Source organism: Camelus bactrianus, chromosome 5, assembly GCF_048773025.1.
Source record: "Camelus bactrianus isolate YW-2024 breed Bactrian camel chromosome 5, ASM4877302v1, whole genome shotgun sequence".
NCBI classification, from domain to species: domain Eukaryota; kingdom Metazoa; phylum Chordata; class Mammalia; order Artiodactyla; family Camelidae; genus Camelus; species Camelus bactrianus.
In genome coordinates this window covers 99571143-99858615 of record NC_133543.1, presented here as the reverse complement: position 1 = coordinate 99858615, position 287473 = coordinate 99571143, and the positions used below count along the sequence as shown (strand labels likewise).

Below are 287473 nucleotides of genomic sequence, written 5' to 3'. Positions count from 1 at the left end.
TGGCAGGATCTTCTCCAGAATCCCTCCTGCACGTCGTCTCTCGAATGCCAAACTCTATGTCCATGCTCAGGCTGTCCTCATCCAGGACGTTGACCTTCACAAAAACAAAGCATCAGTTGGCCATAGATGGGTTTCTGGTCACATGCTAGAAAGGTCTCTCCCTGCACGAGGAGGAAAAGTGACAGAACCTTCCACCATGGACGCTCTAAATGTCACAGCAATCACCCTGCTCCACGATCTAATTCTGAGGACCAGAGGACGGAGCGCTTTACCAAAAGCACACAATACTTACTGAGATACTGGAACCAGAGCTTAGCTGTCCTAACTCCAAGCTAAGCGTTATAACTTACATCTACAAAGAATCCTCATTATTTACGAATTTGCCTGCTTGCTAAAATGTATTTGTAACCCCTAACCGGTACTGGGGTCCTTTCACAGTCATCCATGGACACACACAAGGCAGCAAAAAGACTCTAGTCCCCGACGGGTCAGACAAGGTGACGTTCCGCCTCCTTGTCTCGGCTGCCTGACTGTACACGTCACTTTCATGATCTATTTTGTGCCACATTTTTCTCATTTTTGTGCTTTTTCTTGGTGATTTTGCTGTTTAAAATGGCCCCCAAGCCAAGTGCTGAGTCCCGTCTAGGGTCCTGAGCACAGGAAGACAGCCATGTGCCTTACGGAGAAGGTACAAATGTTAATAAGCTTGGTTCAGGCGTGAGTTACAGAACTGTTACAGTGAGTTCAGTATTAACGAACCAAGGTATATATTAAATAAGTCTTTAAACAGAAACACACGTAAAACAAGGTCATATGTTGATCAGGTAACAGAAACACTGTGCCCAGAGGCTCCCAGGAACCTGCCTCTGTTTTCCCCCAGTAGCAACAGCTCAGGACACACTAACCCAGTGGTCACAGCATCTTTCTGGGATGTAACTACAGCAAATAACAAGAACCAACTGTATGTGTTTTAAGTGTCATTTTCCTAAAAGAATGTGCCATACTTTGTTAATAATTCCTGAAATAAGTAAGCGGCAAGGACTTCTGTGCTGTACAGTGTTGTCCGGCCTCGCTTCCTGCTTGATCAGTTGCTGACACAGTTTTCCACTCCTTTCCACCAAGGGTGGACACCGGGGGGACCGTCCCAACTTCCCACTGACTCCGTGCTGTTCTGATGACACAGAAGCCTCGTGGCTTCTGAAGTGCCCGCTGTGTGTCCAGCACCAGAGGCAGAGCAGGGAGGACTCCACGGAGCTTAGAGTCCGGTGGGGGCACCACATGATAAACACGTTAACGAAAATTGCGATCAGGACATGGCAGATGACTGTGGTGCTATGAGGGAAAAAGAAAGTGGTGATGGGGATGGGAAACAGATCCTTTAGAGGAGGTGCCAGAGAAATCCTCCCAAGGAAGGCATGTTTAAGCTGAGACTTAAAGGATGGGAAGTGAGGAAAAAGCAGAGCCGGTGTCCTGGGGCTGAACAAGCCCGGCTGTTGTGTGGTGCAAAACGAACAAAAGGAAAACTGCACCCCCGATGCGGGAGAGCTGGGGTGGGCCAGACGGCTTATGGTCGTGTAGCCCATTGCGAGGCGCTTCGCTTTCATTTTCGTCGCATGGAGAGGGTCTCAGAGGGTTTTAAGAGATAAGAGCTGAGTCACCGCAGCTGCTGCAGGAACAGGATGGCAGCAGGGAGCCAGGTGGGAACCCCTGCCCATCTACACCCCAGGCTCCAAACGTCCCATGGGGCCAATTTGAGTCGGTCACCCATTGGCCTGCTCCCCAGAGAACACTGTGAGAGCACAGACCACTCACAGGGAGGGGACAACGGGCACATGCAGACATTCTGCTTTGGAGAGAAGTGACAAGCTCCAGGCTAGGGGTGGGGGGCCTCCCTCCGACACAGGACGAGAAGCGCTGATACGGCAAGGCTTTCTGAAAGCCAGTGGGACTTACAGCTCAGCTTTGCCTTGTTTGTGACCTTGTTTGTCTATAATTTTTAAATATTAGATATTACATCTCAATCTCATACAAAATTAAAACCTCTTCTGTCAGCCGGAGCGCATCGTGCAGGCTCTCCCCCGCCCCCACCCCCGATCATGCTTCCACCATTTCCCTTAAAGCAATCTGATGAAAGCAAACTGGCAACACCGCGGCTCAGTTAAAAAGATGAAAATGTGGCAGTTTTGAGTACTGATAATTTTATTGAAGTATAAGATGATTTCACAACTGTTTTTGCATCTTTAAGCACTTTTAAGCACACTTTCCAGAATATGGAAGAATGCCTAATAGCTTTTCTTTGTTTTTCATTTCAATTTACTTCCAGGCAGTGAATTTCTGCTCTATGGTGTTTGAAAGAGACAGGACAACTCAGGTGCTCAACAGTAAGGAATCAACTAGCGAAAATCCCAAACCAATGTTATTGCTGAAATAAATTGTGGTACTTTATAATCAATGTTACCATACGATCTGTTTTTCTTAAATAATATATTTTATAACTGCAGATGAAGAGAAAAAGATCCAAAAAGGCATCCTGCCACATGTTCACAGGGAGTGTCTCAGAGGACGGGATAATGGATGTTACTTTTGGTTTCCTCTTTCTTGTTGTATCTTGTAGCTCTTTATAATGAGTACGTTTCTGTTTTTTACTTCAAAAAGAAATAGAAATATACGAGCAATAAAAGACCCATAATAATCCCTTTTGGGAATTATGTTTAATTTTATAGGTCGACTTAGCTGGGCCACAGTGTCCAGATGCTTGCTCAAACATTAATCTGGATGTTTCTGTGAAGGTGTTTTGGGATGAGATTAAAGTGGTAGACTTTGAGCAAAGCAGATTATCCTCCTTCATGTGGGTGGGCCTCATCTAATCAGTTGAAGGCCTGAATAGAACAAAGACTGACCTTTTCCCAAGCAGAAAGGAGTTCGGCCAGCAGAAGGCCCTCAGACTTGAACTGCAATGTCACTTCTTCCCTGGATCTCCAGCCTCACCCACCCTAAAGATTTTGGCTTTACCAAGCCTCCACAATGGAGTGAGCCAATTCTTAAAAATAAATCTCTCTCTGTCTCTCTCTCTCTGTCTTATTTTCTGTGGAGATGCCTGACTAACACCATGATCATTTGGGTTCTTCAAACTAAGTCCTGATGATTGGACCAAAAGTAAAGATCTAGTGCAGCTGGCCAGAAGAATTTAGAAAGCCAAAAAGTGAAAAATGCCAAGAAGGGTAAAAATGGACAGAAATGGGCATGGATCCATAAAAGATCCCACAGCCCCTGTGGCTTTGCTTCCAAATGTCCCAGAATCCACACACTCGCCATCCTCCCTGCACCCACTTGGAGCTCTTCTGCCACCGGCACGGCTGTGTCCCTGGCCCCCCACTCCCCACGGCAGCTGGGGAGATCTCCGAAGGCCTTCTTGCACTTTCTCTGTTCAAGGCCCTCCCCTCCCCCAGGTAGGGGGTCTTCCCTTTAATGAGGCCGGAAGTTCTCATCACTGAGTGAGTCTTAGCTCAAATGTGGCACCTCCAGGGAGCCCTCCACGCCACCAGAGGGCTGCCCCAGCCCCAGCCCCAGCCCAGTCTCATCCATCCGCCACCCTGTTCTTTCTTCTCCACAGGACTCCCCACTCTCTGAAACTAACTTCACTTATTTACAGAATTTGCACCCCCTTCTCCCTTCTTCCCCCTCCCTCCCTCCCTGCTCTCTTCCTCGCTCTCCCCAGTGGAATCTGAGCACCACGGAAGCACAGCCTTGTCCAGCCTCCTCTCTCCTCGTCCCCAGCCCAGGGCCTGTGTCCACCTTTCCTTCCTGTGCTTGTGTCCAGAGGGGACAGCCCGAGTGAGCCGAGTGTTGATGTTGGAGCAAGGAAACCATCGTGGCGGAAGTCACGTGGCCCCACGTTTCCCATCCTTCTTTAAACTTGGAGTCCAAGAGGTAAGTAATTTAAAATTAATTTCAAGAGTATTTGATCCAGGTCTGCTGCTAAAACCCAATGCACGTTAGACTGACCAGGAAACATTTAAGAATATGAGCCCTGCCCTCTGAGACTAAGATTTAATTAGGTGTCATCTCTCCTGGACCTCAGGGAAATTTCCATCTTCCAGATAATGCTAGTGTACAGCAGGGTTGAGAACCCCTGGGCTTTTTAAGCAAACTCAGGGATAAAGCAGCAGGGCCTGACCCTTCTCCCTCAGTCCACTGAACTCTACCCCAAAACTTTCACACATACACAAACATGACCAAACCACTTATTTCCTTTGGACATATTCCTAGAAATGAAATCATCAGATCAAAAGTTATAAATGTTTGCCATTTTTAATGTTTAACGTGTTTATAAACACACTTAACACATAGTTCCAAGTTGCTTTCCAAAGATAATTTTACCAAACTGCACTCTCTCCAGCAGTGTTTGAGGGTTCCTTTTCACTGTGCTATTTTAATTCTGATTTTGTTGGCTTTCAGAGAGGTGAGATATCTCTCCAAGTGTTTCAAGCTCATCTGTATGTCTCCTCCCGTGAATTTTTTTATACCCTCAGTGCCAATGATCTTTTCCTTCATTCCTTTCCTGAGGGCTTTGCTTAGCTCTGAGTGTATCTCTTGCGTCTACTGGCAGGGACGGAATTGGTGTATTTTTAGCCATCTTTAGGGCATTTCTAGAAGGTGTGACCAACAATACAGCAAAACATGAGCCACGTTTAAGAAGAAAGGAACGTCACCAGGAGAGATCAGAGGAGGAGGGTTTTCCTTCCCCTGGGAGAAGAAAGGAAGTTTTCGTGGAAGGGACATGGCGAATGTAACTTGACCGATGAATCTGAACATGGATAAAAGACTGGGGAGAAGCGGGGAAGGCACTCTTTCTGGCAAAAGATCACACACACGCATACAAAAGCGTGTTCATTTGCAGGTGCACGTGTGTCTGGGCTCAGGTCTGTCACCAAGGTGGCACATGTGCTGGAATGAGCCCTGGATGACCACGCCTCACGCTGGCTTGTCTCCACTGGCCAGATCTCCGTGGTGTCAGTAACTGGTCCTCTCAGGACCTGTCCTCACACTCTTATTCACTTAATTAATTAACCACTAACCTTCTTGTGTCGTGAGCACTGGCTAAATCACAAGTAAATTTAAACTTCATTTACAACCTTGGCAAGAGGACACTGATTCCCCCACGCCACACGTGGATTTCATTAAATGCAAAGGACGGAAGCCAGTTTAGCCAGTGCGCGAGGGAGGGGTTCCTCAGTCTGTCCAGGACTCTTCCAGAAGGAATTCACCCTTCGTCTTGGCAGCTGACTGCGCACGTCATGCGGTGCCTCCACACCAGGACGTCAGGCCACGTGACCCCAGCCCGGCCAGGACAGCAGGGCTCTGGGCTGGGAGCCTAGCTGAAGCACCGCCCTCATCTTGGTGACCTACGGCCTGGCTGGGAGAGACAACTGGGGCAACTCGATTAACTTCCTGGGAACCTGGAAATGAGGACCTGAGCCAGTTTCTGAAGAAGAGGGGCCAAGGGGAATGCATTGTGTTTGGAGACTGGACCCCAGAAGCCTCGAACCGTGTGCTCCTCCCAGGAGGGAGGGAGCAGACTAGGTGTGCACTAAGGTGGCGCCCAGCAGGGGTCGGGGAGGGGAGCAGGGAGGCAGAGAGAAAGTGATGACCTCTGGCCTCGGCTGCCTGGACCCCTGGCCATGTCCCCACGGTTCCCAGTTCCCAGGTGGCCTGGCTGCAAGTTCTCATCAGTGTGACCTGGAACTATGTAGAACCTCCCCACCTCCCATCTTAACCTAAACTCTTCGAAGAAGAGGACAGCTATTTATAGAACAAGAGGCAGGCCACCTGGGGCCCAGGGAGGAGAGAGGCCGCCTGCGGTCTAGTTTCTCATTTACTTTGAAATTCATTTCTCCATTTCTTTCTTTGCCAATCATGGACTTAGTCATTGGAAGCCCATGAAAATTCATCTTTTCCCATTTCCCAAAGCTAACAGGAAACAGACTATTACCACGCTGACAAAGGAAAGTGGATTTCCTTGGCTCAAACACCAGAATTTATTTCCTGTAAGTATTAGGAGCAGAACTGCTGGACTGGAAAAGGCCTTCTTTCTAGTAAACACGCAGTAGGAGCCACGGGGACTGTGCGTACAGAAGCAGGAAGCGCAGAGGGGGACAGCTGGAAGCAGGAGGTGGGGCCAGAGGGAAGGAAACTGCGGGAGAATCCGGCATCCAAAGCGGGGCTGTGAGAGCTTTATGACCATCATCGTAATTAAATCCTTTCTCGACTGAAAGAGAGTGTGAAAGGGCTGAATGGCTGCTGTCTATTTAAACTGGCAAAAATTGCTAAGTGGAATCAAAAAAAGGCAAAAGGAAAAGCCCCAGAGAGCAGTGTAAATAGGACGAGCGAAGGCGCAAGGGGGGCACTTACTCTTTTCACTGAGCTTCTGAACGCCCGGAACAGGTAAGGGCTCAGCGACTGGGAGTTCACTTTTGCCAGCGAGGCGCGGACTGCCTCCCTCAGAGAGGACGGGCCGTAGTCGTAGACGGGGAAGCCTGCGCTCACGAGCACACGGGGACACGGTGAGACGGGGGACACGGACCAGGGCGGCTCCACGTCGCTGCCGGCGGCCTGTCCCTGAGCTCCTTACCTGCGCAAGACCAGTAGTTCGTTCCAAGAACCAGCACGATCAGCGCCTTCATCGCCGTCTTCTCCATCCTGGGGAGAACGATTTCAGTTCAGCGCCAGGGGTTGTCTCTTGACAAGTGACAAGTCTTCTTGAAAGCAGCCCTTGGCCAGATGTGACCCGGCTTGCTCTCTCTGGCCGCAGCAGACTGCCGTTCAAACAGACACCGCTGGGCCTGGGGTCAATATTTACTGCTGGCTTTTCCTGTGGAAAGGTTCCAGGTGGAGGCCACTTCTGAAGTCCCGACCGCCACATGGGACTTTAGCCCGCGGCAAGAGGCCTCGCGAGGTCCGGGGACTCCATGCACACTGCTTGCTTCTGTTTTAATTTCACCCACGTGGGCTGCCTGTTTCTCTGTATTTTCGTTTCATTTTCGGAGGCACGTGATGTAATCTTGCTTTCAACAAAATAGTTAATTATATTTATTTTTTAAGTTTTGGGGGGGGCGTGGGTAATTAAGTTTATTTACTTTTTTATTTGTTTTTAAATGGAGGTCCTGGGGATTGAACTTAGGACCTCATGCATTCTAAGCACACGCTCTACCACTGAGCTCTACCCTACCTCCAAAATGGTTAATTTTATTTTTTTTTAATTTTTAATTTTTTTTAAATTTTGGGGGTAATTAGGTTCATTTACTTATTTGTTTGGTTTTTTTTAATGGAGGTACTGGCAATTGAACCCAGGACCTCATGCATGCTAAGCACCTGCTCTGCCATTCAGCTGTACCCACCCCTCAAGATGGTTAATTTTAAATTGGTGTCTATTTAGTTCTCTCTCATGTTCCTGAAGATCTTGCGGTTGATGATTTATAAAAATGGTGTGGTGATTTCATGATCCTACTGGAAACGATGACTGCCAGGGAGAGAATTGAATCTGTAGGATTTAAATGTGCCAAGCAAGTATCCATGCAATGAAAAACAGTGACACATCTTTGTGTCCACCAATGGACACACGTCTACTAATGGGCACTTTTTTTGCACTTCACCTGGATAAGGAGATGCATATTGGTGGTTGCCTTGTTCTGTAAGAACCCAAGGTAGGTTGTGAATCATTTCTTTCTAGTAATACAAAAAATAGTTTGTATTGTATGCAGGTCATGGTGTTCTCATTCTCTGGATTTATGCATAAGAAGCTGTATTTTCCTGGGGCTCAAAAAACCTGGACTGAAATCCTGGCTCCACATTTTTCAGGCATGGACCCTAGGGCATAGTACTCAATGCCTTTGAACCTCAACTTCCTCACCTATAAAATGGGCATAAATGGTTAGCCATAAAGACGTATGATTAGCCAGAGAAAGATTGATTTTAAGGAACTGGCTCATGCAATGGTCAAGGCTTAGCAATTCCAAACTCTACAGGGTGCACTGGCAGGCTGGAGACCCAGGGCAGAGTTGCACTGGAGTCCAAAGCTGTTCTACTGCCACCATTGCTTCCTGCTCAGGAGAAGTCAGTCTTTGTTTAGTCAGGCCTTTAACTGATTGGATGTGGCCCACCCATAACATGGAGAGTAATCTGATGTCCTCAGAGTCCACTGAGTTAAGAGTTAATCTCATTTAAAAGTTATCTTCATGGAAACATCCACAGTAATGCTTGATCTGGGCACCACGGCCAAGCTGATGTATAAAATTAAGCATCACATAAAAATTAAATAACAAACCCTTGGAAGAATGCTTAGCAAATTAATTACTCAATAAATGGTAACTGCTAGTAAGATTTCAATTCGATAAATATTTTTTAGTATGTGCTACATAAAAAGGCAACAGGGCCAGAGAATATCTAAATGGACTAATAATCTAGCTCAGCCCTCTTAAACAAGGTAAACGCAAGAGTCAATAGGGAAGCAAGAATGGCTAGGAGGATTCTCGGGGCAGGGGCAGAGGTGGGGGGACACCAGCAGTTTGCCCAGTGCTCCTGACCTCGGTTCCCAGGTGGTCGTGTGTCTCTTTGAACAGATGCAGAAGCGCCCAACGGGAGAGAAGGAGACTCAGGCCAGGAAGAAAGAGCCGGCTGGAAACCACGGGGCGGGGACTGCAGCCATTTACCAAGGACGTGATGCGGGGTGATGATGTAACTTTTAATTACTGCTACTATGTAAGGCAATTTTATTAATTAAAATGTCACCTCTGCCTCGCCCGCCATTTGCACAAAGGTCTAAAATCATGCTTCTGACTTTACATTCTGTCTGGATCATGAATATTCACTGCCCTGACCCCAAAGGTGTTCTTGCTGTGAGTCTTACCTATCAGTACATTGGCACAAAAGTGTATTTAAAATCCCTGGAAAACCTCAGTGCCTCCATGCCCCCAGCCCCGCGCAGCACCTCTGCGTCCAGCAGCTCCTGGCCTCATCTTGGGCCACCCTCCTCCCTACACGAGGCTCCAGCCACAATTGTGTCCTTGCTGTTCCTTGGAGACAATGAGTGACTTCCATCCCATGGCCTTTGTGCCTCTCCTTCCAACACACAACAATGACTTTCCTCTTGCTTCCCCCCCTCAGCTCCTTCTCATCATTTGAGTTTTAATTTGAATAGCACCTCCTTGGAGAGCTTCCCTGACTGCCCACCTCAACATCACACAGCTGCTTGTTACTGAGTCCAAGCTGGTACTGCTCGCTGCACAACAGGCCAATAAATCGAGAGACGAGTTGTTGAGGCAAGGAATAGCGACTTTATTCAGAAAGTCAGCAGCCTGAGGGGATGGTGGACTAGTGTCCCAAAGAACCATCTCACCTGAGTTTGGATGCTAGTTTCTTTTATACAGCAAAGCAGGGGAGGTGAGGAGGTAAGTAAAAAATGGGATAGATTGTTGCAATTATTTCCTGGGGTTCTGACCAGACTCCAGAGGGGATGTGTTAATTTCTCCTTTCTTGGAGCCATTTACAGGTAAGACTGGCCAGGGTGTTTCCTGTGAGCCAAACAAAGATATTTTAGCTTATGCTCAGGCATGGGAAGCAGGGTTCCCAGAGATGGGCCGTTATGTATACTTTAAGCTATAGGCAACATCCTTTAAGTGGTTAACTTGTGGCAAAAGAACACAAAGGTTAAAGTAAAAGAAACATTCAATATGGAGTCAGATTTGTTCTTCCCTGCTATTCTCTGCCCCTGACATCAGTTTGCTTCTTCCCTTTTAGGGCTTAACACAAAGCACAATAATATTGCATTGTTAGATATGTTCTTTCTCCCATAGTTGACTAGAAGCTCGGTGGGACAGGAACCACGCCTGTCTTGTCAATGCCATACTGCAGCACCCAGATGGAAACACAATGAAATATTTGTTGAATGAATACATGAATGAGTGAGTGAGCACACACAGTCTCTCTGAATCCCAATCCAAGTCTTTCTTTTTGAAGCCAGTACTGATTTCTGGTGTGTGAAAGGGACACAAAACAGTGCACTATGAAATGATGACCACTATGATTTGTGATTCTGTTACTCTTAACCTGGTTTGAACTCAATTCCATTAGAGTCTTCCAGATTTAACTAACCATACCATCTGGCTGCAAACTCCAGGGTCTCATTAAATGAGCAGTAATAATAAAAGTAATTGCACAAGAGTAGAGGAGATTAAGCAGACAGCAATAAAATGATGTTGCCAGCACAGGGCTATTGATTTTGTTTGTAGCTTGCTGGCGCGAGGATACATCGTTTTGTTTCTCAGATTCATTTGGTTACAATCAACATTGACACCGGGCAGGCAGAGCCACCACTGATTAGTGCTAAAAAGCGATTACTACTAAAAATGCCTCTGCAGAGTTCTGTCATGACTGATAAACCTAGAAGATTAAATATAAGCCAGACACTGAAATTCAGGCCATAATGATTTCTTTCATTGTTCTCTTTCTGATCTGCAGAAATGTGTACAGCATTCATTCCAGCCGTTTTCTGCTGTTCCAACAAAAAATTGTTTAGTTAAGGTATTAAAATATTTGTATCACTAAGTGAGGAACACATTGTAGCTTTTCTTATACAGCCTCTGGAAGTTCATAGAAAATTCATCACAGGAAGCTTAACCAGCAATTGGGAAAAGGCTGAATAAAGCTGGGTGGGCGTCCACATCATAGACTAATATGATTCATTACTATCTTCTTTATTATTTCTCTTGAGATAGTTTCTTTTCATTTTGATCATCTCTACAGTAATATTATTTGAGAAAAATCACTGAATTTAGAGCAAGTGTAAACCAAATCTTCATCAGATCCACAAACCACAAATTTTGCAGCTGTCTTCCAATTTCTTGTAAAAGCATGGATTCTAAACTCCTGAATTCTACTGCCGAGAGGATTGCCAAAGATCATACCTTTCCATCTTCTGGAAATGTCAATATTATTGCTACTTTTATTTTATAAGGGATGACATGTTTATTTGCAAGCAAAATAGTAGAAATCAGAAGTTCTTAAAGTGTGGTCCCCAGACCAGCAGCCTCAGCACCACCTGGGAACTTACTGAAAATGTGAATTTGCAAACCCAACCCCAGACTTACCACATCAGAAACTCTAGGGGGAAGACCCAGCCATCGATGTTTCACAAATCCTGATTTAGAGCAATAGTTCTCAACTCGGGTGAGTTTGTGCCTCAGGACATTTGACAACATCTGGAGACATTTTCAGTTGTCAACATCTGGGGGAGAGGGTGCTACTGGGAATCTAGCAGGTAGAAGCAAAAGGTGCTACAATGCACAGGACAAAACTCCATAACAAAACTCCAAGTCCAAAACCTCGATGGTGCCGAGACTGAGAAGCCCTGGTGAAAGCAAAGAACCTTTGATCAGCAACCCTGAGTCTTAATCATGGTTTCCTATTCATTTTCACTTATTGTTTTATTTTGTCTTTCAGTGTTTTATGTCCTACAAATGATTCTTTCTTGTTTTAAACCCATTCAACTTGTTTTTGGTTTCTACTAGTGTTATCTTTAGAAGATCTTCCTCCAGCTTAGAATCACATAAATGTTTACTTATATGTTATGATTTCCCTTTTACATTTAATTAGTTAATCCATCTGGAATTCATTTTGATAAAAGTTGTGAAACAATGATCTAACAATTTCTTTGTTGTATTAAACTCCTTGTACCTGAAATATGTAAATTGTTTCTATTTCCTGACCAAGCCATGACTAAGAGGATGTGCTTCATCAAAACAAGAGCATTAGCTAAGCAAAATGAAGGATCAGTTTGAATCAGCTTCATCCTCATGTGACCAAAAACTCAATACCAGACTAAATACTATGGAAGTTTATTTCTCACACTAAAAAATAATAATAAAACTGTGACAATAAGCATCCCAGTGCTTGTTTTGTGGCTTAATAATTATTAGAGAACTAGACTCCTTCAAAATATTCTTGTCATTATGGTCCAAAATGATTGCTGGAGCTCCAGCCATCACATTCTATTCCATGCAGCTTGATAAAGAAAAATACAAAAAAAAGGGTGAGCCTCTTTTCTTTAAGGACACTTTCTAAAAGACACATACAGTATTATTGCTTACATCTCATTGGCCAAAAATAAGTTACGGAGCCCACCTACTGCAAGGGAGGCTAGGAAATGTAATGCATATCTAGGAGAATAGATGTTGGGATAGCAATAATAATCTTTGCCAATTTGAGTTGTAGGAACTAGGGGATTTATGCTTCACAATATGAAGATGAAGGGAATCTCCAGGGAGACAACTGTACAGGGGGATGGAGGGAAACTCTTGAATGGAAAGTTCCAAAGAAAATAATAAATTAAGAGTCCTTGACAAAGAATACTGAGAAGAGATTTATACTTTTAGTGGAGAATTTAAAGTTATTTCTGATGGGTACAGAGATATATCTTATATTATATATTATATTTCAGGAAAAATAAGCATTTCTTCAAGAAAGAATTATCAGTTAGGAAAACTTCAGTTACAGTCTGGTAACAAACATCCCCCAAATCACAGTAGCTGAAAACAATACGATGTTTTTTGCTTATGCTCACTGTGGATTGAAAAGGGGCTTTCCTCATCATAGTAGCAAAAGGACCCAGGCTGATAGAGCAACTGTCTTCTTGAACACCGGTGATTAGCAATGCCAGGTATAAGGAGAAACGCAGAGAATTTCATACCAGCAATTAAATGATCTGGAGATTACCAACCAGATCTAGTCATATGACTCCACCCAAGTTCAAAAGAGCAGGGAAAACGTCCTGCCATGTACCCTGAAGGTTAGAAACCCAAATATTTAACACTCAAATATTTGACACAGAGCATGTGACAACCACGAAAGGAAAGGTGGTGTTGCTGTGAACAACATTTATATGGTCACCACCACAAACACACTACACAATAATAGCTGGGAGGGTGGAGGGTCAGAGGAGTGTTTACTGCATGGAGGTGGGGTGGGGGGTAGAGACAGGACAAAAAGAGCTGGGTTCTCATCTTTCACAAGCTGAAGTCACAAGAATTTGAAAAATCAAGAAAAAGCAGTATCAGCCTATTATTTAGAAAGATGAAAATGAAAAAGCAGAACATATAAGCAAAGGCTTTTAAGTGTCTGCCTCAGTTCTTAGTTAGGGTGTGGTAGGGTAAGGATTGCTCTTTTCACTACAAGATTTGTGTTGCTTTCTGGCTTTTTAAAATATGTCAAATATTGTTTTGGAAAAGAAAGAAATATTTAAAATTTCAAGACTGGGAGGAAATAATTCAAATATTTCACAGTTATCATCTCTTAATCTTTTAAATGTACACCACCACCACATCACCTTCCACTGCAAAAGGGAGACATGCAGTGATTTACCTTATTGGCATCTTGGTGCCACTCAACTCCAGGTGCTCAGATCTGGAGCAAATCCTGGTCCGTTTCCATTTTCACAACCAGCAAATAAGCACCACTGAAGAGCAAAGAAAACTGAAGAACTCAGGAACCCCCCATCAAAAGATAATTCGCAGGCTTTTACCTTCCAATAACCACATCCAACTCTGTACCAACCCCTTGGAAGCACAACAGCATTGCCATGAGGCTGGAATCCAGATAATTTTAAAATAACACACTTTCCTGTTAAAAATTTAAATCAGTGGACATGTTTGCAGGCTCAACCTTTGAACGCGCTCCAAAGATGTATCTAAAAGCTCTGGGATGCTTCCAAATTCCTGGGCTCACTTTGTATCTCTCTGAAATGAGCAAGAAATAGCAACACATTTTCTTCCTACTTGATAAAATATAGATATTTTCAGAACAGACATTTTCCAAGCATGCACTTGTTTGAAGGACCAGAGGAAACGGGAACTGCTCGGGGCCAGCACTGCTCTCTCCTGCTGCAGGCTTCTGGAAGGGCAGTCCAGGTGACTGAGGCTGTGAAACTCTTTTTTGATTCACATAGTTGTAAATAATAATGACAATCTTGCATCTTCTCACCAGATGCCCCGAATCACCCTTGTCTTCCTTCTAAAGACTGTGATGCAGGTGTTGGTGGGAGAAGACACAGAAAAGGCGAATAAAGAATTTGTCATCCCACCTCTAGACAATGCCCCACCTTCCAGGGCTAACCTCGTGCTGTCCAATCCTATTATGCACATTAGAAACCCACAGTTACCTCTGCCCCCTTGCTGGACTCTGAGATATTTCTAAGCTCAGCCCCTCCTCCCACCCCAGGCAGGTGGAAATCCTGGGCCAACTGGGGAGATGGTCATATTCTCCAAGGGACCAAAAAGAAAGTAATGTGAATCATTTCCAAAGTCGTCCCCCCACCCCGTTTTGATGCAGGCCCTTGGATGTTGGTTGCCTTGTACCAGGGGCGGTGCTGAGCACTCGTGTCCCCACAGCCACCCCATGGGGGATGCTACCCGGCCCAGACAGCAGGGCTGTGCCGGAGGCGGGGGCTGGCCTCTTCACCTGGTGGGGATACTGCCGTCCACTAGGTACACGTGCCGTGGCCCCCGGGGTGATAACGGCTCTCTCTTAGGGACAACACTAGAGGCTTGATTGTCGAGGAAGAGGAGAGTAAGGAAGGGAAGTAAGGTAAAGGCTCACCACGAACGGCGGGGCCTTTCTCCCTCCTTTCCCAGCCTTCCTCATGGCCAGCCATGGCCCCACCAGGCTCGGCTCAGGCCCCAGCCCACGCTGACCCCTCCTGCCCCTCTGCCCCGCCCCCGGGCCCCGCGGCGGCTCTCCAGGATCTCCTCTGTTATCAGGCCTTTCACTGTGCTGGGGTCTTGAGTACCCGCGTCTGCCTCCCCCATTAGACAGTGAGTCTTCTGAAGACAGCAGTGATGTCGTTTACTTCAAATAATTCAATAAGTGGTTTGTTGAATGAATGAGTGAGTGAATGACTGAGTGAACAAACTCAGATGAGGAAGCGAGTTTGGTGACTTGTCCAACTTCGCGTAAACCTGTCACTCCTGAGCGACTCTAACAGCTGTCTCCCAGCTTCTGACTCAAGGCTTTTTCTTCTTTACGTTACTAAACCTTGGATGTTTTCCTCACTCAGAGGAAGATAAAATTCAGCAAACAGTTGTGGGAGAAATTAGTTTACCCACTCGAAAGGGAATAGAATATAGACTAAAGACCTAGGAGGGCTAAAAATTTACAGAATTAGAAGGAGGAAAAGAGAACAAACAGAGAGAGAGGCAAACCATCAATGGCTTCAGAGTTTCCCACGGGGATTGTCCCGGGGATGTGGCTTGTGTGGAAGGAGCAGACGGATTGTTCTCAAAGCATTCACGTTTCATTTCTTTACATCTGGATGCTGAAGTCCCAGAAACATGCAGTGGATAAAACAGAATTACGCTAATTAATGTCAAGACCAGTGAAAAGTCTGAGGGTTCACCCACCATGCGACTGGCATGGATACGGGGAGGAAACCCAAGACTCCGGTGTCAGAGATGAGGGACCCATCACTCACCGTGGCAGCCAGAGCGCCCGCGATTTCTGCCTGCGTGGCCTGAGCCCCGGTGCCCACAGGCAGCACGAGCAGAGCCAGACGAGCCCTGGACGCGCCGGCGGCTGTGCTGCGGAGAAGCGCCAGCTCCTGCAGAGCCCGAGGCTTTCCTAAGGCGCAGTAGGCACGCCTGCGCTTTTCCCCAGGGGAAGTTATCTTTGTTATATGGAAGGTTGGTCCCTGTTCTTTGTTCTGAAGGAAGACATAATTTCCATCTCCAAGGCTGTTCATCATACAAAAATCCTTGAATAGTCAGAAACAAAGGCGGATGTGCAGAAGGACGAGCAACCAACCGGTGGATAACTGTCTCACAGCGGTTACCTGACTTAACCACACGCTCCCCAGTTGAACATCATTTAGCAATTGCGTGCCAGGCCCTGAGCTGCTCGCCGAACATGTATCAGGAGCAAACCCAGAGGTGGTTCCTGTCTGCAAGAGCTTACAGTTGAGTGGGGATATCAGTACCCACCCAGGATCCCATAAACACGGGCCAAATGGCTGCAGTGAGGAAGACCCCCAGAGGAGGGCTCAATGGCACCTCGGAGGATGTCACGGCGACACTCTGAAAGTGTGACGAGGCAAGGAAGAGACTCCCAGGCAGAGGGAATAGAATGAGCAAAGGCCCCGGGGCAGGAGGCGGTATTATTCACCCCTGAGCGGAGGGATCACACAGTTTTCCCAAGATGGTCCTGTTCACGCCTGTTGCTACAGACTAGTCATTAATAGCATTGCTTTTACCTCTCAGTGGTGCCCTTTGAGGTATTGAGAAGGTCAGGGTTCAGGGAGGGGGAGCTTGAATCAGATGCTGAAGCCCAGGGGCTGGGCAGAGAAACAGGAGCTATGGGAAGATAAACAGGACCAGAGCACGCTGAGGCTTGCAGGCTCTGCCAACAACCTCAGTCATTATTGCAAGAGCAATGGGAAGCTACTCAAGGGTTCAGCACAAGAGCACCATGTGAGCAGTCTTCGTCTTCATCACTTTGGTCTCGATGTGGAGAAGAGCTTAGGAGGTGACTAGGTGAAGAGGGAGGGGTCAGCGTCTGCTGCTGTGGCCCAGGCAGGGAAAGCAGTGGCTTGGATGAGGGTAGTAAGGAGGGAAGTGGTCAGATTTAAGCAGAGAAGGGGAGTGGTGGTTGGACTTAGAGCTGCTCAGTGGGGAGTCAAGAGGGCATCAGTGATGACACCAGGTTGTCTGTCCGGCACAACCGCTGGGAACACTAGAGAGGTAAGTAGGGACGCTGGCCAGGCAGTCGGACAAGCAGATGTGAGCTCAGGTGGAAATACGGGTGGAGCTGTATATATCCGGGAATCAGCGTCACCTGGACGGTGACCGAAGCCATGGGTGTGAACAGAGGACCCGGGGCGGCACCAGGACCCAGGGCGGCACCAGGAGACAGCCCAGGACGGAGCCCTGAGGAAGCCAAAGTGAACAGACAGCAGAGCAGAACTGAGGAAATGCTGACAGAGGCATGGAGAAACCGTGGATGGTGGTTTCCAGAAAGCCAAGCGAAAGGGAAGGAGGGAGTTGTCAACAGTGTCAGATCTGCTGAAAATGAGGTCAGAGGAAGATGGGGAAAATGGCCCGGGGATGGAAGACAGGGCACCCACTGGTGACCTTAGGAAGGAGAGGGCTGGGGGGCAGGGTGGAGACGGCCCAGCCGTGAGTGAGAGGGAGAGACACGGAGACCGTGAATCCGGGGACGACGTGTGTGAGAGGGAGGAGAGGAAGGGCCGTGGGAAGGCAGAGGGCAGGGGGTTTCCATTCTTAGGATAAAGAAGATGGAAGCAGACAGAAATACTTCCACCGGGAAGAATTCCACTGAGTAGGGAAGGGGTAAAAAGAAAGGGAGGAGGAGAAGTTTTCCAATCCAGGGAGGTTCCTGACAAGCACAGGGGGATGGATTCCAAAGCGCAGGAGGCAGGACTTGACTTGGAGAAGACAAAGGGCGGGGGAAGGAAGGAGAAAAGCTGGACCTGGATGGGAGGGAGGGGTCCGTGCACCTGGAAGAGGGAGGCTGAGAGAGCACCCATGGGAACGGGAGGTAGAAAGTAAAGCTATTTGCCAAGAGCAAAGCAGGAGATGGAGCAAAGAGGGAGGCAGAGGTTTCAAGGATAGTGGTGGACAGTGAGGATCCTGGTGGTGCTCTGAGGCGGCCACTGCAGAGAGTGGGTAGGACAGAGGAGAACAAGGAGGGCTCCAGACAGCTTGTGTGTATGTACACACATACACATGGATGCACACATGCACACACATACATGGTGCACACGCATGCACATGCACACATACACACATGCGTGCACGCGCACATGTACACACACACATGCATGGGCACACACACACGTAGGCTAAGACCCAAAGTCTCTCCACTGCCATAAACGCGCTCTCACACCCAGCCAGCCAGGCCCCCTTCCTCCTCTCCCCTGTCCTGCCTGGTGTCTGCCCCTCATTTTCCATCGCCAGGATCATTCCCACAAGAGGTGGCTGAGGAGCGCTCTGAAGGCTGTTGCCCAAGGCAAGACGAAGAGCACTGCCAGCATGCCTCATCTCGCATCTGTCCTCTCGTCCCTGCCACATTTACAGAAATCAGTTTGAAGTAACTGAAATGACCAGGAAGAGAAGATTCTTCAGGGTTCTAACCAAAGCCGAGTCCTGCTTCACTTACTCAGGGAGTGGCGGCAAAATGCTGGTGTTTCAGAGAGGGGAGAGCCTGGGTACCGACCTAGCTCAACTCGTTTTTCTAATGAGGAGGCAGAGCCCAGGGAGGTTGAAGGGATCCACCTCGCCCGTGGGTTTCCGCATTCTTCGAGAATTAACCGGGGCACACTGGAGACAGAGGCGGGAGGAGAGTGTTTGATGAAAGTTAATTTATCTTCCCTTCTTCAAACTCAAAATTGCTTCCATCCAAGTCAAAGTCACTTCAAGTCTGAAAATGAAAGCCTCTCTCTTTTTAATCAGGGGAGAAACTGTGTCTGTCACTCCATTAAGGGGCTTCCAAAGAGGCAAGTTCATGAGAAAGAGACATCGGATTCTGGAGCGGGAACACAGAGTGCTCTCAGGAGGGGAAGGAAATTATTCTCCTGACCTGGAAACAACCCTCACATGGAATGAGAGTGTCTTGCTTCCAGACGCTCCAAGGACAGGAGGGGTCAGAGCCCGAGGCTTTAATGGGTAGAGACGGGGGAGGTCTGCAGGGAGTGACGATGCTAGCTGGTGCCTGGGCTCTCCGGGGGAGCTGGGCTGTTAGGGAAACCAGGACGAGATGCTGAAGGCCACCCCCCACCGCCTGGAGCCGGGAACTCCCGAGTGTCCTCAGTTCTGGGTCACTGAAGGCACACGGCTCCTTAGGCATCCATAAATTGCCTGATCCGCCTGAAAGAAACTGACAGTGGGGCTTGAAAGAAAATCCATTTCTGGAATAATAAGAGAGGATTGCAGCTTCCGCCGAGCAGATTCAAGGCCAAGCTGAGCGAGCCCGGGGGATTTTCATTTTGCAGGGGGATGGCGTGTGCCTGGAGGCTTAACCAGGGGGACGGGAGATGTGAGATTGGAGGCGAGAGCCCCCTCCATCAGCCTCGAAGGGCAGCTTCTCTTTCCTCGTCACCCCTCTCCCAGGAAAAGGGAAGAAGACACCAGAGCCATCTGCCAGCGCTGAACTGAAACAAGGGAGACAATGGGGGAAGGAAAAGCACGGAGGAGGCTGGAGGAGCAGAAAGAAGGGCGGCGGGAAACAGGGACGGGCACCCTTGCTGTTAAGAATCAGCTAAGCGCTGCTGTGACGCGATCTGCTCTTTTGTCCTCGCTTAAAGGCAGGAAGGCGGATGAGCACATAGCACTTCATTCCATCCACACAAAATTACTGCAAACGCTATTCCCCCATCTCTTAACAGTATATACGTGCATGCACATATACGTGTACCCACACGTGTACACACATGCACTGCATCTCTTTAATTTGGGAGTTACGTCCTTTTTGCATATTTTAAAGAATAAAGACAAGTTGTGCTCTTCTGTGTGAAGAATGCACTCAGGTTGAGGGTGGGAAGGTGCCCTTGAAGACGGGCCCCAGTGCCCCCCATGCCGGGTCCCCTGCACCCCTGCGGGAGGCCCCGTCCTCTTTATCCGTACGGGGATGGCTCCCTGGAGGAGTCTGCCCGTCTTCGTCTTTCCCTGGCAAAAACTTTTACTGACACGTGAGGGAGAATTTCACAGGAAAACTGCACGGTGAAGCATTTTGCCGAGAACACAGAATCAGAATTTAAAGGCAATGAGTAGGTGACCCACGGGTGCAATGCTAACATTGGGTGGGTAGGGGCTGCTTGGCAGGCTGAGGTCTGAGTCCCCTCCAGCGTCAGGATTTAAACCCAGATGAGCCAATTCAAGTTTACGCTCTCAACCGTGTATTCCCTCTGCGTCCAGCAGTCCTCACCTGCTCTGGATTAACCCTCTTTATTGCTTCGCTGGTTCTGGGGATCCCTCAAGCCCCTCCCCCAGAACTAGGTTGGGAGCCCCTGACACCTGCTCCCTGGAGCCCTGTGCTCCAGTCCCCATCATCGCCCAAGACCAGGACTCCCCGCAGAGAGTAAGATCCCCAGGGACAGGGTTAGGTGGTATCAGGGCACAATAAGGCACACAGCGTATGTGTCTGAGGGCACAAGTTAATGAAATAGTGAGAAAGACCAGGTCTCCGTCCTACAAGAACTCCTAATCCAGCAGGGGGACAGATCGCTACCCAGTGACCATGAAACCCCAGGGACAGGCTGCCAGGGCTACAGTCAGGTTTATAACTTGGGTTCCAGACTCACACGGAGAAAGACTGGTGACCTTTTCCCAGGGTGCAAGTAAAGGACAGGGTGGTGCTTAATTAGGAATGAGTAATATTTTAACCAGCTAAGAAGGGAGGAGGAACAAGAATAATGAAGAAACCACAGGGCATGTGGTGAACGGTGACTGGTTCAATCCAACCGCACAGGTACCTGCTTGAGCTCCCACCACAGACCAGGCACCATCTAGGTTCAGTGAGTCAAATACACCCACAGCACAACGTCCCTTCCCTCGAGAATGTCACAGCGAAGGAGGGAGGGAGACACAAAACGGACCACGGCGGGAAGTGTTAACCATAACTTCCCAACCAGGACGCCCAGCCAGGAGGGAGGTCAGTGAGTGAGGTGCTGATCCTTTAGTGTCAGGCATCTAGAAGGGGGCCAGACTAGGGCCTGTGGCCTCAAGAAGTCCCCGATCAGCACCCAGGTGACACACAGATGCTTCTGTCCTCTACAAAGCCATAAGGTAGAAGGGTTGGGAAGCTATCTGAGGACAGAGCTGCCAGATGCTGCACTGGGAGTGGAGGATCAAAGCAGGCTCAAGTTGGGCCCTGACCATCGAGTAAGAGTTTGCCAGAAAGAAAGGTGGAAGAGATGTGGAACAAAGAAAGAGCTGACAGTGGTGACAGTAAACAGTGCTCACCTTCACTGAGCAGCTAGGAAGTGCCAGCCCGGACCTAAGAACCCGTGAAGTGTCCCATTTAATCCTCCCAACCCTCTGAGGGAAGGAGGTCACTTACAGACAAGTAAATTGAGGCACAGAGAGTTTAAGTAACCTTCCCAAAGTCACACAGCCCACAACCCATGAAGCTGGGATTCACTGCAAGGTAAATTTGTCCCATATTTCTGAACAATGGCACTACGCTGCTACCTATTAGACGATCCACTGAGGCATGAAACAAAAGAGGCAAAAACTCCAGGGGAAAGGCAGGCCAGTATAAGCTGTGCGGTTCTCCTAGCATGCAGAGTGCTGGGCAGTCAGTGGTAAGAAACGGCAGGGAGGAGGACACAGCATTCAGCTCAGACCCGGAGAGCCACAGAGGCGGCTGTCCCTGGAGTTTGGGATGAGGCCAGGAGGTCATGTCATGGGTGTGCAGAGGTGGGTAAGGGCCCGGCTGCAATGTCGTAAGCTCCGTGTGAGGGAGGTGGGCAGGAACTAAATGGGGAGCCGCTGAAGTCTCATGAGCAGGGGACAGGGTGCACCGTCTGGAGCATCAGGAAAAGAACTCTCAGGCAGTGCCAAGAATCAGGAGGAGAGGCGAGAGCTTTGATGGAGACACGAGTTGGAAGGATACTGCTACAGGCCAGTGTGACGGGAGCCTGTGGGTGGTTCACAGGCATGATGTGGTCCTTAGTCTAGATGATCACGTGAGATCTGCCGCCATGATTGCTTCACAGTTTGCGCATTTCTTTTCTGATGATTGGCACCATCATAAGGAAGAGCCCCAAGACCAGCGCCCTGCACTCCCTTTATGTGCCCCTCCTAGCCTGCACCTCTGAGTTGTGTCCCCATCTCAATAAATCTGCCTCTGTTTTCCCCCAGCAACTTCAAACAACTCAGCCCTGCGTGTGCACAACAATTAGCGACTGTCTTTAGATACTTGGGTCTCACTCCCACTCCAGGGAGCTTCTCAAGGCATTTCTTTGATGCAAACACAGAGGAACGAGGAGGAAGCCAATCTCCTCTGACTACTACAGAAGCAGGTGCCTCCTGCGCCCTTCACCCCACACAGGTGTCTCCTTGGTCTGCATCCCATGCCTTTGCCCTGGGCACACTGCCTACAGTGTCCATTTCTTAAATCAATCTTGTCTCCTCTAATGGATTATAAGACGGTGGAGCACAGAGCCTTCTGTTTGTTTGTTTTTTTTAATTTTGATTTTTGTATTTGAATTTTTATTTATTTTATTCTCAGTGGCCAGAAAGTACCCACAGTGGACACTTAGTGACAATACACTGCACATAGGAGGAAACGAAAGAAATTTCTCCTAGTCAGACAGGACTTCTGCGGGTGGAAAAACTGATTTTTTTTTAATTGCTGCTATAAATGTGTACGTGTGATCCCAAAGCCCCGGCTTGATCTTAAACTAACTGGGGCTCAGGAAAGTCCACTGAGGTCACTGAGGTCCGATCAAAAACTGGGGCGGACCACCAAAGGTTGCTTTCCCCTCACAATGTCCATCTTCAAGAGAATAAAGGCTAGTTCAGTCCACGCATGCCTGGGTCGGGGGGTCGGGGAGGGCAATGGGACATTTGTCTCCAATATCCAGCTCCAGCTAGGCCAAGGGCTCGACTTCTAAGCCTTTTTGAGACTGAGGCTGTGGATGGGGCTGTCTCCATGACAACCACACAGTTCAGCCCCCAACATGGACCAAGAAGCGAGGAGGGATGGTGGGAGGGAGACACACTTCCCCAAGTCTGTCTGGAACCAAGGTGGTTGTGTCTTCAGCAGGGAAACCATGTACCAGTCTGGGCCTGAGGCTCCATCACCACATGGGGCTGTGAGGAAAAGACACCCACGCTGGCCCTAAGACAGATCCCAAGCCTCCCAGGAGACCCCTGTAAGCTCAGGAACAGCTACGCATGTCTGAGGGGTGGCAACATAGTGGATGTGGCTTCAAGGCAGAGAAGATGCAGACCCTTGAGCTACAGATGGGAGCACAACTTGGGGGACCAAAAGGTGGCCATGGGATCCAAACCTGGCCTTGCTGGTCAGAACCAGAACCACAAGGGATGTTCCTCTGCTTGCATCCCATCAGAATGTTCTAGTCATCTGCTTCGCCAAGTCAGCTCGTGTAACTCTGGGAATCAGATCCCCATGGAAGTGAGTCTGATTGCAGAAAGGAGTTGTAGTTTTTCCCCGCTCTCAACAGAATGACAAAGGCAACCCATGGCATTTCAGCCTCACTATTTAATTCGTTAAACACACTCATTTAAACCGAGCTGCAGGGTTATCGGCAGGGGTGTACCGGAGCACGCCATGGACAAACACATAGCACCTTTGATTACAGGTCCGTTCAATACATGTGCTATTTTCATGAGCTACACCTAAAATAATGACTTCCAGCAGCGCAACCAGGCAAAAACATCCACCAGGCACGCTGAGCTGACAACACGGAGCAGTTCCCTCGCCAACAAGTGAATTCCGAGTAGCGTTCAAGTTCTCTGTCGTCAGCGTCAACAGGAGACTCGCTTTTGCCACTGATACCGACATGCACAGAGGCTTATTTCTCACACTGACAAAAACCTGGTCAGAGGAGACATGAATATGTGGACAAATGCATTTATGGGGGTCAGCCAGTGGGCTAAGTTTTGTCTCCTAGCAGGTTTTCAACTTAATGTGTTGGTTTTATTCACTCACTACTGGAACTGAGGGTAAGACGTGGGATGCTGTCACTCTGTAATTTCAGTGCCGCGTACTTTATTTTTTCCAGTCAGCACGGAGATAAAACAGCCTCTTGTTGGTGGCTTCAGAAAAGGCAGGTATTCTAGTTGCCAGAGTAAACCAAAAAGTGAAATTCTCTCACTGACTCGGAAATTTTCAAATTTCCACTCATTGACAATTCTTGTCACATAAATTTTATCCCATGTGCTTTCAGCATCCAAAACCATGAACTGGTCAACCCTGTTATTAAGATTCCCTTTTAGACCATTAACAAAGTTTAAGTAAAAAGACACCTTTGATCTGTGTTCATTTATTGAAATTATGAATGTTGTGAGGAGTTACTTTTAACTACTGCCCAGACAAAATGGAAAAAATTTTTTTCAGTTCATGCTTTTGTAGTTTTTCTAAATTGATAATCTTTGAACAGCTTCCTTCTAAGATTTCCACATTTAGCTACTGAGTTTATAGTCTACTCAAAGCAGAAAAAATTAATTATGGACATTTAAATTATCTTAGTAACTTTCAGCACATCTCTTTTGATCAAAGATACCACCACTTCCAGACAGAGCTGGGACCAGAAGTGTTCAGTAATAATCTCTCCAATTTTATACCAACGTCTTCACCATCTGTAATATTGAAATAAGTATATTGGCTTCTTCCTAAACTAAGGGTAAAATATGTTTTATGTTAAGACTTCTAGGCACATGTATCTCATATCTTATATCCATTAATAATTTCTATTTGCTAAACATTTTATAAGAAAGCCTTGTAAATAGTTTGATAATCAATACCTATTCCTGCGAATCCGGCCATGGGGAATTTTCCCAAATGCGGAGAAAGATTTATGCCCAAAGTGGCTCATCCCACTGACCAACTGGAAACCACTTTCCATGACCAACATGGTGGAAATCATTAGAGACTGAATATTATGCAATTGTTAATGTAATGTTTAAGAAGACTATGAATATAAGGAAAACATCTTCGAGTAGATATTAAGTGAAAAAGCTTATATAAAATGGTATGTGTGGTGTGATGACGTTATGTAAAATTTTTAAAGAGAAACAAAACATGCATAGAAAAAAAATAGACTTAAAAAAACCTCCTGACTCGTTAGCAGTGATGACCTTTAGGTAGGGAGTCTGTATTTTCTACTTTTCCACGTAGCCTACATTTTCAATAATATCTAGGAATTTTCTATAATGTCCATGAATTATTTTTAATGGGAAAATAATTTTTAAAAAGAGGAGAAAGAGGGTCATCCAGTGAAAACAAAGCCAGTGGCGCCCGTCAGGCTTGCTCTTTGGTGACTTTCCACATTGCTGGGAAGGAGCTGCGTCCTCCAGGCGGAGTTCCCGGCGAGATGCGGCTTCATGGCCTCCTTTAGTGATAAAAAGCACAATGAGAAATGGAAACAGTCTCTCCTGAAAAGAGCAGGGTCCTCTTGCTGCAGCGTGCTTTAGAATCTGATCTGATTGGGGAGACTTTTAACAATACGCCAGCTAATGAGTCACATAATACAAAAAAAGGGAAATAGCGGAGGATCATTTGGAGGGAAGCAAAATGCCCGCACAGGGGGGAAAGCATGGCCCAGTCCCTATTCCCAGAAGAGGTGTTCTGTAATATGCAGGAGTCAAAGGAGGAACATGAAGGGGACAGGAGGACACAGGGGTACAGTTTAAATCATCTCCAGCAAGTTCTGGTCACTGAGACTCAGAAAGTAACAGGGCAGCCTTCAGGCGAAACACATCGTAGGAAATATTCTTCCTCTACGTCCATCTTCTCATGTGAAATCAGTCACACATTCTGTTCTCAGACGGCTCACGCTTGGCTTTTAAAACCATCGCTGTGCACCCAGGGGCCTGAACAATTCTCATTTCGTCAGTAACAAAATTGTTCAGTCATACCCCTGGAATCCTTTGCGCTGAGATGTCTGCCACTGCCTGTGAAAACAAAGAAAGAACACTGTGTTAAGAACGGTTTCCCACTTCCATTCTCACGAAACAATTTGCTTCAAAACACGTTCATAATATACGGGGAATGGGTCCAAACGTACTACCAAAAATTGAGAGACTGTCTTTTGGTATTGAAGTAATTACAAGAGCCATTTTTTTCTCCTAATAACATGAGTGTTGACCAGTTTGCCAGTGTGAACAGAATGCCTGTGGTTGAGTGGTCAAGGCTTAGCTTAGTCAAAGTTAAGACCCAGAAAGTTTCCCAATGTTTTATTTGCCGAATGGTTTCTGCATAAATAAAGGACGAGTTGATAATAAAGTAAGAACTGCAATAATTTATTGAAAAGAATTTTCTGATGACTCCCAAAGGAACTTCAAATTCTCTCAGTGAACTAGAATTTAAGTGCAGCAAATACAAGGGCCAGGGGATTATTACGTAGTCATCGAACAATTTGGTGGCCTCAGGGAAGCACTTCCCACCCAGCCCCATCAGGAGGGTATAAAGGTACATTAAAACAAACAGCTTTCCCTCACCGTGGTTCTTACTTCCTTTGAGCTTCAGTGTGGGAGAGGGAAAAATATATACACAAATGTCCCATCCCGAGTTACTGGATCAAAGGCTGATTTGAGACGGAGAGCCCAGATGAGGAAATTGGTTAAAAAAACATTCCCCTGAATGTCCACTCCTGCCCTACCTCCGCTGGGGCCAGCTCACACCCACTTGAGCTGGCATTCTCCTCCCTTGCCCTCGCCCCAAGGAAAGACACCCTTACCCCTCTAAAGAAAGAAGTATCAGAGAGGCACTACGAGAATAATACTTTAGCATCATGTACCAGGTGGGGAGGAGGGCAACACAGGGCTAGGAGAGGGGGCAACACAGGGGTAGGGGAGTAAAAGGTACAACTACTTAAGTATAAAATGAGCTACAAGGATATATTGTTCAACACAGGGAATAGAGCTAATATTTTACAATAACTATAAATGGATTATAACCTTTAAAACTTGTGAATCATTATACTGTCTACCTATAACTTATATAATATTGTACAGCAATTATATTACAATAAAAAAATCAAAAAAATTTTAGCAGCAGACAGGTAGTTGCCTAGAAAATTACATTTTCAGTGAACTTAAAGATATGCTAGACAGACAACATCAAAACAAGAAAATGGCTCTTACATCCAGAAGTAAAAAGTATACCAAAAATTGGACATGCCAAACTCACTGTTTCTAAACAATAAACCAAAAAAATTTAAAAAAAAAAAATATCCGTGGCGAAGACTTTCTGGGGTCTGTTTTCTTATACACCCTTTCCATCACTTCTCTCACAGACGCCCACATGGGCGTGACGTGACGTCCTTCACCCAGGTCATCTCCATTCATCAACTAACGCACTCTCCATGTGTTAATAAAAATTTAAGTGGAAGCAAAAAGCAAGCTGCTAAGACACCAGTCTGTCTGCTCATTTTCCTTAACGTCAACATTTTTTTTGGAGAAAGGAGAGATGAGGAGCTTAGAGCTTCAGGAGGTGTATGTGTACATCTCATTTTGAATCTTTTCTGATTATTACAGCCTCTATGGTTTTTTTTTTTTTGAACCATTTTAAATTGTTTTGTCTATTCCTAATTTTTTTCTATATTTCAGCTCATAAATTAAACAAAACAACAAATGCTTCAGAACTCACATTATAACTTATTATAAGGTACAGTATTGTGTTTATTAAACACCACGGTGGAAGAGATGGCAATACATTCTTCCTAAACAGACAGGTTTATTTGCGTGAGCCACTCGGGAGGCTGTACCTGCCTTCACAGTATGTATAAGATGCATGAATCTTGCTTTTACAAGGTCTTCCAGGATAGAGGGCTTTTAATATGATCTATAATTGTCTGACCCCAAGGAAAAATACTGCGCGCCCAGGTACATTGAAAGGAAACAACAACACGATGACCCCTACAACACAGTCACCCTGGGGGAGCAGCTCTGCCACGTGGGTATAACGCAGAGGCAGCGATCAGTGTGGAGCCTTAGCATGGGTCAGAGCACAGTTCACCCAGCACTTAGGAGGCGCTCAGTAAACACTGAGGGGAGGGAGGGGAGGGGAGAGGAAGGGAGGCGAGGGAGGGGGGGAGGGGAGAAGAGGGGAGGGAGTGTTAACTGTGTTCCCATTCCTTGCAATTCACTTGCTCAAAAAATTCTAATCAAATGGCATGCTCATTGCCGTTTTCTCCCTAGCTCTACACATCCCTGACAACATTTTGAACATTTGGTTTTAGAATCTGGACAGGTAATGGGGTAACATAATTAAAGCAAATAGTAAGAGCATGGAGCAAAGCCTTGGGTTCAATTTTGCCTGGTTAACTTAATTACATTTTTATTGTGCAAAGGAGCTCTTGCTAAAAAAAACCTTGAAAGCTTTACTAAAACACTGTTGGTAGTAAAATGTGATCAACATGCATTTGATAGGAAATAAAAATAAACCAACCCAAAGAACCATAATCTGGATATCCCACACAGCAGTGAACATCAATGATGTGTCACGAGAATGCGGTGCATGTCTGAAGTCTAGAATAGCGTGACCTTGGCTCAATGCCAAAATAGCTGTACAGTTTGCAAGTGTTTTGTTTAAACATCCAAAAGGGTGGGTGCTGTCCCCTACTGCCAGGTGTGCCAGCCTCAGGTGGGGGGGCAGGCTAGGCGGGGAAAGTCACGTGACGGCAGCTTCTACTTGGTTTTTCCTATATCCCTACATTGTTGAAAATGTTCACACCATGCATTATTTTCAAATAATGTGCAATTAAAATAACTGAGAAAAAAATCACAATTTTGAATTAGCCTTAAAACATGTAAATTTTCAGAGCAACAAAAAGGCATTGAAACGACTTACCGTGCCAGAATTAGATCTTTCTCCATTAGAGTCCACGAAGTTTTATTTGATTTTATTTGCAATCTCTTTCAGGAGACCCTTGAGATCATTTAGCTTGGGAAGGGGAAAAAAAATATAACTGGTCTTAAGATCAATTTTCCAACTTTAAATTTTAAATGATTACTCTATGGCTTTTCCATGAAACAGACGTACTATACATGAACTAGCCAAGTGTAGCTCACGCCTGGGATAGGTCACAATGACTGGCAGGTGACATGTCGGACCCTGTCCATCGCTAACTTTCTGAAGTTGTATCACTAGTAAATAATCATTCGTACCAATTAGGATTAGCTTTACCCAAATACAAATCACTAGTGATTCCCACATAGAAATGATAGATTTCGACAACACAGAGAAATAATATATCAAATAGTACTGTTATATGTAACTAATGCTAATCAAATTAAAATCTATCAATAGAGTTTTGCTTTAATACTAAGGAAAATAATATGATACAATACTAATCAAGCTTTTGCAAATAGTGTCTCCCCTCACAAAAAAAAGGATAAATAGTAAAACAACTTAAGTAAAAGGCACAATAAAACTATTTTCAATACATGCATGTTTCCCAAGTTTATTACACAAGATGCATAAAGCTCATTTCAAATTGCATTTCATGTTGTTACACATGATAAAAGCTACAGACACATCACAATCTCTGTGCAGTTGGCTTCCAACTTGCTACATCACTCACTCAAAGAAAACTCTGTGTTTAACTTGGGCTTATTTCTAGTATTAAACTCATTTAACTCTTTTTTTAAAAGAACAAAAAGAAATCATAAGAAAAAAAAAACAGGTTTCTTTTGTATAGCACAGGGAACTATATTCAGCACTTCGTACTGACCTTAAGTGAAAAAGAGTATGAAAACGAATACATGTATGTATATGCATGACTGGGACACTGTGCTGCACACCAGAAACTGACATATTGTAACTGACTGTACTACAATTAAAAAAAAGAAAAGAAAAGAAAGAAACCATAAGGGCTAATGGCTGCTTAAAATAAAGAAGGCAGAGGTAAAATCTCTACTTCAGACTTAAGGTCAATTGTGAACGACTTTGTTTTCTGGTGTGATAGTAAGATGGATACATCTTTTTGTTCACTGTGTTTGTTGACAGTAAAATGACTTTAAAAAGCTGTTCAAAGTAGGGCCCAAGACTTCTAGCACTTGAAACACGAGGCAATCCCTAAAATTCTCTGTGAATAGAAAGGGGAGCCTTTGTGTTGCTCAGAAGAGAAGGGGTGGAGCCTGGAGGAGCGAACAGAAAGGAGAGAGAGGGCAGGAGACAGGGTGAGAAGAGGACTGAGGTCAGGAAAGAAGGGGGAGGGGGCAGTGAAATCCCAGGTGGTCGCCGATGACCCGATGACTCTGGGTTGTGTGGTTGCAGGTTTCCCTGGAATCTGCCCAAATTCTACCAAAACCTGCAAAATGCATGGTGTAGATGGGCTTCTTGTGGGAACCAAGGGGCTGAGCCCCGCAGGCAGGGGGATGCAGAGAAGGCTGGACACCCAGGGGGTCCTCAGAGGTCCCCACAGAGCCCTGGTTCGCGCCTGTGTGGACAGCCTCCAACGGTGACTCCAATCACACAGACTTCCTCTTGCTCCCTGGGGTGTCGCCCCGCCCAGACCCTCACAGGCTGAGAGGCCCTGGGAGTCAGTCCGGCTGGTCCAGGACCCGGACGTCCTGATCACCCCCACCCCAGTGCCTCTCTGCCCTGACCCCGGTTGCTGCCATCCTGCTGGTTCTCTGTGCCCAGAGCAGGGTCAGCACCAAGGCTTGCAGAAGCTTTAGCCCCACGCCGGGGCAGCTGTCCACTGGCTCCTTCAAAGCCACCACAAGTGAAGCCACAAGTGAAACAACGCAACACAACAAACAAAAGTAGCCTGTTTTCTCTCCACACACACATCCCCCTAGACAAGTCCCCCGCATCTCTACTCCCAGAACCAGACTGTTTCAGCCGCTCCTACATGGCCACTCTGACCACTCAAAGGGCTCTCTGAAAGGAGTGTGTTTCCGGAGGCTTCCCGGCACAGGGATCCATCCCTGAAGAGGCCAGCAAGTTCCTGCACAGGACGACCCAGCCTCCCCGCTTCCTCCTGCTCAGCATCCCCCGTCCACGCCCCCCGTCTCCACTGCCTGGGCCACTCCACGCGTCTCTGGGTTCACCTGCTGCCCCCGCTCCCCAGTGATGCGGACACGGGCCATCTGGAACATGCGCCTGATGTCGCAGAGCAGGGCGTTACTGCTCTTCAATTCTCCATAATCCTGCTTGAAAACGCTGCTACCCCCAAGCCACTTAACAAGGGGGCCATTCATGAAATCTGGGGACCACGGCCACTTTGACAGCACCTCGCCCAAGGCCTGGCACGTGGCAGGTGCTCAGTAAATACTGCGTGCCATGCAGTACGTAGACGCAGCAAACAATATATCTAAATATAAATATATGAGGAAGAAAACGTACATAATCATGTAAGCTTTATACATTATGTACCACATATTATATTCATCTAATGTAACTACTCAGTCCTAGGGCTTGTTCCCCTGTTGTTCCTTTTATACACTCTTTTAATGTTCTTTAAATTTTCTTTTAAAATATCCAGGGCTTTTCTTTTCCCTCTCCACTGGTTATAACCACGGTGTGTGACCTGGCCTGACTGTTCATGTGCAGACACAACTCTAATGACACAGGGGCTCCCTAGCCCCTCAGCTGAAAGTCAGAGGACTGCAGCTGTCACAAGATACACTCCCGGTGACAGCGCATCTCCAAACGTGGCCGCCCAGGTCCTTTCTCCCTGTGTCAGTCCCATGTCGGGAGGCCGGTGATGGAGAGGTGGAGCGTACTCCCCCCCGCCCCCCCGCCCAGGATCCCAGCTGGCCTCAGGCCGCTCTAATCAAGACATTCCGGTGGAAGTGAGGTCACGTCAGGTTCAGACACCAGCACTGGCGGCTTCTGGGCGGTTTCTGTTTCCTCTCTCTCGGAAGCCAGCCACTATGTAAGAAAGGCAGCTGCCCAGAGACACACCACCCCTCCCCCAGCCACATGGAACAGACGACACATGGGGGAGAGAGACCATGAGGAGGAGCCCCACGGGGCCAGAGCCTGGCCTCACCACCAGCCCAGCCCGGCCCAGTCAACCCAGCTGAGACCACGCGGAGCAGAAATGCCCAGCTGAGCCCTTCCCAAACTCCGGGCCCGGAAAAGCAAGAGCAAAATGAAGCGGTTGTTTGAAGACACTCGAGTGTGGGGTTGTTTGTCACGCAGCAACGGGGAACTGAAGTGAATTGTGATGGAAACCTTCGTGTGTCAGCACCGAGGCGCCATCATCTGTGTAGCTGACTCTAACGTATGCAGGCAGCTCCGGGCAGGGAAGGCTGGGAAGAAACAGAAGAGCTACTCTGGCGGCGGGGGGACGGGGGTTGGGGAGGAAGACCCCAGGCATCGGCCCGCCGTCCTGCACAGGACCCGACTCAGGAGGGGAGGCCATGGAAACACGGCCTCAGATTCTTTAGATGCTGGTGGCAAATAACACATAAATGCATATACAAGAAATTGTGAACTGAACAGAGTCTCATGTCGGAGCTCTGAGGACGGCTCCTCTGGTTCATTTATTCATTCAACTAATGTTCCTTGAGACCCTACTAGGTGGGCGGTGCTGGGTGCTGGAGACCCCCACACCGGATGGGGTACTATCTTGCCCTAAGCAGCACAGCACTGGGAGGAAAAGTGAAGCCATCACCCAGGAGCCATTCTCAAAACACCATGAGAACTACCAGGCATCGCCTCCTCTTCAGAGCCTAACAGGGAGCCAGCATTTGTGAATCGCTTGTCATTTCTGCTCAGCCAAATCAGAGTTCCAGGCTACCCAGCTCACGGTGGAGGCAGCCGGCTCTCTCTAAGCTTAATTCACATGTGTATCCGTGCATTTGCATTTCAGGTTAAGTAGGTGACAGATTAGTGTGGCATCAAAGGCTAGCAAGGAGGCTCCCAGGCCCCCAGCCCATTCTTCAGAGCCTTTCTGGTGGTCCCTGTAACTGCAAGCATCTTACGCCTGCCTCTACTGCTGAGACAGAGAGAAGAGGGGCCCTGGGTCAGACAGAGACAGGTAAGATTTCAGAGGTCGTGGAAACAGGACTTCAGGACTGCTCCGTGTGGGCTGGGAGCCTCCGAGAAGCAATGCCATCCCAGCAATTCCATCCTAGACCTTCTGCAGTGAATGAAGGGTGCTGAACACAGGACAGAGTCACATGCATTTTTCTTAACAATTAACCTTGTCTATTTTTGGACACTGGCCTCCAGCTGAGAGCTCAAAGATAACAGATTTAAAAAATATTCCCCAAACTATAAACAGAACCGTACCTTTGTATCCAGCTGTCTGAAACGATGCCTCATTCTTCAAGGAAGTTAAAAAGAGAGAGGAGAGAGAGAGAGAGAGAAAGACTATTATGCTCCATTTTAGAGTCTTTTAAAGAACAAAATACAGATCATTTTCATTTTCAACGAAATCAACGTCAGCGGCTTTTACCATTTTTACTTTCTTCTTAATAACCAAGCGGAACAGAACTGCACTCTTACTCCAGCTGTCAGTACAGCAGACAGATGCTCCCTTTATTCGGGGGGAGGGGTGGGAGATGACCTGTAAAGTCCATCCCTTCCTTCCAGAACTAAAATCCCCGAGTCTAGGAATGGGGGAGAATTTAGGGCCTCTGCTGTGTTACTCAAAGAGAAGGAGCATACGTCACATCCCATGCTCCTGACAGCTGGGCTGCACCCAGCAAAGCGACTAGCTGTTCTTTTGTTTACTCTGAATTTTGATGTGTGTTTGGAGCTCTCAGGGAGAGTGACATCTGACCATTAACCCTGTTCACTGCACTTTGAACACGAACACCAAGCTCCTAGATTCCCTGCATCCCACATTTCCTGAGGACCATCTACGGAGTCAGTGACTTATCTAGTTCCACGGGGTGTTTATAACAACTCCATGTGACTCATAAAGGATGTTCGGGACTTCTAGGGACAGTGTGCAACAGGTCAACCAAACGGTTTCACCATCTTCTAATCTCTCTGCTTCTTCCTCACAGAGATACCTGTTCAGCACATGCAAGGTGATGTCCACTGCCCACGACCTGCGGGTCTTCCCAGAATCCACCTCTGCAGCCGTGGCACAGGGACTAACACTCGTCACCTGGTCCCAAGGCCCTGCCCTGCAGGCTTCAAACACTTCTCTCTTCCCTTCAATCAGAAGGACAACCAGATGGCAGCTGGGTGGCCTTTGCCCTTCTTGGAGGGCTGACACACTCTTATGTGTTTGTCACCTTCAGCTGCCCGAGTAGCATCTTTTTGGTGCCATTGCTCTCAGCTGCAAATCTTACAGACTTGGCTCAAATAAGCTGCCTCTGTTCTACCAGCTTCCATGCACAAGAGGCACCTGGCCAAGCAAGAATAAGCGACTGGCATACTCCTCTGATGTGTCGTTGGCTTTTGTGTTGATCTTGACAAGGTAATTTTCCTTCATGACGCCCTCCCACGCCAGAGTCATGTTGTCTTCATTTTTGAAACCTTGAATAATAAGACAAAGAAAAACATTCAGATTGCTTCATTTGCCCCTTCCCTCCTAAATCAGCACCTGCTAGGCATTCTGCAAGACTCCAGAACCAGAATTCGACTCGTCCTGCACAGGCTGATCTGACTAATGTTCCAGACTAGTGACAGGAGCTGAGCGATGGAATATTAATGAACTTCTAGGTAACAATGAGGAATTGGGGCTGCCTGCACGAGATAGGAATGCAATCTTTATTCTAAATAGAGTTCCATCCAAAATCATTTCACTAATGAATTTGGTTCTCACATTTCATACATGCTCCTCTTCCATTTTGATGACATCAAAACGCTAAACCAATCATTCAGTTGGATAATTACTGGTGGATCGTTTACTCTCAACCTAAAACTGGGGTAGAAACTTTGGAGGAGAGAAAAATAACCCCTGGACACCATTCCTGTCCTCCTGAAATACGCAGTTTGGCTGCAGACCTCAAGGAAAATTCTTATGTTTAGTCTTTTCCTCTCCCCTAAGCCAGCCATGCTGCAAAACTGGTCAGCGACATTTTCCAGCAAAATTCTTAGTTCAAGTTTTTACAGTGCCTTGGCCTTTCAGATGGCAGGCAAACCAGAGAACAGCTCACATGTCCCCTGTGTCTCAGGTACTAGTGCAACAGACAGAAATCCTCGATACGAATTCATGGGGAAAAGAAAATCACATACATTCATTCAGGTGTCCACTTGGAAAAAAATTTATCTAGTGTTCACTTTTTAGTTTATTCATCAACACATTAGAGTTTAGGAACAGGTAAAAATCTTCCTCAGTGTAAAAAAGAATTAGGAGTCAAAGGCAGAGCTAATGTGCAAGTGGCAGGACTTTAGCAAACCCTATATAGCAATACAGATTTAGTTTTAAATGGCGGGCATTCACTTTAGAAAACAATTCCCAGCTGGATTTCTTTCAGTTATATTTTTCCCAGAAAAGTCATCTCCAATGTCTTTTTCTCAAACTAAAATGTATGTAGAAGCCCAACAAGAATACTTAATAACCAACATGGAAGGGATGGGTGCTCCTGAACTCGGATGACCAAAGAGCAAGAATGAGCAATGACGAGATGTGCAGCCTCTCTAGCCGCCAAGGAAATGCTGATTGAAACAATGACGGCATTTTCGCAACCAAACTGGAAAATCAGCGGGGCCGACAGTAATGCCTCCACCCTGTGTTGGCAAAGATGCAAATAAACAGGTTTCCCACATACGGAGAAAATCTGTTGATTATTATAGTCTTAGGCAATGAGAGATGGGAAGAGGGGCAGACAGTATCAAAAGACGTAAACGTGTGCATAGACTTCACCTAGACATTTCTCTTCTAGAAATAACTGATACAAAAAGAAATCACTGATGTGCTCAAAAATGAATACATAAAACTGTTTATCAGAGTGTTTTAGGATCACAAAAGAGTTGAAACAATCTACGTGTTTAACAAGGGACTGGTTAAATTAGTTACGGTACAGCCACCAGCTGGAACAGTCCAGTTGAAAACTGTCATACAGATGTATTTTTATGGACATGGAGAATGTTCACAACGTACTATTGGTTAAATAAACAAATTCGATCTCGAATGTGTGTGCACAGAGCGATCAAATCATTATACACCCACACAAGAATAACAAATACCGGCATGTTAATGGTATTTATCTTTGGATGGTGGGTTGCAGGTGTTCTTGCTCTTTCTTATTTGTGCCTTTTTGTGTTTTTCCAATGTTCTGTACATGAATATGGATTACTTTTTCCATCATGAAAAACAAAACTTTTATAAAAATACAATTACTGGGTAGCATATTACTTGAAGATGTCACCAAAAAAGTACCAAAAATGGAAGTTTCGATGTGACCTTTTCTGAAAGCTATTTGAAATATCTTGCATTTTTCTCTAAAGAAGGGTGATTTTAAGCTTCATCTCCATGACTTCCCTATCACTGGAGGCAAATGCAAAGAGTTGTAGGAAATGAGTCACCACGAGAGAGTCTGATGACCACAGAAAGCTGCACTTTCTGGAAACAGCAATCCCCAAGGGGGGAAACATGATCAGGTGGTGACCAGGTGCCCCCGGAAGTGTCCAGGGAGCAAACTGGGCTCTCGGCTCCCGGTCTCTGGCTATCACCGCACAGAGGGTGAAGGATCCTGCCCTGCGGTCTCCATTCCTTGCACTTCTTTATTCCTTCCTGAGACCAAGCACCGTTTGAAGAGAACATCAATGGCCCACTGTCTGTTCCTCCAGTGGCTGGAGAGCATCACTCTCCTGGGGGCCCATCAGGGAGACAGGTGCAGAAGAACGTGGCTCATTTCTGAGCTGTTTGCTTTCTGAAGCCGAAGCTCCTGTCCACCTGCTGGCCAGGTTGGGAGATCCGTTTCCGTTTTCATGACCTCATTGTGCTTAATCCTTAAATAAGCTTGGAAAGAATGTAATGCATTTCGTGCTGCCTTCCTAACCCATCCTGACTCCGGAGAACTGTTTCAGCCTTACGCAGACACGGAGTTTCCTGGTTCCCCGGATCCTGGGCTGAGCACCATGGACCTTCTGTCCCTCACCGCCCCTCTACCCACCCCAGCTGCAAGCCCACTGGCCACGGGAAGTTGCTGCCTCACAGGGGTTCACATCACTTCCAGGCAGCATGTGTGCTAGATACTGCTTTTTCTCTCTGCTGCATCAAAATCTTCCTCCCCGCAACTTTTATCCATTATTGTTTTTTTCTCTGAAATCACTCAGGGAAAAATATGAATCTTGTTGCCAGAGCCTCAGGTTGGCAATTCATTTTCTGAATTTATTTTGCATTTGCCTCCAAGTCTGAAGGTAGGGATCGGTCCCCTCCGCCCTCCCTAGGTTCTACAGACATTCACCCATCACACGGCTTCAAGACAGACTGAAGGCAGTCTGAGACACTTCCTTGCACACCTCTGATCTTTGGGTGTGGTCTCTGAATACAATTTCCAGATCTCAACTTTCAGTCTCCATCCCTGATACAAAGACTTCTCATTCTTTCAGTTGGAAATGACTCACTTTCTCTGCCAAGGCAAAATGCTGAAGAGAAAGACAGCGGCTTATCCAAACTGTCAAAACACTTTTCTTCATTAGGAAAGACAATTACGTATGTGTGATAGTTAATGACATCCCCAAGGTGACATTTAAATGTCTTGAAATAATGCTGTTAAAAGAGTTAACAAAGAGGGTTCTTTAAACTGTGACACAAGGTGTGGGTCGTGGGTACATTTACATTCTGAAAGCCAGACTTCTGAGGATCACGGCTCCAGGGACAGCACAGAAGTAGTTTATGACTAATAGTTAAGGTCACACTCCTGAGTATCTTTCCTCCATTTCTATGTAGTTAAGGAATCTCACACATACACACACAAATGATAGTTCTTGGCAAGTTAAAGTTTTTTCTTAACTACCACCAATTATCATGTCTGGGTTAGTAAAATTCATATCTTTACTTTCTGAATCATCAAAATATTTGGGATACACTGAAGGGCAGGAATGATCAGCCCAGCATGGAACATGAATCCCAGGATGGTGGTCCCTTTCTATTTTACCAGGTGCAACACAGAAAAAACCAGCGGGCAACACACACACACACCCCCAGCCGCCACTGGGAGACACAACTCTGCGAACAGTAGGAACAAGGCCCCAAGTGGAAAATCTCTAACACGTTCTGACATAAATCAATAGGAGACAAGACCAGCCTAACCACAGTCCTGTCGTTACTTGTGCCAGATTCTCCCTTAGAGTCTCCCTTTCCCAAACTGCACCCAACACCCTTTTTTTGTCTTTTTTGCTGTTTAACAGAGGCTTTTCCTTGTCCCATTAGTGCCCCAATAGGGGGGACACATCTCAAGGTCCCGCCCTGCTCCACAAACCCTAAATTGACTGCACTGTACACAGGGATCTGGAGATGTCTGTTACTGGCCCGCGGAGTTTCGACGTTCACTTCCGCCTGGAGGGAAACAAGCCCAGTCGGCAAAGGGTCCAGTGATGTGTGTGCCATGATCCGTCTTACCATCTTACACTGTCACGTCTTCTGTCTGCATCTTCTTCCTTACCCTGAGACCCGGGATGGTACACTGCGATGTGGTGGGCAGGGGGCAGGGAGACTGTGTGGAGCTAGAACCCGGCTGTGGGACCTGGACCACGGTCTTTCATTAGTCTCTCTGCAACCCCCAGCCCCAGGACTCCTCTCCCCTCTCATCTGACCACTCCTCATTCTGTGGGCCCCTCCCAGCTTCTACACTTTTGCCTGGCTAATCCCAACTCATCTTCTAGGTCTCAGATTAAATAACCCCTTCCTCCAGGAAGTCTTCCCTGACTCACTCTAGTCTGAGGTTTAAGCATCCAGGGTGCTGTCATGGCACCCTGCAAATTCTCTAAAATGAACTCTTCCTGCACTTCTCCATGATGGCTATTTCATTTTCCTTCTTCTCCTGAGATGATGAGTCTTGTCTGAGGGCAAGGATAGCTTCTATCTTTTTTAGTACCATTTCCACAGTGCCCAGCTGCCGTGTGGTGGGTGCCTGACACATATTTGTTGAATCAATGGTCTCCAGGCCCCCTTCCCTCCTTGAATGGCAGGCTCCCTGTGACACTAACCGCCTCGTCCCAGGTCTGGCAACTCTCCGGGCTATGGTGCATGAGCCCAGCCCCTAACACGGCTGCATCCACAGAACTGAGAGTTAACGTTTGTGAAGGAATGAATGCCTCCTGCAGTACCTTCACAGTAGTTCCTGTCTGTGTGCTCAGCTAGGGGAGGTCCCTCTTCATGCGTGGCTTGCCTTCCCTGTCACATGTCCATCCATCCCTGCACTCTGTCTGTTTTTAAACACAGATTCGCAGTAAATGTAGGGCAGGTTTTACAAAAATCTCCCAAAGATAACTATAGAGGGAAATGAGGTTGGTAGGTTCCTGCTTTTGGAATTTATAAGAACTCAGTGATTTTCCTCTCTTTTATCTCCCTACTTAGACATATTATGAGGATTTTTTCATTGGTTCTTAAGGGTTGTCTAGAGTCTAAATATTTTCATTGATTCTTGGGGGCTGTCTAGAGTCTAAGTGATAAGACTAATTGGGTAAGTCATTAACCTTGAGGCACCCATTTCTCCCAAATTTGGGCACAGATTTATCCCAAATTGCTAAAGGTCGTTTTCTGGAACCAAGTTTGTGCTTTTCTATACCCTCCACATCTGCTCAGAAAGGAAGTGCTCAGGAAAGGTTATTTCAAGCAAGGAAAACACAGCAGATACTCAAATGACTCGTGAAAATATATCAGTTTTAGAAAATGGCAAAGAAAAAGCAGCTAAGCACTGAGAAAGATCAAGAAGCTGTTTTTTAAAGATCTGTGCTCAATTGCCCAAGCTTTTGAGAAGCAATAAAGATACAGCAAATAGGCCAATATATGTACATAAAGTCAGCCTAGATTCTGAGCATTTCCCTGTGGTGAATGCAGTTATAGCTGTTATACCTTAGAAAATTTTATTTTAAATTGTTCAAGGCAAAGATAATTTTGGACTGCTCAGAACTACCTGGTGAAATAAATGTTTTCATTTCTAGTGTGTCAGATCTAGGTCTAACACGGCAGGTGAGCTCATGAGAGGCACGCCCCCATGCACACTGCCCTCCCATGCACAGCTCAGCTCCGCCGCAATGCCCGGGTGGGGAGGGTGATGACAATCTTGCCTTCTTGTGAGAGGTTGGCATGGCGGAGGGGACCCTCAGGGGATCAGCTCGACCAGCTTGTTCAGGGGATACCCAGTGTGATAAATGTCAAAGTAGGGCCACAGATTCTGCCCACCCTGAGTGTGTAGGCTGCTCTCCCACCAAGAGGTGGACCCTCATTCTTTACTCTCTTGATGTGGGCAGGCCTGCGACTTGTTCTGACCAACAGAACGTGGCAGAGGTGGTGTCATCTGCCTTCCTGAGACAAGGCCCTCAGAGGCTGTGCACCAGCTGCTTTTTTTGTGGGAGTCTAGCCTCCAATCATGGGAGCCTGAACTGGAGGACACTGAGTCTCCCAGATGACAGCCCAGCCAACCCTACACGTGTGGACATCAGGACCAGCCAGGCCATGCCCCGCCTGCTAATGACCAGACACCACGAGGAACAGAGACCCGGCCAAGGACTGACCCACGGAATCATGAGCAGATAAATGCTGGTTGCTTCAGGCGACCAAGTTTCAATGGGTTGTTTACACAACAGACGTGCTCAGAGACCCCATGGGACCTTTCTTTGCTTTTCCTCAAGAAGGAATGGGAAGGAAATCCCACAGGTACCAACACTGGGTCCGACCTGAGTCATTATCTCCACAGCCCTTGTCAGCACATGGGGCCATGTGATGACTTTCATAGGCCCTGCTAGGGTGACCAGCAGCCCCTGAACTGATGGGGCCCCTGGGATGCAGGCCTTGCAGTTTGCTAACAGGGATGGTCCCTGGCAGACTGAGACCAGTTGGTCACCCTAACTGGATGTTCAGAACGCAGGACGTTCAGTACAAAGACAGGGAAGTTCTGGGCAAACCAGGGCAGGCTGGCCTCCCTAGGCTCTTGGCACTTTTGCAGACATGGGCCCCTTCCGGGATAAAGAAAATAGTAAGCGTATTGTATGACTGGCTTGGTAGAAAGACAAGTATGTACCAGTAGATTTTCTGCTGCCTAAAAGTTTTTCCTTCTGATTTTTAAAAGAAATGAAAAGAACTGCGTGGACCGTGAAGGGCCTGGCCCCGTCGCTGTGCAGAAGACAGCCCTGCAGCTGCACCCCCTCCCCAGCCACCCCAGGGACGGATCCTCTGGTAAGAGGGCAAAGTGTGCGCTGTTTACCAGCGGTGCCCTTTCTGTCTTTTCCTTTGTGTCCAAACATCCAGATGAATGAATAGGCTCCCCCCTCCCTTGTACTGAGCTTGGCTGAAACACGTCTGTGGGTGAGGAGGACTCATCTGGCTTAGTGGCTCCAGGATGGAGAGTTAAGAAAACAAAACCTGGAGTGATGTGGGGAAGAGAGCTGGATGCCTGCTCCCTGCAGCCAACAGAGATGTGAACCTGGGTGTGCCTGGGGGTCAAGGGTGAGAGATTCCGGCTCCCACAGTAGGGGCAAGGAGAGGGGCTGGGTGGGGACCCGCCTGCCCACAGTCTGTCAGGGCTGAGGAGGTGGGTGACCACATGAGAGAGAACAAACCTCGTGGCTGTGTTGACTCCTGCCTTCCAGAAGGCAGTGGGTCCGCAGCAGGGAGAGTCTGTGCAGAGCCCAGTCCCAGAAACCAGACACCTGGGGGGAGCCGCCTCTGGAGATCGCGCTGCCAAGTCCCAGAAGCTACGGCTGGGGACAGAGGCCAGGCAGGGAACGGCTGAAGGACCCGCCAAGTGCCCACACAACAGAGGGTCTGTTTTAATCACACCCCAGGCCAAGGAGCAGGGGGCCGGCCTAGCACAGCACCATGCTTCTAGAGAGCACTTCTGCCCTTTCCTGTCCGCTCTCCCTGGCTTCGACCCAGGGGAGGTCAGTAACGGCAGCTGGAGGGCGAGCGGGAGGGCAGGGAGTCAGAGGAGCGGAAAGCCAGCAGCCCACCCTCCCTGACAGCCCCGCGGGCGGAGACGGGGCGCGGCGCGAGGGGGAGTCCCCGCTCCGAGTGGCGGTTCTGGGCCGGGTAATCTACTGGACGGAGCGTCCTAATGTCTACATTGAGACTGTTTTACCAAGTAAAGTGATGTAGGATTTTCTGTTTCCCTAAGACCAACCAGAAAAGCCATGAGCCCTGCGGGAGTCAGAGCTGAGGTCTCCCAGAGAATAAACGTCACAGAAGCAACAGAGAAGCAAGAACAAAGTCACGTTTTGACACCAACCCATCCATCCTGTTTGCCCAACACCCTAATTATTATTATGTCCGACCAAAAGTGAGCTCCCCCACCCCCCACCCCAAACAAGGCTACCCCGTTGGATCTACGCTTTCTTAATCTCCTCTTTCTCTTGAACAGTTCGCTGGGGAGACCTGATGCCTGATCTTTGCAGAGAGACACCTGTGAGGGGTGGAATGACTGAATAAGCCCCTCTGTTGAGGCAGGACCCCAAAATTAATCACCGCCTCGGAGCCCAAGCAAACGGATAAGCCACTCACAGCAGGCAGAGGACTCCACGCCCCGGTCTTGGCAGCAGCAGCCGAAGCACTTCTTGACCACCATGTAGAAGTAGGCGAGGACCACGAAGGGGAAGGGGACGTTGAGGCGGCTGCAGTACTCCTTCACCAGGAAGTACCTCTGGAACTTCCAGACCTGGTCGTTGTTCTCCTGCACGGTGCCCACGGTGTAGCTGGCGGGAGGGGGAGAAGGGCAGGGCTCAGCCTCCCACGGCCCGGCCCGGCCCAGCCCAGCACTGCCGAACACGGCAAATGCTGATATTAAGGGGCGTAGAATCCACGCTGGAATCGGGGCCAGAACAACTCAGCCCTTCCGCTGGGCCAAAACTGGGTCTGGCTTTTGTTTTTTGTTTGTATGGGTTTTTTTTTTTTTAATCACAAAAAAATGTCCAAGAACTTTAAAATTATTTCTATTTCAAGACCTTTCAAGGATTCTCTTTCTCTGCTAGTCCGTTGTTGCGTTAATTGTAAACAATCCGGGACAGCAATTTGTTAATATTTATCAAGGGCCTTAAAAATATTTATCCCTGTGACCCATTGATTTTACTTCTGGAAATCTAACCTAAGAACAAGGGGATATTGAGAAAAGAAAATATATGAATAGACATACACACACAGCTGTCTGCCACGGCCCTACGTGTACTAGCGGCCCCCACCTTCCATCCAGCAAAATGGAGCAATCGAACCATTCAGCACTAAGAAAACGTACCACGAGTTATGGTTAATCAACCTGATTCCATTACGCACCCATTAAAAGTTATGTTTATGACTGATTTTAATACTTAGGTAAAATGTTTATACATGAGTGAAAATAATTAGGCTCAAACTTATACATACAACATAACCTCACCATGTAAACCGCCATTCACAGGGAGAAACAGATCCTCAAAACAAAGAATTAGAAACATGTCTACTTACCGGGAAAATGTCTAATCATACCCCTGATTTATCTGTTTACAAGTTAAACCAAGACTATAAGCTAGCTAACACATGTTACACACGAGACGCTGTTCTAAGCAGTCTCGTTGTATTAGTGGATTTGAATACAGACAACTCTCTAACATGTAAGTGTCACCACCATGTATGACGAACAGGTCAGGAAACTGAGGTACAGCAGAGGGAGGCAAATTGTCCGAATTCCCCAACAGGAAAGTGATGAAGTCAGAATTCGGACCCTGCAACCCAGCCCAGTGCCTGTTTGCTCCGTCACTAGGTAACAGCGCCTCAGGGGGTGAAGCGGGAACGTTTTGATCTGCGTGCTCCATTTCAGAAGAATCTGGTTGGATCACTTAGTAAAAGACACCTGTGAGGCACTTTACCATTTGTTAAAGTTCAACCGCCCGAGACACTTTTATTGCTGACACCAAATCACTCTTTCAAGAGCCAAAGAGGCAGCAACGAACTCCCTATAAGCTCCTTATAAGTCACTTATAAGCAAATGCTGGTGGCGGATGGATTAAATTCTCCAAATTCTGGTGCAAACATCAAAGCCAAAGCGGAATGAGGCGAGCAGGCAGAGCACAGGACACGTCTGCTGTGAGTCCCCGCTCTCGCCCCTCGCCACGTTACAGCTAAGACGTCAACGCCTTTAGCGCAGAGAAGGCCACACACAAGCAAAACCCTGACCTACACTGATCGTGGCTGCGGCTTTGCTTACGAGCTGGGCTCTGCTCATCTCGGAGTTCACTGGGACCAGACGCCTCTGAGCTCCACCCCCGTCGCGGGCTCCGCGCGGGGCGGGCCTTCACGGCGTGTGCTCGTTAAAGAGAAGGAGCTGTGGCGCACTGAGCATCACTGCTACACTAGGCGTGCAGCACGGCCTCTTGACTGATCCATGTGTCAACTCTACGTGGTAGAATTTTTAGGTGAAAAGCAGACAGGACTGTGATGTATTGAGTGCAGCAAACTGGCGCTGGCAGTGAGCCTGGCGTTTCTTCCAAATGTAGGTCAGGTTGCTTTGAGGCTAATACCAAGCACCATGATCTGTCCTCGCTAGTCCCCGTGGATGCTGTGTGTGCAAAGGGCCCTGCAGGCTTCTGTCACTGCAACAGGGGAGGACAGCGGGCAGGCCTGGACTGGTGACGTCCCGGCGCAGACCCGGCCAGGAATCACGGTTTACTGTGTACTTTTTGCCAGAATAAGTATCACCATTCAAAGGAGTTCCTGGGAGCATCTTAAAATCACACATACTTACCCAGAAATGGATTCTGCTGACTGCTCTTTCCAATGCCCCAAACTCAAACACACACACAAACGGCATCCATTTTAATGCATCCACTGTTGTTTTCTGAGGTTTTAGCCAAAAGGAATCAGTAACTCCTACTGAAGGGAGAACACCTGGGATGCTTAGAGCTGGGGAAGGGGTTTTCTCCTCCCTTCCTTGGGAGCTTCCAGTGGGACCACGGCCGAGAAGGGTCCCACTGGGAGGAGATTTGCATGTTGGCTTAACTGGCCACTTAGAGGTCTTGAAAAGCAGCTTAAGTCTTCCAGGGCATCTAGAAAAGGAATTGGCAAACTGTGACCTGGGGGCCAAATCCAACCCCAAACCTTCCAGATTGTTCTTTATCTCTAGAGTCAGTTTCAAATTTAGCCAACGAGACCATGAGGTTCCCCAGGGAAGGCTGACCTCTGGGCACTGCTTCAGACTGCTTTAATTGTTTGCTAAAATTAGTTTTATATCCTTCAGACATTGTTTTCCATTTCTGTAGAGGAGAGGCTGAGTTCTGGAGCCAACACATCCACACCCACCTCAGCCAGCCCCAATGTCCAGAGTAGCTCAGAGACCATCTCTCGTGTCCAGGCTCCCACCCACCCAGCTCTGATGGTCTTCAGTCTCCCTGCCAACCACTGGCTATCGGCCATGTTCCTGAGAGGAATTCTGCAAGGTTCCCTTTGCTGCTACATCTCCCGTGGTCCTTGTGCCCTCTGCCACCCAGCTGGCAGGAGCTCAGTGGGGACAGCTAAGCTCTGTCCCCTAAGAGCACTGAATGTCTCAGTCAAACAGGGGAGGAGGCGGGAGCGGGAGCTTCATAGAGACACAGACTCTGACATTCACCGACACTGAAAACGTTACCAAGAGATGACAAACGTTAAGGACTCAGACTGCTTCGTACGTAGACAAAATTCAATAGTGCGTTTAAAGAGTAATGGGCCTGACCGAAGAACAGAAGGACGACTGAAAATTCAGGTCATTTCTATAATTCATCATTTTCATAATACATCATAGATCAAAAGGAGAAACACCGTTGCAATTGTTGCTAGAATGTCTCCTGGCAACCTGCAACATCCACTTCTGATTAGAAGAAAAAAAGAAAAAGAAGAAGAAAGGAGCCCTAATAAATGAGGGACAGAAGGAAACTTTCCAGACGTGATAAAAGGAAAAGAGAGAGAAGAATTCAGCAGGGAGACTCAGTCCAAAATAAGTAAGCAGCGCTCCGTAGCCTGCCTACATATCAAGAAGCTGTTATTGAAAAAACATAATGGAAAAAATATCTCGTTCACAACCACAAATGGCTGGGGGGGAAAAATGTAACAAAAAACCAGCCAGATGCATGTGAATAAAGTCATAAAACTTTACTGACAAAATACATGCATTTGAATAAATAGGGAATCACACCATTTTTTTCCTGGATGGTGAGATGCTCTTTTTTTAAAAATGTCAGCTTCCCCGAAATGATTTTATAAAGTTAACATCAGCACAATAAAATTCATTTTAAAAAATTTTTGGAAGAGGAAAGAGAAAAGGCTTTCAGAAGATGAGCCCGAGGTTCCTCCATATGATTAAATGTACAAGAAAAGCCAGGAAATTTCTGAATAAGAAAAAAGAGGGGCACGTGTACAACAGATGTTAACATGATAAAAGAAAAAAGTCAGAAATTAAAGCCATTTGGTCATAAAAACCATAACAGAAAGACTGATCCACAGAACAGAGTGGAAGGCCTGCAAAAAAATTCACACACAAAAAAAGTAGGTGCTAAGACAACAGCAGAATTTCAGAAAAAAACTGAAATACAAGAAACTTGCCACCTAGATGGCAATCAGGTAAACCCCTCCTCCAGGCTGTTCACAGATTTCATGTTATTCCACCTGCCATTTCTTCCCCGACACGCCAGCGATATCCAGCCAGGACCTCCCCGGGACCCCTGGTGATCCTGAGTTTTGCACCCACGCAGCGCCCCAGCAGGCATGTTAACACGTCCTGCACATCCTGGTTCCTCTGGCTCCACAACATCAAAACACGCAGGTACAAAGCTAACAGCAAGTGACAGCCAGCGATCTCACTGCACTGATTTTTGAAATGCTAAGTGTTTAGTATGTTTCTGTCAAAGTAACACAGCTAAGATTGTGCCATTCGCCGGGGTAAAGACCCGTGAAATCTCCCTTCACCTGCAGGGAAAGGTTCAAATTCCTTAACATGGCACGAAAGACACTCCATCACGCAGCCCCTGCCTGCCTGCCCCTCAGGGGCTGGTTCTCCCCGGACAAGCTTCACCTCCCGTTTCTCCCTCTCCAACCAACACTCGCGGGGTCCTCCAAGCAAACGTCTCCTCCACTCACTGCTGCCCACCCCGGATATCAATTGATAACCCCCACCCTGTGCACCGCAGTCCTTTGTAAACAGCCCTTCCGTGCTGCTGTGTTGCTGTGTTATACGCCTGTGTCTACATGCCCAGCTCCTCCCTTGGACAGCAGAGCTTTAACCTCTCTCCGCCTCCATCTCCTCATTTATAAATGATTATAAAGCCAATTATAATTTTATAATTATAAAAATAATTGATAATCCAATGAGGCAGCGCATGCAGAGCACGTGGATGCGTCTAGCATGGAGTAGTCTCTGTAACTATTAGCTGTTGTTATTGTTACAATGATCTGCTTTCTTTTTCTTTTCACCCCATTTCAGTAGCCTCCCTGGGGCTGTCGAAGTCACACCCTGACGCTTCGTCTGCACCAGGTGATTATGTTCTTTTTTTGTACTTTTCTACATATTCATAATGAACATATATTATTCCTAAGATTTTAAAGGTTATTTTGTTCTTAGAAACTGTCATAGATCAGGGCACGCCTGACGAGTCTTTTTCAGCAGAAACGCCTCGGGTGGAGTCATCCCCAGGACACGGCGCCTGTAAGCATCGCAGCTCCGTGTTAAGACGTCCCTGAGCCACCTACGGACCTTAAGTTCACCTCGTGCCTCTGATGAGCCACACAGGGCTTGTGATGGATGGTTTTAGTGCAGAATATTCACAGATGTTTACATCCACTTCCCTTCCCCGCTGAATGCCATCTAGAGAGCATTCCAGGACCACTTTAAACCCCCAAGTGTCCATTTACACCACAGCTCATAATGCACCATCGTGTACGGTTAAGCTCTTAACGTGAATATTCTGACGCAGAGCCAGACGGGGTCACAGCCTGGCGCTGTCCATGCGGAGTGGGCCCAGAGCAACCATCACAAGCATCAGAAACAGTGTTCGGACGAGTTAGCCCCAGGATGGCAAGGGGGCCCATCTAGCTGCTCTCAAGTTCCCAGATCGGTATTAACAAAGAAAGCCCTCTGGTTTAGGCTAAGACAAACCCAGGAGGCCCCCCAAGGGGAGGGGAGTCCCCCAGTCGTCACCCTTAAGCACTGAACGGGGCAACTGCGGGATGTGGTCCGATAGCTCGGGCCTCGTGGGGAAGAGACTCAAGTTCAAGCCTCGAGTGGACGCAGGCAAGCTGGCCGGCAGCGAGGCCAGGGCCGCGGGGGCTGAGCTGACCAACTTTCACTTCCACACCCTGAAAATACCAGGCCCACCTCCAAGGCCTTTCGGCTCCAAATTCTGTCATTTTATGACCATTATGAGGATAATGAATTACAAACATGGTACCATCCTCAAAAATGGCTTTGGTGAGCAGCGCACAGCACAGACTTAGGAAGGCTCTGAGCAATATTCCAGGCTGCCTCTGGAGATGCACTGAATCAGTGGAGCCCAAAGGTCACGGCGCTGGGAGCTGTCGGCCCTTTTGTTTAACTTTTGTAGGAATTATGCTAGTGGTCGGTTTTTACAGGGACCATCCAGTGCTCAATGTAAAGATGACAGGACATGTCATCACTGCAAAATAGGACCCCAAACCCTCTTGTGTCCTCCCCACTCTTGCTTCACATTTGGGAATTGGTCCTCCATTTCCTGCCTTCGCGTGGATACACAACCACCCATCTCTGCCACCTCTCTCTGCAAGCTCGGACTTGGGGACCTCTGACAACCCGACATGGTCCAGCTCCCCATAAGCAACACAGGTGTCTGGATTCCTGAGTCCTCCCCCAGCCATGTTTTAGGGGCAGTGATGGGGGAGGGACTGCACATCCCCACTTTAAGGCCAGGTGGGACCAATGGCCACAGGGTCTCAGTGGCCCAGGCACCTGGCACAGAACAGATGTTTTCATCTACGTGATGAACCCCTTGCTGGTCTGACACTCACCACTGACACTTCTCAGTGAATAACAGATCAAGAAGCTAAGCTCCGACCCGATAGCTGAATACTGAACTAAAAGCGGGAAGAATCTGTTTTTTTCATTCATCGAATAAACCCATGAAGGGCCAGATGCTGAGTCAGGCACAATCTCCAACCTCCAGGGCTTACAGTCTGGCAGGAGAGAAGGCTGTCGCTGTGCAGGGGGCCCACGGAGTCTCTACGCCCAGTGGGGAGGGCCCAAGGGACCACTCGGGTAAAGGATGCTGCCGGGTTCCACAGAGAGCAAGCAGGAACGGGAAGGAGATGGTCAAGATGGAACAGGTAACGCCGACAGAGGGATGACATTTGCAAAAGCGTCAGGTGTGACAGATCAGCCCGTTTAGTGATGGACAGCTGGGATGCCTGCCAGGGACAGATAGCAGGGTGAAGCCTGACAGCGTTTTCAAAGGCCAGGTCACGGATGGCCTTGGGAGGAAGCTGAGGAGGCTGGAATTTACTCTGAACACTAGTGGGAAATACTGAAATCCTTCCAGAATTCTAAGTGGGGAAGTGACATTTTAGAAGCAGTACTGCAGGCACAGAGTAGAAGCTGGACTGGAGGAGGACATCCCAGTACACCTGGACCAGATGACCGTTCACTGCTCAGCCCCTTGGAAGGGTGATGTCCCCAGAGGCAGGTGTCCCCCCACCCAGCCACACTCAAAGGGAGGCCACTGACCAACAAAGACAGGTAACCCCCCTCTACAACCCTTGTGCCCCTCAGGGCTCTATGTGACAAGTACCTTCTTATTTTTCTTCCAAATTATGGAAGTAATACGTGATCATTATGATAAGTGAAATATATACGTGATTTTCTTACTTTCTTATTTTTCATTGTCAGAAAACAAAATTATGTTACAAAAAATAAGTCTGCACTATGCTTTTGGTATTTAACAAAACATCATCCTTCCATGTTAATAAATATAGATCTTGCCTTTTCTTTTTAAGGGCTGCATAGTATTCTTTGGTCCCCATACAATGCTCTTTGTTTTGCCATCCTCCACATTGATAGGCATCAAAGAATAACCTAAGAAAGGGATTTGTATCTATATCTTTAGGGAAGATTCCCAGACAGATGTGAAGGAGTTGAGTCAAAAGTTTGACTATTTTTTAATAGCTATTTTCAGATCACTTTCCAAAGAGTTAGGCACCATTCCTGTTCCCAGCAGCAACACCCACTTCCCAGCATCCTCCCCAGCGCTTCCCGGAATGTGTGTTCACCTGACAGATCCTAAGCCAGCACGTGATCATCGCTGGTTTCACCTGACCTTTGCTGCCCACGAGGTGGAGCCCCTTTCTCGAGGACGACTGGCCATGTGAATCCCTCTGACTTGTATTTCCTTTGCCAATTATCCACTGGGTCATCTTTCTCTTACCAATTTGCAGGGGCTCTTTCTGTGTTAGGACTTAGAAGTCTTTGCTACCATCTGCTAAACATCACCCCTCCAGGCTGTCCTTTATCCTGTGACTCTGCCTGAGGTATCTTGTACCTGAAGCACCAGTTTAACGAAATCAAATGTGTTTGTCTCATCTTGCCTAGTTTCTCAGTCTCCGGTTTCAACTACTGTTTTTTTTCCCTCCAAGGCTTAACAGACAATTTTTTAATTTGTATTTTGTTTCTAAACTGTCTGTCTGTGCCTGAATTCATGGACCCAATATACCCACCTATCTTATAGCAACAACATAAAACTAAGGTACCCGCATCGTAACCACCACGTGGGACCCTCTGAAACCTTCCTAAGAAAGACGAAGGGAAAAGACAGACGTAAGTCTTTTAAGGAGAATGGCCAAGGGCAATGAAAGTGCTCTGGAGTCTCCTCCACGTCCTCCCTCCAGCCTCACTAGCCGTGAGTCCCAGAGGAGAGTCACTCTGCTGACTCTGCTCTTTTGCTTTATATTTAAACTAAACATTTTAAAGCAGCAACTAACTAAAGGCTGAGAATCCACCCCACTGAGTCCACGGAAAACGAGAACTCAGGATGAGCTAACTGTGGTCAACAGCATGCCCACATGGTGGCCTTTGGGGGAGACTGGTAAACGGATGCTAAACAGACAGTCTGAACATCCCGGAGGGGGTCACAGGCTCGTCTCTGGTGTCAAACAAACTTATGCTACAGCTGATAGCGACACACTGTATTTTTAAGACAGTCCCTTCAAGGCCCCTCCCCACGCCAGACCACCAGTCCCCCGCAGACCTCCACCACAAGCTCCTCAAGGAGGACCCTCTGCCGCTTTGCTCCTGGGGCCGGGCACGGCGTGGTCCCCGGTGAGCGCGTACCCAAACATGGCGACCAGCAGGTTGACCAGCAGGATGTTGGTGGAGAGCATGTAGATGCACACCAGGGGGATGGTGATCCACTCGGGGAACCGGGGCAGGTTGTGCTCATCCAGCTCCACGCACAGCGGCTTGGATTCGTTCCCAGTGAAGGTGCAGTGGGAAAAGTCGTACGTGGTACCTGAGGACGCAGAAACCGAAAGGCAGAGTGAGGACCCCCTGGCGGGGATGACTGTGCTGTCTGTCGGGCCCTGTGCTAAGGCTCTGCCCAAACAAGGGGTAAGCCTCAGGGTCACGTGTCCATCCACTTGGTGCGTATTTATAAGCCACAGACATCACTGGGATTGAAGATAAAAGGAAGGGCAAGCGCAACATGGTCTTTACCCTCGGGGAGCTTGTAACCTCTTCAGGTAGGCAGATGATCAACCACTCAAGATGACCATTTCAGCCCCTGGGAAGTGCTGAGAAGGACTGTACAGCATGCTCTGTGGGGACAAACTGAAACAGCTTATCCGCGAACAGCTTCCACAAGAAGGAAGTGTCTCTGAACTGAGGACAGAAAACTGAGTAGGAGCCAATTACATGAATGGGGAGAGATGGGTGCCCAGGCATCCAGACAGGGAACTGCACATGCAAAGGCCCTGTGGTAGGGGAGCTGAAGAGGTAGAAATGAGAGAATAGGATGTGCAGTGACCAGACATGTTAACATTTTTATCTTTGCTCTAAAGGCCACAGCACACAGGACAACACATCAGATTCCCTTTTTTCAAGGATCACTCTGTCTGTGGCACACATCACAGGGAGCCAGAGGGAAATATGAGGAGGTTATGACTAAGAGCCATGCGGGCAGACGACAAGGATGGCTTGTGGTAGTGGTGGTGGAGATGGTAAAAAGTGGCTGGGTCTCAGAAACATTCAGGAGATAAAATCAACAACAATAGCTGATGAACTGGACATGGGGGATGAAATTATAGGAGGTGTCAAGGACGTGACATCTTGGCTTCTGATCTGCACATCCATGTGACTGGCAGTGACAGACCCTAGAATGGGGGCCTTGGAGAAAGTCTGAGTCTGGAAGGGAGGCTGGAGAGGCGCATCTGAGAAACCTCAGGGAAGGCAGTGGGTGTAGGAATCTGGTCCTCTAAGAATCGCTCTGGGCTAGAGGTCCTCGTCTGAGCATGTGAGTGAGGTCTTGTTTTACCAAGTTGCATCCCAGGGCCACACATGTGGCTGGATCAGGATTTGAACCCCGCCTGCCACGTGCTAAGTTCCCATGAACTGCTTCCCACGGGACTAAAAGCACCGCTGTGTAGGGTTGTCATGAGGACCAACGCACTCACTTTTGTAAAATGGCGAGTACAGTGTGCAGCAGAGGGCTAATAAGAACAAGGTGCCTTTCCATCGCTGTCTGGAAAAGAGCTGTTTCTAAGGCCTTGGAAAAGGCTGCAACGGAAGAGGCCAGAAAGACCACGTGAGGCCACGAAGATAATTGAGAAAGCACCAGGGAGCTGAGAAACGTGAGCCAAGGCCTGGGCAAGTCGGGGTCATTTTCTCCTGACAAGACAGAACGCGGTGAGCCCAGGCCACTGTCAGCACCACAGAGATGCTCTAGACAGTTTATTCAAAACACACGCCAAGGTTGGGGAGGGTCTAGCTCAGCGGCAGAGCGCATGCTTAGCATCGAGGAGGCCCTGAGTTCAATCCCCAGCACCTCCATTAAACACACACACACACATCAGTCTTCACGTGTCCCATGCTTTCCTTGTGTGAACTGGGTGTGGCCAAATTAGTGCCATCTGTGCTGCCATTCACCTGTCACTGAAAGATCGTGGCACACACATTTGAATTCCAGGTTCTAGTGCAAGTTTTTCAGTATTGCACTTTTTGAAATAAATGGGCGCCCAGTCCCTGTCTTGTATATGGGAGACAGCTCGCAACACTGGTTTCTAGACCAGTGAGGCTTCTTGCTGTCTTTGGCCATGCTGCTGTTGGAAATACGAGAAACACTATTTTCAAGAAGGTTTAGAAACTATGGGCTGAAATGTCGGGCACATGTTTGCAAGGAGGACATAGGATCCTGCTCAGGAGAGAGAAAAGGTTCTGAGGGTTACTGCCCACTCCAGGTGTCAGCCTGACTCCAGCCATGTGTGTCTAAGACAGACCCAAGAGTCAGAGCAGGGAGCCCTGCAGGCCAGTTCTGACAACAGCTGCCTCCTCCCAGCTGTCCCCCACCTCCAGGCCAGGTCAGGCTCACCGTCCACATCGCTGGGCACTTGGCCAAACATGGCCAGGTAGGGCTCGTAGATGACCGAGCGGAAGATCCACCTCCAGCGATGCTCGTTTTGCCTGAGGATCCCTTGCCGGGCCACCCCGAAGGCCACCATCCACACCGCAAAGAGGAACAGGAAGAAGAACACGTCGATCAGCTGTCTCGGGAGAACGGGAGGACCACGTCAGGACCGCGCCAGGGAGACCGGCCCACTCAGCTGACCGAGCAAAAGGGCAGAAGCTCTGGGGCCCCGGGAACTTGCCACCCAAAATTGGCTCACTCAGGTTTTATACATGGCCATCATCACCTCTGCATCTCAGAACAGCTGTGTCCCAGCATTAAAACCAATGGATGCATTTTTGCCTGCAGGTCCCCAAACCAGCTCAGCAGCAGAAATTTTCTGAATGAGACCAGCCAGAGGGCAGAAGAGGGTCCCAACTCTGGAGCCCCTGCTCCCCTACCACTTACATTCTGCAGACCCCCTAAGTTATTGCCTTAGTCTTTCTTAAGGAAATAAAAGTTCTCCTTATTAGACAAGAATGCACAGTTTCATCTTTTTTAATGTTTTGCACACATAGCATGACTTCATGCTGACTAGATACCCCAGATATGCTTTGAGTTAAAACCACAAACTCCCAGAACCTCAGTGCTGGAAAAGAACCTCCACATGAGCTCATCCAAATGCCCATCTGATTTAAAGCCAGAAGTGCAGGAGGCTCGGGTCACGCGGAAGACAAGCTGAGGGAAGCAACAGCGTCGGCATGTAATTATCTCCCGGTTCTACGTCCCCGTGAAGCGGGTCTGGCGGTACTTTCCCGAAGTCTTTATCGCAGGGTTGTAAGGTAAAGTTCCAGTCCTGGCTATGCTTCCAACTCACTGCATACATACTAACCTCCTTGAATCCCACTGCCCACATCTATAAAATGGGTATAAAAGTCCGTATGTAGCCTCAGCTGTTAGTGAAAGCACTTGGTAAAGTGTAAAATCTAACCAGATATCTTCATCAGCAATGCAACTGAATCATGCCAGTGGCTCCTAACAGTTATCTTTTGTTAAACTGTAACTGGAAGGAGCCCCTGATGAAAAGCCATCAAAGAAAGCAAACCTTACTGATTGTGAAATGCAGTTGTCCCTCTGTGGGCAAAATCCTCCCCTCAACAAGTAAAGGAACCCTGGGCGCAGCCAGACGGAGGACAGCCACCAGTGTTCTCCATTCTTACCATTCTCTGCAACATGATAATCTTGGGTCCTAGGTTTCTGCTGACAGTGAAGATGTGGACCAGCCTGAGCGTGAATATGATATAATCCAGGCAAAAGATCACTCGCCCGGAGTACAAAGAGATTTTGTGGGAGGAGCGGAGCCTGCGGGAAGAGGGGGGACAGGTTTTGTAAGATGCCGACAAAGTAATTCAAAGTTTTGCTTTTAAAAATAATCAAAGGTGAAGAAACAGCCCCAGACCAGGGGACTGAAAGTAAGTGGGAACTGGCCAGGGGCTGCACCTTCCCGTCAGCTGCTAGAGATAAGGCCATGATTTCTGCCCTTCTGGACTCCAGGAGAGGCGAGGACATCGCCTGAAACAGCGTTTTCGAGACTCCCAACACTTTAGTCGTTCCTCTTAAATACGACCGCAGAACTCAGCCCCTTCCTCACCAGCTTCCCGGCTCACACGACTCCTGCAATGACCCCACCCCCTTGGGTCTTGACCCCTGCAGGTTCTCCCTAATGAAACTTACCTCATTTGCACCAGACCATCCAATTAGCTAACTGCCTACCAGCGTGTTCATTGAAAGCCCTATGAGCTTTTAACTGGAATGCTCTAGAAATCATGTCCAACCAACTAGGTTGGATGCTAGGCCTTTAACCGGAGCAGAAAGGGACGTTCCTGGAAGAGGAAACTGAGCTCTGAGCCCGCTCACATTGGGCGGCGAGCACTCACTGCAAGCCCTCGCCTTCTGGGCAGGCGTAAATATGAACAGTCAGGTTTCTCTGCTCCAGCAGAACCGCGAGCTCTCCCCCGAAGCTATGTGGGGGCGGCAGGCCCGGAGGCAGCGGGCCTGGGGAAGGGGAGCCATGGTTTGGGCGCACCCCAACTTCTCTACCACATGGAGTGCACATTGCTTTTTGCCTTCAACCATCATTTTCAACTGATTTTTCTAATTCCACGTTCCGGCTCAGGGATTGAGGAAACCTTCTTGTAACTGGAAGGACAGACTCTGGAACCAACATTCAAGCTGGAGTTAAGCGCACGTGGGAAGATTACACGGCCCAAAATGAAGACACCGTGCAACGTGTAACATCTTCCTTTGTTCTCCACAACCCTCAATCACTAACGATCTCTCCCTCAATTTTATAAGCACAAAAAGAAAAACTCTGAAGAACCCTTTTTCAGCTACAGGTCACCAGGAGTGGGGAAGAGAGGAGACACAATTTTATGCCAACCAAGCTGTCTCAAAAAGGCAGACCATGGGCATTCGTAACGATCTCCAACTAGGGCTGGGGGGGCTTATCTTGGGCTTAAGATGCCTTTCCTTCATCTCTTCACCCAAGAGAATCCAAAAAACACATGGAACTTGGAAAAGTGGTGAGGACTACTCACCGAAACACAATTCCAGCTATGAAGTAGAAGAGTCCAAGCGTGTCCATGACGTTCCACAGGTCGGTAAAGTAACTCACCCCGTTCACGTACCACTGCAGTGCAGACAGGGATGGAGAGAGGACACAGCAGCTCAGAAACCTCCACTGCTTCCAGATTTATTAGTCTTCACCCATTTTTTTTCCAGATCCTTTTTGAGCCAACAATGTAAGCCCTACGACACACCCCATGCTATTCCAAGGGGATTGGGAAGTAGGCTGCATGCCTGCTGTTCTATTATTCAAGTGTTGCTAACAAAGTTGAGAGAAAAAAAAAAAAAAGCTCATGCATCCTTCTGTTCTTTAAAGATGAACCTGCAGAGACTGAGCACAACCTGTATGGGCAAACATGGAACCCCTGGTGACCATGTACAGTGGTGTAGGTTGTGCACTGCACAACTCTAGAGGGTGTTACTCATACCATGCTCATCATGGATTTGCATGTTTATTGTAAAAATTGTCTGGCACATGGAGGTAAAACATCTGGATAGAAGAAACTTTTTTTAAGTTTCAAAAACATCTTTTTTTTTTTTTTTTGCACCCAGGTGCTACGTGTGGCACCTATGAGGACAGATGTGGTCACAGAAATGACTGACGTGAACAGTGTGTCTCAATGATCCTTTTCTCATGATTTGTAAATATCAGTTATAATTTCTCAGAAGAAAGCAGGTCAGGAAAACACTGAGATGAAGAGAGCGGGACGATTATTCATTAGAACTGTACCTGGACAGCCTCCCTGGCAATCTATGCACTGGGTTTGAGAGATTCCAGGGTGGTCATCTAAACTTTTCTTTCGTCCATCCATTCAAAACATACTGACTGAGAGCCCACGGGGTTCCACACACCAGTGCTGGGCTCCTGGGACACACAGACATCAGACTGGGTGCAACGTTGTCTCTCAAGGAATCCACTGGCCCACAGGAAAGACAGGCATTAAACACATTTAAAATTAAGCATAAAGGTTGAGGGGAGGTGAGACCGAAGGTCCAAGTGAGCCCAGCTAAGGGAACCACCAGACTGCCCTGTACAAGGCAGGGAAACAACAGCACGGAAGTGTCATCAGAGGAACACGGTGCTTTTCAGCTCTGCTAAATGAACTCGTCAGTGTGGGTCCATCTGATACTCAGATATTGTTTTTCCTATTCTGCACCTGAAACCAAGGCCTGGGAGAAAGAAGCAAAAGAGCCTTCTCAAAGGCAGAAAGCCAGCAAGTGGCAGGTCTCTGGGTTCTGAAACGTGGTTTCCTCTCTCTAGCATCACCCTGTTCTTTAGGCCCCGCGTTGATCCCAGTCTTAGACTTGTGAGGGATACAGGAAACATTATCAGTTTCTCAAGAAGCATTTGCTTGCACTCATTTATAAATGCAAATAGCAATTTCAGTGGACGAGGCGGGTGAGGGCATAATGAAATCAAGCACCGGGGAAACATTAAATTAACCCAGGTGGGAGTAGCCTGCTTTGACCACGTCCTGCTGTGGGATGGCTGACCTCATGGACTCAGAAATGGAATCAGGCTCTGTAACGATGCATGGGGGTGGTCCCAGTGACACAGATCACCCACCAAGGACCCTGCGCAAGATGAGGATGGTTGGGACAGGCTCTACCTGCCTCCCGCTTCCCTCTTTGAAACCCTGGTCTGAGAGGCAGGTAGGCTCAGGGCAACGGGGCAGCCCCAGCTGGGCTCAGCCTCAGGCTGTGTGACAGGAAGAACCCTAAGTAGATCAGTTCTGGGGCTCAGAGGCACCGTCACAGTAAGATGACATTCTTAAAAAGGAATAGCGATGTATTACATTGATTGATTTGCGTATGTTGAACCACCCTTGTGTCCCGGGGATGAACCCCACTTGATCACAATGTATAATCTTTCTTACTTGCTGTTGGATTCTATTTGCTAATATTTTGGTAAGGATTTTTGCATCTATGTTCATCAGTGATATTGGTCTGTAATTCTCTTTTTTGGTAGTGTCTTTGCCTGGTTTTGGTATCAGGGTGATGGAATGAGTTTGGGAGTATTCCCCCCTTTTCAATCTTCTGGAAGAGTTTGAGAAGGACTGGTACGATTCCTTCCTTGTATGTTTGGTAGAATTCCCCGGTGAAGCCATCTAGTCCTGGAATTTAACTTGTAGGGAGTTTTTTTATTGCTAATTCGATTTCATTTCTAGTGATCAGTTTGTTCAACAAGAGAAAGGACAAAAACCACATGATCATCTCAATAGATGTAGAAAAAGCATTTGATAAAATTCAACATCCATTTATGATAAAAACTCTCACTACAGTGGGTATAGAGGGAACATATCTCAACATAATAAAAGCTATATATGACAAACCTACAGCCAGCATAGTACTCAATGGTGAAAAACTCAAAAGCTTCCCACTAAAATCTGGGACAAGACAAGGCTGCCCACTATCACCACTCCTATTCAACATAGTCTTGGAAGTCCTAGCCACAGCAATCAGGCAAGAGAGAGAAATAAAAGGGATCCAAATTGGTAAAGAAGAGGTAAAAGTGTCACTATATGCCGATGACATGTTACTATATATAGAAAACCCTAAAAGGTCCACACAAAAACTACTAGAGCTAATCGAAGAATTCAGCAAGGTAGCAGGTTACAAGATTAACGTATAAAAATCACTTGTATTTCTTTACACTAACAATGAATCAACAGGAAAAAAAGGTAAAGAAACAATCCCCTTTAAAACAGTACCCAAAGTAATAAAATATCTAGGAATAAATTTAACCAAGGAGGTGAAAACTTATACATGAAGTACTGTAAAACATTGATTAAGGAAATTACAGATTTTTAAAAATGGAAAGATATCCCATGCTCCTGGATTGGAAGAATCAATATTGTTAAAATGGTCACACTGCCCAAGGCAATCTACAGATTTAATGCAATCTCTATCAAATTACCCAGGACATATTTCACACAACTAGAACAAGTCATAATAAAATTTATATGGAACCACGAAAGACCTAGAACTCCCAAAGCATTACTGAAGAAAAAGAAAGAGGCTGGAGGAATAACTCTCCCAAGCTTCAGACAATACTATAGAGCTACAGTCATCAAAACAGCATGGTATTGGTACAAAAACAGACATATAGACCAACAGAACAGAACAGAGAGCCCAGAAATGAACCCACAAACTTTCGGTCAACTAATCTTCGACAAAGGAGGCAAGAACTTACAATGGAATAAAGATAATCTCTTCAGCAAATGGTGTTGGGAAAACTGGACAGCAGCATGTCAATCAATGAAGCTAGAACACTCCCTTACACCATACACAAAAATCAGCTCAAGATGGATCAAAGACTTAACATGACAAGATACAATAAACCTCCTAGAAGAAAACATAAGCAAAACATTATCTCACAGACATCTCAAAAATGTTCGCCTAGGGCAGTCTACCCAAGCAACAGAAATAAAAGCAGGAGTAAACAAATGGGACCTAATGAAACTTACAAGCTTCTGCACAGCAAAGGAAACCATAAACAAAACAAAATGACAGCCTACAGAATAGGAGAAAATTTTTGCAAAAGATGAAATTGACAAAGGCTTGATCTCCAGAATATATAAGCAGCTCATACGACTTGATAAGAAAAAAAACAAACAACCCAATCCAAAAATGGGCAGATGACCTAAACAAGCAGTTCTCCAAGGAAGAATATGAATGATCAATAAAGACATGAAAAAATGCTCAATATCACTAATTATCAGAGAAATGCAAATCAAAACTACAATTAGGTATCACCTCACACCAGCCAGAATGGCCATCATTCAAAAGTCCACAAATGACAAATGCTGGAGAGGCTGTGGAGAAAAGGGAACCCTCCTACACTGCTGGTGGGAATGCAAGTTGGTGCAACCACTGTGGAAAACAGTATGGAGATTCCTCAAAAGACTAGGAATAGACTTGCCATATGACCCAGGAATCCCACTCCTGGGCATATATCCAGAAGGAACCCTACTTCAAAATGATACCTGCACCCCAATGTTTACAGCAGCACTATTTACAATAGCCAAGACATGGAAACAGCCTAAATGTCCATCAACAGATGACTGGATAAAGAAGATGTGGTATATTTACACAATGGAATACTATTCAGCCATAAAAATGATAACATAATGCCATTTGCAGCAACATGGATGTTCCTGGAGAATGTCATTCTAAGTGAAGTAAGCCAGAAAGAGAAAGAAAAATACCATATGAGATCGCTCATATGTGGAATCCAAAAAAATAAATAAATAACATAAATACAAAACAGAAACAGACTCATAGACATAGAATACAAACTTGTGGTTGCCAAGGGGGCAGGGGGTGGGAAAGGGCAGACTGGGAATTCAAAATTTGTAGATACTGACAGGCATATGCAGAACAGATAAACAAGATTATACCGTACAGCACAGGGAAATATATACAAGATCTTGTGGTAGCTCACAGAGGGAAAAAATGTGACAATGAATGTATGCATGTTCATGTATAACTGAAAAATTGTGCTCTACACTGGAATTTGACACAACATTGTAAACTGACTATAACTCAATAAAAAAATGTTTAAAAAATAATAAAAAAAAAAAGTTAAAAAAAAAAAAAAGGAATAGCGACCTCTTTTCAGAATGGAATGCCAGAGACAGGCTATATTCCTAAAACATCAGGACCACATGTCATCACATCTCTCAGGATTTGGGGATTCAAGGGTTTGACGACTGAATGGGCTCGCCACGGAGGGAAAATGGGACTTCGCTCATTTTAAACAAACATTCACAGTCTGGTTAACAGACCTGGGTTATTCAGCAACTACATTTGCACTTACTGATTGTCTTGGTTAAAAATTCCAATGAATGTAGCAACCTCTGCCCTCAGCGAAGGGAACACAGGGAGACACTGAAGAGCATGTGTTTAACACCCAGACGCAATCGGAAACAGGTAACACCCTGCCTGGTTTTGATTTTTGCTAACAAGTGTGAATGAGGTTAATTAAGACAGTACCAGGCCAGCACAACTGATTGAGGAAAACATCCGCACTGGGGATTCCAAAGGCGGGAGTCGGCAGACCTGAAGGGAAACAGCGCCCCCGAGTGTCAGAGTCCTTTAATGACAAGAACCTGCAATGCCGTGTCTTTCAGACGCGCTCACAGACCAAGAACTCAGAGCTGGGCTTCACCCTGCGCTCTAACCTAAGCACAGGCACCTCCCTTACCACCGCTTTAACACGCAGGACTGCTGGGCTAAAACTGCCCATTAAAAGACGTGGAGGAAACGCTTGGACGAAGCTCTGCATCCTTATTGTCGTCAGACACCACCCACGATGGAGAATTGCTGGGGCTCAGCCGGCCCTGTGGCATCATACTCAGGCCCAGGGAGCACCTGGGAAGCACATGAGCTCACCCGGCTCCCCCACAGCCACCTCCCTCCCCCGAGGCTCCTGCCCACCATCCCCTCCCACTCAGTGTCCCTGCTCCGTGTCTCTCCGCAGCAATACACCCACTCCACCCGCCCAGGGACCCTCTCCAAGCAAAATGCACCTGTCCTGAGTCTGCCTCCCGCCTGATCTGAATGAGTAATGAGTAGTTAAATGTACATCCGAATTTGGAGGGAGATGTTTGTGACTTAAAGACTAAATTTTACTATCGCAAGTCCCCTCAGCCAACCTCCTGAGATGGAGCAGGACCCTATGGGGCCTTCCCAGGACAGACCCCTCTCAACCTCCATGTCCTCTGTCTGCCTCTTGCCTGTAGAAAACTTCAGGCAAAGAATAAGTTTAATCAGAGAAATGAGAAAATGCAGAAGCCAAGGAAAGCAGGCAAATTAGACCAAATAATAGTTTAGTCATTAAGTGAAGTCAAGGATCTCCGGTTTCTCCTCAAGGGCTGGAGATACTGAGCCAGATCCTTTGAGCTGTTTTGTAGATACCAGAGCCCCCACCTGGTGGAAGAAGCTAACTACATGATGATCAGACTGCAATCATGAATAGAAGCTGTTCCATCTTGCACAATTCTGAGAAGTGGCCTCAAAGAAATGGGAACAAACCCACCTTGGAACTGGAAATTAACTACTTAAAACACCCAAGATGATACTGATCAGACCATCGCATGACTAACCTCAAGACGACTGTCAGAGCTGACTGAGCTGTTCTGCACGTAGCCCCCTCCCTCTTCCGGGGCCCCCCTGAAACTCCCCTTTAAGAGCTCTTGCCCTCTGATCAGCAGGGGCAGGTATTGGCCTCTGGACATGAGTCCACCTTCTCCCCAGGTTGCCGGCTTCCTAAATAAAGCAACCTTTCCTTTTTACCAACACTTGTCTCTCGAGTTAGCTTTCGAGCAGCTAGTAGCCGGACCTGAGTTCAGTAACACCCCCGGTCAGTGTAAGGCTCACTCTTCGGTGTTGCCCATGCTGCTCACCGCCTCTCCTTGAAAGCTCCCAGAAGGGACCCTGCTGGTCACCTCTAACTGGTAGAATGTCCATACGGACAGAGATATTAGCCTGTTTGGTTCCTTGCTGTATCCCCAAGGTCTAGAACACTGCCTGGCATGTACTAGGTGCTCAATCAATATTGGTTGAAAGAAAGAGTGGGTGAATGATGTGCTTGGTGTAAGCCAGGATGACTCTCCCTGCATCTCCATCCAGGCCAAGCCCTGCCCTCCAGAGAAACCCAGGGTAAGTCCTCTCTCTAGACCTCACACTTCTTTAGATGCCTGGAGGATCCAAATAACATTCGGACTCACACCACAGCTTCTGGGACTTAATGTAACAACAGGGAAGCAAGGTCAGGAATGGGACACGGGGAGAAATGCTGGGAGTGTGAGTGAGGGGCACCAGGATCAGGAAGAACATTTTACTTCTTACCAACCATTCCAAGCAGCAGCTGCCAACAGCACCCTCTGCTCAAAAGGATACCCAAGCCCCTTCATGCCAGGTTCCTCCCCGACTGCCCAGCTCTGGCCTCACGGCCCCCTTCTTACTCTTGGTCATGGCAGGGCTCTGGAGTTGAATGGGGAAGACCCTGCCTCATCAATTGATTTCTTTAAAAAAGATACACACACCTGCCAGAAACACGACAACGTCCACTCCTGCGCTAGTCCCCGGGGATCAGATATGAGTAAGAAACAAACATCTGAATCAAGTCACTTCCAGGCCACCCAAATCTGGGCAAGAGCAGGGCGTGTGGGAGGAGCTGGAGAAGTGGAAAGGAACTCGCTGGTGGAGCGGACGCCAGATGAGATAGGCGAGGCCACCACATGGGGTGTCCTGTCCTCGCTGTCCACTTAGTAACTCCTTGTGGTGATCATTTCGCAGGATACGTACGTCAAGTCACTGCGTTGAACACCTTGAACTTACACAGTGCTGGATGTCAACAGTATCTCAATGTAACTGAACAAATATAACCTCTCACAGTAGGAAAGATGGGGAAGTAAAAGGTCAAAGAAATTAAGTAAGTTACTACCGTGCCGTCTGTTTGCAACTCCTGCTGGCTTTTCCCTCCCACCCCTCCCTCTCTCTCCCTCGCTCTCTCTCTCCACTTCTTTGTGCTGGAGACTTATTTCCCCACTGGGCCTCCCCAGTCCACAGAGGACGAGAGGTCTGCTGGCCTCTCAGACGAGATGGGACTCAGGGTTTCCCCCTCCGGTGAGACAAAGCCCTCCAACCTCACCCTTCCATCCTCTCCCTCTGCAAACGCTCATCTGCAAAGGCCATCTTTTTCTCTCTGATGTGCCTCTGCAAGGCGGTCAACCACGCTGGGAGTGGAGCAAAGGGACCCTGACCCCATGGGCCTGGGGGGAACACGCGGGACTTGGAGCAGCACTGGTTCCCATGACAACAGAACTCAGAAGTGCCTAATTTAAAGGTTCTTGGTTAACTTTCTCGAGATAGCCTGGGCCCGTTCCTGTTTTAAGTGTTGGCTCTCCTTCATCTTTCTCTGCTTCATTCAAGCGGGGTATCCTCACTCCCTTGCTGTTGACACGCAGCAAGCTGAAAAAAAAGCTGAAGTCCTAGACGCTAGTATCAGGATGTGACCTGTTCCGAAATAGGGTCCTTGCAGCTGTAATTCGCTCAGATGAGGTCACACTGGAGCTGGGTAGGATCCTGATCCGATATGACTAGTGTCCTTATGACAAGGGGACACCTGCACAGGGACACACACACCGGGAGAAGCTGTATGGGTGTGAGGACAGCAAATCTCCAGAAGCTGGGGAGGGGCTTGGAGCAGATTCTCCATCATACCCTCAGAAGGAACCAACCTTGCCCACAACTGGACCTCAAACTTCCGGCCACCAGAACGACACAGCGATGGCCTTGTGTTGTTTAAGCCACCCAGCCGGAGGCGCTTGGTCACGGCAGCCCTCATGAACTAACACAGGAGTGCCCAGGGGGAGGGTGTAGCTCAGCATGCGTGAGGTCCTGGGTTCAATCCCCAGCACATCCTTTAAAAATAGATAAACAAGTGAACCTAACTACCTCTCCCTCCCAAAAAATTTGAAAAAAAAAGTTCCCTGGACTTGACTGTGTCCTCCTGAGCCAATGCCAGGGCTCCCACAAGGCTGACCTGACGTCACAGAGACCCCGTCCTGAGGGAGAATTGCTGGGAGATAGAAAGCCTGATGATCTTATGCTCAACAATGACCCCCACCTGCACCCCACCTCCACCCCACATCTGCACCTCCCTACCTGCTCGGCAAGCAAAGGCAGATCCAGGGCCCTGGTGCCAGGACGCCTGCCACCCCTTGTGCCCGTGGTAGATGCCGCTAATTGATTAAGATACTCTCCTGCTAAAAACAGAGCCTCAGAATCTTTCACAACCCAGGGCCCTTAGAAGCCACCAAAAAAAAAAAAAGTCTATTAGAGTTGGCATGATAGTAGAAACCAACTTAGGATTCTGATCACAGGCAGCAACTCTGTGAAGTCCAGAACAGCACCCTTTGCCCCTCCAGGTACCTTGTACCGCTTGGCACAGTATCTTGTAAACTGTAAGTACGCAGGACACACCTGATGAATCGCTGTGTAGTTGGATTTGGGCTGAGAAGGGACAGCAAGGGTGACAGCAACCGCAGCCCTCCCCCATTTTGCAAACTACAATTTTGCAACAATTATCTGGGACAGCACTGACCTTCACCACCACCGTTAATTTATTCAACAGTTACTAACAGACCACCTGCTACGGGCCAGGTCTGGGCTAAAGTTTGGCTTCCAGGGCGGGAAGAAGGTGCCGAACAGCGCAGACCCCCAGAAACTGCAGAGAAGCGCCGTGAGTGACACGCACTCCCTGAGCCAGCAGGACTCATGTGACTTTCCAGCAGTGTCAGCCCGACACACTGGGCGCTAAGAGGCTGTGGGCTGGAAAGTCCTCCCAAGTCCCCTGCACTCACCGAGCCGCCTCCCCCTGTCACGGTAGCGCCAGGGTCCCAAGCGGCTCCTGATGGCAGGAGCGGGCCTACAGCCCAAGGTCAGCCCGCTCTTTGAACACATTCCTGACCTGACTTATTTATCTGCAACAACCGACATTCATTAGAGAGCCAAGTGCGGGCTTGGTGCTAAGACAGCTTGTGGACACTGAGACGCTGGAAGCACATCTCCATGCTCACGGGCGGCCACCTAACGGGAACATTCATTTGGGGGAAACAAGGACTTTGCCTGCTCCTGCTTGGCATGAGGAAGACGCCAGCCCCTGGGGAAGAAGGAGGTGCCCTCCTTGGGGGCTGCCCTTACCTGTCTCACTTCATCACAGAACAGGACGAAGACCAGCGCGTAGAGGACCAGCTCCGGGGGGCGGGGCACGGAGTGGAAATCCATCAGCAGCACGTAGGCGAAGAGCAGCAGGAAGGCGATGTAGAAGACCACGTTCCAGGAGAAGACCACAAACGGGGACGTGAAGAAGGCCACGTAGGACCACAGGAGCTTCCTGTGCTTGTCCAGGGGCTTCTTCCTGGACCAGGACAGGGAGCACCATCAGTGTCCCAGCAAACACACTGCGTGGGCTACAACACGCCTCCTGAACACACATGAATACAGAGCCCAAGCTGGCCCCGGGAGGGGAGGGGTCCAAACTGTTCTGAGAAGGACTCAGCCAAAACTCAGCCCTTGGCACTTCGTCATCAACAAATCCAAATTCTGCCTTGGATACTGACCACGTGACCCCGCTCCCATCCATCTGAGATCAAACCCAGGGGAAACCGGAGGAGACCCCAGAAGAGAGCCAACATCGTAAGTTCCAGGCCTTACAATCCTTTACACACACACACACACACACAACTGAATGTGTGCCTCGGTTTCATACCGAAATGAGATAAAGCCACAGCCAGCCAAAGGTATGATAAACAGACACAGGATAATCTTCCAGTTCTTGGTGTCTCGGGAAATCTCCCCGTACCATTGCTTGGACAGAAAATTCTACAGGAAACAGAGAAAAGGACACAGGTCCTCATTAATGCAATGACATGCCAGATGGCATGCAACCGTTCCACCCAGCCCTCAAACCTCCCCCAAATAATTACTCTCGGAGGCAACGTCCTTACTCTTTTACATTAGTTACCTGGACTCTCAGGGGCTACAATAAAACTGTTTAAAATCCTGTTTGATTTTCGGTCCTTTTTTAAGTTGGGTTCTATGAACTTTTTTATTATTTTTTATTGAAGTATAGTCAGTTTACAATGTTGATTTCTAGTGTGCAGCATAGTGTTTCAGTTGCCCATGTATATATTCCTTTTCATAACCTTTTCACTCCAGATTATTACAAGATGTTGAACACAGTTCCCCGTGCTAAACAGGGGACCTTGTTGTTTACCTGTTTTATACATAGTAGAGTTCTATGAACTTTAACCTAGAGGTTGTATGAGTCCAAATTCACTAAACCTACGAATTTTAACCAGCCCTAACTCCTATTATGTAAGCTTAAACAAGCGTCTATGTAGCTCCTCTCTCCCAAAAGGTCACAAATTCACACATTCAGTGTTATCTGCATAGCCCCCACTGCTGGCGGCAGACAGGTGCCACTTGTCAGGAAACTAAAAGGAAGTCAGGAAGGGAGAGACCACTGGTGTCTCCACACCAGCTCGAGCTGCAATGCACCTGAAAAGCCGTACTTTGAGTCCGCACACAAGGAGGGAGGCTAGGCTGGGCCACATCGAAGGACCACACAGCTCTCAAAAAAGACTGTCATCAGTCAGAAGGGGGCTGGTGTGTCTCTGTGGCCAAGCAGGGGGGCACCCGAGGCCTTCCCAGCACTGACCGAAGGGCTCGGACCCAGATGCCCACCCACCCCGGCACTTCCCTCTGGGAAAGGACGGCTTCTCCGGGGAGCCCTGTCACGCTCTGCCTGGGCAGCTGTGGCCCAGCGTGTGCCCGGCCCACGAGGGGCAGCCCCGGATGCACCACAAGCTGCAGTTGGTGGGTGAACGCCAGCTTCCTCGGGCTCAGGAGGGAAACACCGGGGCAGGTCCACGGGGCTCCCAGAAGCCCCCAGAAGCCGCACCCCATGACAGCTTCCTCCCCAGCACGCCTGTGTCTGCTTTCTTCCCTTTCCCTCCCCCTCCCCTCATCTCACTGCCCCCACTCCCCTCACACACCTCCTGGACTCACGTCCAGGACAAACTAGCTGCACCCATGTCGTTTGGGGGTCTGCTTCCGCGGGGCAGACAAAGACAAGGAATCTCCAGTCCTCACTCTCGTGATCCAGCCGGGGTGATGGGCAGCCAGGCCATCGCCAAGCGGCACCATGAGGCCCCCGATCACAGAAAGCTCCCCACGAGCTCAGTCCCACAGCCACCAGGGACAGCTGACCCCACGCAGCAGCCCGCCCACAGGAAGCACGCTCCCCGGTCCCAGGGGCCTGGCAGTAAGACTGTCCATAAACACCAATGAACTGGCATCTGGTTGGAACCCTCAGGACTGGTGAACTTGGACGGAAGCGTGAGTCAGCCTCCCCAGGGCCCAGCAAGACGGGGCGAGAGCAGAGCGTGGCGGCTGTGGCGGTCTCCCGGGCCACCCCCACCCCGGTGCCAGCCTCCCTCCAGCCCGCCGCGGTGCAGAGGCTGCACTTGAGCGGCTGCAAGACGCCTCGTGAGTCTCAGCATCCAGGACCACGTCCATGGACTCGAGCTCAGCGGCAGCGGCAGACGGAGTTCTTTCATAAACCCCGCTAGTTACTGGCTGCGTGGCATGATGCGAAGTCCGTAAGGCAGACAATCATCACGGGATCAAGCCCCAGCATGGCTACTTCCTAGCAGCAACCTGAGGAGTGTTCCACAACCTCCCTGAGCTCCCGAGTCCCCATCAGTAAAATAGGACGACGTCCACCACCACGTGTGCTGGGAAGATGAAACGTGATCGCGCATATCAGTTGCGTGCAGACCAGCGTGCGTCCATCCGTCTCTTCCCTACCCTCCTCCCCTTCACCCCAGGCGCCTCCAGCTGGGACGGTGGGTCAAAAATTTCCCTCCAAAACCTGGGACACCAGGTGCAACCCACTGTTGATTTAACTCAGGGCAGGAAACCTCTACACTGGCTGAACCCACGTCACTCTAGTTTCTCTGCTGCCATTTCTACTAGTAACAGCTGCAACAGGAACGGCCGACACAGAGGGCACAGTTCGCATGTCCTCACTGAATCCTCACAGCAGCCTCTCCTTTGCCCCTATTACGCCCATTTTACAGATGAGGAAACTAAGGCCCAGAGAGCTGGTGTAACCTGGCCCATCACCACACCCAGTTAGAGACATGCTCATAATCATGGGCTGTCCTGTTTGCTTTGTGGAAATGCAAGGAATATTCTCTCTTTTGCACCATCTCCAGAAGCAAGGATCTCCACCGACGCCTGTGCCCTGTCGTCTCCATAACATCACCCAACTCTCCTGCTGTGGCATTTAAATTGGAGAAGATTCATTTTTAAAATTATACATACATCTTTTAAACTATGTTTTCGGGGTTTTTTTAATTTTGTTTTTGGCTTTTTATTTCAGGGGGGCAGTTAATTAAGTTTACTTATTTATATATTTTAATGGAGGTCCTGGGGGTTGAACCCAGGACCTCGTGAACACTAAGCATGCACTTTACCACTGAGCTATATACCCTTTCCCATTCTTTTTTTAACTTTTAAAAATTATTTTTAGGGGGCAAGTAATTAGGTTTATTTATTTAACTTTTTGATGGACTTACTGGAGATGGAACCCAGGACCTCATGCATGCTAAGCAGGCACTCTGCCACTGAGCTCTACCCTCCCCCTTTTAAAATTATATTTTCATATGCTGCTAACAGCATCTGATGGAAAAGGCCCCTTTCTGGGCGTGATGTTTGATGACTGTGTGTTGTTTACCTGGACCCCGGGCTGGGCGATGAAATGCTGGTCCGTTGCCTCCACCGCCAGCTCCAAACAGTTGCTCCCACCCCAAGCTTCACAGGAATAGACCAGGAGCTGTTCCGCCAAGTCTTCGTCGCTGCTGTAACACTCTGTGAACAGCTCTGAGGGACATTTATCACCGGAGAGAGGGAAGCTGGAGGCGGGGCTGACCAATACACCAAACTTGCCCGCCCCCACCTCCCCTACCAAGCCCTGACTTCCAGAAAAGCCTAGCTGTGAGCACAAGGCATAGAGAAGGAACACCAGCACAACAGGACTCTCCGCCCAACAAGGGGACCTTCTTTAAGCACCACACGCCCAGCACAGCGCCTCCTGGTGGCAGCTGTCCAGAAATGCCCACTGAATGCCCTCTTGGGTAGGGGCTCAGCCACTGGGGAGAGGACCCAGGCCTTCTGCCCCCTTCAGAGGGCAGCCCCTTCCATCTCATCTGCCTTCTGGGCTTTCCTGATGAGGTTTCTTTGCAAATAAAGCACAGTGCAAGAAACCCCCAAATGATGTTAGAAAACCCAGCCTACTGCATTGAGGGCGTGCCTGCGTTTTGAGACTTATCACATACAGACTAAAATGCTGATCCTCAGAAGAAATGTCTTGAAAGTCAAAATATTAGGAGCCACTGCCTTGTTGAAGTCAAACAGAAAGCAAGTTATATCTTCAGATTTTTAATACATTAAAATAAATAATTGAACACCTTTACTCCAACCCAGAGAAGCTAAACTCAAGAGCATTTTTTCATTAGCTAAGACAGCAGACAAATAAGCCTGTATTTTGCAGCGAACCACGCGGCAAACTCCCAAGTGGAAAGGAAAACCCTGAGCTGGCCTGAAACTCTCTGTTGCTGGAGGCAACTGGTCTTGGATTTCTCACATCCCCGCACGGTCTGAGCCCTCGGAGCAGGTGAACTGACAAGCTTTGATGGAGGACAGGTGAACGGCAGAGGACAGACATTCCAGGCACGTCACACTTAGCGATGCCTCTGCGCCCTTATAGTCCAGATAATGAGAGACCTCACCCTGTGGCTGGGCAGCTCACCTGTAGCCTCACAGAAGCTCTGAGTCTCCTAAGCTTAGGGAGCTGCAGAGCCACCAGCACCAGCCCTTATTCACATCACCCCATAGGGAACTGAGACACAGGGACCATTTCAAGATACTGTTCTGCCTTCGCCACTGGTAATAAGTTACGTGTGTCCCTGACCCAGGGGTCTGGGGTCTCCATCAGTCTTTGTATAGGGAATTGGCAGGCTGCCTTAGCTTGCAAGTCAGGTAAAATCCCACACCTGCCACGGTTTCTGAATAGCATCCCCAAAACAAAACAGCCCAAAGCTCCCTGTGGTGCGGCGTTACTCAGATCTGGCCTGGGCGTGGCCCTGGGCGGCTGTGGGATGAGAGAGCCCACATTTTCCCACTTGCATTCTTGGAAAAGCCAGTAAGTGCCACGGGCGCCTGCCTGTAGCGGCCGCAGCTCCCATCCCGGGAGGCTTACCCACTGCCCGGGTCTCGTACTCGTTGGCCAGCTCCTCGGACTCCCCAGCTGCATTGATGTCGTTCTTCACCTTGGCCAGGGTCTTCAGAAGCTTGCTGGCTCCCAGGGCTGCCAGGGTGCAGCCCTTGGTCTTTCAGAGGGGCGAGAATGTTAGGGTTAGTTTGTAATCCCTTGACGTGGTGGAGTCAGCATCAGTCAGACAAGACAAGGGCAAACTCGTGGCAAAAGCAGGAAATGGTAAAAATCGGAGCTGTTCATAATGACACCGAGTACAATCTGCAATGTGCACAGAGTCTTGAACCTGACTATACTCGCAGTCCTGAACGTGGAATCAGCATATAAAAAGAAAATATCAAGATAAATGCAGGAGACGCTGACAGTAGGACAGTGGGGGGCCTGACCACGCGCCATCGCACCGCCGCGGCTCAGAGGGGGAAGCGGCCAAGGACACGGAGACCGGACGCTGCGGTCAGTGAGACTGGGTGTGAATCAATGCTCAGTACCCGACTGCATGCTCTCAAAATGGAGAATGTAGCTTCGTTTCCACTTCATAAATAATTTATAAAAATCACTACATGCAGAATCACAAAGAAAAGTCTCAATCATGTCCCAAAGCAACATTTGCACAGGCCCTCCTTCCTGTCCACAATGCAATAAAGCTGGGGATTAATTTTTAAATTAAACTTAAAAACCTCCCCCAGTTGGAAAACAGTCACAGATCCACACACACCTAAGAAGCAGGTGCCTACTGGACTGCCCACCAAGCACAGAGGCTTTTCAAGGACCTCTCATCCCAAGCACATCTCTGTTCCCATGGAAACAGGCACAACTGGACCCACCAACATCAAACACCCCATTGTACTGATGGTGTTTTAGGTTAGGCACGTAAGTTTTGAGAGGGTCAGAAGAGCCACAGCAAAGCATACACTCGCCATGGACCTGGATATTTACCTGCTCCCAAATGACTTTGGAAAGCTCCTTCTTGTTCTGAAGAATGGCCCAGATGAAAAGTGCTTGCAGGGGGTGCCGGGTAATAGGAGACACGTCCTGCGAGGGGTTAGAACACGTGGTCAGCCCATGCAAACGGAACATCACTTTAGCAGCGGCACTAACACAAGAATGAAAACGGGGTCAGGATGCCCTAGCAGGGTGCCCCACGTTTCCAGGGCTCTATGACTTGGTGTCTGAATCCATTTTAATAGCACAGTGATGTGACTTTCATCTCCACAACTCACCAGGTGGTATAATTTGACCCAGAATCTTTTATCTGTCATAAAAGTCCACGTACAAGTAGATGGGAAGGTTTAAAGGGTGAAAAAACGTGCTGACAGCAATTTAAAAACTGAATGACTTCTGACAGGCTGAAGAGAAAGCAGTTCCTTTGCATCACATAACTCCCTTTCTCATCCAGAAAAATCGTTCGAACTAAATTCTAACTTTCCTATAATTTAAGTTCAACCATCACAACATAAAATTATACCCATTTCTTTGGAGCGTTATTCAAAGTTTCAATTCCTAACACATCAATTAGAATCTCAGCTCCTATTCGGCCTCCCAAATCTTCCAATGGAACCTTTCCAGAGAAAAAGCAACTATATGGATATATTCCTTTTAAACTTCCCTACAGGTTTTACCAAGATCCGAAATGTTTCTGGCACAGTTATAGATACTGCAGACAGTTTTAACATAAATCACATCAAACAGAAGCTTTCTAAACACGTCCAGTTCTTTCAAATACCCAGCTCCTTTAGATTTTTGCCACACAGACACATACATTGAAATTCAAGAACTATAAACAATTATGACCTAGTCTGAGTTTCCCCAGAAGCAACCGAGCATTTGAGACAAGTAGTTTGAGAGGTGATCCCAGGGAAACCAGTAAGAGATTGAGAAAATGAAACTGGAAAAGAAAGAACCCACAAATGGAACATTATCAACAAGTCGTCATGGTTGGTAACCAGAGATTAATCCCACGAGGCAACCTAGGAGCTGGTGTAGAACACATGCCTCAGAACCATCTCCTCTGAGCAGGGAGGCTGTTGGGGTATTTATACACCAGCTTCCAGCCATCACTGGGCTCCAACAGACAAAACCTTCAGCAAAGAGCTGTAGGTGCTTTCAGTCGGAAACTGGGTCTGCCTCAGGAAATTCCAAGAGAATACAGGTGATCTATTCACCACATCCTCTCAAATGGAAACCTGGCTTATCCCTTTGGAAATATCCACTGCCCCTTTTATTCACAAAAGAATGCTCGGCAGTTCTCCAGTCCTCTGCAGGGGTAGCAGAGAACTATTTTAGGCAGATCATATCCAAAAAGTATGAGCAGGCAGTCATTTGTTTGTCCCTGTTCCCTGTTAGATGACTTCAGAAAGTGTGTCACACCGAGCTTTGCAATTAAGAAACACTGCAACAACTAGTTTGAAATATGGCACAGAGAATAAAGCAAGAAAGCTCGCCACTTGTTAGCTCACTTGGACTTGCTAGCATAAATAAAGGCAGGAGAAAAAGTGAACAACCCCAACGTGTTAACTACATCACGGCAATGAGGTAGGGAGTAGGAAAGATGGAGGTAGAGAAACATTTTTTGAAAGAAGACGCTAAACATCGGAGGATTCAAGCAGACAACGGTACCCAGTACATACATGCAGTTCCACATCCATCTCATCCTTGCTATTTCTGTCTTCCTTCCGGAAGCCTCTTCGGAAATTAGCAACCAGTTTCCAGACGAACGTGAGGAGGGCGTCATTGTAGGAGTTCTTGGCGATCTGCAGGTTCTGATACACCAGGCTGCTGAAGTGGTTGGAGAAGAGCTCGGTGAGGACGTCACTGGTGAGGAACTTCCGCAGGTTCAAGCCGTTCTCCAGAAAGAGGCGCACAAACTTGGGTCTGTCCTTAATGAGAGCCGTAAACATGACTTCCTGAAGGTCAGCGGACTGAGGAGAAGGAGCAGAGAGAGAACTCACAACCCGAGTCCACTCAAGGAGACACAAAGCATTCTCCTTCTCAGCCACATTGCATTTGCAGCCACAAAGTATAGCATCGGTATCTTCACCTTCACTTTCAATTCTGCTTTGGGAATAAAATTTATTTTTTTCAATCACAACACAACATTGTATTACAGCTCAAACGTGGGGACATGGGAAGCAGCGTGGCGGAATCCTTGAGATCAGCCAGATGTGGGCTTGGATGGGACTTGGCCTCTTGCCAAGTGAAATGGGAGAATGACGCCCACCTAAGGACGATGTTGATCAAGAACTGTATCCCAGTGTCCAGCACACAGGAAGCACCCACTCCCTTAGGGGCAAGGGGCTAGCCTACAGCTTGCACCGTTTCTCTGAAGTCTACAGTAGACACCGATCGTGAGCCAACCGCCAGCCAGCTCTTCCCTCCCTGCCATGGGGATCATCCGGCTGCCCTTCACGCGCCACGAGGCTGATGCCTGGTCATGTCACACAATCATGAGTCATCGGAACACTTGACAACTATACCTGGTCATTATTTATCTTTATCTCTACTGCCTGGGCTCCTGATAAACCCCATCCCATAGAAGCTTAACTGGGAATCTTCGTAAAGACAATTAATGTGACCCTCAGACGCACCCAGTGGTCTACAGGCTACACCAGCTCTCAGATACATTTTGATGGTCCTCCAGAGTATCTCTTACAATCTGATTCAATTGTCAACATTAAAAATTAGACGGTTCATAAAAATCTACCTTTCCAGCATTAAAATCCAGATTCATGAGGAAACACCGGAAGCTCTGACAGCACAGAGAACCGTCAGCTGGGGCCAAGTGGCAGCGGCCCTGGGAGCCTGGGCCCTGCAGCCCACCCAGCCCTCTCCTCACTTGACTCGTCTGACCCCTGCTTCAGGAACAGCCCCTGCCCAGGGCAGCATTAGCAGCTCCTGTTTCTGTCTGATGTTGGTCTCACAGGGATCACACACTGCCTGCAGAGGGAACTGCCGAGGGTCCCCTGAGTCCCCCGACTGTGGCTCCAGGTGGGACGGGGATGGGAAGAGGGGGCTGCCCTGGGGACAACAGCCGCTGCTATTGCTCCTCTGTCCCCGAGGCTAGTGCTCCTTGTGCCCAGCCTTTCACGTTTCCTTCTAAATCTATGCGCCTTTCCATTGACCACACATTCTTTTAGCATAAGGCAGTGTTTCTCAAACTATAATCAGAGCCATCTGGAGGGCTATTAAAGCACAGGTTGCTGCTCTCAACCCTGGAATTTCTGCTTTGGCAAGTCTGAGGTAGAGTCGGACCATGCGCACCGCTAACAAGTTCCCGCTTCTCCCTGCACCACCGCCGGTCCACGGACCACCCTTTGAGAACCACCAGCACATGGGGCAGAGAAAGGCTTGACAGTCAGACACATCTTTGTGTCCAACCCTTGGTTCCACCATGACCTTACATGTGACCGAACAAGATTGTGTCTCTGAGCCTCAGTTTGCTCTTCTGGAAAACAGGCGCTTGTGGGGATGAAATCAGACAACACAGGTCAAGGAGGCTTCAGAGATTCAAGTTGAGAGCAGGCCCTAAAAATGCCATCAGTTAGGCCCTGCCCATGGTCCCCATGGAGCCTTGGGTTATTAACCACTGAAATGAGATAATCCCTGTGGTGGCTGGTGTGAGGGCCAAGAGAACTGGCCCAGTGAACGAGGTTACACAAATATTACCACTATTCCAAAGATTTTTATTTCTAAAGAAAGACGTATATAGGGCTTAACATGTGCCAACGTTCTAAGCATTTTAGAAACATTATCTGATTTAACCATCGTAACAATCCAGCGAGGCAGGCACTGCTATTATCACTATCTCCATTTCCAGATGAGCAGTGGTGTGCTGGCCAATGTTTGACCACCAACTCTGTGGAAGAAAACACAACGCCCCGACTGGTAGCGTCTGCCCGTTCCTGTGGTGTAAACGCTCCCACCGTGGCCACTTTTCAGCTACCAGTGTGACATCGTTGAATGCGGAACTGGGACTAGATCAGGGGTGGCACGTAGTGGTCCCAGCCCACAGATACAACAGGCATAATCTTGAGAGCAAAGGTCACAGTAAACGTAGTAAAATAATGAGAAAGGGATGAGTCTGGTTATTTATGACCTTTGTTTTTAATAAGATGTATTTGGTTCTAAATGTATATTATTTATTTTTTAATAAAATATATATTTTAGTAACGACTGCATTTAACAACTGACTCAAAAATCCCTAAAAACGGTAGCAGTGAAACCAGCATGAGCTGACTCCAACTCGCCACTGACTGAGGAACTGAGGCCTAAAGAGATCAAGTCGCTTGCAGGGGCGAAGGCACGCAGTGGCCGGCTCCCGAGTCCGCACGCCTAACCGTTACGCCCTTCACCCTCAGCCGAGTTAATACAATTAAATGTACCATTCAGCATGTGCCTGAGTTTACTTGTGCCATCTGACCTCACTTAAATAGAACGTTCCACACACAGGGATTCATTTATGAATCAATTAACTGGATCTACTTCCAGTTCGACTTTCTCTCAAATAACTGAAGACTTGCAATGTGCCGCAGGGTTCATTAGACTGCAAAGGCCAAACAAAGGTAATGTTTGCTAAAGGAATGAATAATTTAAAAACCCCTAAGCCGTTACCTTATTTGTATTCTACTATTAAAATTGATCCATTTTAATATAAATGAAGTCTTCATCTTTGACTAAGTAATGGTAGGCCTAAAAGTGCTTTCTGAACCTGACTGCAAAGGATGAAAGTTATGAATACATGCGCCTACGTTTTCATACAATTTTATAGGCACGTGAAATTAAATTCTCACTACCTGCTAATGACTTAATTCAGAAGAGCTGAAAATAAAGAAGCTCCTGCCTTGCAGAGTCAAGTGTCATAGTTTATAGTTGTTCCCATGAAACAGAGCTCCTAAGGCAGATGTAACTCTAGTTGTACACAGAGGACATGGCTAGAAAATGCAGTCCTGCAACTCTCATCAAATTCCAAGTGAGAAAAAAATAATCCAAATGAACTTATTTATAAACCAGAAACAGATTCACAGACATAGAAAACAAACTATGGTTACCCAGGGGAAAGGTGAGGAGAGGAAGGGATAAACAGGAGTTTGGGACTAATTCATGCACATTACTATACATAAAATAGATAAACAACAAGGACCTACTGTAGAGCACAGACAACTATATTCAACATCCTGTAATAACCTATAATGGAAAAGAATCTGAAAAATAATATATATATATATATATATATATATATATATAACTAAATCACTCTGTTCTGCATTTGAAACTAGTACAACATTGTAAATAAACTATACTTAAATTTTTGAAAATTCAAAGTGAAAAAAGTCAGTTTACTAGAAAAAAAATACAGATTTTTTTTGGACATAAAACTTCCATTTTGGAGGGTCTTGATTGCCTGGGGATTCCTGACTTTCTAGCTTTAAGACATTCATTGCATATATTCAGTCAACTTATTCTATTTTTCTCTTATGCGTCTCACTGCTATCGATCCTCTTGTCAGAACTCGGCTAGGTAGGTGGGACAAGATGCAAAATGACTACCGGCATCTTGAGTTTTGGTCGTGCTACTTCTGATAAACCCCCTTCAATCACCCTGCACATATTCTCCCCTATACTTCCGTCCATCAGCTCCCAAGAGGAAATCTGTCCCTCACACCGGACAGAGAATCACCTCTTACATCATGGCTGAAGAGCTATAAACTTTGGATAATACTGGTGGACTGGTGTTACCTTAAGTTAGGGCATTTATTTTTATCATCTCTTCGTAACAAACCTACTAAGTCCATGCTATTATCCCATACAACAGATGAGAAAAGTGAGGCTTGGCAACACTGATGTACCAGGACAGAACACTCTTTTACAAGATTTGACATTGAAGACCTTGTCAGAAATGGACCAGAACTGACGCTGGATAACCCAGGGGGACTTCTTATTTACCTCCCATCGGCGGTCATTGGTGAAAATCTCGTCATTGGCCAGGTCCAGCTGGTTCCATTCCAGCAGAAGCTTCAGCTGCCCATTCCAGTTATCCTTATCTTGATCGTTGGTGCTAAAGGCTACAAGAGGACAGAGAAAAAAATCCGCTCACCAAATGCTCAGAAATAAGAGAGTCAGATCCATTCCATATGGCCAATTATCAGAGCCATTTATCAAAGGAGATTCTAAGCACGTTCTCTTAGAATCTGACACTCAGAGCTGTCATTTCACCGAGTTTATTTTCACTCATTCTTATCCATATTCTGTATGTCCCAGAGTATTTAATAAGAATCAATTTAGGCAATAATATCTCTCCTATCCTAAAACTATGCTATATAGCTGTTTCTCCATAGAATAGACTTAGATTCCATAAATGTTACATTTCAAGGACCACATCTCACTTATACCAAATTTAATCTATGAAATAATGAGCTATATTCTAACAATGGTCTACTTGTCTTCCAGAGCTAATATTTTCTGTGCCTATGTATCTCTATACCCATAATTTAAATAAATATCCTTACAGCCAAATTTCTGACAAGCACAGTAAGTATGATTCTAATGAATAGCTAATGCTGAACTTGCAGTTACTAGGTGCTTTGTCCTGCTCTGCATTCCCTACATATGTTAATCTGGCAGCTCAACTCTACATGGTCTTTGCCAAGGGTCTACTTACCTCAGGTAATTCCATCTTGGTGGGATTCTAAGACAGCAAAGTTCACACATGAGAATTTTGTTATTTTTTAATTTTAATTTTTTGAGGGGGGAGGTTATTTATTTATTTATTTATAGAGGAGGTACTGGGGATTGAACCCAGGGCCTTATGCATGGTAAGCACACACTCTACCACTGAGCTATCCCCTCTCCCATACACATGAGAATTTTAAAACTGATTTTTATTCATAAGCTTCAGGAAATCTGTAAACCCCCTGAAACTGAATGCAAAATAATTTATGTGTGTGAACTATGTGTGCACGTATAACCGAGCAGGACCCTCTGTCATCGGTGATCATCTGGTATCTGTAATGGTGTTTGTAACTGCTTAACTATGTAATGGCTTAAAGGGTTTTTCTCATTCTCCTGCTGACTAAGATTAGGCTGGAGAGGAGGGAGGCTTGGGTGGTCCACCCAACCCCCACATGGTGCTGTGTGCAGGGGTCATGCTCAGTGCCCTGCTTTTGACCCCAGTGCCCTCCCATTGACCTGACACCTCAGAAACAGCAGTTGGGTTTTTTGCCCATCTTGCTGTTCATAACTCACTCCAACTGTGCATGTCTGCAGTTGGTTTTGGCCCCTTGTGGTTTCCTTGTATCCTGTTGCTCAAGCTGCAGGACTCAGGCTGCAGTAGGAGGTCCTATGCCTGCTTAAAAGGCTAAAAGCATTTATCAACCTGACTAAGCTGCACAAGTTTTTCTCTAGAGCTCATTTCCATAGAGCCCCTTCCTATGCATCCTTTGTTCTAGGAATAAGGATATTAAGAGAGTCCCAAAGCTGGAGGTGAGCTTCATACCCAGCAGAGGGAAGGCGACCCCTGCATCTGCAGAAACAAGAACAACTTTGCAACAACTTGTTACCTTGTATGTGATCTCTATGGAAACTAGTTCTGCCCTGTGACCTCTTGAACTTTTACTATTAAATCCCTAGCCTTCTCTCCCAGGCAGGCTCATAGTCTTGGATGCATTAGCCTACTGTAATTTCCTTTGCCTGGCAAAGAAATAAAGCTGCCTTTTCTACTTTATCCAAAACTCTACCCTCAAGTCTCAGTTCAGTAAGTGGGGTACAGAGGCTATGTTTCAACAAAACATGTGTGTATATATATGTGGAACCCTGGGACAAAGGCCCATAGCTTTTATCATATTCTCAAGGCATCTGACACTCAGATAAGGGTTTTAAACCACTGTTAGAGACAGCTCTGCAGAGAGCACTGTGATCATATTCAACCAGGATTTTAATGACATTAAAATTCTTCTATTAAATACATACAACCAAGGAGATTTAACTCAGCAGGTCAACAGTATATTCTAACTTCTAATCTATGATAAACAAAATTAAGTGCTAGATTATATTTCAGGAAAGCTGTTTAAAGAAATAAATGCAACTCATTAAAAAGCCACAGAGAGCAACAGGAAGCTGAAACTGCTAGCGGGGCTGTTCTTACTCACCTTTGTACAACGCGTAGGAAATAGCGTTGCTCACAATTTCGTCCCCAGCTTCTTCCATCTTAATAACTGTTAATAAGTGAGAACTTTCAAGAATTTCTTTGAGCTGGTAAGATTTAAAAAGCAGAGTTGTCAGCCAATGATTTTAGGCATGAGGAACATAAACTACGCTCTTTGAGTAAGGAATCTTTCATTCCATTTTGTTTTTCAAGACCACCTATAGGAATGTTCCAGATCCTCTTCACTCCCCTACAGCACCTGTTCCCACAGCGTCTAGTTTCTAAATTGGAACAGTGAGTCCTTGACAACGACGAGAATAAGTATTGGGTCTACAAGGGCACACACAGAAAAAGGGCTCTTTCAAAAAGCTGAGAGACTCACTGACTAGGGGGTGAGAGTGTGTGTGTGTGCGTGTGCGCGCGCGCGCGTGTGTGTGAGACAAAGCCTGGCAGCACGTGGTAGGCGCTCAAGTGCTGCATGAGTGAGTAAAAAAGGAAAAGATAACAGAAAACCAGAGAAATCACCCAAGTGTGAACAAAAGCCAAGACAATCTGGTGACTGAATAAAGGGATGAGGAATTTGCTATATTAGCCTTTGTGATTCTTCTGTAATGTTTAATTTTAAAACAGTTTTTTAAGATTAAAGAGCTGGGGGGGGGGGAGACACCCTGACTACAAGGTTTCAGGCGTTGGCAAGCTTGGTGGCTGGAAGGGTGAAGACGTGGACTAAGATGGACCCCTGGATTCACACTTTAGGAGGTGACCTGAAGGCTGCAGTTTCCTGGGAAAGGCAGGGCTGGAGTTCAAGAGGCATCTGAGGATGACGAGGAGGTAAATGAAAACTGCAGGAAAACATGGAGCACAGTGGGTTTGATGGAGAGACGAGGGGCTGGCAGCAGGAAGGGAGGGGCCCTTTGATCACGCTGGCAGCCTTTGTTCAGGCAAAGGAAAGCGGTCCAGGAAAGGGGTCAGCTAGAAATGCAAGTGGGGGGGGGTCCAGGTCCTGGGATTCCGGGGTGCAAGTGGGGGTGGGCAGCACAGACAGGGCGAGACACCTTCTCCTCCAAAATGGAAAGGAAGAAAGAAGGTGAATACAGACAGAGAGCAAACTGATGGAACCCAGAGACGCTGCAGGAGCTCCTGGCTCATCCCCCCTCCAGCCGTGTACTCCCACCTCTCCAATCCTGACCCCCCACGGCAGCCAGAGTCAGACTTCCTGACCACACTCTGATCACATCTCACCTCGCTTCAAATTCTTCAGTGACTTCCCATCACACTTTACAACAAGACCAAAGCAAGACCATTACAACAAGGTCAAAACCTGAAGACAGTGTTCAAGGGACTCCCTGGCATGGCTTCTCCGGTTTCCACCCACAATATCCACCCGCGGTGCCATCTTTCCCCTCCTCGGGTGGGCCAAGCCTTGTAGCTCAGGAACTTTGCACATGCTGCTCTCACCAAACATCCCCAGTCCTCAGCCTTTCAACCCTCAGCATCGTGCAGATCATGGCCCCCACGTCACTTCCTCTGAGAAGCCTTCCCCAGAGAGCCGTCCACTCCCAGCCAGGCTCCCCTGGCTCACGCCCCTGTGCATCCACACTGTCTTGCTTCAGAACACCCGTTCCGGTTTGAAATTACACAATGCACTGTACTGTAATCACGCGAGAAGAATCTTTTTTCAGTTTCTGTTTCCTCCCTGAAAACAAGCACTCCCTCTGTTGTGGACACTATCTTCTCTGAAGCGCCTGTTCCAGAGCCCGGCAACTGAATAAATGAATGGGTTTGAAATGAGTGAATGACATCTAGGTTGACCGAGAGACTGGGAGACTGCAAAGGGTCAAGTGTTCGAGAAGGTGGGGAACAGGTGCAGCAGAATGAGTAAGACGGCACTGGGCGGGGAGGAGGTGTGGTCCCAGTGGGAAGTCCACTGGGTCTCTCCAAGGGGACTGGAAGATACGAGGCCGGGTTTGGGGGCTGGCTGTCCACGTGATCAGTGAGGTCACCTACAATTACCCTGGAAGGGTGCTCAATTAATATGTGACTGCCTGTATACATTCATTAATTAATAATCCCACCCGAGCTCGGTCTTTGGGAAAGCTCCACCAACGGCAAAAGCCCACATAAGTGCGTAATTAAAATGCCAGACTGATCTTTACTATTGACGTATGTCTTCTGATTGATCTAATTATAATTATGATAAATATGAATATGAATTAGACATGAACCCCAGAAAGGATAAAATAATTGCAGAAGGTGGAATGTGTCTGACGTTTAGCCTACTTCAGATGAATTTCCTGCAACAGTTTCTTTGAAGCAGAAATAAAAATCCTTCATAAAGGCTGTGGGTGCCCATAAGGTGACACGGCCCCTTGGCCATGACCTGGTCTGGACTCTACAGTCCAACTTGCATGAGGAGTAAGAAGAAAGTTACTAGAACGAACCTAGGTCCCCCTTTGGTGGGTGAGCTAAGAGTTGTCCATTCCTTCCTCTATGAGCATCCTGGAACTGACGGCTGAATGCCTTCCATCCATCACAGGAGGTTACCTGGAGTACACTGCTCAACACACAATGTCTTCAGCTGACATCTACACTTTGGGACTGCCCCCTTGGTATGTCTGGAATGACTCAAACTGCTTAGGTCTTAATTCGTGGAAAATTGAAAACGTACAGTTGCTCTGGGTTTTACATAATTTCCTCACCCGTGTATTTTCGTACAGAGGAAACCCTCCATGAAAATTAAGCCTTTGGGTACTCACCACCCTTTCACTCACTGTTACTCAGGGTGGGGAGTAGCATGGCCAACTGATGACTGTGGCCTTGCCCAAGCAGTCCTTTCCTGCTTCTCTACTGAGACATGCTCCTTGCAGGGCACTCGGGCTCTGCTATCCGCTGTCAACCACACACCTGGGGAGGGGGAACGCAGTGGGCAGGAGTTGTTCCTCCCTACTGCTGAGACACGCAAAACAGAGACGCTCCATGCTTGTTGACGCGGAGTAAGAAGGACTTTCAGCTTTGCAAACAGACTAGACTTTTAGCCCCGTGTGCCTCCCTTTATGAGGTATGGAGAGTAGGCAAGTCAAATTATGTGAACTTCATCAAACAGGGGTAATGCGTTCCTAATACCAAATACTGATGCTAAGCTTGGGACTTAAGAATTCTTTGAAAGTCTGACTTTCTCTCCTCTCATCTTGAAAAACGGACTTCCACCTCGTTCCGCAGGAAGTAGCCAGAGTGACTGTCACCCCGTTCCAATCAGGACTGAGGAGTATCAAAGAAAAAGGGAGAATTGTAACCGAGTGGGACCCTCTGGGGCCTTCCCAGGACAGGACCGCACACCCCGCCTCCAGGTCCTCTGCCTGCTTCTTGTTTGCAGAAAAGCCGTAGTGTCCCAGGCCTCCCCGAGCCATAAGCAGCCTGGATCAAGAGCAAATGATCGATGATGGGGACATTGTGCTGCGCACCAGAAACGGACACACTGTAACTGACTATACTTCAATTTAAAAAAATATATAGATGTACGTAGAAATATCAAATCACTATGTTGTGCACCAGGAACTAACACAGTGTTGTAGGTCAACTGAACTTCAAAAACAAACAATATATAGAAAAAGAGATCAGCTTTGTGGTTACCAGAGGTGGGGATGGGAGCGGGGCGTTGGATGAGGGTAGTCCTTTTGACTACAAGGTCCATAGTTCCAGGTATAAGGTAAGTAAGTAGCAGGGATGTAATGTACATGATAATATGATTAACACTGCTGTACATTATACATAAAAGGTATTATGAGAGTAAATCCGAAGCATTCTCATTACACAAGGAAAACTTTTTTTTCTATTTCTTCAATTTTGTGTCTATATGAGATGATGGATTTTCACTGAACTTACTGTGGTCATCATTTCATGATTTACGTAAGTCAAATCATTATGCTGCACACCTTAAACTTATACAGAGCTGCCTGCCAATTATAGCTCAATAAAACTGGAAGGAAAAAAAAAAAGAGTAAATGATTGAAAGGACGTGAACATGTGGTGACAAAAATAACAACCGAGCCTGGAGAACTGGTAACAATTTAAACAGTAAATCGGCCAGATGGCAGTCCCAGAACCTAGTTCTCCCCTGAAGGACATAGATAACAGTGTCCGATGCACATTCCTGAGTGTTTCACAGATGCTAAAACCCTGACCAAGTGGAAGACGTAACTACTACGTGATGAACATGAGCGTAGCCTCCAGACTGGCTGGAGCCTAAGGACTGACGGTGTTAACCCCTGCGACACCGCTCTGTGACCTCACCATCAACCAAACAGAGAACTGTGCACGGGCTGATCCTGCAGCCTTCACCTCCCCTCCTTCATCTCGCCTTTAAAAATGTTTCCACGAAACCCATCAGGGAGTTGGGTCTTTTGAACAGTAAGTGCCTGGACTTCTTGTTTGTTGCCTACAATAAACATCGCACTTTATTTCACACACACACACAAAAAAAAAAAATTATGGGAGTTTCAATTCCAGGAAAAAATCTGGTTTGGGCCAGAATGCAGATTCAAAGTCACTGAGAAAGCATAAAGCACCCGCAGCCACTAGTAGGGCCGGGCACTGAAGACGCTCTCCCTTCCCGGGAACCTGCTCCCCTACCACTCACCCATCTGATCCAGCTCTCAGTCTCCTCCTCCGGCAGCCGGGACACTGTGCGGGGTAAGAAGCGCACCAGCTTCTCCTTGATGATGGACGACGTCAGGGCGTCCTCCATCTCCACCAGGCTCGCGATCACATCAGCGATCTGCCCCGAGCCTTCCACCACCACGCAGGGAATTTTACTTTTGATGGAGGTATTGATGGCCTAGGGGAGAGGAGACAGAGTTGGCCAGATGGAAGAGACACGGAGGGTGAATAGAACCCAGCTCGGGACCCAGGTTCTAATCAAGCTGGTTAACAAATCACAATGACACATCTCTGCACTTTTTTCCTTTAGGGGGTTTAATTTCAATCAGAAGCAAAGCAAATATCTGCAGTCGCTTTAAGAATGAGAAATGCAAGCCAGATGTACGACACCCTGCGCTAATACCAAATTCCCTAATAAAGACACGTGTGGCTGGCAAGGCTTCCATAAGTAAGTGCTGTAAAATACCCCCATATACAACATTGCTCATCCCAATATTGACGTTGTAGATTTGACGACGGCTCTTAAGACGGTACCCAACGTTGTCACTGATCACTTATCTGATGGAGGTTAATAATATTCATACTTTAAGGTATAAAAATATCTCTGCAGTGGCAGCCACACTTTTTTGTTACGTTGTCTTGCATATTTCTCTCCTCAAATATTTTCCCTTACCCCTTTCATTAAAAGAAAATAAAAATATATTTGCTTTCTGGATAAACACCTACCACACTTGTGCTCCCTTGACCAGCCTAGGGGAATCAGGTCGGAAGAATTTTGATCACTTGACAGCAAGACAAAGTGGTGTGAGTGATGGGTATGAAGAAAGGACGACGCCCCTTCCTTCAGCCAGGAGTGAAATGTCTCCCTGAGAGAGGATGTCGCCCGTGAAGGGTGCGGCGCCTCCGTCAGCGGGGGCAGAGGGCACTCACAGGGTCAGAGGGCACTCACAGACCATGCTGGGGTCCGCCCTCCCCTCACTACCTGCACTGAAGGTGGGTGTCAGGGCAGTGCGGGGGTGGGAGTCGGGATGATAACAGGTCAGCTGACGGATGCCAAGAGTAAAGAGCTCAGCTGACAGTCTCTCCCTGCTCCCCTCCTCTCTCCTGTCCCCAGGTCTGCGAGCCGTGAGACGGCGGAGCAGACTTGGTGGGAAATGCTGTGGACAGGCAGTGCCCCAGGACTGCAGCAGCTCTCTGGGAACCTTAATCCTAAATCTAAAATTTGAGAGAGCGCTAAGAAATGTAACCACCTTCAATTACTTTCTCTTCCCCTCTCTCCCTCTTTAACGTGACTGCTTCTTCAAGCATCTCCGTACTGTTTCACAGTGAAAAACAATTTTTTTTTCATTTATTTATTTATTTATTTTATTACATTATTTATTTTAATTTTTCTCTGAAAAATCTTTCCCTGAAAGACTTTTATTTATGTTGTTTTTTGTTTATTTGTTTTTTTGTAGAGGGGTTCATTATTTTACTTGTAAGTTTATTTTTTTAATGGAGGTGCTGGGGATTAAACCCAGGACTTTGTGCCTGCTAAGCACACATTCTACCACTGAGCTGTACCCTCCCCTTAAGATTTTTATTTAATAATGGTCTCAGCAGTAGCTCTCATAGCAGGTGTTCAGTTAATACCTGCTGATGAAGGAATGAATGAATGAATGAATGAAAAGATCATTCTTACAGAAAATAAACAAAGGGAAGTGTTAGATTACAATTCTAAATAACTCTGCCAGAAATTTCATGTAACCCTAGGTGTGTATGATCGCAGCTCATCTCCACACAGATGGGGTGGCCAAGGTTTCCCAACACACATGCTGGTTAAGGTCCTTAAGTCTTGTGAGTTAATGTTGAGACTTCTCTTTGGCAGGTTGTTGGCCAAAGCCAACATCAAGTATAGAGGCTACTCATGTCGCTGCAAAGTCTCTTCCTAAATCTTCTCAATTGAGGAAACAACCCAAGCCTGTTAGGGACACACTGTGTGGTGGGAAAATGCTACCTACTTGCTTATAGAAAAGAAAGTAATCAAAAGCCCTGAAAACACAAATTTGTTGACTAAGTTTGTTAACCAATCTTCTAGAAAACCAAACCAAGACTCACTTTTAAAGTCTCCTTCCCACCTCCTTGGGCAAAACACACAATGGGGATCTTGCCACCGTAGTTGGAATCTGCAGGATAGAAAACATTAAAACTTAATTTGGGCTCATCAGAAATACTCACCTACCTCAAAGAAGTGGGGGGACCAGCAGTGTCTGCCCCGTGGGCCCAGGATGTGGTCTGATGGCTGCAGATCTCACAGACTTGACTACCTACCAGCTCATCACAATGGATGCATCTCTGTTCCCTAAACCAGTAACAGCATCACACAGGTCATGCTGCAATTTGCTAAAGTCTGTCAATGACTTACTTTGGCTGATATATATGAAGGCCAGGTTCAAGTTAGTCCTTACAATAATTACACTTTCACTCAATTGCACAATCTTATACTTTCTTGAGAGGGTGGGAAAATTGCATAACTATGTGTTGCACTCAATTGCCGCATTCTCCCCTTGAAACCAATGTTTTTGGTGGTTCTAATATATACAAGTAGCCAGTATTCAAGAAGCAAACCATCCACTGTTAAGCTAGTGGGTGGTTTTTATCATTTATACCCTAGCTAATTGCATTGCTTTATCCGCACAAATTTGCCACAGTGGATTTTATGTGCCCTTAAATGTTGCATGCAGAACAGACAGCAGGTCGCTACACTGACAAACCAGGGTGGGACGAGGCGGCCTTGTCAATGTTCTACACGTTGAAGGGTACACATCACCGTAACCTTGGCAGAAGCATTTCTAGTGCATTAAAGAAGAGAAACAGCAGCTCTTCCTTAGCAGACGGACACCTAGTTGGGTGGGTTCACCAGGCTTCACTCAATAATTAGGAGCCACGGCTGGTGCTGCTGCTCCTCTTGTTAGTGACATTTGTCGGACATCCCACCTCCTAAATACCGACCCTGAATAGTGCGCTCGGAGATGTACTTCTCCAGCTGGTTCCGGAGCTTTGCCTCAACTGTGGGATGCCCGTGACAGCCGCTGTCCACTAGCAGCAGATGGGTGTGATTGTTGTCCAGGATGTACAGAGGGTCTCTCTTGAAGTCATCCATGATGTACTGAGCTGAAAAATATCCCTGAAAAGCACAGAGAAACTTGTCTCAGATTTATCTGTTGGCCAAAATGCATGATGACATTTTTATATGTTCATATGAAGGCTAACCCTTTGGGTTCGACTACACTGATGCCTCCTCCCAGAATCCTAAGTGCAGAAGGGTCTTAGAGATCTCACAGTGAAGGCCATCATTTTAAATACGAAGAAATGAAGGTTTGACGTGGTTGGGTCACTTGCCTACTGTCACATAAATGACCGGTGGCAATGTGAGAATCAGATTCCCAATCTGGTTTTTATTCCATCACCCTGTGCTCCTTTGGATAAACTCACTGGAACGGACATCATTCAGGAAAGCATGTGTGTTTCCAGACACACACACACACATCCGCGTATTTGTTGGGGATGTATCATATGACAAGACCTAGGCCAGGGTCTAGGGATTAGAAAATGAATAGGATACTTTGTCCCAACACTTAATGCCAGAGAAATAAAAACTTCTGTGGGCGTATAAAGAAAGAAGTTCCTGGCCCTCATTTAGTTGTTAAAGTATCAGGGTTGCCCTAGAAGGTGCTTCAACCCAATCTCCAAGAACACAGGTTAAGTTGAAAACTCAGTGGGGAGAGGAAGGTTATTGACTCTATTAACAACACCTATACAGTCAGAACAAAGGTAGAATGAAAAGTAAAATTCAAATGTTACAGTTCGTTAAGTGGCCCTTGCCCAGTCAGGAGCTCCAATCAGGAGAGTCCTGAATATGACAGATGAGATCATATTTGCGAGACAGGCAGCCAGGCATTTAACAGAAGAGGAATACAAAACCCGTGGATAAAAAGCCCTGACCACATTCATTGTACTCCGCCATTTATAAAGGGACTTGAGCATCCTCGGATCCTGGTAACTGCAGGGTAAAAGCTCCCACGCACTCTGCTCAATTTTATCCCGTAACAATACAAGGAGATTGCAATAAAAACTCAGAGAAGGGCCCTTGCTCAAGACTGTGCATCTAGGAGAGGGGTGGTGACGCACAGACTTCCCTGCCCGCAGAGCCCCTCCTCCCCACCGCCCACCCGCCGCCTCCTGGGAGAGGCTCAGCAAACACCTTCCCACTTCCCACTGCCCCTCGCAAACTCCAAAGTGGTTACAGACACAGAAGTCAGATAATTTTTAGAAATAAGAACCATGGTAATTTCCCAAATCCTGAAGATTCACTGCCTAAATTTCTGAGGCATCCCAGATGGAAGAAGGTGTAGATTAAATCAGGATTTCTCATCATCTGGCTCAAAGCTGCTGGGTATAGAAGACCAGTTGGTTATGTGGTCCTCAACTCACTAGAAATGCTGTTTTCAAAATTTCACACTTGATACAAAACCTCATACGTCTACCTTGTCTTTTGAACATGAAGTACACATTTGATTACGCTCTAAACATGCTCACAGGAAATCTTGGAGAAGGGGGCGTCTCACAGCCCTCTTAATGCCAAATTAACCAGGGGCCACAGAAGTCACTTCAATTCCTGTGAGTGTGGCCAAGCAAGAAGGCAACCGTGGTCTGGGCTTGAGCCCTCTTGGTGTGGATTCAGGTCATGGTTATAAAGAATCAAGAACCTGACTCTACCATAATTGCCTGGGAACAACTTCGAATGAACAAAGCACATCCATTGGTAACGCCTTTCCAGGAGTTCTTTGATTATGTCATCCCTGTTTTTAATTCCTGAGGCTCCAAAGGTGCTCCTTGTAAGGCCGACTCCCCTACGAGCTGGCTCCATCCCAGAGCCCCGTGCCATGCTCATTCACCCCTGTGACCTCGCAGACCTCCTCGCGTCCGGCTGGTACCTCGACATCACAGTTCCTGATGAGGGCATCCCTGTTGGAGACCATGCCCCAGGCCACTATGCCGATGGCCACGACGTTCTCCTCGGAACTCCTGCTGATGGTGTTGTCTCTCACCACCTCCCCGATATACTTCATCAGGCCATAGTGCGTGCCTCCGGTGAGAATCCAAGCGCCTGCCAACAAGAGAGGAACACAAGGCTCCGTGGCTCTGAGTCAGCTTCCCGTCCTGTGCTCACAGCCCCCTGAAGAAGCTCCCCCCGTGAGCACCAGCAGGACTGCAGCCACACTTTGGAACAGGCCTGACCTACGACCACATGGAAAGGAAGGAGGGACGGATCTCAGCGTTTCCAAGAGATGCTGGTTTAAAAAAAAACCCCACAAATTCTAGACTCCACTCTAGATCCATGTCCTCAGACTCTCTGGGAGGTGGGGCAGGGCTGTGTCTTTAACTAGCCTCTTTTTATGGATAATAATTGCCTGGTTTGAATCTTTGAGCAAGTTAGGCAGTGTCACCATGCTAAGCGGAGTGCTCTGCTCTCACGCTACTCCCCCCACTTCCAGGGATCTGAGTGGTCTTCCTGGCATGACCCTGATGCCTACAACTTAACTTTACAGTTACACAATTTTGCACAGTGGTATTTCAAAGTTTATATCTGATGATTTTCACCATGTCAAGGATTTTGCACATTTTCCTTTTTGTTTTCAAAATTGAAGTAAAATACCTAGAAAATATTGTTTCACATAATAATAGAATCTAAAGTTGGAAATGCCCTTAGTCTAATATGCTACCCACACGGGAATCCAGCCGGAAGCTTGGTCCCCAGCCTCTCTTGACTAGCTCTGGTAACAGAAGCCTCAGGGGTCCTGAGGCAGCCCTGTCCCCCAAACTTAGAAAGTTCTTTTGTTCACTTGTCTCCACTCTCTGATTTACTGCTGTCTTTGCCAGAAGGAACTAGTTGAGCCATCTCCCACATAAAAGTCCTTCCAATGGTTTAAGGCAAATGTGATGTAGTCCCTAGAAGTTTCAGACCCAATCCCTTTGGCCAATTCTCACAGAATGTGAGTCCCAGACCCCACACCCAGGCCCCTTTCTCTGGACAGATTTCAGCTGTCAACATCCCCCTTTCAGATGAAATGACAGAAGTAAAATAGCACTCCACGGGGCCAGCGCAGCACACATGAGACAATTAACCATTAACTTCCCAGCTCTGGCCCCTCACTTCATCTAAGATGTCCCAGCTCAGGGATTTTTGTCTGCTTCGCTCTTTTATATCCCCAGCACCTAAAACAATTCCTTACACACAGTAGGCATTTAATAAGTATGTGTTAAATGAATGAATGATGTGTACACAGATTTAGTAGTAAGGAAGCTGAGTTGCTAGGCTTCATAACAAAGTAATTACCTACCGGGGTCCCTTCTGGTTGGTCAGGAAATTAAGAATAAATGGGGGGTAGGGGGACACAGTTTCTTCTTGACATTAAGGAAGAACATACCTAAAATAAGACATGCTACCTTAGTTCTGTCAACTAATATTCTTAATTAAGAAGTTTTTTAAATGTTAGCCTTAGATAAACTGATACAATAAATGTTAGGCTTTGATAAATGGAATCTAATCTTGAGGAAACATCCGTCAAACTCAAATGGAAGGAAGTCTGCAAAAACAACTCGCCTATCCTCTTCAAAAAAGCCCTGAAAGACTGAGAAAGGCTACATACAGATCAGTTCAAGATGAAAGAAAGCTTTTTGGTTTTCTATGATATGAAAAGCTGAATGGGAAGAACATTGTTGAGATAATTAGCAAAATTAAAATGTAGACTCTCTGATAACAGAATCGGTCAGTGTTAACTTTCTCAGTTTTGAAAGTTGTACTGGGTTATGTGACAGAACATTCCTGTTCTTCAGAGATGCACACTGACATACTGAAGGATAAGGATTATGATACCTAAAATTTACTCTCAAATGATTTTTTAATCATGACATCTGGATAGTTACAGAGAGAGATAAGACAAACATGGAAGAATGCTAACAACTGGTGAATCTAAATGAAGGGTGTACAGATATTCATTGTATTATTCTTCCAACTTTTCCGTAGGTTTGAAATTTTTCCTAATAAAAAGTTAAAAAGAAAAAAATTAGCTGACTATTTCAAATAAAGCCACGGTGATTTGTTTTGATCTCTATCAGACAATTACGTGGTGCTCACAACCTGCCAGGCACTGTCACTGTTTCCCAAGCCCACCACTGATCTCAAAACCAAAGAGCACACGTTAAACTTACTTTTCTGATTGGCCAGGAATACTCTGGGAAAAGCTTCTATGTAAAAATAACGAAATGAAAATCTTATAAGATTAAAAGAAACATAAATTTACCCACAAGGAAGCATCTTAAAGCTGATTCTAAGGGGGCTACTGTGGGAACCACCCTCACCGCTCCCCTCCCCCAGCCCCCCATCTGCCAGGGCTCCCTGTCTGTCCCTCCACTTGAGGAGCTTGTTTTGAAACAATGATGAAGCACACAGTTCCAGAGCTTCTGGATTCCGCGCAGGAACTGCACGGGGAACGGCACTCGGTCCGCGGGGACGCTGCGCAGCCGGCGTGGCGCAGCCCGCGGCGCACGGCCCCGCCGCCAGCGCCGCCGCCGCAGGGACCGCCCGGCGCCGCCCGGGGCCGCGCGCACCTTTCGACTGCGCGATGTAGATCAGGCGGCTGAAGATCTTGCGCATGCGCGGCTTCAGGGCGAAGTTCTTGGCGCCGCCGGTCACGGAAATGACCAGGTTGGGCGTTTTCAGGTGCCAGTGCTGGGTCAGCAGCTCGTAGAGGGTCTCCGCGTCCGTGTCGCAGGACAGTCGGATATACTGTGGGGGATAAAAAATCGAGTGAGAACCTGGACGCCAAATCATTCCTCCAGGGGAATGCTCCCGAGCGGAAGCGTCAGGATTCGCACGTGTTCGCCTGAGCATCGAGCTCAGCCCAGCAAACCGGCTCCTCCGGGAGGGGAGAGGGAGCCAGGCAAGGTGGCCCATCCTGGGGCAGAGGCCTTGGGAAGAGACAGAGTGAATGGAGCTGGGTCACCTTCCAGCGGCAGCCGCAGGGCTTAGGGATGTGAGGATTCAAGGCTCAGCTCCCAGCTTCCTCTGGGTGGTTATGTCCCTGGGACGGAGGACACAGGAAGATTTAAGGAGACACCATTAACAATCATTGAACATCTTTGTAAAATCCTGCATAAGAGCCTGCAGTGTGGGTGTGTAGAGGGAAATGTCACCTTATTCAAGGCCACATTGATTCTCAGGAATGTCATATGCCAAGTAAATCACACGATTCACAAAAGCGTCTGTGGGGCCTTTTGTGACAGTGAGGGTCAACATGGATGTTACATGAGGCTGGAGAAAGGACCCTGGGTGACAAGCCGTCATCACCCATTGAGCTTTGCTGTTGCACATAATCGCACCTGGATTAGCCAGTTAAAGCAGAAAACTATGGCTTACCTTCCCTTTCTTCCCCAGAGTCTCAAACTGAATGTCCCCAAAGGCATCAGTGGGAAATTCCTTGGTGTGTTTTTTGTAATTCCATTTCTCACTTTGGTTGATCTGGGTGCCTTCAATGTGCTGGCTCTGGGCATAGCCACACTTGCACACGTTTTCCCTGAGCGGAATGATATTGACAGGAAGGAACAGATTTCATTAAACTTACCCAAAGATTTCATCACATTTCTTAAAATAAACCACACAGCTTAAATAAACACAAAGAGATTTCACCGTCACATCTGATTTTCAGCCTATTTTCATCATCTCGGTTGTTTAAAAACTGTCTTAGTGTTGTATCCCTGTGATGTGGACCATCCAGGCGATACAACTGTATCGCTTCTGAGAAAGAAGAAAGCTGGATGCAGGGAGCAGGGGGCACAAAGACAGAGAAGATTTCTTTAGTCTCCACGTGTTCCAGCAACAGTCCTGACCATTCTACACTCCCAGCCACTTCTCTCTCTTAGTGTCTGCATGGCATTTCTGTTTCCTTAGTGTAAATCGTCCCCCCACTTCCCGTTTAGGTTAAGCTAATTTGGGTTCCTTGTAACTGAAAGTCTTAATTACTAGAGTAAGGAAATTGTCTGTACTCAAACTACATGTCAAAACGTTCAATATTTTCTAGAGTTATAAAAATTGAGCAAGAACCTGTATCCAAAATCATTCCTCCAGCAGCAATCTTGTCTCCTTTTTGGGACAGTTTCCTGGGGCATCACTCAGTTTGGCCAAGGAAAAATGTCCACCAGAATTGATCACAATTTCTTCAATCCTTTCTCTTACAAAGCCTGGAGGCACTTCCTGAGCTTAGACTGTTCCTGATGGTCTCGGAGTCACCCCCACTAGGGTCCAAGTTGGCTTCCTCCCCTCTCTTTTTAGCTGTTATCATCCCACTATCCTTTGGGATCTGTCCACACCCACCCAAGCCCATTGCAAGACTGGGGAGGGAAGTCCTTGTTCTGCCTGTCCTTGCTATAACTGACGACCGACTCAAGCCCTTTTCCCTTCCAAGGGTAGGCCTGTGTCTCAGGTGACGGTGACTGAGACACTTCTCCGACTCCATCTTGGTGGTCTTTGGGTTGGTAGCCCTCCAAGCAGCAATTTGCATGATTTGGTTAACAAATGGTGAAGAGGCCAGGAAGAATGCCAGGAAGGCATTAGGAGCACAGATACATGGAAAAGGCATAGGAGTGACAGAAAGGAGAGATGGCGAGGACAGGAGAGAATCAGGAGGCTAGTTCTACCCCAAACAAGTCCAAATCCTATAGCGCCACACTGTCAAGATAGCAGCCACTAGCCACAGGTAGCTATTTAATTTAATTTAAAAATTCAGTTCCTTGGTTGCGCTAGCCACATTTCAAATGCTCACTGGACACAAGTGGGCAGTGACTGGTTTTTCTTGCATCCGTTTCTCCTTCTGCCAGGAGCAATGCCCTGGTTTCCCTTTCAGGAATCATGCCTTTCCACCCTAGGTCCATGTGGACACAGCACTCAAGGCTGATCGGTCACGTATCCCATCGCCCAGTCCCAGGGATTAGAGCCAGTGCCTGGCCCAGGCCAGGCCAGTAAGAGCCATGAACGTGGGCCCAGGACTTTGGGCGAAATTGCTAAGAACATGGCCCTGTCTCCACTCACTGGGAAGCTGAAAAGGTTGTGGTGTCCCAAGGCAGTGTCGTTCTTAGAAGGGTTGGGAGCTGGGAATAAAAAGAATGCACAACTAGGAACCAAAAATCTGGGTTCAACTCATCGAGCTCCAGCCAGTCACGTGACCCTGGATAAAATCCTGAGCCCCTCCAGGCCTCACTTCGCCTTGTCAGTCACAGGGCACTAACAGCTACCTCGCAGTGTTCATAGAATGAAGCATCAAGCGCAGAAAGTCTGCCTGACGCAGCCATTAGCCAGTAAATATCTGTTGAATAAATGAATGAATGAATCCAAACTGTGTTTCCTGCTAACCAAACAAACAGATCAACAGCAGAATCTTTCAGTGACACGTGGGGAGTGCGTAGCGGATTCACAGAGTTTATACTGTGTCAAGATGCCTCGTAATGACTTAAGTTTATACCAAAGACAAAACAGAGCTCTCTTAGCTTTTCCCATGTTCATTTTCCAACTGTACAAAGTAAGGAAACACATTTTTTGAGAACCAGCCACGTGCTGAGGCTCTCTGGTGGGAATTTTACATCTTACCCCCTGAATTCTTACGGCAACTCGGGGTGTATACTTCGCTAGAGTTTTAGGATAAGAGGATTGGGTTCAGGAAAGAGAGTGACTGGCTCGAGGTCATGCAGCGAGCAGGCAGCCGGGCCAAGGCTGGATCCAAGGCTGGTTCTAACGTGCCCGCTCTTGTTCTCACCTCCTTGGTTTGTTCACGGTCTCTGTTCAACAGAGTCGGTGCTATAAACGACAGCAGCAACTATCCAATCAGTTAATAGCCAGCCCGTCTCCTATCCCCAGCAGGCAAAAGAGGCGGGGGCAGAGAGGGGTGAGACCGGAGGGAGGGAAAGCTAAAATCGCTTCATTTGACGCGGGGCACGTTCCAGAAAAGAGCAGTGGTCAGTCCTCTCACTCACTGGCCCAGCAGGTAACACTCGCTGAGGACTGCCCGCGGGCAGAGCGGCTGGGGGCTGCTCCCCAGGGCTTTTGTGACTCAGCCTTGGTGTTTCAAAACACACGAGACTCCGAGGAGATGAAATCCAGATTCGATGGGATGGACCACAGTCAAGAACCTGACAGCGGAGCCAGTCAAACTGCCTCGTGTGCGCAGGCTGGGTGCCACCCGCCAAGCTCTATGAGACAGGAAGCTACGCTGCCACGGGCTCCCGTGCACGCGGAAATACTGAAGAGAGTGACAACCTCTTTTGGAGTCTTTACCAACTACCTCCAAAGCTAAAAATACGAAATGAAACGAGGCCTCTCTAGGGACAAGCTGCTTGCCAAATCCTTCCTGTTCACACGCCATTTCTGAGAATTGCAAGATGAAAACAACTTTAATAATGAACTAGTGAGCATTTGTTTGTTGGCTGTCATGGCGATCAATAATTTTATTTTTGAACATGGTGACAAAAACGGAGGGAAAATTGTTGCTTACGTGGCCTTGGAATCTTTGGTAAAGAAGACACATTCCCGTTTCTTAAAATTTGCTTGAATAAAATTCACCAAGTCCTTTGGAGAAAGAACATTGGAATAATGCATCACTAATACGTTCTCACCCCCTGCCGCTTTTAATGAATATAAATGTGACCTACACCTACTTCAAAGGTTTTAAGAATTCGCCACCTACCCGCAGCATCCAGCATGCATTCACGCTTTCAGAGCACACAGACTTTGTAAAAAGAGGCATACACTTAAATTTTTATAACTAAATGCAAATTTTTCTAAAAGTTACTTGGCATCATCTTATAACAAATGGCATTATACACATACAAAGTATGTTTTTCCGACTGTAAGGCTGCTGGGGGAATGTAAGCGTTTGCTGATAGCTTTGCATCAATAATGTATTATTGCAAATTCCCATTCTTCTTATGCTTGCTTTTCAAAAGAGGATGGATTCCAAGCACTCCTTCGAGAATCACATCTGTCCCCCCATGGGCGTATCCGGGACCTAATTCTGACAAAACCACAAGCTTCCCTTTAGTTGGCAGAAGCAAACTATTTGGGAATCATTGAAAAAAACTTCAAAAATATCTACAGTCCTCAAAGAGGGGGAAGATATTTGCAACCTATATGAAGCATCATAAGGTTGGTAAACAGAACATGTAAAGGTCTATAAATCATTAAGAATAAGACAGACAACCCAGTGGGGAAATGGCAGAAGATAGGAGCAGGCATTGAATAAAAGAGGGCACACGAATAGCCCATAAATACATGGAAAGAAGCTCAGCCTCATCAGTAATGAGGCAAATGGGAAGTGAAATCACGAGGACATCCCATTACACACCCACTAGGCTGGAAAAGTTAAAGCGGCATTGACACCAAATGCCACTCGGGGCGGTAAGGAGATTGGCCCAACCCCTCTGGGAAACAGACCACCACTGCCAGTAGTTACGCCCCTAGAAACAGTCCCCTGTGTCCCGTGAATGACCTGCAAGCTCAGACGCCTGGCACTGGGCGGGCAGCTTTAGGTGGCTGTCTTGCCCCTTGGAGGTGGGGCTGGCACCCACCTTCTGATGTCCTGAGACATCAGAGAATGGGGACCACGTGCCCCCTCTTACTGGCCTTTTGAACGAATTTTCCCCATAAGTCCTGTGTCTTAAACCCAGTCCTGGCAAGGGAGAGGTGCTTGCTGTCACCCACCAGCCTTAACCCAAAGAACGCTCTTCAGGGGGCCCGGCTCACACATCTAAGAAGGTTCAGGGTGGCCCTGCTCCTAAAAGCAAAACCCCAAATCCAAATGTTCACTCCTGTTAGGCTGGAAAAACGTGCACGTGATGGGGTGCAGTGTGTCAGCAAGTCAGTCAACAACCACTGAGGCCGCCCACTGTGGAGGGATCACCAACACAGGATGGTGAGCAAAGCAGGAATTCACAGAATACTTCCTGTGTAATTCTGCATATATCCAAACAGACAAATCGAACCACATATTGTTTATGGACATATATTCAAATCATAAACTTACAAATAAAAGTAAGGAATGGGGAACACAAAATTCAGGAGAGTGGTCCCCTTTGACACGGAGGGCACGCGGGGACTCCTGCAGTGCTGGTGGTGGGTACAGGACTGTTCATTTTAGTTACCAGGGGGAAAGGGGGTAGGAAAGGATAAATTGGGAGTTTGAGATCTGCAGATACTGACTACTATGTATAAAATAGATAAACAAGAAATTTCTTCTGTACAGCACAGGGAACTAGGCTCAGCATTTTATAGTAACCTATAATGAAAAAAATTATGAAAAAGAATATGTGCATGTATATATGTCTGACTGAAGCACTGTGCTGTACACCAGAAACTGACACAACATTATAAACTGACTATACTACAATTTTTTAAAAATTTGATATAAACCAATAAATAAATAAATAAAAGCTATTATCTTGGGGGAATAAAGTGTTCATTTTACGATTCCTCCTTAAGCTGGGAATTTACATTTGTACATTCTTTTCTACTTACAATAAAAATGTGGAAAGCAAACGTAACTTCTACACTCATCTAAATGCAAAAATTTTGAAAACCTGTGACGCCCTTTCTTCCTCATAACATTTTCTATGCACTTCACTAATTTTACGTCCACTTAACAAAGATGATGAAAACTCAACAGATGTATAAACTTGTGAAATCAATGATCGTGGAAGAGGGTTGGTGAGAAAAACTGCCTTGTTGCTAAAAGTTCCTTCTTAAAATGCACTTTGCAGAGGCATATGTTCTTAGGGGCAAACAGGACCCCCCAGAACTGGGATGTACTTGGTGGTCTCAGAAGTTCTACCCAAAGTCCATCACTGAGCGAAGCAGGAAATCCATCCGGAAGTCTCGAAGGAGCAGGGCAAGAGAGTCGGCCTTTGCCTCCCGGAGGCACCAATGCCTGCATCCAAGTGTGATCTGGAAAGGCGTTTTCTGCCCAACCCCCAGAGCTCTCTCACTGTGGAGGCTGGAGGAGGGGGGCGTTGGAGAGCCCACCAGCGTCCTTTACCCACTGTGTAATTCTCAGGGGCCAGGGCCAAGGTCACAGCAGGTGGAAAAGCTAGGAAGGCACTGGGTGTTGGGCGTGGCAAGTTCAGGAGCGGCCCCTGAGATCAAAACACTGACATGGCCAGCACCCCAGGAGGCCCCTCCCAGCCCCTCCTCCTTCCTTTTTCCGAAGCTAGCCACTAGCCTGATTTTTAACACTCTAGTCAAGGGGAGCCCTGGTGTCAGACTGGCACATTGCCTTTGTTTCCTGACAAACAAGAGTATTCACTAGGACCTGCGAGTGAGCAGAAAGCCTGCTGGGACGCCTCAAGGCGCGGGGAGGACAGGGGTGGGAGGGGCAGCACAAAGAGGAGGATCTTCTGCCGGCACCCTCACCCCCAGTAGGGTCTCTACATCCTGAAAGCAGCACGGACACGGGCTTGGAATGAGGAGGGACAGGTGCCAAGGAGATTAATTTGAAGCCATGACAAGAACAAATGCAGACCCAGAAGGAGCCTCCGGCCACAAGGGTGAAGAAAAGGACTGGGATTCAAGGAGCGTTTCCAAGGTGAACCCACAGGGCTGGAAGCAAGAACACCAAGCGTTAAATATGAATATTAAAAGTGTGGGATTGAAGATTTCATAAAGTCAGCGAACGAGTGCATTCTTTAACAACCTAAGGCAACAGTCACAATCTTTAAATTAGGAATGGTTGGAAAAGGACACAGAAGGGAAAATGCCTCTACATTTGACAAAAATAATCCACAGAAAAAAAATACTGTACAATGAGATATGATCTTTTTAAAGAAGGAGTATTGGTCCCCAAATCATCCTAACTGCAAAGTGATGCTTTCTGACGTAGCAAGGGCGTTGGTGGGGACCGCCCTCGACTCACGCTCTCGCTGTAGGATATGTCTGTGCTCCGAGACGCATTGGAGTACAGGGTCCGGGTGCTGCCCAGCGTGCCGTTCCTTCTGCTCCTCATGCTGAGCCGGGTGCCCTGGAGGGACATCTGTTCTCCTGTGGAGAAAAGGGGGGGGTGGGTAAGTCTGGATCACAAACAGCGCAAGGGCGCGCAGTTGCAAGCTTTACCAAGATGCCCTCCCCTCCTGCCTCTCCTCTCAGCGTCTGCGGTGCCCCCTACCCGCCCGCCCCCACCAGCCAATGGTACCCCTGCCTCTGCTCTTCTTGCTTCTTTCCTCCTGGTCCTCCGGGACTCAGCTTGAGTCCAGTTCTTCTGCACACCTTCCCTGTCCCCTCACGCCTGGGCAGAGACTCCCTGGGTGTCCCCCTCCTCTGCCAGGTGGAATCACGCATCACAGACCACCACGCATCGGGGTGTGAGAGAGCCCCTTCCAAGTTAGCGGGTTTGGAGTGAAAGGAACTTACAGAACTGGGGCTTGCATCCGCTGGAGGACGTGGCTGGTGGCGGCGGCCACGGCGAGGAGGCTTGCCCTGACCCAGTCAAGTGAGGTGGGAGAAGGACCCTGACCGGCGGTGCCAGCAGGGCCTGAGGGCCAGTGTGCCCTGGGTGACCCTGAGACTTGGAGGCAGCACATGGGTCCCAGGGACACCCGGCGGTTTCCTCCCAGGCTGGGGAGCAGGCCGTTAGCCCCGGCGTCAGGGAAGCCTCAGGCGCCATGGAGACTCGTCCCAGGCTGCCCTCGACCCATTCTTCCATGCTCAGACCCGCCCCTCCGAGCAGCAGGCGCTCTCCGTGCCTCTCCGTCTCCCAGACACCATCTCAGACCCTTCCCCACCGGGAGAGCCTCCACATCCCCGTGCTGTTCAGCAGACACAGCAGACACGACATCCGTGTCCCTGTGTCTCTTCCTGGGACGGAGCTCCCACAGCTGCCTGTGACCTCCCCCTCATCCTCGCCTCCGTCATCACCACCTCCAAGTGGCAACCCCACCCCCTTCGCCCTCTCCAGCCCCTCCCCTGGCCCACAGTTGGGGCCCCGCTCGCCTCCCCAGCCTGACAGCACCCACCTCCCTCTCCTTCAGGACCAGGCTCCTCACTGGGCCACGCCTTTCCCATCTGGGCCCCACTCTCGGTCTGGAACCCTCTTCCCCAAACCTTCCCCGTCTGGGTCACCTCCTGCTCATCCTCCCGACCTCGGCTTCCACACCCTTTCTTCAGTGAGGTGCCCAGTGGTGCCCAGGCTGGCGCAGGTGACCTGTTCTGGACCTTCTATTCCCCACCAAGCTGTGAGCACCCTGACTTGTTTCATGATCTGTTTGGCCTCGTCCATCTGCTTAAGTCAAAAACCAGATCTCTCTGTTTAGCACTGTATTCCCTGAGCCTGGCACAGTGCACGGAGCAGAAATGTACCAGTATTGACTGAGTGAATAATTTAAGTGATTGCCTCACACTCCCTCCCATCCTCCGAATCCTCCTTCGGCTTGCGCATTACTGGCCCCCGCCCTGCCTTCCACGCCCCTTGCACGTGGGAAGGCCTGAGACCCACGGCCCAGCCACACAGCTCCCCATCCCTCCGCCCCGCTCCTGCTCCTCCGCGTCCGGATCGGATCGCCTGTCCGGGCCTCAAAACCCTCCCACACCGCAGACAGGATGCCTCTCACAGCTCACGGAACCCTGGGGCCAGGCTGTTTAAAACGAGCAGCTCTTCTTTTACTTCTCTCCCCAGGCATCTCACAGAGAGGCTCAGAGTATTAATTGGTACTTTACATACATTATTGTAAAACCGCAAATCAATCCTGCAAGGTATTTACTATGATCCCCCTGCAGCAAATTGCTTCTAAGTAGGGCTCCAACGGCCAGGAAATGATTTTACGTGCTCACAGTGAAAAAAAAACTGCTTATTTCATTGCAAGGGAAAAGTGTATTCGGGCTTTTAAATCATATTTCAGTCAAATAAGAAATAGGAGCGCGTGTAAGGAGTGCAGGAAGTTGCCCGATTCTGACATTTCAAACGCCTTTATTCGGTGTTAGTTTCCAACTGGTTTTCTGAGGCCACTTTATATTCAACTTGACTAATTACGAGGCCAGGCGCCCTTCACAGCGCCCGCCATGACAACTATTCCAGGTGTAGCGTCTCCTAACCTCCTAAACGCATTCAGGAGTTGAGGCTTGGGTGTGGAAGGGGCTTTGGGAGAAGGGCCATCATGCCCAGGACTGAAGGCTTCCAGGCCAGTCTGGAGAGGAGAGGAGGGGGGCCATGGGGGACACCCCCCAGGGAACCTTGGGAAAGAGGGTGGCCCACGCCTATAGGGGGTGAACTGGAAAAGTAGGGTGACAACCAGGAGGAGGAAGAAGTGACAGTCACACCAGGGAGAAACCAGTCGACACATCACACTCTAAGGAAAAGTAATAAATCCCAGCGCCGGGTCGAACAATACAAAATCCAGCAGAAAAATGGGTAAACGAGCCAGAATCTTCCAAACAAGGGAGCCCAAACCACTAATCAACACGAACACACACCACGCCTTCCTACCACTAATAAACACGAACACACACCACACCTTCCTAACACGAAAGCCAGGGAAGTCCAGCAATGATGAAACACTCAGGGGACATATTTTCTGAGGACAGCGTTTGATGCTGGGAAGCGTGTACTGGGACAGGCTCTCGTGTGACTGTCCTGCCTGCAAAGCAATGTGACAATCATGTAACAAGATATTTAAATATTATCATTGTTGACCCAATGAATTGGTTTTGGAGAATTCTACATAAAAGAAATCATCAGAAGCATACTAAAAGGTTTACTCAAAAGATACTCATTTTACAGGAGAAATCAGAAGCGACCCAAATTTCCATCAGCGGGAGAATGTTGCACCCGAAGCAGTAGGAGGATGCTACCATGAAGGGGGTATATTTTAATGACACGGAAAATTATCATGATTTATTGTGAGCAGGAAAAAAAGCAGAAGGCAAGAACTCATGGTGGTCAGCAGCTCTGGCTTTAGAGATGGTCAGCTTGGGTTCAACCCCTCACCCCGTGACTTTGAGTGACTCTTTTGCCCTCTCAGCTTCCCTCTGAAACTGCCTCGGTGGCTGACATGTGACGCACCTTCAGGAAAGGCAGCTATCAAAGTAGGAGATGTAAACACGTTACGGATAATGTGTATAAGGCACCGGGAAGTAAATACATCCAGCTGTTAACCATTGCTATATGTGGGGTGATTTTAATTTTATTCTTTCACTTTTCATATTTGCCAGAATTAAATCTATTGCTTATGTAATCTGGAAAAATGTATTCAATAAACAGGAAAAGTGTCTAGCAGCTGGACAAGGCAAAAATAACCAGAGACCTGCGTGATGACAGTTTCAGCAAGTGGAGGTGAGAGACTGAGGACAGCCAGTGCAGACCTTTCCCTCTGCAGGAGCACGTGGGGGGTGCACGGGGCAGGGAGGGTGGAGCTCGAGGGGAGGGGGGTTGGTGGCTGACTTGTTTCCTCCCAAGAAGTGGGATCATGTTCAAGTCTTGGGGGAAGAAAACGAGCAGGGAGGGAGAGACCAAAGTACAGGGCAAATACAATAATGTAATCATTATAATAATAACAGAGCATGGAGGAGGACTTTGTGTGACAGGCGGGGGCCGTGAAGCCATCGGCACTAAAATGATCGACTGTGTATAAATGACAAGCTGAAGATAAAAGGAGAAGATAGTCAACAGTAACATAATAAATACTGATGAAAATTTTGGTTTTTTCTTTCACAGCATATTCTTTGAAATCATTCCCAGACATGAAACTGACTCCCTACCAGCCCCAGACCCCTTGGTCTTATCTGGGCTATCTCCCTTGTGCTCCAGAGAAGAAATGCCAGTGCCCCCCAGAACAGAGGCTGGCTGGGGACACTGCATGAGTTCTGGGGGCTCTGAAACCCTAGGGGAGTTATTTTGAAGCCAAGTCTAGAGTGGTGGTTTCCGCAGCAGGGCTGAGGGCTTTGCTGCTGTGAGGGGCTCAGGACCCCTCTCCACATCAGTGGCAACAGTGCTGCTTCATCGGATTTCCATCCCCATGGTCCTAGCAGGTTCCCCTGATGAAGAGCAGCTGGGCGCATCTGCTCCGGAGCTTTGCTGCATATCTGCTCCCGGCCGCCTCCCTGCACAGCAGCCGGGGGACGTCGGCAGCTTCAGTCTCTTGAATGGAAGTGATGGTTTGCCAAGCTCCAAAAATTCAAGGTGATAGACTTATTCCCAGTAACCCAACAGTTAGGGGTTGGAATTTCACATGCAACTTGGAATCCGTGATGGCGTCACTCCAGGACTCCAGCATGACATAATATACCACGATCTGACCATTCTGTAGAACTCTGACGGTCCTGAAGCCTCACTGACGCTGCCTCTCGGGTACTACTTCTTTCTCTGGATCAGAAATGTGGTCTTTAGTTCTCACATCAGTGAGGCACTAACTTGGGTGGGGGAGGGTATGGCTCAGTGACAGAGAGCATGCTTAGCGTGCACAAGGTCCTGGGTTCAATCCCCAGCACCTCTGCTAAAAAATAAATAAGTAAACCTAACCACCTCCCCACCAAAAAAAAAAATTTTTTTTAATCATTTGTTAGAAAGAAGCACTGACTTTCCACCCATTTAGAGGGCAGGAGAGTATAATGCTGAAAAGCAGGAGTTTCAAGTCTAGACCGTCTTCTTGCTTTCCCTTTAACCCAGAGTGCATTTCTCTGAATCCATGGAACTCTCACTGAGGAGTGGGAAGATGAAGTCAAGAAAATGATAGCCCTGGATGTGGACAAGCCCCACCGAGGGGACCTCCCCAAGTAGGAGTACTCCAGTAGGGTGACACCACGCCTGCCCCAGAATGTCATACGCTGTCCGAGGAGGAGGATTTCGTGTAGCTCACACACACCATTCATTCGGTCACTCTACTTCGGAGAAATCGTGGGGCTGCCCAGGGCATCGGGAAAGCATGGTATCACAGCGCAGGCCAGAGATCCAAAAGTTCCGGCAAAAATATAGACTTTCCTTCAATAATGAAAACTTCGATGTCAAGGGGAATTCAAATAACCACTCAAAGAGACATCTATTATTAATCAAATCAAATCAAACTTGGAGACACAGAAAACAGCACAGAAGCCTGAGTTTGGGAGCCAGGAAAATCCAAGCGTGGGGCTGGGCTCCACCACTGACTAGCAACTTACTTATCCCCTTTGGGTCTCAGTTCCTTGATCTCTAAAAACGTGTCTCCCCACCCCGCCATAGATTTGCTGTCAGGATTAAAGACGAGGTGCCTACAGCAGGCTTGGCAGACGCTTGAACAATGTAAACATTGGTGCTTTTATCAATTCTCCTATTACTAGTAGCAGGGCTTCCCAAACAGAGCAAGTAAAGAGCAGGAGGAAAAGCTGTGTGGCAGGAAGAATCTGGGACAGGAAGGCACAAGCATCCTGACCGCTCCCCTCCCTCGCTCACCAGGAAACTTGGTTTTATCTGCTCAGCTCCTGGGACCCGTGTGGGATGAAAACTTGGGAGTAGCCTAGGGGAGCTAAACAGGCTTACGAAGATGCAGAGACGTCGCGGGGGACACATGTGGAATGTGGGGACAGGGAGTATGAGCAGGAGAGCTAGATGAGTGGGGAGGGAGAGGTGAGACTGCAGACTTGACGGGGAAAGTGGCTGCCATGGCGAGTTTACGGCTTTGGGAAGATGAGTGGACCGCATCTTTTGGACATTTTTCCAAGTCCATCCATCCGTATCAGTTGTCTATTGCTGTCCCAAAATGTGACTACTTACAACAGAACGCACTTACGATCTTGCAGCTTCTGTGGTCAGGAACCTGGGCTCAGTGGAGCTGGAGCCCCTGCTCGAGGCTGCCCTCAAGGTGCCAGCAGGGGCTGGGATCTCGTCTCAAGCCTGGAGGGAGAGGACAGGCTTCCAAGCTCATGTGGTTGTTGGCGGGATTCTGTTCCTTGAGGGCTGCTGGTTTAGAGGACTTAGCACCTCACTGGCTGCTGGCCGGAGGTTCTGGCCACCTGGGTCTCTCCGACATGGCAACATCTTTATCAAAGCGTGCGTGCCCACAGGGCAGTAGAGGGGGTCTGCTAGCCAGGCAAAGCCACAGGCCTTTGTCACCTACTCATGCAGGTGACATCCTGTATCATCATTGGCACATTCTGTTGGTTAGAAGCAAGTCAGTAGGTCCCGCTCACCTTCAAGAGGAGGGGACCACACAATGGCATGAATGCTCAGGAGGTGGGGGTCCCAACCTAGAAGCCCACCTCCCACCACACCCTTTAACCCGCATTTATTTCCATTGCTCTTTCTTTATTGGACCTGAGTATCTTTTGAATATAGCATCGTGCCAAGCCTGGCCATATGACTCCTCGATTTTTTTTTATTTGGGTCCCATAAATGTAAAATTCAAATCAGGACTCTTAAGTCATCTGATTTAGCAGAAATACGGAGGAAGTAATCAGACAAACTAGGAAATGGTTGAGGGACAGAACCCACAACGATCCTCCTTTCTAAGGGCACCCCACCGTACGCTAAGCTGGTGTTGGTAAAAGTTTTTTTTTTTTTAGAAATCTGCTGACTGCTTCTGCCCAGTCTCTGAGCACTGGTTCCCCAGCTTCTCAGCTTCAGTCCAGTGGCCCATCCAATCGGGGGTTTTGACCCACGTTGATATTAATGAACTATTCTTTTTGGATCCATATTTTCACCTTCGAGAATAATACTTCTATTCATATTAATTTTTATTCTGTATTTTCAACACTCATTTAGACTGTGTCCTCCATGCATCACTGGTGTCCATGCCCAGTGTGAGTCCTTTCACACCCGACTTGTCCGCCTTGGACTCATCTGTCAGCATCAGGAGATGTTCCCAGGGAATGATTTTAGTGGAGTGATGCACAAGAGGGGTGTGTTAGGAGCTTTTCATCCATATTGTTAACCTGAAACAAGTAGACTGCCAGATGTTTCTCCAGCAAAGATGGGTTTATTCGAGATCAGCAGAGAAGTGCATTTCTGGGTGAACCACAGGCAAGTTCCTGCGCAGCAAGAGGAGGAGACTGCTTTTATGAAGGGAAAAGGACGTGGGGAGGGTGGCAGTAAACAGAGAGTCCCTGGCTCTTGGTTAGTGAGTCCTTGCCAGGAAAGAAGAGGAGTCAGTCTTCCCGTTGGGCTCTGCTGTCATCACAGGGCGCGAGAGCGCCCCCTTCTGGTCTCCTGACTCTTTATTGAGGTTACTGGTTATTGATTTTTTTACAGCGTAAATGCCTTTTTACTGTATTCACCGGTGGATAATTTGACCAACACTTTTACCCACTAACACCATAGAAACAGCTCTGTTCTTACTAGATTTGTGATCTTATAAAGGAAAGCCCTGAAAGCAACCTCACTTTTATTCTTTCTGCCCAACACTTATATGCTTTTCCCCCCTTTTCCTTAAATTCTCATGTTTTATTGACTGTGACCAGATATTCGTGTGAAATGTTTGCACTGATCACGTGCTCTGTTTAATGTGCAAACTCAAGTTTGGTGGAGTTTGGGGGTTTGTTTCTTTCAGCCCTGGAAATCTTGTTGTTGTTGTTTTCTTATTGTTTTCTGATTACAGCCTCCCCCAGGGAATGGACAGCACCCCAGGGGGTGTGTTCCCTCCCCAGGTCAGCAATGCCTAAGGAAGGCAGTTGTGGCAAGGGAAGGAGGAGGGCGGAAGCCCAGAAAAGAGATCTCGTGGCCATCCGTGAAGTTCCTTCCAGAATTGACTCCTGTCCTTATTTCTGCAGAGCTGGTACCCTACTCAGCAGTAGCAAGGACTGGCATCAGCATGTGACGCAATGTCACACGAGAGGATGTGCTCAGATGCTCAGTGGATGCCAGCCCACGGCGTCCTGCACAGGGACCCCTGATGCAAGCAGCATCTGGGTAGGGACGGTGCAGGTAGAATAAGCCACAAGGCTCTGCCCATCAGCTGTCACCTCAGGCAGCTCCATTCCTTGCTGTGGAGCCACGGGAAACATGCACAGAGATGTGTCATGTAGGAGACGTGTCAGTTCTTTCAGAAGAAGAAAAGTTTCTGCACAGGAGATGTAACAGTCAAAAGCCAGCAGGACAAATCCTCTTCCCTGGGCTAAGGAAAGAATTGAGTCTTTTGGAAAAAAAAAAAATCCCAGAGTCTCATACCAGGCAAAATTGATAGGCTTAGAGGTACCTAGTGAAATCATTTAAGGATAAGAATAAACCTAAAACTGTATAAACAACATAGCAGGAAAAATAAAGTAAATTACAGAAGAGCAGAAATCTGGCTAGCATCAAACTTCTCCAAGACTGTAAGCTAAAAGATGTAGCAAAATTTGCAGTTTTTGGAGGGAAAAGATTATAATCTGTGGATTGTATCCTCAGCCAATTCAGCTGTGAGTGCAGCAGAAAGACACACTCAGGAATTCAAAGAGGAGGAAGGAAACCGCACCCACACAACCTTCAGCAGTTCAAGAAAGGGGGTGGGAAGGGGGAGCTGAATTTAAATAATAAATGGATTTCATCTCAGTGCTTAAAGATTTAAAGTGACTTACTAAGATTACTGAATACAAAGGAATGGAGAAAGACATGAACAGAGCATAAAATGAGAGACACTGGTGACATGGGGGACTCATCCGGCACATGGAAAGCCTGCTTGTGGGGTGTTGCTAGAAATTGTACCCTAATTGCTAGGGGCCAAAGCAAGGAGACCAACATGGCCCACTGCAAGCTTCACAGCATCCGTAAAGCAAGATCAAACCCACGTGCGCTGACCCCGAGCCCAGTGTACCAAGAGCTCCTGCAGGTCGGGGTGGGGGTGGGGAGAAGGGTGAGGCCATAAAGACGTGGGCAATCTTTCTAGTGATGGAATAGGCCCATCACTTGGTTGTGGTGATGTTACACAAATCTACGCGTGCTAAAACTGCATGAAACTACACACACACAAATAAAATCAGAATAAGAATCTGTGGATTATACCAGCGTCAGTTTCCTGGTTTCGATATTATACTATGGTTCCAGGTGATGTCTCCTCTGGGGGAACCCAGTGCATGATGTTTGAATGGCTACCAAAACTAGACTTGCGTTTCTGCCAGTGCCTGGGCCTCAGAGCCCAGGGCTCATCGCCTAACTGCACAAATTAATGCTGCTACGTCCAATGATGAGACAAGCTTGGTTATAAATACACAGTTTTCAGAATGACAGGCACTTAAAGCTCATTAAGCAAAATACAAAAATATTGAATTTATGAGCAATGTAATCTGTCCTGATAGCACATGAAACATACGTCTTCATCAGGCTGGGAACACATAACAGCTTTGCCTTCTCTAAGGCCTGTTAAGGGCCAAGCACTAGGCTACACTCTTTCAATCTCTTTCAGTCCTCTCTTGAGTTACATGAGTTATTATTTTCCCACTTAAACAGATGAATAAACCAAGGCACAGAGAAGTTCGGTAACTTCCCCAAAGTCACACAGCTGATAAGGAGAGGATCCAGAATTCAAACCTGTGCAGGCTGGTCTGAGAGTTCAACCTATAAAATGTAAGCTACTTTGTGCTACTTTAATACCTCTTTGTGAAGGAATATATTGTTATTTTTACTGTATTAACACACTATCAAAATACAAGTAATTAGAAACCTTGTTTTGTTTGCTGGGGAGAGGCTGATCTGGTATTATTTTATTATTGATGCTCATGTAAGATTTCAAATAGTCTAGAAGTCACCCATTAACAGCAGAATATTCTTGTATTTTGTGAGCCCAAAACAAAAACAAAACAGAAATCAATCTATGTTATTGTCCTAACCCAAGAATGGCATTTGGCATGTTTTTAGAATTTCATTTCAGCCTGCCTATTACTAAAGTGTCATTTTCAAGTTCTAAATCTCTGTATGGTTTAAAAAAAAAAAAAAGAATAAATAAGAAGTTCTCCTGATTAAGACTGAATGAGAGGGGAACTAAATTGTTCATGCTCTGATTAGAATGTTCCAAAAGGCCTCGTACCAAACCCCAGCCAGCTCCACTCCTTGCTCCATCAATTATTCATTGTAATGATGAGTGTGACACTTACAGAGGCTCCAAATATAAATGACACCATCCAGAGAAATATTCTCAATCCTCATTTTGGCAAAAGTGCTACAGCGTTGTGTGCCAGAGTGACAGGGACCTGCAAGGGTTAATGTGCACCTTTGCCTCCACGTCTCACTCACCACTGGACAAGAACTGAGGTCTGTTTTGTCTCAGGAATGACCCTGCTCTTCTAATTGCCTCTGTCAGCCACATTTTTGAGATCTGAATAGATGGGTAAAAACTGGGAAAATGGCAAAAGCCAACGAGGCTCAATTCCATCAGTCCCACGTACCCTGCACCAAAGAGCAGCGATGAGAGACAGCAGGTAGAATCTGAGCCTCAGAGGATGTGGAGAGATATTGTCTGAAAGGGGAAAGGCAGGGGGTCCCTATGGTGCCTGGGACGCTGCTGTCTTCACAAGTGCCAAGAATCACATCAATTCTTAGGCAAGACCAAAAAAAAGTAATAATGGATGATAACAAATTTTGCAGAATTATAAATCCAAAGTCATAACCTTGGAAGGAAGTTCTTTACACTCTGAGGCACTGATGAGCTAAAACGCCGCTCACAATAAGCCGATGTGTAAGAGCACGTATAGAATAGACTGAAGGAACAGCCCTTCTCTCACTTGCCGCTCACAAATCTTCACGTTGAGAAAGTCAGCGTTAGCGATAATGGCTTCAAAATTAAATAGAAATAAAACCTTTAATTATTCATCCAACCCCTCAGTATTTCTCTCTTGCTTCTAAGTGACACAAGCAACAAACATGTTTCAGAAGCTGAAAAAAACTACAGGAACCACAGTGTGTAAAATTAAGTCAAATATACCTCTTTCTTTTTTATTATCAAAGAATAGTGACCATTTGAATGAATTCTTTCTTGATGCTAATTTATGTTTCAACATAGTCTTTACTTAAGAACAACCTGTTTTATTATGTTCCCAGTATGTTTGAGAACACAGGATTGGTTCAGACAGTCAGTTGCAGACTGCAAGATGTCAATGACTTTTTTACCAAAGTTTATTTGAGGAAATTTCTGACTCTATCAATCAGGAAAAGAAAAAAAGAAAACTACAAATATATTTTAAATCATTCAAAAATCTAGCACAGGTTTCTGTATTTCTCAATAAATCCAAATGCGTAGTAAATACACCAGTGAACTAGCATTTTGCTTATCCACACAGATCTTTGAGAAATTTTAAATGTTGTTTTCCTTTAGTTTCTTATCTTCATAGAAAAACTAACCGATACCCTTCTCAGAGACTGAACTCACATCGATTCTGCAAGTTATCAATTGCAACTTTTATGGGAGGAAGAAAAGCAAAGGCAGACAACGTACCAGTGGAGGTTTATCAGGCAGGATTTGCTTCCACTCCAAGGATCCTGCTCCTCTGATCTGCCTGCAGGGACAAGAGGTTTTTATAACCTGAGCTCTCAGCCCCGCCTTCCACCCTGAGGTTCCTTTAAGAGGATGAACAAAAAAACTCAAGCCACTGAAAGAAGACACTAAAACCAAGGCATACATTAGCAATTTAGCAATTGAATTTGAGTAAAGACTGCATATTCATAGAACAGAGTATTTTTAAATGCTCTTAAAGTAAGAATGAAATCCCCACTCTTCACTTGCTGATAATATCATAGTATTAAACCTACTAAAGCTTAATTTCCACAATTTGTGGCACATTTTAGAAACCACAAATGAACTAGGAAATGCTCATTAGGGAAAGTCATGACAAGATTAATTAAGATTAAAAGCTTTTAATTAAGATAAGAAAAAATTCTTAAATAGAAGTTTAACAACCATTGTTTTTTGGCGGATTTTGTTAACTTTCTTCACACCAACTTACATTCAGCATTGGGCTAGCTAGGCAGGGATTGGGGGTGGGTGGTTGAAAATTCAGCAAGGCTGGCTTTATTAATTTACAGTTATTTCCCTGCCTCCTTTAAGCTATACTTTGTGAAAGCTCCAGTAGGAGAGAGAAAGTAATCATTGTTAGTGGGTAATTTTCAGTCATTTTATTTAAATCATCAACCACAAACATCATTTAAATAGTTTTGTTATGGTTAATGCTCCTTGAGTGTTGGCTGTTATTTCTATCTTGTATTCATATATGAAGTATATGCTTCAGGCAAGTAGAAATAGGATAGTATAATTTAAAATTTGATTATACAGTCAAGCAAATGCAAGGAGGCTGGAGGTCAGACACAATGAGAGTCAAGGGGCAGTTTTGCAAAGGCAGAGGGATTTGATCAGGGTCTAAAGGGAAACATGAGATATAATTAATTATAATGGTAACTCCTAAAAAGAACGTATTCAATTCAGGGAGAAAACTCCTTTGACAAAGAAAGGCTTTAAGGAAAACCGAAGGTAGGGTCACAAACTCAAATACTCCAAGAGTCAGACAGGTAGTGAAAATGAATGGAGTGGCCAAGTGTGAGGCAGTCGGGAAGGGTAAGGACTGTGGAAAATTGGAAACATCAGGGGCCGCATATGAATGAGGGCTCATGTGAGAAGAGATCTAGCCAGAAACAGAGAGAACCAGAGAAGTCTCAAAATCACCCTTAATGTGACTACTAGGAGTGAAAACTCCCATACCCTTCCCCCTACAATTTCCTTCCTGCCCCCTGCCGCCCCCTGTGCACATGCGCACACAGACGAGGCCATGGGTCCAGTCCTCTCTGTCCTTAGCCTGCTGTCTAAACAGCATCCGTCCTGCTGTTTTCAGAGATACAAAGGAATTTGAAAACAGAACCTAAAATTTAGTTTGAAAACCAAAATATGAACTAAAAAGGACCAGAAAGCTAGAAAATCATAGAGACTAAAGTAGAAAATGCATACTGATCTCTAGAGGAATACTCCTCGTGGATGGCGACGGAGCAGTGACCCCAGGCTGGCAGAGGAAAAGCTGAGAGCAGAAGTGAGATGAGCAGAGAGGTGAGGATGAGAGAGACGGGAGAAGGGTGGTGCTCACATCAGGGGAGCCACTGCAGAGTCATTACACGTGCTGGCTCAGAACAGTGTTTACACTGAAAGAACAAAATACATGTTCCCCAGTCACTGGTGTGGGTTACAAACAGGATGTACAGTTTCATCTTGGGTTTAAAATATACCTAGAGAGGAAGGACCCAAGAAGAAGGAGGCTGGCTTGAGGCTGGAAGAAGAGGGACCGTGTTGGGGAGAATCAGGCAGGACCGGAGGGACGTGTGGTCCTGAAGAATGAAAGAATGACAGGGCTTTGAGTACCAGGCTGGGGAACTCAGGTTTGGCCCAGTGGGTCCCAGATGGTCATGGTGAGAATCACATGCATCAGGAGCTGGAAGGGAGGGGACTGGGGGAGAGGACTGTCTCCAGGCAGTCGCAGTCCCTGTGCGGTCTCGGGCAAGCCGGGCTCTCTGAGCATCAAGAGGACAGGACAGGCCTGGATACTGGGCCTACTCTACACTTCCCGTCACCACAGCTCAGCCTCCCTGCCTCCCCCAGAAAGCTGGGTTCAGCCTCCATTCAGAATTGAGTCCCCCTCCAATCCACGTGTTAAGGTCCTGACTCCTGCAACCTCAGGATGTGACTGTATTTGGATAGAGGATCTCTATAGAGTCAATCAAGTTAAAATGAGGTCATTCAGGTGGGCTCCGATCTCACATGACCAGTGTCCTTTTAGAAGAGGAGGTTAGGACACAGACACACACAGAGGGAAAACCCTGCGAAGACACAAGGAGAAGATGAGCCAAGGAAGCAGGCCTCAGAGGAAACCAAGCCTGAAGACTTCATCCTGGGCCTCCAGCCTTCAGGGCCATGCGGACATAGACTTCTGCTGTTGAAGCCACTCAGTCTGTGGCATTTTGTTAAGGTTTTGTTAGTCCCAGCAGACTCCTACAGGTCGGGTATTGAAGGAATTGTCAACCTTTCCCTGGGGACAGCCAGGACCACCACAGATGCCCAGGGGAAGAGCAGAGAATTCCCAGGGGTGCCTTTGGCAACTCCCCCCACCCGCAGGTCTCCATCTTCAGCAACTCACAGTGAGCGTGTCCTTCTGAGGAGAGCCCAAATGGGGTTTTACTGTAACTGTTGGAAATACCGGGAGCCAAGTAACCCTGTCCTAGTCTCACACTGAGACTAACTAAGCCAGTGTGAACTTTTCTCATTCATTTTCTGAGTATTAAACCATCAAGTTCTCTGTTCTATCCCAATTTTCATTGTAATTCCAAACTTGTATCCACAACAAATAAGGTATCACCTGGCCTAAACAAGTTCTTTTCAAGTGTTTTCAGGAAGTCCTGAAAGTTTTAAGTGAATGGATCCTTGCTGTAAATAAATGCTGCCATGCAATGGAAGGCATAGAGACAAAGATGGAGGTGGAGATGGAGATGAGATGGAGGTAAAGATGGAGATGGAAGTAGAGATGGAGGTGGAGATGGAGATGAGATGGAGGTAAAGATGGAGATGGAAGTAGAGATGGAGGTGGAGATGGAGATGAGATGGAGGCGGAGGTGTATAGGTAGAGCTATAGATGTGCAGGTGTAGATATCAACGTACAGGACAGATAAAGTATGGATGTGTAGGTATAAGTATATAACCTATAGATTTGCCAATTTATCCAAGACTTAACAAAATTCCCAAATTCTTTTACTGTGGCATTAACATGATTTTTTTTTAAAGAATGTTTAAATGCTAAGTCGTTGCATTATTTTTCAGTGCCAGAAGGTGGCTTCTCTGAGCAAATTCAGTGCTGCAGTAGAGATGTTTTCGTCCATCCTTATCACCAAAGCAGGTTTCACAGGTGAATAATGATGTTGGCCCGGCATGTTCCTCCAGAGCCCTCTTTGCCCCCAGACAATAAACAGAGTCCATCAGCTCGATGTATAGACCAGGTTCTCAACTTCGCTTCCTTATTTTCTGTGCTGTGAGAAAACATGTCAAAATTGCATGGACTGGAAGCAGACAGTAGTGGTGATTGTGCAACGGCGTGGCTGTACTTAATGAGTGCCCCTGAACTGGACTCTTCAAAATGGGGACCATGGCAGATTTTACATGATGTATGTGTTGCCACAATGGAAAATAATTTTTAAAAATACTGAATGAAACTGACTCTGAGCCTTTGCTAACGGCTCAATCCCTTGAGTCCCAGCTCCTCAGTCATATGGGATCGTAAAGCTTGTGTCTCAGGCTGTGTCAGGGTTTGGGGGGAATCCGAAAAAGGCAGCCACAACGGATGCACCGGCCACGTCAGCGTCCTTCCCCCCTCTGACTTCCTTGGTCCCCTCCAACTCAGCGCTCACGTGTCTGGGATCCCACTCTGCAGACGGGGGCAGGGAGAGGGCGTGTGTTTTTTCCGTTGTGCAGCTGCCCCATCCCCAAAAGAAGACGAACCCCGACGTGCTCACTGCCGGGTTTCTCTTCATGACCCACGACCACCTGCATCAGCCTTTCAGGGGCACAGGTAGAAACTGATGCTCCAGGCTCCACCCTGGGCCTATTGGACCAGGAATCTGATGACTATCAAGGTCGGCTGAGTCAGACACCGCAGCTCTGAAGAAACAAGGGCCAACAGAAGAAACACCCAGCAGGAACAAGGCAAAAACACAGCCTGCTGGGTGGCGGCGAGAGTGCTGCCCTGGGGACAAGGGCAGCTGGCAGGGGCTGGGCGACCACACAGAGAAATGCTCACACTCCATGGGGCACCCCCATTGTCACCCACAAGGCTCGTTGTCTGCAAGGGAAGGAAAAGGTCAACACACGCTCTTTTCACCCAGAGCTTGGGTTCCTTCTGCTGCTCTGGCTGCGTGTTTACTCGCCGCTGTGTGCTCCACTCTGTGTCCTGCACACATATGCACGCCGTATATACAGGAGAGCGTCGTAAACGGCCCGCAGATACACCATGCGGTAAATATACGGCATGCCCCCCGGGTCATGGGAGAGATTTCTTGGCCACTTGGGCCCCCGAGGGGCCCCTCTTGAAAGCAGGCTGTCTTGCCCAGCGCCAGCACACAGGCTCCCTACAGGAGACACACACCGGCCATGTAGGGGAGCCCAGACAGCAGCAGGTGTGCGAGGGCCTTGATCTGGCTCCCTCTCCAGACTCCCAGCATCCTGGTCCGCTGGGGTCCCCTTCTCTCCAGGCACTCAGGCCAACTCTCCCCCGCCCTCTGACTGAGTTGGCCCCACTGGAGCTGTTTGCAGGGACACGGCCTCTGGCCCAGGGTGGGAAGGCCCACTGGGGCCTTACACGAAGAGTCCGCCCTTCGTGTGGAGGCTACACTTGCAAATTCCGTGAACTTGCCTCCTCCCCTGACCATCTGCTGGCAGCTGGAGTCCCAGGCAGGTCCTGGCCCTGCCTCTCGACCGGGATCCCAGGCTTCCTCCGAGGTCTGAGTGAGAGAGAAGCCACAGGTACCAGTTGCGTGGGCACACAGGCACCCCGCTGGCCCCACTGCAGGAGGAGGCTACTTCCCACTGCTAGAAACCCAAACGTGACGTTTAGAGGGAAGACCAGCAGGGCTCCTCTTGCTTCTCTCGCTGCATTTCAGTCCCCGTCGAGCAGAGGAAGGAGATCTGCACACTCGCAGCCACTGATGGAGGTGGGCACTGGGCTCCAAATAAAAACTCTGGTTATTCAGTGGCATCAGGCATTTTTCAGGCTAGGCCTCTTTAGAGATCAAGGCAGGTTTTACTGAGTGATTTGGTAAGAAGTAGGAATTTGAAACTCCTTCATGCTCATGGCTAGCCTTCCTCAGTTACGCCAGGCACAAGGAGCTAAGTGAAGCTCCCCAGTGATTTTCCTACCTCAGCCATGTTGCTTTTCACATGAGAACCCACAGTGAGGCCTGGAAACAAGAATGAGTAGTCATTGTTATAGACAGAAATAGAGATGGAGATAAAAATGGAGATAGAGACAGATAAAGTGATGGAGATGATGGAGATGGGGATAATGGGGATGAGGATGAAGGAGACAGAAACAGAGATAGAGATGATAGACATACTGAAGTGACAAGGACGGAGAAAAACTCAGGCTCAGGGATCAAGTATTTGATATTCACCAACATAGGTGTAAACAATGATGAGTTGCCTTATGCTTTTACAGGAAATCTCTCCAAATAAGGCAGAATCCTGTAGTCATCAAGCACTCCACCTCTGGGAGACAGGTCGGGAGTAAAGTCCTGGCTCCAGGGCAGCCTTGAACAAGGTCCCTGACCCCTCTGAGCCTAGTGTCCTCCCTCACCTCTAACACCACCTGTAAAGCTCTCAGCTCAGGTGCCATGACGCAGAGGAAAGGATCGGTGAATATGCAGTGCTGCTGAGAGGTTTAGGCTCCTTACACACGACAGTGTGCTCTCTGACGGCAGAGCATAAACACTCCGTGATCAGACAAGCTTGTCAATGATGTCGATGAACAGAAATTAGAAAGAGGATGAGACTTAAAGTAGATCACTTCAAAGAGCTGTGCAGGAAACTGCATTTAAAAATCTGCAGTTTGCTCACACCAGTCATAATGGCCACTATTAAAAAGTCCACAAACAATAAATGCTGGAGAAGGTGTGGAGAAAAGGGAGCCCTCCTACACCGCTGGAGGGAACGTAGTTTGGTGCAGCCATTACAGAAAACAGTATGGAGGTTCCTCAAAAGACTAAAAATAGACTTACCCTATGATCCAGCAATCCCACTCCTGGGCATATATCCAGAGGGAATCTTAATTCAAAAAGACACCTGAACCCCAATGTTCATAGCAGCACTATTTACAATAGCCAAGACATGAAAACAACCTAAATGTCCATCAACAGATGACTGGATAAAGAAGTTGTGGTGTATTTATACAATGGAATACTACTCAGCCATTAAAAATAATAAAATAATGCCATTTGCAGCAACATGGTTGGACCCGGAGATTGTCATTCTAAGTGAAGTAAGCCAGAAAGAGAAAGAAAAATACCATCTGATATCACTTATATGTGGAATCTTTTAAAAATAAGACTAACGAACTTATTTACAAAATAGAAACAGACTCACAGACATAGAAAACAAATTTATGGTTACTAGTAGGGAAAGGGGGTGGGAAGGGATAAATAAACTGATATATATAAAATAGGTAAACAACAAGTTTATGCTGTAGAGCACAGGGAACTATAGTCAATAACTTGTAGTAACTTATGGTGAAAAAGAATAGGAAAACAAATATATGTATGTTCATGTATGACTGAATCACTATGCTGTACACCAGAAATCAACACAGCATTGTAAACTGACTATACTTCAATAAAAATATATTTTATATGTATATATATATATATATATATACCCAAAAAATCTGCAGTTTGAATACGCAAAGCAGATGGGGTGGTAAGATGGAAGGATGTCTTTTAAGGAAATGTTTCTTCCCTGACTCCAGTCCAAGTCTGCTTCAGCGCCTGAGGATGAGAGGAAATGAAACTCCTTGTATATAGGAAATTCACACAGTGGTCCATTTGGCCTATATGACCCTGCTCTGTCCCATTTTCTAGCTCTAGGCAGTAAGAACCAATTTCTTCCCTTTTACCCAAATTACCGAAACTTTGTTTGAGGAGACAAAATAAGATCTCGCTAATTTATGACCACTTTTATGTGGTAATGGCATGAGAAGAAAACACACGCCAGGCCCACTTGGGTTAGCAGACCTGCCTCGTCTTCCTTCTGCTTTGGGGGATGAGAAACCATCCCAAGACAGGAAGGATGCTTGAATGCTACTTAAAAGCATGATGGCTGGGGTGATGAAGTCTAATGGAAAGAAGAACATGAAGACGGTGGACAATTAGGATTATTAGGAATATTACCATCCCACAGAGTGGCCCCTGAGTGGACAGAGTTCAAATGTCAGAAACAAAAATAGCCAAGCAACCCCAGATATTTGCCCCAGAAGTAACCTGACGGGAAAGATTTTCCAAGGTGAGAGTGAGAGCTAGAGTTTGCTGGCCCCTAAAAGCCCCATCCATCAGGCCAGGGCTGGCTGGCTGCCAGGATCCGGGCAAGGGGCTGCAAATTCAAACACATGGAAGGCGAAGTTTGGACATGAGAGACTGAGACGAGCAGGAGCCGTACAGAAGAAACTGGCGTCTGATGCGGGGTTCCGGTGCGCTTCGCTGAGGCGTCCCAGCCAACGACCGAGCACAGGCTTTCTGCTACGCTTTTCTCCTCTTATCCGTTCTGTAACCTCTGACGCAGGAAAGAAAGGATCGAACCATTCATCCAATATAGAATTCCTAATTTTTAACAAGTTTACCATCATAAACTCTCTGTACAATTATGTGTATGCGCGCGCGCTCACCTGTGCCAGTAGCTAACGTTGATGGAGAGCCTGTTCCACGTCAGCCACATGCTTTACGTGTGCCGACTCAGGGACCCTCCCCACAAAGCTGGCGGGAGGAGCCACTAGTATCATCATCCCCATTTTACAGATAATACAACTGAGGCACAGACTGGTTAAGTAACTTGCCAAAAGTTGCGTGACCAGCAAGTGGTGGCACCAGCTTTGGAACCTAGGCTGTGTGTTTCTGGAGTCCTTTTGCCTAACTTCTCTGCTACAGGCACACACGCATGTGCACACACACAGACACACACACACACACAAACACATACCTACACACACACAGAGAAACAGACGTGCACGCAGACACACGATAAACGCACACACACATACATCCGCAGCCATGCACACACTCACACACTCAGAGTTGCTCAGCAAAGAGGCGCAGGGAGACAGGTTGGTCCTAATAAAACGCAAAGAAAGGTCAAGGCTGTTCCAGCTGCCCTCTCCGGCCATACCCTTGGGGGACAAGTTCTTTTCTCAGGAATGTCCTATCTCCACCTATGTGTCTAGTAAGCATATCTCAGACTTAGTAGGTCCCAACCAGAGTGTCTGAGTTCAAGCCACGCCCCCATCCCTTAACCCCCGCCTTCCCCCAGAGCCGATCCTGACACCTGGCGCCCTCCTCCACCCTGGAGTCCACCTGGAGTCATCCCTGGTTCTTCCCTTTCCCCCATGACCCAATCTACCGGTGATTCCTGTCTGCTCTGCCTCAGATTCCAATTCTGCGAAGCCCAAACCCAGCCATCTCCCTCACACTGCTGCTACCTCCTTCAAGCCAGGCTCCACTGTCTCTTTCCTAGAAGCTAGTCTTCTGCTTCCACATTTGCTCCCATGACCCGTTCTCCACCTCTCTTCCAAAGCCGTCTCGTTAAAGCCCTTGTTCGATCATGTCAGTCCCCTCTTTAGAACCTTCAGGCGGGCTCCTGTTAGTCAGGATAGAACCCACGTCCATACAATGGCCACTGCCGACCCCACCTCCCTGCCTTCTTCCTGTCGTCTCCCCTCATGCCCTTGGTGTTTTCCATCTGCCGTGTCTAGAACCCTCTTCCCCAGATCTTCTAGCTCGTGGCTTCTTCAAGGATGTGCAGGGTGGAGTTTAGAGCTCAGGCTCCAGAAAGGGGACTGCCTCCACCATTTCACCTGTGCGACCTAGGGCAAGTGTCTCAGCCTCCCTGTGCCTGTCTCCTCATCTACACCTGTGAAGATAGTCGTAGTATCTACCCAGGGTTCTTGTGAGGACTGAATGGGTTAGCCTATGGGGAGCATGTAGAGCAGTACATTTTCTCAAGCAATGTTCACTGTGGTTATTATTTTTTTTTATTAATAGCAAATCAATTGTGAGCTTGGACTCTGGAGAGTCAGACCACCCCTCAGTACTGGCTGTGTGACCTTGGACAAGTTATTTGACCTCCCTCTACCCCGTTTTCCTATTTGTAAAATGGAAGAAATAATTATACCATCCTCAGAGATATGTTGTGAGGACGTTATTGTTTAATACATGTGACACATGCAAGATAGTACTGGGCACACGGTAAGCACTCCGAAATGCTTACCATCATCATTATGATATTCAAAACATCATTGTCTTCTTCCAGGACTCTGTTCAACCGCCCCCTCATTCAAGAAGCCCTCCCTGATCCTTCACCCCAGTCACTCTGTGTCATGTTGCCCCATCTTGTTTTCCATCATTGCACTGATCGCCACTTGCTGCTAAGATTGCACAGTGTGTTAGTGATCACCTCTCTCCCCCTCCAGCCTTTGATCAGGTTCACCGGGGAGGCAGCAGCCTCGTCTTTTCTTACGTCTTTTTCAGACCTTTTCCAGGGTCTGGAGCAGAGCCTGGAACACAGTAGGACTCAATAAAAGCCAAATGGACAAAATAAGTCACAGAAGACAGTTTTCAACGTGTGGAAATGCGCCGTCTGTGCAGGTCTCTCTTTGTTCCCTGGGGTGGTTTTTCTCCTGCCCGAGTTTGTATCTGGCCATCCCTGCACCTCGAACCTTAACGTATTGTTGATCTTGACATTGTTTTGTGAGTACCTTCTGCTGTTCTCAGGTGGCTGCGATCTGAGCAGTGCTCTCTGTGGTTCAGTGGCAATTCCACCTTGGTGCCTGCGCTCAGATAACCCCCCCACTATATTCACCCTCTTTCCTTACTCACTGATTTATTCCTTTGTTCATCGTTTAATTCAATCATTAGCCTAAGACTAACTGAGCGCCAGCCACATACTGGCCTAACGCTGAGCACTGAAGTCACCCAGGCTAGTACAACCTGGTTCCTGCCTGGAAGCATCTCAGGACAGCCGAGGACAAAGATGCAGAAATGGATAACTGAAATACCAGAAGGGGCAGCAGGATAGCCTAGAGGGGTGAGAAAAAGCTGCCCTCCCTCCCCCATGTTCCCACAGGAGCAAGAACCAAACACAGCATGCCAACTAGCAAACAGATGGGTACGGCTGGACTTTGGCGTAAAGGTGATGGCTGGGGTCACGGAGGAGGTCACTGAGCAGGTGGGAGGGGGCCTTTTGTGAGCCTGGGAGAGGAGACTGGAATTTACCTTGCAAGCATGTGGGCCCTGAAGGGCTTTATCACAGGTCATCTCCAGGGCTGCATTTTAGGAAGTCATCCTTGAGTCTCCCCGATGGTCAGGTTAAGAATGAAAAGAAGAACAATTTGGTCCCAATGAGAGACGAGAATGATAGAGATGATGGAAAGGAGGGATGGGTTTTACAGCCTTAGAAGGTCTGGGTGATAGCCTATGAGATGGAGGAGGAATCAACCAAGCTGTCCAGTCTGGCTTGGGGGGTTACGTGCAATTCCTTCTAACTGACTACCACCGTGCTCTTTGCAATCGCACTAGAAACTCTCTCACCAACACGATCAGAACTGGTAGCAGCGTGTAGTGTCTTTGAAGAGCAGCAAAAATCTGAAGACTCTTGAGATGCATCAATTTTAAACGACGTGGTAAAGAGAATTGTGGCCCCCAAAGACGTCCACGTCCTGAAGCCCAGAACCTCTGATTATGTTAGATCACATGGCAAAGGGGAATCAAGGTTACTCATCAGCTGACCTTAAAATAGGAGGATTTTCCTGGCTTATCCAAGAGGGCCAAGGTCATTACTCACAAGGGTCCTCTTACAGAGAGTCAGAGTCAGATAAAGAGATGTGACGATGGAAACAGTCAGAGAGATGCTATAAGGAAGAGGCTGTGACTCAAGGAACATGGGCAGCCTCTCGAAGTTGGAAAAATCAAGGAAACAATTTTCCCCTTAGAAACTCCAGAGAGGAACACAGCCCGGCCAACAGGTTAAGTTTAGCACTGTGGGAACCGAGTTGGACTTTTAACACACAGAATCGTCATATGTGAAATGCATGTTGTTTTAAGCCACCAAGTTTGTGGTCAGTTGTTACAACTGCAAGATATATAGAAATAATATAGAAAACTAATATAGTTCCATAGAAAGAGAGACTCAATTTTCATATTTATTTTTCATCTTTTTATGGAGTATTTAACTAATTTATATCAATATAACATCAAGGAAAACCATCAGAAACAGTGTTCGGGAACAAACGCATCCAAAGCTGGTTTCATCAGCCTCCTTTAGTGGTGACAGGAAAAGTTCAAAGGCCTTCTAAAAAGTGACTTTCTAGCAACAAGGATTTGCAGATTTTACAGAGCAGGTTAAAAGCACCAGTTCACATCTGGTGACTCAGCTAAGTGGAGACCAATTAAGAATGCTTCCATGGTGCTATTTATTGACTCTGTCTTATTACTTTTATTGGTCATTATTATGTTAATTATGATAACAGAGAAAAGATGGAAAATGTGGTGGAACTCCAGACAGCATGGTTATGTTTTTTTTAACTTTGTTTTTTATTGAAGTGTAGCTGATTTACCATGTTAGTTTCAGGTGAATAGCAAAGCAATTCAGTTATAGGTATACATACATATGGCTGGGTGTTCGAGAGGCAGCTATCCACGTGGTGTTCAAGGACCCGGCTTGTCCATTCTGTGACTCTGCACACCCCCCGACTCCCCCACTGGAGTCCTGTAAGATCATCCGTTAATCCAGCAGACACAGGGAAATTGCGACATCACAAGGCTGGGCCTGAAAGGGACAAATATTGCTTGCAACGCCATTGCACCAGCCAGAACTCAGCCTCACGGCCACACCTGTCTTGAAGAGAGGCTGGGTGATGTCATCTAGCTGTGTGACCAGGAATAAGAGAAAACAAGGTCTGTGAACAAGCCAGTTTCTACCAGAAGCTATGAAGCAAGTGAGGGATCTTATTCACTTTGATCTGGACCTCAGCGGCCTCGATGTGACATTTAATGCTTCACTGTAAGATCAAAATAAGAAAAATTCCCTTTTTCATCCTAGGGTGCAAAAGGTTCAGCCTCCCAGGCCAATCAGGAACAAAAGAAGGAAAATGAGGGGGTTCGGGTTGGGGGTGTGGAGGAGGAAGAAAAGGAGGGAGCGAAGGTAAAAGAAAAAGGACAAGAAAAAACATCAGTGCATTCATACCCCAAACACTTGTTTTCTGGAATTCTTATTTGTTTAACCATTAGCCAGATCCTCAGGCTTTGTTTCTAATTGCTGGATGTTCCCGAGCACATGGCTTCAAACTGGTCAGGAATCATTTTTAATGATAGGAAATACGATTTTCCAATGTGTAATACTTAGCAGAAGATTTGCCATTAATATATTCAAAAGCACATCAAAAGAAAACCACTGTATGAATTGGTTCTTCATTGGTAAGTTTGATTATTGAAACTCTCATAGTCGTGTCATGATTTGCTAAGCTTTCCAAGAGCTTTAAATTCTTACTGCTCTCCTCACATGATACATCTGGATCACCGTGCACATGCACATGCCTTGGGGACAGAGCTCTTCTCGTTACCAATTTCCATGGTCTTCACTGATGTTCAAGCACTAACATATAGTCATTGTATCAAAAGCTTTAGATATTTCCGTTTATTCAATCCTCTAACTCTCCCTGGGGAATAGGTATTATTATTCCATTTCACAGTTGAGGAAATTGAGGCTCAAAAATATGAAATAACTTGCCCAAGTTTAGCTAGTCAGAGCCAGGAATCGAATCGCTCTGTCCGACTCCAGAAACCATGCTCTTGATAACAAACATCAGTTTCCAGACCAGAACTGGGGTTTTGTTGTTATTGTTTTGTCTGAATGACTGTTTTGGCAAAGTTAACTCAGAACACTAGCCGAAATCTCAGTCACTGCTTAAAATGTTCATTTCATCGGACCCAATGGAACCATCAATTGTCTGGGCCGTAAACTCACTCTCATGCTGACCATAGATTTGGCTTCTGTGCCTGCAAACTTCCGAAGCAATGACATTCCCCCGAGGCTCACTGGGAGCCACACTCAGAACGACTGGCAGCTGAAGTGTCTCCGCAGGTGTCCCTGACCATCCCGGTCTCTCTCTCTGGTGTCACCATTGCAGGTCAGAGAGTCAGGCAGAATCAGAAGGGAAGAAAGGAACACCAAATCACAGGTTTCTCTGATGCCTGTATTGACAGAGAAGCTCCGTCACTGAAAGCAGTTGAAAGCAATTATTGAAAGCAATTTAAATTCTAAATACATGGAATTTTAGAGAAAAAAAAACTGCAATGAAAAGTCACTTTTATGAAAAATATATGAAGTTGCTTCCAGTAATTATAGATCAGTGAGGATATGTTTCTTTCATTGGCCATTAATTTAAATCAATTATTTATCGAGTCCTGTGATGCTGTGTGCTGAAAACCACTTAGGACTGGCTGCTTTGATGTGTTCTTTAAAGGGGCAGATTACAGATTCCACTTCAAGATTTTTTTTTTTCTTATGATTGACATGGAAAGCAAGAATACACGTTTGGTTCAAAATTAACCTGGTCCTTACAGTGAAGTTACTTTCCCCACTCACCACTCCTAAAGCTACAGTGAAAATTTTTACTTTTTTTTTTTTTTTTTGCCATTAACTTCTCTGATTACAGAGATGATGCTATTCTTAAGAATATCCTGGGTAGTCCAACACAATGGGCATCTTAGTAATTGTCCTAGTGTAGAAATGCCCCCCTGATTAGATTACTCATTGGAGGTTGTGGCCACATGCATAGTTACCAGGACTTTTCCAGGTTTCTTCATGACATCTGGTCAACCCCCTGGGCAACATGCTCTCAAAATTCAGGTCAAGTTGATGATATTTAATATGCAGTTTTTTAATTCCCTTTTTTGTTTTTTACTTATGTGCTATTTTCAGTTCTTGGATCTCTAATGATAACAAAGGTGCCTACTCTATACAGAGCAGAAGCTTCTTGAGTGTCTGGGAAGAAGCATTAGGGAAAAAATGGTGAACGTGCCTCCAAGATAGATGTAGTGGCATTGGTGGCGTCAGGGAAGATTGTTTTAACTTCAGGATGAACTCTATTGCGTGGACCCACTAATTGGGAAAACTGTCAGACTAGCTCAACCTACTGAATTCCAGCCCACCTCACAAACTCCCTTCACCCTTCCTGGCTTTTCTCTGCATGCCGGCAACTGGCCAGTGGTCTCTTCTGTTTCACAGCTGCCTCTGACCTCACGTTCCCATCAGGCTAAACCATTAGTGCCCCATCTCCTCATGTGCTTCCTCTCCTCCACATTTTGCCTGTTGCCTTGCTCTCTCACCCCAGTGTTTTCTCTCCCATTTTCTTTGCCTGGCCAACCCCTACACTCAGCCTTGAGGGTCCAAGCACTTCTTATCCAAGCACTTCTTATTTCAAGAGCCCTTCTCACCTGGAACAGCCAATTCATGGCCTTTGCTTCCCGGAGTCCTGTCACGAGACCATAAGTGCCGCTCCTCGCTGTGTTGTGACTCTAGGAGGGTGGAGATGATGTCCCCCACATCCTGGTACTCTCAGAGCATTCTTGTGTTCTCGGAGCGGTCAGGTAGATGAGTGCTTGGGCTATGGTGTGTAATTAATGAACCTTGCCCCAAACTGGCACCTACCAACCCCTGGCGTACCTAGAGGAATCTGTTCCCTGTTGACAGCTCAGAAACACCTCCCCCTTGTTTGGGGATTTCACCTTCTCCAGAGCTCAGCCATCTTGAGCACCCAGTCCTGGCCCTGCAGGAGATGAGCCTCTTTCTGTGCTGCCAAGGAAGCCCCTGCTCTCAGCTTCCTGTTGTCTACATCCAGCTTAGTATAGCCACCCAACTCTTGTTCTTACGGCACCTACCTCACCCACACTTCCCAACTGCCTGAAACGTTGCACCAGCGAACACATCCCCTCCCGTCACTCCTCCATCCCATTCACCACCAGAGAGCATAGCAGCAATTGGACTTCACTTTGTGCCTGGATCCCATCAGGACAGAGTCTAAAACCCCATCTTGTCCCCTTTGTCATGGATTGAACTGTGGCCCCTCAAAAATATATGTCTCCTGGAAACTATAACTGTATCCGTATTTGGAAAAATTGGTGTTTACAAATGTAATTAACTTAAAGATCTCAGGATGAAATTGTCCTGGACTAGAGTGAACCCTAAATCCAATGACAAGTATATTAGTAAGAAAAGAGAAGGAGAGAAGACACAGGGGAGAAAGTGATGTGAAGATAGAGTCAGAGATTAGAGGGATGTGTCTGTAAGCCAAGAACACCAAGGACTGCCAGCAGCCACCGGATTCTCCCTCGGAGCCTGCAGAAGGGACCAACCCTGACAGCATCTTCAGACTTCTGACCTCCAGAACGCGAGAGAGTAGATATGAGTTGTTTCCATCCACCCAGCCTGTGGTAACTAACACAACCTCCTTTCTAGGACCACTCCCAACCAACTGTCCCAAGTTGGGGTCCTCAGGAAGGAGACTGAGATGGAGGTTCGAGCACAGCATATGTATTAAAGACTGCCCTTGGGACCAACTCCTGTGCCAGGAAGGGTGGGGGACAGAAGCAAGAGTGGGCAGAGGGCTGAGCCGCAATTCAGGTCCAGCAACAGCCTCAGCGGACCTGTGGGGTCCTTCAGAGCTGCCCCAGTCTGGGCCAGGATGCTGCAACAGTCAGTCCTGAGCCTGGGCTGTCCTGGTGGGTGTGCCCTCAGGGGAGGCAGCCCTCTGTGACTGAAGCAACCTCTGGAGGAGCCTAGGGCTAGAGGCACCAGCTGGAAGAACTCCCAGCAGCTGAGACGCCGAGCCCTTACTTGAGGAGATTACGTGGCCCATTACAGCATCCAACACAGCTTCTGGGACTCGACACTGTTTTTGGAAGATTCATCCATGGTTTCCACTATGGTTAGTTCAGCCGTCTACACTGCAATAGATTCCACTATTGGACGAATATGCCACAATGCATTTATCCACTCTCCTGTTGACTGACATCACAGGGTTTGTGTTAGGAGATGACTTGTGTTCCCCCCACAAAATCCATAGGTTGAATTCCTAACCCCCAGCACCTCCAAGGGTGGCCATATTTGGAGATAAGGCCTTTGAGAAGGTAATTAAGTTAAAATGAGGTCATGCGGGTGGGACCTAGTCCCGCAGGAGTTGGTCTTTGTAGGAACGGATTAGGACACAGACCCACGGGGATGACTCTATGGAGTCATAGGGGAAAGACATCATTTGCAAGCCAAGGTGAGAGGCCTCAGAAGAAACCAACCCTGCCCACACCTTGTTCTCACAGCCTGCAGAACTGTGAGGAGGTGAACTTCTGCGGGTTAAGCCGCCCGGCCCGTGGTCTTTTGTTCTGACAGCCGTAATGAACTACTGCCACTGGGCTCTACTCGGAGGCTGCTATGGGCATGCTCTCCTGTGCTCCTCGGTGCACCTGCTCCTGAGCTTCTCTGGGGTATGTAAACTTCTACAGGGTACAGACCCCTTAGATGGGAGTAGGATGGTTGGCTGCAAGTGCGTAGATAACACCCAAGGATTTTCCAAAGCAGCTGAGCTAACTTACATTTTTATCAGCAAGGTATTCAAGTTCCAGCTGCTTCACGTCCTTGCCAGCACTTGGCGTTATCACCAGACCTCAAAATTTTTACCAGCCAGATGGTGTGTAATGGTGTCTTATTGTGGTTTTAGTTTGTATTCGCCTGACTATGAATGATACAGGGCACCTTGTCACATGTTCACTGGCCAGTCAGGGTTCCACTGTTGAGACGGGGAACACTGTTCCAGTCTTTGCCCCGTTTTCTATTGTGCTGTCTGTCTTCTTCTTATTGATTGGTTCATACTGACCTGGAACATACATATGTTATTGATACACATTCTGATGTATTCAAAAGAATATATTCTTTTTTTTGCTTGCAGATGTCTTTCTTTGTTTCTTTACTTCAGGTTGTCTTTTAACGAATAGTTCTTAATTTTTAAAGTAGTCAAGTGTATCCATTTCTTTTTCCAGTTAATACTTTTGGGTTTTTATTTGTTTGTCTGGGTTGTTGTTGTTTTTTTGTTTTTGTTTTTGTTTTTGACCTCTTCTTTGCCCCTCTTTTTTTTAATTGAAGTACAGTCAGTTACAATGTGTTGATTTCTGGTGTACTGCACAATGTTCCAGTCATGCATATACAGACATATGTTCGCTTTCTTATTCTTTTTCATTAAAGGTCATTACAAGGTATTGAATATAGTTCCCTGCGCTATGCAGAAGAAATTTGTTTTTTTAATCTATTTCCATATATAGTGGCTAATATTTATAAATCTCAAACTACGGTTAATATTTTTTGTGTTTGGCTTCAGAAACCCTTCTGCTACTCCCGCCCCACTCCCTACCACTTTCCCCACCCAGCTCTGCTTCTCTGAGTGGTGCCCTCACTCTCCCCTACTGCAGGTGGCTTCCTAGAGGCCATAAGGAGAGAGCCCTGGGGACTAGTGAGCTCCAGACAGCTTTTGGGAGCTGGCAAATCCAGAAGAAAAGGGCTTCTTTCTCCCAGCATCTTTAGATAAAATCTCTGGGAGGAATCTCCTTGGTCCATCTTAAGCCACACCCTCACTTCTGCAGCAGAGGAGGTCCGGCCATATGAGTGACAGCCCCGTCAGAATGACGCTTTGTTCTAGTGGGTAACAGGTTTCCATCACATGCTGAGCCTTGGGATTAGTACCATGGAGCTCTCTGGAGCACAAAGACGTGGTCCTTTTCCATAAGGCACTCACAGCCTTGTGGACAGATGAAGTTGACACTCCTGAGGCATTTAGGAAGCAAATTCTTACTGAGTGTGAGCCCGCATCAAACACTGGTCCAGCAGGTACGAGCAGCACTGCCTGCTTCTACTTGGAGCTCCCACTTCAGACACATGGGTGATAAATTAGACATAATTATTACTTATAAGATCACAAATAGATACCCTTTCAATGCCAGTAATGGGTCCTGGTTTAAAATACAGATTCCTCTGTTACCTGTTGTGATCAACTATCTAGAACAGCATCAGACAGAACGTTCTACAGCAATGGGTTGTCCCATATCTGCTCTGTCCAACATGGCGGCCACTGGCCTCATGTGACAATGGAGCACTTGAAACATGGCTGGTGTGACTGAGTAACTGAAATTTGAATTGAATTTTATTTTAACTCATTTACATTGTAATTTTAATACCCACATGGCTATGTGCAGGAGCGCTGGACAGCTCATGTGGAGAACATGGCCAAGAACAAGGGAAGAAGCAAAACTGACCCCTCAGTCACCAAAACGGGCATTGCAATATATAATATATAACACAGAGAAACTGCTCCACCTGTAAAAACTTCCTCAGACTCTCATGGAGATTGTGAAAAATCTATGTATGATTATTTTTGACACAGTTCTCATAAGTTTTGTTATATGTTCTCCAGTCCATCAAAAAAAGGAAAGTTGCATATTAAAAATGGGAAATAGCAATCAACATGCTAACAAGAAAAAAAATTAAAGTATCTAGGGAAGAGACAAAAAATAAATATTTAAAAAATATTCCATGGTGGGGGAGGGTATAGATCAAGTGGTAGAAGGTGTGCTTAGCACACACGAGGTCCTGGTTTCAAGCCCCAGTACTTCCTCAAAGAATAAATAAATAAATAAACCTAATTATCTCCCCTCTTCAGGAAAAAAACCCACAAAAAAACAAAAAAGAATTTTTTAAAAAATATTCCTTATGTTGTATTCTGCAGAACATCAAGGTGTTATAATTTTGAGATGTGATCAATATGCTAATCTGTCTTGAAGATGTAATTGGCATACAAACGCTCTGACAATCTTGTAAAGAAAATTGTTTAACTTAGTTTAAACCAGAGTTTCCAACCAGAAAACTTTTTTAAAGATCTTGCAAAATAAGTTTCCCATGAAACACAGTTTGGGAAATGCTAAAGTAGACTTATCATTCAAAAGAACTATGCAGGAGACATTTATTATATGTTAAACATGTTTCAGATATCACAGAAGCTTTACCAGAAAGTTTTACCAATTTGCTAAATAAATAATCCTCGTGTTATTTATGTGGTTTCAAAATACACTCATGTACACACCCACACAAGATGGAAACTTTCCCATTTACTCTACCAAGCAAAAGTTGCTAAGACAACAAAACCCTGAACAAGATAGGAAAAGAAATCACAGATCAAGCTCACTTAACAACGATCAATGAAAATAAAACCCTGCAGCAGGAGAAGGACCAAAGCTCTTTGGCCAAATGAAGTGTGTTCCGGGATAATTTAACTCTGGGAAATTAATGATGCTAATTTATAATTAGACGGGCAAGGTGATAAACACCACCATCATACTGACAGATGCCAGAATGGCAGTAGATAAAATTAAAGATAAAAATTTTAAGTAAATTGGAGGGTAGTGGGGCAGGCAGAAGGGAGTGAGGAAATGTCAATAGAATAAAAAGAATTATCTGGTCTGCCAAGAGCAAACACCCTGCTTCCTGATTTTAGAGGATGCTGTGCTGTGCTGCCCAGAGCCCTGAGGCCCAGGACTTGCCAGAGCTGCCTCATGACTTTCCTGAGCCCTAAATAATGTTGCCTGTGTGGATCTCTCCTTCCATTAAAAAAAAAAAAAAAATATATATATATATATATATATATATATATATATATATATATATGTATATACACATACTAAAACTTGTATTGTTATGACTGTGTTGCTATAGGGACTAATATTATCCAGGCTGAGCTATCTCCATTTCCTTTCTTCTGATCGGAAAAGAAATGAGAACATTTTCATGACGCTTTAAGTATAGCGTCTGCACCCTCCGCCCTCCTGTGCAGATGGAGAAGGGAAACGCCAAGCGGCTGGGCTTGCAGGGATGGCTTCAGCTGTAGAGGGTCATCTGGCTGGAGCTGAACCTCATCTCTCCAACAGAACAGCCGTTGAGGGAATGCAACGCAACGCAACACCGCAGCTTACAATGTCCTCCCCGTAATTCTCAAAGCCATCAGAAAAGTTAGTAAAAGCCTTCTACTCTGATAAGGAGGAAAGCCACAGCCTGAAAGGCAGCATTCCCTGCTTGCAGCTGTTTCAGAGCTGTGGCAAAAAAAGTGTGATGCATCAGAGCTCTCTGGGGCAAAATGGTCCATTAGGCTCCATCCGCAACTCGGTAGGTGTCCTGTAAGAGCCAAGACAGAAAGCACAAAGCCGACACCTGGAGAACACAAAAGTGTTGCCCTCCAAAAAGACGAGAAGGAAAGTAATTTAGCTCAAGTCTCTGTGCCAGAGCCATTTAGAGACCTCTGCCCTCTTATTTGCACTAATACTTATTTGGTTTCCATGTGGCTTTTTAAAACTATAAAGCTAGATTCTTCTCTAAAATAAGTTGGTACTTCTTTCCCGGCCTCAGCAAAACCACAAGATTTGGGATGTTCCTTAGAAAATGGTGTCTCCACCCAGCTTTCTTCCCTCTCTGCGTCCCTGGGACAGGCCTACTGCTCTCACTGCCACTCACGGCTGGGGGTGTGATTTAGAAGGAGCCCCTCTTCTGTCTGCTCTCCAGCCCCCCACCTGCATGGTTAGGAATTCATATTCTTAGAAACCATTATACTTTATGCCAAGCATGGTACCAGTTGCTCTTACCTAGCTTGTTTTATTTAATCTCCATAACTCCATGATGTAGATACTATTCCCATTTTATAGCTGACATAACTGAGGCTCAAACCAATTGCCCCAGGTAGCCTTGGTTATAAATTGCAAAATTGGGACTTCAAGGCAGGTCATCTCTCTCCTTTGTGGAGATGATCAGCAGATACAATATATGTAAATCACTTAGCACAGTCTCTGCCCTGTGAATAGTGTTGTTATTACTAAAGTTATTACTGCAGGAAGTGAACTGCCCCAGGATCCATCTGCCCATCCCCTTACATCTTCTGAAACAGAGTCATCCTATCTGAACCATCCATGAGGCCCACTGGTTCTCTGAGAAGAGCATATAATGAGCACATGAGCATTTGGTGGGAATGTAAATTAGTGTAGCCACTGTGGAAAACAGTGTGGAGGGTTCTCAAAAAACTAAAAATGGAACTATCAATTAACCCAGCAATGCCACTCCTGTGCATATATCCGAAAAAACCAAAAATACTAATCGGAAAAGGTACATGTACACTGATGTTTTGCATATCCTATTCAGCAAAAGAAAAAAAATCTGGGCTATAATAAGCAAGACATGTGAAATACGGAAGATGAAAAAACAAGTGAGAATTCCTTAAAAAAAAGAAAAAACCTAAATTCTGTGCATTTTATAATAATGTTAACAAATAATTGTAATGAGTGAGAGAGACGGAAATAATTCTTATTTCTTGCAAGAAATAACCTTACAAGCAATGGTGTCAGTGGTTGGACATATAAAGATAAGGATGGTTGAAAGAAGAAGTAACGTTATTAACAAAAAGTTCGTTTTGAATAAGGATTGGATGCACTAAAACTTTTCAAAATACAGAACAGATTGTAGCCAAGACATGGAAACAGCTAAAATGTCCATCAACAGGTGACTGGATAAAGAAGATGTGGTGTATATGTATACATACATTATATATATAATGGACTACTACTTGGCCATAAAAAAGAATAAAATAGTGCCACTTGCAGCAACATGGATGGACCAGAGATTGTCATTCTAAGTGAAGAAAGCCAGAAAGAGAAAGAAAATTGCCATGTGATATCACTCATATGTGGAATCTTTAAAAAAAGGACACAAATGGACTTATCTACAAAAGAAGAAACAGACTCACAGTCATAGAGAACAAACATGGTTACCAGGGGATACGGGGATGAGAAGGGATAAACTGGAAATTTTGAAATTGCACCTCTTGGGGAGTGATGGAAATGTTAGCCTTCTTGATTGTGGTGGTGGTCTCATTGATGTGTACACCTATCAAAATTCATCCAAGTGTAATCTGAAATATGTGTAGTTTACTGTACAGGAACCACACCACAATAAAGATGTTTTTTAAAAAACAGAACAGATTATCTTCTGTAGTTTTCAAACATACCCCAGTAAACCATGGGAAGCAAGAAGAAACTGTGATGGGCTGATGAGAGAAGAAAGGGGAGATGTGATCCTAGAACATTTCTAAGGTAGCTAATGTTAAGTATTTAGCAAATTATCAATTAACCTGGTGCTTCTTGTTTTAAAATTATTCATACCTAGGAACGGAGAAGAGCTGATTCTTGGATATATCAGAGAAGGACATCCTGAAAGTTCCAGATCCATAAATAATGGGGTTGATTAAAAACAGGTCATCCAAATCAATCTAACTGCCTTCTATTTTTAAAGTAAATTCTTTCATCGATTTTTAAAATGGATAGCCCATTAGAACACATTAATCATGACCCTAAGAGTGTATTTGTACTGCAAAAAGCCTAAGGTGAAGAATAAAAAGCAATTTCCCACCACATGAAACTGAGGTGGGAACACACCAAAGAGACCTGGAGCCCTACTTTCCCCAGGAAAATTATTTCTGGGTAAAAGCTGGGAGGTGAGGTACCATCACAATAAAATATACAAGGAGTTTGAGAAGGTTTGGAGCAATGTGTGTCTTACTTGGATAAATGGTCTCTGATTTTGTAGAGCCAAGGTGAAAACACATGATTGGTTCTGCTTGTTTTTTTATTACATGTGTAATTCACACTCATAATTGCAGAATACATCTTCTTTCTGGAAAATGTAGCTAAGAAAAACAAATATTTAAAATAATCCACAATACCATCATCCAAGAGATAACACTGGAAACATTTTGATACATACACACACAAAAATTTAAAACATGCAATGTATATATTTTAAATGCAGATATACAATGCATGTTTGTAAACTTTTCTACTAAAAAAATCATATACATTTTAGATGGCAATAAATAAGTTCTCCAAAGTTGTAGTTAAGGAAACAGATGCAGATAGAACATCCTTCTAGCATTGGTCTTTATAAATAGTGCTTCACTGAAGGTTCTAGAGCTCAAACATGAAAACAAGTATGTGTACGTATAGGTATGACTGAAACATTACACTGTACACCAGAAACTGACACATTGAAACTGACTATACTTCAGTAAAAAAGCAAAAAAAATTTTTTTAAGATTTTACTGCTCAATCTTTGCCACCTTCTTAATTACTTAGGCTGGTTTTCAAAGAGTAGTGATTAAATCAAAGAATAAACATGTTTTGAAGGCTCTGTTATACCTGCCACCAAATTGATCTCAGGACATATTGTATAAATTAACGTTCTCCCAAAGTATGAGAAAGTGTTCACTTCATATTCTCACCGATATTTTCATTGCTCTTTGTCTTTAATAATTTGATAGTTCAAAATGGTGATTCAAAGTTTTAAATTTGGTTTTGAGGCAGAACATTTTGTGTGTTTATGGGCCTTTTCTGCTCCATCATTTGTTGATTGCCATTATGAACTTTGTCCTTTTCTCTTTTGGGGTTTTTGTGTTCCTCTTTATATTTTAATATTATTAGCACTTTATAATATATAATGGAGCTATTCTTCCCATTTTGTTATTTGCCTATTAAATTTGTCATAGGTATTTTATCTAAGAAAAATTTTCAATTCTATGGATTAACATTCTTTTAAAATATATTTATCTTTATATCTTTTGTCTTGGAAAGGTTTTCCTGACCCCTTTACAATACTGAAGTGATCATGAGTAACATAAAGTGTCTTCATTTTATATACTACGTAAATAATATGAAAATACAGCACCTCTTTAAGTCAAATATCCTAATGATAATATAAAAGAGAAAGAGTAAGGCAGCTTATAATAAAATAACATAAATTTCTGAATAGAAATACTTAAGCTCAGATACTGTAAAAAAAAAAAAAAAGCATGAAAGAAAATGAAAAGCCAAGCTTAAGAAAAAATACAAGAAAATGAAATATCTGAGGTACTGCTGATCACCATAATTAAAAACATGTATGCGGATGCACCCTAGCCTGTAGAGCTAGCACTGAGGCTCAGGAGACCGTACTTACACAAACGTGATGAAGGAGAGAGAAACAATTTAACTGAAGGGAGAATAAGACGAGGAGGCAACTTGTGGACTGTCAGAGTGGAGAAAATTAGGGACATTGATATTTGTCCAAATGACTCGGACATTATTTTTAGAGTCATGTCCGAGAATTTCCTTATGTTGTGTCATGGTATAGGCTAATGATGTAACCCAGACTTGAAATCTTACCAAGCTCTGCATCGTTAGTAACAGAATGAAAGACCTGGAACCGTATCTCTTCATAGGAGATGGAGAACAGAGAATGGTCTGGGAAAAGAAGCCAGAACTCAGGAAGATGCACTCCGCGGTGAGTCACTGGGTGTCATATGGAAGTTGTATGTCGAATTAGAACCAGTAACTCAAAAGTAAATTATTTCAATATTGAATTTTCATGACAAAAAAAGAGCTTGTTGTTATATTGCAAAACTGTTTTAATGGTTGTTAATATATAGATTGGAAATAGTATAAAACAATTTAAAGCACCTTTTATTAATACAATTTAGTGAGATCCCTGCATTTCATGTGTGTCCACGAAGAGCATATGAAAGTAAATGAATTAAACTTTCAATTCAAGAAGTGAAGATAAAACAAATGAACATAAGTAAAAGGAAGAAATAAAGATAAGCCAAGAAATTAAGGGAAAAAAAAAATGTGTAGGGTAGATCAAGAAACATTGAGCAATAGTTCTTTTAAAAGTGCAGTAAAACAAATAAATTTCCAGAATATAAATAAGAAAAAAAAATTTTAATTAATTTTTTAAAGAAAAACAGTATGGAGTTTTCCTAAAAATTTTAAAATAAACTACCATATGACTCAGAAATTCTACTGCTAGGTATTTATTTGAAGCAAACAGAAATACTAACTCAAAAAGATATTTCACCCCGATGCTCATTGTGACGTTTTTTACAACAGCCAAGACATGGAAGCAACCTAAGTGTCCATCTATGGATGAATGGATAAAGAAAATGTGACGGATGAACCCTGAGGATATTATGCTAAACAAAATAAGTCAGACAGAGAAAGACAAACATCATATGATTTTACTTACATGTGGAACCAAAAAAATACAGAGAACAGATTGGTGGTTGCCAGATGTGGGCGGGGGGATATGGGTGAAGGGGGTCCAAAGGTAGAAACTGCCAGATATAAAATAAATAAGTCATGGGGATGTAATACACAGCAGGACAACTATAGTTAATAATACTATACTGTGTATTTTAAAGTTGCTAAGAGAGTAAATCTTAAAAGTTCTCATCACAAGGAAAAAATCTGTAACTATGTGTGGTGACAGAGGCTAACTAGACTTACTGTGGTGATCTTTTCTCAATATATACAAATATGGAATCTAATATTAAGTTGTGTGCCTGAAACTAACATAGTGTTATATGTCAGTTATATCTCAATTTCAGGAAGAGATAGAGAATACATGGATAAATCACACTAGAAGTTAAGTGGAAGCCATAATTACAGATATAATGAAGATGTTGAAACCAAGTCTATGTGCCCAATGCATAGGGAGCCCAAACAAACTGAAACGTTGAAATTTAGAGCAGAGGAAGGTTTAATCCTGGGCCAAGAAAGGAGAACTCGAATTCCCCAATGGCTTTCAGGGAAGAGTTTTTAAAGGCAATGTTTGAGGTGAGGGTTGCAGGAGTACATAAGTTTCTCCTGATTAGATGATGGTGAGGTAACCGGAGTGGTGTCCCAGGAATCTTAATCATCAAACTTCTGGTTCCAACCAGCCTGGGGTCTCAGCATGTAGGCACAGTCATCCACCTGGGGGAGAGGAGGGCCTTAGTTCCCGCAGAACAACTCAAAGACACGTGTCAGATTGTTTTGTTACCTCTGGAGGAGGGGGAACCAGGGCTCTCTTCCAATGCTGAACTGTTTGTTTCTCAACTGCCTTTCCTTTGTTCCTGTATTCTCTAACTTCCCTAATTAGTAACTGCTTGAGTCTCCTCTTTGGAACCAAGGGAAGGCCTAGAAGCAGAAAGCCTTTTTCTACAGACAAGAAACAGGGGACACAGAGGGGCTTTTTCACCCAGGAGGGCCCCACAGGGTTCTGCTCAGTTTCAATCCCCCCTTTTGTTTGATACTCTTCAATCCTGAGGGGAACAGGGGCAGGACCAGAAAGGGAATAAAGTTGTGGACAGAGAAGTTAATCATAAGCTCAGGAGGGGAACTTGGTTTTAGGGAGACTTGGCTTCAAAGATGAGAATGTAAGAGAATGCTGAAATAAGACTTCATACATATAAACACACACACACACACACACACACACAGGCACACAAAGCAAGCAGCTGGAGAATAAGCAAATATGTTCCAATGTTTCATCTCCAAACCAGAAGGTCTAAGGATCTTATACAAAGACCTAGATCTAATTACTTTAAACAAAGATCTGTGTGGTTATAAATCCTAGGATAACAAGAATGCAGGAATGAGAGCTCAGTGAAACTAGTTCGAACTCAGATCACTGTTGAGGCAGACTTACCTAACAGCAGAAAAGGACAGACAGAGTCTGAAAACAAGGGGCCCAGTGAGTGCACCTGTTGGTCTGAGGATGACCCAGACTGCTTCCAAGTGAGGACCCTCGAAACAACCTCAGTAGAAACTCCAGAAGCTATCATAGAACGTGACCACCCTGAATAACTGAACCAAACAGAGTGTGTTGCTGTTGGCTCTGTATTGCACCAGCTGTATGCGAGCAGGTGTGGAGCCAAGTGTGTCTTACCTGGATAAATAATTCTGTAGATAAATACGTAACAATTGATTCTCCTGGGTTTTTTATCATGTGAGTAATGCACACTCATAATTGCAGAGTACATGTTCATCCTAGAAAATGCAGCTAAGGAAAACTATTTAAAACTATTTTAAAAATATTTGAAAGAACCCATAATCCCATTAACCAGAAATAACACTGGAAACATTCTGATATATACATACTGAAATTTTTAAAACATATAATGTATATTTTTAAAGGCAGGCATATTTTACACAAGTTTGTAAGCTCTAAAAGGTAATATTTTAGATGCCATTAAATACAGTTATTCAAAATTGCTGTTAAGTGGAGCACAGTTATGGACCCATCACCATTTACTCAACTATCCTTCTAGTACTGGACTTTAGAAACAGTGCTTCACTAAAGATCTTACAGCTAAATCCTTGCCAACAACCTTAATTAAGATAGAGTTTGAAAAGTAGACTCATTAAATCAAAGAATAAACACATTTTGTGAGCTTTGACTGACACCTTTTGGAAAGTCAATTTGTCGTTGGCTATTTACAGCCTCTTTGCTTCCATCAGCCTTGGAACAACAGAGGAGAGTAAACCCTTTTCTTGGCAGCCTAATGGATGGGGCTTGATGCTTGCGGTTGATCATTCATCTGGGAGCGACATTTTCATTGTTACATAGCCGCTTCTATGTTAACGCCAGGACCAGCCAAAAGCTGTTCTTCTCCAACCACAGAAATGTCCCAGGAGGTGACATTTCCACACCTTTCCAACATAAAATTATGTGCACGGTTTCCCGTATCTCCACAAAAAAAGAAGAAAAGAAAAAAATTATGTACAAGAAAACCCTTTGCAGAATAAATCCCCATTTACTATATAAAATTTTATAAAATTCAGGCACATTTTATGAGAACTGACATAGAATTACTCCAGTGAGAATTATTTCCTATGTACATAAATGTAATTCTAACAGCACTTCAAGGGGTGAAAATTCTAGTCAGGCTGGCAGAGGGCGCTGTGCAGGTACAGCCAGAGGTAGAGATGCTGCAGCAGAGCTGAGCATCCCCTCATCTCTGCCAGCTTCCAAAACACCGGGAGACTCCGAGGTGTGGCACCCAGCCAATTCTGCTGCCAAGGGAGGAGCTGACTTGCGATCCTTCCCTGTTACACTGCGGTGAGCAGTGGTGGGGCAGTTTGTGAAGCAGGTCTGGTTCCTGAGGCCACAGGTTTAGGTTACTAAGGTGGGGTGGGGGTGGTGTTTCTAGGAATGGTGTCAAATTAGGAGCATTGTGCAGGGCTCCTTCCTCCTTAGCTGGACCACTGCTTTGGACCATGTGATGGGAAAAGCCGGTCAGAGAGGTTGGGGAGACCAGCAGGCCAATGCATGGGCTTTATTTAGCTGGTTGAGAGGAGCATGGCCAAAAGGGGCATGTGTGGGAGAATTCCATTAAACACATGAACTTGAGATTAAGAAATCATTTCCCTGAAGCTGCCCATGAGCCCCTGGGGGAGAAGCAGATCCTTGGATGGTCAGCGAAGGGAAGGAGGGAAGCTCTGAAATCTAGGAGTAGTTTCCTAGGAGTGGGGACCCACCTCTAGAAGAGGCCGATTTGGACATCTCAGGTTTCTAAATGTGATGAGTTAAACGTTTGAAGCTAACTTATGTGGAAGCACTGAGTCAAAGGAACAGCATGTTAAATTTATGAGCCTCCGAAGGGAGGAGGAGACAGAAAACTTGAGCCTATTTGGGAAAATTGGGAAAGCTACAAATGGGATGTGCAGATTCAGAACCTTGTAACAGGTAGGATTCTTCAGGGAGCAGATGCGAGACGGAGTTACTGTGCAGGGTGCTCAATAGGGAGCGCCCTTCAAATTAGGGGCTGTGGAAGGGAGGGAAAGAATCGAGACTGGGCAAGTTGCCTCTGCCGATTTCCTGGAGAGCTCAGGAGCTAGGATGCCCATCAGATTGTCCTCCATTGGCTGAGATGGTCCAGCCTTCAGGTTCCCACCTGATCTATCATTGGATTTGGGCCGCCCTGGGGCTGCAGGACCTGGATGAGGGGCTCCCTACAACTGAGGCAATCCTTGAAGAGGCAGACAGAAGGCGTCGGTTGAAACCCTCCCCCAAGCTTGGGCATCTTGAAGAGGGTAAGTTTAGGGGCACATCTCAGTGTTCATCGCAATGTATTTCCTACATGAGCCCTATATTCTCACGCCCCCCTGCTCCCCTAATTTCTGATGGATCGCATGATAGAATTGGGGTGCAGGCTGAGAGGAGGTGGAGAGCCCCATCTAAGGGTCCTAATCGTGCCCAAAGTTATACCCTTATTTTTTGCACATTATTCTGCTAATCACATCAGACAAGCATATAAATATGGCTACGCGATGACTCAGAATTATCCATTCTCTTGAGAAAATATTACAAAATTAATATAATTGGAGCCGAGAATGCAATAAAAATTATGTACGAAAAAGTGTGCCAGGAGGTTAATAAAAATACTGTTATTATATTTTCCTGGATTCTGTGACGTTGATGGTATGTCTCCTTTCTAAATGCATGTTCGCTTTTGCTGCCTCCTTTTGTATTCGTGATCCCGCGGTGTCTTCCTTGGCCCTCCGCTCCTCTAATCGTGCAAGGACCAGAGGCGGACTGGCGGGCGGGGTGAGGAAGCCTGCCCCCATCGGCGGCGAATCCCGGCGAAGGTCACCGGATGTCTCCTGCGGACAACAGGGGAAATCATATTCATGTGGCACTGTTGATTGACAGGCAGGGGAGCCGCCGCAGTGGAAGAACTCGCCGTCAACGTGCCCGCGCCCAGCGGCGACCCAGACACTCCTTTCGGTCCAGCGCGCGAGCCCCAGGCGGGGCGGGGCCAGAAACTTGGGCACGGATTGGCCTGGAGAAAGATGCGCAAACATGTTTGAAAGGCCCAATCAGCGCCCTGCCTTTCCGCGACAGCCAATGGGAAACCCGAGGGGCGGGCCGGAAGGGCGGGAGTTGCTATTTGAACCGCGGCGCCGGGAAAGGTCCCCTGTCCGGCTTCCCGCGGGAGTAGGGGCCTGGGTCTCCGCGCACCATGAAGAGCGAGGTCCTAGGGGAGGATGCGCTGCTGCAGAAGCTCAAGGACAGCCGCCGCCGCTTCCAGAGGCGCATGCAGCAGCTGATGGAGAAGGTGCGGCCCCCCCCACCGGCCTGCTGGCGGGGAGCAGGGGGCGCGGGACGGAGAGGGGGAGGAGACAGGGTTGGGAGCTGCTGGGCAGAAAGCGGGTTTGGGAGCCCCAGGTTTTTAGCCTCGCTCTGGCGCCTTCTCAGCCCGGGTCAAGGATTCTTCGCGGCTTTCCGATCTGACGGGATGCCCCTTCCTCTCCCGCAGTACAACCAGCCCTTCGAGGACGCCCCAGTGGTGCAGATGTCCACGCTGACCTACGAGACGCCCCAGGGTACGGAGGCAGCCCCCCTTTCTGAATATTTACGGTTAACAGTGACTACAATAGTGTCTTACTGAAGTTTGAAATGCTGTCCCTGCTCTTTTGAAAATAAACCTCATTCACCTAGTAGGTACTAAAACATTACTAGTTCCCTTGAACCAATAAATCAGTTAAATTACTTATTAAAACAGAATTCTGAAGACACACAGATGCATCCTGGTTAAAACTGCCCCTGCCTGGCAATTTAACAGCCATGTCAGCTTGGGCCAGGTGCTTTAGCCAGACTGTGTCTCAGTTTCTTCATCTGTGAAATGGAAAGATGATGACAATAGTACCTACTTGGCATGGATATTGTGACAGTTACATGAGATGAAGCTCTTGAAACAGTGCCTGACACTGGTCAACATTCATATTGACTCTTATTTGACTTGCTTGACTTGAGGTTTTGAGTACTTTGGAATTTGACCTGAATCTAGGCAGAAGAAGCCATTCTGTTTAGTGGTCGATGTTGCAAACTGACTTAAAAACCCCCTGGATTCTCTTTGGTAAATAGCTAGAGAAAGTTTGCTCTGGGTGAGGTCATTTCCTGCCGTTCAGCCTTATTATCGACGCATTGTTATCTACTAATGAAAGTGCATCTCAGACCCAGTTCCGCTGTGGACTGGACAGACAGGCACAAAACAATTGGTAATTAAATGAAGTCCTAACTCTGCTTTTTTAGCTGACCCAGCCATATCCTGGGTGAAAGGTTTATGCAGGCAGAAGCTAAGGTATTCCAGCGGTGGGTTTCTGTTACTCTGGCCTGTCAGGTGGTGACAGATCTAACCTGAGGGCAGGATGCAGGAGAGTGTAGAAGAGTGTTGTCAGCAGGCTTCACTGTTCTCGTGGACTGTTCATGTGAGGATGGGCAGTGTCTGGAATATTTAGGTCAATCCATGTACCTTGAACACCGCTTATTTCACCAGTAAAAACATTTCTGACTCCAGTTTGATGAGAACCGTAGGTGAAGCATCTGAATACCTTGAGAGCAGCCGACACTTTGTCAGGTAGAAGACCTCCTGGGGAGCTTGTTGAAGCAGATTCCTGGGGCCTCTGACAGCAGTACTGGGTGCAGATTCAGTGGGTCTGGGTTCTAACAAACTCCTAACTGATGAGAGCACAGCTCCCCAGACCCGTAGCCTGGAGAGGTACTCAGGGAGTGGCCTTTCTGATTAAATGCTAGCCGACCACCCTTGCAGGCTGAATTCCCACTTTAAGACAGCACTATATCGGGTAGGTTGGAACTAACTACCACACTGATGATGAAGACAGCAATGGTAAAAGTCATAATAATAGAGTAACAATAGTAAAGGCCAGTGACAGTCATTCACGTGTGTCGACAGCTCAGTATGTGCCTATGCTTCCAAGAGTTTCAGGTCCTTGATTTTTAACAACTCTGTGAGGTAGGCTCTGTTAGAATCATTATTGTTTCATAGGAGAGGACACAGTGGAGAGAGGTTAAGGACCTTATCCTGGGTCATTTAGCCCAAGTGGCAAAGCCTTGCTTTGACTCCCGGCGCCTCAGTTCTGGAAAGGCCACGCGGCACAGCGGTCAGGAGCAGGGTCACTCCCCGCGGTTCACAGCCTGGCTGCAGCACGTGGGCAAGCAGCCTGGGCTGTTTGACCTTCTCTTTGCCTCTGTCTCCATCTGCACAGTGAACTTGTGGATGCCTATCCCATAGGCTGTTAGGAGTAGCATACGAGTTGCATGTAAGTGAGTTGTGAATGGGAAGTGAGGGGTACTTGGACAGGGTTTAGACGGAGCCTGGAACATTGTAAGCGTCGTGTACGTTCTTGCTACTGTTGTCATCATTAACAGCCATCTCAAGCCCGGCAACCACTGATCCCTCCTTATTCATTTGAATTTACATGGGAGCCAATGGAGGTTTAGGGAGAGACTGAGTATCTTTCCCGGATTCTGCTGGCTAGTAAATGGCAGGACTCCAACGCTCAGTGTTTACCCCTGTGTCTAGGGCCTGCTCTGTAGCGTGTGGATTGCCCTGAGAAAGCAGTTATTCTGTACATGGGGCAGAGGTTGCCCTCAGTCATATACTATGTTGAGGACGTGCTTGGTGTATGTATGTTCCTTGTTTCTGTTTCATTCGGGGCTTAATGCTGGATTCAACGAGAGACTTCCGTTAATGACAAATTTTTGTCTAGTCTTGATTTTTTAAAACACCTTCAATCTCACAAAGATGAGAAACAACAGAGTATCAGAAATCTGGCTTGGTTCTGTCCTGGTTGTATCAGATCTTTCTTTCGCCTGTCACTTGGGTTTTCTCTGAACGCAGGTTGAACAGAAACTCAGTGTCCATGATTTCTTAAGTGGTCTGTTTTTTCTTTTCTTAAGGATTGCGAATTTGGGGTGGAAGACTGTTAAAAGAAAGAAGCACAGGACAAATGCAGGTATTTCGTGTCAAATGCTATTGCCCCCAGGCCTTGCTGTGGAGGAAGGTTGATGTGAATAGAGGCAGGACGGGCTGTAAAGGCACCCGGGGCGAGGCCGCTGCGGGCTGTTCCATGGTTTTGTCACCATAATGGCCCTATTTTCTTGTGTGCGAAGGACTTACTGAGCTGCATTTCTCCTGCTGCTTGTCAAATGCAAGGAGGAGCTCGCGATGCTTGTGCCCCTTCCGTGCCCCTGTTGCCCCTGCCGTGGGCTGCAGGCTCTGACACCTGGACCCCTCGTGCAAGGCGGGGTCGGCCAGATGGACCTCTCCTGGCCCCTCGTTTGTCACAGCTGCCAGCAGGCTTTGTTCTGTCCTTACAGGAAGGGCCAACCCAGGTCCTTCTGAGAAAGAAAAATGCTTCTTTTTCTCTGCTGAAGAGGCGAGGAGGAGATTAGGGGGAGGGTGCTGTGTGCTGTTCATCGCCTTTCAAACCAGGTGTGTTTTTCCCGAGTTTATCCGCGGACACTGCAGCTGTGAGACCTCTGTTCACGGGAGGAGCCTGGACAGTTGGCCTGTGAGACGCGGGGAGTCTTGTCCTGCCACTTGCTAAAGCTTTCGAAGAAATTATAGGCCTTATGACTTGGAGATAAACCCATTGTTAAGACAAAGGTCTTGAAAAGTCCCCCAGGGGCCTCTTGAACTTCCGGATTCCACCTGCTGATCTGGTGACAGTTCTGTCCTATTTCATTTTGGCTCTGAGCTCAGCCCCCTATGAGGGCCAGGTCGGGCCTGTTCCCTCGTGCCCTTGTTTCTCACTTTCTCTGCTCTCTCACTCACCATCCAAGGGGTTTTTGAGGCCGCAGCCCTTGGCATGACCAGAGGAAGAAAGCTCTGTTCCTTTTCCAAGGGGAAACTTGACTCCCTGCTGGGAGTTTTGAGGCCTTTTATACCGGAACGTTCTAGAAGAGAAGCCTAGGGGAAACTTCCTGTTCTCGCATGTCCTGAAGGAAGGAGTGTAGGTGCGTTACTTGAAAGCAGCTTTGAAATGTGTAACAACTGAAACGAGCCTGTCTTCTCTCCTTCCGCACTTCGAGGGCTCCCCTGAGGAGACAAGCAGCAGGAAAGATCAGCCTGTGCAGGTCACAGCCGGAGGTCTCGAGCATCCTTGGTCCTGCACACAAGTTGAGGGTGAGTGTCCCCACTGCTGGGAAGCCAGGTTGGGAGGGACACGCGTGTCTGTCAACATTTCAAGCCTGGATTCCTCATTATGACTTTTTCCAAGGAGTATTTTAGAATCTAAAACCTTTGAAAGTGCCCCGTTCCTTCCTTCTAAGCTCTTCTAGGGAGCTGTCTAGCTCAGAGTCATGCTAAGACCTAGATCTGCCCCTGTGCGGTGATGCTGTGAGCCGCCAGCTCCTTCAGAGTCCTTGTGCCCTGCAGGCATCCTGTCTCCTGCTGCCTTGTTACTGTAGGGCCTCCTCCCGTCCTGTCCTCAGCCTGCGTGCCACCCAGACTGTCCCAGCCTGTTCTCAGAATCCGCCCATCACCTTCCTTCCTGTCCCCATCCTCTCCCTCCACCCAGACACATCCCATCAGATTCCACCTTGCACACAGGGAATGGGATCAGCGCTCTCCCGCCTGGTGCCCCTTGCCAGCTCCCTCCCACCCGCTGGTCGGCTTCCCTGCACAACCTCATCTGTACAAGTTGCCCATTTTACCGCCTCCACGCGCTCCTCAGCCGGTCCCCTTCTGGCTTCAGGCTCCGTCTCAAAAGCACAGCTGTTAGTGAGGCTCCCGGTGACCCGCTTGCTGAATCCCGTTGGCATTCTTTGATTTTTATCCTTTTACCCTCTCAGTAGCATTTGAAGCTTCTGGAAAGTTTGGCTGTGGCTTCACAGCCCTGTGCCTTCCGGACCTCCCGGGGTTTCCTCCTTCCCTCTTGGCCCCTCCATCAGCCCGCCCCCCATCTTCAAAGATGCCCTCTCCTGAGAGCTGTGCATTTTTGCTCAACCTCTGGCCCTCACTCTGGTGGAATCCCCAGCCCAGACCCCATCTGCGTGTGTTGATTGTCCAGCGGCTTCTCTCCTTGCACACTTTGTCTAGACTGCATATCTAAACTCAAAAAGCCAACCCAGCAGACTTGTCCTCAGCACGCAGCCCACCACCGTCTTCCCTGAGGAATGAGCGGAACTCAATGTCCTCTTTGTCTCAGCCCCTCCCTCTTCCTTGTATCCAAGATGTCGCTGTCCTGTGCCTTTTCCCACCAGCACCTCTCCTGTTCCTCTGCCCTGAGCACCCCCTGCACCCCCACAGTGCCAGCTCCTGGGCTCCACCCACCGACACCTTTGAACGTGGAATCTGGTTACACGGCTTCTCTGTTTGAAGCACTGCAGTGGCCCCCATTGCTCTTAGGGAAAGAGCAGAATTCAGACCATGCCTGACCTGCCCACTGTCCTCACTGCCTCCAGGAAGCCCCTGATCCCTAGACTGGAGCAGCCCCTGCTCTTACTTAAGCCCTGCGCCTCTGGCTCCTCCCCTTGCAGCAGCTAAACCGCTGTGTCATTACAGACCTCGCCCTTGTTCTGCAACCCCTGTCTGGTGAGACTGGCCTTTCGGCAGCCTTTGTCCGCTCTGCCTGGGCCCTTGCCTGCACCAGGCAGTCAGTAATATGAGTTTCATCCTAAAAGGGAAACCAGTGATCTTTCCGTCCAGAACTAGAAAACCTTAATGAAGATGTTTACTCATGGGTGTTATTTGTTTACTGTTATTAATCCAAATTTTAACTCCATAAATCCTTAGGTCCATGAATTTCCCGGACTGCTTAAAATAATTAGAAATGGTTATCCTTGAGCTGAACGGTCCAATGTGGTAACCACTAGCCACCTGCGATGGCAGCGCCTTTATGAAAGGGGCACGCTTGAAGCGATGAGAGTGTTAACTACAGAACACACCCGAGTGATGCAAAAGCTGTCCTTGAGAGAAAAATGCAAGCTTGCTTAAATTCTGATGGAAATTTCCTTTTTGGCTTTTAGATTCAAAAAGCAGTGATGTGGATACAACTTTATACCAGGAGGATGTGATTGCTGGGAACTTAACGGTAAGACCTGCCTTTCGTAATGAAGGGACAGAGCTGGGGCTCGGCAAATACATGTCCTCGTCACCTGCGTCTTCCTCCTTTCTGAGGCTCACGCTTTGCTAGCACCGCCCCTCAAGTCTCTGTCCCCTCCGCTCAGGTCCCCTCAGGCAGCAAGTCGCTCCTTCTCAGTCTAGCCCTTGGCCTCTGACACTTACTGCCCCGGTTCCAGCCTGATTTACTGAACTTACGTGAATGTTGGGTGGTTTTCCTTCCGCAAACAGAACGATCCTGGCTGCAGTTCCCAGTGCGCCATTGGCCTTGACTGGCCTCGCAATGTTGAAAGTTGTTCTAAGTCAATCTTCCCCTGTAGAGACAATGTCACAGGGGAAGGGGCCCCAGGGAGTGTTTCCAGATCAGCTCTCAGGATGGACAGGAACACACGGGACGGAACCCATGGGAGCGTCTGACCTGACCCGTGTGTCAGGCGCTAGAATCACTGGTGTGTGGTTTTCCTCTAAAGTCGCTCTCTTTGTCCAGAGGTTAGCCCGCAGACTCGTGTGTGACTTGCAGTGTCTGCCTAGCACTAGGTAGTGGCCCTGGGGAGGAAGGGGTGCTGTGTAGGGATGGCAGTGAAGGGGCCAGGCGGTCCGGATGGCCAAGAACCAGTGTTGGCCCTTCCCCACCGCCTGCAGCCCCAGGCCCTGACTCGGCCCCACCCAGGTGCACAGTGGAGGCTGAGACCCCCTGTTTCAGTGGGGTAGCAGAGGCCGCCGTTCTGCACCCTGGGTTGAGCGCCAAACTTCTCTCCTTATACACACACCGACTGGGGTCAGTTCTGGTAAGTGAGTTCTGAACTCACCCAGGGGTATTGATTGCTTCATTTTTTTTCCCCAGGCCTAATAGTGTTGTCACAAACCTCTCCACACTTGTATGTTTTGTCTCTTGTCCTTTCATTTTCTTCTGGATTTCCACTACTGCATAAAGTCCCTAAAGTCAGATTCCTGGATCAGGTGGCTTTTCAGAGGGGCTGGACCCCTTTGTCCTGCTAACAGCAGGAGGCGAAGGACCGACTTTGAGGAACTTCACTTAAGACCTGTTCACGAATGAGCTTGCCAGGTGTTGCAGAGTTCAGGGGCCCAGCCGTACCCGAGGGCGCGGGCGCACCCTGACGGACTTCTCTTTGGTTTCAGCCTGCAGTGCCGTGGAGCCCTTTGAAAAACGAGTTAAGGAAGAAGTACTTGACGCAAGTGGATGCCCTGCTGCAGGACGAAGGGCGTTCAGGGGTACGCTGTCTCCCCGAGCGCAGCCTCACAGAGGCGGACCGCGGGCTAGAGACGTGTGGAGTTCTGTGTGAGCATGTCTCGTTCACTTGCTGGGAGCCTGTAAAGAGCATCTGAGCGGTTGTTTCCAAACCATTTTGTTCACTGGCTCCCCAGCCCCTGCTCTTCGTTGGTGAACGGTCCCCCAGGGCAGTGTGATCAGCTGTCCACTGTGTTCCAGGGCAGCTCCTGAAATCTGGTAGAGCCTGTGCCCTTGGGCTGCAGGATTAGGGAAGCCGTAGTTCCCACCGCCCGCCCTCCCTCCCTGCTAAGCCAGCAGGGGCTGGCATCGGCAGCAAGGTGCCTGTTCCGCCTGCTTCGGCCATGATGCCAGGGTAAGGGGCGATGGTGGGTGCGGGGAGCCCTCTGGGAGGTGGGCAGCCTCACCAGCCCCTCCCCCAGGTTCCACTGCAGCTGGTTTCCCGGAGCTTTGCCGGAAGGAGAGCGAAAAGCTGGAGAAGGAGGTTCACGTGTGGATGCCAGCTCTGTAGTTTTCCAAGTTCTGCCGGTATCAGTGCATAGACCAAAAGACATTTTAATACCAAGCAAGTAGGAAGTATGTGTCGTGGAATAATAAATTATCTCAAAGGCAGCCAGCGTAGCAAGAATGTGTACATCTTATTGTGCTGCTGACAGTGAGAAGCCTTTATCTGAATTAGCGGATGTGCTGGAAATGCCTTTGACCTGTGTCCGGGAGCAGCCAGCGTGTCCTCTTGGTTGCCCATCAGTCGCGGGAGGAGACCAGGGCTGGGAAGGGCTCTATTGTCTTGGGGCTGTTGTTGCATCCCACCAGCCACCTGGCCCCCAGGGTTCTGGCTGTTGGAGGAAACGGTGGAGGAAGAAAAGCCACCAGACCTCCTGAGAGAGTTCCCAGCCAACGTGTGGCCGTGGTGGTGGGGGAGGCCCTAGAGGCCACGTGGGCAGAAGCTCCTGGATTTTACCAGGCTCTTCCCACCACTGCTGGAAGCCCAGCCGGCCACTCTCATCACGGTCACACGTGTCACTGCTGCAGCTGTGCTCAGATGCGCCATCTGCTGTTGGGAGAGCGGTTCCTGCAGGCTTGGCATTGGGAGGGACCACGTCGTGCACCCCAGTCGACACCTGACAGTTCCTTTGTTAAGGTCCTTTGCTTTGATTTCAGTGCGCCGGTTCCGGAGAGGGGAAGGACTCGCCTGTGACCCTGGGCCCTTCGCTGGCCTCGCCCGCCAGGCCTGCCCGCCGTGAGTGTGACGTAAAAACACTGCTCGGACCTTTCACTTTTGGTGGAGCCCGGCTTTTCTAGGATCAATAAGAACTTACGGACTTTTATTTTTTTGATTCACATGGTAGAATCCATTGTCAGTTTTCAGACTGACGATGCCCAGGCCATCCCACATTTAGCCTAGAGGAGCCCCTTCCACTCTGGCTTCTATGTCCCCTGACCTGTCTCCATGGGTAGTGCCTCGACCCCGACTCTGATTACAGAGTCACCCACTCCCTCCCCCGGTGGTGACGCTCATTTGGGTGGTTGTGCAGCACGAGGTGATGTCAGAGTCACCGCACCTGTCCCACCTGCTCGCCAGTGTGCTCAGGAAGGTTCGGGATCCCCACGCAGCACGTTTATCCTCAGACGATGTCCCACAGGGGGAGCCCGTTCAGAGTTACTCGGATTCTGTTCGCTTCTTCCGTGGTTGTTGGCTTGATGTACAGCCAGGGGCATCTGTTCTGTCCGTATTCAATTTTAGAGTGATCCCTGTCTTTGTTGGTTTAGTTTTATCTTCTTAACGTATAAAACATTTATCAGGATGCAAACGTGAGAGCGAACGAATTGCTATATTCAGGAGTCCTGTCCCTTCCCCCCAGCCCTGTAGGCGGACAGAGCCGTGATTTTCTGGTTTCTAGTCAGTCTTTGAAAAGGAAACCAACTTCTAAACCGTCACGAGGGAGAGGAAAACTCCTGGGAAAGCTGGTGGAGAGTTGAAATTTAGGTCTGATAGAAAGAAACCTCTGTGTCTACTCCCAAGTATTTGTGAGACTTCCTTTTGCTTCTGTTCTTGGCATTGCTTGGGGAGAAAACCATGATGGTCACAATCCAGCCTTCAGTCTCCTGATCTCTGCGCCTGGGAGGTTTTAAATGGTAACATGGCTTTGCCTTGTGTGTGTTTCTCCAGGACGCTGTGGTGACATCTCTGAAAAGAGCTCTGCTGGCCCATTTCAGCCAATTTCATCTCCCAGAGAGGGCGATGCTTCACCCCTGTGCCCAGCCGACCTGGCTGTGGTGCCGACAAGTGACAGCCCCCCCTCACACGGGACTGGCGCCAGCAGCTTCTCAAGTAGCCAGTGCTTTGAGGCCGACGACATCTGCAACGCAACGCTCAGCGACCTGTACGCGGGCATGCTGCACTCCATGAGCCGGCTGCTGGGCGCCAGGCCTTCCTGCGTCATCACCACCAAGACGTTCATCGGCCGGAACTGGAACTCGAGACGGAGATACAGGTGCAAGAGCAGGGCGAACCGGACGGGCTGCCGAGGAGGCGGCCACGCCCGGAGGAGCCCCCAGGAGAGACATCCACCCTGCTCCGGGCCCGGGAAGGACGTGGCAGTGTTAAGAGACTGCAAGAACTTACTCGATGTTTCTGGCCATAAGACAGGTTTGAAATCCGGAGAGGCTTTCCTAGAAGTAAACAGACCCCAAAGCCAGGCGTTCGCCCCAAGTTGGAAGGAGCTTTGGAGAACACCCCAGAAGCGTTCTTCACTGACTTACTTAGACTCCAATGCAGTGCATCATCTTGATCAGGAAAACAGATTTATGACATTGAAGTGGTTAATCTCTCCTGTGAAGATAGCTTCCAGGCCCAGCGTTCTGTGGGGCGAGGGGGGGAATCGGCACAGGGAGATTGAGATCAGATTTGACAGGCTTCACCGGGAATACTGCTTGAGTCCCAGGAAGCAGCTGTGTCTGACCTACCCCACTGGCTCCTCAGCTGTGGGTGCGTACACAGGGGGTCCAGGGAGCAAAGGTGGCCACCGGGGCTTAGAAGCCCCCAGGCCAGGTAGCCCTCTCCTCAGAGCAAAAGCTAAGAGGCTAAGTGAGGCTTTTGAAAACCTGGGCAAAAGCTCTGTCAGAGCTGGTCGCTGCCTGCCAGAGAGGGGCTCCTTCCCCTCCCTTTCGAAGACCGACCCCGCACTCAGCCCAGGCCGCTCGGAGCAGACCTCTGGCCGCGTTTGTCAAGGAAATGATCTGGGAAGATTGAGAGAGTCAGGATCACTCAGCAGAGCCATTTCAGTACCAAGGGTACAACCTCCAGGCTCTACAAAAGGTCGTTACGATGTTATTAAAGAAAAATTTGACAAGCTCCATCAGAAGTATTGCCAAAAATCGCCTCAGCAGATGCAGGCGCCTTCGTGTACCGGAGCATCTCCAGAGAAAGCAAGTGTGAGACTTCGGTGTCAAAAAGAAGACTTCTTTGGAAAATTAAGTTCAGACGCTGGCTTCCATGGTCCCCCAAAGTTGTCACCATCACACCCGTGGAGCATAAAAAGTCCCCTGAGCTCAAGCACTGTCAGGGCCCCTCCCTCTGCAGCCTTTGCCCTCGATGCCAGTGGGGACCATCGGTTCCCCACAAAACGACGCCGACTGTCAGACCCTCAGGTTTGCGGACAATGGGCCGGACCTCGGGGTTTCTCCCCTGCGGGCAGGCCCACCCTGAGCCCCTGGGAAGAGGTTGGCCCTTTGCAGCCCAACTGGGAAGAGAAGAAGGTGCGTTTCTGTCTGTCAGATGTGGGTATTTTATAGCAGGATCCTTACGTGTTAAATCTTCCAGACTTTCTCCCAGATTCTTTTCCTTTAAAGTCGGCATTTTTCACACATTTTCCAACAGACTGCATTTAGGGGATTTTTCTAAAAAGCTGCCCTTAAGGCACTGTCCATCCTGGGCAAACTGTCATTTCCAGCCCCTTCATCTCACACTCAGAAAGCAGGTGTTGTGAGGGAAGGCTGACCTGGAAATGACGACTCTGTTCACTGCTGGATTCCCTGATGTGGGCAGAGCAGGAGGCGGTCCAGGAAGAGCCCCCAGGGCCGCATCTCACGCATGTAAGGGGCCGGGCCACACACTCCCGCTGGGCCTGAAGCCCCCGTGCCCACCCACCCGGCCACAAGTTAGCCTGTGCACATCCCTGAAGCCGAAGCTTTAACGAGCGTGCACCATTTATTTCCTCCAGAGACAAGCTGAGGGTGGACAGGTGGGAGGGACGAGTCTCCGCGAGTTCAGGTTTCTCACGGGAGTGCCAGGCTTCCCAGCACGCACTTCAGCGTCGCCAGCCGGCATTCGGACGACACTATTCCGAGTCCACGTCACTCATCCACCTGCTGATGGGATTTGACTGAGTTTGGTTTGGCCAGCTTCTGAAACTACGGCATAAACACACTTAACTATCTTCTGTATTTTTTCTTCTTTCTCTATTTACATCATTAATTTCTTGAGGAAAGGGACCAAATCTTCATGAGCTGTGACCACACGAGGAATTTTAATGGCTGACATCTGAGCGCTTGCTGTGCCCCAGGCCACCTTGAGCCTTTTTTACACCTTCCTTACTTAATCCCCACACGAACCCTTTGATTAGAGGGGTTCTGTGCAATAGGCAGGTGCGAGCTCTTCTTATAAATAAGGAAATGTAGCTTAAGTCTTAACTCTTGCACGCACACCGGCAGCGCGTGCCTGGGCCGGGATTTGAAAGCCCACGGTCTTGACCAGCAGGCTGCAGTGCCTGCTTGAGAGGTTACCGTGACTTTCCTTTTTACACTCCTTAGGGCATTTCTTAAGCGTGGTAGCATTTTCTATAACGACTCTCAAAAATGTATATCTACTCAGTGGAGTAAATGCAACATGTAAGCTTTTGGAGGCTGGCACTGGGAATCTTAGCAGAGTTGTACTGAAATCATTTTCTCTTTTTTTTCTTCTAGAGGAAAGAACAACACATCTTTCAGAATGGAAGAGAAAAATGATTTTGACTCAAAGCTGGAAATCTATAGCCAAGTTATTTTAGAATATTTCCCTCTTTCCCTTTGTGCTTTGTGTATTTTTTTTTAATTCTAAGGAATATATGAGAACTTGCTTCACTTACCTGCCCTTCAAAGCAAATTTCAATGAAATTGGTTCCATTGAGATGACTCTGAGTTCTTAGTATAGAAATTATTTGAATAAAGTTGCTCAATTAACGTTTTTAACATTATCCTTTATAGGCCTATTTTCCCCATGTTTTTGTTGTTGTTGTTGGTAAATTTAGAGATGTCCAGAGGATTCTCTAAGGTTAAGCCCTGGACACAATGATCCTGGAAGGAAGACACAGCTGTTTCGTCTGTTAAGTTCACACCCATGGGACTTGGTATCTCCCACATTAGGAGGTAGCAGATTGAATCATCATAAAACTCACCTATAAAACATGATTCCTAACATCTTAATGTCTTTAGATGAAAACATTGCATTTAAACAGCCTGTGATGGTCCCAAAGCACCCCCGCAGCCCCTTGGCATCCATGATGGATGATGACTTTTATTAAGCTATTTATAATAGGATATCATGGTGACTTTTTTAACAGAGTATTTCAGATATTTGGAACACGGTGACAAATCTCATGTGCCAGCCATCCTGAGTAAACGGTTGTTAATATATTGCTGTGCATTATGGATTTTATAAGTGAAATGTTAGAGACAAGATTAAATTATGTTCCTTTCTTTCCCGCCCCCCTCCCCCAAGGCGACCACTCCCTGGGCTGAGGCACCCTTCCCTCCTGCACTGTGTGTTTTAGTCAGCTCTGGCTGCCCTAACAAAAACTAAACCCTGGGTACTTAAGCAACAGAAGTTTGTTTCTGGAGGCCGGAAGCCTGCGACCAGGGAGCCTGCGTGGCGGGCTCTGGGAGGACGCTCTCCCGGCCCTACAGATGGCCGCCTTCTCACCACGTCACGCCCCAGTGCCTCTGTCAGGGCACTGATCCTGTGATGGGGCCCCACCCTCATGAACTCATCTACACCCAGTTACCTCCCAAAGGTGCCATCTCGGCTACCATCACACGGGGTTAGAGCTTCCACGTGTGAATCGGGAGGCACGCCCAGTCCAGAGCCCTGTGAACGGGAGGGCCTGCACTGCCTGTAGCTGAGAGCCTGGCCAGGAGCCTCACACCTCATAGGAGGCCTGTTTTCCCTCCACGCAGGCCGGCAGGGGACCTCTGGCTCAGACCAGGCTGGGTGGCCCCTGCAGTTTTTGACCTTTCCCTCATGCCAGTGGCTTCCTGAGAACAAACCCTCCTTCTTCAGGAAAACTGTCATCCTTGTCCTAAACTGCTTGTGCCTGGCCTCCCCCTCCACACCTAGCCAGCTTGCTGGGTCTCATTGGCCAGGACGAGCCTGGCTGCCAGAGAGGCTGGAAAACAGTTCTTGCTGCTCTATCGTCTAGTGGAGGAAGGTGAGGCAGAAGGGACTGGGCATGGTTCTGAGCCAATGTGTAGGATCTGCCAACAAAGGACCTCATACAGAACAGTCTACAGGAATAATTTAGTGCTAAATGTACCCTATAACTCTGCTTCACTGAGAGGCGTCTGCATCTGACGGGAGCTGATGCACAGGTGTGTCTCTGACTTAAGAGTTCCTTAGGTGGCTGGTGCCCATTGTCCTGGATGTTTGCTGCTAAGAACGTGTCCAGCCATCCATATACAGGTCTACCTGCAGCTCCACCCAGAGGTGATTGGTCACAGAGAGGTGTGTCTTCAACTCCCGTAATTTTTGCCGAATTGCTCTCCCAAATGGCTAATCCCGTTTGCACTCTATCCAGCAACATAAAAGTTCCCATTTCTGTACATTGCTGCCACCAGCCAGCGCCACCGTGATGGGTGCCTGAAATGCACAGCACTGCCGTCTGCCTGCCTTCCTGGGGGGACTGGCTTTTCGAGGGTCCTCTCATGACACTGCTTTTTAATTTGCTGTATTGCTGATTTGGTTGTATTCTGTAGGTCAATCCAGTTATATGATCCAATTTAGTTTTATATCAATTGCAAGGAACTTCTTCCACCTGTGACTTGTTTAGCTTTATGACAGTTTATTGTACAGCAGTTATATTTTAACACAGAAAAGTTAATCCTTTATTTTTACTGCTTCTATTGCTTTTAAAAGAAAAACCACATTTGCTTAACATGCATGAGGTCCTGGGTTCAATCCCCATTACTTTGACTAGAAAAATAAATAAACCTAATTACCACCCCCTCCAAAATAAATAAATAATAATTTTTTTTAAAAAACCGACCCTACTCTCAGGATCAAAAATATATTGTCTTACATTTTTGCCTTCTGGGTTTGGGTCTATAAACCATCTGGAAATGTTCTGCACGGCATGAAGGGACTCGACTCGAGACCTGACTGCACACTTGCTCGGCTCCCCCAGTACCTGTACTGAAGGGCACATCCCTTTCCCACTGTATCAGTGGTATCCGAGTCTTCCAGCCGCAATCCCTCGGCAGGAAATAACTTCACTGCCTACTCCAGTGTGAGACCGCTCCTCTGGGAAACTGGTGTGGGTTTTTTTCCTAGACCGACCGCGCAGCAGCCCTCCCGCCATGGGGCCCAGGGTGGTGACCGCCTTGGGCAGCTGCAGTGGGAATGGTTTGGAAATCCCACCTTCACCTGCTCTGGGGACAACCAGAGACTGTCTTGCTGATGGCCTGAGTATAGGAAGAATTTCCCTGCTCTCCTCCCCTCTGCCCCGGTTTCTTGGACTTGGAGATAATTTTTCCTTTTTGACCCTCAGCTGGGTTCTGCTCCAGACCTCGCTGGGTCCCTCCCCAGCCTGGCCCTGATGTGGAAAGGGTGAGGGTAGACTTGGAGTGGTGTCACTTCCACCCTGAGACACCGGCCCCCTCCCCCCGGATTATCTCCAGGCTGTGGAGACCCCCTGCACTTCACCAGCACTGCCCCCACCTGCAGCCGCCCTCCCTCACCCTAGTGTGTGTGTGTATCACAGTGGCTGGCAGATGCCTCCTTTCCCTTTAAGAGCGAGGTCCCTAGAAGCCTGACAGCAGCTGGGCTCGCCTGGCTACCCTGGCAGAGTGCCTGGCAGTGAACACACTGTCTGCGTGGCTGGGACTGAAACACAGGTGAAGACACAAAGTGGGGTCCAGATCCTCTGGGCTGAGGGGCTGGCTGCCTGACATACACACACGCAGAGGACACAAGAATGAAGCACCCCTGTTAGGACCGAAGTTCGCCTTTGCCCCACTGTCTTGGCTCTGGGAGACTGTCACTTTGTAGTCAGGAATCCACTCTCCAAATAGCAAGGGAGGTTTATTTCAATGGAAGGAGGGAAAGGGGCACTGGTTATTTGAGAACAATGCTTTTCTTACAAACTAAATTCAAAATGGTTCACGCTGCGGTGGTGGGGTTTGAAACTCTGGGGAGTTACATTTTGCATTCAGTCCACCTAGGAAATTCTTTCTGGGGAAGTCAAACACTGGTGCTGACTACAGGTATCCAAGATTTTGAGCGTCTCCAGGGCTGCCCTCCAGACCCCAGGATCTGAGTCCAGCTGTAGCTCCTGCAGAGCTGTGAACGTGAACAGGAGAATTGGGACCCTTGAGGTCAGGCCCGCGCCCTCCACCATCCCTGGGCAGCGTGAGCTGATAGAAGGTCCTGGAAGCCAACTGTGGGCGAGGGGCTTGCAGGGCAGGGGGCTCACAGGGGCTGCGGACTTCAATCCCCTGTATTTGGATTCAGAAGACGGCAGGTGTCTTCTCACACACCTTCCAACTCTGGGGGCTTCCGTTACTTCTCCAACAGGGGCAGAAAGATCACCCACAGAGCCCAGCTGTTGTGTGGATCAGTCGTGGGGACCAGGGCAAGGCATTTCGTCAATGAGTGTGATGGGGAGGGGCAGAAAGCACTGGGGGCAGGTTCATCCACCTGTGCCCTGGCCCCCAAATACAGCCAGCGTCAGCTGACTCTCCCTCGGGCAGTTTCACTCAGCTCCCAAATAAACTGAGTGGACTCATTTTTGACTCATAATTGAGCCTCCACTACTTACAACTCCGTAACGCTGGAAAGTCCAGCTTTTTCAGGTAATGTGCAGGCATCTGCTTCATAATGATTCCTGAAATGATAGCCAGGAAATACTCATCACACGAATGTTAGGCAGCGAGAGATGAGGGTACCTGTTCAGGGTTGAAGACGCCTAGTTGAGGACCACAGTGCGATAGGACACACAGAGGAAGCTTCCCCCTGAGCCTGGGGCCCCAACACCTGCCCCCTACCCAGACCTGGGTTCGACCCAGTGGCCTTCAATATCCCACCTGCATCAGGAGACAGCTGCCCGCTCACCTGCCAGGTTACATGCAGCGATTCTGATCCTTGACAAGTTACTTTTAACATAGGTCATTGTTTCTAGCAAGAAGCTGTAGAGAACTGCAGGCTTTTTCTGCGTCTGCAAAAAAACAAGTGTCACTCAGAGCCGTGAAGGGTGAGGTCCTGGAGACTGACCGCTCACAAAGGGCGTTCACATCCTTCAGATGCTGGAGGGTCTGCCCAGAGAGGGCAAGTGCGCATCCCAGAGTCACACAGCAAATTAGTAACCGGACAGCTTAAGGACTTCAGCCCCCTGTTATTCTTGTCTGGCCCAGAGAGATTACATTTGCCCACACCCTGCGCTGCCCAGTACGGTAGCCACTGGCCACATGAGGGCCCTGAGCACCTGAAATGTAGCTAATCTGAATTAAGCGTAAAGTGCTCCCTGGATACGGGCGACAGTGCCCAAGAAACATAAACTATTGTGTTAATAATTTTATGCTGGCTGCACGTTGAAATGATAACGATTTAGATATACTGGGTTAAATAAAATCTACCATTAAATTTGGTTTCACTTTTCTCGGCATGGCTACTAGAAAATTTCAAAATGAGTATGTGGCTTGCATTCTGTTTCTAGTGGACAGAGCTGGTCTCGACACCTCATGTCTAGAAGGTGAACGCAGGGTCACAAGATGAAGACTGTGGCAGCAAAATCCCAAGCCCCAAGCCACTGGTGGGGGCCACCTCCCACGGGCCCATCCCCCCTCAGCTTCCTCACCAGGACGGAGCACAGGGTTATCTGGAAAACGGTCATCTCCTTGGCTGCAAAGGCATCACTTTTGTCCAAGGAGCTCTCCAGGGCCTTCCAGCCCCAGAAGTGCACACACTGGAACATGGTAACCACACAGGCCTGGAAAGACACAGGACAGCAGGAGAGGCGTCAGGCAGACCCAGGGGCTCCCCACAAGGGGCGGGGCTCGCAGGGCTGGCATTTCACAGATAAGCTGGAGGGCAGCCCCCGAAAAGCCTCAGGAAGCCAAAGAAGGGCGGGCTGGCAGGCCAGGGCAGGGGGCCTAGGACCCGAGCCCTGCCAGCATATATAACATCTGCATGTGCATTTACTGAAAAGCCCCTTGGGGACAGGTGCAGCCCCCTCACCCCTTTAGCCAGCACCCTGGCGCCCTCAGCAGCCCTGCCGGGGACCTGCCCCTCCGGAGCCTCAGGATCAGAATGGGATGGGCTTTCTCGTCCCCCTATCCCCCCCGCCCAGCTCTCCCCATCCCTGGGTGCGCAGCATCCAGGCCTCCGCCTCTGGCCTCCAGTGGGGTTAGGCCACGGGGCGATACTGATTGAGAGCAGGGAGAGAGGTTGGGGTATCTATTCATCCAGGAGCAGGAGTGGCAGCAGTGACCCCTCGGGTGAGCGCCTTCCAGTGTTGGTCTCTGCTCTTTGTGGTTCCTTCATCAAAGTCTCTCGGTCACCCTTCTGGTCACTCCCTTCCCTGAAGCCCTGCCCTGCAAGTCAGCTGCTCATGAAATGGGAAAGGAGTGTGAGCTGCTGACAGAAGGCAGTGTGGATTAGTGAGGAGTGGAGTCTCTGAGACGTGACACTTCGTGCCCTGGGTCACCAGTGTCCCCGAGGTAGAGCCGGGGCAGGGAGGTGGGGTGGGGGCCACCCTGAGTCCGGAGTGTGTCAGCTTGAGGATGCTACCTGGACCCATGCCCCACATGGAAACCTGCAGCCCTCAGCAACAGAACTGAAGGGACTTGTGACCCCAGAACGGGGGCCAAGGCACTAGTTGAAAGTGCCCTGCTGAGAACCCCTCGTTGGAGGCCGGCTGTATCCCCATGGCTTACTGGGTGGTGGCAGAACCTCCCCTAATCTCAGCCATCTTCCCAGCCGCTCTCCCCAGGCTAGAGGGAGGAGAGAAGACAGAGATCAGGGTCCTGGGTGGTATGTGGGGCGGGGCGTTCCATACGTATGTGTCCCCAGCCAGCCAGTGTTAGCTGAGGAGGCAGCAGTTAAACGAGGGGTGGGGGTCTCCCCCTCCTCCCACCCCAAAGCAACAGAGGAGCCTGGGAGAGGGGGAGAATCATGTTCAGAGAGCCAGGCCCCCTCCACTTTTGCTGGCAGCCCCAGCACAAGCCCGCCCCACTGGGAGCCGGTAAGGAGAGATTTAAGGTGTGTTTTAAACATGACTGAGTCGTAATTCCCCAAAGTGATGGCAACTTACAGGATCTGATAGAAGAAAGGGCGATTGGTGAAGGTGCCTGCAGAAGAAGGAAACTCTGCCGTGTTCCCCCGACAGAGCCGAGACTCCTCAATAAGCCAGTTTGTGGGCGTCTTGAATGGTCCCTTCCCCAAACTGGCGCGAGGAATCAGCAGACTGTGGGCTCTGGGCTGGCGGGGAGGCTAAGTGCGGTAGGAGGAGCCCCGCTAGCTGAGCCATTGGACCCCAAGCATGTGCTCCCTTTGGGGACAGCAGGCCCCAGACTTCGGACACAAAGCCCAGCTGTGTCTTACCTGGGCTGCTTCAGAGCTGGGGTCCTGGCAATGCAGCATGAGGGGGACCCAGGCTTTCTTTACTTCTTCCTTGAAGAAACGCTTCTTGGAAATCCTGACCACCTTTGCCAGCTTCCCGAAGAGGATGAAGGCTTTTAAACGCAGCAGCTCGCTCTCCTGTGGCCGAGATGTACAAACAAGTTCTGAAATTCGGGAAGCAAGAAGCCCAACAAAACCCCAGCCATTCTCCGTGGACCCTTTTAAATGGCTTGGCCCCTGCGAAGCCTTCTGGGTCATTCCATCAGAATGGAGCCTCTCCTGCAGGGCACTCGGGACAGGGCATTACTCTGGTATGGGTGACCTCCTCTTCCCTAGACGAGGGCTGTGCTGGATCTGACTGCATCTGCCCGCCCGGCAGCATCCCCACCCCACACGTCACAGGTGCCCGAAGAGCGCGGCTGCCAGGAAGTAAAAGCAGGGGAGGAGGGTCCCATGGGTCCTAGAACAAGATTTTTCATTTCTTACAAGATCGCAAGATCAAACAACTGGCAGATACATCGGCAGCAAGTCAGACCTGCAGCCCAGTTCGCGCCAGAACACACCTCTTCTTTAGGGGATTAGAAGCGCCCATGCGTCCACAGACATTTGCAGGACCCCACGAGGGCCAGGGCTGAGCTAGTCTCCAGTGAGGACTCACACTGTCAAAGAAGGTTCTGCACCGCTCGGAGATGGCGTCAAAGGCCGGCCCCATGTCCCCTTCCCGCAGTTCAGCCAAGACCTTGGCCAGGGCCTCCATGCCCTCGGAGGTCACGCTGGTGCTCACGGGGCCCCTCAGGGAGTAGAGGCACTTCTTCAGTAGGAGCTTCCGGTACTGCCTCACCTGGTGGGGGGGTCAGAGCACGGGGAGCTGTCAGCCCCACGGTTGACCAGGACACACGATCCTGCACCCCTGGGTCCTGGGTTCAGGGTTGGGCGCAGGACCTTCTTGGGGGCGCCAAGGGCCATGTTGCCGAGGGCACGAAGGGAGAGCACCCGCAGGGCCTCATCCTCCTGGTCCACACCCTTCTCCAGTATCAGCACCGCCGGCTTCAGCAGCTTCTCCTGGTACAGGATCGGGTAGCTCATGAACTGGAAAGGAGAACTTTCCACAATTATCCCCAAGAGAGGCCCAGTTCTCAGCCACAAAATGGGACGTGTGATGATAGTCCCTGCACAGCGTGGTCTCTGTGACGAGGAGAGGATTCTGAGCCCCAGCTCCCGGGACCAACTCTTGGCTACTCCGCCGGCCAGCTGTGGGACCCTGGCAAGCCACTCAACCCCTCTGAGCCTCAGTTTCCTCATCTGTAAAGGGACGGCAATACCAGGGCCTGCCTCATGGGGTTGCTGTGAGGATTTGATAAGGAAAGACGTCAGAAACGCTCGCTAGGGTGACCTCTATGAACACACTCATTCGTCATTTATTTCTTCAGTTAACACGATGGGAGCAGCTACCGTGGGCAACCGCCCTGCCCACCGTGTCTGAACAGGAATGCACAAGAAGCATGGATTCCACTCATCTGGGACTCAGAGGGTCACTACCGGCCGGCACGCAAAATGCCAGGACCTCAAGTCGACGGGGAGCCCTCGGCATGCGTGTGTGCACGTGTGTTTTATAAACCTTAAGAAAACTAAAGACCTAATTGGTTCCTCCAAAACTGAAAATCCTCAGCCCCTTATAGAGCAAGTTTGCTGTCCCCTGCGTTCGGTCAGTGGTTGGTCCCTACGGCACACTGGGCATCAGGCAGCCAACAGAATTTCTCCTAAGAGTTTTCTGGCCAGTTCCTCCAGGACCCATAAGTGCCCCAAATGCATGGAAGGGTAGCTGGGCCCCAGCGGCTATCACCCCCACCCCTTCCTGCCTGGCAAAGCCTGGCTCGCCTTCCAAAGGGAAGCCCGCCTCTGGCTCCCTGGTGTTGCCGCACTCACCACGGCACACATCCATCATCTGCTATGCATCAGGGCCCAGGCCACATCCCGTAGTGCCTGCCCCAAATTACTCATGTGATGAATGAACGAAGGAGCGAATGAGTGAATGAACACACACTGAGGGATGTTCGCCTGCCCCTCCACCAGACTCAAATGCCCCTCAGAACCAGGGAGTCTGCCCCTGAGAAGAGTCCCCAGGAGACCCCGGGGGTCGCCCTCCGCCCTGCCCCTCCACTCCCACGCCGCGGCCTCACCTCCGCGCAGACCGCCGTGCTGCTGATGCGCCAGCTCAGGGTTTTCGACTCCATGCCCTTGACCACCAGCTCCGACAGCCTCTGCCCGCAGCCCTCCGCGATCCACACGCACAGCCTGCAGAGGACAGCACCGCGGGGAGGGGGCTTCTCAGCTCCTGAGGGCACAGCTGCTCTGGGGCAGGGCGCCCTGGGTCAGGTATCCTAAGAGGTCAGGGGTCACTGCAGTACTGACTTTCCACTTCCTTTTTTTAAAAGGTATCTTTTATTTATTTGGGGAGGGGGATTAAGTTTTGTTTTTTTTTTAATGGAGGTGCTGGGGATTGAACCCAGGACCTCTTGCATGCTAAGCACGCGCTCTACCACTGAGCTATACCCTCCCCCCTCCATCTCCTTTTAATAAAAGGGACCAGAATGAGGGCCACCCATAAGAGCTCAGGATCCAGGAAGTAATTCCCAGTCCCCGCCCAGCTCAGAAGCCCTTTGTGACCTCGGGCACACCCCACCTGCCTTGGACCTCACTTTTTTGCCTTGGAGCAGGAAGGGCTGGAAGAAAAGATGCTCTCTGCCTGCACCCTGCTGCCACCCAGAGTCTGGGACACAGGACAACATAGCCATCCCCCCTAGTGAGGGGTTCAGCCACGACCCAGACCTTGCAGCAAGGAGATGTCTCTGCAAGCCCCCACCGCCCTGCCCCGTGGAGCTGGGTGCCCACCTGGCCAGCAGGCTCACTCCCTGCAGGAACGTCTCGCTGCTCTCCAGGAGCACCCACATGCCCTGCTCTTCCAGGCTGTGAAGCAGCGGCTCAGTGTTGAGTCTCCTGAACAAAAGCTGCATGGATTTGATCGTGATCCTGGAAGAAGCCACATCATGGCGTGGCTGCCCTGCCAGGAGCACCCATCACGCCTCCGAGGGGCACGCTCCACACCCAGGCCTGGGAAGGGGTGCCCAACACCAGAGGGGCCTCACTCAAGGGGCCAAGAGCCATCGTGGGAGAGGGTGAGTCTTCAAACTCTGAAAACCATACCGTGCTAGACTCATAGGTGGGAGGGCTGTGAGTAAGATTAGCTTCCAAGAACGCCTCCCCACCAGGAGGGGTTGATGAGGGCTTCCCGGTGGAGGTAACACTTGGAGTCCAGTGATTTCTATGAGGCCGCATCCAGCCCAGGCCTGCTGCTCTGCACCCAACGCCCACCTACCCTCGAGAGTACCTTTGCAGGTTGATCTCCTCGGGGAGAGTCCCCGTGTGGACGACTCTCCATGTTTTCAAGACGGGCGACACGGGCTCCGGCTCCTGGCTGCTGCTGAGCTGGAGCAGGAGGGTGTAGACGAGGTCCGGGAAGAGCCCCGGGAGCATGTCGCCCTTGTCCATCTTCTCAATGAGAAGGTAGATGGTGCACAGGATCTGCAGATAGAAGGGCCAGAGGTGTCGGGGTTCAAACTGAGCCCCCAAGGAGGGCCTGCCCTGTGACTCACCATCAGAGGGTCCACTGCGGCCAGGCGCCAGATGTCGGCCTTGGAGGTGGCGTTGGCCCTGGGCGTGAACTTCAACTGCAGCCGGCCCATCAGCCCGCGGAGCATCTCCCGGGCAAGGGGCACATTCTCCACCACAGCCAGCCACACCTCCATCAGGTGGCTAGCCAAAGACAGGGGACAAGGATTGTGGGTTTGGGGCCATGAGTCCTGGTGGGTCAGAGCCCCTGTGGATTCTAGGGCAGCCCCCTGGGTACGGGCTGGACTCTGGGTCTCAGGGAGGTGGAGTGAGCCACCAAAGCCTGAGCAACTAGAAGCTGGGTCCCAGCTCCACGTCCAGCCATGTGCTCTGCTCACGGTACTGCTGGGAACACCATGGCCCCGCTCGGAAGCCCCAGCTCTGCTGCTGGGGGACCCCAGGAGACCCCACCGGACCTACTGTGTGATGACTTTAAGTATGTGTCCTGTCACAGCTTCCAAGTGCCCGGCCATGTCGGGTGGGCACTAGGCAGCTTGCTAATGCTGCATCACTTTACTCATCCCAACATGTCAGTGTGGAAGGAGCCTCCGTCTCCAATTCCACAGAAGAGGAAAGGAGGCCTGTGGAGGTCAGGTGACCTGCCAGACTACAGCCTGATCCCCAAGTCCAAGCCCACAGCCCTGCCAAGAAGGGAAGGGCCCCAGGACAGTGATGTAACAGGTACAAGCAGGTGGGGGCTGGTGGGCTCTGAAGCACTAATACCACAAATACAACAGGATCAAACTGCCTGTTTGAATCCACAAAACCAAATACTCAAGTGCAGGGAAGTGACTTTTGGGTGGGGGGTGTGGCAGGGAGCCTGGTGGCAAGAATTGAATGGAGGGTGGGCATAGCACACTCACTAGCAACAGCTTCTCTGAAAGAAGCCCTGGGAGTGTAAGGAAACAAGAAGGCGGGGACCTCAGGCCTATGACTCAAGAGATAACCACATGAGAGTGAAGGAAGACCTGGGCTCCAGAAAGAAAGACAGCCCACCAATGCCTCGATGCACTGTGAGACCCTGAGCAAACGACCCAGCTCAGCCAAGCCCAGGCTCCTGACCACAGGATCTGGGAGGTGATAAACGGCTGTTATTCCAAGTTGGTGGCAATTTGTTACTCAGCAATAGCTAACCAATACAGTGAAAGCCAGCATAACATGGTCACCAAAAACGCCAGCCAGAGGCCCCACCCCAGCACTGCTCCAAGAGGGGCTAACCCTCATTAAATCAAGCCACCTGTACCACCTTCCCACCTGGACCCAGGGCAGGGCTGTCATTCCAAGAAACAGCTCAAGGGTGGAGCCAGGCCTGCATCTCACACAGGGCAGCCTGGGAGTTTCTAGATCTGATGACTTTGCTCCAAACTCTCTTTTCTCTGGTCATAGCATCTTCCATGGCATCTGCCACATCTCCCTCCACCAAGTCTCTAGGCTGCCCTTTGCTCCTCGGTCTCCACTGATCTGGGAACACCTGCCCAGCTCTTTCTAGGCCCTCCCCAGTGAATTCCAGTACCATACCAACATACTCATTCCCCAAACTGGTGAGATCCTGCCAGCTGCCTGTGCGACACTGTGACAGAGACACCAGGACTGAACACTGTGTATTTAAGAAGGAGGGTTTGCCCTACTTTACTATGAGGCCTCCTAAGGGGCCTAAGGCTCTGTCATTCCTCCCTTGGGCACCTGGTCCAGTCACTTCACTCTCAGGACTTTGGTGGGGAAGGAGGGAGGACAGAGTGGAGCTTCTCCAGAGGCCTGCTCGGGCCATGGGGCCACATCCTGTGGTTTATCCGGCCCCAAGCTCAGTCCTCCACTCAGTCCTCTCTGAGCCCAGAGAGGGTGATGCAGGAAGTTATAGGATGGAGCTGTAAAATCAAGACTCCAGGTCCAAGGTTCCCAGAAGCTGTACCGCTGACGGCGATTCAGGAAGAGGGTTTGACCTGCCCCAGGGTCAGACAAGACACTACCCAAGTCTTCCGGGACGTGTTGATGGTGGTGAGTCGGGCAGGGACTGGGTGAAGCTGGAGGCCTTGGCCCCACCCCCAGGGCACCCACCTCTCCATGGGCAGGGGCTGCCGCAGCAGCGACGTGAGCACAGTCTCCTGGTGGTGGTATGCCAGCAGGAGGATGCCCTCGGTCAGGATGCGCCGCACCTCCGGCTGCTCCACCACGGGCAGGTGGACCAGGATGGCGCCCAGGATCTCAGCCACCTGGGAAGGGGAAGGGCATCAGCCCAGCCCTCGTGGACCGCCTGCCCTCACCCACTGTACACCCCTCCTCCGGGACTCTTGCCCAAGATGGGTAGGTTAAACCACCAGCACCCCCTCCAAGGCATCCTCTAGTCTCTTGCAGGATTTTGTCAGACTTTCGGTGTGGGAGGCTGTGTGGTCGAGGAGAGAGAGCCTCGGGCCTCCAGCCCACCATCCACTTACTGACCGAGCTACCTTCCACGTGCTCTTTCTTGTTCTAGAACACTACTTCCTCTTCCTCTTTACAGCCATGGGCTTGCGGGGGGGGGGGGGGGGGACGGGGGGGCGGGGAAGGAGGGACTCCTCAGCCAGTGAGGCTGGGCCCTTGCCCGTCCCTCTAGGCTGGGTGCACCAGGCAGCTTCAGGCCCCAGGTGACCAGGCCACGGCTCTGCCACCTTGTCCTCCAGCTCCTTGACCCGCATCTGGAGGAAGGTGCCCATCCAGGCGGCGGAGGCCCTGTCGTGCTGCAGCTCTGTGGCCCCGATGTTCTCACAGAGTTTCCGGATGAGCGAGACCACCTCATCACAGTTAAACTGCGAGCAGGCCACCTAAAACAAGAGCAGGGCATTCCCGGGGTCTGGCAACCAGGACCCCAGGATCTCCTTGCCCACCTGTCACCACGGACGTCCCTGCTCTTCTGCCCAACATCACGGCCCCAGCCCAGGCCCCCATCCTCCCTCAAACCATTGCCACTGCCTCCTCCCGCCTCCCAGCCCAGCCTCCGGCCATCTCAGTCACCAGCCCCTACTTCAAAGCCTCCAGGAGGCACCCCAACCTCTCCCTCACCTCATCACCTACCCCAGTGAACCCCGGACAGGAAGCTTCTCCCCAAACCCTCCCTGTCCTGACTCTGCTGCCCTGCAGCCTTTGCTCAGGGTATGCCCTGAGCCCCCACATCCTTTCACCTGTCCTGCCGATGCACACCCGCCCTGCTCCACAAAGTCTCCTCTGCCCCGTGAGGCAGGAGGGACCTCGCCTCTCTGCAGCTCCTAGAGCGTGGGCGGCTCTGGATGCTTCCGGTCACCAGTGCACCATCAGCCTGCCCATGTACCACCACCTGGGTGCAGGGCCTCATGTTCAGTTCTTTCCGGGGCCCCCTCCACCCTCAGTGTGGCACATGATAGGGACAAAGAGAAGACAGCCTGGGGCCATTAAGCACCTACTATGTGCCAGGCACCACAATGGGGACCTTACATATTACAGGCCATTTAAATACACACGGCATGAATTTGACCAAGGGCTGTAGAAGCCGTGACCCCCAGATGAGGGTGTGGAACTGAGCAAGGTCCTGTCCCCTAGAGGTGGCCCAGGCACCCAGAGACCACAGCCCACACAACCTTGCTGGCTCGTCACCTTGGCGATTCTGAAGGATGCACTGAAAATCTTCTCCATGTCTGAGCCCTGCAGGTCCTCCTTACATTTCTCAAGCTCCAACTCCTTGGAAGCACCCCACGAGGAGCAGGTCTGGCTTGCTGGTGGGAATACAATTTCAGGCATGACCAGCCATGACAAAGGCCGGGCCACAGGCCGCATCATGGAGGCCTCCTGCCCCAGCCCTCGGGGCGCTCTGGATCCGCGGCCTGGACTGCCCTCCAGCACCTGGACTTCCTATCCTACAGCCTTGCCCTCGCACCACCTCTCCGCACAGCTCAGACGCCAGCTCTCCCGGATGCCCTCCTATGACGGACGCTCCGCCAGCTGCCAAGCCAGAGGCCAGCTCTCCCCCTCTGGAGGTCACCACGCTGCTTTCCTCTGAGTTCATCTCTGGCCAGTTCTGCATCTTTAGTGCCTGTGAGCTGACCGTGTCCAGTGGGGCTCCTCAGTGCCCAGCACACTCCCTCAGTGAGTCAGCTGACCAAATGAGCCTCTCCTTCTGGGAGCTTCCATGCCATCTCAGTGAGCTCTGCATCCCCTCCACCATCCCTGCTGGTCACCCTTGTTTGTCTACACAGAGAGGCCACATACCCCACCCCAAGACAGCCCCATAGCCCACGCTGCTGGTGTTAACCCTCCCGGCCTGGAGACGATGGTTCTCATGACCTGCCTTCCCCATACCGTGCAGGTCCAGCAGGCGGGACAGGACGTCCACTGAGGCCATGCGGGTTCTTCTGTGCGAGTCACAGGTGCATGGGGCGATGAGTCCGATCAGGGCACCAAACTGCCCCAGCTTCAGAGGGATCTGAAGTACAGAAGACCTCAAGGCTCACACCGTCTGTCCAGCCAAGCACACGTGGTGCTGCCCGAAGGCAGTGTAACCAGCAGCCAGAGAGGGTAAACACGCTCTGAGACCACTCCTGTCTGGGAAGGGGGAGGCTGCCACCGCCTGCCTGCGCCTGAGCTTCCATTCCCGAGCCCCACAGCTGCGCCCCTGGAGGTCGAGTAGCCAGGGTCCAAGAAGTCTGCTCAGATTCGCCCCTGTGACCTCGGGCCCAGGTACTGCGTCTGGGCGCCCACCTGGTTCCTGTGACTGAGACCTGGCTTCAAATCTGGGCATCCCCGCTCCCTCGCTGTGTGACCTGGGTTGGGTGCTTAGCCTCCGGCCCTCATGTAAATCAGAGGCGTCTGTCAATCACAGGCGATAATGGTGCCTCTTGTTTCAGGAAACGTCGTGAGAGCCACGACAGAGAACTCAGGCACCGCACTCTGCGCAGCACCTGCCCTCAGATGTTACTTAGCACTGGCCTTGGCCCAGGCCTTGCTTTGCTGGGCCTGGGTCCCCCCGAAGGTGCTCCAGGACTGGGGTCCTGCCCACCTTGTTCTCACTGTGCACCAGCCCTAGACGTGAGGCCTGTCCCCACACCCCAGCCCCAGGACACCCCCGTCCTACCCACACTGTCCCTGAAGACCAGACCATCAGAGTGTGACGCCAGCAAGCGCGGGCGGCAGGGGCTCACGGAGCCGTGTCAGCTGCTTAACCAGCCAGAACACCTCGTCGCTTCTCGAGATGTTGTGATGCTTGTGGCACTTGTCAAGCTTTGTAAAATGTGTGATTTGGTAGTGATTTATTTTCTCATCTAAGTATATACTCACTTTCCTGACCAAGGTGGTATTCACAGTGGTGTGGCCTCACCCCTGCATGCACCTCAGGCCCCATGAAACCCGATCCACGCCACGCCCACCCCCTCCCTCGCCACCCGAGGGCCCAGGGCCAGCTCCTCCCAGAGCGTCCTCTGCCATTCCCAAGCGAGGCAGCCTCCTGCCAGGGGACCCTTCCAGGGGCAGGACTTGATTTCAAACGCATTTCTTCTTCTCATGAATAGAGACAGGAATTTCTCTGTGGGTGTCAGAGCGGCAGGCTGGGGGGCAGGGGGCTTCTGGACTCACACAGACGCCAACACTTTGGACGTAGATCTGCATGAGGTGGAGATGGAGGTTCATGGCCTTCTCCCGCTCCCATTCTTTCTCCGACAAGATCCACTTTTCCAGGAGCTACAAGTAGAGCGTGAAACACAGAAAGGGACATTGAAATCCAGAGGCCAGCCCTTCCCTGGCCTGCTCTCCTGGTCTCTCCCACTCAGAGTCTAACTTGCAGGGCCTGGGTGGTTCTAGACGCTGGTCTCTTTCCAGGCCCCACGCACCCCTAGGGGGATGAGGTTGTGAGAGAAGAAAGAACACCCCCAGCACCCCACCAGGAAGGCGCTGGACTGACAAGCTTGGCTTTGTCCCAAATGTTTGCCTGTGGATGAGAGGCCGGGAACACAGCCCAGCCCGCACTCCGGGGCCTGTGTGGTCATGTCCCTAGTAACAGAGTTTAACAAAGCACGAAGCAGAAACTGATGAAGCTGAAAGGGGAAATAAACAAACCCCCAGTGGAAGTCAGAGATTTCAGCAGCTTCTCCCTCAATAACTGATAACCAAGGAGACAGAATCGGGAAAGATGCAGAAAGCTCGGACAACCAACCCGACCTAATTGATATCTAGAACATTCCACCCAAAGCAGCAGAACACTTTCCAGATACACCAAGACAGGCCACACCTGGGCAATGGAATAAGTCTCAATTGATTTAAAAGGACTTGAATTATGCAAATTCTGTCCTCAGACTACAAAGGAGTTAAATTAGGAATAAAAAAAAAAACTCTGGAAAACTCTCAAATATTTGGAATTAGAAATTTCTAGATAACCATGGGTCAAAGGAGAAGTCGAAAGAGACATTAAAATGTATTTTGAACTGAAATAAAATTAGAACACAACATATAATATTTGTGGGGCGCAGTGACAAAGAACAAAGGCAGTCGACTCCTACTGTCTGCTCCTGATTTCAAGACTTAATGTAACGTTGTAGGAATCAAGACAGGATGACACTGGTGTAAAGATAAGACAAATATATCAATAGAGCAGGATAGGTGTCCAGAAATAGATCCACACATACGTGGTCAATTGATTTTTGACAAGGATGCAAAGGTAATTCGATGGAGAAAAGATAGTCTTGCTGACATATGATGCTGAAACAATTGGTTATCCATGTGCAAAAAAATAAAAGAAAATAAACTTTGATTCATATTAAAAAAGAAAACTTAACCCAAAATATATCATAGACTTAACTCTACACCCTGAAACTGCCAAGTTCTAGAAGAAAATCTAGGAGAAAATTTTTGTGGTCTTGGGTTAGGCAAAGATTACTTAGACATGACACGAAAAGCATGACCCATAGAAGAAAAAAATGATAAATTAGACTCCATCGAAATTAAAAGCTTCAGCTCTTCAAAAGACACTGAAATTAATGAAAAGGTAAGTCACAGACCAGGAGCAAATGTTTGCAGATCACCTAAAGGACTTGTTTTCAGAACATCTAAAACCTCCTCCAACTCAATAATGAGAAAGTAAACAACCTAATTAAAAAAGAAAAAACCCTACTGGCACCCTTCAAAAATACCAACATTATGAAAGACAATGAAAGGCTGAGGAATTGTTCCAGGTTGAAAGAGAGAGTGAGGAGACATGACAATTCATTGCAATGCATAATACAGATTAGAACCTAGGTTTGGGGGAAAATAACTTAAAAGGATATTATTGGGACAATTAGAAGGTAGATTAGAATGTAGCATTGCTTCAATATTAAATTTCCTTGTTTTGATCACTGTGTTGTTGTTATATAAGAGAACATTTTTGTCCTTCATGTCAGCAACCAACACTATGTGATTCAAAAGGGGCGTGCGTGTGTGTGTGTGTGTGTGTGTGTGTGTGTGAATGAGAAAAAGAAAGAAAAAGAAAGTCACAAAATTATTAAGAACCGTGGATCTGGTTGAAAAGTGTACAGGAGTTCTTTGTACTATTCTTGCAGCTTCTCAGCCACTTTGAAGTTTTATCTAAACAAAATTCCCCCAATCAATTTTTAATGTGTACCCCTGCTTCCCACAGAGCCTCTGGCTCTCAAGCCAGCTTTCTGGGAGGGGTAGCCACCCTGGCTTCTGGCCCCTCGCCAGACAACTTACATGCACCATCTCCTGCAGCCCCTTGGGGTCCAGCTGCCTCTGCATGAGGCCCTCCATCAGCTGCTCCAGGGCGCACAGGGTGTTCACATAGAGGGTCTGCGGTCAAGAGAGGGGAGAGCTGGAGCCACACACAGCCACCCACTCCGACTCTGTGCAGGTCCACTCCAGGGTCACGTACTGTGAGATGGTCTGATAATCGCCCTTTGACTTTTGCTTAGATTGAGTTCTCTAAACCTAGCTTCTCATGTGACGTGTGAGACAACCTCTAGAGGGACCCGTTTTACAAAGGGGAAAACCGAACTCCTAGAGCCTAGGTCTCCTGACCCCTCATCTGGGGCCAAGACCTTCAGGCACAGATGGCGACCTGCCCACAAAAGATTTGTCCTCCTTTTCCACAGCATTACTGGAAACCAGCCATCCAGGCAAGGACTACATTTCCCAGGATCCCTTGCATCCAGGTGGAGCCATGTGACTGAGTTCTGGCCAGTGGAAGATGGGCAAAGTGGCTTAGAAACCCTCCAGGCTCTCTCTCAAGCTGGGTATCAGTGCCCACAGGGACTTAGGAGCCATGCGTTGGAGACGCTGGTGCCTCTGTCAGCCTGGGTCCCTGAATAACCGCATGAAGCAGCCTCATCGCCACCTCTGCTGCCAATTAGACTTAATGTGAGGGAGAAATAAACTTTCATCATGTTAAACCATGGAGATTTCGGAGTTTGTTACAGCAGCCAGCATTCCCTTACACTTACTGACAGAGCCTGCTGCACTTTGCTGCCTCCAGCCACTCCCAGGTGGCTCAGGACGGTGGGCTCTCGGCACTGCCCGTGTTAATGTGAACTTCCAAGTCCTGACGCAGAAAATGAGGTGACCCAGAGGGACCTACCTTAATGGACTCATTTTCTCCTGGGGGTTGGAGAGAAATGACAGAATGTATACTGATATCCATCAGCTCACTGCTTTCCTCTGTGGAGTAGAAAGGCTTCAGTTTGCTAGAGAAAGAAGTGACAAGAGGAGCAGTCAGTGGGGGGTTGAGAACCCGCCACCCTCTGCCCAGCCTGGGGTGTGGAGGTGTGTCAGAGAATGAGGGAGAGGCCAGCATCCCTGGTTGGGGGCTCAGACCTGCATCCCTTCCCAGGGCCCTGGATCCACCCACCACCAGTATCCAGTGACTGTCTGTGATTGATGGGGAGACTCAGGGGCCCAGGGCCACCTCTCCTACTTATCGCCTGTGCTGAGCCTGCCCCTCTCCTGTTCTGGAACATTCCATCACTCCTCCCTAACCACAACCAAGGACTCTGCCTCCCAGGCTGGTCCTGGCCCAGGGGTTTTCAATGGTAATACCTGGAGCTTATTAGAAATGCAGATTCTGTGGCTCGACCGCAGAGCTACCGAACCAAAAACTCCAAAATGGAGCCCAGCCGTCGGTGTTTTAATAAACCTTCTGGGGTGGTAGCTAGCTGCTTGGTGCGTGCTAGCTCATTCTCTTTCTGCCCACTTCATAGACAGTTCTCAAGCCTAGGTGCCCACTAAGATCACAGGAGGGCTTTTCAATTAAGGGCTTCAAGGGCCATGCCCAGCTCCGGGGATCTTACTTAAGGGTCTAGGGTGGGGGTGGGTATCAGCGCCGCTCAAAGTTCCCCGCTGGCTCTGCTGTGCCTCCAGCATTGGGAGCCACCGCCAGCTTTAAATCCCTGCCCCCAAAGGGGTCCTGCACTTCACCCTGCCAGTTCAGCTCCTACCCAAATCTGGTCATTTTGTTTAAGTCAAAAGCCAACTCTCCCACCAAGGCCTTTGACAGCCTTTGTTATATCGACTGAGTGGCATCTTATTAGCAGCCCCCTTGTTTGGTTTTACTTAGCTATTTTCCTACAAATACTCAGCTCCGACCTGTAATTCCTTGTGTGTGTGTTTCTTACCTCCAAGTCCCCGAAGGGATGTTTGTGAATTTTGTTTGAAATCTGCCCATGTGCTCCCTCTTAAAGCGACAGAGAGTTCTGCTATGAGCCTAAATGTTGACTCTGACACCATAGGTGAAGAATTCCTAGAGCCCACTTGGCCACTTCAAATACTCATTTACAAACACCTTTCTTCCCGCACCTTCCCCTGCCCCACCAGCGGACAGACAATTCCCAGAAGGCAAACCTCAGCCTTCTATTACTTTGTATTAACTGTATCAATACTGGATCAATAAATACATTCCTTGACTGAGCCCAGCCCAACCTGAAGGACGGTCTTTCCCTGCTGTGCTATGCATCACCACTGTGGGATTTCTAGCTCAAAACATCCCCTAAGGGACCAAGGAGTAGCCCACCCACCACCAGCCATTCACCTCCCAATCCAAAGAGAAGAGCCTGACTTGAAGTATTGCTGAGAATTACGGGAAAGAGCTGGTGGGAGCAGACCTCCCCCCTTCCTAGGAAGGCCCATTGCCCTGGAAGCTGCATCCCGACTTGCTGGCTACAGAGGAGGAGAGGGCAAAGGAGGTGCGAGCCCCCGCAGAGCACTGGCGGGGGGGGGGGGTGTCTCAGACTTTGCCTCCACCCAGGGGAGGCATCTGGGACCCAGGCAGGGGCCCAGCTCACCTCAGGTGCGAGAGGGCCTCCATCGCCATCGTCCGTACAGGAGAAACCAGGCTGTCAGTTGGTTCTGCCTTGATGATCGTCTGTCCGGAGAGCAGGGAGTGAGCTCCCAGCCACCCAGAGTCCCGGGACAGGCAGCCGAGTGGCTTGGGCCGACAGTGACCATGATGGCGGCTGCACTCGGGGGTGACAGCCAGGAAGGCCTGACATTGTGTGATCAGCTCTGATACCCCACACCATTTTCATTCTTTTTACAGTCAGTGGCCTTCGACATTCTAGGTAGGGAAGGCAGCAAAATCTGGCAGGAGGAGTGGGGCTGAGAGAGGCCTGGGCTCCTGGATCAGGTCTGCACTCGCTGGCTGTGTGTCCTGGGCAAGGCGCTTCCCGCTCCTGATCCCGTGCATGGAAATGAGCACTGGGCCAGGCCAGCGGGTATTACAGGCATACAGTTCCCGGCCCCCGGTGGGAGCCTAACAACTGGGTGTTTCCTAATCAGGGCCTCCTGTTCCACCCACAACTCACTTCCCTCCAGGAGTGGCTGGAGTGGCTTCCAGGGGCCAAGGCATTGCCAGGGAGTGAGGAGGTCTGGGGACCAGGAACACTGGCTGCCTCACACACCCTCAGCAGCCCCCTGTCACGGCTTCTTGCCTTTGGACCATTGACACTTTCAAGATCTTAACAGAGTTTTGTGCAAAAATAGCTTTGGAACCGAGCAGAACTCTGCCCGGACCACCCCCCTCCCAAGCGCAAAAGCCTCTACCTACGTCCCCTGCCTCCTGTGTGTAGAAAAGTGGCGTCTCCCATGCCTCCCTGAGTCACAAAAGAGCAGGCTCAAGCCATTATGATGAGGACAACAGAGTCCCAGACTCACTGTGTGACCACACTCCTGAGTTGTTTTACCGACACTATAACTGTCACCAGAGGGAGAAGGCTAACTGTGCGATGACCAGACTGCAGACATGGCATTAGCTGCTCCTTCTTGAGCAGGACTGACTCTGACTAGCACACCTTTCAATTCTTTTGACCCCACAGTACCTTGTCTTCAAAGAAGTAAGAATGAAGATTAAGTAAAGAACAGGTGACCAGATCTCTTCCCTGGCTTCCCCTTCAGGAATCTCACATACAAGCTGTGTGAACAAGGAAGCACTAAAGAAAGATGACGAGAAGCCGGCGAGCCTGCGCACAGCCAGAGGCGGCTCCAAGTCTGCTCCCGCCTCAGCGACTAGCTGAGGCTCCTTCCCCTCTTCCTTTAAACCTTTCATGGCCGAACAGAACCTGGGGAGCTGGCTCTGGGGACATGAGCCCACCTTCTCCCCAGACTGCCGGCTTTCTGATTAAAAGCAACTTTCCTTTCTACCAACATCTGCCTCTCGAGTGTTGATTTTCAAGCAGCAAGCAGCCAGATCTGAGTTCAGTGACACTTTAAGTCCTGTTTGCAAAAGATCCCTACCCCCTGACCCCTCCGATGCAGAAATACTGGGACTATATCTGGACTGACCCAGGGGACTCTGTCTCCCAGCCCTGAACTGGCCGTCTCTGGGGCATCACGGGGCCCAAGAGGGGCGGGGTCTTCAACCCTGTTTTCCAGACTGTTTTCTGGCCATGAAACCCTTCATCAGATTCCAGAATGTCACACCCAGAAGTTTTACAGTTGGATCAAAGCAGAACTGAGACAGGAAGGGCTTCAGAGACCCCCGTCACCCCCTTGTCCCTCAGATGCTTTCAGGGCCTCTCTCTGACCAGGGAGAAGCCGGTCAGCAGAGTTAGACCCCAAATCCGCCCAGGACCAAGGAAGTTCCCAGCTTACCATTATAATGCCAGTAAGAGTCGCCTTTTGGGCAAGCTGGAAGTCCTCCAGGTCCTTGATGTTTCTGATGGCATTGGTGACCTGCACCATACTCTTCAAGAAGGCTATTTTGAGGTAGATGTCCTATGCACAGACCAAGACGAGGGACCGGAGGGGCATGCTGTGAGTGAGCCCCAGAGACCCCAGGCGCCAGCCCATGTTCCTGGACCCTGTGGCCACATGGGATGCTCCTTCCCCCAGCTGAAGAAGAGTCAACGTCAGGGTGCTCCAAGAGACGGCCAGCCCCATGCTGTCCTCCAGCCACCTGACAGAGCATTTACCATCTGTGGGGACACGGGCCAGGCCCTGGACAGGGCACACCACCCTCCAGTGCCCCGCAGAAAGTGCTGCCTCCCCCAGACCCCCGCGCTGCGCCCAAGGACAGCGATGCTGGTCAGTGGGCAACTTCGCGGACCGGGGACTCCGAGCCCTGTGTGTTACCGAAGAGGCAGAATAAGTTACAGAGATAAAATTGTTTTTGCCTTTACGGCATGAATGAGCCTTGAGGACATCATGCTGAATGACATAAGCCAGTCACAAAAGAACGACACTGTGAGATTCCAGTTATATGAGACACCTGGAGTGACAGGTGCATAGAGACAGGAAGTGGAGGGAGGGGGAGGGGAGGGGAGTTGGTGGGGACAGAGTTTTAGTTTGGTTTTAGGTCTGGAGGTGGACAGCGGTGATGGTTGCACAACGGTTTCAGTGTACTTAATGCCACTGAGCTGTGTGCTTAAAAACAGTTACAATGGCAAATCCCATGTGTACTTTACTGCAAACTTAAAAACAATAAAACTTAGGTTATGTTTGCTTTATCCTCTGTTTTCTCCTCCTTATCTTTCCAAGAATGTAGCCAGTCTTTTTGCATCTCTGCAGACAACCGCACTTCTTGTGCCTTGTGAAAGGGCTGGGGTCGGGTGTCGAGGTGAGGGCAGAGGGAGTGAGAGAGGCCGGGCAGAGTGGGGGGCTTTTGCTGTGACTTCAGGGACCCACCTTCACCCCGCCCAGCCATCGAGGGCGGGGGATGCCCCCCGGCCCTAACCCCACAGCTGCAGAGAACAGCACAGACTGTGGCAAAGTGCTTCCCAAACGGTGGGTGTCAAGTAGGACTCCTGGATGTCCCCTGGGTGGGGCTGGGGGTGTCCTGGTAATGGTGCAGAGTGACTCTCTGCCAGCCCGGCTCAAGGAGGGTGTCCCTGGGCACCGGGGTGGGTGTGTGGCAACCCACATTTACCTGGCAGCTGCTGGAGTAGTGATGAACGATCTTGGCAGTGATGGGGTTGTCCAGGTGGGTGAGGAGCATCTGTGGGTGGCAATGTGAGGCCACGCAGCTGTACATCACCATGAGGGTGCCCTTCACGGTCTCCCGCCTCCAGGGGTGGTCCTTCTGCAAGGCCAACGAGAAGGGGAAGAACCACTGAGCGGATGGAGAGGGAGGGTCTGATCTTTCAGCTGACTATTTCCTGGGTGCCTGAAATGCTCACTCATTCACTCATTCATTCAACGTGTCTTTACTGAGCCCTACATGCCAGGCCCTGGGTGTACAGCGGTGAGCAAGTCAGACCAGAGCCACGACTGCCCATTAGCTGTGAGAAGGTGGTTTGCGTGGACACCCCTAAACAGAGGCTGCTGGGCCCCAACTCATCCTCTCAACCTGCCGGGCACCTGCTCTGGGCCAGGGGCTCTCATGATGCTGGGGATGCAGTGGGAAGAGAGCCTCAGCCCTGCTCTCCTGGGAGGAGGTGTCAGAGGCCACCAAGCCCACCAGGAAGGAGGGTAAGGGGTCCCCCTCCTTCCAGGCCTTGAACAGAAATCCAGCTCTCAGGTCTCACTTTGTAGAGAAGCTGGGGTTGAAGCCTGGACACTCTCAAATCTCCCCATTCAAACTACCAAACCCCAAGGGCAAGGGTCCAAGGTCAAGGCAAAACCTTAGGCATCAGTGACTCTCGATGGTTGCCCACTGGGGACTCAGCCAACCTGTGGCACCGCGCCCTATGGCCTGGAGGGGCAGCCTCCGGAGGCCGCCCATCGGCTGTGTGGTCCAACCCCCAGCATCCGCACTGGTCCTCTGTGGGCCTTTGAACCTGCTTCTGAGCTCTCACTTGTAGGACAGTGGACATTACAGCCCCTCCATCCCAGCTCCACTGACTCACTGAGGCAGAGCTCCCAGCACACGGCAAGCACCTGCTGGGCACCACCTGAGAGCTTCTTCAGATCCAGGGGGTTGGAGTGAGGCCTGCAAAGACCCCTGCTGCTGGCCAAAGGGGGTCACCATGAGTAGCCAGGAGCTAGGACTCCTTTATAATCTCTGGGCTCAGAAAAGACCCAGCCTATGTTCTTCAGATAATCTGAGAGCAAAGGTTTGTCAGAGGCAGCCTCCGGACCTCAGCCACTTTGGTGAAGGACACACAGCGGGAGTTCCTTACTGAAATCTAGCAAGAACCTCGGTTGGATGCGGAGAGCATCGTTCTAAGAGGCCCCCTGGACCTGACTGTGGAGCAAAGTGCCTCACCCGCCAAGCGCCGATCTGCCAGTACTGCTCCGACTCCTGGATCCTCTCCTCAAAGTCATGCAAAACATTCAGCACTGTCTTCACCTGGCCCCGGGCACACAGGCCAAAGCACAGAATCACACCCTGCAGGGACACCCAGCCGGGCAGGGTGAGGGCAGCAGGCAGGGGCAAGAGAGGAGCCCCCCCATACACGTGCACACACACGCCCAGGTAAACACTCCTGCATGCCATGTACACACGCGTGCACACATACATGCACACATACATGCGTGCACACACCGCGTCCCCTGAAGGTCCAGAGGGGACTGCAGGGCACCCTCACCTCCCGGTCAAAGTCATTACTGTAGTCTGTCTTGTAGAGCAGCTCCAGCAGCTGCACCTCCACCTTGTCAGCCTCCAGGCCCACTGCCAAGGTGAAGCCCAAGGCCTGGTACAGAAAGCCCTGGAGAGGCAGAAGGAGGAAGCGAGCATCAGGCCTACTCTGACCCACTCTGGGATCACTGCCGTGGGGAGTTGGCTACCCATTCCTCTAGGTTTAAAAAAAAAAAAGGGCAGACATTATGCATTTTGTAGATCCTTTAAAGGAAATATTCAGGTTATTCTGGGGGGTCGGACTGTACAAAGGCAGGCATGTTACAAATAGTGAGGGACAGGTTTCTCTCTTATATAAGTTGAATCAGTTTACACTCCCACCAGCACGTCTAAGAGCACCTGTTTTCCCACATTCTCTCTGACTTAGGATATTATCACTGAAGGTGGAACATTCGCATTTTGATTTGTTTCTTTGATTAGTCATCTTTGCGTCTTCTCATGATCCACTCTTTGAATTTCTGCCTATATTCTTTCCCCGTTGTTGGATTATTTCCCCTATTTCATTTTTTGTTTGTAAGAACGTGTGTATATTAGGAAAAATAACAAGAACAAACATCTATCAGCTCGTGTAATCCACATGACAACTCTGTAAGGTAAATGTGATTACAGTATCTGGAGGTGAGGAAACTTGCAGGAACTGGTGGAAGCAGGATTTAAAATCAAGCATGGTGTGAGGCTCAGTTATTTTTTATTGAAGTGTAGTTGATTTACAATGTTGTGTTAGCTTCAGGTGGACAGCATAGGGTTTCAGATTTTTTTTCTGATTATGTCTCCTTATAGGTTATTATAAGATATTGAATATAATTCCCTGTGCTATAAAGTAACTTCTTGTTGCTTATATATTATATACATGGTAGTTTGTATCTATTAGCCCCATACTCCTATTTATCCCTCCCCCATCTTCCCTCTTCCCTTTTGACAACCATAAGTTTGCTTTCTATATCTGTGAGTCTGTTTCTGTTTTGTAGATACATTCATTTGTATATTCCACATATAAATGATATCATATAGTATTTATCTTTCTCTGTCTGACTTACTTCACTAGTATAATATTCTCCAGGTCCATCCAGGTTGCTGCAAATGGCAATATTTCATTCTTTTTATGGCTGAGTAATCCTCCATGGTATGTATATACCACATCTTCTTAAGCCAATTGTCTGTTGATGGGCACTTGTGTTGTTTCCATGTCTTGGCTATTGTAAATAGTTCCACCATGAACATTGAGGGCTTACAAATATTTTCGAATTAGAGTTTTCATTTTTTTCTGGATATAGACCCAGGAGTAGGATTGCTGGATTTTATGGTAGCTCTGTTTTCAGTTTTTTTATGGAAACTTCATACTGTTTTTCATAGTGGCTGCATCAATTTAAGTTCCCACCAACAGTGTAGGAAGGTTCCCTTTTCTCCACACACTCTCCAGTATTTACTATCTGTAGACTTTTTGATGATGGCCATCCTGGCAGGTGTGAGGCGATACTTCATTGTGGCTTTGATTTGCATTTCTCTAATAACTAGCAATGTTGAGCATCTTTTCATATACCTGATGGCCATCTGTATGTCTTCTTTGGAAAAATGTTTATTTAGGGCTTCCGCCTATTTTTTTTTCCAGTATTGAGTTGTATGAGCTGTTCGTATATTCTTGATGTTAACCTTTTGTCAGTCGCATTGTTGCAAATATTTTCTCCTTTCCTGTAGGCTGTCTTTTCATAGGCTCATTTCTTAACAACCATGTATCAGGAGCCTCAGCTGGCAGACCCCTCTCAGTGGTATGTTTCCCAATGTCTCATTTCCCTTTTAATTTATTCAAACTGATGTTGTTCAGTCACACAGAACATTTTTATTTTCATAGAGTACGGCCTCTTTTGTTTCCTTTGTCTTTCTTGGTTTCTTTTTACGCATATGAAGGCCTGTTCCACACGAAGATTACAAAAATATTCATCAACATATTCTTCTAGATGGTCCCTGGTTGTATTTCATTTTGTACACTTACATCTTTGATCTGTTCTAGGAGCACAAACACAAGCTGCATTTTCAATGTGCTTTTAGCTACTGTCTTTCATTTTTTTGTTTTTTTGTTTTTTTTTCCATTCAGATGAACTTGGAAATAATCTTGTCAAATTCCGTAAAACTGTCACATTTCCACAAAAACTCCTTTTGGGAATCTGACTGGGAACAAATTGTATTGCAGATTAATTTGAGAAAAAAAGGACACCTTAACAACATTGAGACTTCCTATCCAAGAACCAGAGATGGTGTTAATTTTATCAGGCAGCTTCCCGGCCTCTCCTTGTGGTTTGGAGTTCTTCACTTTGGTTCCATATATTTCATCTCGTTGCTATCTTATTTGATTATAAATTTTTACATTGTGTTGCTGCTATGTTTTTTTCTTTTTTTTACATTTTTTTTTCCAGTTTGTGTGTGTGTGTGTTGCTTCTTTCACTAGGATCTTTCTTCGTTACATTGTATTTTTGTTGTATTTGTATACAGGAAAGATGATGATTTCTGCATATTAATTTTGGGAATGACTATCTACTGGGGTAGTAAGTCTGGACATTACATTAGCCATCTTGCCCCTACCTGGAAGATGCCAGTCTGAGCGATGAAGAGACTGAGAGAGTCCTGAGGAAATTCCTTAAGCCACTGTATTTAATCATGACTTTTTAAGTTATCTGAGCCAATAAAATCCTATTTATTTATTTACTTTCCTGAAACTAGGTAATTACTGTAATGTGGTTGAATTACAAGCATTTGCTTATTAAATATTACATACACGTTTCTTTCAAATGGGCATCTGGCCTTAAATGGACATCTGATAAAACCTTATACCCACACCTCTATAGCATTTAGAGATAGAAGATACACTTTACTATTTGTTATTTTGCATACTCAACTATGAAAGGTATACATTTGAACAAATGCAAGTTTTAAGTGACACCTGTAAAAATCTTTTTCTAAACATCTTTATTGAGATATAATTTACACACCATTAAAATAACCCATTTAAAGTTTACAAATTCAGTGGCGTATTCACAAAACTGTACAACCATCATCAATCAAGTTTAGAATAGTTTCATCACCCCAAAAAAGAAACCCTGTGCCCATTGGCAATCACTGCATATGCCCGCGAGTCCCTGCCAACCAACTCACCTACTTTCTGTCTCTATGGATTTGCCTATTCTGGATATCTCAAATGAGAAGAATCATACCATATGTGGTCCTCTGTGTTCCTTTGCACCTGGCTTCTTTCACTTAGCATGTTTTCAAAGGTCATCCTTTTGTACCATATGTTAAGACATCATTCCTTTCTATGACTGAATAAGACTCCATTGTAGGGATATACCACATTTTGTTTATCCATTCACCCACTGATGAACATTCGAGATTTCTCCATATTTTGGTTATATGCTCTGGACATTCATGTACAAGTTCTTGTGTGGACATACGTTTTCATTTCTCCTAGGCATATATAGTTAAGAGCAGAATTGCTAGATCATATGGTAACTTTATATTTAACATATCAAGGAAATGTCAAACTGTTTTACAAAAACACTGCTCCATTCTGTATTCACACCAGCAATATAGAAGGGTTCAAATTTCTCCACATTCTTGCCAATATTTGTTATTATCTTTTTTATTATAGCCATCCTTGTGGGTGTGGAGTAATATCTTGTTGCGGTTTTGACTTGCATTTCCCTAATGGTAATGATCCTGAATATTTTTTCATGTGATTATTTGCCATTTGTGTATCTTTTTTGAAGCAATATCTACTCAAACCTTTGCACGTTTTTAATTGGCTTATTTGTCATTTTATTATTGAGTTGTAAGAGTTCTTCATATATTCTAGACACATGGTCCTCATCAGGAACTAGATTTGCACATATTTCCTCTCATTCTGTGAGTCGTCTTTTCACTTTCTTAATGGTACCATTTTCAGCGTAAGAGTTTTCAGTCTTGATGATGTCCGATTTATCTCATTTTTCTTTCATCACTCAATGTTTTTGGTGTCACATCTCAGAAGACTTTGGCCAAGCCAAGGTTATGAAGATTTCCACCTATGTTTTATTCTAAGAGTTTTATAGTTCCAGCTTTTGTATTTAAATCTATGATCCATTATAAGTTAATTTTTGTGTATGGTATGAGGAAGGGGTCCAACTTCATTCTTTTGTAAGTGGGCATGCAGTTTTCCCAGCATCATTTGTTGAAAAGACTATTCTTTCCCCACTGAACTGTCTTGGCACTCTTGTTGAAAATCAATTGACAGGAAATGTGAGGTTTCTTTCCAGACTCTCAATTCTATTCCATCAGTCTATTACCTATCCTAATGCCAGTACCACACTCCCTTGTGTACTGCAATTATGCAGGAAGTCTTCAAATTGCAAAACCTGAGCCCTTCAACTTCGTTTTTTAAGCATAACTGTGTTGGCTACTCTGGGCCCTTTACATTATGAATTTTAGGATCACCTTGTCAATCTTGTGGGGGAAAGGCCAGCTGAGATTATGGTAAGGATCATGTTTGATCATGTTGAATCTGTAGATAAATGAGAGATGTCACCCTCTTAATGTATCTTAAATATATTATCTTTCAATCCATGAACATGAAATGCTTCCCATTGGTTGAGATCATCTCTGATTTTCAACAATGTTTATAATTTTGTGAAGACCCTTTTAGAATGGAATATACACATGTGGGGGCCATGAGTTAATAGCTGGATGAGTCAGGGGTGAGAAACGAATCTGTGGGGTGGAGATGGGGGTGGGGACAGGTTGTGCAGCATCGTTTGATAGAAGGTGTCCTGCTTTAGAAGTTGGGGGTCCAGCTCCAAATCCCAGCTTGCCCACTCCTTTTCCCCTCTCCAGGCCTTATCTTCTTCCCTCATTGACCTTTTGTGGTTCAATGTCATCCTCACCCTTTTCACTATTTACCAAAACATGTTCAGACATCTCATTCCTTGCCTATTGACTCTGCTGACAAAAGTTGTTATATTGAAAGGAGTGAAGTGAGAAGAAGGGGAAACTGGTGGCTGGAGGAGAGAGTCCCAGCTCCAACAAAGCAGGTTCTTAAGGAAAAACAGGACAAAACAAAAACTAAAACCCACTAGTCTAGACCAGCCTTTCCTCCCAGGACCCTGTGGACAGCCACAGGTACAGCTGGCCTCACACACACCACGGGACCCTCTCCGGTTTACTGTCCCTCCCTATCTGGACTGCCTTGCCTCCAGGAACCAACCTTCTCCAGGGAGGGGCTGTCGAAGCTCTCGATCTGGTTGTTCAGCTCTTTGCCCAGGCGCAGGCTCCAGTTGGAACCCCGAGTCTTCTTGAGGGAGTTTCTCAGAAACTGGGGAGACAGAAGACATCGGTGGGCCATATTCTAGCCCCCTCCACCCATCTCTAGACCGCTTAACCCAAATAGGGCTAATGTTTTGTGGGCTGGGGACTGGCGGGAGGGCTGCCACCCTGTGCTGCTTTCCTGGACTCTTGGGTCCCCAGGGTGGAAGCTCTCTGTCCTCTCCTGCTGTGGACACGTATGTACTCCCCCAGTCCTCTGACAGAAGGAGAATATGTCCCTTAGGGGCCTCTTAACTCCCCACCCACCAACCCCACTGGGAGCCCTCCCCCAGCCCTGTCTCCCCACCCTGGCCTCAGCTGGTGGGGTCGCCTCTACCTGAATCAGCTTGTCCTCCCAAGTCTTCTGATTCCAAGTAAACTCAGTATGTTCTGCAGAGAGAAGGACCACACATGCTAGTGTCTCCTGCTGCCTCCACCCCACCCTAGGTCGCCTCCTCAGCAGGTGTCTGAGGACTTCCGCAGATGGGCTCACCACTCGGCATTTTCCTCCCCACCTTCCCAAGGACTAAAATACACTGTGCCAGCCCCTGGGAGCCTTGGATCCTGTTGATGAGGTCATGTGATCAGTACCCAGCGTGTACACTGACGGGGGCAGGCTCAGGTGCACACCCGGGCACCTCACCTTCCAGGTACTTGACCAGCAGCGGAATCTCCAGCTCCCACATGTCGGCCATGGAGGGTGCGATGCTCTGGCTCAGGGTCCTCAGAAGGTTGAGCATGGCAATCCCACGGCCCTCCCCCTTGTAGGGAGATGACATCAGCACCTGGAGGGCACCAAGACTCCAGGGGGCTGTGCCTGGGCTGGGCAGCCCCAGGCCCTCGCTCCTCAACCTGGCTGCATGCTCATAAAGGGGAGAGTTGGAGAGGATGGGTTGTTTTCAAACAGAGTCTCGGGGATCAGAGCATCCCCCAAAAGGATGCTGCAGGGAGGAAAGGAGATGAGAGGGGGGACTGTGGGCTCCCTCCCTACCCTGGCTTCCACGGAGCAGGGATTGGTGTCCAGGGTCAACACAAGGAGGACGACACACGGGTGCAGGACTGAGCCGATCCCCTGGGGACTGGCAGGCTACAGGCAGTGTCCTGGGGATGCTTTGGGACCGTTCAAAGGCCAAGCAGAGGAATCTGGGAGCATACTGCCCCAACCACATCTACCCCAGAGGGCCAACAGAGACCTGGAAAGCTCTGCCTGTCAGGCTTCCAGCTCCCTCCTCTCCCAGGAGGCTCCGGGAATTAGGTGCTCAAGGGAGAGGAGTCCAGGGCCCAAGTGAGCCACTCACCAGGAGACGGGCCAGCAGCTTCTGCGGTGCGGGCAGGTCCACTGAGAAAGAAGAAGTTGCGACCTCTGCTGAAGCTGCCCAGCCCATCCCAGCACATGCTTCTATGCCCTCGGGCGTGCTTTATCCTGCAAGGTGCTTCCCGACAGCATCCCCTTGCCCCAGAATGGAGGATGGTCAGCACAGGGGACTTTCCACAAAGAACATCATTAGAATTGGCTTATGCTGGAGGAGGGCGTATGGGCTGGGGCTTAGAAGATGGCGTTCTCAGGACTCGCCCACTTTGTAATGGACACCAGGACCCGTTAGGGGAGAGTCTGTCTCCCATCACCTCACTTCACCTCCCTCTGCTGGCTTTGGGAGGCAATGAGCCCCTGAGAAGTAAACTCACAGCACTTGGACCCATGGGTGAGGGAGGGCCAGGCCTGCTGAGAAGCTGCAGGTGGGGGGCCCAGGAGAGGACCCAGCCCCAGAGTCGGGGTGGGGGTTTGAGGAAGCCCTAAAAGGGTAGCCTAGCTGGTTGCTCAGAGCAGCCTCCGCCCTTCACCATTCCTGGGTCCTGGAAGGCTCCTCGTCACCTTTGGTCACTGGCCATGCCCATCCACAATGCCCCAGGCCCTTGAGAGCCATTGCCTTGTGACAGCGGTGTCATCCATAAGTAGGTCAGCCTGGTCACTTTCTTGAGAGTCTGGTGTTAATGTGCTCAATCTGAGGGGACCCCAGTGGGGCTGGTTTCAGAGGACTCAGATGGGAATGTCTGTAGCTCCCCCAGCTGGCTCACCGAGGCCCAGAGAGGTCACACCTGGAGAGAGCTTGAGCCAGGCCCTCTGCAGGTGGGGCCTGGGCCGGAGGGCAGGGACGTGAGGAATGACCTTCCTGAGGAACTCTGTACAATTTCAATCTCCTTAGATACGGCAGGGGTGGCCTCTGGCCTGGCTGCTTGGAAGCCAGAATGCTTCCTGGAAAGGGGAAGCCTTCCAAGGTTTGGGGCACCCTGGTGAGCTGGCGCGGGGCTGCTGCTCACCGTGCCTGCTCCTGCTGGTCGCACTGGCCTCCACATCCTTGGTGTGGAGCTGCTGTTCTGCCAGGTTCGTGAGGCTGATGCAGATGGGGGTCAAGGCCTCCATGTAATCGGTCTCCATGATGTAGCACAAGAGCCTCACCCAGAACTCCTGGGCGGCGGGGAAAGGGGGCAGGATTAGCTGGGGCAACCAATGGCCATGCAAGGAGGCAGGTCAGGCTTCCCCCATGGTGTTGCCTCGCCCTCAATTCTCCAGAACCGCGCTCTGACCCGCTGACCACCTCAGCCCCGAGGCTGCTGCCAGCCCCACTCTGTCAGGGCCGTGTGAGTGGCACCTACTGGACATGGCTGAAGGGGTCAGCTAGTCCTGGGCCCCCAACCCCCCTGCCTGCTGGCCTCACTCCAACCCCACTCCCCTCACATCCTCTTTGACCAGCGCCCTCCCTCTAACCCCAGATCCTCCGGAGATGACATGGGCCAGACAACCCAGCCATGCTCGCCAGTTGGGATGGTCCTGTTTTGTGTCCACTTGGCTAAGTGAGTGTGCCCGGTTATTCAATCAGATGCTAATCTAGGTGTGGTTGTGAAGGTATTTTGTAAATCTGATGAAAGTCCATAATACTTCCAGGAGATTATGCCGGATACCATGAGTGCACATCATCCAATCAGTTGAGAGGGAAAAACAGGTTTCCCTGAGGAAGAAGATAGTTTGCCTCAAGACTACAGCCCCAGCTCCTGTGTGAGTCTCTGGCTTGCCCTCTAAATTTCAGACTTATCAGCCCTCACAACTGCATAAACCAATTCCTTGAAATAAAGCAAACTATATACACATACACGTACATACATATATCTGTATCTCCTACTGATTCTGTTTCTCTACAGACTCTTAGAGCTGTGTCTCTAGCCCCCCAGCTTCACCTGCCATCTCCCCTTTCTCTCAGATGATCACTGAACACCCCCAGCGAATCCTGGTCCCCCTGAGTCCCACGCCCACCCCTCGGAGTTTGGGGTGAGCTCCTGTGCTACTAACTAACAAGTGAAGTTGCTTGCCCTTTTCTAGCCGAATCCTCGGCTCCTGGGTTCCCCCAGGGAGGCAGCATGGTGAACTGGAAAGAGCATTTTAATCCTGGCTCCACTATTTACCAGCTTAGAAGCCTTGAACAAATTAATGAGTCCCTCTGAGCCTTGGTTTCCTCATCTACAAAAGCAGGGTAATAATAACAGACTTTACCTCAAAGTGTTGTTGGGATAATTGAATGAGATTCTATGATGTTGCACACCTAGTACAGTACCTGCTATATGTAGGCACTCAATGGATTGCAGTCATTTATATTATTATTACTATTATTTCTGCAATTAAGATAAACTGCCACTGGACAAGGAGCATCTAGCCCATGGCCTCACTTAATGGACCATGAGTCCCTCCTTACGCTGTCATGTTAAATTTTTCCTATCTTATTGCTATGTCACATTGTATTGCAACTAGAAGTTGACACCTGTGTTTCCCCTAAAAGCCTGTGAATAACCTGGAGTAATACTGAGCCTTCCCAGCATATACTCTGGTGTCTTTCACATAATAGGAACTCACTGAATGTTTGTGGAATTAAACCACTAAAATCACTTATTTACACACACACGTACATGCCTGCACACAAACACACACCCGGGCTGAAGAGGCTTTAAGGTAATGGAAACATTTCAGGCAATAAGTCAACTGATACTTCTTCAGTCCACGGTGTGCCAGGCACTGCCCTGGCATCTGGGGCCCCTGGGTTCCCACAAAGACCCAGCTCTAAAACTGAATCTTGAAAGACAAGCTCTCAGGTATTTGGAAGATCAGGGCTCGACCCCTCAGTCATCCCAGGTGGTGGGAATGGGAGCACGAGTGCAGAATTCTGGGCCTGCATTCTTCCCCTCAAGCCCGGCACAGGGCAGACATGAGCCGTCAGATCCAGCATGCCAGCCCACTGGGTGGGTGGGTGGGGCTCACGTACATTGGTCACCCCACTGACAGAAGAGGTTATGATCTTCACGGTATCCATGGTGACATTGTGGACCATCTTCTCCTCCAGGTCCCTCTGATAAAAGCTCTCCCGGCGATTTGTCTGGAAGATGGAAACAATGGGTCCCTGCTTGTGGGCTGGCAGGGTCTTGCCGTGGTCTTGGCTGTGGTCTCCTCACCCCCATGAGGCTCGATACTCAGATTCTGAGTATCCAGTATGCCCACAGCTGCTCACGTGTTTCAGCATGTTCTAGACCCCTGCAGCTCACTGTGTGTGTTGTGGACTTGTGTCTTGAAAGTACATGCGTGTAGGTTCAAGCCCAGGTACAACGAGCAGCATTCTTGCCTCCATGCTGTGGAAACCCCTTCCAGAGTCCAGCTTCCCCAGAGTCTGCTAGTCAGGGCCACTCACCAGTTTGTAGGTGGATAAGGTAAGTTGCACAGACACGTACTTCAGGCCCCAGCCTTTGATTCTGTCCTGGAAGCCAGACAGGACCAACTGGCCAATGATGCGAAGAATAGCCATCCTCACCTGAGGGGACAAGGCAGGGGACAGGCTGGGGGTCAGAGGCTCAGCATCCAAGACCAATCCTGCACACAAGACAGCTAGGGCTAAGGGTGCTCTGGTCTGGAAGGGGCCTCAGGGCCACCTGGTTACTGTGTACTCTGTCCACAGCCTCCTCCGGGGGTCCCCCAGGACAGCGTGCCCACCCAGGCCCTCGCCTGAGCCCTTCAAAGCTACGAGCACACTTCTCCCTACATGGGCTGCTCCAGCCTCAGGCAGCCCTGCTGAGGAAAACATGACTCTTATCCTGGGCTCCCTGGAGCTCATATGTGGGGGTGACACAGATCAAGCCTGTTCCCTCTTCCCTTGACAACTTCCAGGTATAGGACAGCTCTGCCTACGTCTCCAGCCAAACACCCCATTCCCTCCCCTGTGTGTGCAGACCCCTCCATCCTGGACCTCCCCTCTCTGGGACATGATGACCCAAACAGCAGCCCCCACGGCCCAGGGGCCAGAAGCAAAGCTATGCTCCAGGGACTGTGGTTGCAGAAGAGCCAAGACGGTGATTTTTAGCCTTTATTTGCTTTTTTCAAATATGGTCAAGACCTTATAAAACCCTTTGGCAGCCAAGCAGCTTGACCAGAAGGTGGGTTCATGCTCCTCTGTCCAGGGTGGCATCTGAGACCCTTCACTGCAAAACTCTAGGTCCTTGGGTATTGAGGGCCTCAGGAGCAGGGCCACAGCTTGGATGGGCCTCCCTCTCCCGCAGCTGTACTTAGTGCTGTCTGGGAAGCTAGGTTTTCCATCCATGGGCCTTACTTGAGGAGGCGGCCGGGGCTCCCCACACAGAGCTGGAGGGCAGGGAAGGCTGCAGCCGCGGTCCCTCTGCATCCCTGGCAGAGGTCCCATACGCATCCCTTTCCAGATCTCCACCCTCTTACCTTGGACCGGGAGTCGGAGAGTGTGTTCTTGACTACCCGGATGGCCAGGTAGATGGTCCTGACATTCATTCTGGGCTCTGAAAGAGGAAAACCTGCCTGGAGGTCCGTCGGCCTCAGGGCCAGGCTCTGCAGAGGTGCCTGGGAGCCAGGTGCAGGGGACTCGTCCAAGTCGCGCCTCCCTAGGGCCTCAGACTCACCCCCACAAGCCCAGGGGCACTTCCTTCGGAGGCCACTCTGACCACCTCCCTGTGTTCTCGGTGCCCACCCCACCCCAGCCCCAGGGGACGTTGTTTTGATGCTTCACTCCCTTGACCTCTGCTTTGTATGTGTCTCTTTTGAACACAGTGGACTTTCCTTGAGCACGGAGTCTCCCCCTAAGAGCTATTTAGTTCCCTCAGCTGGACACATGGTGCTGGACACACCGGGGACAAACACAGGTGGCAAAGCTCAGCTGTGGAGAGCCTGGGCTCTGGGGCCAGGCTTCCAGGGTTCAAACCCTGGCTCCACTACATCCCAGCTGTGTGACCTTAGGTGAACTACTTAGCCCCTCTGTGCCTCAGTTGCCTCGCCTGTAAAAGGTGGATATCAAGAGCACCTCCCTCGCAGAGCCGCTGTGAGCAGTTATGAGTTACCACCGTGCCTAGTGCATGAGGGTGCTGTGTGTTTGCTGGATGTAGGGCTGATAACCAGACCCCCGACTGAAGGAGGAAGATTAAGGGAAGTGAGGAAGAGCTGTGAGAAATTTCTGGAAACAGTGTATGGATGGAATTAGAGTTAAGCAATCAGGCTGATGCTACACTCAAGGCTAGATGTTACTAGAATTTAATGTTGATGGAGGAAAAGGAGGAAACGAGGCCAAGGTAGAAGGTGACGGGCCATCAGGCACCAAGGAAGAATGTTACCATTTAGAGGTTTTATCTTCAAAATGGAAACCTCTTTTTCCGGTTATTAAAATAGTATATGTTCATTGCAAAATTAAAGTAAAACATAGCCACCTTTAACAGTTCGTGTGTCCTTTTAAACCTGTTTATGCATAAACAGGCACATAGACTTTTCACATAACCGCGGTCATGCTGTATATTCTGTCCCATTCTGTATTGCTACACTTATTGTAGAGGGCAGCTTTTCCATGAAAAAGTATAGGTTATGTAATATGCCATTATGTGGATATACTATCATTAATTCCACAAATTCCTTATAGAAAAACATGTAGGTTGTTTTTAATGTTTTGCTTTTATGCCCAAAGTCATGATGACCATCTTTGTCCAGTTACCTTTGGGCGATTATTGCCTTTAGAAAACTGACCAAATGTTGGATTGTTGAGCCGGAGTTTTGGGCCTTATCTGATCGAGCACCCAGCATCGTTTATCAGTTTACACCCCTGTCAATGAAGTGTAAGAGTCTGGTTTCTTAAATTCTAGACCAGGGATTAGCGAAGTATAACCCTAAGGCCAAATCTAGCCCAGGGCTGTTTTCGTAAATAGTGTTACTGGAGCACAGCCACGCTCTGCAGTCTATGACTGCTTTTGCTGTGCAATGGCAGAGTTGTGTAATTGTCACAGACCTTGTGGCCTGCAAAACTGAAAATGTTTTTGCTATCTGGCCTTTTACTGAAAAATGGCTACACCAGCTCTGTTCACTATCTTTATCATCTCTGCCCATCAGATAGGAAAAAAGGGTCTCACTGTTGCTTAAATTTGCATTTCTTTAAAAGAGGGGTTTACTGTCAGTAGAAAGTAGAAGATCTTTCACATACAGTTGCCCAGTTTGTGCACTGCGCAAGGGCACCCAGCTGAAGGGCTGAACTGAAGCCACCCAAGCTCTTCTCAAGTCATGCAAGACCATGTGCTGCCAGTAGGGGGAACCTTGTTCAAATTGATGCAGCAGCTGGTGCTGCCGGAGACAGTTATTTCCCTTGAATATCAAGGCCAGGTTTAGAGTTTGGGCTTAGGGATTTAGAATCAGACTAAGGTTCAGCACTGGGTTAGTGGGAATTCACGGTTCCACCTACATGGTGTAACTAGGTTTTATATTCAGTCCTTGATTTAGCTTTGGGGGTTACACTAAGATTTGAGTCAACAGTTTGAAATTCAGACTCAAGTAGAAACAGATTGAGGGTTTAAGGAGAGGGATGAGGGTGTGGAGGTGGGTTCCAGAGCTGGTGAGGTTCAAGGGTAGAAAATGTGAAGCCACCCAGAGCTGTGACTCCTCAGCCCAGAGGAAATGAAGGAGGACTAGAGACAGGGGAGACCTGCCCACACCCCCCCACCCTGCCACCAACCCCGACCGCCTCCCTGCCCTCACTCACCATCTGCGCTCACCACTGCCCTAATCAGGGCCAGGGTCCCCACCCGGGTGGCCTCGTTGCTCATTTCCATCTGGCTGAGGAAGAACTTCATCAGCTCCTTGGGGTAGGAGCGGGCTGCAGGGGGAAGGACCGCTTTAATTGTGCCCACAGAGCTGGAGCAGCAGGACGAGGCAGCCCCGGGCCCGGGGCTCCAAGGGGCCGGGGCTCCCGGAGGCTCACCGCGGACCTGGGGGAGCCTCACCGAGGGCGATGAAGCAGTGTACGATCTCCGCCAGGTTCTGGCTGCTGTACTGCTGCTGGGCAGGGGCCTTGGAACACACCTGGGGAGGGGGCGTGCGGGGAGGGTAGGTGAGATCACAGCTGGATCGGGGGGCAGGCGGATGCAGGTGCTGGAGCGTCACAACCTCCCATCCAGCGGGATGCAGGAGGCAGGTGGGCGAGACCGGGGCTGCACCACCACCTCACCCTTGGCCCTGATCGGCCACACCACCGACCGCAGCCCGCTTCCCGCCGATCCACTCCAAGAATGCCATGCCCCGTGGAGCCTGCTGGCCTCACCTGGATGTGCAGTTCCGTGAAAATGGTGTGCAGCTGCATTGGGGGGATGGGGGTGTTGGTGGTGACCGACATCTCCAGGATCTGCCTCAAGACCTGTGGTGACACATGACCTTCTACCAACTCAGGGTCAAAATCTAGACCTTTGCTATTCGACGTTTTCCATCGACCAGACACATCAGCATCCCCTGGGAGCTCATTAGACATGCGGCCTCCCAGCTCCTGCCCAGACTCTGTTTCAACCAGCCCTCAGGCGACTCCCACACATAGTAACACTTGGGCAGCGCCAGGGCCACTGCGTGTGGCATTCAAGGCCCTTTTCACCTTTCTCTCCCACTCACCTGAAAGTGAAGGCCGATCTTTAGACAGAATGATTTACGTTTGGCTCCCCAAATCTGTCACATTCATTTCTGCTCCCAGCTTTCACAGCAAAGGGCCACCTCTTGTCTGTAGATGAGTGACCCCTTCACAATAACCATCAGCCCAGGTCACACCTCCACACACAGTTTTGCAGAGGCTCCATCACACATGCATTCCAAGCTGTCAGGGGTTGAATGGTGTCCCCCCAAAATTCACGTCCACCCGGAACCTCAGAATGTGACTTTACTTGAAAATAGGGTCTTTGCAGATAAATTAGGTAAAGATCTCTAGATGAGATCATCCCGGATTTAGGGTGGGCCTTACAGCCAATGACTGATGTCCTTGTGAGAAGAGGAGAGGACACAGAGAGAGACACAGAGAAGATGTGCAGATGGAGGGGACACTGGAGTGAGGCAATGCCCGGGGCCACCAGAAGCTGGAAGAAGCGAGATTCCCACCCACGCCCACCCTCCCCAGAGCCTTCAGAAGGAGCACAGTTTGCCAATACGTTGATGTCGGACTTCTGGCCTCCAGTCTCCACGAAAGAATAAATATCTGTTGCTTTAAGCCACCTGCCTCATGGTTCTTTATTACGGCAGCTCTAGGAAACTGACCTCACCATGGCCTCCAAGACCCAAAGGGGACCTCACTCTTGCCATTTGGATTGGCATCATCTGTTTCTTGAAAACCCTACAGGTGCCCAGCCCCATAGCCCCACTGTCCACCCAGAAGACACCCCATGGGACACCTGGGAGTCCCAAATATCCCAAGCCTCTGGCCCAGGCTGCTGCCCACCCGGCCCTCACCTGTGTGATGAAGAACGCCTCCAGGCTGCCCCGGTACTCGGCCAGCAGCAGCGGGATGTAGTCGTACACCTGTTCCCGCAGGTCGTCGTTGGGCAGGAGGAGGCTCAGAATGGGCTTCAGGGACTTGATGACCCCCAGCTTCACCTATCACACAAGTAGGGTCTCCAGGCCCCTTGGCCCAGGACCCCCAGCTAGGCCCAGTCATGTCAGCCCCATCCATGGAATCAAAGACACGTGACACAGGCGACCTTGGAAGTAGAGTCTAGGCCTCCCCGAGGCCCCGTGAGTCCTGGCTGTGTCACTTAGGTGACCTTGGGCAGACCTCAGCTTCCTGACTTGTAAAATGAGATGTGTCTGGGTCCCAGCCTCTGAGGTTCATGTGAGAGGTCGGGGAGAGGGGAGGTGGCTGGAATATGACCCTTCACCTCACTTCCTGCAGCACAGAGCTGGCGTGGAAGCCTCTCCCGCAGGTAAATTACCCGGAGAGCGCCCAGCACGCGTGTAACAGGGACCCTTAACCAGCATCTCCAGGGGCCTCCTGGAGGCCCAGGGCCCACGGGGTTCAGCATCGGAAGCTCCTGATCCTGCCTCTATTTGGGTCACCATCTCCTTGGACCCAGGGGTGTCTCAGCCCTGCCAGCCCCCCTGACTGGGGGACCATGGGGGCACACCCGAGCAGAACACATCTCACCTCGGGGTTATGGTTCCTCAGCCACACGGTCACGAAATAGCGATACATGGGGAACAGCTTTACAGCAAACTGCTCCTCGGTCATCACGGGGTACACGCTGTCCTCCAGATGCCGCAGGTAAAACTGCACCGCCTCACAGAAGGTCTCCATGGCTACCCGTGGGGACGCGCAGTGAGCCCCGGGGTGGGCGGGGTGCAGGACAAAGCAGTCCTAGGCCGTCTTCTCCAGGAAGGAGCGCTCACACGCTCCCATAACTAGTGGACTACTGAGATGGCCAAAGACGCTGCTAGAAAAATCTTCTGCCCTCCCAACCCTCTCACAGCTCCCTGATTTTTACCCTGCATGACTGTGTGTGAAACGCCCCCCAGGGGGTAGCACGCGGGTGTGTCTGGGTCCCAGCCCTAGAAGTTCATGTGTGGAGGTCAAGGTGGCGGGGCTGGAATATGGCTCTTTGCTCACAGCCTGGGGATTCCACTGCAGCCGAGGTCAAACACATTTTGCCCTACTTTTCTCAGGTATCCAAGATTTGGGCCCGCAAAAATATTAAGTAATCAAAACCTGGGGCCGGGTGGTCAGAAGTAGGCGGCATCGAAGACCTGCCCGGGGCAATCCTCACCTGGAGACATTTCCCTGGCCTCCGGCCCCTGGGAATCTCACCTGCTGACCCTGCTTCCCCTCCCCAGCACCCTGACTGGCCAGACCTGCAGGCCTAGTGGGGCACGTACCCCCGCAGATGACCTGACGCATCTTGGCTTCGCTGGCGAGTCTCAGCATGGTGAATATGGTGGCCAGGGTGATGCCCATGTATGGCATGAACTCAAACACTGTGGGCCAGGGGCAGAGGTCGCAGGGAGTCAGGGGTAAGGGTCAGCAGAGGGGACAGCTCCACCACCCACACCTCCAGCCCCGGAGCCAGGGAGCCCCTCTGTGGACGGAAGTCACTGGGAGGTAAAGAGGCTAAGGGGGAGGGGGTGAGAAAGAGAGGGGGAGGGGAAGGGTAGGGAAGGACGAGGAGGAGGAAGAGTGGAGGAAGGAAGCGGGCAAGGAGGCAGCGGGCGGGCTTCCTTAACCCCTCCCAGCCCCTCTGGGTGTCCCACACGTCCTGGGATGAAAAACAGAGACAGCGAGTGAGCAAGTGAGAGCAGGGGACAAGCAACAGAAGAAAAGAGAGTAGAGGGATATGGGAAACAGAGATGGGGGAGGGGAGAGGAGAAAGAGGACAGAGTGACAGACAGACCCTGGCCTCCAGGCCCCGCCCCTGAGCCCCCCCAACTCCCCTTCCTCAGATTCCCTCCCCCTCTCTGAGTTGCACCCCTCATCTGCCCCCTCCAGGCTCCGGCCTCGGCGCACACACGAGCCCTGCCCTCCCCTGCCCCCCAGAGCCCCCTCAGCTGCCACCTTAGTCCTCTCCCCTCCAGTCTCCACTGGCTCTCCCCCCATCTCTCTCCTGACGGCCAGGCCTCCATCCCCAGCAAGCCGCCCCCTCCAGTTTCATCTTCCCAGCCACGCCAGGAGGGCGGGCCACAACTGGCCCCTGGGCCCCTCCGAGTCCCCCTCCTCCTCACAGGCCCCACGACACCACACGGTCCTCATCTCACTGCTGGTCCCCCGATGCCTTCTCAGGCGTGGGGCCTCTCTGGCCAGGGGCTGGCCCTCTCCTGTCTCCGCTTTCACTCCCTTGGTGTCAGTGGCTCTGGACACCACCTAAACTCTGAGGCCGCCCTGGCAGGAAGGCATAGCCCAGATCTGCCCTCTGAACTCAGCTTCACACACTAATTGCCCCCTTGACCTCTGAACTTGGACATCTCTCAAGGGATGCAAACCTAAGACATACAAAAGAAAGTCTTTATCTGACCCCCAAGTTCTCGCTCTCAGGAAGTAAACCCACCCAGTTTACTTAGGAGTTCTTGGTTTCTCCTTTCCTGTGTCTCTTACACACAATCCATCAGCAGGGCCACTCACTGGAGCCCCATCTGCTGCTCACGTAAGTCCACCACTCACCAAGTGAGTCTGAGTCACTGTCACTTCACATTTGCACACCACCCACACCTCTTCATTCACATCACCGCTAGAATCGTCTTCCTGGATGCTTTCATCAGGCGACTCCGCAGCATGAGATCCTTCAATAGCTTCCCAGCGCCCTCAAATGAAGCCCAGACTGCACCACTCCCACTAGACCCTGCCTAGCTCTCCAATTCCTCTCTGACTCCAGCCATGGTGACCTCTCAGTTGTCAGAGAAACCAAGCTTTCTCCTGCCACTGGGCCTTTGCACATTCCATGCGGAACGTCCTTTCTCATCCAGTCCTTCACACAGATATCACCACCGGGCCCTTCAGGTCACAGCTGAAGTATGGCCACTTCAGTGAGGTCCCACAGAGATGAGGCCCCCTCCCTTCATCATGATGTCAAACAGCCACCTGGCTGTTCTCTCCATGGCTGCCTTCTTGTATGATGGTTGTCTGCAGCCTTGTTTACTTGCTCACAGTGTTTTACTCACCTGTGGCTCAGCACTCACCATAAGGCCTGCCTGAAGCAGGCACTGAGCGCATGTCTGTGAAGTAAAGAGACAGAGGGGGAGGGAGAAAGGGAGAAGAATGGAGCCAGCGGGGGCGAGGGGAAGGAGAATTGGAGGAGAAGGAGTGATGGGGAAGAAAGACACAGAAATGAGAGGCGGAAACACAGAGAAGGAATCTTAGCAGCTGAGACAGAGAGACACACAGAGAAGAAGGGAAGGAATGCTGGAGAAACGTAAGAGGAGACAGACATGCAAGGGGGCAGGGACAAGGGCAGAGACCAGGCAGGAGGCCAGATGCTGGGGCTGAGGCCCTGCATGCCCTACCGTTGCCGTTGGCCAGCTTTGCCAGGGTGATGATGACGAATTCCTCCGTGAGGTTGAGGGGCTTGAGGTGGTGCTGCAGCTCATACATCACCAAGCTGAAGTGGTTTCGGGACAGAGCCACCAGGGTATCGCTGGCCACCTCTGCCTCCATATAGCCCTCCACCTGCAGGGGACAGGAGACGGATGTGTGGTCCCACCACCAGCTTCTGCCCTGCACCTGCTCCAGCCCCACTGGGCTCCTTCGGACCCTCTCAACCAGTTCTTGCCCCAAGAGGTAACTGGACAAAGGCCTTGGGCATCCCAGGCCCTGCCAACCGAGACTCAGCCCCTGAGTTGGCAGGGGGCAGGCACCGGTGGGGCCCAGGGCTCCACTACCTCTGGGATTTCCCTCATCTCCTTGGAGGCAATGGCGACCAGCCTCTGGACGCAGTGCTCCTCCAGCTGCCCCTCTTGCTGGATGATCTCCTGGAGGATGTTGTAAATGTTGACTTTGCGCTGAGTAGAAATCTGGGAAACAAGCGTGGTGGCTGGGAAGATCCTGGCCTGGGCAGTGGGGCCTGGGATGCACCCAGCCCCGCCCGAGCACACCAAGTCGCCATCTTCTCCCTCCCACTGGTCCTCCTCCGACATACCTGGAATTTATAAGAAGAAACTTATGTTTAGTCTTCGTCCAGTTTCTGGCACAGACCCCCTAAAATCCTTGAATTTCCTAAGTGATGAGAGTGATAGAGGTGTGTTTTGCTGTGCTGATGAGTTTTGGTCCACACCTAACTATGGCAGCTGGCTGCCGGGAGAACCAATTGATTAGATTATGATTAGAGGGCTGGGAATTTCATTCTCCCCCCCTGACCTCCACAGAGGGGTGAGGGGCTGGAAGCTGAATCGATTGCTAATGACCAACGATTTAATTAACCAAGCCTATATAATGAAGCTTCCATAAAAACCCAAAAGGACAGGGTTCAGAGAGCTTCTAGGTTAGTAGAACACGCAGAGATCTGGGGAGAGTGGAGTGGTCCCTTCAGAAAGACATGGAAGCTTCGTGCCCTTTCCCACATCACTTGCCCTCTGCATCTCCCCCATCTGGGTGTTCCTGAGTTACATCTTGCTATAATGAACTGGTGATCTGGTAAGTAAAATGTTTCTCTGAGTTCTGAGAGCCACCCTAGCAAATTAGTTGAACCCAAGGAGAGGGTCATGGGAACCTCTAATCTATAGCCAGTTGGCCAAACTTATGGCTGGTGTCTGAAGCTGGGACAAGGGGAGTAGTGTCTTATGCAACTGAGCCCTTAACCTGTGGAATCTGACACTATTTCCGGGTCGACAGTGTCAGAATTGGGTTAAATTGTAGGACACCCAGCTAATACCAGGGAATTGCTTGGTGGTGTTAGGGGCAAAAAAGCCAACACATCGGAATTGGGCTCAGAATGATTAATACTCCATAGGGCAGATTCACCCACCACCCTTGAACTGACCAAGACTTTGACATTGACTCCTCCATCTCCAACGCCTCCCCCTTCCCTCCACCCATCAGGCTCATTCAACTGGCCCTGCCAGTGTGGACTGCAAATCTGTTCTCTCTTCACTGTTTTCAGTCCGGCACACTCAGCAAGGTAAGTGGCAAATGGTCAGTGGTCAGGGTCCCCCACAGACTCAGCACTGACCCTCTTGCAAGTCCAAGAGGACGCACCCTATTTTGCTTCCTAGATGGCTCTCATCAGCATTTTAAATGACCTGGTTGAGGAGTGAGTACCTCCCAGTCTTGCCCACCTCTGGACCCCAGCACCTAGCCCCATGCCTACAACGGTCAGAAAACTTCTGCGGAGCAGTGGACAGATGTGCAAACAGCCACAGGAGGCCGGGCTCAGAGGAGGAGCTGAGGGTGAGGAGGCCCTACCTCCGGCACCTGCAGGCAGCGGGCAAGCACGTTCACCACCACAGAGGGCTCGGTGGTGGCCTTCTCCGCGATGATAACCGAGGCCAGCGTCTTGCGCATGTCAGGACCTGCCCCAGCAGCATCCGTCTTTGCCGACTCACCGTCCATGATGTTGAGGAGGTTTGTGACTTGTTGGAAGGTACCTGAGACAAAGGTGATGCAGGTGTGATGCTGAGATGAGCATTACAGGGGGTGTTCCTACACCCCAGTCTCCCTGACACCTGCCAGCTGCAGCTCCCCCTGCGGCACGGTCAGACGGGGACCTTCCTGTCCCCTGAACAGATGAAGAAACTGAGACCTTGGCTGGGACTTGCCCTCAAGGAGTTAGTGGCCAAAATGAGGCAGGAGTACAGGGATGGGCGTGACTTTCTTACCATTGTCTTCTGGTGCCAGAGGTTCCAGGTCCTCTGTTGCCTCTGGCAGGTCCTCATTTGAGTCTATTGCTGCTTCCGCCATCTCTCCCTCAAGCTCTTCTGAGATAATAAGATTTGTAAAATACTCGGTGTGTCGACACACCCTAAGACGACCCCCAGTGAGTCCCACCCTGCGTAACCCACTTCCCTGGAGTGTGGGAGGAACCCATGACTTGGTTAGACCCACATTTTAGCCAATAGAATACGGCAAAGGGGATGAGAACCCACTCCCATGATCATAGTACGTCATCTTAGCAGACTGGAGAGAGCGACTGCCCTGCTGGCCATGAGAATGGAACAGCCCTGATGTAACTGCCTATGGAGGGGCCCTGTGGCCAGGAACCGAGGGCCTCAGTCCTACAGCCACAAGGAACTGGATTCTGCCAACAACCACATGAGCTTGAAAATGGACAGAGCTCCAGGAAGGGCAGCGCCAGGCCAACATCTTGAGTGCAGCCTGTGAGACCCTGAGCAAAGGACCCCGCTAAGCCATGCCCAGAATCCAATCATGCAAACTGAGATTATAAACAAGTGCTCTAAGCCACTAAGTGGAGGTGATTTGTCACACAGCAATAGATGACCGAACTTCGTTAAGAAGGGCCCTTCCTCCCCCTCGTCTAGACACTGAAAACTAATGATTAACTGGAAATCTGCTCCAGCAGCCCTCACGGCTCCTTGCAAGGGGCTCTCCTGACACCAGCAGCTTCTTAAGTGCTGACAACACCAACACAGGTGTCCACATGAGCACCCAGATCCTTTTCCCTCCTGTCCCAATTTCTCAAACTCCATCCCAGGGCCTTCCACCATCCTGTGCTCCCTTCCTCCTGGGAATCCTTTAAGGAGCTAGTCTAGGACCCAACTACTGACCTTCACTCAGAGTTCTCTCCTGGACGGAATAAAAATACACTACAAGAAAAAGCTCCGCTCTCTGCTTGACATACATCAATGGTCATGTGGATGGTGGCAGGGTGGGCTGATGAAGAAGTGACAGCTTTGGGCTCCTCAGTCGCAGCTCTGGTGGGAAGTGGGTCCCCTGGCAGGGTTGGAGGTTTTCACTAGAATCATCACCGTTGGGCCCCAGACCCTTGGAACTCTGAGATCCAACTGCCTCCCTGAGCTCAATGAACCCAGGGCTTTGAGGAGTGGGTCCTGCGATAAAAACCCCACATTAAGTGATCACTCAACATTTCTGTCACCCACATGTGTAGTGGGGTATGTTTGCAGAAGAGAAATGGGAAGGGCGATTCACAGCCAAGTCCCCTGGGGATGTGATTAGGAGCCCAGGGTGGGGAGGTGTGATCAGGGCAACTGGAGGGGTCAGGGATGACAGAGGGGTCCTGAGAAGAGGACTTCCCTTACCCAAGGCCTGGAAGGCTTGCAGGATGGGGCCGGGTGGCCCACTGGCAGAAAGTGTAGACGATAAAGAATTTCAAAGACAGGAAGGCAGCGACTCTGTTTCCCTGAACCGAAAGTGGGGCCCAAAGGATTTCCTTGTCACTTGTAGCTGTGAGAGACAGTCCAGATCAACAGTTTGAGCAATAAAATCATGAATCTCTATGCATTACAGGGCAACAGAGTAAGACCCAGAGTCCCCCAGGTCCAGGACTGCTTAACTAGAATTCCCACTCAGTGTCTGTCCACTGCCAAGAGGCAACCCCTCAGCCTCTGCTTGGACACCTCTCATACCAGGGAGCTCATAACCCTCAGTAGCCCATTCCTACTTCACTGAACCTGAGGGGGCAGAAACCCAGATTCCTCTACATAGTACCCAGCACTTCTTCCCCACAAAATCCATGCGTCGCTCCTCAGTCTGCCCTCTGGAGACATGTTGATCATGATGGAACAGATACCAGAAGACAGTTATTACATGCCCTCTCTTTCAAAGTCCCCTCTGCTCCACCTCCTCCAACTCCCCTGTGGGCCTTCTTTTCTCCTTCAACGACTACTCGAGTGACATGGTTGCAGCTCCTTCCCCCAGACCCTGACTGCATGCCTGCCACACACAGCTAAGCATGGCTCTCCATGTTATGGCGGATATAAAGGTGGGTAGGACACACTTTTGTCCTCTGAGGGTCTAAAGACCCCATACATGAAAGATCATGGACTTAGGGTCAGGAAGTGAATGTGCTAGTTAGTCATTGCTGTGTAACAAACTACCCCAAAACTTAGTGACTGAAAACAACAGTTTATTATTATTGTTCACAAGTCTATGGGGTCAGCTGTGTAGTTCTGTTGATCTGGGCTATGTCCCTCAAGTACAACTGGAGTCATTCATGAATCTGTGGTCAGCTGATGGGTTAGATGAGGGTTGGATGGTCTAGAATGGCCTCACACTCATGTTTGCCAGTTGTCTAGCTATTGGCTGAAGAGACTAGGGTGATCAGGACACGTGTCTCTCATCATGCAGCAGGGTGGCCCAGGGTGTTCTCATAGCATCTGGGAAGGTTTCCAGGAGAGCGAGCAGACACATGAAGGCCTCTCAGGGCCTAGACTTGAACTGTACCAATCACCTTGCCACATTCTATCAGCCAAGGCAGGTCACAAGGAGGTCTGGACTTGAGGGGTGGGGAAACAGTCTCCACCTCTCGACAGGAAGAGCTGCAAAGTCATATTGTGAAAGGTGTGGCCAGCAGGAGGGGTGGAGAAAGGGGCCTTATATTTATTACACACTAGGTGAGTGGGCAAGCCGTGGAAAAAAGGGAGAAGCCCCTGAACACATGATCTAGAGAGGACAGAAGAGGACGAGATGGAGGAGAATGAAGTGGGCTCTGCTTGGTTTTCCAAAATGAAAATACTTTTTTCTTCTGAGTGTGGCAGTAATATACAACTTGCATACAATCAATTCATAAACTCAGCCACGCTTAAGGTCTGTCACTCAGTGGAGTTTCCCACCTCTGCTTTATGGGAACTGAGCTGAAAATAAGAAAACGCAGTATTTCTAGAAACCTGAGAGCCTAAATGCATGAAAGGGCCAAGGAAAGCATGGATGCACGCAGCGCACACCTTTGGAGGAATCTCCCCAGGTCACAAGGCTCCCCCTTCCCTGACCCACAGAGTCACAGTTACAGTCTCCCAATGGCCATGTTTTCCCTCGATAATCCCTCCCCCACCACTCCTGATTGGGCCAGTAGTAGTCACCTGATCCAGCCGGACCAATCAGATTCTTTCTCCCAGGAATTCGAAACTCTGGGTAGGGGAGAATCTTATCAGTCCCCTGTGGACTCTCAGGACTGAGGGTTCTGGGGACTGAGGAGCAGAGAGGGCCAGGACTGGTAAAGCTGGCATCCAGAGTGCACAGGGGTGGGAGGGGGCAAGAGAGGCTCCACTCAGCCCAGCCCCTCTGGAGGCTTGGCCATGAGCCTAGCATCCTTAGGAATCCATCTCCTCACAAAAAGATCCCTTTTTTGTTTACGATATCCCAGTTGGGGTCTCTTACCTGTAAACAAGAGGGCCTAAGGACTAGAAACACAAAGGTGCAAAGGAGCATGAACTAGTGGGGAGGTTAGAACAGCTCAGGCTCCCTGAGAGAGATGAGGGGGAGGCGGGGGGAGGGGCAGGAGCAGCAAGGAGCTGTGGGCAGTGAGGCTGGAGATTGTCCCTGAGTGGACCAGGACGGGCCTTGAAGGAGGGAGGACATAGTCCATGAGTCACCACCGGGCGCAGCAGTGTGGGGAGGGAACTGGTGTGAACAGCTTGTGTTCCAGAAGCTGCCTGGGGAAGGAATAAATGGGGCTGGAGTCAGGAGAAAGCCTCAGCTCCAATTTGAAGCCTACACATTTTTTTTTTATTTGGGGGGGGGGAATAATTTATTTTATTCATCTATTTAATGGAGGTACTGGGGACTGAACCCAGGACTTCATGCATGCTAGGCACGCACTCTACCACTGAGCTGTATCTACCTCCTGCAGCTTACATGTTTAAAATTTCTACCTGTAACACAAAGCAGAAAAAGAAAGAAACCAACAAAGGTGTGGACAAAATTAAAGGCAAAAACAAGTGGGAGAAAAACCGCATATGTCAGAAAGGTGTTCTCAGTACTGCAGTGAGCACTCTTACCAAATCCTCAGGGTAATACACCCCACAGGAAGACAGGCAAGGAGAGTCTCCAAAAAAGAAATACAAATGGCTCGTGAGCTTGAAAAAAACTCAACCTTTAATAATAATGAACTTAAAATCCCACTTTTGCCAATCAGACTGATGCGCTTTTTTCCCAAGATACTCCTTTATACTGAAGAGGGTGTGGGAACCTGGCTCTCTCAGTGCTGACTGAACAGCTCTGGACTCAGTTTGGGAATATCTCAGACATTTTGCCCGGGAGAGCCTCGCATCAGTGCCCCACACAGACCCCTGTGTTCTATCTCTAGTGCGCGGGGCCGGACCTCCAGCACTGCACCTCCATCTGTCTCCTGTGGGCTCTCTCTGGATTTTAAATCCCCTTGCCTGCCCTTGTGGCCAACCGGAAGTGCGGGGAAATTGACACCACCTGGGACAAGCGCTCAGCTCCCTAAGGGCCTTGCCTCTCAGGTGGGATAAGTCTGGTGTATTTTCTGCACTGGCTCCCAGAGCCAACCAGCAGGACTCGGCTCCTGTCACCCCCAGAGAGCCGCCCCCTTGGTGGTCATCACTCCCCACTTTCCTTCAGGGTTTCCTTTACTTCCCAAAGGTCTACTCCTTGTCCAATCAGGAGTGGTGAGGGAGGGATTGTAGAGGGAAAACATGGCCACCAGGAGCCCATTACTGTGACTCCATGGGTCAGGGAAGGGGGAGCCTTGAATCCTCACCTTAAGGGAACCAAAACTGAGACAACCATTGATTTCTTGTAAGGCACTTCCCACAGAAATTGTCAGGCATGTGCAAAGACTTAGCTACTAGGATATTCAGTGAGGTCTTTTTTATAAAAGAAAAGTAAATCCACCCGGAAGTGGGGGTTAAATCAATCCTGGTATATTCATGCACTAGAATACTCCTTGGCCACTAAAAACAAATGAAGTGTTATACAAAGACCTGGAAAGGGCATTCACAATAGACTGAAGTGAAGAAAGAATGTTAGAAAACACTGGATATATTCGTCAGTATACGTATTTGCCAAAAGAGTAACTGTGCTTACTTCAAGAGAACATGATTAATGGTGATTGTAATTTCCTTGTGTGTATGTGACACCTCCATATTTTTCAAATTTTCTGTCAGAAGCATGCATTACTTTTGGAATAAGAACATGTAGTTTAATGACAAACACAACATCCATAAAAAGAACACCTAAAATATAATTTATATGAATTTATTAATGTGTTTTTAGTTATGGGAAACATCAGAGAAAATATACTTGCCAGACACCGTACTTTGGGCTTTGATCAAATTCAGATTCATTTGGCACAAGCAATGATTATCTGCTCAGACACATCACCCATCAGTTTCACACCTTATTCTTTCCCCTCCAAACTCAGAAATCATACACCGTTCTTGAAGAGTCAGTAACAGCCATCTAGAGAAGCCAGAAGATGAGGTTATAACTGTCACCCGAGGAGCGGGCAGCCGTGGCTCTCAAATAGGCCCCATTTCTGAGTAGGAAAGTATTGCAGATTGAAGAACCCATCCAGCCTCCTTAGCAAGTCATCATTTGAAAGATGACAGTGTAGTGCAGATTAAAGATATTGGAGAGGGCAGAAAAAATATTCACATATCTCTGCCTGTGTGTGTGACCAGCCATTAGATCATTTTTTATTTTTTAAAAAACATTCTGGGATGTCACCTTATGGCAAAGTATTTCTTTAAAAAGTAGAACATGAATTTAACTTGCCTCTATCTGTTTGCAAATTTGCAACCTATTTCATTTCCCACCCACTTCTCAGTGTGCCTTGGATTTGTGAGCTTTCTTAGCTCGCCCCTTTTTCCCGAAGCATTTCCTGTAGGCAAAGACACAGCTCTTAAAGGCGATGAAGACAACTGTCAGTACGACGGCCAGGAGGAAGCCAATCACATCCAAAGAGTGGTATTGGTACCACGTAAGGTCGTGGGCTGCAGGGCGCAGGTGCGGCGCCCCCTTGTGCCTCATCACAAACTCCACCCAGAACACAGCCAAGTCCAGAGGCTCCACGGGGCGGTCCTTGTGAAGACTGGAGAGGCGCATGATGTTTTCCTTATAGCTAAACACAGAAGACAGTTGTGTGAATGCCTGGAACACCAACAGGAGTGAACCGTCCCCCTTTATGCTTGCTTCTAGTTAGGAACACTACCAGATTTTCCAGACTTGGCAGAGCTTCTATTACAACCAGAAAACATACACACACACACACACACACACACACACACACACACACACACACACACAATATTCTTTATCTCTAAAAGAAAGAAAAAGAAAATTGGAAGCCGAAATTATAATTTTTAATTATTTGAAACTTGCTACCTACTTTTCTTCTTTTCTTTTTAGGGAATTAGATCATAATGTCTTTTGGTAACAAGATAAAGAAATAAAGGAAAAGGTCACGTCGGAAATTGTTAATGATTTCCCATTCAATGAGATTGTAAACAATCACCTCTAGCCAAAGTAAAACACATTTTTAAGGGCCATCTCTAAGACAGTGGCATACTTTCAATTCAATTGTTGAAACATCAAGCCATCCAGGTACTAAATTTTGCATGAGGCAGTGTCTATGCAGCCTGTTAAAGCAAAATGGATTCCTGTTCATTTTGGACAGTGTTGATAGCTGAGTCAGAACATCCAAATCCAAAATGGGTTAGACACTTCAGCCCTTAGTATGAATGCACTAGAAGAAGAAAGACAAGGAGGAGAAAGAGAAGGAAAAGGAGGAGGAGGAGGAGAAGGAAAGGGAAAGAGAAGAGAGAAGAAAGTGAAAAGCAAGACACTTATTCAGGAGCAGGTATGATCATTGCTGTCTTTAAACATGTCCATCATTTTATTAGATACATTATTATAATGTATTGTTAATATTTGGCCATAAATCCTGTTAAACATCTTCATTTTGTATAAACCTTCTCTTAAACAAGGTAGATTTTCCTAGACTTTCATTCATTCATTGAATATTTATTGAGCATCTGTTATGGCCTGGTTACATAATCTGATGTTGGAAATTTTTCCATTTCTCTTTATTTTATGTAGATACAGTCTCAGCTTACAGTGTTGGGGACATGGAGATTCACAATCAGATAGAGATGGCTCAGAAGTGAATAGATGAAGTTAGTTAATAATGTAAGCTGATTGATTAGTGTTTTTTAAATAGTAATGTACCAGAGAAATTCTACCAAGTCATTTTTGAGTTATAAGTAGTTGTCCCTCCCACTGAATAAAAGATCAAAATCACACCACTAATGGGAGCCTCACGACCTGACACTGACAAGCTGGGAGGCCAGAGGCTGATTGGAATGATGGGTAAGAGCCACACCAATCACTCTGGGCAGGTTGTTACCAACACTGAGGGCACTCTACCCCGGGGTGATGGAGGCAACTCTTTTCTATGCACTGGCATCACACACATGTGAGCAGCATGATGTTGCCCCCATTTTCCCATGTCCAGACTTGGTGTGTCTCCCTGTGTAGTGTCTCCTCCCATCTGAACACACTCCAGTCTTTTCACTTCTGTCCTCCTGATGGATGTCTCTTTCAAAATGAAGCAACAAGGGGTGAAGGTTTTCACAGACACATCCACATCCACACCCAGGTACATGCACACACACACACATAACTGATTACAGGGTGAAGTTCACTCCTGGCCGTCACTTCTTCCCATAGGGTTTTGATCAACTTATTACTAGTAGCTGTTGACAGCAGTACAATGAATTTCATGCAGAGATAATTTTATCTGATGGCTTTTGCCCTTTGAATCATTTCAGAGCCACACCTGAGCAAACTTACCTTAGCTTTTATTATAAGCCTTTGTCTGTGATATCGCATGAGAGAGACACACACACACGCGCGCGCGCGCGCACACACACACACACACACACACACACACACACACACACACACACACATATATTTATAAGCCCCCATGGACAAAATCTCTCACAGGTTTCAGTGGTAAGAAAAGCCATACTTCTAAGCACCTGGTTTGTTTTTATCTTACGGACATTGTGCTTCTTGTAATGAAATACTTCTTTCTCTGCAAGAACTCATCTATTATTTTGGCATTGTTTTTTATAAATTGGAATTTTAAGTACACCAGGGGAAATAATATTTAAAATCATTTCTGTGATAAATTCTATTAAAAAAAAAAAGCATCTTACTTATAAATTCAATTTTAATTTGTTTTCACATTTGAATATTTATTGTAAAGCGATGGCCAAAATACAAGTAATATTCCTTGATACCTTGTCTCTTACCTTTTGTCATTGATGACAGTTTTCAGGGCCTTTTCTAAATCTTCAGAGGTCATTTCCAGGACGTTCAAGGTCACTCCAGCTCCCCGGGTCTCCATGCGCTTTGCGTTGTCCATCTGGTCACCAAACAAGGGCAGCATCACCATCGGGACACCGTTGCATATTCCTTCATAGACACCGTGAGAGCCGGAATGTGTGATAAAGGCACGAGTCTTGGGGTGACCTGAGAAGCAAAACAGGGAGGGATGCCAGCAGTCAGGTCACTGAGCTTCATAATCTGGCATCATCTAGGTTCTGAAAGCACTCTGAGGACCCTATGCCATCCACAGGTGGCCCTTGCAGAAACACGCAGGAGAAAGCGTGGGTCGAGATGCCCCAGTAAAAAGCAAAGTGGGATACACTGGCCATGATGTTTTCCAGCTGAACAATCCTTTAGAACGGCCGTGCCTAAGCCACTTTCTTCAGTTAACCCTGATGTGACGTACACATCAATCGAATCCTCCTCACATACCAAGCAGATCATTTTGAGGCAGCCATTTGACAAGTTTCGTATTCTTTGCGAGATTCGGTGGTGGAGTCCCAGTGTACCGCCACAGGACCTTGCAGAAACAAAAGAACAGAGCTGAGGAACATAATAGGATTTTTAAAATAAGGCTGCTGCTGGAGTAACTAGAAACTAGTTACTAGAAATTAGAGTAACTAGAGTAACTAGTCTTCTGAATGAATATAATCTCGGCAAGGGTAGGAGGTGTGGTAACTAAGAAAGCTTTTGGGGACGGCTAACATTCGGTGCCTTGCTCCAGAGGCTTGATTCCATGGGTGTGTTCACTTTGTGAATTTGTGAAAATGCATCAAGCTGTACATTTATGACTTTTGCACCTTTTTGCACTTCAATGGAATATTTACTTAATAAAATGAGTGGGTGTAGAACTACAAAAGCAGAAATATAAGAAATGAACCCAGTGTCCTAACCCACAGCTTTTTGGAGAACTACTCTTATGCGGTCTGAAGAAATACTATCCTGGTCATTTTGTTTCTAAAATAAATTTGCCTTAATATACTTTTGAGTCACTAAGAGAGAAAGAGACTTCTTGGTGAAGTGGACCATGGCTCAGCAGAGCAGTTGAGAGTGAAATTGCAAACAAACAAACAAAAAAGAACTTGCATTAATGGTTGAGAAGTGGCAGGGAGACCCAAGGCTAAAGCGTAACTAGTGGAATTAATTTAGGTGCTGAAGTCTGGGGTCAGAGCTCTTGAGAAGGAAGAAAGAAATCGTATAGAATCTTCTTACTGTCTGAGGTATTTTGCCCAAAGCATCAGCAATTTCCATAGCTTTGTACTCCGGAATCTCTGAGACCATGGAGCCCAAAGAGAAAACCACGATTCCATGTTCTCCAGAAGCATTTATGTAGGTCTCAAAGTCCTAGGACCAGAAAAGAAATCTCCAGTTAGTTTTTTCTCATTTCTTTGGTGACTGCATACATTAAGGTCTGGATCAGATATCCTCCTCTTAAGAGTGTGATTAAAAGAGTGTGTGTGGTAGAGACACAAAATACCAGCCTGTGTGACACCACTCCTCCCTCCCCAGTACCCTTCCATCCCAAGGGAGGAAGGCGTCCTGCTTACGGAGGGGTCACTCTGGTTCTTCTTTCAGATGCAGAATCCAGGCAATGTGCCAAGTTTCCAAAAGAAAAGAGATCAGAGGTAAGACCAGATCCACTTCCCCTGGGCTTCAGGCAGCTGGGACAGTCTTGGAAGAAAGCAGGCTTTTGGGAGGGGGCTGACGGAGACAGCCAAATGCAATAGGGAAGCGGGGAGGAAAGATGAAGGGGCTTCGTGAAAAGAGGAGAGAGCCTTTCAGCAGATTCTGTGAAAGGAAACATTGGAGGAGAGGAAAGTTGTCCAAAAAGGATCTCAGAAAGCTTTCTACGGTCTCTACAGCTCCTGCACTGCCTCTCTAAGAAAATCTACAGTAAAGATCTGTATTACTTTTCAAAGCTTCTAGAATATTCTTTTTATGTTGGGAAAAAAAAAGGAATGGAGTCAAAGCACAAAGCTACAGAGAGTGTTAAAGATTAGACTCACGATTCAGGAAAAACCTCAAATAGCCAAAACATCCTTTAACAGCTCTTGCTTCCCTCCAGCTGATATCACAGTTCCCCGTGTGGCAGCCAACACACTTGGATGTTTAAAGATCATATTAACATCAACTCGGTGCTGAAATTTAACCAGTCAACCACGCATTTTTCCACCTTCCCTGGAGAAGAGTTTCTAAAGAGGGTAAGTCAACTTGCCTGCTTTAGCAAGAAGAACATACTGAAATATACTTCAATCTTTCTTTGCTGGTTCCATACTCTAAAAAGCAAATCCTTCCTCCCTAGGTATGAAAGATACAAAATGGGAGACAGAACCCCTTGCCAAGTGTGTCCCAGTGATCTGAGCCCCTTCTGTGGAGTTCAGAGATGGTCAAGGGTGTGTGAGTGTACCCTGACTACCAAAGCCACTCAGTGGGAAGGAGCAATAGACAGTGTCTTCACCACGCAGCATGTGACCCTCACAGAGCACTCACGTCCTGTTCCAGAAGCGGACTCCTTACAGTGGTGTGTCCATTGCTCAGCTCTAAGGCTGCCCCCTTGTCCCAGGAGGTATCCATCAAAGACCACCCACGGGCAGTACAGCTTTGCCTATCCAAGGACAAAGCTCAAAATGAGGCAGTGGGGCTTTCTGAAGAACTTCTGGGCCAGATGACCCAAGGAATAAGGAATGAAGAACAGAGAGAGGGCTGCATGATCAGCCCTCTGCAGATGACACAAGCTTGCTCCCCTGCTGCGAGTAAGGCAGCACTGTTAGAAAACTGGGGGCTGAGTTGATTCAGTCCTTCCCTTAGCAAACCACACCGCATTGCCACTAAGTCGCCTTTTTTCATCAAGGAGTAACTTTTTAATTGAGTGAGTTTTGGTGGTTTTGAGCTGTAAACTGTGAGTGATTTTCCAGTTAACAACGAATCTCACCATTGCTCGAACATGAGCGATCTGTGGTTCCCTTGAATGAAGCAAGAAGATGGGATTTTAGAAAATGTCTGTGTGTATAGGGGTGAGAATCAGAGGTGGCAGGGATCCAACTAGTCAATACAGATTAGAGTTTACAACCTGGCAAAGGCCCATCCCTAAGGCAATAAGGAAGAGACTTACCGGTGGTTGTCAAACAGAAGCTCTGAAAGGATGCTTAAAATAATTCAATCAGGAACTGCAGTATTGAAATGGGAACGTACTGGTGGTTGTGTCAAGGGAAGAGAGTAAGGAAGCTTCTAGATTCAGTCCTGGACAACAGTCTTAGCTCAGCCTGATCTGTTGCCAACCTTCAGAGCCAAATGCAGAGTGCTCCAGGTTTCAGGAAACATACACACACTTGCATGATCACACATGCAGGCACTTAGAGGAAAGAGTACAGGGCATAAACAGGGCAATTTTCCCCCAACAGTCAGTTATTGATGATCTAATTAATTCCCTGAGAGTCTCCAAAGAATGCCAAGGGCATTAGTGTTGTGTGTTTTCCCAGAACTGAGTGGGGTTCCTGGGACTTCTGGTGTTAAAACCAAAACAGTCCTGGGAAAACCAGGATGCTAGTGACCCCGGATATGAGACAGGAGACTCCAAGGCAGGGTTCAGCACACACGATTTTCAGAGACCTCTCCCAAGTTTTGATTCTGAGTATGACCGATACAGCCTGAATACCAACGCGATGCCACCAGCTCGTCCGCCTCCGCCAGCCTCAGGCCCTCTTCAAGACCTCTGTCTCTCAGCAGCTGTGTCTCCACCTTTCCCACTGAGCTCATCTAACAGGTCAGGGAGGCCAGAATCATCCTCCCCACCGCCACGCTGCACTTTGGTTTGTGGTAAGAACATCGTGAGGATGGTTTTCCCAGAGTCCTTCTCCCTAGGTCTGCACCGCACTCCTCTTTCCTGGGGAGAGACAGCGCACCTCCAAGCCTTTAAGTTCTTCTCCTGAGTGAGGCTAAACAGCTAACCTAAATTTCCCAAAGCCCCCACTCCTTCATGAAACCCACTCTTACTTTAACCTTGTCCAGAAAGAGCCAAGTCTAATTTCCCTCCTTCACAGCCTTCCACACCCACTCAGCAACCAGCAGGAAGTGGTTAACACAAAAGGAGCCACAAGGCCATAAACACCCAGAGTTAATTAACAGCACTTGGCTGAAGTTTAAGTGGCATGAACGTTCACCTACAGATCACAGAAGGGCAAACAGCAGTGTGTTATCACGGTCAGTACAGATTCCAGGCCAGCTCTTAAGGGATTCGATAGTGGTGAGGTCCAGCCCCTACTTGGCAAAACTTCTCCTAAACCTTGCCCTGGCTTCACAGCCTCTGGAAGGGCCAAAGAGTGAAGCAACATAACTGAAATAAATCTCAGCCCCCCACCTCTTATCCCCTTCCCCCAAATGAGGCCACCTCTGAAGTGAAAATTCTTGCTCACTCCAAGGAGGCCTTTAGTACAAGTCCTGACTTTTGCTGAGAGTTTAGTATTTCTAGTTCCAGACTTTTATTTGATGTTCCCTTCCCAAATGCCTTCTGATCCGCCAGAAGCCTCATTAAACATTGTGTATGTTGGAAACATGTCACTTTACCACTATCCATTCAGGGCCACTTAACAAATATTGCAAGCTTCCCTGGTCACCACTCTTTCATCTCCTTGTTACCTTCAAGTCTGTTCTCACTGACCTTCAGTTTGTCTCTTTCCATCAGACCTAACATGGATGTCATCTCTCAATCTCTACATGTCCACAAAGATAGTCTCTCCCTCTTGGAATTCTTGAGTTCCATGCCTTTGCTCTCAGTACTGTTCTAGCACCTTTATTCTTTCAGGCATCCCAAGATATGCCCAGAACCAGGCTATGCTTTCTCTATGGACTCTCATTATCAAGTGAAGATTTTTACCTTTATTCTTGAAAAGTTCAGGATTTTCACCAAGAATATTGGGAACAAGATGGTCTCCACCAGAAAAATAAAATTCAAAAACACACATGCACTCCAATGTTCATAGCAGCACTATTTACAATAGCCAAGACATGGAAACAACCAAAATGTCCATCAACGATGACTGGATAAAGAAGATGTGTTATATTTATACAATGGAATACTACTCAGCCATAAAAAAGAATAAAATAATGCCATTTGCAGCAACATGGATAGACCTGGAGATCATCATTCTAAGTTAAGTGGGCTGGAAAGAGAAAGGAAAATGCCATATGATATCACTTATATGTGGAATCTAGGAGGGGGAATAGAACACAAATTAACTACTTATTATTTATAACTTAGATGGACCGTCATTTATGATTGGATTACCACATTCTGTTGATTCTTATTCTGTGGTTGGCTTCATTCCTTTGATAACTATATAAGTTTGAAAAGCTAAAGCTCTAATCTTTTCTTAGAAATAATGAACAGTACATATGTGTAAACAAAAAAAGTGCAGTATTTTATATATATATATATGTATTTATATGCAATGTTATGTATATGTGTAGTCAAACTGTAATAATTCTACCTAATAAAACTGAAAAGGGAAAAAAAAAAAAAAAGGTGGTCTCCACCAGCGGAAGGGACATGCTGAGTAGCCTTCTTTAATTAACAAAGGGGAAAAAAGATAATAGCAACATAACAAACCAGCAACAGTCAAGAAGAGGGAAGATGACAAAGCAAAATGAAAATAATCTGGAAGAGCTGTAAGAGTATGAAAATGAATACATGCATGTGCATGCACGACTGGGACACTGCGCTGCACACCAGAAACTGACATTGTAACTGACGGCGCTTCAATTGAAAAAAAAAAAAAAAGAGTTGTAATCGAGTCTATCAGTTGTTAGGTGCAAGCAGGCAAAGTTCACCTATTAATGGAATCTGCCTGACCAGGTTAAATCATATCAACTCCATGTTGTTTAGTGAGAAAGCAGAAACTGGAAGCCATGGAGCACTAAAGAGGCACTAGGGAAATGTAAGCAAAAACAACGCAGGAATGGTGATATGAATCTCAAGAAAGTGGAATTTCAAATTAAAAGCATTTTAACTAGGACAAAGAGAGCTATTATCAGGTACAACTCACAAAGACATTCTCAAACCTAAGCTCGCTTGCACCAAACAGGGCAGCAGCCAACGCACAGTCATTGCAACTCACCACTTAGACAAATTTACAGGGGAGAAAATATGGTATCAAGAAACGCAGTTGATACAGTTCTGCAGCCTCTCCCATTAAACTTCCTAAATAAAGAAGGAAATCACTAAAGTAAATAAAGACTATTTGCCAAAAAGCAATAGCAAACATAATGCAAAATGATGAAATGAAAATCAATTTCCATTAAAATCAGGAGCAAGATGAATTCTTGCTGTTACCGAAATCATTCAGCTGCTTTTAGAGAGTCTAGTGAATTCAAAAAGACTTGGTATAGAACTGAGAACGGAAGAAACAAATTTCAGATTTTTTGGAAAATGACTGCATGCTAGGTTTGGGGGGATTTTTAATGGTGAAAATCAAAAGTTTGGTGAGATGGCTGAATAGTGAATGGATAACCAGCTGGAGACAGAAATGGAAAAAAAAAGTCATGTTCACAGAAGTGACCCCCCAAAATGCTGTTGAACAGTTAAGAAGAAAAATAAGAAATAAACAGAACAAATAGGAAGGAAGCTACAAAATATTTGATCCTTGTTAAGGCAATGTTTGAAGTAACAACAAGAACAACAAAATACCCTGGGGTACAAACTTCAGTGTTCCCTCACAGGAGAATAGGCTAGATGCCTAACAAGTAACCTGTGGCACGTGAGTGCCATGAAATATTATGCAGCAGATAAAAATAGATGCACTATTTAGAACTGGAGCCATACTCGTGATGTATTGATAAGTGAGCAATGAGGATACTTTATTACCTTTTTTTAAATAAAATAAGCAACAAAAAATGTGTACATATGTTCTTTCTGTAATTGTAAGAGTATAAAGAACTGTTGAGGATTACTATTTATCTGATGACTAGTCCTCAGTTCATATCCCTTTTGTTTTCATTCGTTCATTTAACAAACACTTGGTGAGTGTCTATTACACGCCAAAGATGCTGATACTGACAGGACATCAATCACATGCAGACCCATTGCCAGGTGTTAAGGATGCAGTGCCTGGCAGAAGGGGTCCCTGCCCCCACACATATGGAAGAGACAGTCGATAAACAATTATCCCAACAAAATGATCAAGGTATTCAACATGCTACAAAGGAAACAGCACAAGATGCTATCTTAGAGAGAAGGACTCTCTGAGGAAGTGACATTGAAGCTGACCTGAAAAACGTGAAGACAGCCACCTAACAAATTCAGGGAACAGCATCTCAGAAAGAGGGAACAGCATGTTCAAGGGTCTTGAACTGGGAGAGATTTTGGAATGTCCCAGGAAGAGAGAGAAGGCTAGTGTAACTGACGATGTCCATGCAGATTTCTAGATAAACTTTTCTATTTCAAATGGAATTTCCATTATGAATGCATGTCTCCCAAGTTTTAAATTTCAAAGTGATTATGAAACACAATTGCTTTCTCTTGGATTCTTCATAATGATGCCAAAAATATTTCTTTTTAATATCTGCCTAGCTTGGACTTGCTAGCTAGCTTTCTTTCCTTTGACCTGGGATACATTCACTGGTTTGATGATACTTCACCTCTTTCTTTTCCCCTATCTAAAAAAGAATCATTAATGGTTTTCTACATTTGCTTTCAGAAAATCAACACCGCTTTCTTTCTTCACCAGACCACCCCCTTGGACACAGATTGGTCCAACAGGCCGTAGGGTATCAGACTCTTATTGCCATGAGAGCTTTGAGAGCTTATGAGATCTCTCTCCACTTTATAGGGGAGTAGTCAGAGCCCCACAAAGAAGAACCTGTTTTGCCGCACTGGGGTGGAGACATCCACCCAGCATCTGCTTTCTTACCTGCTGTTCTTCCTGCTGCCCGAAGTTTCACCTTGCTATGAAAATTACATGACCATTTAAAATATGAATCATGTCGGAGGCACAATGAAAATAAGATTCATTGCTCTGCAAGGCTGATGATAGCCCCTTAGTAGGAGCCAGAATCAGCACCTGGAAAGTGCTGGCTACCAGCAGATCCTTAACCAATACTTGAAACATAAATACATGAATACCCATTGAAATGTCAGCTCCTTGGAGAATCCTTCCCAAAGCTCCATTTGAAGGGACCTCTCTTGCTACCCTCTCTCACCTCTGTTGAGATTTACTTTTTTGCATACCTCCAGTTCTGGATGGGAAAAAAAATAACATATAAGCATTTAAGAGAATGAGACACATGAAAACTTTCTGCCCAGTGTCAGAACCTGGCTGTCTGGTTATCTGCTTATTAGAGGACATAGAACTGCAGGATTCAGCTTCCTCTTAGAATACCTAGAGGCTGGACTTTTAATCAGGAACATAAAGGCAATTTGCCCTGCCAGGATCAATAGATATCAAAGAATTATTTCTGCAATCTTGAATCTTGTAAGCCTGACCCAATCAAGGGCAAAGTGCATGCTGCACAATTCTGTTCTCCGCGAGGAACTCTGGACCCAGCGCCCTACACGTCTAACCCGTGTTGCATCGAATTGATTACACTTCACTGGAGCACGCAGAATAAAACTGCCAAAGTATACTTCCCTGAAGTGTCCGATAAAAGAAATAATTTAGAGATAATGCCAAAGATATATAAATTACAACTCAGAACTAGGAGACTTGCAAGATAGACATAAACACGAGAGGACATCTGAATCTATCTCAGCGTGCTCATTCAGCTTATCTCTGTGCAAACTCATCTAGCCACAGCACCTGCAAGAATACGGGCATATAAAGTTCCCACTCCGATACACACCTGGGATAGTGGGGTTTTGCTAGCGCAGTTGATCCCACCAATAAAAACTATGTTGGGCATGATGGGCCTCGGGAAATCAATCACAAAGTCTTTTCTGAGAAGCCAGATAGACCCAGATTTCAGAAGGTCCTGGACAGTCACGTCTTTCTGAAGGACTTCCGAGGCAAGAGATGCATATGGGGAATAAACCACACTGCACAGAAGGTTCTCTGACAAGGCAACGAGCATGTTCTTCACCCGCTGCAGGAAGGTCATGTGATCTGGGTTAGAGGACAGAGGCCTGGGCACATAGGACGGTGGGTTTGGGCACTGGGTACCCAGAGAGTCCAGGCTGCAGGGCAGTCCATTCAAGAAGAACACAGTAGGTAGAGCCAAGTACTGGGCCACGATGGGGCCGCAGGGAAGGAAAGGGTCTGTCAACACGACGTCAAAGCTGCTCGCTGCCAGGGAGGCCATCAGCTCCTTGTTGTGCAGCAGATGGGAGCAGGCAGACAAGAGCAGAGCGGAATCCTCTTTGACTTTCTGGTACATTTTGATCACACGCTGCAGGAAAGGATCATTCTCAAAAACATTACGCCCGAGTGTGATGAAAGTCTTTTCCAGTTCCTCCCTCTGGAATGGCACGGGGTACTTCCTCAAGGTGTAAGATGCTCCTTCTTTAATGTGCGTGGAGGCATCAGGTGCTATGACCACTATGTCATGTCCCCTCTGCTGCAGCTCCTGGACGACCCTGACCAAGCTCAGCCAATGACTGCCATCTACTGGGACCACCAGCAGCTTCCCGCCCTGGGACGTGGCGGGGCCAAGCGCCCACAGCAGCAGTCCCAGGACAAGCAGACGTGGATCCCAGGACCCCGTTGTCATGGTGCCCCTGCTGTTCCTACCAAAACTGTCATCTGCCGGAGGTTTGCCCTCTCCCGCTTACACAACGCAAGAGCCAAACTGCACACCAAGTTAATGTTTCATTAGGCCACATGATTATAGCTGACAGTCAGCCAGAGGCAGCCGGAAGTTTACATTTAGAGATAAAGAGGGCTGAACTTTATTAGGTCTCTCATAGGCAACAATAGTTTAACTGGCTAGAATTCCTTCTCAGCTACTCAAATTACATTCTTTCTTTTTTTTTCAGTTAAACTATAGGTGGTTTACAATATTGTGTTAGTTTCAGGTGTACAGCAAACTGATTCAGTTTTACATATATACATATTCTTTTCAGACTCTTTTCCATTATAGATAATTAAAGATACTGAATGTAGTTCCCTCTGCTCTATAGTAGGTCCTTGTTGTTTATCTATTTTAAATATAGTGATGTGTATCTGTTAATCCCAAACTCCTAGTTTATCCTTTCCCCCTTTTCCCCTTTGGTAACCATAAATTCATTTTCTATGTCTGTGAATCTGTGTTTTATAAAAAAGTTCTTTTGTATCATACTTTAGATTCTACTTATAAGTGATATCATATAATATTTATCTTTCTCTGTCTGACTTCACTCAGAATGATTATCTCTAGGTCCCTCCATGTTGCTGCAAATGGCATTATTTCATTCTTTCTTATGGTGGAAAAGTATTCCTCAATATACCACATCATCTTTATCCATCCATCTGTTGATGGACATTTTGATTGCTTCCTTGTCTTGGCTACTGTAAATAGTGCTGCTATGAACATTGGGGTTCATGTATCTTTTCAAATTAGAGTTTTCATCTTTTCCAGATTTATGCCCAGGAGTGGGATTGCTGGATCATATGGCAACTCTATTTTTAGTTTTTTAAGGAAACTCTACACTGTGGTACACATAGTGGCTGCACCAATTTACGTTCCCACCAACAGTGTAGGAGGGTTCCCTTTTCTTCACACCCTTCTCCACATTTATAATTTGTAGACTTTTTGATGACAGCCATTCTGACTATTGTGAGGTGATACTTCATTGTGGTTTTGATTTGCATTTCTCTAATAATTAGTGATGTTGAGCATCTTTTCATGTGCCTGTTGGCCCTCTGTATATCCTTTTTGGACAAATGTCTGTTTAGGTCTTCTGCCCATTTTTGAGTGAGCTGCTTTTGTTTTTTCAATATTGAGTTGTATGAGCTATCTATATTTTGAAATTAAGCCCTTGTTGGTTGCAGCGTTTGCAAATATTTTCTCCCAGTCTGTAGGTTGTCCTTCCATCTTGTTTGTGGTTTCCTTTGCTATGCAAAAGCTTATAAGTTCAATTAGGTCCCATTTGTTTATTTTTGCTTTTATTTCTTTTGTTTTGGGAGACTGACCTAAGAAAACACTGCTCTGATTTATGTTAGAGAATGTTTTGCCTATGTTTTTTTCTAGAAGTTTTACAGTATCATGTCTAATATTTCAGTCTTTAAGCCATTTTGAGTTTGTTTTTGTGCATGGTGTGAGGGAGGGGTCTAACTTCATTGATTTATACGCAGCTGTCCAGCTACCCCACTACCACTTTCTGGAGAGGCTGTCTTTTCTCCATTGTATATTCTTTCCTCCTTTGTTGAAGATTAATTAATTGTGTAGGTTTATTTCTAGGCTTTCTGTGTTGTTGCCTTGATCTATATGTCTGCTTTTGTGCCAACACCATACTGTTTTGATGAAATCACATTCTTGAGTAAACAGAAAAGGCAAAGCATCTCCAACACCTTTGAATCCATTAGATTAGTATTTCCATGGACCAAGAGAGTATTATCCAAGAGGAAAGGAGGCTTTGTGATAACAAAGCAGAACTCCTTTTCAGAAATGAAATTGAAAGCTGAATATGCCTTTCAGAAAGAAAAGAACATGACGTTGCAAGCAGCCTTTAAGTACGTCCTTCTCTGTAGCTCACTCAAGGTTCTGCCCAAGCAGCACATCGTGTTTTAAATCATTCATCCAGCTGGTATCTGTTGATCCCAGCACAGTGCAGGGCCTAGAGGCTCCAGCAGAGACCCCCAGAGATGTGGTCCCCACCCCTACCCCCAGCCCCCACCCCCGAATTCATGCTCCATCTAGAGAGACAGACTAACGATTCAAACAGGGAAACAGACACGTCAGAGGTTGTGTCTTAGCAGGCTAAGAAGGAAATGAATGCTGCCGGAACAGACAATGGCAGGGAAAGAGGCCAGCTACATTCCGTGGGCACAGAAGGCCTTTCTCAGGACAGGTCTGTACTCATTCAGGGAGACAGTGAGAGAACACTCTGTAAATAAGAAATCAAAATAATAGAAGCAATAAAAGTTAAACTGTACTCATCACACAGGCCCAAGGTCCAGGGGAAAGAAAACACTTTGGAGAATTCTGATGATTGGTTGAAGGCAAAGGGGGAAAGATGAACAAAAGCAATGAAGAAGAACACATATTTCTTGTGCATGCGCTCTGTGCCAGGCACGGAGCTAAGCACGTTACAGCATGGCTTAGTTACCCCTAGAATTAGGCTGTGAAGGCAAATGCTGTTATTGCCATTTACAAACAAAGGCACTGAGCTTCCCAGAGACACGTGATTTGCCAGAGGCCTGCTTTTATTAAGTGGCAGAGCTGAGACCCAGGCCCCAGGTGTTAGAGCCCAAAGGCCCTGCCTCTTACCCACAACTCCCTGCAGCTGCTAGCAGGGCCCAGACCACGGTGTTAAGGCTGAGAAGGAAATTTATAACCAGTCAGAAGTCAGAAGCACGGCTGTGATGCCCACAGTCATTACACGATAAACATAACCGGACGGCAGGCAGATGGCAGGACTTTGGGATTAAGGAGAATATACTCACAGAGCAATACTCAGCACAGGCCGGTGCTCCAAAGGGCAGGTGATGGGTCAGGGGCAAGTATGTTAGTTGCCAAAGAGAAATGCCTCTCCCCAGGAAAGGGCGAATCGGAGCACAGAACAGAGCACTTCACTCTTTCCTTTTGGGATAAATTGTTATTCTATACAATCCCAGGATGAAAGCAGAGAGCCCAATATTACAACCGCGGACATCACTGGCCACCCGTACTTGGGGATCTCTCTAGTCACGGAAAAACTGCTAATTTTAAAGCTTTGATGCCCTGTGGGGCATGTTCACAGGATCCCGTCTCATTCTGGTACTTAGAATTGGTACTTAGAGTCCCTTTTCCTGTTACCACCATCCTTCCTCCACTGACCTCCAGGCTTGTATTGGCTTATGCTTGGGGACACACATGTGCCCATGCTCACACTCATGCATTGTGAAGCTCCCCCTTCCCTTCCACACCCAGCCCCAAGCACCCCCCACTCCGTAGAACCCAGATCCTGGATCAGCAGAAAAGACTCATTGGTGTACACTTATCTGCCATGCTGAAATTCATAGTCCAGTTTAAGCATTAAGGGCAATGACTCTTCTGAAGTCTCGATGTCATGAGAGTTCATCTGCAGATCACACAGAGGAAAGGGGCTGTAAATACACACAATCACCACTGTAATGATTTTATGGCTTTCCTGTATCACTCAGAGTCTTAGAACTTTTTGAGGCCTCTGTGCACTCGGATGGTTTGGGGTCATGACTTTGCCCATGACCCATGACTAGGAACTGTTCTTTACCTGTATGAATAGTGGGCAACCCACATTCATTCTCAAGAATTATGACCAAACACCACTACTAAGCTCCTGTCTGGAACCTGAGCAGACCTGACACTCAAAATCCATTGCTAATTCCCCTCCTCACCAAATGGCCCTCCCGGCGCTGTGCTAGGAGCTGGGACCAGAAATCCAAGTTAGAGATGGTTCATGCCTGTCAAGAGGGCTCAGACAGACAAACAACCAAATACAGGGCAGGCAAGATGTGTTCTGGTCGAGGAGCATGCGTGGCCAAGGAAACACAGAGTAGGGCAGCAATGTGCTCTTGCTTTGGGGCCTGCTAAAGAGTGGGCTGTCTGCAAGATCATTCATGGGAACCCCCTGGAAGGTGATTCCTTCTAAAGCTGAAGTCAATAGCTAAGAAAACCACCACTCCACACACTCCTAGCTCCTTTGATGGGACTAGATTGGAGCTGCTTGTCACTAACGGGGCTATGTAAATAAGTCTGTTGCCTTCCAGATAATCAATGGGACCCTTCAGGGAGAAACAAAGCCATCTTCCTTAAATCTCCAGCATTTTGCTCTATTCTGCCTTGTATGCCTAGCAGATTGCCTACCTGTCTCTGCTACTAGACTGACACCCATTCTCACATTTTATTTATTTATTTATTTATTTATTTATTTATTTATTTATTTATTTATTTATTTATTTATTTATTTATAAAGCTGAAAGCAGAATTTCAGCTTTGGAACCACTCTGTCACTCAGGTGGCAGCCCACAGTTTTGCAGACAGTAAGACTCAGTAAATGTCTCTGTATGGAGGTGACACACCTTCTCCTGCTGCTGTAGGCCCCACATGCAAGCAAGCAAATGCTGAATCTAGACTATTCTACCACTGCTTCTCAAACCCAGCTCCCACAGTCCTGCTCCAGGGCCTCAGCCCCCAGTAACTGTAACCCCTACCTGTCCCTTTTGATTCCTTGCATCAGCTGCCCCCATATGGCCCTACACAACCTCTGCCCCTGAAATCTTGGTCAGCAGCTCCCTAGGGCCCAGGATGGAATTCAGACTCCACAGCCTTGCCGTCAGAACTCCCTAGAATGGACTCCTGCTCCCCTGGCCAAGCTCATTCCTCCTCTCTAGCCCTTCTGCTTGATCCCTCCCTCTGCCCTGCTCCTTCTAGCCATTTGGATCACTTAACTCTCCCAAAACACACCTTGTACTTTTCAATATTGCTTTGTTCACAATGCACTCTACCCCTGATCTGTTTATTGCGTGCGTAGCCTGTGCCAAGTCCAGGGCTTCAGTCTCTCAAGGTGATACAAAGTCAGCAGTTTGCTCTGGTGAAATGGCACACCCTTTTGGATCTACCGCCCTTTATGATGAAATGTTGAGTTCATTGGTTAATCATTTCCTCTTGGAACTAAGCGACCTTTATTGGTGTTGTTTCACCATTTATCAAAGCAAAGAATATAGTGTCAGGAAGAGAATAAGGAGGAAGTGAAGTCAGATGTCAAGAAATATCAAAAAGAAAATCACAGTTGTGATACAGCACTTTTAGTGGAAACAATCACTGTGCTCCAAGTTTACCCACACAGCACTATAAACATGGCCAGCAAATTTTAATCATTTTAATATACTAGACCAGGAGTTCACAGATTGTGGGCTAAGGCACGCTAGGAATCCCCAAGAGTTTTTCAGAGAATTTTGCAAAGTTGAAACTATTTCTGTAATAATGATATTTGGCTTTTTCCCTCCCATCTCACTAATGTGTACAGTGGAGTTTCCCAGTGGCTCCCTGACACGCAGTCCAGCACCATACTGAACGCAGAAACAGATGTAAAAGTCTAGCACTTCTATAAAGCCAGAAAGAGTTTTTTATGTAAAATAAGTTATTTTTCCATAAAAATATGATTTGTGTTAGCATGTGATGGGTTTATCATTATTAAATTGACTAATTAGCTTTTGATTGTTTGCACTTGTAATGAGGTAAGTACCGATAGACATAACCCATAAAAACAAAAGAGTCCTGAAGCCAAAAAAGTTGGAGAAATGCCGTCCTAGCATCATTCGAATGCTAGGACATTTGATGAACGATAAGGCTGTCCTTCAGCCCGGGGTCGGACTAAACTCAATCCCGTCACTACCTCAGGCCGGCGGGAAGCCTGGTGTAAAGACTACGCTCAGAAAATCATTCCCTAAGGCAGCCCGTCACAGCCCCTGTTTGGGGATCAGGGCTCAGCTGGGGCCCTGGTGGGCGGGGCTTGCGGTGGGCGGGGCCTCCGCGCCCGCGTGCAACACCACGGCACAGAGCGCCTCGCGGGGCGTGCACTCCGGGACGCGAGCGCTGCGTTCTGGGGCGCGGCCTCGGCCTGTGAGACGCCGGCTTCGTCACAAGGGGCGCCCCTTGCGGGCGGCACTTGGGCCCGCGCCCCGGGGCTGCCAGCCGCGCCGCTCCGAGCCCGTGGCCCGCGGGCTGCGCGCGGCCGCCCGGCATGGTGGACTACTACGAGGTGCTGGGCGTGCCCCGCCGGGCCTCGTCCGAGGCCATTAGGAAGGCCTACCGCAAGCTGGCGCTCAAGTGGCACCCGGACAAAAACCCCGAGAACAAGGAGGAGGCGGAGAGGAGATTCAAGCAAGTGGCCCAGGCTTACGAGGTGCTGTCAGACGCCAAGAAGAGGGACGTCTATGACCGATGCGGCGAGGCCGGGGTGGAGGGCGGCGGCGGCAGACCCTTCGAGGACCCCTTCGAGGACGTCTTCACCTTCCGCGACCCAGCCGACGTCTTCAGGGAGTTCTTCGGCGGCCGAGACCCATTTTCATTTGATTTCTTTGGAGACTCGCTTGAGAACATTTTAGGGTGTCGGAGGAGCTCCCGGGGAAGCAGATGCAGAGGATCCGCACCCCTTTCCTCCACTTTCAGTGGATTTCCAGCATTTGGAGGTAGTTTTTCTTCTTTTGATACAGGATTTACTTCCTTTGGTTCCGTGGGGAACGGGGGCGTTTCTTCCTTCTCCATGTCTTGCGGTAGTGGTGGGACGGGCAACTTCAAATCCGTGTCGACTTCCACCGAAATCATTAATGGCAAAAAAATCACCACCAAGAGAGTCGTTGAGAATGGCCAAGAAAGGGTAGAAGTGGAAGAAGACGGAGAGCTAAAGTCCCTGATAGTAAATGGCAAAGAGCAGTTGCTGCACATTGACATCAAGTGATTCCAGTCCACGTATAACTTAGAGCGCATTCTGAGGACTAGCAGGACATTCATTTTTTGAAGATTGCAAGTGAACTCTACTTTCAAAACAACTGTACTCAAGAATTTATAAACAGGTCACGCCAGCACCCTATTCATTGTTACTGTTGGGACCACACAAATAGGACCTCTGTTTTTCTTTAAAACTGTTGTAAATATCTGTATGCACTTTGCTATTTATTAAACATAACCCCAAGGCAGACAGTGATTATTTCATAGTACTGGGACAAACTGTGCACCGCAGCACCTTGAACCTTGCTTTTCCATTTTGTTTGAATTCGAGCCAAGGAGTTTGCTCTGAAGTTAACGTTGCCAAGATGAATCAGTTTACTTCAATTTTTTAGCATGTAGTAGGAGGAGATATGAATATATTAGTGCTCCTGACTTAACGGGTGGTTTTCAGTTCCACGTAAATGCTGGTGACATAGTAATAGTTGACAGTTTAGATGCAACCTTAAGCCTAGGCCTTTTAGAAGCAGGTAAACCTGGCAGAAGTGATATATTAGTTCTCTGTGGCTTCTGTAGCAGATTGCCACAAACTTGGTGGCTTGAAACAATGCATTATTTAGTCTCTTTAAGATCTGAAAATTAGAAGTCTGAAATCGCTTTCACTGGACTGAAGTCAGTGTTAGTGGGGAGCATGCTCCCTCCAAAGGCTTAGGCAAAATAGTGAGGTGAATCCCTCACAGTTATATGACTGGTTAATAGCATCCTTAGGACACTATTCAGATCACTTGACAGCAATTCGAAACAAAAGCAAACAAAAAAGCCCAGTGGCGGTGTTGACTCAAAAACTTAATGCAAATCTCATTGCTTGCCTGCATCCAAATTGGTTCTACAGCTATGATTGCTGGAAATGTCAAAAGCATTTCCACAAGGCTACACAAAACTATCCCATTGCCATTTGCAGGATGTTATCTCATTTCAAATTAGGTTGACAAAAGTCAAAAATATTGGAAAGCTTGGAATAGTGGAAAGTTTGGAATACTGTTTGAAACAGCGTAAATACGTCTCAAAGGGTAGCTTTCTGTTGGCACAGTTTATACCCTCAAAGAAGACCTTTTTGGGTCTGGTTACCTTGGGATAGTCCATCACAAAGTAAGCGCCATCCCCCTTGGTCATCTCCAAGGAAAGACTTGTGTAAGGCATGAGGGCCAAAAGACAACTGAACCCGACAGACTGGAAGTGCAACATGTGGCCTGAGTGCATTGTTAACAAACTAAGAATATGTGAGATTGAGTTTGGAAACCCTTTGGTCCCTTAAAGTCCAACCCCCATGGAATGACACACAGACAGTACACAGCAGGAACACAGGATTCAGCCACTCTCCCATGGGGACAGAGTCTTAAACCCATATCAAATAAACAGTCACTGAGGTACCTGGGCAGTGCTGCTTATGTGCTCCGTGCAAGAAGTATCACAATAAAACAGACTCCTGGGCCTTTTCATGTGCTTGCCAGGCAAGGGAACCCACACTGGTGAAGACATTCATAGTTGTTGAGGGAAGCAGGGAGAGAAGGGATGTTAGAAGTTTTGAGGTGATAGGAAGGAAGGTGCACAGTTTCATGGAGCTTATGCTAATTAAGAGTTGAAAATTACCACTCTGGTTAGGGCAGAATAAATGCACTTGAATTTCTACTGTTGGTTAAAATAAGTCCCCATTGTTCAGTGGTCAGGTAAGTTTTCAGTTGAATCCAGTAAGACTGACACACCAAGGTGGCCCAGAGGTCATGGGTCTTTAACAGCTCTGGGTAGTCATAATAGTTGAGGGCAAAGACAGCCTTCAGTTTTGATATATCCTGGATTAGTTCTGCTAAGTGGAAAAGTTTCCCTTTTACAGAAATAAAAGGCATTTTATTTAAAGAATTTTCAAAATTGAAAATCTTTTTTTAAATGTCTTGACTCAAAAAATAGCACTGCTCTGGGTCTGTATATCAGTCTTCCTTTGTTATGGAAAGGTTTGAATGGCCTTCAGAGTGGAAGAAAGGCATTTCCTCTGGTGCAAAAATGACCAGCTTAAGTTCCCAGCATTGGATTCCCTCCATGGGATCACTAGCACCTTCCCACAGACATAGCCAGGCAGAGAGAGCTGTGTTCCTGTGAGCACCAAGAGACCTGGAGACCTGTGGTCATCTCAGCAGAATCCAAACAGCCACTTTCCCTGTTGGAGCTTCGCACTTAATTGTTTTTATTTTAGCTTTTTTCACACAACTGAAAACATTTGGTACAGAGAATAACTCTCTTCCAGTAACCATTAGGGATCAATCTTGTTTCTCCTGCAATTCCACTCTTCTGTCTCCAAAAATGGAGAAAGTCCTTCCTCATCTTGGGAAGTCATTCACCTAAATGCTTACTTCTGAAGAAATTTTTAATTCTTTCTCATCCTATTGTCTCAGTAAACACAGATTCCTTTTATGTCCTCTTCTCCCGCTCTCTAAACCCTTTCTGTGTAATTTCAACTACCACCAGTCAGTATAATCAGCAGTCTCGTTTGCCTACACGCTGGGAAATAGTCAATGACCACATTAATGGAAAAGTCTATTCACCATCTTTAGCCTATGCAGCTGAATTTTGGACTTATTAGTAACTTAATAAAGCTCTTTCCTCTTATTAATATGCAACTTGTAATATACCCAATCAGAAAGAAACTTTTTGTTTTTTATTTGTTTTTTCCCAACTTAGTGGATGAGAATACTTGTGTAAGATCAGGAAGGGTGCTTCATTCAAGGTATCTATATTTGACAAAATTCAGATGAATTCTTTACTTTGGAAGTTTATGAAAACAAAATTATTTGTTGAAAATGAATATTCAGATCATGGGTGGGGGAGCCAGGAACTTGAAGGAAGCAAAAAAATGAATTATTTAAAATGCACATTGAAAGCAATAAAGTTCAGAATTGATAATGCAGAAAGAAAAATCAGTGACAGAAATATGCTTTTCCAGAAATCATCTCCCAGAATGCATCAGAAAAATAGAGAAGATAAAATTGGATAGGAATATGATAGCAACAGAGCTTGAAAAGTAGAAATCTATGAATGACAGATGTTCCCAAAAAAGAAACCAGAAGAAAAAGTTCAATAAGTTAGAGGAAAACTTTCAGTAAGATCTGGGCTTAACTTTAGGCTGACTCTGTATGGTAGGCAGAAAAATGGCCTTGCAAAGACGTTCACATTCTAATCCCTGGAACCTCTGACTGTGTTGCCTTACATGGCAGAGGGACTCTGTAGATATGATTAAGGGTCTTGAAATGGGAGATTACCTTGGATTATCGGGATAGGCTCAGTGTAACCACAGGGATCCTCACAAATCAAAGAGGGAGGAAAGACAGAGATTTAAAGATGCTGTACTGCATTTACATGGAAATGGAAAAGTGCCAGAGACTTCCCAACTTAACAAAAAAAAAATTGTTTGGAAAAAGGAAACACTTATGTAAAAAGAATGAGCTGATACTAAAGGGAAGGAATAAAATCAAGCAATTATATTGTATGAATGGATAGAATTCTTACATCAAAAAAAAATGAGTTTGGATGGAATTTTTTAAGTGTTATTTAAAGAAAATTTAAGGAAACATTTTAATAAAGTTTTCTTTTTAAGTTGAAAGAGATAGATGTCACATATATGGTCAAGTTATATTTGGCAAGGGTGCAGACTATTCAATAGGGACAGTCTTTTCGACAAATGGTACTGGGAAAACTGGATATCTGAATGCAAAAAAAAAAAATGAAGTTGGCCTCTTAAGAACACCATATACAAAAATTAACTCAAAATGGATCAAAGACCTAAATATAAGACTTAAACTATAAAGCTCCTAGAAGAAAACATAGGATAGAGCTTCACAACATTGAATTTGGCAAATATTTCTTGAAAATTACACAAAATTTATTCATGGGTAATGAATAAATAGACAAATTGGACTTCATGAAAAATACGTGCATCAAAAGACATTATCAACAGATTAAAAAGGCAAACCATAGAATGGGAAGAAATATTTGCAAACCTTATAAGAGATTAATATCCAGAATATATAGAGAACTAAAACTCAACAACAAAAAGACCTGATTCAAAAATTGGCAAAGGACTTAGACATTTCCCCAAAGAAGATATACAAATGATCAATAAGCACGTGAAAAGATGCTCAATATCACTGATCATTAGGGAAATGCAAATCAAAACTACAGTGAAATGTCACCTCACACCTATTAGGATGGCTGTCATCGAAAACAGAGCAAAACAAGTGTTGGACAGGATGTGGAGAAATTGAAACCCCTGTGTACTGTTGGTGGAAATGTAAAATGGTGCAGTGCATTCCATTCTGTGGAAAACAGAATGGCAGTTCCTCAAAAAACTGAAAATACAATTACCAGATGATCCAGCTATTCCACTTCTGGGTATATACCCCCCAAAAAATGAAAACAGGGCCTTGAAGAAATATTTGTACACCCATGTTCATAGCAGCATTATTCACAAGTGCCAGAAAGTGAAAGCAACCTATGTCCGTTAACAGATGAATAGATAAGCAAACTGTATATCCATTGACGGATGAATAGATAAGCAAACTGTTGTCTATACAATGGGATATTATTTGATCTTAAAAAAGAAAGGAAATTTTGACATATAAAACAACATGAAGGAAGCTAAAGGACATGATGTTAAGTGAAATAAATCAAGATCAAAAAGACAAATACTGTATGATTCCACTTACATGAGGCACCTAGAGTAGTCAAATGCTTAGAGACAGAAAATAAAATGGTGGTTACCAGGGACTAGGGAGTAGGGGAAGTGAGGATGTGTTGTTTAAGGGGTATAGAGTTTCAGTTTTTGAAGATGAGTTCTGGAGATAGGTTGCACAACAATGTGAGTATAATTAAGGCTACTAAACTACACTTAGCTGCACAACCATGTGAGTGTAATTAAGGCTACTAAACTACACTTAAAAATGGTTAAGATGGTAAAAGAATGTTTACCAAGAACATTTTTAAAAGGCAAATTTTATGAAGAAAATACAGCAGTCATATACCTATATGCCCTAGTTGAGCAGCTATATGTTTAAAGTAAAAATTATTAAAAATTCCAAATGTAAATTGGGCAAAATTCAGTTAAATGGGGAAATATTTTAAGACATCATTTTCAGAATTGTGCATATTGAAGTTTTTTTAATTGATAATATACATTTTAGGTGTATGTATATATGGAATATTTACAAACGTTGATCATATGCTATCTGATATAGTAGCCACTAGCTACACATGACTTGAAATGTGGATAGTCCAAATTGATACATGTTGAAAGTGTAAAGTACATATCAGATTTTGAAGGCTTAGTATAAAAGAAAAAATATGAAATACTTCATTAATAATTTTATATTGGGGGGAGTGATCAAGATGGAGGAATTAGAAGACCCTGAGCTCACCTCCTCCCATGGGCACACCAATATTATCACAATTTACAGAGAAAATATTAATGAGAAAAACTTGAAAACTAGCATAAAAGTTCTTCTACAACCTATAAAGAAGGAAGCACAACAAGCTGTGTAGGAGAGGTGGAGACGTGGTATAATCAAGGCCCACACCTCTAGGTGGACAACCCACAGATGAGAGGATAACTACAATTGCAGAGATTCTCCCTAAGGAGCTAGGGGTCTGAGCTCCATATTTGGCTTCCCAGCCCAGGGTCCTGCACCAGGAAGAAGAGGTCCCAGAACATTTGGCTTTGAAGGCCAGTGGGGCTTGCTTTCAAGAAAGCCAGAGGGCTGTAGGAAATAAAGACTCCACTCTTAAAAGGTGCACACAAGATCTCACACACACTGGGACCCCAGGCAGAGCAATAATCTGAAAAGAGCCTGAGTCAGACCCACCTGCTGATCTTGGAGAATCTCCCACAGAAGCAGGAGGCAACTAGAGATCATCTTGGTGATACAGTCAGTGGCGGCAGCCATTTTGGAGAGCTCTGTTCCACCACGATGACACTGGTGCTGGCAAGTGCCATTTTGGAATCCTGCCTCTAGCTTACTAGTGCCAGGACCCAGCCCCACCCTGTAGGAACCAGTACTAAGACACCTGGGGCCAAGCAGCTAGCTGAGTGGGGACACAGACCACCCACCAGCAGGCCAGCTTCCTTAGAACTCCCTGAACTCCCACCACACGGGGCCTGGTCCCAGCCACCAGACCTGGCCCTGTCCATCAGATGGCCCAGGACCCGGACCCACCTACCAGCGCACCAGCGCTAGCCCAGAGACCCCCTGGACATTGGCCCTACTTTCCAAAAGGCTGACACCAGCTCCAGGATCCCTAGGCCCTGCAGCCAGAGACTCCAGGACCCAGCCCTACCTACCAGGAAGCCAGCATTAGCCCCAAGACCAAGCCCACCCACAAGCAGGCTGGCACCAGCACCAGGATCCCCTGGGTCCTGGCCCCATGCACCAGCAAGCCATCACCAGCTTCGGGAAACCTCAGACCCCACAGGTAACCCGTAAGTTTATCAGCTAACTTTTCAGCAGAAACTCTGCAGGTCAGAAGGGAGTGGCACAATATATTCAAAGTGATGAAAGGGGAAAACCTACAACCAAGAGTGCTCTACTCTGCAAGGCTTTCATTTGATTCAAAGGAGAGATTAAAAGCCTCACAGACAAGCAAAAGCTTAGAGTTCACTACCATGAAACTAGCTTTACAAGAAATGTCAAAGGGAGTTCTCTAAGTGAAAAGTAAAGGCTGCAACTAGAAATGCGAAAATGAGGAAAGGAAAAATTTCATTGGTAAAAGCAAATATACAGTAAAAGTATATCAACCAGGCATAAACCTAGCAGGAAGTTTAAAAAACAAAGTAGTAAAATTATGTATATCCACAATAAGTAGTTGAGGGCTACACAAAACAAAAAGATGTGAAATATGATGTCAAAAACAATAAACGTGGGGGGAGAGTAAAAATTCAGGGTTGTTAAAATGCATTTGAACTAGAAATTGACAACTTAAAATAATAATATAATGATAGATAGAGAAATAGATTGCTATATATAGACCTCATGGTAACCACAAACTAAAAATCTATAAATCATACAAAAAAAGAGAAAGGAACCCAAAAGTAACTCCAAAGATAGTCATCAAATCACTAGGGAAGAGAGCAAAAGAAGAAGGAACAACAACAACAACAAAAAGAACTACAAAAACAACCCCAAAACAATGAACAAAATGGCAATAAGTACATACCCATCAATAATTATTTTAAATATAAATAGACTAAATGCTTCAATAAAAAGACACAGGGTGGCTGAACTCATATACAAACAAGACCCATAATATATGCTACCTACAAGAGACCCACGTCAGATCTAAAGACACACAGAGACTGAAAGTGAAAGGATGGGAAAAGATATAAGATGCAAATGGGAAAGCTGGGGTAGCAATACTTACATCAGACAAAATAGACTTTAAAGCAAAGACTAAAATAGGAGACAAAGAAGGACACTACCTAATGATCAAGGGATCAATTCTACAAGAGGATATGACCATTGTAAATATATATGCCCCCAAATACCAAAAGCAAATATCAACAGACATAAAAGGAGAGGTTGACAGTAAACAACAATACTAGGATATGTTAAAAAAAACCCACATACATCAATAAACACATCATTTGGACAGAAAATCATTAAGGAAATACTGGCCTTAAACGAACATTAGACCAGTTAGACCTAGTAGATATACATAGAACATTCCATCCAAAGGCAACAGAATACGCATTATTTTCAAGTGCACATGAGACGTTTCTAGGAAGGATCACATGTTAGGCTACAGAAGAAGTCTCAGTAAACTTAAGACTGAAATCATATCAAGCACCTTTTACAACCACAATGAAAGCAGAAATCAACTACAAGGAAACAGCTGCAGAAAACACACACACGCACACAGAGGCTAAACAATATGCCACTAAACAACTAGTGGGTCACTGAAGAAATCAAAGAGGAAATTTTAAAAATACCTGGAGACAAATGAAAATGAAAACACAATGATCCAAAATATACTGGACACAGCAAAAGTAGTTCTAAAGGGGAAGTTTATAACAATATAAGCCTACCTTAAGAATAAGGTAATCTCAGTAAGATTACCTTATAAGAAAAATCTCAAATTAACAACCTAAACTTACACCTAAAGCAACTAAAACAAACAAAAAAAAAGAACAAACCCCCAAAGTTAGTATGAGGAAATAACTAATAAAGGTAAAAGCAAAAATTAAAAAGATCAATGAAACTAAGAACTGATTCTTTGAAAAGATAAACAAAATTGATAAATCTTTAGCCAGACTCATCAAGAAAAAGACAGGGCTCAAATCAATCAAGTCAGAAATAAAAAGGAAGAAGCCACAACCAACACTACAAAAATATGAAGAACCATAAGAGATTATTGTGAATACTTATATGCCAGTAAAAGGAACAACTTAGAACACATGGACAAGCTCCTAGAAATGCACACTCTCCTAAGACTGAACCAGCAAGAAACAGAGTATGAACAGACCAATTACCAGTTACGAAATTGAATCAGCAATAAAATGACTCTCAAGAAATAAACATCCAGGACCAGAAGGCTTCACAGGTAAATTCTACCAAACATTTAGAGAAGACTTAACATCTGACCACCTCAAACTATTCCAAAAATGGCAGAGGAGGAAATGCTTCTGAACTCATACTGGAAGGCCAACATCACCCTGATAACAAAACCAGACAAAGATATCACACAACTACACAAAAAATGACAGGCCAATGTTGCTGAGTTACATTGATGCAAAAATTCTCAACAACATATTAACAAACCAAACTCAGCAATACATTAAAAGGATCATACACCACGATCCAGTACGATTTATCCCAAGGATGCAAAAATGGTACAATATCTACAAATCAATCACCCTATTAAAAAATTGAAGATTAAAAGTCATATGATCATCTCAATAGATGTGAGAAAAGCTTTTAACAAAATGAAACATCCATTTATGACAAAACTCTCCACAAAGCGGGTACAGAGGTAAAATGCCTTAACTTACTTAAACACATACATGACAAGCCCAGAGCTAGCATCACACTGAATGGTGAAAAGCTGAAAGCATTTCCTCTAAGACCAGGCACAAGACAAGAATGCCCACTCTTGTCACTTTTATTCAAAATAATACTGTAAGCCTTACCCACAAAAAGAAAAAAAAGTACCAAAATTGGAAAAGAAGTAATAAAATGATCACTCTTTAGAGATAATAAGATACTTACTTTACATAGAAAATCCTAAAGGTGCCACAAAAAAGAACTAGAACACATCAGTGAATTCAGTAAGTTGAGGTTACAAATTTATTCTGCAGAAACCAGTTGCATTTCTATATACACTGACAATGAACTACCAGAAAGAGAAATTAAGGAAACAATTCTGTTTTCAGTATGGATGGTTCACAGCTCAAGTTCTCTGCTCCTGCTCAGCTGGAGAAAACTGCACAACCACGACGTGGTGCCTTTACCAAAGGGCAGTCTGGGTTGAATCACACCATTGCTTCCCAAACCTATTACAGACCCTCACCCCTTCCTGTCACTCCTCTCAAAGACCATCACAAGCCTTCACCACACTACTGGAGACTCTTTAACGATTTAGCTCACCCAGGACTGTTAGCAAGAGACTGAGAGGTAGAAATATTTAGAAAGATCAGTAGATAAATAAGTACCTGAATATAAGTTCTTCTTTAAATGGGTCGCACTTGGAACATGGACGGAATAAAAGCACCAATACAGACCTGAGATAGTGGTTTCCTGTTGGCACAGTTTATACCCCCAATGAAGACCATGTTGGGCATGACTGGCCGGGGGTAATCCATCACAAAGTCTCCTCTGAACAGCCACACGGACGCAGAGCTAAAAACTTCCACCAGCGACACCTCTCTCTGAAGAAGCTCGGACGCCATCCGTTGGTAAGGAGTGTAAGATGCGTGGCAAATGTACTTCAGGGCCAGAGGGTACAGCATGTTCTTGACCCTCTGAAGGAATGTCATGTGGTCTGAATTCCTTGTTAACAGCCTAGGAACGTACGAGAAAGGGTTTGGGCACGCTGTGCCCTCAACATCGAAGTCACACGGAATGCCACGCAAAAAAAACACCGCAGGAAGGGACAGGTACTTGGCCAGCACTGCCCCGCAGGGGTAAACAGGGTCAGTTAACACCACATCAAAGGAACTGGCATTCAGGCGCCTGATCAGATCCTTGTGAGACAGCAGCGCCTCGCAAGACCTTTGAAAGATTAAAGACGCATTTTTCAAGCCTACCATCGTATTCCAAAACATCTTTAGAAAATTTACTCTTTCAAATAGCACATGCACTTGGCCCATCATGACATAATCAAATTCGTCCTGCGTGTTCGGAGTAGCGTAGGTTTCCGTGGTGAAGAAGTCCTCTGGCTTGACGTGCATGTTCACCTCTGGAGAAAGGACGACTGCGTGGTGGCCCCTGGCGTGGAGCTCCCGCACGGCCTCCCGCATGCTGAGCCAGTGGCTGCCCTCCATGGGGACCACCAGCACCTTCCCGCCCTCGGCCCAGGGCCCGGCGCACAGGCACAGCAGCAGTCCAGCCAGCACCTGGGGTCCCATGGCCGCGGTGGCCCGAGCCAGAAGCAACTGACTGCGGGGCAGGCTGTGCCTCCTACATTTGTTCCGCCATCCTTATCTTATCTCTCAGCCATTTCAACAAAATGGCATGTAATTGGAGGCAAGTCCCCTCCTTACGTTAATCATTAGAGAATAAATCTCTCCCTGTCTTTCACCATTTTACTTTCTCCCAGATAAAGACCAACCCCTCTTACCTTGGGAAAACTCATCTGACTCTGCTGCTCCCTCTGGGGGGATGCATTCCAGTTCACTCTCTTGTTTTTCATCCAGTTCCCAAAGTGAGGCTGTGGACGCCCGTTTCCTTGGATCCTCTCCTATTTCTCTGTGAACCGTATTCTGTGAAGTCGACTCTGAGATTTGAGGAGTCACCTAAGGCCTCATCTCGAAACACAACCTCTCTGCTGCAGGTGACGCTATCTGGAGCCCTTAAATCTCTTTCCCACCGTCATGGGGAACACAGAGCACATCCAGGAAAACAGGCATTTCTAAGACAGCTTTCTGTCCATGGGGACCGGACGCTGGCTGCCCATCTCATTCCTGTTCCACCCCAGGATGCCTCTCGTGACTCTTCAAGGAGAGACTACTTGAAGCAGCTCTCAGACATGGAAGTATCTGCAGCGATCCTTGACGAAGACAACAGAAGGGTTGGTTGAGATTCTGTATCTGCCTCGTGGAATAAGAGTTACCGTTATCTCAAGCGTCCACGAGCAAGACCACCCTTAGCAGTGACACGGGGGGTCAGAGAACGCCATCCGCCAGGGCCTGCTCACCACGGGACAGGAGGGAGCCGTCCCCTGGCCTCGGATCAGGCTGTCTTAATTCTTCTCCTGATTGTTGGAGGTACAATTCTTCCACTACTCTGTTTGGGCCCTGGGGTGTGCATTAATTCGGACCTTTTTTGCATCTCGTAGTTTATGTGCAAATTTTTCTCCAAGGTCACTTGCAGCCCTAAGTCCAGGTGAGGACAGATTCCTCCAGAACAGGAGGCGTACATAACATGGGGTCCCCTGTGCAACTGCTTGGATTGCAAGCCCACGAGCCCGGCCCTGCCCCGGGGAGTGACGCCACGCGTGCTCAGTACACCTGGACATCTCCTTGTCCTCTCTGCCCTGGGGATGTGGCCAGAGGGCTCCTTGGGCTGCCCAGGCTTCCCTCGCCCTGAGCAAGCTCTTCTGCATCCTGGCGCTCCCCATAGCCACAACAAGTGCCAGGCCACGTGCTGGAGAGGCTTAGGGTTCCCTAGAGGAGTAAGAGATGCCCAGTCAGGAACTACACTCATAACAGATTCCAGCACCGAGCAAACACGTGCCCAACACGATGCTTCCTGGGTCACATGAGCTGCCACTGGGCAGGGAGCACCTGGCTTATCCATCCTTGTAGGCTGTGAGTCCAGGGTCCCAGTGTTCTTACTTCCCCTCCAACAGCCACATCTGTGCTCTCTTTTACGGAATCTTATTTCCATCCCAGCCTCACAACTGCACCTTTGCCCCAAGGTCATTTTCTGACCTCTGCTCCCCGCTTACAGCTGTCATTTCTGTTCCCCATTCACTGCTACTGACAGCCACGCAGAATCCCGTGTGCATGTGGGATCGAGGCTGCTCGTGTCCCACGTTCCGTGTGCAAAGGCATGAGAGTGAGCAGAGCAGGGCGCGGGGAAGGCGGAACTCCAAGTGTGCTGTTGCCGCTGCAGCTGCGTGACTGTCCTCAGTAACAGGAGCTGCTGTTCAGGTCCCCAGCCACCCCCGCCTCTAGTGGCACCGTGTCTGGTGGCAGAGCTGCTAGTTAACCAAGCTGGATCCCCTTGGACCTGCTGAGGACTCAGCAGTCCCGGGACGCGTCCTGCTCTGACTGCAGTGGACCCTGGGGGAGACTCTCTGGGGCAACATTTCACTTTAACTTTGTATCTGTATGAGCTGATGGATGTTCACTCAGTTTACCGCGGTAATCGCATCACGGGATAGGGAAGTCATGTCCTTCTGCTGTGCACCTTGAACTTGGACAGTGCTGCATGTCAACTGTATCTCAAGAAATTGAGGGGGGGGATGGCAACAAGCTCCTGAAAAAAATTTTGTATTCCGTGTATGTTTAAACAATAATGTTTTTGATATATTTGATTGAATAAAATATAGATTAAAAAATAATTTACTACCTTGGGTTTTTTTTTCAACATGCCTTTAAAAAGCTCTCAGTTACATACATGGCTTGCACTATAATTCTATTGGATGATTCTATGCTAGACCAGAATAAAATCTAGTAAGAAATTTTTTTAATCAGTGACTTCAAAAGAAACCATTCCCTAATTATAGTCCAAAATAATTAGAAGAAAAAGAACATAGCCACAGTATAACTTAACTAGATAGGAATTATAAAACAGACTTGTTTTTTAAAAAAAAATCAATAGCCATTGATTCAAAGAAGAAATCAAAAACAGAAATTAATGTGAACAAAGAGAAAATGATAACAATTTGTACCAAAACCTAGAGATCTAGAACATGTTTTATGTATGACTTTCAGTTCTTCATTATTTTTATAAGGACTTAAGATTTACCTAAGGAAATGAGAAAAGCAACTATAAAATGAACCAAAGGCAGGAAGGATGATATCATTCATTTAAAAATAAGCTGCAATCAGTGGAAGAGAAAACAGCAATAGTAAACAGAATAAGCAAATCCTAGAGTTTTTTGTTTTTTTTTTTTTGAGAAGACCAATAAGATAATGCAACCCATCCTAAATCTTAAGAAGGAAAAGGAACACACATATAAAAGATTTAGACTTCAATCTTTCATATTTTGAGAACAATTTCCATAAACATTTAAAGGAGTGATATATAAGGGTAAACAAAACAAAATAAATAAAAGTGACAAAATTCAAAGTAAAAGACCATTTAGTGGAACAAACATGACAACGGTGTGCTTAACCTGTTATGATACTTGAGGATTTCAATGTAAATGATCTGTCGTGTAACAAATAATTGGCACAAACCTATCTAAATGCCTCCAGATGACATACCTTGTCCTGCTCGGCATCTTCTAAATCACGAAAATGGATCATATTTATTGTGTGCTCAGTGTGGCAATACTAAGGCCAGAATGCTTAGGTCACTCACCCAAGGTCATGCAGCTAGAAAAATGGGAGTGAAGACTTGAACCAATGCAGTCAAACTCCATACAATATATTCCCATTGGAAAACTAGAAGGAAAACAGCGGCAATAATTTTTAAATGCCTTCCGACTTTTCACTTTTTACAAATCTAACGGATACATACAGATTGTGTAACGGGACAAATGCACCACTTCAAGGAAGAAGAAAACCAAGTAGGTCAGATCCTTTGCAGGAAGAGGGCAGCGCTCAAGCGGTAGATCGTACGCTTAGCGTGCGCAAGGGGCTGGGTACAGTCTTCAGTGCCTCCCTATTAAAAAATTAAATGAATAAACCTAATTACCTCCCCCCACCAACACAAACTAAACAGAAACACAGACCAAAAAATAAACACACAAAAAAATTGATTATCTGTGTTGTGAGCAAAAAAGGAAAATGAAGTCGGTGTTCTTGAAAATAATATATACATTAATAAACAGAGCTACGACAGTAAAAATACAAAACCTAGAAGACATTTAAAGCCATAGCAGTTAAGATCAATTCAATGACTATGGCATAAACGGGCAAAATACATGGCTAACTCGGTAGATTAAGAAGCAAATCCAGCCCCCTAGAGTCCTATTTCAATTGAACCCAAACATCCGGGGTTTTGTAAGATGCCTCTGGAATGATCAGGAAAGCCCTGTTACCGCCACGGAAACCTGGGGTGGGGTGTGGCGGGATAGGTCTGGTGATGCGGTCGACCCTGCCTAACAAACCCTTCCCTTTGAGACTCCTTTCTCAGCATCCCTACCCCCACCTTCATTACATTTATAGCCTCAGTTTTATCTCCTCCCTAGCTCTGCCCACCATCCTTAATGACTTCAGTGTCCCAAGCAGAAGACATGCAGTCCAATTCTGGTACATCCCCACATCACACACCAGACACCAACTCTCGGGCAGAAGACACCTCGTCAGCACGGTTCCATCTCTCAAAAGTTGGACTCGGTGATCTCTTGCTCCGATCACAGGAACCCCGTCTTCTCTCTCCACCATTGTGTCACTCCCATTTAGTTTATTAGACCTCTCTGAAACCTCTGCCTCCTTTGGGTGTTTAGGTCTCCTGTGACCACACCTCAGTCCCTTCCAACACTACACCACTAAGAACTATCGTGTCAACAAACGCAATTTGCTAGTTCTTAAATCCTGCTACTGAACACCATGAAGCAAAAACCCCGGTGGATGAGTTCACGGCTCAAGTTCTCTGCTCCTGCTCAGCTGGAGAAAACTGCACAACCACGACGTGGTGCCTTTACCAAAGGGCAGTCTGGGTTGAATCACACCATTGCTTCCCAAACCTATTACAGACCCTCACCCCTTCCTGTCACTCCTCTCAAAGACCATCACAAGCCTTCACCACACTACTGGAGACTCTTTAACGATTTAGCTCACCCAGGACTGTTAGCAAGAGACTGAGAGGTAGAAATATTTAGAAAGATCAGTAGATAAATAAGTACCTGAATATAAGTTCTTCTTTAAATGGGTCGCACTTGGAACATGGACGGAATAAAAGCACCAATACAGACCTGAGATAGTGGTTTCCTGTTGGCACAGTTTATACCCCCAATGAAGACCATGTTGGGCATGACTGGCCGGGGGTAATCCATCACAAAGTCTCCTCTGAACAGCCACACGGACGCAGAGCTAAAAACTTCCACCAGCGACACCTCTCTCTGAAGAAGCTCGGACGCCATCCGTTGGTAAGGAGTGTAAGATGCGTGGCAAATGTACTTCAGGGCCAGAGGGTACAGCATGTTCTTGACCCTCTGAAGGAATGTCATGTGGTCTGAATTCCTTGTTAACAGCCTAGGAACGTACGAGAAAGGGTTTGGGCACGCTGTGCCCTCAACATCGAAGTCACACGGAATGCCACGCAAAAAAAACACCGCAGGAAGGGACAGGTACTTGGCCAGCACTGCCCCGCAGGGGTAAACAGGGTCAGTTAACACCACATCAAAGGAACTGGCATTCAGGCGCCTGATCAGATCCTTGTGAGACAGCAGCGCCTCGCAAGACCTTTGAAAGATTAAAGACGCATTTTTCAAGCCTACCATCGTATTCCAAAACATCTTTAGAAAATTTACTCTTTCAAATAGCACATGCACTTGGCCCATCATGACATAATCAAATTCGTCCTGCGTGTTCGGAGTAGCGTAGGTTTCCGTGGTGAAGAAGTCCTCTGGCTTGACGTGCATGTTCACCTCTGGAGAAAGGACGACTGCGTGGTGGCCCCTGGCGTGGAGCTCCCGCACGGCCTCCCGCATGCTGAGCCAGTGGCTGCCCTCCATGGGGACCACCAGCACCTTCCCGCCCTCGGCCCAGGGCCCGGCGCACAGGCACAGCAGCAGTCCAGCCAGCACCTGGGGTCCCATGGCCGCGGTGGCCCGAGCCAGAAGCAACTGACTGCGGGGCAGGCTGTGCCTCCTACAGTGGTTTCCACTGTCTTTATCTTATCTCCCAGCCACGCAAGCAAAATGGCATGTAATTGGAGGCAAGTCCCCTCCTTACATTAATCATTACAGAATAAATCTATCCCTGTCTTTCAACATTTCTACCTTCTCCCAGCTAAAGACCAATCTCTCTTATCTCCAAAACAACTCATCTGACTCTGCTGCTCCCTCTGGGGGGGTGCATTCCAGTTCACTCTCTTGTTTTTCATCCAGTTCCCAAAGTGAGGCTGTGGACGCCCGTTTCCTTGGATCCTCTCCTGTTTCTCTGTGAACCATGCTCTGTGAAGGTGACACTGAGGTATGAGGAGACACCTCAGCCTTCGTCCCCATCCAGAACCTCTCTGCTGCAGGTGACCCTACTGGAAGCTCTTAAAACTCTTTCCCGCCATCATGGGGAACATGGAGCACATCCAGGAAATCAGACAGTATTGCTAAGACAGCTTTCTCTCAATGGAGACAACACTGGCTGTCTGTCTCATTCCTGTCCCACCCCAGGACGCCTTTCCTAGTGTGCACAGAGGAGTCTACTTGAAGCTGCTGTCAGATAAGGAACTATCTTTAGGGATCCTTGATGAAGACAACAGAAGTGTTGGTTGACATTCTATATCTGCCTCATGGAATAAGAGTTGCCATCATCTCAAGCATCAATGGGTAAGACCCCCCTTAGCAATGACATGGGAGGTCAGATCACTGTCCCCCAGGGCTGCTCGCCATGGGACCGAAGGGAGCCGTTCCCTGGTCTCAGATCAGGCTCCCTGAATTCTTCTCCTGACTGTTGGAGGCTCAAGTCTTCTGCTACTCTGTTTAGGGCCTGGGGTGTCCATTAATCTGGACCTTTATTGCATCTCGTAGTTTATGTGCAAATTTTTCTCCAAGGTCACTTGCAGCCCTAAGTCCTGGTGAGGACAGATTCCTCCAGCACAGGAGGCGTACATAATGTGGGGTCCCCTGCGCAACTCTTGATTCACATGCCCACGAGTCCAGCCCCGCCCCAGGGAGTGACGCCACGCGTGCTCAGTACATCTGAACATCTCCTTGTCCTTTCTGCCCTGGGGATGCGGCCAGAGGGCTCCTTGGGCTGCCCAGGCTTCCCTCGCCCTGAGCAAGCTCTTCTGCATCCTGGCGCTCCCCATAGCCACAACAAGTGCCAGGCCACGTGCTGGAGAGGCTGAGGGTTCCCTTTGGGAGTAAGTGACCCCCACTAGGGAACTTCACTGATAACGGAATCCAGCACCGAGCAAACACGTGCCCAACACGATGCTTCCTGGGTCACATGAGCTGCCACTGGGCAGGGAGCACCTGGCTTATCCATCCTTGTAGGCTGTGAGTCCAGGGTCCCAGTGTTCTTACTTCCCCTCCAACAGCCACATCTGTGCTCTCTTTTACGGAATCTTATTTCCATCCCAGCCTCACAACTGCACCTTTGCCCCAAGGTCATTTTCTGACCTCTGCTCCCCGCTTACAGCTGTCATTTCTGTTCCCCATTCACTGCTACTGACAGCCACGCAGAATCCCGTGTGCATGTGGGATCGAGGCTGCTCGTGTCCCACGTTCCGTGTGCAAAGGCATGAGAGTGAGCAGAGCAGGGCGCGGGGAAGGCGGAACTCCAAGTGTGCTGTTGCCGCTGCAGCTGCGTGACTGTCCTCAGTAACAGGAGCTGCTGTTCGGGTCCCCAGCCACCCCCGCCTCTAGTGGCACCGTGTCTGGTGGCAGAGCTGCTAGTTAACCAAGCTGGATCCCCTTGGACCTGCTGAGGACTCAGCAGTCCTGGGACGTGTCCTGCTCTGACTGCAGTGGACCCTGGGGGAGACTCTCTGGGGCAACATTTCACTTTAACTTTGTATCTGTACGAGCTGATGGATGTTCACTCAGTTTACCGCGGTAATCGCATCACGGGATAGGGAAGTCATGTCCTTCTGCTGTACACCTTGAACTTGGACAGTGCTGCATGTCAACTGTATCTCAAGAAATTGAGGGGGGGGGATGGCAACAAGCTCCTGAAAAAAATTTTGTATTCCGTGTAGTTTAAAGAATAATGTTTTTGATATATTTGATTGAATAAAATATTGATTAAAAATAATTTACTCCTACCTGGGTTTTTTTCCAACATGCCTACTAAAAAGCTCTCAGTTACATACATGGCTCACACTATAGTTCTATTGGATGATTCTATGCTAGACCAGAATAAAATCTAGTAAGAAATTTTTTTAATCAGTGACTTCACAAGAAACATTCCCTGATTACAGTGCAAGATATTTAGAAGAAAAAGAACATAGCCACAGTATATCTTAACTAGATAGGAATTATAAAACAAACTTTGTTTTTAAAAAAAATAGCCACTGATTCAAAGAAGAAATCAAAAACAGAAATTAACGTGAACAAAAAGAAAATGATAGCAATTTATACCAAAACCTAGGGATCAAGAACATGTTTTATTTATGACTTTCAATTCTTCATTATTAAGAAAACATTCAAGGACCTAAGGCTTACCTAAGGAAATGAGAAAAGCAACTCTAAAATGAACCAAAGGCAACAAGGATGATATCATTCATTTAAAAATAAACTGCAATCAATGGAAGAGAAAACAGCAATAGTACAAAGAATCAGCAAATCCTAGAGTTTTTTATAAAACCAATAAGATAATTCAACCCATCCTAAATCTTAAGAAGGAAAAGGAACACACATATAATAGATTTAGACTTCAATCTTTCATATTTTGAGATCAATTTCCATAAACATTTAAAGGAGTGATATATAAGGGTAAACAAAACAAAATAAATAAAAGTGACAAAATTCAAAGTAAAAGACCATTTAGTGGAACAAACATGACAACGGTGTGCTTAACCTGTTATGATACTTGAGGATTTCAATGTAAATGATCTGTCGTGTAACAAATAATTGGCACAAACCTATCTAAATGCCTCCAGATGACATACCTTGTCCTGCTCGGCATCTTCTAAATCACGAAAATGGATCTTATTTATTGTGTGCTCAGTGTGGCAATACTAAGGCCAGAATGCTTAGGTCACTCACCCAAGGTCATGCAGCTAGAAAAATGGGAGTGAAGACTTGAACCAATGCAGTCAAACTCCATACAATATATTCCCATTGGAAAACTAGAAGGAAAACAGCGGCAATAATTTTTAAATGCCTTCCGACTTTTCACTTTTTACAAATCTAACGGATACATACAGATTGTGTAACGGGACAAATGCACCACTTCAAGGAAGAAGAAAACCAAGTAGGTCAGATCCTTTGCAGGAAGAGGGCAGCGCTCAAGCGGTAGATCGTACGCTTAGCGTGCGCAAGGGGCTGGGTACAGTCTTCAGTGCCTCCATATTAAAAAATTAAATGAATAAACCTAATTACCTCCCCCCACCAACACAAACTAAACAGAAACACAGACCAAAAAATAAACACACAAAAAAATTGATTATCTGTGTTGTGAGCAAAAAAGGAAAATGAAGTCGGTGTTCTTGAAAATAATATATACATTAATAAACAGAGCTACGACAGTAAAAATACAAAACCTAGAAGACATTTAAAGCCATAGCAGTTAAGATCAATTCAATGACTATGGCATAAACGGGCAAAATACATGGCTAACTCGGTAGATTAAGAAGCAAATCCAGCCCCCTAGAGTCCTATTTCAATTGAACCCAAACATCCGGGGTTTTGTAAGATGCCTCTGGAATGATCAGGAAAGCCCTGTTACCGCCACGGAAACCTGGGGTGGGGTGTGGCGGGATAGGTCTGGTGATGCGGTCGACCCTGCCTAACAAACCCTTCCCTTTGAGACTCCTTTCTCAGCATCCCTACCCCCACCTTCATTACATTTATAGCCTCAGTTTTATCTCCTCCCTAGCCCTGCCCACCATCCTTAATGACTTCAGTGTCCCAAGCAGAAGACATGCAGTCCAATTCTGGTACATCCCCACATCACACACCAGACACCAACTCTCGGGCAGAAGACACCTCGTCAGCACGGTTCCATCTCTCAAAAGTTGGACTCGGTGATCTCTTGCTCCGATCACAGGAACCCCGTCTTCTCTCTCCACCATTGTGTCACTCCCATTTAGTTTATTAGACCTCTCTGAAACCTCTGCCTCCTTTGGGTGTTTAGGTCTCCTGTGACCACACCTCAGTCCCTTCCAACACTACACCACTAAGAACTATCGTGTCAACAAACGCAATTTGCTAGTTCTTAAATCCTGCTACTGAACACCATGAAGCAAAAACCCCGGTGGATGAGTTCACGGCTCAAGTTCTCTGCTCCTGCTCAGCTGGAGAAAACTGCACAACCACGACGTGGTGCCTTTACCAAAGGGCAGTCTGGGTTGAATCACACCATTGCTTCCCAAACCTATTACAGACCCTCACCCCTTCCTGTCACTCCTCTCAAAGACCATCACAAGCCTTCACCACACTACTGGAGACTCTTTAACGATTTAGCTCACCCAGGACTGTTGGCAAGAGACTGAGAGGTAGAAATACTTAGAAACATCAGTAGATAAATAAGTACCTGAATATAAGTTCTTCTTTAAATGGGTCGCACTTGGAACATGGACGGAATAAAAGCACCAATACAGACCTGAGATAGTGGTTTCCTGTTGGCACAGTTTATACCCCCAATGAAGACCATGTTGGGCATGACTGGCCGGGGGTAATCCATCACAAAGTCTCCTCTGAACAGCCACACGGACGCAGAGCTAAAAACTTCCACCAGCGACACCTCTCTCTGAAGAAGCTCGGACGCCATCCGTTGGTAAGGAGTGTAAGATGCGTGGCAAATGTACTTCAGGGCCAGAGGGTACAGCATGTTCTTGACCCTCTGAAGGAATGTCATGTGGTCTGAATTCCTTGTTAACAGCCTAGGAACGTACGAGAAAGGGTTTGGGCACGCTGTGCCCTCAACATCGAAGTCACATGGAATGAAACGCAGAAAGAACACCACAGGAAGGGACAGGTACTTGGCCAGCACTGCCCCGCAGGGGTAAACAGGGTCAGTTAACACCACATCAAAGGAACTGGCATTCAGGCGCCTGATCAGATCCTTGTGAGACAGCAGCCCCTCGCAAGACCTTTGAAAGATCATAGACACATTTTTCAAAACTAGCATTGTATTCCAAAACGTCTTTAGAAAATTTACTCTCTCAAAAACCAGATGAATATGGGCTATCATGAGGTAATCAAGTGTGTCCTGCGTGTACGTAGTAGCGTAGGTTTCCGTGGTGAAAAAGTCCTCTGGCTTGATGTGCGTGTTCACCTCTGGAGAAAGGACGACTGCGTGGTGGCCCCTGGCGTGGAGCTCCCGCACGGCCTCCCGCATGCTGAGCCAGTGGCTGCCCTCCATGGGGACCACCAGCACCTTCCCGCCCTCGGCCCAGGGCCCGGCGCACAGGCACAGCAGCAGTCCAGCCAGCACCTGGGGTCCCATGGCCGCGGTGGCCCGAGCCAGAAGCAACTGACTGCGGGGCAGGCTGTGCCTCCTACAGTGGTTTCCACTGTCTTTATCTTATCTCCCAGCCACGCAAGCAAAATGGCATGTAATTGGAGGCAAGTCCCCTCCTTACATTAATCATTACAGAATAAATCTATCCCTGTCTTTCAACATTTCTACCTTCTCCCAGCTAAAGACCAATCTCTCTTATCTCCAAAACAACTCATCTGACTCTGCTGCTCCCTCTGGGGGCATTCCAGTTCACTCTCTTATTTTTCATCCAGTTCCAAAGCGAGGCTGTGGACGCCCGTTTCCTTGGATCCTCTCCTGTTTCTCTGTGAACCATGCTCTGTGAAGGTGACACTGAGGTATGAGGAGACACCTCAGCCTTCGTCCCCATCCAGAACCTCTCTGCTGCAGGTGACCCTACTGGAAGCTCTTAAAACTCTTTCCCGCCATCATGGGGAACATGGAGCACATCCAGGAAATCAGACAGTATTGCTAAGACAGCTTTCTCTCAATGGAGACAACACTGGCTGTCTGTCTCATTCCTGTCCCACCCCAGGACGCCTTTCCTAGTGTGCACAGAGGAGTCTACTTGAAGCTGCTGTCAGATAAGGAACTATCTTTAGGGATCCTTGATGAAGACAACAGAAGTGTTGGTTGACATTCTATATCTGCCTCATGGAATAAGAGTTGCCATCATCTCAAGCATCAATGGGTAAGACCCCCCTTAGCAATGACATGGGAGGTCAGATCACTGTCCCCCAGGGCTGCTCGCCATGGGACCGAAGGGAGCCGTTCCCTGGTCTCAGATCAGGCTCCCTGAATTCTTCTCCTGACTGTTGGAGGCTCAAGTCTTCTGCTACTCTGTTTAGGGCCTGGGGTGTCCATTAATCTGGACCTTTATTGCATCTCGTAGTTTATGTGCAAATTTTTCTCCAAGGTCACTTGCAGCCCTAAGTCCTGGTGAGGACAGATTCCTCCAGCACAGGAGGCGTACATAATGTGGGGTCCCCTGCGCAACTCTTGATTCACATGCCCACGAGTCCAGCCCCGCCCCAGGGAGTGACGCCACGCGTGCTCAGTACATCTGAACATCTCCTTGTCCTTTCTGCCCTGGGGATGCGGCCAGAGGGCTCCTTGGGCTGCCCAGGCTTCCCTCGCCCTAAGCAAGCTCTTCTGCATCCTGGCGCTCCCCATAGCCACAACAAGTGCCAGGCCACGTGCTGGAGAGGCTGAGGGTTCCCTTTGGGAGTAAGTGACCCCCACTAGGGAACTTCACTGATAACGGAATCCAGCACCGAGCAAACACGTGCCCAACACGATGCTTCCTGGGTCACATGAGTTGCCACTGGGCAGGGAGCACCTGGCTTACCCATCCTTGTAGGCTGTGAGTCCAGGGTCCCAGTGTTCTTACTTCCCCTCCAACAGCCACATCTGTGCTCTCTTTTACGGAATCTTATTTCCGTCCCAGCCTCACAACTGCACCTTTGCCCCAAGGTCATTTTCTGACCTCTGCTCCCCGCTTACAGCTGTCATTTCTGCTCCCCGTTCACTGCTACTGACAGCCACGCAGAATCCCGTGTGCATGTGGGATCGAGGCTGCTCGTGTCCCACGTTCCGTGTGCAAAGGCATGAGAGTGAGCAGAGCAGGGCGCGGGGAAGGCGGAACTCCAAGTGTGCTGTTGCCGCTGCAGCTGCGTGACTGTCCTCAGTAACAGGAGCTGCTGTTCGGGTCCCCAGCCACCCCCGCCTCTAGTGGCACCGTGTCTGGTGGCAGAGCTGCTAGTTAACCAAGCTGGATCCCCTTGGACCTGCTGAGGACTCAGCAGTCCCGGGACGCGTCCAGCTCTGACTGCAGTGGACCCTGGGGGAGACTCTCCTGGTGAACTTTATGGGTTTCCTCACTGTGGTCATTGGCCCTTTGTTTACAACCACTGAAAAAGACATCACGCCAAGTGAGGATACACAGAGTGCTTAGGGGATTAGTAAGGGTGACGGTTGTGGTTTGTGGGAGGTGAGGGCCAGAATAAAGGTTGCAGTAGTGCTGGAAACAGATTGACAGGCAGTCACTGAAGTATCCAATAGGGGGCACTCACAGAAAGAAGGCAGCTCACAAAGGAGGGGCCCAGAGGACGCCCGGGGCAGGTCTGCAGAGGGTATCCCACGCCGCCCAGGAGAAGGTGGTATGGATCTGGGGGTTGTGGGTAGACGGGGCCCTGGAAAGAGGTTCTCAGCTATTAGTGAGGCATTTCAGCCCCTGAACTATTCCCACAAACCCGTTAAAACACCCTTGAGTGAGGGGTGAGGGCAGGAACATTCCTGCAGAGGAGTGAAAGTGTTCTTGTCACATTAAAGAGCTCTCTCTAATTCTAAATTAACGCAGTGGCATTTTATTTAGACGTTGGTGTCATCTGATCTCTACTGGCATTTCTTGGACTTGGAGCCCCTGGAGAGAGGCTCATCTCGGCCACCTCCCCTGGACTCTCATACATGGTTCAGGTGAGGGACCACTAGCCACTGTGGGATCGAACGTGCAACCCAGGCTTCAACTACTCAGCACATCTCATCCCTTTGGCCACAGGGATTAGTGCAGAAATGGACACGTGACTTAATGAGAGCCAGTGAAGCAGAGGCGCCTTACTAGGAATCCTGAGGAAAGGACTCAGGCCACAGCCCCCAATGCTGGGGTATCATGACCCTGAGAAGGCTGTAATCACCAAGGAAGCAGACACAAGAATTACAGATGAAAAATGGGTCCTGGGGTCATGGTTTGAGCCCTGGAACAAGCCATATCTAACCAGTATACCCTGAGATCTCCCCAGTATTTGAGCCAATAATACTGCAAGCAACAAGAACAAATTCACTGAGTCAAGAATATGGTGGGGTTGCTCAAAGAGCTGATGTGATCAGAAGTTGCATCAGTTCTAGTAAGTGAGGGGGGTCAAGTCCAGGTCTCTTCTTCACTGGTCAAACAACTTCATTTAAAAAAAAAAAAGATGTTTAAATAAATAATTAATGAGGGAAATGTAAATTAAAATACCTTGAGATTTTTTTCACCTATTGAGTTGGCAAAAACTTTCAATCTGAAGGTAAGTGTAGACAAGAATTTGAAGAAAAAGTACACTTATACATTGCTGAAGGGAGAAGAAGTCTTAATATTATTGGCATTTAAAATGTACAAGACCCATATGTCCAGAGAAATTTCCAAATTGAAAAGATATGTGCACCCCAACTTTTATAGCAGCACCATTTATGACAGCCAAGACATGAAAGCAACCTAAATGTTCATCAGCAGATGAAAGGACAAAGAAGATGTGGTATATGTATGTGTGTGTGTGTGTGTGTGTATACACACACATATACATTAAAAATAGAATACTATTCAGCCATAAAAAATAATAAATAATGCCATTTGCAGCAATATGGATGGACCTAGAGATTATCATACTAAGTGAGGTGAATCAGACAGAGAAAGGCAAATACCGTATGATATCACTTCTATGTGGACTTTCAAATATGATACAAATGAACTTATTCACAAAGCAGAAACAGACTCACAGACATAGAAAACAAACTTATGGCTACCAAAGATGAAAGGGGTGGGGGAGGGGTAAATTAGGATTTGGGATTAGCAGATACAAACCACTGTATATGAAGTAGATAAACAAGAAGGTCCTGCTGTATGGCACAAGGAACTGTATTCAATATCTTGAAATAAAAAAATATTTATATATTGAAATAAACCATAATGAAAAAGAATATATATTATATATATACATACATATATATATGTATCTCCAAATCACTTTGCTGTACACCAGAAACCAATACAACATTGTAAATCAACTATATTTCAATAAAAATAAATAAATAGATAGATAGATAGATAAAATAAAATGTACATGACCCAGCAAGTCCACTTCCTCGCATCTACCATATGGAAATTCCCATAAGAGTACAATAAGGCACAGTCAAAGATGTTTATTGTAATTTGTTCAAATAAAAAACAGGACACAGGCTGAAAGAATATATTTGCCATACCTAGTAGCTGCCAAAGAATGAATATCCAGATTACATAAATAACTCTTACAAGCAGACAAACAACCAGTATAAAAATTTTACCCTTGCCGATACAAAAATGGCAAGAGACTTGAATGGGCAAATGACTGATAAACATGTGAAAAGATCCTCACGCTCTTTAGTTGTACAGATAACCAATAACTTCAGCACTCGAGGAAATACCGAATAAGATTATGAGATATCACTGCACAATGTAGCAAACGTTTTAGCAAAAATGGCTAAATCTGACAGTGTTAACTGAAGGCAAGGCTCTAAGGCAATAGGAGCTCTCCTGCAAGGCTGGTGGGAATGTAATGTGATACAGCCGCTTTGGATAATGTTTCTTGTTATCTTCTTCTTTTTTTCCCCCCCCCCCTTTTTTATTTTTTGGTGGGTGAAGGTAATTAGATTTTTTTTTAATGGAAGTACTGGGGATTGAACCCAAGACCTTGTGCATGCTAAGCACGCACTGTACCACTGAGCTACACCCTCCCCCCTTCTCGTTATTTTTTTAAATTAAGTTATATATACCCTAAAACACAGCAGCTCCACCCCTAGATATGTACACTAAAGAATCCCACTAAATGTAAAACCATGTTCATTGTACCCTTGTCCACAGTAGTCAAAAGCTCGATACAACCCAATGTCCACCAACAGCAGAATGGATGAATAAAATTGCGGCATATTCACACAATGCAATGCTACTCAGCACTGAAAATGCACAAACTACAACTTGCAAGAACACACAACACGAATCTCTCAACATAAAATTGGCCAAAAGAAGCAAGGGGAAAACAAACCCAGTATGATTCTATTTATATAAAGTACCAAAACAAGTAAAACTCATCTATATTATTTAGAGATGCACAGCTGGATAGCAAAACCATAATAAAAAAAAGGACATAATCATCAACAGAAATCAGAACAAGGGTAGAAAGGGTACAGAGCAGGTACCCAGAGCAGGTGTCTGGCACTGACTGCATCTATTTTGTGACTGGAGTGAATGTTATGGGAGTTTACTCAGTTTATATTTATCTATTAAAATGAGCATATGTATTTGATATACTTTTCTGTGTGTTCTATTTTCTAGTTTTTAAAAATTAAAAAAAAAAACGTTATTTCTCATAGACACTTTTGTGTTTACTTAATTCCACAAATATATGACAGGTGCAATGCTAGTTACCAAGGATAGAGAGGAACACAAGACCTACTCTTTGCCTTGAGGGGAAAATAAACACAAACAAATCATTTAAGTGTAACAAGATGTGGTCTACTAAAGACATGAATAAATTGTTAAGGACACATGAATGAAAGAACATGTTTGGAGGAGGACACATTCTAGGCAGAGAAACCAGCATAAGTGAAGGACCAGCTCCTTGGGGTAGTCTGGGAACAGTACATAGTCTGGTGTTCAAAACAGCTGAGAAGAGTGTATCGCCACCTCCCATAAGCCAGGCACTGGCTAAGTATACAAAGGTGCCCAAGACATGGTCACGGTCCTGGAGGAGGTGACCCCAGGAAAAATGGGCAGTGGTCTGTCCTGGGAGGAGAGGCCTCCTGGTCTTCGTGTAATTTAAACATTATGTTTGTGGGAGGTAGGGGAGACAAGACTACAGAGAAGACCCAGATTTTAAGAACTTTAAAACATATTTTTAATGTTAAAAAAGGAAAAAGGACAACCTAAATGCTCATTAACAAGAATAAGGCTAAATGAACAGTGACATATTCACATAATACAGCTACAAAGAAAGAAAGAAGCTTACATGAACGACCATGGACAGAACCTGCAGAAAAGTGGTGAATAAAATACACCACTTGCAGAAGGATCTATGTAGTAAGAGATTCCCATGTACAGTGCATAGAATTGTTCTTGGCATACAGTAAGCACTCAATAAATACTAGCTATTTATAGGTAAGTTTAAGGTATATAACAGGATGATTTGACACACACAGATATTGCAAAATGATTACCACAGTAGGGATAGTTAACACCTCTATCACATCACATAATTACTATTTCTTTCTCGTAAGAACATCTAATACCTACTCTCTAGGAAACTTTCAAGCATATAATACAGTATTGTTAACTCTAAAGTTAACCCTGCTGGGATTATATTCCCCAGAACATTCATACACTGCTGGTGGGAATATAAAATGGTGCAGCCACTGTGGAAAAGAGTTTGGCAGTTCCTCAATAAGTCAAACATAAGATTACCATATGACCCAACAATTCCATTCCTGGGTATGTACTTGAAAGAACCAAAAACGAGTGTTCAAACTTGCACAAATGCTCATAGCAGCACTGTTCACAAAGCAAAAAGTGGAAGCCCGAATATCTATCAACTGATGAATGGATTAAAACAATGAGGTACATCCTTACAATGGAATATTACTCAGTCATAAAAATAAATGAAATATTGATTCATACTACAAAGTGGATGAATCTTGAAACATTAAACTAAGTAAGGAAGCTAAATACAAAAGGCCATCTAATGTACATTATCATTATTATCTTTTTATTATCATTATTTACTATTATTATTTTAAATGGAGGTATTGGGGATTGAATCCAGGACCTCATGCATACTAAGCATGTGCTCTTTTACTGAACTATTACCTTCCCTTGGCCACCTATTGTATAACTCTGTCTCTATGAAGTATCCAGAGTAGGCAAATCCACAGTGACAGAAAATGGATTAGTGGTTACAAAAGGCAGTGGGGAGGGGGGAATGAGGAGTGACTGCTTAACGGGGGCAGGGTTTCCCTTTGGGTGATGAAAATGTTCTGGAACTAGGTAGTGGCGATGGTGTACAACACTGAGAATGTACTATACTAAATGCCATTGAACTCCACAATTTAAAATGATAAAATTTTGTACCAATACCATGCTGTCTTGATAACTGTATCTCTATAGTATTGTCTGAAGTCTGAGAGAGTTATTCCTCCTGCCTCTTTCTTTTTCTTCAGTAATGCTTTGGCAATTCTAGGTCTTTTGTGGTTCCATATAAATTTTATTATGATTTGTTCTAGTTCTGTGAACTATGTCCTGGGTAATTTGATAGGGATTGCATTAAATCTGTAGATTGCCTTGGGCAGTGTGACCATTTTAACAATATTGATTCTTCCAATCCAGGAGCATGGGATATGTTTCCATGTTTTTAAGTCTTCTTTAATTTCCTTCATCAATGGTTTATAGTTTTCCATGTATAAGTCTTTCACCTCCTTGGTTAGATTTATTCCTAGGTATTTTATTACTTTGGGTGCTATTTTAAAGGGAATTTTTTTTTACCTTCTTTTTCTGTTGATTCATCATTAGTGTAAAGAAATCAAAAACAGACATATGGACCAATGGAACAGAATAGAGAGTCCAGAAATGAACCCACAAACTTCTGGTCAACTAATCTTCGACAAAGGCAAGAATATACAATGGAATAAAGAAAGTCTGTTCAGCAAATGGTGTTGGGAAAACTGGACAGCAGCATGTAAATCAGTGAAGCTAGAACACTCCCTTACACCATACACAAAAATAAACTCAAAATGGGTCAAAGACACATGAGACAAGATACAATAAACCTCCTAGAAGAAAATATAGGCAAAACATTATCTCACATACATCTCAAAAATGTTCGCCTAGGCAATCTACCCAAACAATAGAAATAAAAGCAAGAATAAACAAATGGGACCTAATTAAACTTACAAGCTTCTGTACAGCAAAGGAAACCATAAGTAAAACAAAACGACAACCTAAGGAATGGGAGAAAATTTTTGCAAACGATGAAACCAACAAAGGCTTGATCTCTAGAATACATAAGCAGCTCATACGACATAATAAGAAAAAAAAAAAACAACCCAATCCGAAAATGGGCAGAAGACCTAAACAAGCAATTCTCCAAGAAATGCAAATGATCAATAGGCACATGAAAAAATGCTCAATGTCACTAATTATCAGAGAAATGCAAATCAAAACTACAATGAGGTATCACCTCACACCAGTCAGAATGGCCATCATTCAAAAGTCCACAAATGACAAATGCTGGAGAAGGTGTGGAGAAAAGGGAGCCCTCCTACACTGCTGGTGGGAATGCAGGTTGGTGCAGCCACTGTGGAAAACAGTATGGAGATTCCTCAAAAGACTAGGAATAGACTTACCAGTAATCCCGCTTCTGGGCATATAACCAGAAGGAAGCCTACTTCAAAAAGACACCTGCACCCCAATGTTCATAGCAGCACTATTTACAATAGCCAAGACATGGAAACAGCCTAAATGTCCATCAACAGATGACAGGATAAAGAAGATGTGGTATATTTATACCATGGAATACTATTCAGCCATAAAAACAACAACGTAATGCCATTTGCAGCAACATGCAAGCTCCTGGAGAATGTCATTCTAAGTGAAGTAAGCCAGAAAGAGAAAGAAAAATACCATATGAGATCGCTCATATGTAGAATCTAAAAAAAAAAAAAAGAACATAAATACAAAACAGAAGCAGGCTCATAGACATAGAATACAAACTTGTGGTTGCTAAGGGGGCATGGGATGGGAAGGGACAGATTGGGATTTCAAGATTTGTAGATACCGACAGGCATATGCAGAACAGATAAACAAGATTATACTGTATAGCACAGGGAAATATATACAAGACCGTGTGGTAGCTCACAGAGAAAAAAAATGTGACAATGAGTATATGTATGTTCATGTATAACTGAAAAATTGTGCTCTACACTGGAAATTGACACAACATTGTAAAATGACTATAACTCAATTTTAAAAAGTTAAAATAATTTTAAAAATAAAATGATAAATTTTATTTTATGTGTATTTTACCATAATTTTTAAAATGGTATAGCCACTTTGAAAAAGAGTGCCTCAAGGATGAAGCATAGTTACCAAATCCAGCAATTCCACTCCTAAATGTATACCCAAGAGAAGTGAAAACATGTCCACACAAAACCTATACACGAACATTCACAACAGCAGTATTCATAATAGCCAAAAAGTGGAAATAACCCAAAAGTTCATCAAATGACAGGTAGATATACATAGTATGGTCTACCCATAGAGCAAAATGACTCAGCAATAAAAAGTGATGCTACAACATGGATGAACCTGGAAAACACGCAATGTGAAAAAAGCCAGCCACGTATTATATGATTCCACTTGTATTAAATGATCAGAATAAGCAAATTCGTAGAGACAGAAATGTAGTGGTTGCCAGGGGCTGGGGAGATGGGGGAATAGGGAGTGAGTACTGACACTAAAGAATTTATTTGGGTGGGGGGTAACTGAAAATGTTCTAAAATTGATGGTGGTGATGGTTGCACAAATCTACAAATATACAAAAAGCCATTGAATTATAAAGTTTAAATGATGAATTGTATGGTCTATGTATTATATCTCAGTAAAGTTTCTTTTTTAAGCCCACTTTACCTCATTCTCCTAGAATCATCTAAATCATTGCTTAGCCAAGTTTCTAGTTTTTCAGATACTCATGTTGAATTCTTTCTTTTTTAACCCTGACTCAGTCTAGTATTGGAAATTACTTATTAACAGAAACAGTGCTGTCAGAATGTACTGCATGTCTGTTAATTTCCAAGATAACCAATCATAAAGATAAACACAGGGTTTTGAAAGAGAACCAATCCATCAAAGTCATTGTAGACATTGGCAGAAGTCATGTACCCTTAAAAGTGCCTATTAAGAATGACTTGGCATTTTGGGGTTTTGTTCCCTTGACTTGTCTAAACTTCAATCCCCAGCTCAGTAAGCCTGAGTGAGTGTTGCTCATAGAGACTCCAGTAGGGAAAAAAGGTGAGCTTCAAAGGATGGGCAGAGCATCTTTGCTGCCCCCTCACCACCCACCTTGGGGTCCAGCTGGGAAGAAGTCACTGGTAGGCACTCAGAATTTGTCTAGATGAGTGTTAAGTTCAGCACTATTGCTATTTTGGCCTAGATGATTCTTTGTTGGGAGCAGGTGGGTGGGTTTTTCTTGTGCTTTGTAGGATGTTTTAATAGCCTCTACCTCCTAGATGACAATGTCATCCCCCAATTGTGACACAAAAAGTCTCCAGACATTGCCCCTGAGAGGCAAAATCGCCCCTGTTTGAGAACTATTATCTAGACGATTCTGGAGCACAAGAGGAGGAAACCTGGGGACAGAAGAGCATAGTCCTGAGGAATTGGGATCTGGTTTTCTAGGTAAATGCTCCCCAAAAGACCACGTTGCTTTTATCATCTCATAGAGAGAAAGTTTCAACCAGCGTTGAGCTAAAGTCTAAGGAAGAGAAGGATCGGGCCATCGTTTCCACCGACCGTCACATGCTGCCCTGCATCCTCAAACAACCCTGCGAGGGCGAGGCAGGTGTTATCATCCCCACTTCAGCTGAATAAGCCCAAGTCCATGGTCACACAGCTAGGGGGAGGCTGGCTAGACCTGCTGGCTCACTCAGTTCCTTTCTCCCTCTGTGAGGCTGAGACTTTCCAGGTCTTGCATAATTGGAAAAAAGAAGGCCGGACCTGCGAGAGGGAGAGGGACCCGGGAGCGGGTTCTCACCCTGCCTCTGCTCCCGGCTGCATCCCGTGGCCCTAGGCAGCATCCTCAGCTTACCTCGAAGCATCAGTCTGCTTGTTTCTGTGAGAGAAAGGAACTGCCTCCTGTTTGAGGGGCCCCCATCCTGTTATTCCATCCCAAATTAACTCTCTCTTCCATTTGAGTTGCCTTCACAGTTTTCAATGTTCTCCCTCGAGCTCACTCTTAACCGCTCGACACCACAACTGCCTGAGTGTTCCCATTTCACAGGTGGAGAAATGAGCGCTCAGAAGGAAGCCACTTGCCTCAACCACACAGCAGGTTCAAATCCAGGTCTTACAGCTCTTACCCTCCGGATGTGATGAGGACAGGAAGGAATCCCTGGAACCAGCAGGGGAGGGAGAGCTGGCCCTTCCTTGCCCCAGCGCAGGCCAGGGCCAAGCTCTCCCTCTTTCCCTGCGGCAGCGCAGCCTGGGCAGAGCGGCTGTGCTGCTCCCAGAGCCTGAGCGCCAGCCAGGACTTGCCTCCAAGGTCTGTGCGCTCCTGAGCAAGGCGAGTGGAAACCTGTCCTTCCAAAGCTGTGAGCACTTCCCTGCATTGCTAGTGGATGACACTAGGGTTTACCCCTGAATTCCTTTGTTCTGAGAAAACACTCCAAAGGCCCTCTAATAATGAAATGTACAGTGAAAGTCTCTTCTAAGATGGAGATACTTGAAACCTGAGCCTCCCAGTTGGCTCAAGGACAGACAGGTCTCAACTGAGAAGCAAGAAGGATAACAGAGGGAGCGTTCCAGCAAGCGGCCTAGACCAGAACCCCTATGGACATAGGGAAAGGCACCTTCGAGTAAGCGGCAGAAGCAGAAGTGCCCTGGGGCCGGGTGTCAAGCACACAAGGTTTGAGCAGAGGCCCTGGGCAGGGGCAGGGCAAGTGGCTTCAGGACATCTGAGGCTGCCCCGTGGCCCAGCTTCTGAGGGTCTCCCAGTGGGAACCTCCAGCCAAGTGGCCCAAGGGCTTCTCTGAGCAACACCTGGGGAGCCCTGGAGGTGGCTGAGCCCCCCCTCGGGCAGAGGAGGCAGGAAAGGCTGGGGTCAGAGTCACACCACCATGTGCCTTAGGGGGCAGGGCTCACATGCTCTTCACGCAGGCGAGGCTGAGAGCCCCCCAGGTTACCCTAAGAATGGGCCCACTCTCCTAAATTGTGAATCATAGCTTCATGCAGGGAAGGTTCACCAAACTCCAGTTTTCATAAGGCTTTGCACATTTTTGAAAGCAATATATGAGTATTTGTTTAAAGCTAGGCCAACAGTTACCTATAAAACATGCTTGCTGATTTGATAAGCAGAATTGAATCTCAGAATATATTAATTTGAATATTTTTTATTATTTCTGAAGTCAAGTGTGTTTTTATTTGTATTGCATTTATATATGGCTTGACCATGTTGTCTGCCTACTAAGGAGTGTTTTGTTAGAGTTTTTTAGCTATAAATCAGGCACTTTTCTTTAATCTATAATGTATCTTCTTTTTTAAGTAATTTATTGAGATGAAGTCACATAACAAAATTAACCATTTTAAAGTGAACAATTCAGTGGCATATGGTACTTTCTCAGTGTCATGCAGCCACCACATCTATAGGATTCCAAAACATCACCATGACTCCAAAGTGCACATTTTTTTCACACTGTTGAAATAGTTTGATCATTTGTCAAAAGAAACTTGATTCTGATCTCTGGGATTTAATCCCTAATCATTACAAATACAAATTGATAATCACATACTGTAGAAGGGAATGTTCCCTATGGTGACATACGAGATTGCAGTGGAAGTCCAAATGTGAGCCAAGCACCTGACAAAGGTTCACAGGGCTGAAAAAGCACACTCATTACAGTCTGGTGTTCAGTAGGACTAAATATAACTCAAATTTAGTTTCAATATGACTAAAATAGGATGATTGGTACCAAGGTACCAAAAATGATATTTTTTTTCCTTCTTATGCCAAATGTTTCTTAGTACATTTTTGCTCATTAACTTCATAGTTAAATTTCCCTAACACATGGGATTCCTATTTCATGCCCTGTGCTTCCTAAAACCAGTCCAGTTAAGCTTATCACCCCTGGCCCCGCCAGCTTCCACAGCTGCTGCCAACTGTCCAATGTGTTAGCAAAGAAACAAGCAGATGCAGAGAAACAACAAGTTTATACTGTAGAGCACAGGGAACCAGATTCAATATCTTGTAGTAACTTACGGTGACAAAGAATATGAAAACAAATATATGTATGTTCCTGAATGACTGAAGCATTATGCTGTACACCAGCATTGCAAACTGACTATACTTCAATAAAAATATGTTAAAAAAAAAAAAAAAAAGAAAAGAAATGAGCAGATGTTAAAGAAGGGTAGTAAGGGTCTTTGGGACTTATTGGAGGCTTTCTTTCTGATTAAAAAATGCATTAAAAAAAAGAATTCTGAGGGGAGAGTATAGCTCAGTGGTAGAACACATGCTTGGCATGCACGAGGTCCTGGGTTCAATCCCTGGTACCTCCATGGAAATAAACAAATAAACCTAATTACTCCCCTACCCACCCCCAAAAAATTAAATAAATTCTTTTTTAAAAAAAGAATTCTGATGTGAGTGATCTGAAGCCTTTTAAAGGTGTACATATTAAAACAGAAACAAAAACAAAAAAACTCATAAGTTTTTATTTTCCAAAGTAGCTCTTCCCCATATGTCAGGAAGGCATCTCAGAACACTTGCTTTAGGTCAGAGGTCAACACACTTTCTATAAAGGGTCAGTCAGTACGCAGACTTAGCAGACCACACACATCTCTGTCACATATTCTTTACTGTTGTTATTTTTAACATCCCTTTGAAAATGTAAAAGCCATTCTTTGCTCTGGGCTGTAAGAAACCAGGCCTCTGGGCAGATTCTGGGTACTGACTGTTGTGTGCTGACCCCTAGTTTAGGGCCCAGGGAAAAAGCGACACACAGAGGTAGGAGAATGGCTTTTGACCTGGCCTAACCTCTCAGCTCTGTGTCTTCCTGGTTTAGCCTTACCTGTTTCCTCAATAGCTAAGTGTCGGATTTGGAATGGAAACTTCTAAGGCTCATTCTATGATTCTGTGACTGATTACCTAAATCAGCTAAAGACATCTCCTGCTGTGGCCAGAAATGAGCCCTGTCTTTGTTCCAGGCCTCAGCATCATTCAAAACCTCAGCCTCAGCAGGGGAGGGTGTAGCTCAGTGGTAGAGCATGTACTCAGCATGCACAAGGTCCTGGGTTCGATCCTCAGTATCTCCATTAAAAAAAAACAAACAAATAAATAAATCTAATTACCTCCACCCTCCCCCCCCCAAAAAAAAAAAAAAAAAACAAAAATCTTCAGCCTCAGATCTCCCACTGGCCCCTCGAACCAAGCCTGGCATCCCTTCTTCAGGCAGCCCCTCCAGGGGCCAAATGCATGAGGGGAGACAGAGGATTTAAGAAGGATGTTTGCCCATGAAGAAACAGGGCAATCCAAAGGAAACACAGCCACCAACCTGCGACAGGGCTCCCGGCTTCTTGCAGTTGGTCCCCCCAATGAAGACCATGTTGGGCATGACTGGTTTAGGATATTCGAAAACAAAGTCATATCTCATCAGCCAAATGGTGTCCTTCCGATACAAGGCAGGTAAGGACACATCTCTCTTGAGGAGATCTGATGCGAGGTCTTCATACTTAGAATACAGACAGTAAAGTAAAATGTTTTCCAAGTATTTAACAAGGAAGTTGGCCACCCGTTGGGGGAAAGTCATCCGGTCTGAGAAGCGAGTATAGAATCTGGGAACATAGGACGTGGGGCTTGAGGTCCTGGTGAACGTGTGCTCGAGGGAACACGGGAAGCCCCTGAAGAGGTACACGGAGGGCAGGCTCAGGTACTCAGCCAGGATCACCCCACAGGGTAAGGCAGGATCAGTGAAAAGGGCATCGAACTGACCCTCCCGGAGGAAGCTCAGGGTGTCGGAGTCCATCAGGAGGCTCTGGCAGTTGAGGAAATACATGCCAATAACAATCATGTTACTCCTGTACTCGACCAGAGGGGTGTTCAGGAACCATCTCTCAGAAAAGTGGTTTTTCCCAAAAAAGCGGTAACGGCGCTCCAGCTCCTCTTGGTCATAGGGCACTGGATGGATTCTCCTTGTGTAGTGCTTGGATTCTTTTAGAAGCAAATTGATTTCCGGCACCACCACCAGGATCTCATGCCCTCTCTCGCTGAGATGCTCGACTATGTCCTTCATGCTGAGCCAGTGGCTTCCATCCTGAGGGACCACCAGCAGCCTGTCACCCACAGCCACGCCCCAAAGGGCTAAGAAGAAAGCCCCTGCAGAAACTCTCCGGAGCGCAGGGAGCCAGCAAGCCATGCTGGAGGAGGCGCAGGTAGCAACAAGAAGAGGCAGTTCACACAGTCAGAACCCCAGGGTTCCTGGCAGGTCTCCCTAAACTGATTTAATCAGGACTCTTCACAAACCCAGCTTACCTCTCCTTGCTCTGAGTGGCCTTTGTATATGAAAGAACCCAAATTAATATTTAACCCAAAATATTAAAGCACACCGCTTACTGGAAACAATCAGAGCCCTTATCAGCTTTCACTGGAGCTTCCAGGTTAATTTGTGTCTGCATCCCCACAGCCTGTCTCTCCCTCTCCCACCGGGGAGGACAACTTGGAGGGCCCCCCCAGGAAGCCCGCCGCCACCCTCCACCCCGAGCGCTCCAGATTCTGCAACATCAGTGTCGCAGTTGGGGACCAGTAGCTGTCAAGTGCTTCTCCCTTTCCTTGAAAACTTTTCTCATCACCGAGACGAAGCTTTCACAGATGCCAAGTTCACAATTGGAAACAGCACAGTGGAGCTGTTCACTCCAAATCCTGGCTACCCTGTCACCACAGCGAGGGCTGGAGCCAAATTTGGGCTGCAAGAAAACCCACGGCACAGACGAAGCCAATATACCTTCCCGCCCCGCTGCTCCTTCTGGTTTAACCACTGCTACTGGGGGTTCCCTGTGTATCAGAAAACAGAACAATAAATCCTAACAGACAGGTGCTTCAAGACCACAGTGCCCTCTTTGACTGTGGTTCAGAGCAGGAATTCTGGAGTCCTCCTTCCCAGGTGTGAGAATCCACCTCTCCGTGCCTGAATTGCCACATCTGTCACATAGGGATGCATCTGTTCCCCACGGCCACCCCCAGGGGACTGTGAGAATTAGGAAATTAAACCACTAATCTGCAGCTCCGTCAGAGGCGCCCCCTCTGGCTCTGATCAGGCAGCCAGCTTCTGTGTGGATGAGTTGAGGAGCCCTCTGTTGTCAAAAAATAGCTCTTTTGAGTCTCAAGGAGTGAAAGAGCCAGGCCTGCACTGTGTGCAAAAACTTAAAAGGGGAGAAAATGCAGAAATAGAAAACAAAAGGAAAGCATCAGGGAACGGGGATCTGATGGTAGTGACTCAACCAGCTGGCGTCTGAAGCACACAAAGGCCGCTCTCCCTGGAAGTGGGAGCCTGCCTGTGTGCTCTCACTTACATGCGAGATCTAGAAAGCGCAGCAAACAAGCGCGTATACCAAAAAAGAGACAGACTCACAGATACAGAGAGAAAGCTGGTGGTTACCAGTGGGGAGAGGGAAGGGGGGTAAGATGCGGAGAGAGTGAAAGGCACAAAGTACTCTGTATAAAGTCAATAAACTACAAGGGTGTGTCGTACAACACAGGGAATGTAGCCGGTGTTTTATAACAACTACGAATGGAGTATAACCTTTTTAAAAATAAACTGGCCTTAAGCTAACTATAAAAAACAAAAACAAAAACAAAAACAAAAACAAAAACAAAAAACAAAAAGGTAACTAGCATCAGGACCCTAGACACTGCAGCACACTTTCTGGCTCACAAAACAACTTCCCAGTGCCCCCTTGCTGAGGGCCCCTGTAGCCAAGACTGACACAGGGTAGCCCAAACAGCAGAAGGGCACTCCCACCCTTCCAGGGGCTGGATGCCTGAGATCAAGGCGTGGGCAGGGCTGATTCGTCCTGGAGGCTCTGAGGAACAGTCCACTCCCGGCCCCTCTCCTAGCTTCTGGTGTTTGCTGGCCATCATTGGTGTCCCTTGCTTGTGGATGCATCACCCCATCTCTGCCTTCACATTCTGCCTTCTCCTTGCATGTGTGTCTGTGTCCATGGTTCCCCTTTTTCTCAGCACACCAGTCATATTAGATCAGGCCCCTCCCCTCAAAGATCTTATTTGAACTCAGGACCTTATTTCCAAAGAAGTTCATATTCTGAAGTACCAGGTGTTAGGACTTCAAATCTCTTTGGGGGGAACACAGTTTAACCTGATACCCATACACACTCTTGCACAATACAGACCCCAAAAGCAGATCTGACCATCCTTTTCCAAGTGAGAAACTGAGGCTTGCTGCCTATGGAAAGGGCATGTTTTTGGTAAAACATTTATTTTGGCAGCTTCAGAAGGAAAAAAATAGAATTGTTTATGTCTCGGTCAACCAGTCCCAGACTTCTCAGTCTCAGGACTCCTTGACACTTTTAACGATGACTGAAGACCCGCAGAACTTTTGTATCTGTGGGTTATGTCTACCCAAATGAGCTGTTTTAGAAATTAAAGCTGTCACATTTAAAAAATTGCTTCTTTGTTAATGTATTTAAGATAACAGGAATAAATGCATTACAATTTAACATAAATAACATCTTTAAAGAAAAGCAACTATGATCACCCTACCCCAGAAAAATTAGTCAGAAGAGTGACATGTTTTCCATTTTTTGCAAGGGACAGATTACAGGCTTATAGGGTCATTGACAAACTTCTTCTCCAAAAGAACACGTGGGTCTTTAAGTGTTCGATTTCAGGTGTGCAAGTCTCTGTGATAGCTGGCATGTCGTCAGAACCCCAGAGGAGGAGTCAGAAAGCCTGGAGCTAGCTTCCAGCCTTGCCACCCACAGGTCAGGATATAATCCATCTCCTGATTTTCAGGCTTCTCAACTCTCCCTGAGACCAAGGGAGATCACGTTTGTCCTGCCTGATGTACTGCCTTGCTGAGGGAGGTCCAATAGGGTGATAGATGTGGAAAGCAGGCCATCTGGGTGAGAGGTGGTTCCTAGCATGGCTCAAACAGACCTGCCCAGAGCTGGTCACGCACAGCTTAACTGGTTCTCAAGGCCCTGTCCTAACCCAGGCCTGTTGGCTCAGAAAGCACTTTGGGGCTCAGAAAGGAGAAGAAGCCTGAGGGATGGGTTGGAAAGGGCCATTGGGAGCACAGGGCTGGCCCCAGGAACGCAGCCAAGATGTAAATTCATGGCAGCATCCTGGGGGGAGGGTCAGGGTCTCCCTAGGAGACAGTATATTTGATGGAGGATATGGGGGCAGGTAGGCTGTAGGGTGGAGGCTTCTGAAGTCAGAATGCTCCGGGCCCAGGTCTTGGCGTAGATCCAAAATAGTCAAGTCTGAATCACCATGGATGGGACAGGACCATCCAGGGAAGTATAGCTTGCCCAGTCTGTCATTTCCAGTGGGCACGTGTCCTATCGTAGGGGCTGTGTTTATGACTTCCTGGGAGGGGCTGCATCAGCGTGGGTGGTGGTCCCAGAAGCCAAAAACAATGGGGAGGGGCACAGGACACTAAATAACCATGACAAAGGGACCACTCAGAAGAGATACAAAGTAGGACTTCCACTCACCTGCATTTACTAGAGTAAGGAGACTTCGAACACAAGGGTGAAGGGGAAAGAACGTGCCCAGGTTTCAGCAGTAAAGATCTCGTGATATTTGGTTTTGGGCTGCAGCTGCTGTCTTCTCTACTTGGCACACTCTCTTCCCACATCCCAACTCCTAAGATCGCCCTCCTCGTCCTGCAAGGCCCCCTAGTGTCAGCTCTATTTGGACCCTTTACTTTTCTTCAAAGTATGTTTCATAATTTGTAATTAACCAATGTCTGCCTCCCCGTTGGATGGCAAGCTTCCGGCTGGTGGTCATGTTCATTTGCTTGTGCCACATCCCCAGCACTTAGCCAGGCTCGTAGAAGGCTCTATTTAATAGATACCTGTTCAATGAAGGACCTTTTATGTTAAATAACAAAAGAGCCAACTGTGTGTTGTTCTGTAACACTAGAAAACCAACAAATGAGAGATTAGAGGCCATGAGATCTAAGTGAAGCTCATCCTGGGCAAATTTCACTGCATTTAACTTCCCAAAAGGTCACAGGTAGGGCACTTCCCAAGATGTTCCCAGTCTGCACAGGGAGGCAGTCAAGGGAAAGGTTAGGCATTTGGCCTCTGAAATCACAATGCCTGGGTTCACTGTACATGAATGTTTATAGCAGCGTTATTCATCATAGCCAAGAAGTGGAAACAACCCAACTGTTCATCCGCTGATGATTGGATAGACAAAATGTGGCATACCCAGACAATGGAATAGTATGCAGCCATAAAAGGGAATGAAATCTCAGCACATTCTACAAAATGAATAACCCTTGAAAACTAAGTGAAAGAAGCCAGTCACAAAGAACTATGTATATGTGTGAAATGTTCAGAACAGGCAAATCCATAGAGACAGAGAGTAAATTCATGGTTGCCAGTGACTGGAGAGAATGGGGAGTGACCGCTAAGGTCAAGGGATGTCCTTTTGGGGTGAGAAAGTGATCTGGAATTACACAGTGATGATGATTACTCATGTCTGCAAATGTATTAAAGAACATAGATTGTACATTTTAAAGGGGCAAACCTCTATGATATGTGAATTATATCTCATTTTAAAAAAAGGATCCTGCTTTCCCCACTTATCAGAGGTGTGACCACGAGCAAGTCACTCAGCCTCTCTGAGCTTCAGCTTCACTCTCTGCAAAATGGGGGTTAATAATAATACCAACCTATATTGGCTTTTGTTATATTTAAGTTCTAAACTCTCCCTAAGGGGACAGTCTGTCTGAGGGTTAAGTAACTCATTGGAAGCTCCCATCAAGAGGAGGATATTGACATCTGATCTTGTTGTTTTGAAAGGAGCCTGGTGGCACGGCGAATGTTAATACAGTGAAGGTTGGAAATAATCGTGCTGGGAAACACCCAGCACCGCCCAGTCACAGCAGAGTAACGACCGTCACCGACCCCACGCCGCACGCCCAGCACAAATGTTCACGTGCATTATCGTATTTGATCTGGAAGAGAGGTTTGTGGGGATGGTACTATTTTATCCCATTTAGCCTATTTGGAACCTGTGGTTCTTACCCAAGGTGATGGCGCTGTGAGGTGTCAGAGCTGGAGTTGTCGTGAAGACATGCTTGGATGGCTCCAGAGTCCATGTGCCCAAACACCACCTCCTGAAGCCTTCCAGCGTTTAAACCATAACTTGGGGCACAGCTTAGTGCCTCACTTGTTAATGCCGACACCTGCCATGGATGAGTCAGACAGTAGGCAGTCTTGTAGGCCACGGTAGGGCAGGGTTCATGGTGAGGAAGTGACACAGAAAGGCAAGACGTGGATGGGAAAGGAGGGAGAGAAGAGGAATGGAATAGAGGTTAAAAAAAAAAAAAGTCCCAGGGGAGCTTCAAGGAAGAGGGATGGAGGAGATAGTCAAGGAGAACAGTCAGCCGAAAGATTTTGTGAAATTTAGAGTCAAGTCTATGTAGACACCAGCTGGGGTCATCTTGTTCCTGACGATCCAGGTAAGACTGAGTCCCACATCCATTCAACATCCTGTTCCATGCCCTTCCCACGCAGCGTGTTATGTCCTGACGCCTGCTTGCAATTTCTGCTGAATCCTGGACTTCCCTTCTGCCTTCAGAGTATTTTTCTATTTCAGATCAAACACAGGACCCAATCCCTTGATGCTTCCCCGCCCCTACACCCACAGCAACTCTGTTTCACATAGCAAAACGTTCATGAAGGCCAAGGGTCCCTTAGGTAGGAGCTGTGCCAATGCAGCAGAGAAACAGCTTGGAACCATAGAGAGAACCTAAAATTTCCTACAAGTTCTCTCAGCCACTAGCGATTTCTTAGTTATCATGGGACCTCTTAGAGAGACCAGTGTCCTCTGCTCCCTCCCCCAAAACTGAAAGATGTTGGAGAGTAGATCTGAATGTTTGAAAAACGATTTGACTGAAATACAGGACATAGACAAGTATTTTCACTTCTCCGGCCCTGCGAGCCTCTTTGTATTCATAACGGGAGTGGCAGAATCCACAAACGAAGGAGTCTGACATGGAGCAGGTGACTTTCATCCTCTTAAAACAACCTTCTGAGGCTGAGACGCTTTGGCACACCCTTATACTCCAAGTGTGTTTCATTCATCCAGTACATGTGCTCCTGGCATGGGGCTGGGTACTAAGAGATAGGGCAATGGAAAAACCAAATGTGACTCCTGCCTGGAGTTTACAGCATAGAGTCATCAGAGAACTCACTCATCGCCATTGTGATAAGCAATTTTTTTTTTCAGTGGAGGTACTGGGGATTGAATCCAGGACCTCATGCATGCTAAACACTCACTATACCATTGAGCTATACCCTCCCTGCCATTGAAACCAAAATGAAAAATAAGTGAATTTAGGTCAACCATGAATGGGTAAAAGAGGATTCCAGAAGGAATTCCTGTTCTGAATTCCAGAACAGGTGGCATGAGGGCCCCAAGGTAGGGTGGAACATGGTGATATGAAAGACTGGAAGCAGGCAGTGTGGCTGAAACATAAAAAGGGAAAAGGACATGGCTGGCAAGGCGGGCAGGGGCTAAAAGACAAAGAGCTTTGTCAACCATATCAACGATGTCTTGGGTCCCTAATTCCATACCAAAAGGTTGCGTGCTAAAACCCGTCCAACCTAAACCATACTGATCACCCATCTGGTTCCCTCAGGACTTCTGGGAAGCCAAAGCAGACAGGTGACAATGTGACTCAGCACTCAGATCAATATCAGAATCACTAAAAGTTGAACAGGCAGACATGGGCTGCCTTCTGATATGATGCAATACCGAGGCCACGGCACTATTGATGTGTGTGCTTGTCAAAAGAGTGGAACCCAGATCAATCCAACCCATACTAAATTCCAGTTTACGGGAACAAGTTAAACATCACCACAAGGGGGCAGTCAGACAAACTCGAACACGAAATGTTCTTCAGGACACCAATCCAGTTACTGCAATAAGCCACAGCAATTTGTAAGAGGGAGGAACCAGAAGAAATGATGCAACATGGGAAACATGTTTGTATCCTAATTCAAATAAATCAACTGTCAAGAGACATTTTTTCCCATTAAAAAAAAATTCTGGTTACGTATACATGACGTAAAATTCTCCATCTTCGTCATTTGAAAGTGCACAATTGAGTAGAATTCAGTCATCGCGATGCTGTGCAGCCATCACTGCTATCCAGTTCCGGATCAATTTCATCACCCCAAGAGGAAAGCTCTTCTCCATTAGGCAGTCACTCCCCAGTCCCCTATCTTCCTGCCTTTGGCAACTGCTAATCTGCTTTGTGTCTCTATGGATTTGCCTATTCTGGGTCTTCTATATGAATGGAATCAGACAACATGCAGTCTTTTGTGTCTGGGTTCCTTCACTTTGCATTATGTTTTCAAGGTTCACCCACGTTGCAGAAGGTATCAGTACTTCATTCATTCTAATGGGTGGGTAATATCCCATGGTGCAGATGGACCACATTTTGTTTATCCATTCACCAGTTAAAGGACATTTGGCTATTGTGAATGGTGCTGCTACGAGCATCCCTGTACCACTCTATTTCAGTACTTGATTTTCCAGTTCTTTAGGTAATATACTCAAGAGTGGAATTGTTGAGTCATATGGTACTTCTGTTTCACTTATAGAGGAGGAATTACCAAATTGCTTTCCGCAGCAGCTGCACCATTTTACATTCCCACCAGGAGGGTATGAATATTCCAATTTCTCCACATTTCTGCCAATGCTTATTTTTGTTTTTATTAAGTAGTTATCATATTGGCTGTGAAATGGTATCTCATTGTGGTATTGATTTGCATTTCCCTAGTAATTAATGATATTGAGCCTATTTTCATGTGCTTGTTGGCCATTTCTATATCTTCTTTGGAGAAATAGCTATTCAAGACCTTTGCCCATTTTTTAATTGGATGGTTTGAGCTCTTTATCTATTCTAGATACTAGAACCTTATCAGATACATAATTTGTAAATATTTTCTCCTATCTTGTGGGTTGTCTTTTTACTCTCTAGGTAATGTCCTGTGATGTACAAAAGTTTTTCATTTTGATGAAATTTAATTTATCTGTTTTTTGTTTGTTTCTTGAGCTTTTAATCTTATATCTAAGAAACCATTGCCAAATCCAAAGTCATGAAGATTTACTCCAATGTTTTCTTCTAAGAGTTTTAGCTTTTATATTTAGGTCTTTGATCCACTTTAATTCCTGCATATGATGTGAGGTAAGGATCCAACTTCATTCTTTTGCATGTAGATATCCAGTTGTCCCCAGCACCATTGGTTGAAGAGACTATTCTTCTCCCACTGAATGATTTGGACAGCTTTGTCAAAAATCAATTGACCAAGGATGTATGAGTTTATTTCCAGATTCTTAATTCTATTCCACTGACCTATATATAAAAGACATTTCTTTTTGAGACTATTGAGGAAATTAATTATAGACTGTAAAGTAGATAATATTAAAGAATTTCTTTTTAGGTGTGATAATGATAATGTGGTCATGTAATAAATGTCTTTTACTTTTTATATTTAGTGAAGTATTAATGAATGGAATGACATATCAAGGACTTCCTTTTAAAAATGACAGTCAAAAAATGTGTTTAAGAAAGAGAAAAAGGAGATAGATGAATCACTACAGAAAAATACTGAAAATTATTTAACCTGAGTATGTATATATGAGATTCATTACCCTAAGGTCTCTTCTTTTGTGCATGTTTGAAAGCTTCGAGAATTTTTTTTTTGCATAAAGTTCACTTTAAATATAACTTTTATTTTTTTATTTTTTAATTATTTTTATTGAGTTATAGTCAGTTTACAATGTTGTGTCAATTTCTGGTGTACAGCACAACTTTTCAGTCATATATGAATATACATATATTCATTTTCATATTCTTTCACATCGTGAGCTACACAAGATCTTGAATATATTTCCCTGTGCTATAAAGTATTAACTAGTTTATTTATTCTATATACCCATCAGTATCTACAAATCTCTAACTCCCAGTCTGTCCCTTCCCACTCCCCTCCCCCTGACAACCACAAGTTTGTATTCTATGTCTGTGAGTCTATTTCTGTTTTATATTTAAGTTCATTTGTCTTTTTTTTTTTTAGATTCCACATATGAGTGATATTATATATTTTTGTTTCTCTTTTTTGCTTACTTCACTTAGAATGACATTCTCCGGGGACATCCATGTTGCTTGCTGCAAATGGCATTATGTTGTCGCTTTTATGGCTGAATAGTATTCCATTGTATAAATATACACAGCTTCTTTATCCAGTCATCTGTTGGTGGACATTTAGGTTGTTTCCACATCTTGGCTATTGTAAATAGTGCTGCTATGAACATTGGGGTGCAGGTGTCTTTTTGAAGTAGGGTTCCTTCTGGATATATGCCCAGGAGCAGGATGACTGGGTCATATGGTAAGTCTATTCCTAGTCTTTTGAGGAATCTCCATACTGTTTTCCACAGTGGCTACACCAACCTGCATTCCCACCAGCAGTGTAGGAGGGTTCCCTTTTCTCCACACTCTCTCCAGCATTTGTCATTTGTGGACTTTTGAATGATGGCCATTCTGACTGGTGTGAGGTGATACCTCATTGTAGTTTTGATTTGCATTTCTCTGATAATTAGTGATATTGAGCAATTTTTCATGTGCCTATTGGTCATTCATATTCTTCCTTGGAGAATTGCTTGTTTAGGTCATCTGCCCATTTTTGGATTGGGTTGTTTGCTTTTTTCTTATTATGTCATATGAGCTGTTTATATATTCTGGAGATCAAGCCTTTGTTGGTTTCATCGTTTGCAAATATTTTCTCCCATTACATAGGTTGTCATTTAGTCTTACTTATGGTTTCCTTTGCTGTACAGAAGCTTGTAAGTTTAATTAGGTCCCATTTGTTTATTTTTGCTTTTATTTCTATTTCTTGGGTATACTGAAAACTTTGAGAATTTAAAAGCAGAAATAAACAGTCATGGTGAGGGGCATTAGATTCCCCCACTAATAGATAAATTTGAATTTAACTTTTGGAATGGAGCCAGAATCTCAGAGAAATAAGGAAGCACAGGTCTTTTATTGCTGTGTAAACTCATGCTGCCTCCAGGTCTCCAGAGCTGGAACAACTACTCTGAATTGTATAGACTGAACCCAGCGGATCTGGTAATCAATTCTACTGGGACTCACCAAAAACTGAAAAAGACTGGAAGTGATTTCCTTTTTTTTTTTTCCCCTTTAAAACTATTTTAAAGTTCTCCTGAATGATGATCTGCCATCCTTGTTAAAGTATTTAATTACATCCTTGACTATCATCCCCCTGGACAGACTCAAGGAGACTCTGTGATAGGAAACTTTCAAGAAAACTCTCTCCAGGGATCCTGAGACACAGCCCACAAACACACATGCACACACACCCGAATACCTACACACAGCGCACACTCTATCATCAATCGATGTTTCCTTCTTCTAGGACAGATGAGATTCAAACTATGACTCCTGTTCTCAAGCAAGGTAAACTGCTCAGCAAACTGTGTGTCTTACCAAGAGACTGCCTGCCCATCTGAAATAAGGCAGGAGAAATATATGGTGTCCGTAGGTCTTTTGATGAAAATTTGCTTGTGTAGTTATGTTGTATATAAAGGCTCTTTGTTAAAGGGTCCTCTTTGAGATCAGAATTGCTCTCTGAGAATTATTCTTACTTTATAGTTATATTTATAAGTATACATATGTTTTAAATTCTGTATATAATATGTATTTTATATAAAATTTAAATAAATATACATAAATGTATAATATATAAATTTTAAAATATCTATATAAACTTTCAGCTATAGGAAAGCTTAGGATACATATAATCCTTTAATAGATATATAAAACCATATATTTTATAGATACTTATAGACATATGTAACTAAACATATGTAAAACCATATATGGTTCAATATGTTTTATAGATTTCTTTCTGTAAGTGGTGGCTATAAAATCCATTAGGTTTTATATATCTCTGACCTGCTCCAGATGACCCATGAGCTGCAATAAACTGGGTATGGGGTCAGGAAGCTGCAGGGCCTCACCCTCGGGCAGAGGCGGCAGGTGCAGGCAGCAGCTGGCTGGTGCCCAGTGGGGCTGTGGACAAAGAGCAAAGGGGAGAGGCCCAGCCTCTCAGAGTCCTGCAACTTGCCTCCCCTTGCCAGCAAAAGAACCACAGCCTGGTCTTGCCAAGAGCAGAAAGCCATGCCTAATTCCAACAGGCCTAAGGTGGAAGGCTCTCCAGTTTCTAGAAAGAGCATTATTTCACTTTCCCACGAGGCCAAAAAGTCCCTCATTCACCAAACATCTGCTGAGCACTGGACTAGACCCCCAAGGACGAAAAAAGGTCAAGGGGTCCATGGGATATCTTTGTACCTTCTACCTCATTTTGCTGGAAATCTAAAGCTCCTCTCTAAAAAATCAAGACTATTTTTAAAAAGGATGGAGACTCACCCCTGGCCTCCAAGAGTGCACACACCACAGGGAGACAGACAAGGCAATGATGCCCCGCAGGGAGCGTAGGGCTCGCCTCTGCCAGCTGTCTGTCTGACAACCGTCTGCGGAGTGACAGCCGCAAGGTTTAGACCCACGGTCACTCCTCGACAGCCACAAACAGGAGCCTCTGGGCAGCCTTCAGCTCGCCTCTACCAGCTTGAGTCTGTGGACAGTAATTCCAAGTTAATACGAGCTCAGCCGAGGACCTCTCTGCAAGGCCCCAGGTACCCGACAGAGGTCACACTGGAAAGGGTTGAGCCCCTGCTCCTTCCTTCCCTCCAAGGCTGGTATGGGCCTGGCTCTGTCCCAGCCTGAGGAGAGGGTGGCCGGTCTGAGCCTTGGTGTCCAAAATGCCACCGGCCTATGCCCAAGAGAGCAAAATGGGCAAGGCAGGGCTGGCAATGGACCATCTGTGAGGCTGGATGCCTCTCCTCAGTTTTCCTGACAGCCTTCCCATCCCAGGTCTGAATCACCTCCTCTCTGGAGCCCCCCTGATTTCCCTAGACTCCAAGCTCCCCTTTCTGTGCACTTCTGCACATTGTGTGCTCAGATCCACTTTCCAAGTCTGTCCCCTGGACCAGAACTGCTCCAGCCCTCTGACCTTTAGCACAGACCTAGCCCAGTAGGATTGCAAACTTAAGCCTGGAAAATTTCAATGGGAAACCATCATATTTCAATATCTCTTGGTAAATTGCACGATAGGTTCCAAGTAAAGTCTATAGAATTAAGTATCTTATCCAGGAAGAAAGAATGGGCTTTTGTTTTTTCTTTTGGGAAGCTCTAGTCCAGACTGGGGTGTGCAGTAGAGAGAAAATCCAACCATGTGACCCAGGAAATGTCCCATTCCTTCGGAGGTGGGGGACAAGATTTCTGCCCATGCCCCTAGAAAAGAGCCAGAAGTGAGACAACTGAGGAAAAGGGCAGTCCAGTTGGGCCAGGACAGAGACCGCTTGTCCCCTCAGCCACATGGGTCAAGGGACATGTGTAAGTCCTACATGAGGGGTCCCTGGGGGTTGAGAAGTTTGCAGAATTACACTGTTTCCAATACATTTGTTGTTACTGATGAGAAGATGCGTGCAGGGGGAGTTTTGGAACCCAAACTGTAGTAGCAAAAACATGACCTTTGCACCCAATCGCAGCACCTTTCTTAAAAAATAAATGCATACAGAAACCATGGGCCCACAGGCGACCAGAGGGACTTAGGTTATCTTTCTAATGTTTTACATTAAACTTATTGCTACTCTGAGTAACCTTGCTTTGTACCAGGAGCATCACTTAAACTAACATATTTCTTATTAACTGGTGATGTAATTGTTTTTCAGAGTGAATAGAACATTACAATATATTTAAATTTTATGTTTCCTCCTAGATTCCCCTTCTTCAGGTGTCGTACCTCTGACTTTTCCCTGGGGGCCCAGCAATCTTGTCCCCCACCTCAAAGGGACTGGAAAATCTGAGCGACCTGATTTTTATATGACTGATGAGCTAAGAATGGTTGTTACACTTTTAAAGATTTATAAACAATCAAACAAAAACAAACAAACAAACAAGATTATGTGACAGAAACTGTATATGGCCTGCAAAGTCTAAAATATTGACTCTGGCCCTTTCCGTAAAAGTTTGCCAATCCCTGCCATTGCAGCTTGAATTTACACAAACAAAATAATATGTTCTCTGCTATATGGAATCACTTAAATTCCCTTTTAGCACATGTGTGATGAAAAGTGCTTAACTATTTTTTTCATTTATTTTTACATTTTTCACATTATTTATTACATTTTTACATATCTTATTATTACAATGTTGTGTCAAATTCCAGTGTAGAGCACAAGTTTTCAGTTATACATGAACATACATATATTCATTGTCACATTTTATTTCTCTGTGAGCTACCACAAGATCTTGTATATATTTCCCTGTGCTATACAGTATAATCTTGTTTATCTATTCTGTATATGCCTGTCAGTATCTACAAATTTTGAAATCCCAGTCTGTCCCTTCCCACTCTCCGTCCCCTTGGCAACCATAAGTTTGTATTCTATGTCTATGAGCCTGTTTCTGTTTTGTATTTATGTTCTTTTTTTTTTTTTTTTTTTAGATTCCACATATGAGCAATCTCATATGGTATTTTTCTTTCTCTTTCTGGCTTACTTCACTTAGAATGACATTCTCCAGGAGCATGCATGTTGCTGCAAATGGTGTTACGTTGTTGTTTTTATGGCTGAATAGTATTCCATTGTGTAAATATACCACCTCTTCTTCATCCAGTCATCCGTTGATGGACATTTAGGCTGTTTCCATGTCTTGGCTATTGTAAATAGTGCTGCTATGAACATTGGGGTGCAGGTGTCTTTTTGAAGTAGGGTTCCTTCTGGATATATGCCCAGGAGCAGGATGACTGGGTCATATGGTAAGTCTGTTCCTAGTCTTTTGAGGAATCTCCATACTGTTTTCCACAGTGGCTGCACCAACCTGCATTCCCACCAGCAGTGTAGGAGGGTTCCCTTTTCTCCACACCCTCTCCAGCATTTGTCATTTGTGGACTTTTGAATGATGGCCATTCTGACTGGTGTGAGGTGATACCTCATTGTAGTTTTGATTTGCATTTCTCTGATAATTAGTGATATTGAGCATTTTTTCATGTGCCTGTGGATCATTTGTATTTCTTCCTTGGAGAATTGCTTGTTTAGGTCATCTGCCCATTTTTGGATTGGGTTGTTTGCTTTTTTCTTATTATGTCATATGAGCTGTTTATATAATCTGGAGATCAAGCCTTTGTTGGTTTCATCGTTTGCAAAAATTTTCTCCCATTCCTTAGGTTGTCGTTTTGTTTTACTTATGGTTTCCTTTGCTGTACAGAAGCTTGTAAGTTTAATTAGGTCCCATTTGTTTACTCCTGCTTTTATTTCTATTGCTTGGGTAGACTGCCCTAGGAGAACATTTTTGAGACGTACATAAGATACTGTTTTGCCTGTGTCTTCTTCTAGGAGGTTTATTGTATCTTGTTTTATGTTTAAGTCTTTGATCCCTTTTGAGTTGATTTTTGTGTATGGTGTAAGGGAGTGTTCTAGCTTCATTGCTTTATATACTGCTGTCCAGTTTTCCCAACACCATTTGCTGAAGAGACTGTCTTTATTCCTTTGTATATTCTTGCCTTCTTTGTCGAAGATTAGTTGACCAAAAGTTTGTGGGTTCATTTCTGGGCTCTCTATTCTGTTCCATTGGCCCATATGTCTGTTTTTGTACCAATACCATGCTTTCTTGATGACTGTAGCTCTATAGTATTGTCCATTCAGTTAAACTAAATAAATCCAACACTATCGTCTTGGCTTCTGTGTGTGTCTGTGTGTGTGTGTGTGTGTGTGTGTGTGTGTGTGTACCTAATCTGGGTGAAACTTCCTCAACTATGTGAGGGTCCTGGTGCCCTCACTGGGTAAGGCAAAGTGAGCAGAGGCCCTTACAAAATGTTGTCCCAGCCAGACTTGATTTAGGCTTTAAGTAGTAGGAGCTACATAAACAGAGTGTCCACAACGTAATCTCACTGAGCATATAATCCATCTATAACCACTCCTTAGTTCAAAGCAGAAAGAACCCTCAACATATGAGAAACTATGACCCTATTACAAAATACACTGAGACTTACAAGCAGCCAGGTCAATCGATAAAAATGAATAGTACTTCCCTAATAAAAGAATAGGCTGAGATAAGCCACCAGGTGTTTTATCTGGATTTATAGACTATGCATTTGCCAGGAATCTTACTCCTGTGTTTGAAAAGTACTTTTCAACTGCAAGTGATTAAACTCTAATTCAAACTGGCTAAATCAACTATTCAAAATTATTCATAAACTATTGAATAATTGTTTTGAACTAATGATTCAACTTCAGTAAAACAAAATAAGAGGTATGAATAAGGGGGGTATTATTTGCAGATAATATTGTACACCTAGGAAATCTTATAGAGGGACGGGGATAGCTCAGTGGTACAGCACAAGCTTAGTATGCACGAGCTCCTGGGTTTAATCCCTGGTATTTCCCTTTAAAAGAGAGAGAATTATTTCTAATTGAAGGAAAAAAGAAAGAAATAGTACAGATTAACAAGAGAAATTAGTAATATGGCTAGATCGAGATAAATGTGCAAAAAACAAAATTATTCTCTAAAAAATGCCCTATTCATGATAGTTTCAAAAATAATAAAATGCCTAGGAATAAATTTTAATAAGAGAAAATAAAAGATATCAAAGTCAAATGCAGATTTTCATTGGCAGACATAAAACAAGATCTGAATAAATAAAGAGAAGTACTATATTCTGAATAGAAAAAGCATAGCAAAAAGATGATGTTAATCTTCCTCAAATTAGTAAAAATATTTTACACAATGTTAACAGAAATCTAGTGGTTTATTTTTATTTTTTGGAACTAGATAAAACAATATGCAGTTTTGTGAAAGAGAGTAAATTATGAGAATCACCAAGAAAATTTGGAAAAAAAGAATAATGAGTATGAGGCATGCTCTACCACATGTTAAAACTTATTACAAAGCTACCATAATCAAAATATGGACTGGAACATGAATAGATAAATCAGTGGAACAAGACTGAAAGTTCAAAAGCAGATGCAAAAAAATATGGAAATTTAAAATATGATAATGTGTTTCAATTCAATGGATGAAAAAGGATTTTTCATTAAATGATGTTCGGACAATGGACAGTCTATTTAGAAAAATAATAAAGTCAGACCTTTATACCATGTAAAGTTCTCATTGTAAGAAATAAAATTAATGTTGGAGGAATTAAAGCATTAAAACATAATATGGAAAAAATGCTTATGTATGTCAAGCTTGGAAAGATCGAAACAAGCTGAAATCCAGAAACAATTAAAGGAAAAGTCAACCAGTTTGAACTACCCATAAATGAAAACCCTATATAAGGGCAGATGAAAGAGATTAAAAATATTCACAAGGAAAAAATTATTTGCAGCACATATAAAAAGTTGTTAATATTCCCAATACTCAAGAGACTTGAGATAATTATATTACTATTAATTATGGTAACTATAAAAAGAAAGCCCTATAAAAATGATTTAAGAGGGAATTGGGCATAGCTCAGTGGTAGAGCACATACACAAGGTACTGGGTTCAATCCCCAATACTTCCACTAAAAAAATATTTTGGGGGGTGGGTAATTAGGTTTTTATTTACTTATTTATTTATTTTTTTTAACAGAGAGACTGGGGATTGAACCCAGGACCTTGCGCATGCTAGGCACACACTCTACCACTAAGCTATACCCTCCTCCCCACCAAATATTTTTTAATGATTAAGGAATGTGAATACATACTTCACAAAAGAGAGAATGCAAATGGCCAATATATCTATGAAAACAGGAAATAAAAATTGATACAGCCATGGAGAATTTTTTTTGCCAAAAAATTTAAAACTTGGACAACATCTGGAGGTGGAGAGGGTAGGCAAAAACAGAACTCTTTTGACCTACTTCTGACCAAAGCATCAAGTTGTTCAATATTTTGATAGCAATCTGTCTAATTTATTAAAATACAGCATGTGCCTCCCATGTGACCCAGCAACCCTACTCCTAAGGACTCTCGCTTATGGAGATAAGAACAAGACAATAGAAACACAAGAAGGTAAAGAAATTAAGAATGTTTAATACAATCTTGCTTATAAAAGCAAAAGTGGGAAAAGCTATTAATATCTATCAATAACAATAGCTATTAATATTGGTTAGTTGAATAAACTACAAAATAAAAGTAAAGAATTTTATGCAACTATTTAAAAGAATGTGACAGATTTGTGTGTACTGATTGTAAAGATGTCCACAACTTACTGGCAAGTCAAATAAGCAAGGAAAAGAACAATATGTCTAGTCTGGTGGTAGACTGCATTTTAACAAAGTGAGTATGAGAATTTATGTTCGATATGTGCACATGTATTAATAATTTCAGAAAAATCGGGGAAAATGCACACAAAATTGTTAAAAGCATTTTCCTATAGGGGGTGGCACTGGATTAACCAAAATCCATTTCTTACTATATTTTCCAGTATTTTTCCAAAAACAGTATTAAAAAATGCAGCCTGAAAATTATATACAATTACCTCCTCCTCCTCCTCCTCCTCCTCCTCCTCCACATACATACATATCAGAGAGGGCAGCTTTATAAAATTTGATAACACACAATTAAATGAATTGGCACAAAATAATTTGGTCAACCAGAAAGAAATTACAAATGCAAAGGATATAAATGACAAATCACAGTTTGGTAAGGAATCTTTTTTTTTTTTTAATGTCCAAAGTTAGATTATTCTTAATATGCTAAAGGACAAGTAACTTACCTTTGGCAATGGCTTTCTCTCCTGGCAGTTGATGCCACCAATGAAGACCACGTTGGGCATCACAGGCTTGGGATAGTCCAAAACAAAGTCCGCTCGTAACAACCAAATTGATGTTTGGCTGAAGAGATCATATGCTGTGACAGGCGTTTGGAAAATCTCAGAGGCAATATCTTCAACGTTTTTGTAAAAATAGTGGCAAAATACACGTTCCTCCAAGTGCCAGATTTGGTTCCGTACTCTCTCCCTGAAAGTCATGACATCCGAGAGCGCCGTGAGGCCTCTAGGGACATAGGAGAGAGCCATGGGACTCTGAGTGCCTTCTTCAAGGTAGTGGCAAAATACTCCCCTACTGAAGATCACAGATGGGAGTGAAAAATATTTGGCTACAATTAAGCCACACATATCAAAAGGATCTAGAAACACTGCATCAAAAGAACTCTCTTCTAAGTATTTGACTAATTTTAAGTCCTTAAACAGACTCCTACAGTGTGAAAATAAATCATCAAAAATTTTGTTGGCTGGACTCATTAAGAAAGAAAATAAACTTAGCTGTGGATTTTTCCACTGAAAATCAGAGAAAATCTGGAACTCACGATTGAAGTCCTCCAGAGTGTAAGTCGTGGAATAAGTCTTCACTGTAACATTGAATGAATTTCCCAGGTGCCAACTCACCTCTGGTATGACTAGGACCACCTCATGCCCTTTGTGGATGAGCTTCTCCACAACCGAACGCATGGTAAACCAGTGGCTCCCATCCATGGGTACTACCAGCAGCTTGCCTGCCTCAGCGAAGCCAGGTGTCAGCAGCAGACACACGTATAGAGGAAGGAAGCCGGTTAAAATTGCAGGAGCCATCAGATTAACTGCAGCCCAGAGCAATTCAGCTACCTGGATTCAAAGCTCATGTAACATGATAGCCAGAAGTGCAGGCACAAAACCTGTCCCAGGAAAGGGCGTGTATTTATACATTAACTAAAAAAAAAAAAAATTCATTGCCAATGATTTACTCATAAGAACAACAGATGAATAGCAGTGCTGAAATACTAGTATTATGTGTTCCAGATGAGAATGGCTTTTGATCTTTGCCATGGGCAGAGGTCACGCGCTGCAATGCCCTTTTAGAAACAGAATTATTAAGCAATGCTTTTGGACCCTGAAGACTCAGAAAGATAAGAAAGAAAGAAAGAAAGAAAGAAAGAAAGAAAGAAAGAAAGAAAGAAAGAAAGAAAGAAAGAAAGAAAGAAAGAAAGAAAGAAAGAAAGAAAGAAAGGAAATTTCAATAAACCTGGTATTTTTGCAATTTGTTCCAAAGGAAAATTTGGATTTTATCCTCAGACTACCAAAGACTGTGCCCAGAAATTGATTGGCATCCCAGATTCCAAGGAAAGATCTGAAGCCCCTTGCCTCTGACCTCCTCACCGGCAGTGGGCTTGAGGTTCACAAGAGCCTCTGTGATTCCTGGAATTACTGTTCATCTTCATTCTATTTCCAGAATCTTCTGAGGCCCCCCCAAATGCTGAGATAATGGTGACAGTCCCATCTGCATGGACCATTCCAGAGATGCGATGGAATGTCGCCTTTCTTAAATATGCTGCATGCAGAGGGTGGTCTCCCGACCAAAGCTTGACAGAAGCACTCTGTGGGACTCCCGTCTCTTTTCTCTCTGCTTCCACATTCCTCTGTTTAGACCTCTGCTGTGGGCTCGCCCTAATAGCCCTGGTGTTCCCCTTCAGGAATCTCTGTATCTGTCTCTCACATGGTACCAAACACTCTTTGAGGTCAGGGGATATGTTTCCTTCATGTTTGTCCCCTTCTCCCACAGGACCCACATTATGCTTCACACAGATATAACACACAGTTGCGCTGAACTGAACTATATTATGCAGGATTTCTAGGTGCCTTCATGGGTAAACTAAGTGGTGTCAGGTAAGACCTTGAGGACCACCCGGTCAGGGATTATAGAGCCAACCTGGGGGCATAGTCCCGGTTAGGGGCTCAGATGGCTCCTTCCAGGACATCCAAACTATTACTGGTGACATTTGCTTAGTCATCAATTACCCAGGTGCCTGGAAATGTTTCAGATAAATGTCTGAAAAGCAAAAATGGTGGTGAACGATCTACCTCCCATGATGTCTACTTTAATAAAATAGAAAATGCAAAAACAATAGAGATAATCAGTGAACCCAAAAGCTCATTCTTTGAGAAGATGAATTAATTTAATAAAGTTCTAGTCAAATGGATCAGAAAAAAAAGAAGAAATTACCAGTATCAGAAATGAGAGAGATAATATCACTACAGATTCTACAAATAGTGAAAGAATAATAAGAGAATCTTATGAACAAGTTGATGCCAATATATTCCACAGCTCAGATGAAATGGACAAATTTCTTAAAAAATGCAAACTATTAGCATTTAATCAAGAAGAAATAAATAAGCTGATTACAAATAACCTACATATTTTAAATTGAAACTAAATTTATAATTCAAACTTTCCCACAAATGAGACTTCAAACCCAGATGGCTTCACTTATAAATGTATCAAACATTGGAGAAAGAACTACTACAATTTATCATTCCAGAAAATATTCTGGAGTACAGATATTACAATATATTCCAGTAGAAGCATAGGGAATCTCTTAATTCACTCTGTGAGACCATAGAACTGGTTTTTGAGATGAGCAATTGCCATATAACAAAACTAGATAAGACACTGTAAGAAAGGAAAACTATAGTCCAATACCCCTCAAGAACATAAAAGGAAAAATTCTAAACAAAAACTTAGCAAATCAAATTCAATAATATAAATATAGACAAACATATAAAATATCCTATATAAAAAGATAATACATCATAACCAAGTGGGATTTATTTCAGGAACTCAAGGCTGGTTTAACATTAGTAAATCAATCAAAGTATTCACCATATAAATAAACTTAAAAAGTAAAACCACGTAATTATTTTGATAGGCATAGAAAAAGTATTTAATAAAATCCAACATCCATTCCTCATTCCTGATAAAAATTCTCAGCATATTAGGAAAAGAAGGGAAGTTTCTTAGCCTAATAAAGGGCATCTATGAAAAAAACCACAGCTAACATCATACTTCCTGGTGGATGACAGAATGCACTACTGTGCTTTTTAAGATCAGATACAAGGAGGGCTGTCTTACCACTTCTATTCAACATTGCTTTTGAGGACCTATCTAGCGCAACCAGGCAAGAAATAGAAATAAAAGAAAGAAATTTTTCCACCCAGTTTGGAAAGAAAAAGTAAAACTGTCTTACTCACAGACAACATGATCATCTATGTAGAAATTCCAATGGGATTTTTAAAAATCCCCTAGAACAAGTAAGTTCAGTTTAGCATGGTTGTGGAATACAAGCTCAAAACTCAAAAACCAATTGTATTTCTTCATACTAGCAATGAACCACTGGAAATTGGAATTTTAAAATATCATTGAAATGGTATCAAAAATATGAAATATTTAGAGATAAATATGACAAAAGATGTAAAAGACTATACACTGAAAATTATAAAACATTGATGAGAGAAATTAAGAAAAATTTAAATAAAGAAAGAAATAAACCATGTTTATACTGGAAGACTCAAAATTGTTAAAATGTCAGTTCTCTCCTAAATTGATCAATAGATCCAATACAATCCCAGCAAAAATCCCAGCTTTTCCATAGAAATTGGCAGATTGACTCTAAAATTCAAATGTAGAACACCTAGAATAGCCAAAACAATTTTTAAAAAAGAACAAAGTTGGAGGTGTTATGGACTGTATACTTGTGTCCCCCTGAAATTTGTATGTTGAAACCCTACCCCTCATATAATGTATTAGGAGATGGGACCTTTGGGAAGTTGTTAGGATTAGATGAGCTCCTGAGGATGGGGCCCTCATGAATAGGATTAGTGCCTTTATAAGAGTTACCAGAGATCTTGCTTTCTTTCTCTGCTTTCTGCCACATGAGGATACAAGAAGTTGGCAGCCTAAAGCCTGGAAGAGGCCTCTCACGAGAACCCAACCATGTTGGTAACCTGATCTCAGACATCCAACTTCCACAACCATGAGAAATAAGTTTCTGTTGCTCATAAGCCACTCAGTCTATGGTATTCCATTATAGCAACTGAACTAAGACAGGGGGTAAGACTACCTTATTTCGAGACTTGCTATAAAGCTACAGTAATCAAGTATTTCATACATAGACCAAAGGAACAGAGTACCTAGAAATAAATTCATAGATATATGGACAGCCAACTTTTTACAAAGGTGAAAAGGGAATTCAATGGAGAAAGGATAAACTTTTCAACAATTGGAGATCCATAAATGAGGAAACAAGAAAAGATACTACCTCTGTGGTCTTCCACTCTGACCAAAACATCAGACAAACTCAAACTAAGAGATGTTCTACAAAATCACCCGACCAGTACTTCTCAAAACTGCCAAGGTCATCAAAAATTAGAAAAGCCTGAGAAACTTTCACAGCCAAGAGAAGCCTAAGGAGACATGATAACTAAATGTATCCTGGGTGGGATCTTGGAAAAGAAAAAGGATACAAGGTAAAAACTAACGAAATGTGAATAAAATTAAACTTTTGTTAATTATTGTCAACTTAAAAATTAATCTGTTAATCTAAGAAAGAAATGAAAACCTATTCTAGCCAAACTGAGGATTATAACCCAGGAACAGCCTCACAGAAAGCTCCAAGAATTGTTCCACCCACTAGATGTCAAAGTACAGTTAGACAAGTTTTTGAGACACAGGGCTGTACATTAAATGATATATTGCTCATAGTACGTACAATCCAGATCTACACATGCAAAGCAAGTGGTGGGTCATGGGTCACTGTGGCCTCTTACAAGATTAAGAAAGAAGGTTTTCTCCTAATGAAGTCTGGTTAATACAGATGCACAATATACACTAAAGAGGAGGGAGGAGGCCCAAATGGGCAAAGAAAAATTTGAAGTTTGAATTTTTCTTATCTTGCCATAAAATATGATTTTTGTTTCATCATATAATATATCAATATTGGTTCACTAGTTGTGATAAATGCATCATAGTAACATAATATGTTAACAAGAGAGGAATTAGGTATGAGATATATGGAATTTTTTGAGCTATTTTTGCAACTTTGCTGTTAACCTAAAGCTATTTTGAAATTAAAATTTTATTTAAAAAAAGATAGTTCACAAACTGGGAGAAAATATTTGCAAAGCATATATCTGACAAAGAACTTATGCCCAGAATATATAAAGAAATCTCAAAACTCAATAATGAGAAAAAAAAATTTTTAACTAGGCAGAGGTTTGATTACACCTTTCACCAAAAAGATACACAGATGGCAAGCAGACACATGCTCAATGTTATTAGTCACTAGAGAAATCAAATTAAAATCACAATTTAATTACCCAAAAAAACCCACTTTAATTTACACACACCTATTAGAATGGCTAAAATTAAGAAGACCGACCATACCAAATGTTGGTGAGCACGTGGAAGAGCTGAACTTCTCCTGAGCTGCTGATGGGACCGTACAATGGTTTGGCAGTTTCTTAATAAAGTAAACATACACACCCCGTATAGCCCAAGTATTCCATTCCTAGGTATTTATCCATGAGAAAAGAGGGCATACTTGAGACAGGAGGGAAAGGGACAGGGCACAACCATTCAAGGAATGGCAGCAATTTAACACCAAAATGGTGGAAGATTCAACTCCCAGTTGGCCTTGAGGATTAAGATGGCAGGAGGTTTGACTTCTAGTGGACCTTCAGTTTCATTATATGCTCATTGTAACAGCCTGATAAATAACATGCCCGCAGGTGCCATGACAGTCCAAAGGCTAACTGCAAAAGGCAGTGGCCCAATTCCTGGGAATCCCAGCCCCCTCCCCAGAGTAGTTGTAATGGTCCCACCTGTAGGTGTGTGAAGCTACCGAGCCCATAAAAACTGGCAACACCAAGCCTAGTGGCTGTTTTTCGCTCCCTCCTCTTTGGAGATGGCCCACACTCTGTCTGTGGAGTGTGTACCTATTTTTACGTTAACCTGAGCACCCAATTCCCACACCTCTTTCCTTGCCTTTCTCTTGCCTTACACTCTATGCAGTATGTATCTCTCTAAATAAATCTACCTTTACTCAACTGTGGCTCGCACTTGAATTCTTTCCTGTGTGAAGCCAGGGACCCACACCTGGCAGGGCAAGTCCCAGGGGCTCCACCAAGACCTGGGACACGGCCCTCCTCACGCCCCATATCCATTTTTCCTGCATCACACTGTTACCCAGAAAACTGGGTTTGCCTCTTGGGGGATGTCAAGCCAGAGATACAACCAAGCCAAAGATCAGGAGAAGGAAGGATCTGTTACTTGCAGCAAGTAAGGAGATCTTTCTCAAAGCAATGTCTCCTTGAACAGCAAAACTGGGGGAGTTTTAAGTTCAATACTTATAAAAGGGTTTGAGCAGAGGAGAATTCAGCATAGAATTGGGGCAGAGGTCAACAGAGTGCAAGTTTTAGTTGAAGTCAGAAAATGTCAACATCATCATTCCGTCCTCCACCTGCACGGGGGCCTTAGTTCCAGCAGAACTCAATGATACGTATCAGATTGCGATGCACGTCCCTTAAGGATGAGCTAGGACTATTTCATTGCTGAACTATTGTTTCTTGATTGCTTTTCCTTGGTTTCTGCATCCCCTCACGTCCTCTGAGATCTTTAGGTACTGAGATCTGTTCAAAGGCAAGCATTGTGGCCAGGCTTAGGCCAAAAATAGCTTCTCTTATGTTAAGAAAGCCATGCCTAGTTCTCTCTCTCCAGGAACCCTCTACCCTATCTGTTTACAACACTTCCTGTATTTTTTTGTTTTCTGTGTGTTATGATGTTTTGAGGTCTTAAAAACCCTTTTGGTTGAGAAGAAACTGCCCATCCCTGTGCTGGCCAATTCTCAGACAGAGCAAAGGGTCTAGCTCGGAATATGCCTTTGGTATGCAAACTAATAAACCCAGAGCCACAGGAAGCAACAGTCCTCTGCCCTAATCATCCCAGGGTCAGAGACTAGGCAACTAGGGACCACCCTATAGCATAGACCCTGAAAAATTATTCAAACTAGCCATTCCCAAGCTGTTTGCCCTGCCCTACCCTGTCTTACCTTCCCATGAAAACTCCAGTAAAGGCCACCACCTCCTGACTGGCCCTGGTGCTTCGACATGTGGCCCTGTGTGATGTGTCTTATCTCTAGGACCTGCGAGTATAACATATTTTCCTGAGCCTCTCTTCTGTGTCTGCTTGTGGTTGCACCTAATGTAGTGTCAATGAGAAATTGATCAGTCCATTTAAGAAAGAAATGGAAAATTTTATTTGAGCCAAGTTGAAGATCATAACCCAGGAACAGCCTCACAGAAAGCACCAAGAATTCTTCCACCCATCAGAAGTCAAACAGTTATATAAGTTTTTTTGAGACAGAGGGCTATACATGAGATGACATATTATTAACAGTTTACATAGTCTGAATCTTCAACTGATACCAAGTAGGACCCTGCAGGGGACCTGCCCCCAAACCCTGTCTCTTGTTTATAGAAAAGCTGAAGTCTCCCAGGCCTCCCTGAGTCTTAAAAGAGCAGGTTCAAGACTGACAACTGCATGATGACCAGATCTCTTCCCTAGCCTCCCCTTCAGTAATCTCAGAAATTATTACTAGACTGTTGCCCCCAGGATCATGCCTCCGCCCCTGCATCTAATAGAAACCAATTACTCTCATCCAAGTCTCAGGTGGCAGCCACAAAGAAACAGGACTGGTTATAACCCACGAGGGCCAAGATGGCAGAGGAGTTGACTTCTAGAGGACTTTAAGCTTCATTATACACTCATTATAATGTATTAGCATGATAAATGACACACCCACCAGCACCACGACAGTTGACGATTGTGACAACAACTGGAACAGCCCATACAAGGACAGGAAAAGAAGGTGATTGGCTCCAGCACGCTTGGAAGGAGGACATGATGGCAGAAGCTTCCAATAAAAGTCCACATGGCCCGACCTAGAGCTGGACCGCCATCTTGGCTGATGGCTCCCCGCTCAAGCCCTGTCTTTCCTTTTCCTCTTTGGAGCAACTAAGCAGCTTTTCACTTTGTCTCTCTGCCTCTACTCCAAATTCTTTCA

General features: G+C 46.8%; 7 protein-coding genes, 1 long non-coding RNA gene, 1 other non-coding gene and 1 pseudogene across 20 annotated transcripts in view; 3 read left to right on the top strand and 7 right to left on the bottom strand.

Moving 5' to 3' along the window:
- Positions 1 to 6771, bottom strand: part of SPP2 (secreted phosphoprotein 2) — a 22105-nt gene extending 15334 nt beyond the window's left edge. For both annotated transcript variants that reach the window (XM_010948160.3, XM_010948161.3), the window contains exons 1-3: positions 6632 to 6771; positions 6412 to 6536; positions 1 to 94 (exon numbers count right to left, since the gene is read on the bottom strand). The exon at positions 1 to 94 is cut by the window's left edge and continues 29 nt beyond it. In XM_010948160.3, coding sequence (XP_010946462.1) covers positions 1 to 94; positions 6412 to 6536; positions 6632 to 6698 — 286 coding nt within the window. In that variant the 5' untranslated portion in view covers positions 6699 to 6771. The remainder of the gene's footprint in view (positions 95 to 6411; positions 6537 to 6631) is intronic.
- Positions 6772 to 6983: 212 nt separating this feature from the next.
- LOC141577761 (uncharacterized) lies at positions 6984 to 11736 on the top strand. The gene is made up of 2 exons (XR_012507210.1): positions 6984 to 7703; positions 8619 to 11736. It is a non-coding gene; the product is annotated as an uncharacterized LOC141577761 (long non-coding RNA).
- An 11502-nt stretch (positions 11737 to 23238) lies between these two features.
- On the bottom strand, positions 23239 to 99756 carry TRPM8 (transient receptor potential cation channel subfamily M member 8). Its single transcript, XM_010948162.3, has 25 exons — positions 99640 to 99756; positions 96232 to 96305; positions 93108 to 93264; positions 92300 to 92477; positions 89623 to 89795; positions 87638 to 87812; positions 86744 to 86811; positions 84627 to 84824; positions 79995 to 80097; positions 77794 to 77912; positions 73483 to 73773; positions 71792 to 71887; positions 70841 to 70970; positions 69317 to 69462; positions 66284 to 66396; positions 65716 to 65932; positions 55977 to 56068; positions 54600 to 54741; positions 53365 to 53536; positions 51114 to 51291; positions 42329 to 42519; positions 34095 to 34194; positions 32995 to 33028; positions 28597 to 28689; positions 23239 to 25697 (listed from the first exon to the last, which is right to left on the bottom strand). Exons 1-24 carry the CDS (start codon positions 99754 to 99756, stop codon positions 28639 to 28641), a joined length of 3315 nt encoding a protein of 1104 aa, XP_010946464.1. The 3' UTR covers positions 23239 to 25697; positions 28597 to 28638.
- TRNAG-ACC (transfer RNA glycine (anticodon ACC)) lies at positions 78623 to 78696 on the bottom strand. The gene has a single exon. It is a non-coding gene; the product is annotated as a tRNA-Gly (tRNA).
- Positions 99757 to 141233: 41477 nt separating the features above from the next.
- Positions 141234 to 153687, top strand: HJURP (Holliday junction recognition protein). The gene is made up of 9 exons (XM_010948219.3): positions 141234 to 141407; positions 141609 to 141675; positions 144053 to 144108; positions 145187 to 145280; positions 147125 to 147189; positions 148359 to 148451; positions 149629 to 149707; positions 150638 to 152226; positions 153433 to 153687. The coding sequence occupies exons 1-9, from the start codon at positions 141312 to 141314 to the stop codon at positions 153472 to 153474; spliced, it is 2181 nt and encodes a 726-aa protein (XP_010946521.2). The 5' UTR covers positions 141234 to 141311; the 3' UTR covers positions 153475 to 153687.
- Positions 153688 to 156478: 2791 nt separating this feature from the next.
- MROH2A (maestro heat like repeat family member 2A) lies at positions 156479 to 200613 on the bottom strand. Of its 6 annotated transcripts, XM_045511571.2 has the most exons (41): positions 199948 to 200613; positions 199535 to 199716; positions 198016 to 198147; positions 197641 to 197803; positions 195526 to 195624; positions 194801 to 194952; positions 194110 to 194253; positions 192947 to 193039; positions 192630 to 192708; positions 192389 to 192502; positions 190081 to 190157; positions 189047 to 189166; positions 188627 to 188737; positions 186636 to 186783; positions 185615 to 185655; positions 184960 to 185101; positions 184654 to 184706; positions 184219 to 184326; positions 178942 to 179061; positions 178620 to 178742; positions 177342 to 177494; positions 176069 to 176191; positions 174265 to 174344; positions 172566 to 172671; positions 171686 to 171781; positions 169577 to 169681; positions 168308 to 168431; positions 167606 to 167724; positions 166648 to 166800; positions 166058 to 166212; positions 163987 to 164146; positions 163722 to 163915; positions 163226 to 163363; positions 162514 to 162628; positions 161276 to 161422; positions 160992 to 161174; positions 160316 to 160471; positions 158571 to 158702; positions 157829 to 157931; positions 157536 to 157601; positions 156479 to 157057 (listed from the first exon to the last, which is right to left on the bottom strand). In XM_045511571.2, the coding sequence occupies exons 1-41, from the start codon at positions 200027 to 200029 to the stop codon at positions 156936 to 156938; spliced, it is 5013 nt and encodes a 1670-aa protein (XP_045367527.2). In that variant the 5' UTR covers positions 200030 to 200613; the 3' UTR covers positions 156479 to 156935. The 6 variants fall into 6 exon arrangements, 5 of the variants coding, with proteins under 5 accessions (XP_045367527.2, XP_074220617.1, XP_074220618.1 ...); XM_074364516.1 differs by lacking the exons at positions 195526 to 195624; positions 197641 to 197803; positions 198016 to 198147; positions 199535 to 199716; positions 199948 to 200613 and having other exon boundaries at positions 163710 to 163915; positions 194801 to 195407; XM_074364517.1 differs by lacking the exons at positions 195526 to 195624; positions 197641 to 197803; positions 198016 to 198147; positions 199535 to 199716; positions 199948 to 200613 and having other exon boundaries at positions 161276 to 161395; positions 163710 to 163915; positions 194801 to 195407.
- Positions 200614 to 205248: 4635 nt separating this feature from the next.
- Positions 205249 to 280258, bottom strand: LOC105063572 (UDP-glucuronosyltransferase 1A6). 6 transcript variants are annotated; one of them, XM_074364521.1, is made up of 7 exons: positions 234976 to 235626; positions 217866 to 217884; positions 217235 to 217441; positions 209615 to 209746; positions 208835 to 208922; positions 208327 to 208546; positions 205249 to 206129 (listed from the first exon to the last, which is right to left on the bottom strand). In XM_074364521.1, the coding sequence occupies exons 1-7, from the start codon at positions 235593 to 235595 to the stop codon at positions 205832 to 205834; spliced, it is 1584 nt and encodes a 527-aa protein (XP_074220622.1). In that variant the 5' UTR covers positions 235596 to 235626; the 3' UTR covers positions 205249 to 205831. The 6 variants fall into 6 exon arrangements, with proteins under 6 accessions (XP_074220622.1, XP_045367529.1, XP_045367530.2 ...); XM_045511573.2 differs by lacking the exons at positions 217235 to 217441; positions 217866 to 217884; positions 234976 to 235626 and adding an exon at positions 260775 to 261757; XM_045511574.2 differs by lacking the exons at positions 217235 to 217441; positions 217866 to 217884 and having other exon boundaries at positions 234750 to 235625.
- LOC105063625 (UDP-glucuronosyltransferase 1A3-like) lies at positions 219273 to 243435 on the bottom strand. Its single transcript, XM_074364522.1, has 3 exons — positions 240278 to 243435; positions 238720 to 238802; positions 219273 to 221588 (listed from the first exon to the last, which is right to left on the bottom strand). The coding sequence occupies exons 1-2, from the start codon at positions 241121 to 241123 to the stop codon at positions 238770 to 238772; spliced, it is 879 nt and encodes a 292-aa protein (XP_074220623.1). The 5' UTR covers positions 241124 to 243435; the 3' UTR covers positions 219273 to 221588; positions 238720 to 238769.
- On the top strand, positions 223854 to 225186 carry LOC105063624 (dnaJ homolog subfamily B member 3). Its single transcript, XM_045511577.2, has one exon. The coding sequence runs from the start codon at positions 224232 to 224234 to the stop codon at positions 224946 to 224948; it is 717 nt and encodes a 238-aa protein (XP_045367533.1). The 5' UTR covers positions 223854 to 224231; the 3' UTR covers positions 224949 to 225186.
- Positions 245727 to 246732, bottom strand: LOC105063626 (UDP-glucuronosyltransferase 1A3 pseudogene; annotated as a pseudogene).
- Positions 280259 to 287473: the final 7215 nt, after the last annotated feature.

Excerpts from the sequence above, each read along its gene's own strand:
- TRPM8 (XM_010948162.3), bottom strand. The coding sequence starts at position 99,756 with ATGTCCCTCCAGGGCACCCGGCTCAGCATGAGGAGCAGAAGGAACGGC. Across the intron at positions 92,478-93,107 it reads CTCTGGGGAAGAAAGGGAAG|TATATCCGACTGTCCTGCGA; the intron begins GTAAGCCATAGT and ends TATCCCCCACAG. Across the intron at positions 71,888-73,482 it reads AGATGGATGTGGAACTGCAT|GACGTGTCTCCTATTACCCG; the intron begins GTATGTACTGGG and ends AACCCCTCGCAG.
- HJURP (XM_010948219.3), top strand. The coding sequence starts at position 141,312 with ATGAAGAGCGAGGTCCTAGGGGAGGATGCGCTGCTGCAGAAGCTCAAG. Across the intron at positions 144,109-145,186 it reads GAAGCACAGGACAAATGCAG|GGCTCCCCTGAGGAGACAAG; the intron begins GTATTTCGTGTC and ends CCGCACTTCGAG. Across the intron at positions 148,452-149,628 it reads AGGACGAAGGGCGTTCAGGG|TGCGCCGGTTCCGGAGAGGG; the intron begins GTACGCTGTCTC and ends CTTTGATTTCAG.
- MROH2A (XM_045511571.2), bottom strand. The coding sequence starts at position 200,029 with ATGGCGGAAGCAGCAATAGACTCAAATGAGGACCTGCCAGAGGCAACA. Across the intron at positions 177,495-178,619 it reads GGCAGATCGGCGCTTGGCGG|AAGGACCACCCCTGGAGGCG; the intron begins GTGAGGCACTTT and ends TTGGCCTTGCAG. Across the intron at positions 162,629-163,225 it reads GGAGTGAGCCTGCTGGCCAG|GCTGTGCGTGTGGATCGCGG; the intron begins GTGGGCACCCAG and ends TGTCCTCTGCAG.
- LOC105063572 (XM_010948164.3), bottom strand. The coding sequence starts at position 218,098 with ATGACAACGGGGTCCTGGGATCCACGTCTGCTTGTCCTGGGACTGCTG. Across the intron at positions 208,923-209,614 it reads TGGGCAAAATACCTCAGACA|GTCCTGTGGCGGTACACTGG; the intron begins GTAAGAAGATTC and ends TGTTTCTGCAAG. Across the intron at positions 208,547-208,834 it reads GCCTCAAAATGATCTGCTTG|GTCACCCCAAGACTCGTGCC; the intron begins GTATGTGAGGAG and ends TTTGCTTCTCAG.
- LOC105063624 (XM_045511577.2), top strand. The coding sequence starts at position 224,232 with ATGGTGGACTACTACGAGGTGCTGGGCGTGCCCCGCCGGGCCTCGTCC.
- LOC105063625 (XM_074364522.1), bottom strand. The coding sequence starts at position 241,123 with ATGGGACCCCAGGTGCTGGCTGGACTGCTGCTGTGCCTGTGCGCCGGG. Across the intron at positions 238,803-240,277 it reads ACAGGAAACCACTATCTCAG|TTTTCCAATGGGAATATATT; the intron begins GTCTGTATTGGT and ends TTTTCCTTCTAG.